Consider the following 248858-nt stretch of genomic DNA (forward strand, 5'->3'; position numbering starts at 1 on the left):
TGACATATGCAACAGATAAAAGTATATGGAGAAAAGTAAAAGCAATGATTGCAAATATAAATAATCACTACCATTCAAACAAACTGGATATAATCTTATGGTCATACTTGGGACCTTAGCAATGAAAATGATAATAATTCGTTACTGAGGTATAGATATCCTTAGAACATGAGAAAGTACCCCACATCCTTACTTCACAATCATCTCCAAAAACAGTGGAGTTCTAGTTCTGTTATATAGCCTTAGTAGATGTGAAACTGCCACATTGACAGAGGGTGCCTAGGTGGCTCAGTTGGTTAAGCGACTGCCTTCGGCTCAGGTCATGATCCTGGAGTTCTGGAATCGAGTCCCGCATCAGGCTCCCCGCTTAGCAGAGAGTCTGCTTCTGCCTCTGACCCTTCCCCCTCTTGTGTTCTCTCTCTCCTTCTCTCTCTCTCAGATAAATAAATAAAATCTTAAAAAAACAAAAACAAAAACAAAAAAAGAGACTCACTTTAGCCTTAAAGACACACATAGACTAGGAGTGAAGGTATGGAAAAAAAGCCATTTCAAGCAAATGACAACCAAAAAAAAAGTAGGGGTATTTATACTTATATCAGAAACAACCCACTTTATACTACAAATGGTAAAAAGAGACAAAGAAGGTCATTACATAATAATAAGAGTTTAATATATCAAGAAGATAAAACAATTATAAATATTTATATGCCCAACATCAGAGCACCTAAATATATAAAACAAAAACTAACAGAGCTAAAAGGAGAAGTAAACAGTAATACAATAATAGTTGAGGACTTTAATATCCCACTCTCTACAATGGATAGATCATCCAGACAGAGAATCAATAAGGAAACCGTGTATTTGAATAACACTATTGACCAAAGGGACCTAACAAACACATATACAAAACATTCTATTCAACAACAGCAGAATCCATATTCTTCCCAAGCACACATGAAACATTTTTCTAGGAATGACCATATCTTAGGCCACAAAATAAATCTTAGCAAATTCAAGAAGACAAATCATACCAACCATCTTCTCTGACCACAATGACATAAAAACAGAAACAATAAGAAGAAAATTGGAAAATTAACAAACACATGGAAATTAAACAATACTCTCCTGAACAACCAATGGATGAAAGAAGAAATTAAAGAGAAAATAAAACAGTTTCTTGAGACTAACAAAAATGGAAACACAACATAACAGAACTGCTGGGATGCAGCGAGAACAGTTAACAATATACACCCACATTAAGAAGCAAGAAAGATCCCAAATAAACCTAACTCTATGCCTTAAGGAACTAGAAAAAGAACAAACTGAGCCCAAAGTTGGCAGAAGAGGGGAAATAATAAAGATGAGAGCAGAAATAAATAAAATTAGGAACAGGAAAACAACAGAAAAGATTAACAAAAGTAAGAGTTGATTCTTTGTAAAGATAAAACTGATAAACCCTTAACTAGATTAACCAAGGAAAAAAGAGAAAGGACCCAAATCAACAAAATTATAAATGAAAAATAACATTATAATTGATACCACAGAAATTCAAAGAATCATAAGAGGCTACTAAGCTCCAACAGATTGGACAACCTAGAAGAAATGGAAATATTCTTAGAAACACAACTTACCAAGACTGAATCAGAAAGAAAAAGAAAATCTGAATAGGCCAATTACTAGTCAGGAGATTAAATCAGTGATAAAAAAAATCTCCCAACAAAGAAAAGCCCAGGACCAGATAACTTCAATGGTGAATTTTACCAAACATCTAAAGAAAAATTAACACCAATACTTCTCAAATTCTTCCAAAAAATTGAAGAGGAGGGAACACTGCCAAACTCATTTTATGAAGCTGAAATTATCCTGATACCAAAACCAGGAAAAACACTACTAGAAAAGAAAACTACAAGCCAATACCCCTGATAAATATAGATGCAAAAATTCTCAATAAAATACTACTAAACCAAATTCAGCACCACATTAAATGAATCATTCACCATGATCTTGTGGGATTTATCCTTGGGATGCAAGGATGGTTCAACACACACATATCAATCAATGAGCTACATCATATTAATAGAACAAAAGAAAAGAATCATATGATCACCTTAATAGATGCAGAAAAAGCATTTGACAAAATTCAACATCCATTCATGATAAAAACTCTTAACAAAGTAGGCATAGAAGGAACATATCTCAATGTAATAAGGTTCATATATGATAAGCCCACAGTTAACATCATACTCAACAGTGAGAGGATGAAATCTTTTCCTCTAAGAGTGGGAACAAGAGTGGGTGTCCACTTGCACCACTCCTATTCAGCATAGTACTGGAAGTCCTAGCTAAAGCAATGAGGCAAGAAAAAAGAAAAGGTATCAGAATAGGAAAGGAAGAAGTAAAATTGTCTCTATTTGCAGATGACATGATATATATAGAAAATCCTAAAGATCCAACAAAAAACTGTTTTATCTAATCAACGATTTCAGTAAAGTTGCTGGATACCAAACTAACATAAAAAAGTCAGTAACATTTCTATACACTAACAATAAAATTTCTGAGAAAGAAATAAAGGTATAGATCCCATTGACAATAGCATCAAAAACAGTAAAATACTTAGGAATAAATTTAACTAAGGAGGAAATGATCTCTATACTGAAAATTACAACACTGATGAAAGAAACTGAAGAAGACGCAAAGAAATGGAAAGGTATTCTGTGTTCGTTCATGGATTGGAAGAACTAATATTGTTAAATGTCAATACAACCAAAAGCCATCTATAGATTCAATGCAATCCCTATCAAGATTCCAGTAGCATTTTTTACAGAAGTATACAAACAAACAAGTAAGAAAACACTCCTAAAATTTATATGGAACCACCAAAGGTCCTGAATAACCAAAAAAATAATGAGAAAGAAGAACAAATCAGGAGGTATCATTTCCTGATTTCAAGCTATAACTAAAGGTATAGTCATTCAAACTGAATGGTACTGGCCTGAAAACAGACAAATAGACCAACGGAACAGAATCAAGAGTGCAGAAATAAATCTGAGCACATATGGCAAACTAATATTTGACAGGGGAGCCAAGAAGACTCAACGGAGAAAAGATAATCTCTTCAATAAATGATGCTGGGATAACTGGATATTCACATGTAAAAGAATGAAACTGGATGGATCCATATCTTATACCACTTACAAAAATTAACTTGGAGTGGATTAAAGATTTAAATGTAAAACCCGAAACCATAAAACTCCTAGAAGAAAACATAGAAACAAAGCTCCTTAACATGGATCATGGTAATATTTGGATATGACATCTAAAGCATAAGCAGCAAAATAGAAAACAAAGAAGTGGGACTAAATCAAACTAAAAAGCTTTTGCGTAGCAAAAATCCCATCAACAAAGTGAAAAGATAATCTACAAATTGGGACACATATTTGCAAACCATATATCCGATAAGGGGTTGATATCCAAAGTATAGACAGAGTTCATACAACTCAATAAGAAGAAAACAAACAACCCAATTAAAAATTGGGTAAAAGACTTGAATAAATATTTCTCCAAAGAAGATATATGAAAGGCCAACTGGTACCTGAAAAGAAGCTCAGCATCACTAGTCATTAGGGAAATGCAAATTTTTTTTTTTTAATTAGAGAGCGAGCAAGAGAGAAACAGCATGAGAGGGGAGAGAGTCAGAGGGAGAAGCAGGCTCCCCACTGAGCTGGGAGCCAAGATGTGGGACTCGATCCCAGGACTCCAGGATCATGACCCGAGCCGAAGGCAGTCGCTTAACCAACTGAGGCACTCAGGCGCCCTAGGGAAATGCAAATTTAAAGCACAGTGAGACATCACTTCATTCCTGTTAGAATGGCTATTATCAAACAGATGAGAGATAACAAATACTGGCAAGGATATGGAGAAAAGGGAAGCCTTGTGCACTGTTGGTGGGATTGTAAATTGGTACAGATACTGTGGAAAAGACTATGGAGGATCCTCAAAAAATTAAAAATAGAGCTACCATATGATCCAACAATTCCACTTCTGGGAATACATCCTAAGGTAATAAAAACACTAACTTGAAAAGATATCTGCACTCCTATGTTCATAGTAGCATTATTTACAATAGACAAGATATGGAAACAGGTAACCTAAGTATCCATCAGTGGATGAATGAATAAAAAAATTGTGACATATATATTTATATAATGGAATATTATTTAACCACAAAAAGAGGGGATCCTACCATTTCTGACAACATGGAGAGAACTTGAAAGCATTATGCTAAGTGAAATAAGCAGGACAGAGAAAGATAAATGCCATACGATCTCACTTACATGTGGAATATAAAACAAACCAAAAAATCCCACCAAATTCATAGAAAAAGAGGTCAGATTTGTGGTTATCAGAGGTAGGACATAGTAGGAGGGGAACTGGACCAATGTGGCCAAAAAGTACAAACTTCTAGTTACAAGATAAATAAATACTAGGGATATGATGTACAACAGGGTGACTGTAGCTAATACTGCTGTATGGTGTATAGGAAAGTTAAGAGAGTAAATCCTGAGTTCTCATTACAAAAAGAAAATATTTTTTTCTTTTATTCTTCTTTTTATTGTCACTATATGAGAAGATGGATGTTAGCTGAACTTTTATGGTAATCACTTTATAATATATGCAAATGAAACCATCATGCTGTATGCCTTAACCTTATACAGTAACATGTCATTTATTTCTCAATAAAACTAGGAGAAACAAAAATTAAAAATTATTTAAAATGCAAATTTTTGAGCACCATGTACCAAGGAGGTGTATATTTAAATCCATTCCAGTGTAGAAAGAAAATTGAAATCTATATTTTTATCTCGTTTCCTTAAGATTTTTATTTAGGGACACCTGGGTGGCTCAGTCGGTTAAGCGTCTGCCTTCGGCTCATGTCATGATCCCAGGGCCCTGGGTTGGAGTCCAGCATTAGGTTCCTTGCTCAGTGGGGAGCCTGCTTTTCCCTCTGCCTGCCCCCTACCCCTGCCGCTCCCCTGCTTGTGTGAGCTCTCTCTCTCTCTGACAAATAAATAAATAATCTTAAAAAAAAAAAGATTTCTGTTTTAGTGTATATTTTATGATGTGAATTATACAGTAAAATCCTGACAAAATACCCTAAATGAAATAAAAAAAAGTCCAATGCATTATGATGGAACTTGTAGAGAGGGACAGCCAGGAGTTTGGGCATCTGAAAAACAAGTCCATTTTCCTCTTATTTGGGTTGTGGTGCCACCTGGTGGTCATCCCCCCCCTTAATCATCAATGGGGACAATTCTATACACATGCAGGCTAAAACCTCCAAGGCATTGGCTGGTGCCCCCTTATCAACTTTGAATTAGACACTGGGCTTAGGAAATACCAAGGTCTCAAGGACACTAGGACCCACCTACCTAAGCCTCTCTGCTTCCTGCTTCACTCTCTACCCCCCACATTCCACTCCTCCTAATGACAAAAAGGCAGTGAAAGGAATACAGACACCAATCAATGGTTGTATTTTGTCCAAATTTACATTATCATGCATTTTATGTATACCACAACATAGTGCTAAATATATGTGGTTAATAAATATGCACACATTAGGATGCGTATATTTTAAAAACTCCAGTGATACTGTTGTACGATAAAAAAAAAAGTTGGGAGGGTTCAGTGTTCAGTGTAGAGAATAGATTGGAAGGAAAAGCCTAAAGGAAGAGTGGTAAACTAGAACGCTGTGGGAACGATTGTGATGGTCTGAAACTAGCATGGTGGTAATGGGATTTGGAGGGAAGTAGATTGGCTTGATTATTTCGAGGCAGAATTGAATCTTTAAGAGATATAAACTGAAGTATTTATAGATAAATTTATTTGATGTTGGAGATTTTCTTTAAAATAATCCAATTAGGGGGCGCCTGTCCAGTTAGTGGCTCAGTTGGTTAGCCACTGCCTTTGGCTCAGGTCATCATCCCAGGGTCCTGGGATTGGGTCCCACATCAGGCTCCCCCTGCTCTGCAGGGAGCCTGATTCTCCCTTTTCCTCTGCCTGCCACTCCTCTCTGCTTGTGCTCTCTCTCTCTGTCCAATAAATAAATAAAATCTTAAAAAAAAAATCCAATTAGGAAGAGGGGAAATGGGAAGGGTAGTTATAGATGAAACAAAGACTGGCCATATGCAACAATTATTGAAGTTTGGTGGTAGGCACGAGGTGTTTTCTTATTCTAGTCCCTTTGTTTTTGTATATATTTGAAACTTCCCATAATAAAAAGTTAAACAAAAATAAAGTACCTGGGAAAAATTCAAGATAAAAAACTCAGTAAAAAGTTAGACATGTGAAACATAAAGCTCAGAGAGAGATCTGGGCAGAACCAAAGAATTTGGGAATAATAAGCAGGTGGAAAGTTTACTGAAGTCTGAAGAGTGAATTAAGTCACTTAGGACTAAAAAGAAATAACAGCAGTTAAGAGAATGGCAAAGGAAGTGCTGCTACAAAGAGAGTAACATAGGCCAAAGGAAGAAAATATCCTTAGAGGCATTAATCTACACTGTTAAATACTGCTGAGTGGTCACAAAAGGAAAGGGCTGATCAACATCTTTTGAATTTAGCCGTTCATACGGTAGTCATTGATGACTTTGGTGAGAAGCACTTGAGAGGGCAGGTAGGGCAGAGAGAATAGCTTATGTAGGTTTAGGACTTGAGTGGGAGGTGAGGAAATAGAATCAGCCTATATGAAAAACTCAAAAAGTTTGGTGGGGGAGAGAAATATATGGGTACCTCGAGGGAGGATGTCTGCTTGGAATGACAATTGCTCATTTATTGATTTACTGCTAAAGAAGTTTGATTTCTTGAAATAATCTGCTACCCTCCTTTTGTTCTGTCCTGCACCCTGCTGCCAGATTTGAGTGTAGCTTTAACTGTCACTTTATATAAAATCTTCCAGTGCCTCTTCAGTGCTTACTGAGGTTTGTACAAGTGTCTCAATCAGATTACTCTACATGTTCCCTAACATCAGCTGAACTGGACCACCAGTCTCTCCCTCCATATGGTTTTGTTCATACTGCTGCCTCTAATTAGAAAATATTTCTCTTCTCCAATCTTTGTTTCCTCATATTCTGCTCTTCCTTCACATCCCATCTCAGATGTGGTGCCACATTCTCCTTGAGCCCCTTCCTGCTCCACTTCCTCTCCACAGAGTATACTTGATCTCTTCCTCTTCTATTTTTCCAGGGCAAGTTGTTTATGTCTCTCATAGCATTCATCAGATTCTGCTTTGCTTTTCATTTTCTGAATTCTTATGATGCCCTTCTACATCCACAGTTTGCATACTACTCGAGACACTTTATCGTCCTCATTTTTGTGTCATAGAAGTACTTAACAAAATATCTTGCATAAAAATAACTTTTTGAATTAAATTGGATTCCCAAAGCCCTATTGTTTCCAATGTTTCTAATGTATACTCCCTTTCAGAATTCTAATGCTATTCGGTTATTGCCTTCCATGTAACACTGTAATTTTTATTATCTTTCTTCATATCATCTAAAAATAATACTTAACATTTGTTACTTTTTAGTTGATAAATTTTTCATATGTGTAATCTAATACAAGCTTTAAAAAAGTATATTTAGGGTCACCTGGGTGGTGTAGTCGATTGGGCGTGGGACTCTTGGATTTGGCTCAGGTCATGATCTTAGGGTCATGGGATTAAGTCCACGTTGAGTGCAGAGTCTGCTTGGGATTCTCTCTCTCCCTCTCCTTCTGACACCACCCCCTGTACTCTCTCACTCTCTCAAATAAATAAATCTTTAAAAAAAATCTATTTATTCTTTAAAACATTTTGGGATATCATATCCACACAGATACAAATAGTCGTATAACATTCACCCAAATATAACAAATGTTACATTTGTCATGATTAATTCAGATCCTATTAAAATAAAACCCTCACAGGTATGTTGAAACTTCCATCATTTCATTCCCTTCTCTCTTTCTCCAGGGGGATACAACTCTTCATAGAGTTGATATATATCCTTCCCAACCATGTTTTTATATTTTTATTATATATGTATGTATATGTAACTTGCACAAAGTCTTATTTTGTGGTTTTAAAATATGTGATATAATATTATGCATCCCTTTGCAATTTTCTCTTTTTACTCATCATTTTCAAGATTCATCTTTGTTGGCATGTATTCTTTACTTCACTTATTTTAACTAAGAAATGGGTTCACTATGTGACTCTATTACCCATTATTTAATTTTTATCATAATCTCATGAGGTAGATTATTATTTATCCCATTTGATAGCTGAAAAAACTGAAGTGCAGAGAGGTTAAACAATTTTACTGAGGTCATATAATTTCTAGCAGATGGAATGAGAACTTGTGCAGGACCTCTAATGCCTAATCCCATGTTCTTTTCACTATAGCATTCAACTATTTAACAAATATTTAGTGAACACTATGAGGCATTGTTTCAGGTCCTGGGTATCTAGGCAGTGAATAAGTCAGGTAAGATACTACTTCCAGGAGTTTATATTCTAATTGGAGGACACAGTCAATAATAGTATGTAATATACAATTCTGTTCCAAGTGCTATGAAGAAAAATAAAGCAGATGGAGAGGGAAAGAGAGAGTTTAAGTGTGCTATTCTACATGAAGTGCTCTGGTGACATTTCAACAAACATCTGAAAAGGAGTTGGATGAAACAGAGGACTGCTCAAGATTATGGCAGAAGGTAAAGCAAACGTAAAATCCCTAAGGCAGGAGCATATTTGGCTGTCACTCCATCACTGATTTATTTTTATTTTAAAGATTTTTATTTACTCATTTGAGAGAGAGAAAGAGCACAAGCAGGAGGCAGGAGTGGAGCGGCTGAGGGAGAAGCAGACGCCCCCCAGAGCAGGGAGCCCTATGCGGGGCTGGATCCCAGGACCCCAGATCATGACCTGAGCCAAAGGCAGACTAAGCCACCCAGGAACCCCTTGGTATTTTTTAGATATTGCATCAATAATTATCCTCATGTACCCTGGAACAAATGTAAGCACACTGCATGGCTTTGCCTGATTAAATACATAATTTTGACATGTTAACAGTCTCTTGTGATGGTCATTTTTTTTTTAAGATTTTTATTTTATTTACTTGTCAGAGAGAGCGAGAGAGCACAAGCAGAGGGAGACGCAGGCTCCCCGTTGAGCAAGGAGCCCGACGTGGGACTCGATCCCAGGATACAGGGATCATGATCTGAGCCAAAGGCAGATGCTTAACCAACGGAGCCACCCAGGCATCCCGATGGCCATTTTTCAAATAAACAAATTGGGTTGGGCTAGAAAATGTCTACAGCCCAAATCCATTGATTTACTTTAAAAAAATTAAATCGTGGGTAGTAAATGCCCATAATGGTGACATAAACATAACAGTACTGACCCTGAATATGATGAGACACATATAAAAAGTTCAAACCTCTAATATTAAAGGTTGGGAATATCCTCGAGAAAGCCTGACTTCAAGCGGAAAAAAAAAACTTGCTGAAACAGGAAAGACGGGGAGGAGTCCCTAACTCTCAGAAAGGATGCACGGAAAGTGGTAGGAACCTGAGGGCGTTCCGCCATGGGGAGACCTGAGACCTAGTCATGCCCTCTACTCGCCGAATTATCTCAGTTCTCACTTTTGTGATGCGAGGGAGGCAGGGCTAGTGCCCGTCAAGCCTGTTTCTTCTCCAGAACCGGGGATCTTTGCTACACCAAGCTGTAGCAAAGGGTGCGGGTAAAAACCAAAACTCGTGCTAATCACTGCCGCCCCGCGTTCCGCCCTAAACCCGAGCCGCAGTGAGAAACTTGACCTGCGCGTGCTCCGTCTGCTTGCTCCACCCCTTTTCGGCCTCCCGGTTTCCCCCGGGTCCTACACGGAAAAAGAGTGGGGCCTAACGGGGCAGGACCAGCAGCGGCTTCCGGGAGGAGTTTTGGGCCTGGCGGGTTACCGTCGGGCGCCGCGCCTTCCCGGCAGAGCTAGCTGGAGAGACGTTGGGAGGCTGCGTCGGCGCCGTTGATGAGTGCGGCGCATCCTCAGCATGGGCGACCACGGCCTGGAGCTGGCGTCTATGATCCCCGCTCTGCGGGAGTTGGGCAGGTAGGGCCAGGCCTGGCCGCTCCCGCTCCCAGTCCCGCGTCTTCCTCCGCCCGGCCAGGCTGGCGTCTCACGTGCTCTCCCTCCCCAGCCGCGCGCGTGCCGGCTCGGAAACCCTCAACCCGGGCCCTTGTGGATGTTTCGAGACTCATTTCAGCACTTCTTCAGAGAGGTGGTTAAAAATATGCGAGGCGTCGCCGCAGACCTTTGGGAAGCCGGTTCAGGGAACGAGAGGCGTTCGCCGACCCCATACCTCAGCGGCGCCCGGGAGCTCGTCCCTAACCCGGGGCTTGTCCCCTGCAGCTGGAGGGAACGGCCCCTTCTGATCACTTTCTACACTCATTTGCTTCCTGGAAACCTTTCCTGAGATGAGGGGCTTGACCCATGAACTTTCCCCAGTTTCTATTTGTGATCGCTCCGGAAGGAATTGGGTTTTTAGCTTTACCTTTGGACCCGAACTGCCTCTTTTAGAAGAAAAATCACTGGTTCTCATTTTGTGCAAGGAAGGCCAATCCCAGAAAAGGTAGTTGGTTTCTTCCTTCAGAATGAAACCATAGGCCGTTCTGAAGATAGGACCCATTTCCTGTTGGCCATCCAGTCCTCAATCCGTTATTTTAGTCAAAAACTCCAGGGACCTGCCACAACGTCCACAAGATATAAATGTGCACAGAATGATGCCAAAATGTGAAAATAATATTGTTTCATTTGCAAAAGCTTGTTTTCTGTAAACCGAACAGTAAAATCAGGTAAACCAGTATCCCACCTGAAGGGAGGGGAGGGATGTGGATGGTTGCCAACCCCCTTCAGCACACTCGCAACTTTCTCTCAGCCAGGCCTAAGGAAGGCAGGGTTTTTGTTTTGCTTGCTTTTTTTTTTTTTTTTAAGTTGTAACCCACTGCGAACAAGAAAAAACCACAACTACAGTTGAACCATCAGTCGGAATAATTGCTTCCCAATTTTTTAAGCTGTTTGAAAACTTAGCACACAAAGTCAGAACTGACTTTATATGTGTGTGTGTGTATGTATATGTATGTGTATAGATATATATAATATCCATGGGATATTTAATTCCTTTCTTTTTGCAGTGCAGTTGTGTTCATCTCCACTTTTTGGCCATACAAGGGTATTTAGTCTTACTCAATCACATAAATAAGAGGATAAATGAAGGAACCACACTTGTCTTAACTGAATCATTCTGTTTTTGTGTTTTTTCACTTTTCATGAATGTTGCAAGCATACTTTGTGTTAACATTTTATTTTATTTTTTTTTAAGATTTTATTTATTTGACAGAGAGATAGCACAAGTAGGCAGAGAGGCAGGGAGAGGGAGAAGCAGGTTCCCCGCCGGGCAGGGGGCCAGATGCGGGACTCCATCCCAGGACCCTGGGACCATGACCCGAGCGAAAGGCAGCCGCTGAACCGACTGAGCCACCCAGGTGCCCCTGTGTTAACATTTTATAAAGTAACGTGAATACACATGCTCATTTTAGAAAACTGATGTACAGGTTTCATCTTTCAGGCTCAATGTGAAGCTAATATTTTTTTTTCCCATCTTGTTTTTAATGTAGAATTAACTAATTAATACTTTTCTTCCCTCTTTTTTCTTCCTTTATGAGACTTGTTAGTAAAAATAATAGTATCTTGGATTTATTTATAGTCTCTTACATCACCAGAGCTTATGTTACCTTTCATTTCATTTAATTGTGACTATTCTAAGGGAAAGAATCGAAAAAAATGACCCATAGAGAATTCTATAATAATAGTTTTTAACTGTCATGAGTTTCTCATTGCAACTGCTTCATTCAGGCCTACTCAGTCTCACAGTATCTCCATGATGTAGAATGGAGTACGTTTTATCACCATTCAGTAAGAAACTGAGTCACAGAAATTAAAGAACCAAAGTCAAAGAGATAGCAGTTATCAGAGCTGGGTGTCAGATTCAAGGCATCAAGTCCTTTTCGTCCCCCCCCCTTTTTTTCATTAATTGACTGGCAATTCGATTCTGAAAAGAGTGAGATGTTAACTGTTCTAATGTGTGGGCTCTTCTGTCTCAGTAATAAATTTTGCTTCTGTTTTTTGCTATTAGCACTCTTTTCTCTGCATAGTCTTTCAGGGTGATCCCATCCACTCCTGCCTTCATGTGCCACCCATTTGATGATTGCAAATATGTTTCTCCAAACCACATCCATTTCCTATTGAATATTTATGCAGCTGTATACTGGCAGTTTTAGCTGGGTTTCCCACATGCCATTAAGACTCAACATAGCTGGGCACCTGGGTAGCTCAGTTGGTTAAGTGTCTGGCTCTTGACTTCGGCTCAGATCATGATCTGAGGGTCATGAGACTGAGCCCTATGTCAGGCTCCCCACTCAGTTGGGGGGGGTCTGCTTGAGATTCTTTCTCCATCTCCCCCCCCAAAACTCCAGTGCTCTCAAAAAAAAAAAAAAGGCTCAACATAGCCAGTACAACATATTGTCCACATATCCCCTCTCCCCAATTTTTTCCCCTCCCATTCACTGAGGTAGGGATATCTCAGTAAATGATACCATGTTCAGTCATTTTTCGAAACCAGAAATGTAGGAATCATTCTTGACTCCCCATGTGCTTTGGCTACATCCTTTGTCCTCTTTTCATCTCTACTCTCTTCCTAAATAACTTCATCCAGTCCCATGTCTTTAAATATCATCTATATGCTGACAACTCCCAAATTTATATCTCTACCCAGAGATGTTATTAGGTTGCTTACTGTTGAACATCTATACCTGAAATGAAAATTAACATCCAAAGCAGAACTCTTGATTTACTGTCTTTACTGTCCTTCCCCAGGTTGTTGTAAATGTACCAACCAAAAGCCTAGGGGTTCTTCTTGATTCTTTCCCTTATCCCTTAATAATCTATCAGCAAGTCCTGACAACCCTACCTTCAATACTTCTCACCGTCTCCACTGCTATTCTTATAATTTCTTATCTAGACTATTACTGTAACCTCTCAGCTAATCTCTCCATTTCCATTTTACCCACTTAAAATGGATTTCTCATTCAGCAACCAAGATGATTTTAACAGCTATAAATTATATTGTAGATTATATAGCATTAGTCCTCTGTTTAAAACCTTCTGTTAGTTTTCCAGCACATTTAGGATAAAATCCAAACTTCTCCCAAGGCCTCTAAGGTCCTGCATAATCTCACCTCTGCCTGCTTCTGACCTCAAGGCCACATATCCTTCCCTTACTCTGCTCCAGTGACATTGGCCTTATTTTTTGTATGCATCAAGGTCATTCCTGCCTTCAGTCCTTTGCACCTTGTTTCTTCTCTCTAAACAGACTGGTTCCATTCAGATGTCATTTCGGAAAGGCCTTGTCTGACCTTCCTGTTTAATACTACTTTGTAATTACAAGATATTTTCAGATAATGATAGTTGCTATTAAAATATTAAATGGGGCAATGGGAGGGAGATGAAAACCTGGGAAGCATCAACATTAACCACTAGAGGAAATTTGAATGGTGAGAAGAAGCCAGTCATGTGAAACTGGGAGAAGTGTCTTGAGATTGAATGGGAGGTTTAAGGGTCTCTAGGTGGGAATGAGCCTACTATTTTAAAAAATAGGAAGAAGGGTGAAGCCATAGGAAGCAAGGAAGGGACTGGTGTGAGTTCAGGGTGGAGGAGTAGCCATGGGCCAGGTCCTTTAGTACCTTATAGACCAGAATAAGGAATTAGATTTAAGTGCAGTGGGAAACCATTGGAATGTTTTAAACAGGGAAATAACATAATTGAATTCAAGAACATTTACCCTTCACTCTCCTACTTAGCACCTTTCAATGTCTCATTGCCTTCAGTACAAAATCCAGACTCTTTAGTTGGTTCTTTGAGCTTTGACCTTATAGTTTTTCTTCAGCTTCATGTCCAATTACTGCCTCCCTCTTCTTTAACCATATAGAACTCCTTAAGAGTTTCTAGAGCAGCCTGTGTTCTTGTTCCTGAGCCTTTGCACATGCTGTTTCCTCTGCTTGGAATACTTCCTCCTTTCCCTTATTTTACCTGCTTAGCCCTTTAGGGACTTAGCTTTGTATCACTTCCTTCAGGGAGCCTGGACTGATAAGCTGTACTCAGGGCTCTGTCCCTCTTGTGCTCTGTCTTGGCTCTATTAATACTTAACCCTGCTGTGTTAAAATTACCTGTTTACTTTTTTAACTTTTAATCTACAAATATTTTTAGGGTTGATGCATGATACCTTCGTTAACCTGGTATTTCATCCTTGTCCCAGAGGAGGTAATCAAGTATTTGCTAATGTATCCAACCTTCAGGTGAATTAAATTTCCTCCTAAATATACCCTCTTAGGTCAGTTCCAAGATAGAGCTTGTATAAAAAGAAATGCCCACTCTCCCATGAGTGAGTATTCTAATAGTACATCTAATGAATGATAATCAATTCACCTTTTTGAAAAACTGAATAGAAATGGGGCGCCTGACTGGCTGAGTTGATAGAGTACGTGACTTGATTTTGGGATTGTGAGTTCAAGCCCCACGTTGGATAGGGAGCCTACTTAAAAAATTTTTTTGATAAAAATAACACATTGATTTTGTGTCAAAAATTTTGATAAAAATTATATAAATTGTCTTTATAGAAAATTATACTTTGTAGAAAACTCACCACCACCCATAGTCCTGATTCCTCTCCCAGTACACCTCATTTCACATTTCTAAATGATACTTACCAAATTACACTTGGTTTAGAAAGACAAACTCTCTTGACTTTGTCTAAAACAATTGATGTTACCTTGTAAGTTCAGACTTTTAAAATTTTTTGTTATATTTAAATCTGTGTCATATAATATGGTAGCCACTATGGCTTATCTAAATTGAGATGTTCTGTAAATGTGAGATACACACTGGGTTTCAAAGAGTCAGTGTCAAAAAAAAAAAAAAATGGAGGTAAAACAGTCTCCAATAATTTTAATATTGATTACATGTTCAAAAATATTTTGTATATACTGTTATGATGAAAATTGCTGTTTCTTTCTATTCTTAATGTGGCTACTTAGAAAAATTTGAATCGCACATGTGACTTGCATTATTTCTATGGGCCAATGCTGGTTTAAATAATAAGATAAATAGCACCAAGTTTTTTTCACTTTCCTGTACAAATACAACTACTTGGTCTTTGATTCTATATACCTAGGGTTTATATTACTTGTCAGTATTTGTTAATTTCAGTAACTTAGTAGTTCCAGCTTGAGAAGATAAAAATGTTCTGGAGATGGTGGTGATGGTATAGAATAATGTGAATATACTAAATGCCACGGAACTGTACACTTAAAATGGTTAAAATAAATTTTATGTTAAGTATATTTGACCATAATAAAAAATATATTCAAAGGACATTTTAACAAACAAATTTAATTTGATCATGTCTAGAGCTCGCTCCTCGAAATTCTAACCTTGGTTTCTAGAACACGCTTCTTAAGGTTTTTCTTTTTGTTTTTCTGGCTCTTTCCCTTTCTCCTTCATAGCCCCTTTAACTTTAACTTGGGGTTCTCTCTTTGACTTCCTTATTACTTCTTATATTGCACTAATTTTCAAGGCTTCCACTACCACTAGCTATAATAGTAGTAGATTATATAATTTCCATGAATGTCAGCCTCATATGCAAATTAGGGTTTAATATCCGTATTATACTGCTTTGAAAGTATGCAATAATGCAGTGTGTTTAGTCTTGTTTGATAGGTATTGTTATATAATGATAATTTAATCTATGTTTCTAGGCTAGATATTTCTTGAGGACTAGAGCTTTAAAAAAAATTTTTTTTTTCTGTAAACTCTACGCCCAACGTGGGGCTTGAATTTACCACCTGGAGATCAAGCCTCACATGCTCTACTGGCTAAGCCAGCCAGGCACCCCTCAGGGACTATAACTTTAATTCCAACAGTCTTTTTGTGCATCCCATTTAGTTGCTCCTTTGAGACCTTAAACTCAGTATTTCTAAAACTGGTTTTGTTTTTCTCCCCGGACCTGTGCTTCCTCCTATCTTAACTCTTTTGGTGAATGGCCTCACACTCCACCCTGGATAGAGGCCTAGGTTGACTTAACCAGTCTCCTCCACTAACTTGTCTTTCACTTACCCCAGCAGTAGTTTCTGGTATTTAGTATGGCGCATTATAGGTGCTCAATAAATGGTGGTTGTTTATATGAATGACTGTATAATTTCTCATCCTGTGTGGTAGAATACAGACTTTCTACTATATTCATACATTCAATTCTTTGCTGGTTTATACCAAATCATGGAGCTTAAGTTCAATTCATTCAGGATTCTAAGATACAATTGCTCTGCTTAATTATTATATATTCTCTTAATATTTACTTTTCTTGATTGGTCCCAATACTCAATACATGTAATTTTCCCTAATATTTTATTGAATTTTCATTGTGGAAAGTTTCAGACATCCAAAAGAAGGGAAAATGGTATATCAGTTGCCCATTTAACCCAATAATTATCTATTCATGGCCTTCCTGTCAACTCAGATTACTTAGAAGCAAATTCGAGACATCATTTCATCTATAAATCTATAAATATCAATATTACCTGTAAAGACTTTTTTTTTTAAGATTTTATTTATTTATTTGAGAGAGAGAGAGAAACAGCATGAGAGGGGAGAAGGTCAGAGGGAGAAGCAGGCTCCCCGCTGAGCCGGGAGCCTGATGTGGGACTCGATCCCAGGACTCCGGGATCATGACCTGAGCCGAAGGCAGTTGCTTAACCACCTGAGCCACCCAGGCGCCCTACCTGTAAAGACTTTTTAAACATACCATAATACCATTATCACACCTAAGAATGATTTCTTAATAACATCAAATATCTAGCTTGTGTTTAAATTTTCCCAGTTGTCATATACAGTTTGCTAATAGTTTATTTTTGTTTGTTTTGTTTTGCTTTTTTTAGTTTTTTCTTTAAATCAGAATCCATTGTAGGATCATAGATTGTAATTGATTGATATGGCTCTTAAGTCTTTGTTATAGGTTTCTCCTCTTTTTTTTTCCCCCTTAATTCATTTGTTGAAGAAACTGTGTTCTGTAGATTTTCTGAAAGTCTAGATCAACACAGCTCAATATGAATAAAATGCAAGCCACATGTGTAATTAAAAATTTTCTCGGGGCGCCTGGGTGGCTCAGTCGTTAAACATCTGCCTTCGGCTCAGGTCATTATCCCAGGGTCCTGGGATTGAGCCCCGCATCAGGCTCCCTGCTCAGCAGGAAACCTGCTTCTCCTTCTCCCACTCCCCCTGCTTGTGTTCCTGCTCTCACTGTCTCTCTCTGTCTCTCTTTCTGTCAAATAATAAATAAAATCTTAAAAAAAATTTTTTTTCTAGTAGCCACATGACAAAAAGTAAAAAGAAAATAGGTGAAAGTAATTTTCAATAATATATTTTATATAACTCTCTAGATATCATTTCTACATGTAATTAATATAAAATTATTAATGAGATATACATTTTCTGGTACCAAATATTTAAAATCCAATGTGTATTTTATACTTAAAGTACATTTCAATTTGGACTAACCACATTTCAAGTGCTCGATAGCTACAGAAATAATGGCTACTATATTGGGCAGGGCAGGTCTAGATTTTGCATATTGGGTGCCTCTGGTGTCATTTAGCATGTTTTTTTCCTTCTAACTCAGTAATGCGTATTTAAATTTTCCTTTCATTTTTCTTTTTTTAAAATTTTTAAAAAAATTTTTTAAAGATTTTATTTATTTATTTGACAGAGAGAGAGACAGCGAGAGCAAGAACACAAGCAGGGGGAGTGGGAGAGGGAGAAACAGGCTTTCTGCCGAGCAGGGAGCCTGATATGGGACTCAATCCCAGGACCCTGGGATCATGACCTAAGCCGAAGGCAGACGCCCAACGACTGAGCCACCCAGGCGCCCTAAATTTTTCTTTCATTTTTAAACAGAAGGATACAATGAAAAATTCAAAATTCGAGAATTTTTTACAAATGAAATTGTGAATCTTTTTAAGGCTTAAAAACTTTTTATTTGTATTTTAGTGCCAGTCCAGAGGACTATAATACAGTTGTACAGAAGCCAAGACAAATTTTATGTCAGTTCATTGACCGAATACTTACAGATGTAAATGTTGGTAAGAAACAGTTATTTCTTATATAAATTTTATGAATTAAATTGTTTTCTTTTTTATTTATACAACATTATGGTAGCATTTTTGTCCATGTAGTTTTAAATGTAAAGTTAGTATTTATGATAGTTACTATTTTCAAGCAACTTGTTTACGGTATTAACTTATTACATAATGTGAGTTAGGCATTTAAAGTAATTCTGTTTTCCTGCTTGTTATCTAGATTTTCTGCTGCTTGCTATGGTGTTCTTCTTTGATATAAGATATTAGAATAGATGAAAAATAGTTGGCCATTTCCAATGATGTGGACCCCGTTTTAGCTAGGTCTTATACTAGTGGTTGAGAAACAAATGCCGTTTAAAAACTCTAAGAGTTGGTGACTTTGTGGGAGGTAATAAGATCTTGTGAGTTGAATCATGGAACACTACATCAAAAACTGATGTAATGTATGGTAATTAACATAACAATAAAATTAAAAAAAGATCTTGTGAGTTGTTGAAGCAACTGTTTCCTGTTTGTGGCAATTTAAAAGACAAATATTACCAACTTGGCAAGATGGTGTCACATTTGTCATATCTGTTAAAATTACATGGAAGGGGTAATATAGTGTAGCATTTGGCTCATAGTATATAAACTTACTTCCAAATTTGGCACAGATATTATGACTTAAAATAGTCAGCCTTTTTTCAATCTGTGAAATTAAGAGTTGCTGAAAAATAACAAAGGACTACTGAATACTTGCAAGATGTGTTTTCATATGGTACTGTCCCTGTTTAGACCATTTGCCCTTCCCCTCTCTGACCAAATTCTCATCATCTAGGAATCAGTTCCTTTACAGCTTCTTCGCAGACACTTGCTTCCTCTATTGTGGATTGGTGCAGTTAACATACCATATAATAATTATTAGTTTGTCTGATTCTCTCACCTAATCGGGTGAGGTTTTTTTCCCCCACTCAGATTTTAGTACAATGTCAAGCATATTGTAGGCCTTTAATCTATATTTGGTGAATGGGTGTATAATAGATGAATGTACATGTTTATTAAACATTTAAAATTAGATAGGATTGTAGAATTTAGTCCCATCCATTTATCATGAATATTATACTGGACACAGTTCTGGTCACCAAAGTCTACTTTTTAACAAAAGGACTGCCATCTAATTTGTCATGACTCTTTAAAATGAATCTTTTATCATTTTAGTTGCTCTAGAACTTGTAAAGAAAACTGACTCTCAGCCAACCTCTGTGATGTTGCTTGATTTCATCCAGCATATAATGAAGTCCTCCCCACTCATGTTTGTAAATGTGAGTGGAAGCCAAGGGCAAAATGAGGCCAAAGGCAGTTGTATTGGTAAGTCCTGCTATTTGTGCATTCATTTGCAATTGGTTTTATGAAATCTACCCTCTTCTGCTCTTTTGAAATATAACATACATTTTATACATATTTTTGTCAGATTTGCTCTAAATTTAAGGGAGCAAAATGGTAATGGTTAGTTTTGTTTTATGCATCTTTATTGTTTTCTTTTGTTATGAAGTAGGTACCCAGGATGGAACAGAAGTAATCAAATTTATTTGCCATTGAACACTTGAGCAGTTTTCTTTTTTCTGTTTTTGATAATCTCTTCTAGATCAGGCATTAGCAATCTGTGGCCCACGGGCTGGCTGCCTGTTTTTATAAACAAAGTTTTATTGGAAAATCCATGCTTTTACTCATTGTATTTCCTTATTGTCTATAATTTCTGACCAGAACTCCTGACTGCCTGCCCTAGCACTGGCTTAGTTGTTCCTTCTTTATGCTCTGTTTGTACTGTGTTCTGCATTTCTTCTTTCATAGTGGTTATTAAGCTGGATTATAAATACCTGTTTGTCTATATTCTTTGCCACACTTTTTTATTTTATTTTTTTAAAGATTTTTTTATTCATTTGAGAGAGAGCACTGGGGGGGGGGGCGGAGAGTCAGAAGGGGAGGGAGAAGCAGACTCCTCGCTGAGCAAGGAACCCCATGCAGGGTTTGATCCCAGGGACCCAGGATCATGACCTGAGCCGAAGGCAGACGCTTTACTGACTGAGCCACCCAGGTGCCCCTTTGCCACACTTTTTTAAACAACAGGTCACAACCGGTTAGTAGGTTATGAATATAAAATATAATAGACTAGAAAATACCATAATACATTGCATGTAATACTTTTTCATGAAACTTTTGTTTCATATATTTAAATAAAATAAATATGCGTATGTAGACTGGGTCATGATATAAAATGTATCTCTTAAGTTTGAGAAACTATATAATATTCATGAGGACTATGACTGATTTGTTTTTGTGCACTTGGGGCAGAGTTGGCACTCAATAAATATTTGTTGAAGGAATGATAATAGTAACCATTTGTTGAACTTCAAGCACTATGCTGAGAATTTCACATATATTATCATACTTGATCCTCATGGTAACCCTTATTTCCTTCTTATAGACGAAGTTACCAAGGTTTAGAGATGAAAAATTCACACAACTCGTAAGTGGAAAGTTAGGACTTTGACTCCAAAATTGGTACTAAATTACCATATTTCCATTGTGTAGAGAATGTTTTAGACTATTTTGTTAGTGTTTTACTTTAAAAAATGAATCGGGACACTTGGGTGGCTCATTTGGCTAAGCATCTACATTCGGCTCAGGTCATGATCCCAGGGTCCTGGCATCGAGTCCCGCATCAGGCTCCTTGTTTAGCGAGGAGCCTGCTTCTCCCTCTTGCCTCTGCCTCTGCCCCTCTCCCTGTTTGTGTGCTCTTTCTCTCGGTCTCTGTCAAAATAAATAAATAAAATCTTAAAAAAAAAAATGAATCATCAAGGACTTAGCAAATTAGTTAGCATTTCTGATGTACTTATTTAATATCTTTTTTGTTTATTTCAAAGAATTCAGTAATTGGATCATAACAAGACTTCTGCGGATTGCAGCAACTCCATCCTGTCATATGTTACACAAGAAAATCAGTGAAGTTATCTGCTCATTATTATTTCTTTTTAAAAGCAAGAGCCCTGCAATTTTTGGAGTACTGACAAAGGAATTACTACATCTTTTTGAAGATGTGATTTACCTCCACAGAAAAAATGCAATGGGACACTTTGTGGAATGGCCAGTGGTAGTTAGCCGATTTTTAAGTCAACTAGATGAACATGTGGGATATTTACAACCAGCTCCTTTGCAATTGGTGAACATGCAAAATTTAGAATTTATTGAAGTCACTTTATTAACAGTTCTTATTCGTATTGTTGCAATTGTGTTTTTTAGAAGGCAAGAACTCTTTCTTTGGCGGATAGGTTGTATTCTGCTAGAGTATGGTAGTCCAAAAATTAAATCCTTAGCAATTAGCCTTTTAACTGAACTCTTTGAGCTTGGTGGATTACCAGCACAACCAGCAAGCACTTTCTTCAGCTCATTTTTGGGATTATTAAAACATCTTGTAGAAATGGATGCTGACCAGTTGAAACTCTATGAAGAACCATTATCAAAGCTGATAAAAACACTGTTCCCCTTTGAAGCAGAAGCTTATAGAAATATTGAACCTGTCTATTTAAATATGCTGCTGGAAAAACTCTGTGTCATGTTTGAAGATGGTGTGCTTATGCAGCTTAAGTCTGATTTGCTAAAAGCAGCTTTGTGCCACTTACTGCAGTATTTCCTTAAATATGTGCCAGCTGGGTATGAATCTGCTTTACAAGTCAGGAAGGTTTATGTGAGAAACATTTGTAGAGTTCTTGTGGATGTGCTTGGATTTCAGGTAGATGCAGAGGTAAGTCATTTTTAAGGTTACTTGATAAGTATTATGTATTTTGTTTATAATGTAAGGGTATGCATATATGTAAGATGTAACAATGAGAAAATAGAATATCTTTAATAACGTATATTCAGAATGGAATGAGTTTTTTCACAATCCACTTTGGCTCCTTATTATGGACTTTTACTTTGATTTGAGAAGGATTTCACTAATTTGGTAATGAACTGCCAATGGAGTAGGATATTTTAAAGTAGAATTTGTGAAGTGTAAGCATGTTTAGTGCCTTACTAATTAAAAGGGGACCAGTTATCAACTTAATTGCAAAACCTTCAAGCACTCACCTAGATTTTATCTTTGACAGGTTATATTCAATCACGTTTAGAAAACCTGTGGGTACATAGTACTAGTCATGCCAAATTATGCAGGCTGTGAGAGATGGGCAGTACAATAAAATATACAGTAACTTGAGTAAATATTTTACCTTGCTGGATTTGTAGTATGAAAGTGGTTAGTAATTCCCTTAGAGAGTTTTTCTTTGTAGCATTTTTTTTTTTTTTAAAGATTTTATTTATTTATTTGAGAGAGCGAGAATGAGAGAGAAAGAGAGAGCACATGAGAGGGGGAGGGTCAGAGGGAGAAGCAGACTCCCCGCTGAGCGGGGAGCCCGATGCGGGACTCGATCCCGGGACTCCAGGATCATGACCTGAGCCGAAGGCAGTCGCTTAACCGACTGAGCCACCCAGGCGCCCTCTTTGTAGCATTTTTTAAACTAAGATTTTATTTACTTAGAGCAAGTAGGAGCAGGGGGAGGAGCAGAGGGAACCCAGTGCTTGGTCCCAGGACTCTAGGATCATGACCTGAGCTGTAGGCAGATGTTTAACCAACTGAGCCACCCAGGCGCCCCTCTTTGTAATTTTGACAGAGGGAAAAACTGGTTAGAGAGAGAATTTGTCTTAAGACTTTTAGGACTATAGAACCATAGTTCTAGATACAGAGTCATATATATGTCTGTTTATAGATTGTGAAATTATATAGATTAACTTAGGTCTTTGTTTTACCTGATGAGACTCTGAAAATAGTTTACCCTAATAGAAAACTTATAACCTAATGAATTTTTGCAGTCTTTGAATAATGTATTTCCTAAGGCATAGTTTTTGAATTTTTTCTTTCTCAGTATTTGTTGGGCCCACTTTATGCAGCCTTAAAAATGGAAAGTATGGAAATCATTGAGAAGGTTCAATGCCAAATTCAACAGGAAAGCCTCAGCAGTGATAGTGATGGAATATCAGCCAAAAGGCGTCGACTCAGCTCATCTCTAAACTCTTCCAGAAGACCGCCAGAACAGCCTGAGGAGTATGACCTTCATTCAGTTTGTATTTAGTCATTTAATAAAACTTTATTCACTTTTAAAAATCACCTTTAGTTAAGTGCTTTGACTTAAATACACAGCAGTTGTTCTTTTTAAAGGTAGTCAGAGGAATGCTTTAAAATACTTAATACTTGTAGTCCATTCTAATGTGAAAGATAACATGACTACATATGGTTACTTAAAAGATTTAAGTTTTTATTTGCCTGTCTAATTTAACTTCTTAGTATCTAAAAAAATCTCAGATTACATATTCATCAGCAATTTAAAATATGTTAATAAACTTAAATATGTTAACAAATGTGATCAAAGAATTCCCATATTTCAGTTAGCCCTGAAAGTTGTTTTAATTGTACCAATTTTATATTAACCAAATTTATACTAAATATGAATATCTTTATATTATGGTTATAATTAATTACAGAATTAAACATGTGGATATGAACAAAAAGAGCATATTATGGAGTGCCCTGAAACAGAAAGCTGAGTCCCTTCAGATTTTCCTTGAATATGGTAGTCTAAAGAATCCTGTTATTGCAACTGTAGAAGGAATCACTGTTGTCCTACAGCTGACTGCTCTGTGTACTGTTCATTGTTGTCATCAAAACATGGACTGGTAAAATAACTTGTATTTTTTGTGTGGGTTGTCTGTAATAAATTTGGCTTTATTGCTTTAGGAGACTTCATTATTTGCTCAATTTGTGTGACCTTAAAACACAGATTTTTCAGTGAAATGGAAAAGATATTTGTTTTTTATTGAGCACCTGCTAAATGCTAGGTACTGTATTAAGTACTATACATATATTATTTAATCTTCATAACAGTTCTGTAAGTTAAATGCTGTTATACCTACTTTACAAAGTAGAGATTGAGGCTTAGAGAAATTGAGGCTTATTGGTTCCTAAATTGGTCCTATATGCACAGGGCAAGGAGAGACTGAAGAAAGAGGCAGACCACTCCAGATTGTAGGTGGCAGGTTTTATAAGGGAACTTACTTACATTCTTGTCTCAGGCAGCTGTGAAAGACAAATTGATCTCTCAACTGACTTTCCAGAATCTTAGAAGTTTATTTGGAGGACTTAATGAGGTTAAGTCATGTATTCAGTCCAGATGGTCTCAACAACACCTTACTCTCAAGGCTGTGTCCTTGGAACAGCTCCCACTGTGGGACCATTAGGCAGAGTGTACATTCCAAGGACAGGGGAAGGGGTGAGGAGCCTCTGATGGCCTGGGTCCAGCTTGAGGGTCAACTGGTGGTCATCCTCTTGATTACTTCTTTAACAAGACTGTTTTTGTCTGAAGCCTAAACTAACTTTCCTGGGCATACATGATTAGAAAGTAGCAGAGCACATTTTTATATAACTCAAAAGCCAATGTTTTAGTCAAACATTTAGTCAAAAGAACATTTCCCTTTGATAATAAGAGTAGGGATTTAGAACTCGTTAGAATTATCTTTTCAGTTTGGTATTCTTAATTTATGTTAATTATTCTATCAGAAGAAACAAGTGTGAATCTTCTCTGAAGATTTAGTCTTATTTTTACTGTCAAGTTATAGACCAAAGCTGAGTTAGTTTTTTACATGATCATTTATTCTGTTATTTTCTGACTCTTAACTAGCCAATAAAAAGTTATGAAGGAGATTTTAAAGAAACTATATTAATTCAGATTGCATTAAATTTGGAATTTGAGACAACTTGAAGAAATAGCTGATTAGGCTGCAATCTACTCTATTACTAAGAAAGGGTTTTACTGAGGCAGTTAATAATTATGCAGGGATATCTTCTGTCATTTTTAAGCCTGGTGATACCACATTTAAATATCCTAGATTAATTTTAATTACCAAATCCTAAGAGTGATTTAGACTGACATAAATAGTTTGAACTTAAAATAATAATGTCATATTAATTGATGTGCATATTTACTTTGAATTGGTTTAAATTTATGTTAGTTTTATATTCACAGTTTTTTTTTTTACTTACTTCAATATTAGGTTGGAATAACAAAATTCATTGTAATTCTGTGTCTTAAAAATGTTTTAGCTGCAGCCATAATTTCAAGGATTGTCAACAGAAATGTAAAAAGAAACCTTCAGTAGAGATAACTTGGATGTCTTTGGATTTTTACACAAAAGTGCTTAAGAGCTGTAGGAGTTTGTTAGAATCTGTTCAGAAGCCTGACCTGGAGGCAATTATTGATAAAGTGGTGAAAATATATGATGCTCTGATTTATATTCACGGTACGTATAAATAAACAGTAGAACAAAATAACTTTTAAAGATCATCAGTATAGAAATAGGCTCTTTTGAGTGAGGCTTAAATGCACAAATGTTTGGAATACCCAACAGTTTTTTCTTGATTTTAGTTCTTGTTCTTTTTCAGTTCTATTTCAATAATTCAGTAATTAATTCAGTAATTTCTAAGTTCCAAATTTGTCTGTAATATTTTGATTTATTATTTTTCAGCCAATAGAAATGATTTAGAACTATTAAATTTTTTTGAGAATTTCTGAAGAATGCTTTTGATCCTTCTAAAAAATACATGGATGCATATTTTTATAAAGTAACATTTAATTTCTTCGTGTTCACAGACCTCAGAACATCATCTCTATATTAAGAACCTTTGTTTATTAAATGCTATAATTCTACCTGATGTTTAGGACATTTATTTTTATTGAAAAAAGATATAGGTAAATATGATTAAGGAAAAAGATATAATCTATCACCTGTTGTGTGTTTCTGTAGTGAAAACTTCTTTTGAAGATCATATTCTGGAAGATTTGTGTGGAATGCTCTCACTTCCATGGATTCATTCCCATTCTGATGATGGCTCTTTAAAGTTGACCACATTTGCCACTAATCTTGTAGCATTAAGCCAGAGGATTTCAGATAGCTACTGTAAGTGGTCACAAAATTCTATGTGTGTGGTTTAACTCATCTCTATGTGGGACTTCTAACACGTTGCTGTTTTTTTTCAATAATTAAAAGAGGAAGTACATTTTTTTAAATTTTATTTTATTATGTTATGTTAATCACCATACATTACATCATTAGTTTTTGATGTAGTGTTTCATGATTCATTGTTTGCATATAAGGAAGTACATTTTTAACAATTCAAAAAGGAGTTAGATTTCTAAGAAGTAACAAATTGAACAGATTGTAGGATTTGCACATCCCCTGCTCTATTCTGCAGCATTGTTCTCCAAAGAGGCCATTCCGGCTTACATTCCTTTTAGCAGAATATGAGAGTTCCTATTGTCTCACATCCTCACTTTGTCAGACTTTAAAATGTTTGCTATCAAAAAAAAAAAAGTGTTGAGGTAACTAAAAGAAACTTTTTTGCTCTCTGATGGGTGTGCTTTTTAGTTGCATTTCTCTGGTTATCCAGTAAGATTGTACATAGGGCTTTTTCAGTGCACATGCTTTATTTTTGAAAAAGGAGCTTTTAATTAAATATTATATATATTTTAAATGTTACTTTACAACAAAGAATGAATACATATATAAAATGAATATGTGTTTGTATACATACGTATATAAATAAAATTAACACTTAGAAATCTTGTTTAATAGACTTCATTTTTTCAGCACCACAGGCACAGTCACGGTGTGTGTTTCTTCTAACTTTGTTTCCAAGAAGAATATTCCTTGAATGGAGAACAGCAGTATATAGCTGGGCCCTACAGAGCTCCCATGAAGTAATCCGGGCTAGTTGTGTTAATGGATTTTTTATCTTATTGCAGCAGCAGAATTCATGTAACAGAGTGCCCAAGATTCTTATGTATGTATCAATATTTTAATTTGAGTATATAACTTGATTGGAAAAATCATACTATATGTAAATATATGTATATTGCTCGTTATATAGAGCAAATGTTGATTTTAGTTTTAGAATTTAAATTTTCTTCCTTCTAGGCTTTGTCTTACTATTACTTTTGCCCCAAATTAAGCAAAACTATTTAGACCACAAAATAAAGTGAGGTTTAGTTAGTACCTTTTCTTTTTTCTCCCCAGAGATAAAGTCAAAGATGATTCTGACATTGTCAAGAAAGAATTTGCCTGTATTCTTGGTCAACTTGTGTGTACGCTTCATGGCATGTTTTATTTGACAAGTTCTTTAACAGAACCTTTTTCTGAACATGGACATATTGACCTCTTCTGTAAAAGCCTAAAAGTCACTTCTCAACACGAATGTTCATCTTCTCAACTAAAAGCTTCTGTTTGCAAGCCTTTCCTTTTCCTACTGAAAAAAAAAATATCTAGTCCAGTGAAACTTGGTGGGTGATTTGTTATGATCTGTCTAATACTTTAAAACCTTTTTTTTTAAAGATTTTATTTATTTATTTGAGAGAGAGAGCATGTGCACCAGTTGCGGGGAGGGGCAAAGGGAGAGGGAGAAGCAGATTCCCTGATGAGCAGGGAGCCTGACCTGGGGCTTGATCCCAGGACCCTAGGATCATGACCTGAGCCGAAGGCAGACATTTAACCAACTGAGCCACCCAGGCACCCTACTTTAAAACCTTTTTAACTTCTTTTTTTTTAAATCAGTGATAGAATAGGCCCAAAGCCTTAAAAAATTAGACATGCTTGATTCAATGGTCATGTAATGATTACTTATAAATGGGATATCTGGTATTAGACTGTATCACAGAACTAACAAGGGAAGTAATTTTTGGATTTTTAAATGCTCATTTGATATGATAGCTTACTTGGGGATACCTGGTGTTTAGTTCAGTATCATGAGGTTCAATATTCTATATCCTCTTTAGTGATACCAGGGACCTTCTTAATGTGTCCCGGGCCACTACCTTGGACCTTCAGAACTTCAAATAATTAGATACTTTGCCCAATTGAGGACAATATATAGGCTATCTTCTTAGCCACTTTTCCAGTGGTAATATATGAGTATGTTGAGAGCATGAGATTTACATAAATACTTGTAAGATCCATTTGTTTGGGTAGTAAATTGCAACTTGTTCTCAGGTTTTCAAGATAATATGTAATAGGTAGTTTCTAGGACTCCCTGAATATTGTAATGTAAGATTAACAGTAAGGCTAAGATTGCCCTTACAACTGTTCACAGTTTTTGGATTAGTGAAATGTGCTGCTTTTTTTTTTTTTTAAGAGGGTGGAGAGGGGCAGAGGGAGGGAGAATCTCAATCAGGCTCCACACCCAGCATGGAGCCCAAGGCGGGGCTCAATCTCACAACCCTGAGGTCATGATCTTATTACCCTGAGGTCGTGAGTCAAAATCAAGGGTCAGATGCTTAACTGACTGAGCCACCTAGGCACCCTGGATTAGTGAAATGTGCTTTTAAGTCTATCTTGGTAAAATATGATCTACAAAATCTAAGTGACTAGTCATTTTATACCTTAAAAAAATCTAGAATTTATTTTAGATGCAGATTATTTATAACTTTTATTAAGTATAAAGTAAATTTAAATTTGCAAGTATTCAATTTAATCTTCCACAAATCTGTGTGCTCTAATTTAAATATTGACATTATAAAGCCAGTTAGAAATCTTTGTAAATTGTTTATTGATTTTTTTTACTGTATAACTTTGATACTTGATGTGTTAAATTAGGTATTATATGCTCTCACCCTTTAGCTTTCATAGATAATCTATATCATCTTTGTAAGCACCTTGATTTTAGAGAAGATGAAACAGATGTGAAAACAGTTCTTGGAACTTTATTGAATTTAATGGAAGATCCAGACAAGGATGTTAGAGTGGCTTTTAGTGGAAATATCAAGCATATATTGGAATCCTTGGACTCTGAAGATGGATTTATAAAAGAGGTTGATAGTTTTTATTTTTAAACATTTGTATCTTCATTAACCTGGCTCTAAAAAATTCTTTAACTAGTTAATTTTATCATTCTAGCTTTTTGTCTTAAGAATGAAGGAAGCATATACACATGCTCAAATCTCAAGAAATAATGAGTTGAAGGATACCTTGATTCTTACAACAGGGGATATTGGAAGGTATATTTGGCAGCATTTGTATACTTCCTTCTTTGTTTGCTTTGTGTTAGAAATGGTGGTGTGACAGATGATACAGAAAGAAATGTGTTATCAACATGTATTTTTTTATGAATTTCCATTTATATTTGAGACATTGATGATAACTTTTTTTAATTTTAGGGCAGCAAAAGGAGATTTGGTACCTTTTGCACTTTTGCATTTATTGCATTGTTTATTATCGAAGTCAGCATCTGTCTCTGGAGCAGCATATACAGAAATCAGAGCTCTGGTTGCAGCTAAGAGTGTTAAACTGCAGAACTTTTTCAGCCAGTATAAGAAACCCATCTGTCAGGTGAGAGTCAGGACTGGCCTTGACTATAGGAAATAGCAGTACTTTGCAAGAATTTAAAAAAAAAAAGCCATATATATATATATATTTTATTTGTCTTGCTTTAAAGGATATATATATATTTTTTAAATTTTATTTATTTGGGGGAGAGAGCATGCACACACATGAGCGGGGGAGGGACACAGGGAGAAGCAGATTCCCCTCTGAGCAAGGAGACCGATGTGGTGCTCGATCCTAGGACCCTGAGAATCATGACCTGAGCTGAGGGCAGACACTTAACCCACTGAACCACCCAGGCGCCCCTAAAGGATATATTTTTAAAATGATGTATTCAGTTTATTTAATAAGAGAACCTAAATCTTACCAGTTTTATATTTTATGATCTTGGTCTGGAGATATATATTATAAATGGGAGGGGAAAATCATCTTATAGTATATTGACTTATGCTCTATTGTTGATCTATTAAGAAATGCTTTTTTAGCCTTTTAGTGGCGATAAACTTTTTTAATATTGTGGAAAGGCACTTTGTTTTTAAAAAGGTTGATACAATTCATGGTTGAAAAGTTAGGATATGTTAAAATACTGGCTTTGCCTTGTTAGTGGTGTAGATTTAAATTTCTGAACTAAACATGGCTTCTCCATTTGTAAAAGGGAGATTATGACATAATCTACCTTATTAAGGTTGTTAAACAAAAATTGAATGAGGTAATTCAGGTAATGTGTTTAGAGCACTGATAATGTTCTTTATGTTAGCTTAGAGAGTATTTGTTAAATTTCCTTCCTTGTATGAAAATTAACAAATTGTTTTGCTCTAGTTTTTAGTAGAATCCCTCCATTCCAGTCAGATGACAGCACTTCCTAGTACTCCATGCCAGAATGCTGAGATGAGGAAACAAGATGTGGCTCACCAGAGAGAAATGGCTTTAAATACCTTGTCTGAAATTGCCAATGTTTTTGACTTTCCTGATCTTAATCGTTTCCTTACTGTAAGTTGCAAGGTGTAGTTGACTTAATTGAGGTTTTCAATTTTGTGTTTATTCCATTCTAGTCTTGTTTAAAGAAAATCTGGCAAGTACAGTGAGGAGCATATAGATCCTGGATTTTCAAATTTACATGTTTTGACTTTGATATGTTATAAAATTTAAGTTCATATTAATTTGAGTTATTGCTTTATATGGTTAGTTATCCTGAAAAGTTAATACTAATTGATTAATGCTAATTCAGTTGACTGAGCCCTTATGTCTTGAGTGCTATGATTGGTTCCATTGGTAATGCACAGTCTTATATCATTTTTATTCCTAAGGAGTTAAAGTAATATAGTACAGAACTGTTGATATATATGATCTCCTGTGAATTCAGATTACAGAGTTTGTAGTATGGAGTGGTTTAGGAAGCCTTTGAAATGTCATTAGGGTTGAGATTTGAAAGATGGATGGAGTAGATTATCTTACTACCTTTTTGCAAGGGCAAAGTTATCATTATCCTTAATAAATTATAATAGTGATTCACACTGTCAGAACTGAGTATTTCTCCCTACAATATTACTGTGTTTTAAACAAACTTAAAATTGCTTGTAAATTGGCCAAATCCTGGAAGGAAATATGATTGTATACAGTAAGGATCATAAAGATACTCTTACCTTTTCATTCAGTAATTTCACTCTGGGAACCAAAAGTGCAGGTGTTTATTGCAGCATTTTCCACGTAGCAAAACTAAACAAAACCCTGAAACTAAATGTCTAATATTTAGTTATAGAACGAACCATTAATATAATAATTTTTAATATTTTGTAGACTTATGTTAAATCAGTCTTAAAATAGCTTCATTTCAATATTAAATTGAAAGGTATTAAGTAAGGTATAAGCATCTCTGAGGGCAGGGCCTGAGGCTTATTACTATTACGTCTCCAGTGCCTAGTGTAGTGACTGACATGTAGTAGGTGTTTTTTAGATACACCTTGAATGAATAAATGAAAGGCCAACCATTTTATGTTTGGAATTTTATATATATTTAATGAATAAGATCTTAAAGGAAGTAGACCAAAATCAAAACAGATTTTTTTTGCCATGTTGGGATGGTGAGTGTGTTAAAATGGTTTTATTAATATTGAAGCATCAACTTTTTAATTTTTTTCAACTTTTTAATTAAAAAAAAACTTAAAATACTGTATTTATGGTTACTCTTGCTTGTTGTCTAAATCCAAGTTAGCCCAAATAATAAATCAAACTTGGAACTTCTGCCTAAGAGCATGAGTATATTTTAATACATACTCATGAAAAGTTATCTTCTTTACTTATGTATTAGCTTATGTGTTAGCTACAGTGTGACCTCTGTGCTATCAGGGACCTTGGCCATTTTTTTGTTTCTATAACTGTAGTGCCTGAATCATAGTAGATGCTCAGTAAGTATCTGTTGAATGAATAAATGGTAAATCTGAATTTAAGTCATATATGGACTCTAGATTTGTTTGGCATTTTAAAATATTTTTGCATATAACTTATGTGAATATGTAATTACCTGGACAAATGTACTTTTTAGTAATTGTAGTGTTTCTTTTTCAGAGGACATTACAAGTTCTGCTACCTGACCTTGCTGCCAAAGCAAGCCCTGCAGCTTCTGCTCTCATTCGAACTTTAGGAAAACAATTAAATGTCAATCGTAGAGAGATTTTAATAAATAACTTCAAATATATTTTTTCTCATTTGGTCTGTTCCTGTTCCAAGGATGAGTTAGAACGTGCCCTTCATTATCTGAAGGTAATTGTATGTTTGTGTATATTTTACTCTTTTGTTTAAATTAGCATTATAGGAAAGCTGTTGTAATGTTGTAGGAAGGAGAGTGGGTAATTTATAGCTTATTCTAAAGTAATATAAGTGCAAATAGTATCATGTAAATAAGCTTTATTTTGGGCCTAGAGGAGCATATTAAATAGAATTATTCATTTGTTATTTTCTTTTTTTTTTTTTCCTCATTTGTTATTTTCTTTGATCATTTCACCATAATGGCATATGATAATCATCCATTCGTGGATCAGGTTCTCAACTCATTTCATTTTAGAATTTTTTTTTTAGCTTATTTTATTTTATTTTTTTTATAGTCTCTACACCCATTGTGGGGCTCAACTCACACCCCCAGGATCAAGAGTCACATGTTCTTCCAAGTGAGCCAACCAGACACCCCTCATTTTAGAATTTTTTTTTTTTTTAAAGATTTTATTTATTTGACAGAGAGACACAGCGAGAGAGGGAACACAAGCAGGGGGAGTGGGAGAGGGAGAAGCAGGCTTCCCACCAAGCAGGGAGCCCGATGCAGGGCTCGATCCCAGGTCCCTGGGATCATGACCTGAGCCAAAGGCAGATGCTTAACGACTGAGTCATCCAGGCACCCCTCATTTTAGAATTTTTTGATTGGAGGGGCACTTGGTGGCTCAGTCGATTAAGTATCTGCTCAGGTCATGGTCCTGGGCTCCTGGGATTGAGCCCTGCATTGGGCTCCCTGCTCAGTGGGAAGCCTGCTTCTCCTTCTCCCCACTCATGCTCACTCTCTTTCTCTCTCTCTCAAATAAATAAATAAAATCTTTTTTAAAAAATGAATTTTTTGATTGGAGTGTAAGTTGACCGATATGCAAGTAATTATATTTACAGGAAGAGGCAATCTCAACTATAGCATAATGTTAGTGTTTGTTTAGTTACTTAGTGCTCTGATTGCAATTTGGCCCAGTATTTTGCTTGTTTTTTAAAATTTAAAATTATAGCTTATACTTCTTTTTTGGTGTCATACTAGCAATGATATTTTTTTTTAATTAATCTTTTTTTAGAGGAGCGAACGCACATGGGGAGGGACAGAGGAAGAGAGTTTTGTTTTTTTTTAAGATTTTATTTATTTGAGAGGGAGAGTTTGTGCAAGCATGTGCAGTGGGGTGGAGCAGAGGGACAAGCAGACTCCCCGCTGCTGAGTGTGGAGTCCAACGTGGGGCACAGGGCTCGATTCCAAGACCCTGAGATCATGACCTGAGCCGAAATCAAGAGCTGGATACTTAAACGACTGGGACAGCCAGGCACCCCCGTAACAATATCTTTGAAAAAATACAAGACTATGCAGGAACAGGAGAAACTCTCAGATACATATATGTGACTACTGTTTTCTCTGATGTTAATTTATTTCATGTGTTTCAAATATGGTAGCAACAGATTTCTTTCCACATGAGAATTATTGAATATTGAGTATGTTTACTCATTTTGAGAAAGAAAATCTATATTGTAGAGGTAGAATGATAATAATATTTTCCTACATGTCAGAACTTTACTAAACAATTTATATGGATCATTTCACTTAGTCCTCATTAGTTATCCAATGAGATAAAGATGCTGTTATTTTTCCATTTTATAATTGAGAAAGCTAAGGCAGAGAGAGGTCAGATTAGGTAACTTGTCCAGGTCACAGCAGAAGTAGTAAGTGACAAAGCTGGAATTTAAATTCAAACAGTTTGACCAGAAAGACTGCTCTAAGCCACTATACTATATTTTCTCCTAGGGATTATGTATCTAAGAATAATGAGTTGATGATATTTTAAGAAAACTGGGACTTCCTTTTTAAAATTTTATTTGAAAATAGTCTAATCACTTTTCTTCATTACCTGTAGCCCATGGAGACCTGGGAGAAATTCAGATTAAAATCCTTTTCTAATACCTTTTAAAAATACCGTTAGTAAATCTTGTCAGATGATCTAAAACTCTTGATTTACTAATAGTATGTTAAAATCAAGATACTTACTTCCAAAAGCCTGTTATTACTACTTTTTTTAATGTATCTTTGCATTAGAATGAAACAGAAATTGAACTGGGGAGTCTGTTGAGGCAAGATTTCCAAGGATTGCATAATGAATTATTGCTACGTATTGGAGAACACTATCAACAGGTTTTCAATGGTTTGTCAATACTTGCCTCATTTGCATCTAGTGATGATCCATATCAGGGCCCCAGAGAGATCACATCACCGGAATTAATGGTAAGGAATGTTTTATGGGCTTTTTGTTTGTTTTTGCCTTTTTGTAGCTTAATTGTGAGACTGGAGAAAGAGGTATTGTATGCATCTTCCAAATGCTAGAGATTTATTTAAATTTCAAATTAGGATTTTTATTTTGAAAAGGTTGATGATTTGAATTATATGGTCACAGCAAGGTATATATTGAAAAAGATGTGTTTTGAAATGATTATAGATTTTATTTTTTCACTGGGTAAAAATGTTCAAATTACTTTTTCTTCACTACTTTTTAACTGGAGTTAAAAAACTTCCACTCCCAACTACCTGTTTGGCACAACATACTAACTACTTCTCTTTTCCTATCTTATTTAGCCTTTCAGGGGTATTCAGTACAACTGACCATCCCTTCCCTGTGGCTTCTGTCATACCACACTTTTTTGATTTTTTTTTTTTTTTTTACTGTCTACTCAGTCTTTATTGGCTCTTTTTCTCTACTTTGTCTACTTTATCCTTTATTTTTTTTTAATATTTATTTGAGAGAAAGAGTGAGTGAGAGAGAGAGGGAGAGAGGGAGAAGCAGGCTCCGCACAGAGCAAGGAGTCCAATGCGGGCCTTGATCCCAGGACGCAAGGATCATGACCCGATCCAAAGGCAGACGCTTAACTGACTGAGCCACCCAGGTGCCCCAGTATCCTTGCCCCTTCCTTGTCCATACATAAATATTTTGAATATTCTTCTTTGCAGAGTACTCACATTCCCATTTTGTAATAATATTAACAACTTAAATGGAACACTTTACTGTATTTTTTTCCCCAAGTTCCAAAAAAGGCTTTATTACATAAAGAGGAGAGGGGTTCAGTCCTTTTTGGCTGCTGCTTTCCTCATGGCTGCCAGGACATTGCTCAGCTCCTTTCTCTTGGTCTTGGCACGGATGTGTGTCCCCATCCTTTCTTTTCTTTTTTTAAATTTTTTTATTGTTATGTTAATCACCATACATTATATCATTAGTTTTTGATGTAGTGTTCCATGATTCATTGTTTGTGCATAACACCCAGTGCTCTACGCAGAATGTGCCCTCTTTAATACCCATCACCAGGCTAACCCATCCCCCCATCCCCCCCATCCTTTTCTTGATGAACTTGAGGGTGTGCTTGTACTTGGAAAACTTGAGCAGCTCCTTTGCATGCTGCCATATGGGGTGAAGCCACACACCTCTCATACCATGTCTGCACAAACTTGATGTGCTTGATGAGGTGCCTGCAGCACTTTCTTTACCTTAGTTTGTTCATGTTCTTAGTCACCTTTTGGCCCTCGTTGAGGCCCATGGCCATAGAGTCATGCAGAGCCATGGCTGCTGCTTCTCAATGGCCCCTGTAGCAAAAGGAGTACTTTACTATTTTCTTAGTGCTTAATGCATGTTATCTTATTTAATCTCTACAACATCTCTGTGCAATAAGTCTTTTCATTTTACAGACTCAGAGGAGTTAAGTAACTTACCCAGCATCACACACTGGGTAGGTCAAAATCGGCTCTTTCCACAGTTTGGCTATTGTGGACATTGCTGCTATAAACATCAGGGTGCACGTACCCCTTCGGATCCCTACATTTGTATCTTTGGGGTAAATACCCAGTAGTGCAATTGCTGGATCGTATGGTAGCTCTATTTTCAACTGTTTGAGGAACCTCCGTACTGTTTTCCAGAGTGGTTGCACCAGCTTGCATTCCCACCAACAGTGTAGGAGGGTTCCCCTTTCTCCGCATCCCCGTCAACATCTGTCGTTTCCTGACTTGTTAATTTTAGCCATTCTGACTGGTGTGAGGTGGTATCTCACTGAGGTTTTGATTTGGATTTCCCTGATGCCAAGAGATGTTGAGCACTTTTTCACGTGTCTCTTGGCCATTTGGATGTCTTCTTTGGAAAAATATCTGTTCATGTCTTTTGCCCATTTCTTGATTGGATCATTTGTTCTTTGGGTGTTGAGTTTAAGAAGTTCTTTATAGATTTTGGATACTAGCCCTTTATCTGATATGTCATTTGCAAATATCTTCTCCCATTCTAGTTTCACTAATTTTTAAAATACTAGATGTGAGAATATATACTTTTAGAGAAAATCCACCAAGTGCTTATTCTAATATCCTAACATGGGTAATATAGAAATGATGTTAGTTAAATAAATTGTTGATTTATGAAATTCAATCTGTAAAACTTACATAATATCTGTTTTATGTGGTTTTTTTTTATTAGGCTGATTATTTGCAACCTAAGTTGTTGGGCATTTTGGCCTTTTTTAACATGCAGTTACTGAGCTCCAGTGTTGGCATTGAAGATAAGAAAATGGTAGGTAGTGATATTAAGTTGCAAAATTCTAGAATTCATATAGAATTTTTAGGAGACGTGACTTCTGCTTGTAGCTACAAACATTCAAAGGTAAGAAATAAATATATATAGTTAGCAGACTCCTTATCAAGAACCCTGGCTCTTTTCATACTTTGGTGTTCTGCTTGGCCCTTTCAGGACTAGTCTTTATTGGAGTTTTCCACTATAGTAATCCCTGGGCTCATTTGCATGCAGTTTGGGATGCAAATGTAGCCTCTTCCCTGGAGTACCTTGGTAATTTTGTTTATTTTTGTCATTAATTGTGCATTTTTTCAAAATAAAATATTTATTTAAAAAAAATATTTAAACTATAAGAAATAATCAGACATGATATTCTGAATCCCCCTATCCCTTTATAAGCTTTTGGGAAATCTAAAAAGAGGAATTATATCACTTACAGTTTTTGTTTGTTTGTTCATAAAGCCAGTTTTAACCCAAACTGGCTTAGAAGACTTTATTGGCTTTGTGACTAAAAGTGTAAGAATAATATAGCTTTGGGCATAACTTTATTTTGGACATAGTGTTCACAGAATTCATCTCTTAGCTCAAATGCCCCTGGATTGGCCCTATACATAAGTGCCAGGTGCTGACCCCAAGGGCTTCAGGCTCATGTCCTCATACCATCTAGCTCAGTGGGAAAAAAAGAGACTAGCATCTCTGATGGCTCAACAAAAGTTGCATAATTGAGTTCATTGGTCCACATTGGTATGTTGTGAGTCATGGCCCATGGTGTTTTTGAAAACCAAAAATGTTAGGTTATATAAAGTCAAGTAACTTCAGTATTTGTCAGTTTATATTTAAATGTGTTTGGTACAGTGAAGTTTCATTATGACTGCTGTAACAGTTGGTCACCACTAGAAGTTTCTGTCCATAGATTAGGAGAGAATTTTAGATACTGATTAAATTTCCCTTTTTATTGCTTTCCATATCTGCAGGCAGTAAAATTACAGAAAAAAATCTGAGTAGAAGCTTTTATTTCAGTCTGTACTTGTCTTCTTTTAATAACCTTAAGGAGCCAAGACATGGTACAATATTAAACTCTACTTCCACAGCCAATACTTATTCTGTTGGTGTCCCCTAGTAAATTTAATCCTCCAGACAACTTCTGTTTCATCTCCACGGACTCTTTCTTATCGTTATCCAGAGTGAGAGAATGACCTTCAATCTAAGAAAACTATAGTTTGCATTTTAAACTGTAAAAAGCTTGTATGTTTTGGAACATAGTTAAGGTTGTCTAGAGAGTTTCTTTATCCTTTCATTAGAACCTGGAGCTGTTGATACAAGTCCGATTCTGTGTTCCACAATAAAATGTATACGTAATTTTCTGGGTATGTCATCAGTTTTGTTTTTCTAAATTTGTTTGTTCTACTAAATTCAGAGCATCTTGAAATTAGTACCATTAGGACAAAAATACATGTGCTACATAAGAGTTTGGGATGAATATGAAGAAAAACAGTATTATATTCTTAATAAATTTGAAAATTACTATTCTAGAGCACTGCCAGGACAAAAATAAAAAATTACCTTCACAAGAAAAACACAGACGAGAACTCAGCTTATATTTTTCAAATTCGTAATTCTTACATAAGACTTTAGACAAAACAAACTGACCAACAGTTAGTCATTGTGTTGCCAGAGAATAGGTACTACTCTGAGATGTGGGTGGGATCTTGTCCTTAGGGCTCATCTACTCCTGCTGACTTGTTTATAGGCTTTATTTTAAAGCCCTACTTACTTTATAGGCTTTGAACAGTTTGATGTCTTTGATGAAGTTGATGGGACCAAAACATGTCAGTTCTGTGAGGGTGAAGATGATGACCACGCTAAGAACTGGCCTGAGATTCAAGGATGATTTTCCTGAATTGTGTTGCAGGTAATTGACTGCCTAAGTTCATTAGAATTTTTGTGTTTCCCCGTAACATTAACTTGAATTCTTATCTCTTTGAGGGATTCAGGCTGTAAATAATTAAGATGGAAAGGATATTTGTATTGAAAGGGAATATGCTTACTTCTTCAGAGACATACTAGTATGAAATCTTTTAACATACTGGGAAATAAAATAGTATAATGAACCCCTCCATACCTATTTTCCAACCTCAACAGTTACCAGCATTGCTAATCTTACTTAATCTGACCACCTCCACCTATTTTATTGTTAGTTGGAATGTTTTAGAGAAAACCCCAGTATCAAATCATTGCACTTGTAAACCTCAGATTTATCTAATGGATAAGGCATTTAAAAAAATACAACCATCATGAATTATTATATTTAGCAGAATTAATAGGAATTCTTAATATCATCTAAAACTCAGTCCATATTCAGATTTCCCCAATTGTCTCAAAGATTTTTTTCCCCCAAAATGTTGGTTTGTTTGAATCAGAATAAAATAACATGTACATGTCACACATTTGGTTGTTGGCCCCTTAAATATAATCTCTTACAAACAGATTCCGTCCTTAAGACTCTTTCCCACACTTCTTTCAGTCCATTGAGATTTTGGCATGTAGGATTCCTAATTTAATATAATTTTAGTATTACTTCTAACAGACTACTGAATGCAGTTTAAGCTTCTTGAAGGTCCTTTTTTGTTTTATTTGTTTATTATGTATTTTTGTTTTTTTCAGAGGTCTTTTTTATCCTTAGATTGTACTTATTAGAGATGGAGTGTCAGAATAATATGTTTTAAAGTCATGTGAAGTAATTCTTTTCTGTGTACATGTGCCACCTACTTGATACTCATTTAGGTTCAGTTGTTTTGGTTTGTTTAAAATTTTTTTTAAAGGACTTATTTATTTATTTGAGAGAGAGAGACAGAGTATGAGCAGCAGGGAGGGCATAAGAGTGACAAGCATTCCCGCTGAACACAGAGCAGGGCTCCATCCCAGGACCTTGAGATCATGACCTGAGCCGAATTCAGACACTTAACCGACTGAGCCACCCAGATACCACTAGTTTGTTTTAAAATTTTTAGAGGTTGCTTTTTCCCTCTTTAATTTTAAATTCATATAAAACATAAACATTGTCTGAAATTCAAATTTGTGAATCTAGATTTCATTTCTAACTATAAGTATCTATTTTTCTTAATTTTTGTATAATTCTCCCCTTTCTAAAAGTATAAACAAATTGGGGCGCGTGGGTGGCTCAGTCGTTAAGTGTCTGCCTTCGGCTCAGGTCATGATCCCAGGATCTTGGGATCGAGCCCCGCATCGGGCTCCCTGATCGCGGAAAGCCTGCTTCTCCCTCTCCCACTCCCCCTGCTTGTGTTCCCTCTCTCACTGTATCTCTCTCTCTCTCTCAAATAAATAGATAAAATCTTAAAAAATAAAAATAAAAAAGTATAAACAAATACACACACACACTTATTTTTGTATTAACCTTGCCCCAAAAGGTAGCATATTATAACCTCTGTTTTTTACCTTCCTTTTTTTGACTTAATACATTAGAGAGATCACTCTGCATATAGAGTACTGATCTTTATTCTGTTTTTACAGCTGCCTTGTAACCTTATTATTGTATTGTTTTTTGCCCTTATTATTTGTATGTATGTGTTATTTGTATGTATTGTTGTAGCTAATAACTAACTGATGGGGCTTTACAAATAATAAAAACAATGTGACTTTTAACTTGTTTTTTCACATAGAGCTTGGGATTGTTTTGTTCGTTGCCTGGATCATGCTTATCTTGGTTCCCTTCTCAGTCATGTGATAGTAGCTTTGTTACCTCTCATACACATCCAGCCTGAAGAAACTGCAGCTATATTTCACTACCTCATAATTGAAAACAGGTATTTATTGTAACTGAAATTAATAGTAAAGATAGCAACTTCTTATTACTGTATATTTATGTCTCAAGGTATTGGGATTACTGCTGGCAAGGTGGGATTGTTCACATTCTTTTTAATTTAGGGTGCATCAAACAAAAATAATTGACATGCTTTAAGTCAATATAGATCGAACTGATGTTATTTCAGTTGTTACATTGATCCATTATAATTATATTTAAAACATTCTTAGATCAGCATCTCAAAATTATTTTTCATCAGTTTTGGAAAAAGTGAAGCTAAATTTACCTTTCCTTTTCTCTTTTTTTTTATTTTTATTTATTTATTTGAGAGAGAGCATGAGCAGGGTAAGGGGCAGAGGGAGAAACAGACTCCCTGCTGAGCAGGGAACCCAACGCAGGGCTCAATCCCGGGACTCCAGGATCATGACCAGAGCCAAAGGCAGACGCCCAACGAACTGAGCCACCCAGGCGCCCATTAACCTTTCCTTTCACACTTAAAAGGCAGACAGTTGAATAACATGAGAAAGGTTAGGAGGAATGTTCACCTACTTTCTACAGCTTACCTTAGTTGACACTTTCATTACTTCATTGTATTAGCTTTTTAACCAGCCTCCCTTCCTTTAGGATTTTATCACATTTCTTCATATTGTTCATATTTAAAGCATCTCTTTTATCAGTATTATTATAACATATGGAGATTTTCTGTGATTCTCCCAATTCTGACAGATGAATTTCAAATTGCTTATCTTGACATTCAAGTCTTTCCAAAATTTGGTCACATCTTATTTCTTTAAATCTTTTCTCAAGATTTTCCAAAACAGACTATGCTCTAGCTTACTTGGACGGCTATTGGAAGAACATATGTTACTCCCTTCCATTTTTGTATTTCACACTGGTTGCTTTTTAGCCTGGAATGTGTTTCTATACATTTTAAAATTGTTTCTATGTTTATACTTATTGTTATATGGTAAATATATTGCCTTTGCTGCAGAAAAGTTAGGTTTGAAGTACTACCTATTTATCTACTTACCTACCTATACATATACTCGCTATTCCCATTAATCATTTTCAGTAACTGTCTAAGCAGGGAGAAAGTACAGAAAAAAAGGTTAAAGTAATTTTTTTTTCAGTTAAAATACTTTTATTTTTGATAATTTGAATATGATAGAACAACATAATCACTGATCTAGATCACTTTTTCAAATATTTTTTGTATTATTACGTAAATAGTGTTACCTGTGCTTTTTGTTATATAGCAATTCTCTACCTTTTCATATAAAAAAATTCTTTCATTTAGTGCTAGTTAAAAGATCTTAAACTCCCTGAAGAAATCAGCTTCCTTTATTGTTACATCACCAGTGTCTAGCACATAGTGGCACATGGTAGTTGCTTAATAAATATTTATTGCATGAGTGAATGAAGACTAGAATTTAGAAATTCATTATTGGGACTCAAAGATTAGAGTATTATATTTGAAGCAAATTAAAAATTGTAGCCTCAGTAATAATTATTGATACCTTTTCTCTAAAATTTTTAATGAGAATTTGTGTTTTAAGGTTGAGTTTGGCTATCTCTTGCTGCACTGTGAACTACTCCAAAATCTAGTGTCTTAAAATGACAGCATTTTTATTTACTCATAATTTTGCAATCTGGACTGGGTTCAGTTGGTGGGTTCTTTGGTCACTGGTATGGCTGCTGTCAGCCAGGAGGTAGACTTAGCTGGGTTTCTGTCTCTTTCCATGTAGTCGTGGAGCCTCACTCTTTTCACATAGCCAGTCCCTGTTGGTGGCCTTTCATGGTGACTTAGGACTCTGATGAGCACAAAACCAGAAGCTACCAGATCTTTTTAACACTTACGCTCTAAATTGGCACAGCATTTCCTCTACCACATTCTGTGTGTTAAAGCAAGTCACACATCTCGCCCAAAATGAAGAGGGAGTGACTATACATGCATGCATATACAAAGAAGTATAGTTTTATTTGGGGCCACCAATGTAAATATTGCAACAGCTGATTTCCTTAGATTTGATTATTTGCTATTATTAACCACTAGACATGGTTAGGAAGAATCATTAATCCACTAGCACTTTTTAAAAGAATTTATTTATTTGAGAGATAAAGAGTGGAGGGAGGGGCAGAGAGATGGGGGAGAGAGAAACGCAAGCCGACTTGACACTGAGCACAGAGCCCCATTAAGCTCCATCTTACAACCCTGATGAGATCAGGACCTGAGCTGAAATCAGGAGTTGGACACAACCAACTGAGCCACCTAGCCGTCTCTAGCACTCTTTTTTTTTTTTAAGATAATTAGTTTTAAAATCTCTATACCCAATGTGGGGCTCAAACTCATCATCCGGAGATGCTCTACCAACTGAGCCCACCAGGCGTCCCTACTAGCACTTTTAAGTGTGAACTAAATTGGTCTTAGTTTCAACCTCTGCCTTATATTTTTTTAGTACTTATACTCTTTGCAAATAATTCTTTTTCTTCCAATTAACTATTAGGGATGCTGTACAAGATTTTCTTCATGAAATATATTTTTTACCTGATCATCCAGAATTTAAAAAGATAAAAGCGGTTCTACAGGAATATAGAAAGGTATTTAATTTTTTATTTATGTCTTAGAAGATCACTGGTACAAAATTGTTCCCAGATTCCAATCTTTGAACAGAGGTTCTTTAGAATCATATCTAGAGGTAATATAGTTCTTTTCTGATAGCTAATTTTGGCAATTAGATAATCCTATCACAAATTATGATTTTTTAGAAGGAAGTTTTAGCATTTAGATAAAGATGTTATTGCATTACAGAAAACAGAGAGCAAAAAATACAGTACTTGTGACTTTACTTCCCAGGTCAATGTGTCCCTACTTATAGTCCCCCAAAGAAGAAACTACCATAGCTTCATGCCCTGAAAAGCTGTGGGACAATTCTAGTTATTTTGTGTGAAATTGTCAAATCTTACTGATTCCTGAGCTTTAGAAGGGGAATAACCTGTAGTTCCATCATCTTGAAGTCCAGTGAATTCTCCGAAATTATGAAAGTATTAATGGTGATTCCATAGAATTTTAGGGCAGAAAGTGGGATACCTGATTTTGGGTCAGAATAGCAGAAGTATTTACTATAGACCCCAAGATTGGTTCTGATGTCTTTATTTTCTCTTTTACTGGGTAACTCATAGTCATAAGAAAGTAAGTAATCAAAGTAAAGAATGAATTATTCATTTGTGTAATCTAGGTTTGGTTCAAGGCTATTCAGTCCTTTGTGAGTTAAGGGAAACTTGTATTTCTTACTAGGAAGGATTTCTTTTATATCAGTAGATTCTTTATTTGATCTGAATAAAATTTTTCTCCAGGTCTAAAGATTTTAGAATGAAATCCCTTTCCCAAGAAATACTAAAAATAACATATGCTATATGAATGAAGAGATGGAAATTATTTTCTTAAGATTTTATTTATTTAGTTTTGAGAGAGAGGGGGGAGCATACTCAGGAACGAGCAGGGGGGAGGGGCAGAGGGAGAAGCAGACTCCCCGCTGAGCAGGGAGCCTGATTCAAGACTTGAACCCAGGACCCTAGGATCATGACTTGAGCCGAAGGCAGATGCTTAACCGACTGAGCCAACCAGGTGCCTGGAAATTATTTTTTTAAAGCTGCTTTTAATTGGGATATAGTTTACACTTTAATGGTAGCTCTATAGGGAATCCAGACCTTCTGAAATGGTTTCTGAAATCATTAACTGATAAGGTGTATCTCTCTGTGTTCTTTATATAGGAGACCTCGGAGAGTACAGATCTTCAGACAACTCTTCAATTATCCATGAAAGCAATTCAACATGAAAATGTAGATGTTCGTATTCATGCTCTTACGAGTTTGAAGGAAACTTTGTATAAAAATCAGGTATACTAAGATCCTAAGATATAATTAAAAGGTATAGAAAAGAAAGATGTTTAAAGAAGTTTAAAGTTTAGTTTAAAGAAAAGATGATAGGTTAGCGTATTTGCTTGAGATTCAGTAGGTTCAATGAAAGAAGTAATTTTTATTTTACTGAGATTATCAGACCTGACTTAGAATCACTAATCCATGAGATACTCTTTGAGGCTGAATACCAGAATGTGCAGAGTTTTTTGTTGTTTTGAAGGGCATGATTTGACAGTTATGTTTTAGGTTATTGCATCTTCCTCAGTACGGGTGTATGTGTACAACAGCAGCGGTTCATGTGTCTTTTCATATAATTTCCTATAGATATCTATCATATAAAATCTCAGTAATTTTGCCATTTTACAATTTGACTGAATTAACTTTTAGTTTTAATGAAACTAAATTTTTAATTTTACTTTTTCATGATGCCAGTGAACTTCCTTCTTTTCTTTGGCAACATAATGTAGATTAGCTCTAACCTTGATGACAGTGAGAACTGGTGTTTAAAATACTTGATCACTGTAAAGCTATAAAATAGAAAAAAATTATCTGAGGTATTTGTTTTTGCATGTCAAGAACTTATATGATAAGCTGTGAAAGCGTAAAAACCCTCATGAGTTAGGGGTCCTACCACAGGTGAGGAGCCTTGACTCTCCTTAAGTTTTATGCTCTCCTAACTCTGAATCTACATTATTAATCTTACAGCCTCATTCCCTGCCCTCCACTGACTTCAGTGAAACATAAATGGCTAAATCTGAGAATTTAAGGAGATTGCTTATATTCTTGGGGAAAAGCCACAGTTGCCCAACTTTGTCACAAAGGAAAAATCACATGTGGTAATACCCTGAGAAGCCTTCCTTCAATGTGAAGTCCCAGTGCTAATAGATTAGCTAGACAGAGTAAGAAGGTAAGTGTACTTGCAGGAGTCTTGAAGGTCAGGTAGAGTCTGAATAAGATCTAATGGCCACAGATTGTTATAGGATATTTTAAAGTAAGGTTTATTCTAGTTTAGAATCAATATATAACTGGATAAATTTACTTTAGGTTAGTAAGAAGAAACTAAAGACAATGGCTTGGAGGTGCCAGGGGAAATAAGAAAAGAAGGGAAGACATCCAGAGACACATGTCTTCCCAGCTGTATCCCCACAGATACTGGCCTAAAACACCTCACAAAAAGAGAGAAGGAAATGTTTTGTTTTTTTTCCAAGTATGACAAGGTAACGTCAGTGTTGAAAGCAATCAGTTAAGTTCTAGAATAGCATTGTCCAAAAGAATTTTCGGTGAAGATGGAAATGTTCTGTACGTGCACTGTCCAATCATAACTGCTAGCCACATGTGGCTCTCTTGAGCACTTAAAATGTGTGATTAAAGAACTGGATATTTAATTTTATTTAATTTTGTTTAATTTAAATTAAATAGCTTTGTGTGGATAGTGGCTATGATAATGGACATTGCAGCTCTAGAATATGGCTGAACCTATAGCAATATGAGAGCAAGAAACTGATGTAAGAAGGGTTAGAAGTCAAAGAGTCTTTGTAGTGAATGCTGGGAGAGTCTATGAAAGAACAAATGCAAAAGATACTCTTTTAAAAAGTTCAGATCTTAACCAGAGGGAGAGGAAAAGATACTTCATGAGTACGTTGAAAGGAGGTGTTTTAAATAATTAGACCTAAAGTTGTGGTATAACTGGCTAAAGAAATAATTGGGTATAATGTAGTGACAAAGTAAACTCTAAAAGACAGTTAATAAGATGATGCTACTGTAGCCTTAGACACTTGACTGTTTTGATGGACTGACCCTGCAAAAGCCCTTTCTAATGGGGAGCCCCCAGAGGGTTGTTGACGTTAAAGAAATGACAGTTTATACTCCTTACTTTTAAGGAGGAATCTGCATTTTTGAAGGGTAAAAATGACACCTAAGGTCAGTGGATAGCAGGAAGTTTTTATTTCTGTGTCAGAAAAATGAGGCTATTGATCAAACTGAGCAACCATATAATCTCTTTCTGAAAATTGATACTACTCATGTCAAGGTGAATGTCTATGGTAAAATCCCAGTAGGACATGGTGTTTGTATTGAGGCCAAAATAAACTTTGCTGCTAATGCAGAATTCCAGTAAAAAGACATATTTGCTAATGATTACAAATCCAAGAATGAGCCCATTGAAAATAAAGCTGCTAGAGACCTCCAAGTTATACTAGGATAATGTTGGAAGCCTAAATCTGAATCTCTACATACCCTCCAAAGCATAAAGAGCAACAAGGAGAGCAAGTAAATTCACATATAACTCATACCTTCAGCATAACTGTGAGACTGCGAATACTATGAACTTCAGATTACCTATAAGCAGTGGAGCTATCTGGAGCTCATGTCACAGGTTTATGTTAAGAGCAGTTAGATTCTGAGAAGACTATATGAAAAAGAAGAGAGTGGAGTGGAGGAACCAAGGATAATGAAGCAAAGATAAAATCACCAACAAAGATGGTCCCACTCAAAAAGTAGGTCCAGGATGTGGCACATCAGAGCTCTGGCTACAAGGAAGGTACTTTAAAGTGTGCAGATCCTAAGGTTGTAGTCTCTGAAAATCATTATGTCTGGGGAGAACTGAAAGAACAGGATGATGGGGACATTCTTTGGAGACTTAATTGTAAACAGAAAGAAGAAAGTAAGAGAGTTAAGGTTCCTGTAGAAATAAAAAGAAATCTACAAGATCACAGATGTGCCAGATTCCCCCCCTACTCTCCTTCCCCAAAAGCTACTTATGAAAAAAACTATATTTCACTAGGCTGACAGAAGAGAGTATTCATGAAATAGGAATCTTGTAAGCCACTATAAAACCCTTACTGTTACTGCATACGGCTATTATAGAGGGTCTACGGTATAAATAAAAAAAGATATTCTATACATAGAAGGTTTTTGTAAGACAAAAAAAAATGAAATCTTTTGGTTGATATCAGTTCCTCCCTCAATGCTAAACATTAAGCAGAAGAAAACCAGACTTAGCACTATAGCCTGAACTAAGTATTTCAAGCAAGCATTTGCAGATATGAAAAAATTAAATGAAAAATTTAAAAAGCAAGAGAAATGGACAAAAACCAAAAAGATGTGAAATAGGTGAATTCAGAAAAGAAAAACTTAAGAAATGAAGATTAAATTATAAGGACCACAGGAGAGGTTATATTTGACTATTAGTAAGGAGCACTAAGGAAAGGCAAAAAAATAACCAAGAGAATGAAAATAAAGTTTAAAAAAGGAGGGAATAGATCAAAAAAGTGGTTGAAATGGAAGGTTGTCAGATTTCACATACACTAAATTAGAGTCTCTGAAGAAGAGAAATAAAACAATAGAACAATTAATATTTGGAACTATAAGAAAACTTTCTGAAAAAAAAGGCCTAAATCTACATGTTGAAATGACCCAATTGTGTACCTGAGAAAATTGACCTCAGAATAGTCAAGTCTGATAAATATTAGACTTTAATAATAAATTTTCAGGACCTACAGGCAAAAATGTTTTTTGAAAAATCCTTAGAAGAATAAGATAAGTGGGTTAGATTCAGACTTCTCAACACAGTAGCTGAGAGGGTAGCAGCATTTTTTAAAATGTCAAGGGCATAAAGCATGAGTAAAGAATGAGTCAAGCTATCCTTAGACTAACACAGGTAAGACACACAGTTGTAAACATGCAGGTATTGAAGGAATACTGTTTGTATAAGCAAATCCTTCCTAAGAGATATGTTAGAGAACGGCTTCAGGTAATCAAGAGAAGACTGGGGAGACTTTGGCAAAAGGACTGATGTTTACTGTTCATACATAATTATAGAATTAAGACTAAAGCAACAATGAGAACAAAGATGGGAGAATTACATATGAATGTTATGTATTCTAATAAAGTAGACATAATATAATTTTTTTAAATGGGAGAAGAGAAACAGTGAGATATAAATAAAATAAGCCCAGTAATTGTTGCATAGGCAAAAACTGGGAGTCAAGATACACCATTTCAAGCTGGTAAAAGTTACATAAGGTTAAATAAGAAAAAAGGACTGGAAACATTAAAAAAGGTATTAGTATAGAGGATGCCTTTAGAACAAAAGTTATCAACTTTCTGCCATACTAAAATAATTTTTAAAGCAAATAAAACAGACCAGAGGAAAAATACAGTTATTATAATACATACAGTATTGTAAAAAATATGACAGAATTGAGGCCAAAGATATCAATCATATTAATAAATGTGAAAGACCTTAAAAGAAAAGAATTTATAATTTGACTTAAAATGCAAAAACAAACTCTATGCTATATGCAGTACATACATCTAAAAAGAGTAATTTACGAACGCTAAAAATAAAGAGATGAACAAATTTATAACCAGTAAGTGGAAATAATAAGAAAGCAGGAGTTTGCATTCTGCCACTAGATGGTAAAGAATTGAAACCAAAAAAGCATTAAATATGACAGAAAAAGGGCACTTCATAATGCTAAAAGCCATAATTCATGAAGAAGATACAAAATTCACAAAGAAGATACATTATAAATACATATGTATACATTCTCCTGAATGAGCAAGTCCATGGAGATAGAAGGTAGATTAGTGGTTTCTTGTGGCTGGGAGGATGGGGGAAATGGGGAGTGACCACTAAGAGGTACAGTTACCTTTTTGGGTGATAAAAATATTCTGGAATGGGGCGCATGGGTGGCTCATTTGGGTTGAGCAGCTGACTTTTTTTTTAAGATTTTATTTGAGAGAGAGAGAATGAGAGAGAGAGAGCACATGAGGGGGGAGGGTCAGAGGGAGAAGCAGACTCCCTGCTGAGCAGGGAGCCCGATGTGGGACTCGATCCCAGGACTCCAGGATCATGACCTGAGCCGAAGGCAGTCGCTTAACCAACTGAGCCACCCAGGCGCCCGAGCGGCTGACTCTTGATTTCAGCTCAAGTCATGATCTCAAAGTCCTGGGATTGAGCCCTCCCCCCCCCATTCACTGGGGAGTCAGCTTCAGGATTCTCTCTCCCGCTGCCCCTCCTCCCCCTCCCCCCACACGCTTGCTTGCTCTCTCTAAAATAAATAAATCTTCAAAAAAATGTTCTGGAATTAGAAGTAATGGTTGTGCTTGTACTACACCCCCTTGTAAATATACTAAATATTGATTTGTATACTTCAAAAGTGAATTTATAGTATGTGAACTAAATTTCAGCAAAGCACAGGAAGAAAATAATAAAAAATAAAAGTAGATATAAATGATACAGAGAACAAAAAAACTAATAAAAATTATAGTTCTTTGGAAAACATTAGCAAAATAGATAAATATCTAACCTAATAAAGAACAAAAAGCAGAGAACACAAATTTGTAAATAGGAAATGACAAGACAGAAATAACCATTGAAACAAAGGAAATATTTTTTAAAATGACAAACTACTTTGTACCCTTCTGTGCAAATACATTTGCAAACTTGGATATTTTCCCTGGAAAATACGGTTTGTCAAAATTGACTCCAGAAGAAACTAATTGCTATAGAAGAATTAGAGAATATTATAAAAGAATTACCTCTAGAGGAAAGCACCAGGCCCAGTGATTTCACAGGGGGATTTTTACCAAATCTTCAAAAACCAGATAGTCCAAATGCTGTTTTAAATTGTTTTGGAGCATAGAAAATGAAGGAAAACATCCAGTTTTTTTGAGGAATATTATGTAACAATGTTCACTAAACTCCATGAGTTTAGTGCTATCACAAAACAAATTAAATTTCATTATCCGCTTACAAATACTGATACGAAAAATTCTAAGTGAAATATTATCAATTCAGTTTCACATTAAGAAATAATACCATGACCAACTGGAATTTATTCCAGGATTGCAAGGATGGTTCTTATTTAGCAATTCATTAATAAAATTCACTATATTCATATATCTAAGGAGGAAAATCATACCATTATTTCCATAGATGCCGAAAAAGCCTTTGACAAACTGTAACATCCACTTGAGATAAAAACAACCAAGAAAATAAGAATTGATGGATACTACCTTAATACACATATGTATATGTGTATGTATGTATTTGTATACATGCATGCATACATACACACGCATAATGGGAAAATAAGATGCATTCCCACTAAAGCAAGCCTACTCATTATCTCCACTACAATTTAACATTCAGCGGAAAGTATCACCCAGTGACTTTAGATAAGCATAAGCAGTCAGAATCATAAGAATTGGGAAAAATGTAAAAGAATTTTTTTAAAAGATTTTTAAATTTATTTTTGAAAGTGGGGGGAGATCGAACAAGGGAGGGCAGAGGGAGAGGCAGACTCCCCGCTGAGTAGGGAGCTGGATGTGGGGCTTGATCCCAGGACCCTGAACCTGAGCCAAAGGCAGATGCTTAACCGGCTGAGCCACCCAGGTGCCCCTGTAAAAGAATTTCTATTGGTAGATGATAGGCTAATATACTTGAAAAACCGTAGAGAGTTATCAATAAAACTAACTCAGATAACAAGCTAATTCGGTAAGACAGGAGGATATAAAGTCAACATATAAAAAATAATTTTCATATGATAAGCAATAACCAGGTAGAAAATTTGTTGGAAAACCCAACTTACAATAGTAACAGAAGATGATATATTTAGGAATAAGCGTAATAGAAATGTATAAATCAATAAAGAAAAATCTTGAGACACTCCAGAAAGACACAAAAATGTAGTAGATTTAAACAAATGGAAAGCATCCTGTATTTATCTGGTAGGTTGCCTTAGTATTACAAAGATTTCAGTTCTCTCTAGATTATTTCATAAATTTAATGCTATCCCAAAGGAATGCCAAGAACTTGCTTGTTTTTTTAACTACAAAAGTTCATACTCATGTTCATATGGGAAAATAAACATATAAAAACAGCTAAGAAGGGGCGCTTGGGTGGCTCAGTTGTTAAGCATCTGCCTTGGGCTCAGATCATGATCCCAGGGTCCTGGGATTGAGCCCCGCATAGAGCTCCCTGCTCAGCGGGAAGCCTGCTTCTCCCTCTCCCACTCCCCCTGTTTGTGTTCCTGCTCTCACTGTCTCTGTCAAATAAATAAATAAAATCTTAAAAAAAAAAAAACAGCTAAGAAAAGTCTGGGGAGAAAAAAGCAAGTATGAGGGTTTAGTATCCCTACTAGATAGTAACATACCCTATAGCCTCTGTAATTACAACAGTGTGATTCTGGTGCATGAATAAACAGACCAGTGAGAAAGAATAGAAAGTTCAAGCATAGACCTTTATGTACATAGACTTTTAGGATATGATAAAAATTATATTTCAAATAATTAGAGCAAACAAATTTGACAACTGATCAGGTATTTGGAAAATGATAAAATTGGGTCCCTATGTTAAAAAGCCTTTTTAAATAGAGGCATTGAACACACACTCATTTTTGGAACTCAGTATTTTTGCTGAAAAATGAAACTTTAATTTGTCTAACCTAGAAGTCAAAACATTTTTAAATACATAGGAGGGGCGCCTGGGTGGCTCAGTTGTTAGGCGTCTGCCTTCAGCTCAGGTCATCCCTGGGATCAAGCCCCACATTGGGCTCCTTGCTCAGCGGGAAGCCTGCCTCTCCCTCTCCCACTCCCTCTGCTTGTGTTCCCTCTCTTGCTGTGTCTCTCTCTCTCAAATAAATACAATCTTTAAATAAATACATAAATACATAGGAGGTAAGTATATTTTTAAATTACCTTTCATTTAGTGTTTCATAACGAGTATTGCCTTGAACTAAATTTATCTTAAAGACTCTTAATGAGATCAAATGTCGTTAATTTTCTTTTGAAATGATTACTCTAACTTGAATCATATTTTTAACATGGAGTTTGAGATCCTCATGTGTGCTTTACTTTTGCTTCTTACTTAACAGCATCTTCATTACAGCATCCTCAGGAGATTGATGAAAAGATTACTTAAACCAATGTATTGTTTCCTCATCACCATGGAACCCTTTCCCCTTTATTTTTTTCTCCTACTCTGCTGGTTTCATATACACTTTTCAGTCTTCTTGTTTTAAGTAATAGCTATTCCTTGTTGACTTATTTAATTATCTGTCCTCTATCCTTGAAATGTTACCCTGAGTTCTTTTTCATCTTCTTGATTGCTTCCAAGTTACCTTGTAAATATATTTGTTATTGTACATACCATATGATATTTTAATTACTTATTATCTATTTTACCGTTAGGGAACTTGCTGGGACAAGTCTGTGTCTTATTTTCGTATACTAATGTAATAATTCTCAGTAACTGCTTAATGGATTAAAGATTAAAACTTTCTAAAATAATGATTATAATCTCACAGAATATATTATGAACTATATTCTGTGAATTCATCAAACAAGAACTGAAAAGACTGCAGATATCAGAATTTAATTTTATCAATGTTTATATCATATATTCCTTAATATTTTAAGTTAGTTTCTAGTTTGGAAAATATACTAGTTTGCTGAAGTTATATAAAAATTTTCTTTCTACTTTTAGGAAAAACTGATAAAATATGCAACAGATAGTGAAACAGTGGAACCTGTTATTTCACAGTTGGTGACAGTGCTTTTGAAAGGGTGTCAAGATGCAAACTCTCAAGCTCGGTTGCTCTGTGGGGAATGTTTAGGGGAATTGGGGGCAATAGATCCAGGTCGACTAGATTTCTCAACAACTGAAAGCCAAGGAAAAGATTTTACATTTGTGGTAAGTAATGGTAATTTGGAATGACAAGAAGAGTTCTCTGTCCTATTTGAATTTCTATATTTCATTTACAAAGAACTATTCAGGTTATCCTTAGTGGAACATGATCTAAACTAGAAAATTTAGGTAACTTCAGAGTTTATTCCTTAATACTATTTGCAGATATCTAGTGCCAAAAACAGTAAAGTTGGAGTCCAGACTAGTGTGCTGTGTTATTTTTAAAAAGCTTCCCAACCTAATGATGACAAATAGTTAAAACCTAATTAATTATTTAAATATTACTATTTCAACACTATTGCTAAGTGTTTTCATGGGAAACTAATTTCCCAGGGTGTCATAATAGTGAGTGTATAGAAAAGTTTCCATGGTCAAATGTGTTTGAGAACTCCTGTAAAACAAAATCAAACAGAACATCTAATGTATCATTTAATGTATGTACTATGCACATCCAAGAGGAGGGTATGTTAAAATTATTTCTTGGAGTGTCTCAAATGACCAGGCTTCTACAGCATGCAATTTAGAAAATGCTATATATACAATTTTCGTTTTAAAGGTTAAAAAAAAACAGAAATGAGGGGCACCTGGCTGGCTTAGTCAGAAGATCATGTGACTCTTGATCTCAGGGTCACATTGAGTGTAGAGATTACTTAAAAATAAAATCTTTAGCAACAACAAATCAAAACCAAAAAAAAAAAATGAAAACTGTTGGAGCTATGCAGGAGTCGAACGATTCTAATACTCCTTATAAATAGTCTAAAAAGCCTTAGGTTTGGTTTCTTGGCTACAGATTATGTTTTAGCCTTGGTACCAAACTTAGTTTAAACCTTAATGTCCTTTCCTTTTCTAAGTTAAATTCACCTAGGTAACTAAGTTAAATTAACCATGTAAGGCACAGTACAGTTTAAAAAAATTTATATACCTTAGATGTGATTTTTTTCTTTTTCTTTCTTTTTTTTTTTATTGAGACTGGAGTAGAAGATTCAAGCTTTGCCTTTGGATTACTGATGGAACTAACAAGAGCTTACCTTGCATATGCAGATAATAGCCGAGCTCAAGATTCAGCTGCTTACGCCATTCAGGTAAGAGTATGTATAGTCAGTACTGGCTTTGTGTTACTGAATTCTAGTAAGAAAGTTGTAAATCTGTATGTTGAAACTTATTTTTGCAAACTATCATTACCAAAGTTCATAATGATCATAATATAAGTTCATGATAAAATTTCAGAGTATAGAAATGTACTCTCTTAACAGATTATTATAGATACTTTGGAAAATTTTCTGTGTATTTAACAAATATATATGTCTTTTCTACCACACAAGGAGGTCATATTACTTTTGATGTTCTGTAACTTGATTTTCTTTTGTGTTCAATAGTCTATCTTGGGTAATTTTCCATTTCAGTACATAGGTCTCTAATTCATTCTTTTCAATTACTTAATATTCAATATGGATGTACCATAATTTGTTTAAGAAATTTATTTAACACATTTAGGATGTGTTCAATGTTTTGCTTTTATAAGAAATGCTTCAGAGAACATACATATATTTCTGAGCACTTGAGTGAATATAGCAATAACATAAACATCTAGAAGTTAAAATATGTCACAGAGCAGTACAGAATTTACATTTGATAAATTTTATCAAAAATGTTTCACCAGTTTATACTTCTTTGACATACCGGCCTTTTAGCAGAATTTTAAATCTTTGTCAGTGGGACAGAGTAAAAAATAGTACCATTTTACTTTAATAGCATTTAATTATGAGAGAGGTATATCATCATCCTTTAATATTTATTGCTTTTTTGGGCAAATTAGATGATCTTTGCCCATTTTTCTCTTGGTATAGATCTATTTATTACTATTTAAGGCTTATTTGTATATAATAGAAATTAACCCTTTGTCAATCATACATGTAATAAATATTTTTCCAGTTTGGCTTTCTTTGCCCTTTTTTTATGATTTTTTTTTTCAAAAAATTATTTTAAAAATTTGTTTTGTTAGATAGGTCTGGAATTCATGGTGAGTGGTCTCAGTTTCAGATATAAATATGGAGATATTCATTATAGTGATGGTATTTAAAATTATGATCCTGGATAAGATGATTAAGAGTGGGAGTACAGGTAAAAAGATTGTAGTAATTGAGCCCTGGGCACTGAGAGATCAGTGAGAAAAGCAGGGAACAAGTAAGAAAACTGAGAAGCGGCTGCCAGTAAGGTAGGAGAATGTGGTGTTCCAGAAGATAAGAAAGTGTCTTTAAGGGAGAGTGGAAGAATGAAATAGTAGCTGGGAAGGAAGGGGGAGTGAAGATAGGAGAAATAACAGTATGCTTATATGTTGCTTGGGAACAATTCAGCAGAGAGGAGAATAGATGATGTAGGAAAGAATTGATGTAATACTACTTTTAATAGGCAGAAAGATGTGGAATATAATGTGCAAGTGGAGGGGGTAGCCTTAATTAAAAACAAAAGCAATTCATCTGTAGTAAGAGGAGAGAAAGCATATGGGTACTGATACTGATAATGCCAGGCTGGGTAGGTATGTGGGTAGAAGTTATGGAAGTCTCTTTGGATTGCTTCTGTTCTTTTCAGTGAAATATGAAGCAAGGTCTACAATTGTAGGTATATTAGTCTTTTTTAAGAGTATAAATGATCCCCCCTAAAAAGAGAGAATTGCTGATCTACTTAAGAGGGTTTTTGTAGCTAGAGTAACTTTGCCAAACATCAAAAAAGCTGGCTTCAAATGAAAATGGGTTCTGAATATTTCTGTATTTGAACTTTTCATATACTTCCTTTTACTAAAAAATACTAAAGTATGTATTTTGCTAGACAGTGCTTGTATTTATAAATATTAGGAATACATCTATTGCAAATGGTTATGTTCAGTGGAATTGGAAAGAAAGAGTAATTAGGTGATAGAAGATAGAATATCCTAACATATTTGTCTTGTTTTGAATATTAATATTAGAGGCAAAGATTTTTTTCATTTATAAAATCTCAGTTTTATTTTCAGGAAAGTAAAATAAAAACATTTAATTTGGAGACTTGAATAGTAAAATGGTCTTTAACATTTGCATGTTCTTTTCATAATTTCTTTTTTAAGTAAAACTCTTATCACCAACGTGGGGCTTGAACTCACAGCCCTGAGATCAAGAGTCGTATGTTCTACCTGCTGAGCTAGCCAGGTGCCCCTTCTTTTCACAATTTTAAGCTCAGTATTTTATACCTAGAATTTGAGATATCTTGAGTTTTTAAAACTATTTTGGATTTGTAGTTGCTTTTGTTAATCAAAGAATTATACTGCTGCAAATATAGACATATCCACTTTTTCCTCCAAATAGCTCTTAATCTTAGATTCCAGTACATATGTATAGAACACAAACTGCCTTCATGTTCAAGTAGTACGTAGTCACAGCTTTATGACCTTAAATAAGTCACCTAAATGGTTTTAAGCATTGAAATAGATGTCCTAAGGAAATTCACAACCCCAAAATTTTATAATTCTTCATATTTAAAAATTATTTTTATCACTATTATGTATAGAATGTTGATGAGCATAAAGATTTAACTGCTTCACTATAGATTTACAAATGTAAAATAATGTATTTGTAGGAGTTACTTTCTATTTATGACTGTAGAGAGATGCAGACTGATGGCCCAGGTCACCAGCTGTGGAGGAGATTTCCTGAGCATGTTCGGGAAATCCTGGAACCTCATCTAAATACTAGGTCTGTAAACTAATTAAAACCATTTTTATAAAATTGTTTTTAACTTTATAAAACTAATGTCATTTTTTAAAAAGATTTATTTATTTATTTTAGAGAGCGCAAGAGATCGTGCATGTGCGGGAGTCAGGGAGGAGGGGCAGAGGGAGAGGGAGAGAGAATCTTCAAGCAGACTCCCCATTCAGTGCAGAGCCCAATGTGGGGCCCGATCCCACCACCCATGAGACCATGACTTGAGCTGAAACCAAGAGTCAGACGCTTAACCAACTGAGCCACCTAGGCGCCTCATAAAATTAATGTTACTTTTGATAACATTTTTTAGCATTAAAAGTATTTTCAGTAGTCTAATAAGTATTTTCCACTGTGATGATGCCTATAATCTTGTCAAAATGAAAAGTACAGTCTGCTCATTGGTTAAATTCTATAATTTTAAATATTTAGATGAATTTATTGAAGCTAAAATGATAGATTTTTTTAAATTCAGTCAGTAATACTTTGAAAGAATCCACTTTAAATTGATTATGAGTTTAATAAGCTTTTGATAGGCATAATTAATATAGAAATTTAAGAGTTTAAAGCTAGTTCCAAAGCCATTAGTAACCCCAACTAGAGATTAGAGATTTCAACCCTCCAACTTCTCTTCATGAAGATATTTTCTCCCTCTTCTTTTTAAAAAAAAAAAAAAAAGTATATTCTAACCTCTTTTTCAATTTTAATAATTTTGTTAGGACTGATTGAAATCTGGACGTCTGGGTGTCTCAGTCGATTAAGCATCTGCCTTCGGCTCAGGTCATGATCCCAGAGTCCTGGGGTCGAGTCCAGGGAGCCCGCTTCTCCCTCTGCCTGCCGCTCCTCCTGCTTGTGCCTTCTCTTTCTCTCGCTCTGTCTGACAAATAAATAAATAAAATCTTTAAAAGACTGATTGAAATCTATAAAATTATAAACTATTTATAAAGTATACTCGGTCACATACTTATTAGATATGTGACCATGGGTAAATTACTTTACTTCTTTGAGCCCTGATATAGGGCCTAGCATTGTAGTAAGTTCTTTATAAAAGCCCTTAAGTATGCATACTTATTTGCTAGATATCTCTTTATATTTAGAAACCTTTTAAATTTAGAACCTTTTATGTGTAGAAACAGATGGGCACAGCTGGTAAAAACAATGGGGCAATGGAATGGGTAGAGAATATTAATGAGAGTTCTTAAGTGAAGGACCATGAAGACCACGCTGGTTAAGGAAAGAAGTAGTGAAAGGAACGTATTACAGATCAGGAGAGCTTAACAGGGTCAAGGGACAGAAGAGTGATAGAGAGCCAATGTGTTAGCATAACTGGGTGAAAAAACTAGAAATTTAGGAAGGTAGGGCTATAGAGTAAGATATCTAAGTAGTTCTTTTTGGAAGTGAAGAAGTTTTTTGTATTGACAAGGGAGTCCTGATAAAGAAGTAGAGGAAAAAGTCATTGGGAAGTTTTGAGTTTGATTAGTTGGTCCAGCCAGCCATTGAAGTCACTCAGGATGGTAAGACGTAGGGAAGAAAGAAAACACAGAGATGTACTAAAGTTATCAGTGAGTTTGATAATCAGCGAGTTTAATAGATACGCATAATGAGTAGAGAATGGTATGCCTGGGTGGCTTGAACCTCAAAGGAACAAGTCTTTCTTATACAAAATGGAGTAGAAAGGATCAGAAAGGAGCACTGAGGAAGAGGAGGAGGCAGACTCAAACCCTTTAAAGTACTTGGGGCATGCAGGAATGACTTTCCACCCCACTATTAACAAGGATATAGGAAGAGTAGTGTCTTTAGCCATACTTTATTTTATTTATTTATTTATTTAAAGATTTTATTTGAGACGGAATGAGAGAGAGAGAGAGAGAGAGAGAGAGAACACATGAGAGGGGGGAGGGTCAGAGGGAGAAGCAGACTCCCTGCCGAGCAGGGAGCTCGATGTGGGACTCGATCCAGGGACTCCAGGATCATGACCTGAGCCAAAGGCAGCCGCTTAACCAACTGAGCCACCCAGGTGCCCTTTAGCCATATTTTAGTAAAGGAAGGCAGTAGTGGGATAGTGGTGAAGGAGTTGATATAGTTTTTTATATGTTTTACACTGAAGTTCTCAACAGATGAATATATTTTAATAAACAAATTTTCAAAATTACAGATATAAGAGTTCTCAGAAATCAACAGATTGGTCTGGAGTAAAGAAGCCAATTTACTTAAGTAAATTAGGTAATAACTTTGCAGAATGGTCAGCATCTTGGGCAGGTTATCTTATAACAAAGGTAAGAGAACTCTTCAGAATTAGTTAAATGAACAGAAATTTTAAAGGAAACCAGAACATCTATCTGAATATATAGCACAAGAGCAAGCACTGAAATATGTGTGCTGGTAGTGATAGAAATTTTTGTAGAAAATGTTTACTAATAGTAACAATTTCTCTATTGTTACTAGTTTCTGGGTAAGAGGGTAATTATTTTATCAAGCAAATTACTATGGTCTTTGCAAAATATCTGACATACATTATGTCTGTTCATTTTCCATTGTGAGATGATACTATTTAAAAAATGACCAACTGAGCCACATAGGCACTCCAAGTTTCTTGTATTTTTATGAACATACTGAAAATATATTACGTGAAATGTAGAATACCATTAATTACTTCCAGATCTGAAATCTTTGATTTAGTTTAGTTTGTTGTTGTTGTTGTTTAAGTGTTTATATTTGAGAAGGAAAAAATCTTGAAATTTTAATAAGAAAACAGTAATGTTGGTAAATCTAATGTTAGGTCATAACAAAATTTGACTCTAATCCCAAGTAATTTAGATTTCTATTTCTTTCATTCTTTTCCCTGTAGTAATTACTGCTTGTTAATGTGAGTCTTATACTTAATGTACTGGCCCAGAGTACACATTTTGGTTACTTTACTCATCTATGTGTTCAGGGAGTTAGTACACTGAATTTAATGTTATCTAACTAAAATATACTGTAATTTGGGAAGTTAATCTGTAACAAAACATGATGCCTCCAAAATAACTAAGGGGAAAAGGCCATTTATGTTGAGGTGATTGACATTGCCTTTATAGGTCACAGCAGTTCAGGCATTTTGAGATATTTAGAGTGACCAGAGAGGTGGTGATCTGAAATCCTTTTTGCATGAGTATGCATGCCCCTCTCCATCCAAGAATACCCACTCTGCAATGATAAATTATCTCATGCGTGGTTTTTTGACATCAATCAATAGAGTAAAATGTATAAAATTACTTACTGTCCCTAAACCATTTGGGTTTACAGGTTCGGCATGATCTTGCCAGTAAAATCTTCACCTGCTGTAGCATTATGATGAAACATGATTTCAAGGTGACCATCTATCTTCTTCCACATATTCTAGTGTATGTCTTGTTGGGTTGTAATCAAGAAGATCAGCAGGAGGTGAGAGATATCATTTTATTTGGTTTTTGTTTGTCCAAACATTTGTCCTCTAGTAATTAGTATTAGACAAGCTACATGTTAGGAAATGTAGATCAGTGTATGGCTGGCTGTGTATATACATGTCTAATTCTTAAAAATCTTTTTAACCTTTTATTTATTGAACAGTTATCCAATGCTTAGTGTATAAAATTAGAAAGTATATATTATATATGCCCCAATATACATAGAACATTTTGAAATAAAGAATACATAAGAAATTACTGATAGTGATTTTTCCTGGTGAATAGTACTGTGGATTAGGATAGGGGAAGGGGAATATTTTACTTTTTGTTTTACAATATTTTGTAAAGTTTCTTTTTTTATAACACTTCCTTTAAAAATGATTATTTTTTTTTAAAGATTTATTTACTTATTTGAGAGAGAGAGAAAACAGGATTGGGGGGAGGGGCAGAGAGAGAGGGCACCCAACACCGGTCTGAGCACAGAGCCCAATGCAGGGCTCGATCCCACATCCTTGAGATTATGACCTGAGCCAAAATCAAGAGTTGGATGCTTAACTGACTGAGCCACGTGGTGCCCCCCAAAATGATTATTTTTTTATAGTAGTGAGAAACCAACTGAGAGTTTTAGAGGGGAGGGGAGTGGGGGGATGGGTTAGCCCAGTGATGGGTATTAAGGAGGGCACTGCATGGAGCACTGGGGGTTGTACGAAAACAATAAATCGTGGATCACTGCATCGAAAACTGGTGATGTATTGTATGGTGACTAACATAACATAATTAAAAAAAAAAGTAGTGTATTACTATGTTCTTAATGGAAATATTTGAATTCTACAAATAAAAGTGTACCCTTTGACTACCATTCCTGATCCCACATCCCCAGAAGTCATCACTGATAATAATTTGATATGTATATTTTCAAGGGCGCCTGGGTGGCTCAGTTGGTTAAGCATCTGCCTTCAGCTCAGGGCATGATCCCAGAGTGCTGGGATCAGGCCCTGCATCAGGCTCCCTCCTCAGCAAGGAGCCTGCTTCTCCCTCTCCCTCTGTTGCTCCCTCTGGTTGTGCTTCCTCTCTCTCTCTCTCTCTCTCTGTCAAATAAATAAAATCTTAAAAAAAAAATTTGATGTGTAGATTTTTAAACTTTTTTGTTTTTTAATGCAGTTGTTTAGGTTTTTTTGATAGTATCCTAGTAGGTATTCTGCAACTTGCCTTTTTTTAAATTTACCAATATATATTTATTGAGCCACCTTTCTTTTATTAATGCTGTATTATATAATCCTTCCATTTTGTAGTTGTACCATAGTTTAACTGTTGCCATAATAATGATTATTTCCAATTATTTTGTTCTTACAATGCTATGGTATGCATTATGATGATTCTTACTTGTGAAAGCGTTTGTGTATGTGTGTCTAGGGTGTATTCCAAAAAATAGAACCATTGGGTTATATGGTATTGTACATTTAAAATTTTATTAGAGACTGTAGATTCATCTATTCTGACTTATAGTTGCCTTAGAATGCTTGGTGTAAGATAATAGCAAAATGATATTACATGGCACATTATTAACCATAAAATGAGTTCTTCTTAGGTTTATGCAGAAATTATGGCAGTTCTAAAGCATGATGATCAACGTACCATAAGTACCCAAGACAGTGCGTCTGATCTATGTCAACTCAGTACACAGACTGTGTTCTCCATGCTTGACCATCTCACACAATGGGCAAGGCACAAATTTCAGGCACTGAATGCAGAGAAATTTCCACAAAGCAAATCAAACAGAGATAAAGTGGATTCAGTTGGTGAGTCCTAACTTGTGTTTGTTTTCTTCTCTTAATTATTAACCAGTTAGCTACTTCCTGTATCAATTCTGTAATTTAAGCATTAGCTTTTTAAAGACCTATGTTTTCCTAAGTACCTTTTTTTTCTCCCGAGGTAGCCTTTTCACTGAGAAAAAGCAGAGAATTTATAGTCAGAAAACCTCTCTTTAAATTCTATTATCTACCTTAGGCAAGACAGATGCCTAATTTTTCTTTGTATAACATAGGATTAATATTATTTTCCTTAGAGGACTGAGGATTAAATGAGATGATGAATATATAAATTGTAAAATGTGAAATAAATGACATGTTAATATTGTTAATAACTGACCCCTCAATGTTAAACCGTTTACTCCATGTCTCCTCAGTGTATTGTGTGTATATACACATACATATACGTACACATGTATACATACATACATATATATATATGTAGTGAAGTGTTCTTTATCCTTTTTCACTTATGACATACTCTGTGATCTTTTTCACATGTAAGATTTAAATTTCAACTGTTAATTTCATTTTATGGCCTATTCTTTTTTTCTACTCTATTCATTTCATTCATTTTATTTTTTTGTTTTTCCTGTCTCTGGTAGTGTTTGGTATCCAGCGGTCTCTCCAAATATGCTTAATACATGTTACTACATTACACCCTGCTATACCAAATATGTGCAGTTTTTTTCCTGTGATATTACAACTTCCACTAAGGTGATTAAAAGTGGAATCTCATTAGAGTTAAAAATGCCCCCTAGGATAGAAGCATTTGGTGAACAGAATGATATTCATTCTGCTTCTGTATATCTCAGCTGTTTTAATGGAAATCACATGTTTTGCCCCCTAGACTTTGAGGCTAATTGAAAAGACTGACTGTTTAAACAATCTTTAAAGAGACCTTCACTTATGCAGTTCTCAATTTCTGAGTGTCTCCCTCTTGTTCATATATGTGAGGAAAGCACATAATTCCTATTGTTAAGCACAATAGTTTATTTTTCTAAAAGTTTTTGGCCTTGCAAACAAGTATCTGGGGGGATTGTTTTTCTGAGGACTATGGCTAATTATTGATATATTTTCCATTGATTTAAAAATTTGATGTTTGTTTTTATTTCTGCATGTGTAAATGGTTCTATAAAACCAAATACAACCTCTATCTCCATTTCTACTAACATTAACATTACAAGGGAAATACTAGCTTTTAAGAATAACATTTGTTATGGTTCAAAAATACAATATTTTTAACATTTCTCATAATTTAAATGATCTACAAATTTTGATGGAATCAGGGACTTAATTTTAAATATAATTGCTTTTAAATTTGCCACCTTGATTATTTAAATTTTGAAGAAACTTATTTCTATTTCCTATTCTCTACATACTGTTATGAATTGCTACTAAAATTTATAAGTTTTAAATAAGAATTCATAAACTGGACTGCCCTCATTTTGAAGTTTCCAATTTAAGTCTTTTCTTAGATTCTTGAAAAAAATTACCCTAAAGTATTTGTGATTTTACTTCAAAGGCACTTCTACTTTGAATTTTCATGAAAACAGTTGATATTGTTTTTGTGGCAACAGAGGAAAAAAATAGATTGTTAACGATTCTAGGCTTTAAAAAGAAGCTATTTCAGTAATTCTGCTTTTTCCCTACTGTTACACTCTCAGTGTTTTTATAATTATCATTAATCTATAACTCATCTTTGTATCTTTTGTATCATCTTTGTATCTTTTCAGCATTTAATACAGATTTACTCTTAGGGTTTTTTTTAAGTTTTTAATTTAGATTTCAGTTACTTAGCACACAGTGTAATATTAGTTTCAGATGTACAATATAGTGATTCAGTGCTTCCATATATCACCTGGTGCTCATCACAAGTGCACTCCTTAATCCCCATCATCTATTTCACCCATCCCTCCAGCCACCTCTCCTCTGGTCGCCATCAGTTTGTTCTCTAAAGAGTCTGTTTCTTGGTTTGTCTCTCTCGCTCTCTTTTTCTCCTTTGTTCATTTGTTTTGTTTCTTAGATTCCACATATGAGTGAAATGATATGGTATAATACAGATTTACATTTAATCCTCACAACAACATTGTAAGGAAGGCAGGACAATACTAATACTTCCCTTTTATATATGAGGAAGCAGAAGCCCAAATAAAGTTAAATATTTCCAAGTAAGTTAAGTGATAATTGTGGAGTTGGAGCAAGACTGCTCTGAGTAATCCTCTGGTAGTTACATTCTAAGTATGATTCTCTAATACATTTAGATTAATTTATTTAGTGAACTAAATTGAATTTAAATAAATTACACTTTAAATCGACACTTTTAAAATTTCATCTTTTAAGTCTTTAATCACTCAATTGTCTTTTTATTATCTAGTATCTACTGCAGATTATGAAGACTATCAGAGTGTAACTCGTTTTCTAGACCTCATACCTCAGGACACCCTGGCAGTAGCTTCCTTTCGCTCCAAAGCATACACACGAGCTGTAATGCACTTTGAATCATTTATTACAGAAAAGAAACAAAATATTCAAGAGCATCTTGGATTTTTACAGGTTTGAAATTAATACAGTAAATTTAATGATGTTTAATATTGCCAGTCTTTTATGTTTATATTGTTCATTTTATTGAGTGTTTTAGATGCTCTGCTAGCTACTAGATATTTAGGAGCACTTTAGAAGCTTACAGATTAGTGGGGAGAGATAAACATCCATTTGGTGTAAAGTGATATATATGTGCCCTGAAGAAAGGCACTTAAGTTATCCTCTGTGTGGGGTAGGGTAGGAGATGGGAGTGAGCAAGGGGTCAGTACGGGCTTCTTGGAGACGATGTCCAAGCTGGGTCTTAAAGAATGGATGGTACATAGGTAAAAGGAGGAGGAAAGATACTTCAAACAGAGGCGTCAGTGTGCAGTGGGAAATGGTGGTGTGCCATGGTCAGAGTGGTATTTCAGTTAAATGACTATGACGGTCATGGAGGGAGGGTTTGAAATAGCTATGATGCAAGGGAAGCAGGCCATTGCTGTTTTTTTTTTTTTTTTAAGATTTTATTTATTTATTTGGCACATAGAGAGATAGCGAGAGCAGGAACACAAGCAGGGGGAGTGGGAGAGGGAGAAGCAGGCTTCCTGACGAGCAGGGAGCCCGATGTGGGACTCGATCCCAGGACCCTGGGATCATGACCTGAGCCGAAGGCAGACGCTTAACGACTGAGCCACCCAGGCGCCCAGACCATTGCTATTCTTATGAGAAATGTGGGCCTGAATTTGGGGTGGGTGGGAAGGGGGATGTGCTGGTTGTAACAGGAATCAGGCATGACAGTGCTCGTGAAATAATGGCTTAGGTGATAATATTTTGATTGTGTGGGGAAGGAAAAAAAAAGGGAAGGTGGGGCTAATACAGGGTGATTAAATAAATTGGTAGACTTTTTTTTCAAGTCAAAAGCAAAAAGTAGTGAGAAACTGAAAAATTAGTAGGTTATAGTCTTTTTTTTAAAAGTTTTTATTATTCATTTAAGTAATCTCTACACCCTACATGGGGCTCGAACACACAATCCTAAGATCAAGAGTCTAATGCTCCTTCTACCAGGCACCCTGGTAGCTTATAGTCTTTGGATGAATTTAGCCTTCATCCAAATGTAGCCTTCTCCTGTCTGTTTTTCTCCTTGTCTAGCTTTGAGTCTGTTGTTCATTATTAAAATCATTCCCTTACAGAGATGTTCACCCTTGTCTTTCTCCCTCTATGTGATAACTCACTTTGTAAAATACCGTCCTTGGATAAACGCACCCATCTGCCTTGCCAGTGTCTTGCATTTAAGCAGTTGAACATTTGCTGGAGAAACATCACAGTGGATTTTTAGCTGCTCTCACTTAAAGTTTATAATCTGAGACCTCAGCAGTACTCTTTAATACTGCCATCTGTGTTTCTCTAGTAAGCCTACCTTCCTGCTCTTCAGGATGACTATTTTTTCTCATTTCTCAGCTTCTACCTTACTTACTCTCAAGTAGTAATCTTGTTTTATCATCATTGAGAAAATGGAACTTAGACATCCACCAAATTTGAAAATACACTGACTTGTGCACCATATCCTTTTTTCTTCTCTTATGTTATCCCTAGGGAAGGATCCCTTCCTGTCCAAATTCAATCCTCCTGTTTGTGTTCTTGATTTCAATCCTTCAAATATTCCTGCTTTCTCTAGTATCAATAATTTATCTTCCTCAGCTGGAGTATATAGATACGCTCTGGTATCTTCCATCTTAATTTTTAATAATTCTCTTGGTCTTACATTCTCCATCAGATACTGCCCATCTCTCTGTCTCCCTTTATAGCCAGTTTTAAAAGAACTCTTATCTTCTCTATATTCACTTTACTTCCCATTCATTTTTTGACCATTCCCCAACAAGACTTCTTTCTCTATTCCACTGATACTACTCTTGCTAAGAAAATCAGTTGCCTCCATGTTACCAAATCCAATGAATGTTTCCCACTTCTCATTTTCTTAATCTCACAGAATCATTTGACCACTCCTTTTTCATTAAGACATTTGCTTTTATTCATGGCTTCTGGGATATCACATTGTCCAGATTCCTGTAAACTACTCTGGTTTCTTTTCTCAGTTTCATTTGTTAGTTCTTTCTCTATTAATATAGAAGTACTCCAGTCTCCTTCCCTGCCCCTGTGTTCTCCTCTCTCTTCCTGTTCATTTACTAAATCATGTCCTTTCCCCCTGCCTTTAAAGAACATTTTTGTGCCAATTGCTGCCAAATTTTTATCTACAACCTGAATATCTCCTTCAAACTCAGATTTGAGGCATCGCAATATCAACATATTAAAATACTTATTTAAAAATTTTGTAACACTTTTGGGCGCCTGGGTGGCTCAGATGGTTAAGCATCTGCCTTCGGCTCAGGTCATGATCCTGGAGTCCTGGGATCGAGTTCCGCGTCAGGCTCCCTGCTCCTTGGGAGCCTGCTTCTCCCTCTGCCTCTCTCTCTCTCTGTCTCTCATGAATAAATAAATAAAATCTTTAAAAAAAAATAAATAAAAAAAAATAAAAATTTTGTAACACTTTTAAACTGTATTCACCAGAATTTATCATAAGTTGGATTTAAAGAGAGTTCAGGACCTTGCTGTTCTTTGTAACTCTCAGTATCAATAACAATTGCTAATGTAGATTTGTATTTAAGTGGAACAAAGGTGTTAAAATAATAAGATGCCTGGAAATAAGTTTATAAGTTTACTGTGAAGTCTGCCTTGAAGCAAATACTTACTGTTGCTTTGAGAAAAATTCTCGTATGCTCTTTTCACATAAACTGGTGGTTTTATAGTTTTATTTCTAGTTGTGTTTTTTTCTATTATTTTATTATTTTGTTATGGTTGAACGAAGAAATTGTACGCTGCTATGCATGAACCAGATGGAGTAGCTGGAGTAAGCGCAATTCGAAAGGCCGAACCATCTCTGAAAGAACAGATCCTTGAGCATGAAAGCATTGGCCTACTGAGGGATGCCACTGCTTGTTATGACAGGGCTATTCAGCTAGAACCAGACCAGGTAAGATAATAAATGAAAGGCAACATAATGAAAAGGCCCTGAACTCGGAACTCTGGAGATCTTAGTTTCAATACTATCTCTACTAGTGTCACAGTGTATCTAGAAAATAGTTAATCATCTCTGAGCTTGAGTTTCCTGATTGATAAAATTGGAAATGTGAGATGATCTCAAAAATCCTTCAATGCCATTTCTGTGACCTTAGAAATCCCCCAAATGAATGAGGCTTGTTGAGGATAATATTTATATTAAGCTGTGTGTCCAGTTACTCAAATGTATACAATTTTAGTTTGCAATAAAAAGTATAACATATATGTCAATTTTTAAATAATAATTGTGATTTTCTACAGCCTAGGAAACATTCACATTTCACATACCCTCTACCATCATCTGTGAATTTCCAAAATGATCCCTTACAATCACTAAGCTACAATTATAATGGGGGCAGGTTAACATATCTCATGTTTACAAGGACAGGAAGGGAGTTTAGAATTACTGATTTATAATTTTGGCTTAGATTCTCTCTAATCTTGGGATATTGCTTTTTGTTGTATTTGACATGTTTATTTTCTCAGAAGCTCAGTGTAAAACGTCTTTATTTTTCACAATCTTGTTTTCAATTTTAAAGAATACTACATAATCCTATATAACTTTTTAGTTACTAAAGCCCTAAATCTATATTAATGTTATTGTGAACTTTGAGTTTTAATTTTTGTGTGAGAAATAGTATTGCCAATAATCTTTAAACAAAACATTAAAGAATACTCCTTACTTTTATATTTGATTTGAACTAAAAATTAGACCAAATCTGGAAAAAATAATAAATTCAGTCTGAGAATTTTTTAGGTTGTCTGTGTATTTTTTTAATATTCACACAAACAAGTCAGTTGCTGAACTAAGAAGGATAGGCTCAGTGAGGCAAATAGTACTTTTTAATGAGTATCAGTTAAACTGTCTTTGTTTCCCAGCATATATTTGAAATGATAATTGCTATTTAAATATTTTTAAATTTCTAGATCATTCATTATCATGGTGTAGTGAAATCCATGTTAGGTCTTGGTCAGCTGTCTACTGTAATCACTCAGGTGAATGGAGTACATGCTAACAGGTAATATTTTTTTAAAGAATGATTTTCTTTTTTATTATATCTGAATGGGAAAAGTTTAGTGAATTAGGTTGACGTAACACTTACTGAAGAAACGAAATCTTTTTTATGTTTTCATGGTGTTGGAGATACACAACAAAAAATATTTTTTTCTACTTTTCCACAAGTTGATTTAGCACTTAATAGCTCATCTTCTGTCCCATGAGTCATCCTTGAATTATATTTGCTTTAAGACAAACTTTCCAGAGCTCACCTGCTATGGGTAAGGCTCATAGGAACATATCCAAAAAGTATTTAAGCTCTGTCTGCATTATCAACACCAGTTGTTTTCTGTGTTGGGGAGGGGAAAACCTTGTGACTGCTTTCTAGAACACCACTCAGACTGTGTGGGTTAATTTTTCCCTAAAGGATTGATAAAAATGAAAGCTGCCTTCCTTTCTTTAAGAAGATGTGTTTGTTATAGCAAACCAAATGATGCAAAAAAATAGTACTTACATTGTGACAAGGATTAAAGCTGCACAGTTCTTCTGGTCTGGGGAGTAACTGTGGAGGTTGGTTCTGCCCTTGAAGCTGCCTTGCTCTGAGAGCTAAAAGACTTACTTCTTGATAAATTTACCAGATGCCAACTGACTATTGTGGGCAGTGAGATCTGATCAAAAGGGATGGGATCTTGGTTAACCAAAGAGCACACTGGCCACCATTTTTCAGTTAGGACTCTCAAAACGGTTCTTCTAAGTATAGTTTCTATAAATCCCAAACTAATTTGTAAAGACCACAATTCTGTAATGTTTGAGAGCAGAGAAGCTCACTGTTAATCAGATGATTTCACATAATGGAATTTATGAAATGAGGGAGGAAGATTTGCCGAGGCAGAGAAAGATGTTTTAGATGTTTCTCTAGGTTAGTTGAGGGATCTTATAAATAACGTAATTTGGGAAGGTTTTCATTACTCAAGCCTAGGTGTCAAGTTTCCTAATTATACACGCTGAATAGTTAGACTCCTCTTATCTTCTTTTTGGATCTGGGATACATAGAGCCTCTGGATTTTTTTTTAAGGTTTTATTTATTTATTTGACAGACACAGCGAGAGAGGAAACACAAGCAGGGGGAGTGGGAGAGGGAGAAGCAGGCTCCCCACGGAGCAGGGAGCCCGACGCGGGGCTTGATCCCAGGACCCTGGGATCACGACCTGAGCTGAAGGCAGACACTTAATGAGTGAGCCACCCAGGTGCCCCAAGCCTCTTCTTGATCTTTGAGCTGTGAAAACTCAAGTGTCAATATTCAGTCAAGATTGTTCTGTCCTATTGGATCAGATGGTCATTGAGGACGTGTGTGTTCTTTGGAGAGAATATTTGCATTTAAACAAATACTTCTCCAAAATTACTGACTGTATTACTATTTTTAATGTACCTATTTTTGTGGATAAGGTCTCACAGCCTGATCTTCATTGCCTTTTAGTACTTCTTGGTATAATGCTTAGTATGGGACATCCTCTCTAGATAGCAAATTATGCTAATTCTACTCAGATTTTTATCTTAAAATTTTGATATTTTGGCATCTGGTGATGAGCTTGTAAAGTTATTCACAACTGGACTTCAGAAACTACATTTCTAGTGTATTTCTTTTAGCCTTGTTTTAAACTGATTTGGTAGAATTCGTATTTAGAAATTAGAGGGTATCCAGTATTTATGCTGCTATTTAGGGTTTTTTTTTAAGTAAAAAATTCACTCATTTATTACATTTTTTAAATGTGTTTTTACTACAGAAAGAGCAAGGAGGACTTTTAAGGACATTGATCCCAGCCTCTCTGATTCTTTTACCTCGTTTATGATATGAGGATATGTCAGCCTTTCAGTGTTATTAGATAATTAAATTGAAAATGTGCCTAGCCCAGCATGTAGCATATAGCAGATACTCAAATGGTGTGATTAATAAAAAGGAAATAATGGGGAAAGCCTAGCTTCTTCTATGTAGTCATGATACAAAATATCACTACCTCATCTTAATGTCACATAAGAAGAATGCTTAAAAAAAATAATTACCAATATCATACTGGTTTTACAAATCCAAATTTTAAAGTAACTGAAAATAGTTTAATATATATTGTAGGTAGCTAATTTTATATCCTTTGTTATGCTATTGACACATCATTTGTAACTGTTTTTTTAAGATTTTATTTATTTATTTTAGAGAGAGAGTGCATGCACGGGGGCAGGGGGGCGGCGGCAAACAGACTCCTCATTGAGCAGGTCGCCCATTGAGCCCTTGGCTCAATCCCAGGACTCCAAGATCATGACCTGCGCTGAAACCAAGAGTCAGGCGCCCAACCAACTGAGCCACCTAGGTGCCCCCATTTGTAACTTTCTTAAGGCCTTATTACTGAGTGTCCTATGCACCCCCAACTGCTCCAGACCTACCCACCAGCTCCTATATTTTTGCCTTAAATTTAATTCAAAAGTCCCAAGTTCTTAGAATTGCTTACCTCTCAATGTGTATATGTTCAGTTGGCTCTTTTTCCTTCCTGCCCTTTGTTTAAGTTAAGCACACAGCTAATCTTACAACTGTACTTTGTAATTATTCAGGCATTGATTCTGTTCTAATATATGGCACAATTTAATTTGTTATGGAATGGCATTTTTAAATGGCCCTTTTAGAAGTAATTATTGAAAAAAATGTTTTGGGGGAATAGAAAGATTAAAAATTGGACGGTTATTTTGGATGGAGATAATTATTTTGTATCTAAGTACAAAATACAATATAATACAACAAATAGAGCAATAAATAAATACAATAAATAGAGTTCTAAAACAATAAAAAAATCTCTAAATGCCACTTTAAATAAATAAAGTTTAGTTGATATTGGCTTCTCTTAATAGGTCTGAATGGACAGATGAATTAAACACATACAGAGTGGAAGCAGCTTGGAAATTGTCACAGTGGGATTTGGTAGAAAACTATTTGGCAGCAGGTAAAATTACTTCTTATAATATAAGCAGTTTTAATATGCTATAAATATTCAGACTTAAGTAGCTAGGTAACATCTATAATTAATCTTTCAGCTTGTTTTATAATTGCCTTGTTTAATTGTTCAAAGTAGAATGAAACCATCTGTTCCAGTATTTCTGCTGACCATTTTACCAAATGAAATAAAGCTTGTTTTGGGGCCGTATGGCATTCCTTGACTCTACGTTTATTTTTCAGATGGGAAATCTACAACATGGAGTGTCAGACTGGGGCAGCTATTATTATCAGCCAAAAAAAGAGATACCACAGCTTTTTATGACACACTGAAACTAGTGAGAGCAGAACAAATTGTACCTCTTTCAGCTGCAAGCTTTGAAAGAGGCTCTTATCAACGAGGATATGAATATATTGTGAGGTATATGGGGGGTGTCCATCTTTATATTCCTGGTGTATAACTGTCTTCTGACAGACTTGGAATGTTTTGGTTAGTAAATAAGTGATAGTATATTTGGTATCATGTGTATCACTAATTAGCTAATTAGTCCAGTTTTATTGTCAAGATACATACAATGGCTCTTTTATTCCTTTATCTCACAATCACCTTATTTTTTTTTTTTTTTGGTTTTATTTTGTTTTGTTTTTTAAGTAATCTCTATGCCCAGCACGGAGCTTGAACTCACAACCCTGAGATCAAGAGTCACATGCTCTGCCAACTGAGCCAGCCAGGTGCCCTCACCCTTTAGTTTTTAAAAAATGTTCTAATATATATATATCCCTTTCATTGGAAAGGCAATTATGAGACTTCTAAAGAATAAGAAAAATATCTTACATTCATCTTTTTGTAATGTCATATTGTACTTGCTCTATAACTAATCTAAGTAGTATAGACATCTGTGCCTGGCACTTTGGTGCTCAGTGCTTTTTAGTTTCCTCTCCTTCTCATTTAGAAATGGCATTTGACATTTTCCTCCCCAAAAATATAGGCATTACACTAGTAGAAAGGAAAATTAACTTTTAGAGGTAAGGAAGAAAATGACAAAAAACATTTCAGGTCTGTTAGTTCACCTAAGGAAGATAATAGATGTTATAATTTAAAAAATAAGTAAGAACATTTTTTTTAATTTAGAAGAATTTACTATAATTTGTATCGCCTCTTTGGTAATAACCTAATGAAACCATAGGTTGGACCACTGAGATTAATTCTCTTCTGTAGCTACTCACCTGCATCCTTGAACACTGAGTCATAGACACTGGGTATTATAAATGGAAAAAAAGCTAGTGTGAATGTGTCATGAGTGTTTCCATCATTCTTAGAAAAAATAAAATTGCATCATTTCACAATTTTTTGCTGGCATCTACTATGTCAGGCCCTCTTACAGAAGCACCAGCAATATATGCAGATATTTCTGTTCATTTATAATGGATCCGTATTTTCTTTTGTTGTTATATAGGTAATAAAATTCATACACTTAAATTTAGTTTTATATACCCCTCTCCAATTTAATTAATAGGGGTTTGGGGACCATAGCAAAGCACTAAACATTTAAATCAACATAAGTTGTGTTTTATATCCAATTTAAAAAGATAAAAATGTTACTGCTTAAACCAAGAATATATATTTATTGGTTAAAGTTCTTCCAAAGAAAACTTCACATTTCAGATTCTTGATGGCTAATGTGAGTATGTGCTTTGTATATGAGATTAATAGGCTGAACATGATAACATTTTAACATAGGCTTTATCTGTCTTCAGATTGCACATGTTGTGTGAGTTGGAGCATAGCATCAAATCACTTTTTCACCAGTCGCCAGGTGACACTTCTCAAGAAGATTCTCTAAACTGGGTAGCTCGACTAGAAATGACCCAGAATTCCTACAGAGCCAAGGAACCCATCCTGGCTCTCCGGAGAGCTTTATTAAGCCTCAACAAAAGGTTTTTCATACTTCTTTTTTTTCATGTCAGTAATCATGAATTTACTATTATATTTGCTTATTACTTGGGAATATTTATCTTTCTTAATTTTCTCTCTGAATCTATATTTTTCTATTATCAATTGTCAAAGCAATACTATATAAGTTGAAATGAACCTAGAGCTTGAGAATTACTTTTATATGCAATAGATCTTTTTTTATTGTTAATATATCTGGGAGAGGTACAGATATAAGTCAGTATTAGAGTTTTCATAGACTTGTAATTGATAAAAATTGAGCATGCTAAGAAAATGAAAATGAGTTTTTTAACAAATTAATCTTCTTTGATTTCTTTGAAATAGTATATTGAGAAGGTTCCATGTTAGGAAGAGATATTTTTAGTTAAATTGTTGAGTATACTTAAAAATGCTCTTTGCCCCTGTTTTTGTCACATTCATTTAGACCAGATTACAATGAAATGGTTGGAGAATGCTGGCTGCAGAGTGCCAGAGTAGCTAGAAAAGCTGGTCACCACCAGACAGCCTACAATGCTCTCCTTAATGCTGGAGAATCACGACTTGCTGAATTGTATGTGGAAAGGGCAAAGTGGCTATGGTCCAAGGTAATGGCCAAGAGAACGTCATCATGTATATATATGTATATATTCTGTTGTAGATGATCCCCAGTCCACATTCAGAATCGTTTTCTGTCATCTTTATCATTCTACCATAATTTAGAAGAAACCATTCCTTCTTTCCTGAAGTCCCTAAACGTCTTTACATTTCAAGATGAAAATGCAGTTTTTTCGGTTTTCATCTGTTTTCCTTTTTTTTTCTTGAGGGAAGCAGCCAATCTTTACTTTGTTTTTACCTCCTATATATATACAGGGTGCCATGTAATAGGCACTCAAAAGATATTTGTTAAATGAAAATAACACTGTTCCCTAGTTATCCTTGATAGCTAATTAGTCCAGTTTTATTGTCAAGATTAATTTCTAATCTAACCTATCAGGAAGGGCTTAGCATAAGAACAAAAGTCCCCAGCAATCCCCAGACTGAAGCAATAGTAATGAGAAAGAGGCTTTTTGAGTATCTGAACTACTTGCAAAGATGATGCCCCAGATTTAAATGGTTATTACTTACATATCTTCTTATGCTTGCCACCAGTCTAGAATTAGTTGTAAGCATTGCATGTTCTGAAATTGACATTTAGCAACTATAGCTGGTACCATCTGTGATTGTGGAGGCGAAAGTAATGATTCACCTTATGCTTGTCAGTACCTGGTCATTTTCTGAGCTAGCATTAGTCTATGTATTGTAATACCATAAATTCAGTATGTTCAAAATGCAGTATCATTTACTGTTCAATAACTGCTTCTCTATTCTCAGTTTTTCTAAATAGGACTCTATTGTATCCTTTCATCTGAGACAGAAATCTGGGCATCATTTTGAACTCCTTCCTTTCCTTCATTTTCCACATCCAAGTGGAGACTAAATTTTCCTTAGAAATATCTTTTGATTTTTTTTTCCCTTAAAAAACTCTACCTCCAACCTGAGTCTCGAACTCATCACTCTGAGAGCAAGTGTTGCAAGCTTGGGGCACCTGGGTGTCTCAGTCGGTTAATCTTTTGACTCTTGATTTCAGCTCAGGTCATGATCTCAGGGTCCTGAGATACAGCCTCCCACACACTCGCTCTCTCTTAAAAAAAAAAAAAAGTTGTGTGCTTTACCAACTGAACCACGTAGGTGCCCCATCTTTTGATACTTTGATACAAACTTCCAGTTATAAAATAAGTCATGGTGTAATGTACAGCATGGTAACTGTAGTTAATAATACCTTACTGCATATTTGAAAGTTATAGAAAGACATCTTTTGAATCCTCTCTCTTATTTATCTCTGCTGCTTTCATTTATGCCCTTAGCATTTATAGCCTCTAATAATATTAATAGCCTTTTTTTTTTCTGAGTCTATTTCTCTGTGCACATGACTGCAGTTTGTGATCTTTCTAAAATGCACATTGAATCATGTAACTCCTCTTATTAAAATCTTTTGAAGTATTCTTCATGCCTTTATGATTAAGTCTGACCTCTAGAAAGTATACAAGACTTTTTCTGATTGAGTTTCAGTCTACCTCTTCAACTTCATTTATCACTATCTCATAAACCCTTTAGGCTTTAGCTAAAACCAGACTACTCACCTTCTCCAAGTAGAGTTATTATTCCTTTTTTTTTTCCCCCTAAACCCTGAGATCAAGACCTGAGCTGAGATCAAGAGTCAGGTGCTTAATCGATTGAGCTACCCAGGCGCCCCAAATTATTATCCTTTTACCAAGAATGTCCTTCACTGAATATTGCTACTCATTCTTTAAAACCTAATTCAGATTTTCCTTATCTGGTAACTTTTCCTGAGTGCTGCTCTCCTCCATTTTCCTGTATTGTCATATAGTTGTAGGAGATTCCCTTCCTTCTCTGTCCTTAATAATACCCATATATATTCCTGTTAATAGTTTTTAGCATTGTGTTGCTGTTTTACAGAGTCTACTTCCTCACTTGAACTATGAACTTTTTTAAGCCAGAAATTTTGATTTATTCATGTTTGTTTATCCCCATCCATCTACATATATCTTCAGTTCCTTGTACTTTGACTATAAAAATGAGTGAATGAATGAATGAATATGAGTTCTACATGAAATGAAGCTTTGCTTCCTTTTTAGGATTTTACTTTTGTAGGAGGGAAATGAGAGGTGAACATGAAATTACAAAGATTTATACATAAAACATACTTAATGGACTTCAAGTACTAATGATTTTGTTTTTCAGAAAACAGAAATATCTTAAAAGGCTGTTGTTGCCATTTTCCTTTTAGGGTGATGTTCATCAGGCACTAATTGTTCTTCAGAAGGGTGTTGAATTATGTTTTCCTGAAAATAAAACCCCAACTGAGAGTAAGAACATGTTAATCCATGGTCGAGCTATGCTACTAGTGGGCCGCTTTATGGAAGAAACAGCTAACTTTGAAAGCAATGCAGTTATGAAAAAATATAAGGTAAATATATGTATAATGCAGTTTCATTAAGAACTCAATCTTTTGTTTGTTTAGAAAATGTCTAAAATGATTTTATTTTATTTATTTTTTAAAGATTATTTATTTGACAGAGAGAGCACACAAGCAGAGGGAGCAGCAGGCAGAGGGAGAGGGAGAAGCAGGCTCTTGGCTGAGCAGGGAGCCTGATGTGGGTCTTGATCCCAGGACTCTGGGATCATGACCTGAGCCAAAGGCAGATACTATCCAACTGAGCCATCCAGGCACCCAAGAAAATGTATAAAATGATTTTAAAGTCCATATGGAAGAACACATGTTTAAAAATAGCCAGGAAACTTTTTTACTTTTTAGTGTGTGGAAAGCATAAGAAGAATTATCACAAAGCAAATACACTCAAGAAACCACCACCCAGGTTAAGAAGTAGAATATTATTAGCATTCTGTGACCCACTCTTTTGCCTTCCTCAAAGTTAACCACATTGTATCCTGAAATTTTTTGAAGAAACACAATGTATACCTTCCTTACTAAGTATTAAGCTTTACATGGATGGTGTTATAAGGGAGTTACTTCCTAATAACCCATGAGTCAAAGAAGAAATTGCAGTGGAAATTTAAAAGTCATCTGTAATTATAAAATAATTATAATAAACTGAATGATAATAAAATATGACATAACAAAACCTGTAGTATGGGGGAGCACCTGGCTGGCTTAGAAGAGCTATATGATTCTTGATCTTGGGGTCATGAGTTCAAACCCCACATTGGGTGTAGAGGTTACTAAAAAAAAAATAAACAAAACTTAAAAAAAAAAACAAACCTGTAGGATTCGGATAAAGAGTAAAGCCATTCTTAAAGAGAATTTAAAATTTTATTTGTGTATGTTAGAAGAAAATAAAGCCCCAAAATTAATGAGCTAAGTATTCACCTCAAGGAGTTAGGAAAGGAACTGAAAAAGAAAAAGTAAAAACAAAGAATGTAGAATTTGGAAATAATAAAGTAAGAGCAGATGATTTTTAGAATTTGTGTGGCAAAGTGAGAAAAAGGAGTTCAACAGAGACAGTTCCAGATCTGTGCAGGAATCCACCTGCGTCTTTGGCCGAATCCCAAGCTGCACGTGTATAGCTCAACACTTTGTGAGGCCTGGCAGGAAACAGTTATCGGGGAAAGAACAATCACTTGAGGGATGGGGATATTAGGAAGTGCTGTAAGAAGAACAATTTCCAGAGCTTACATAGGATTGAGAATCATTCAGAATTCTACTAGCTAGGCAAGAGGCCTCATTGCATACATAATACATAGAGACTCTCAAAGGGTCACACCTTAGAAGTGGGTTTAATTAGCCCTAGACTAAAGGCTACTCTACATCCATCCTACAAAAGCATCAAAACACTAAAAGGATTAAGCAGATTTGCAAGCATCATTACTGCCTACCAAATCAAAGTCTACCACTCTTTAAAGGAATATAACAAAATCTAAAACTCAGCAACATAAAAGTGACCTATGTCTGGCCTCCAGTAAAAAATTACTCTAAATATATAGAGGCAGGAATATATGAGCTATACACAAAAGAAAAATCAGTCAATAGCAATAGGCCCAGATATGGTAAAGATGATGAAATGAGCAGATAAGGACTTTAAAACAACTATCATAAATATGCTTCAGATGAGGACTTTAAAATCACTACTATAGGGGTGCCTGGGTGGCTTAGTTGGTTAAATGTTTGCCTTCACCTCAGGTCATGATCCCAGGGTCCTGGGATCAGGCCCTGCATCAGGCTCCCTGCTCAGCAGGGAGTCTGCTTCTCCCTTTCCCTCTGCCTGCTGCTCCCCCTGCTTGTGCTCTCTCCCTCTCTGTCAAATAAATAAATAAAATCTTTAAAAAAATAAAATAAAATCACTACCATAAATATGCTTAAGCCTAGAGAAAAACATGACAATGGTAAGGAGATAAATGGAAGATATTTAAAAAAAAAAGAAAGGGCGCCTGGGTGGCTCAGTTGGTTAAGCGACTGCCTTCAGCTCAGGTCATGATCCTGGAGTCCTGGGATCGAGTCCCGCATCGGGCTCCCTGCTCAGCAGGGAGTCTGCTTCTCCCTCTGACCCTCTCCCCTCTCATGCTCTCTCTCTATCTCATTCTCTCTCTCAAATAAATAAATAAAAGAAAAAAAAGAAAGAAAGACCTAAATGGGACCAAGAGCTATAAAGTAGGTGAAACACTCATGTTTAGATCCTGGCAGTGTTGAGTTCTGAGTAGGATACATAGTGGGAGCCTAGCCCCTGTTGCCTTGTTTACAAGAAGGTTCCACGGAGGGGCGCCTGGGTGACTCAGTTACGTGTCCAACTTATGATTTTTGGCTCAGGTCATGATCTCTTGGGTTGTGAGATGGAGCCCTGAGTCAGGCTCCATGTTCAGTGGGGAGTCTCCTTAAGATTCTCTCTCTCCCTCTCCCCCCACTCACGTGCATGCTCTCTCTTTCTCAAATAAATAAATCTTAAAAAAAAAAAGGTACCATGCCACCAAAGTAACTAACCTTCCTTCTTCTCATCAAAAAATATACTGGGGCACCTGGGAGGTTCAGTTGGTTGCATGTCTGACTCCTGATTGTGACTCAGGTAGTAATCTCAGGGTTGTGAGGTGGAGCCCTGCATTGAGCTCCACAGTCAGCAGGGAATCTGCTTGGGATTCTTTCCCTCTCCCTCTGCCCCTCCCCCTGCACATGTGCTCACTCACGCTTTCTCTCAAAAAAAAAAAAAAAATAAACCTTTTTACAAAAATACAGTACTTTGGGGCGCCTGTGTGGTATAGACAGTTAAGTGACCAACTCTTGGTTTTGGCTCAGGTAGTGATCTCAAGGTTGTGAGATGGGGCCCTGTGTCTGGCTCCACACTCAGCCTGTGGAGTCTGCTTAAGACTTTCTCCCCCTTGGGCATCCGGGTGGCTCAGTTGGTTAGGTGTCTGCCTTTGGCTCGGATCATGATCCCAGGGTCCTGGGATCTAGCCCCACATCGGGCTCTGCTCAGCAGAGAGCCTGCTTCTCCCTCTCCCTCTGCCTGATGCTCTGCCTACTTGTTCTCTCTTTCTCTCTGTCAAATAAATAAATAAAATCTTTAAAAAAAAAAGTTTCTCTCCCTCTCCCTTTGCCCCTCCTGTGTGCTGTCTCTCAAAATAAATAAATCTTCAAAAAAATAATATATATATATACTGTACTAAAGGGCAGTAGCAATGAGGCACATCCTAAAGTCATACTTTATAAGTTTCACTCTCCCAGTTGGAGATATCTGAATTTCTTCTAACTTGTGAGGCACATAAAAACTCACTAATTCTTCACAACAAAATTTATTTATTTATTTATTTATAAAGTTTTATTTATTTATTTGACAGAGACAGCGAGAGAGGGAACACAAGCAGGGGGAGTGGGAGAGGGAGAAGCAGGCTTCCTGCAGAGCAGGGAGCCCAATGCAGCACTCGATCACAGGACCCTGGGATCATGACTTGAGCCAAAGGCAGACACTTAACGACTGAGCCACCCAGGCATCCCCACAGCAAAATTTATAGCAGATACTCCAGGTCTTACATCTCTTGCGCTGAAGCCTGGGTTGGTGGAGGAGGGAGAGAAGCCTTTATGATACCAAAGTTAGAATCTGATTACTCTAGCTACATTCCTAAAGCTCTGTCATGATGGCCTAAGTAGCCATGAGGAATAGTCTTTTTTTTTTTTTGGAGAGCGTGCACGCCTGGTTGGGGATGGGGAAGGGGCAGAGAGAGAGAGAATCCTGAGCAGGCTCCATGTCCAGTGCAGAGCCTAACACGGGGCTCGATCCCAAGACCCTAAAATCATCACCTGAGCCAAAATCAAGAGTTAGATGCTTAACCCACTGAGCCACCTAGGCGCCCCTAGGGATAGTCTTTTTAATAAATGGTGTATCATTTGATTATCTTTTAGGAAAAAAAAGTCAAACTTGATCCTTTCTTCACACCATTAACAAAGGTAAACTTCAGGTAGATTGTGGATCTAAATGTGAAAGGCAAAATGATAAAGTTTCCAAAGCATTATATAGGAGAGTATCTTCAAACCTAGAAGTAGGTCAGGACTTCTTAAACAGACCAAAATGACCAACTATGAAAGAAATGATTGATAAATTTGACCACATTAATAATACGAATTTCTGTTCATGAAAAGATACCATTATGAATGTAGAGGCAAGCCATAGATTAGAAGATACTTGCAACACATAAATGATAAGAGGCTCATATCCAAAATACAGTAAGAATTCTTGAAAGTCAATAAGAAACCTGAGACAAGAATTGTATGGAAGACTTACGGAAGTAAATATATAAATGACCAAAAACAAATAAAATGTATTGAATTATAGTAGACAGGCATAGATGCAAATTAAAAACATTACAAGGCAACGCTGTATACCTATTAAAAAGCGAAAATTTAAAGATTAACAACTCCAAATGTTAGACTAGAGCATTTAGACTCTTATGCAATGTTGCTGGAAGTGTAAATTGGTATAATCATTTTGGAGAACAATTTGGCATTATCTCCTCAAGGTGATAATACTGTGACCCAGCCGTTCTACTTGTCTCTATAGGATATGTTCAAAAATGTGTATAACAACATCATTTGTAGATTTTACTCTGGAAGTAACTCAAATGTCAGTTGGTTACAGAATGGATAACCAAGAGGTTGGGGGAGGGGAAGAATGGTTAAACAAGTTGTAGGGTATTCCTATAATGGAATACTATGTAGCGAAGAAAACCAACAAACCAAAGTTATATGCAACAGCTTCCATTGATTTCACAAACATAATGTTTAATGAAAAAAGCTGGATAGAAAATAATACATGTAGTATGTTTCCATTTATATAAAATTCAAAAATGGGCAAAACGAAATTACTGTATTAGAAATTCAAATAGTGGTTGTCTTTTTGGGCTGCTATAAGAACCATATACTATAATAAACATGTAACATAAACTGGGTGACTTAAACAACAGACATTTATCTCTCACAGTCCTGGAGGCTGGGAAGTAAGATCAAGGTGCTATACATTTGGTGTTTGATGAGGGCCTGCTTCCTGGTTCATAGACTGTCATCTTATTATAAGCAGAAGGGGTGAGGGGACTCTTAGGGGTCTCTGTTATAAGGGCACTAATCTTATCCATGAGGGTTCCATCATCATGACCTAATCACGCCCCAAAGGCCCTACCTCCAAATATTATCACTTTGGGGATTAGGCTTCAACATGAATTTGGGAGTGGGTGGACACAGACATTCACTCTATAGCAGTGGTTATTTTCAGGGAAAAGAAAGGAGGTAGTGATTGGGAGGGTGAATAGGGGAGCTTGTGTTCCTGGAGTTCTTGTATGTGATCACTTTGTGATAATTGATCAAGCTATACTTATAAGATTTGTATATTTTTCTGTATGTAAATTTTATTTTCCAAAATAAATTTTAAAAACTTAAACCAGAAAAGAAGAAAGGAGGAGACAGGTAAGAGGAAAGAAGGAGGGTAAAATGATGGTTAAAACCAGACTGAAAAATATCTTTTTAAAAGAAACTTTAGTATATTTCCTTATTCCCTTTGCTTCTATGACTAGGTGGGGAAGGGATACTGGCAGCCTTGTCCCTGTGGCTGGTTGGGCACATGAATCCAGCATCTGTTCCATACATCTGGTCATGTCATTCTCTCTATCCACAGGCAGGTTGCCATCTAAAATTTGCAGGATTAGGTTCAGGGGAAACTCAAGATCTCATTTATGTTCCTAGTTCAAACTATGTTCTCATACTTGCTTGAATTAAGTGTGGAACTTCATTAAAAAATTTTTTTTACAGTCAGCCATTCTATGTGTTTTCTATCACATTTCATTGTTTTAAAATAAACACAAATACTTAAAAGGCGGGGAAAGGGAAAGGAAATGACGGGACAGAGTAGGAGTGGCCAGAAAGGTAGGAGAAAACTTGGAAGATTGTGGCCTCACTGAAGCTGAGGGAAGAAAGTGTTTCCAAGAGGAAATGGTGTGGACAACAGAAACAGATGCTAACAAATGAGATCAGAATTGGGAAGATCTTTTAGATTTAAGGAGCTGCTTTTGGGGAATGCCAAAGACTGAAACCATGAAGAAATAGTTTGAGGAGTGAATGAGAGGTGAATTCTTAGAAGCCTGATTTTTTTTTAAAGATTTTATTTATTTATTCGACAGAGAAATAGCGAGAGCAGGAACACAAGCAGGAGTGGGAGAGAGAGAAGCAGGCTTCCTGCGGAGCAGGGAGCCCGATGTGGGGCTCGATACCAGGACCCTGGGATCATAACCTGACCCGAAGGCAGACGCTTAACGACTGAGCCACCCAGGCGCCCCAGAAGCCTGATTTTAAGGGTCTTGAGAGGGAGCGCAATAACCCATGAAAGATCTTGGAGAAAAATAAGATGTAATTTTTTTAACCATATGTTTATGCTCTTAAAGTCAGTTCTTTCCTCTGAGCTTTGATATTTTCTTTTCACTGAGATTTTTTTTAATAATAAAAATATATAAACACTTTCAAAAAAACTTTAATCCATCTGGAAATTATTTTGATGACATATAAAGTAGCAATGTAAATAGAGTTTTCTTTCCCTAAATAGCTAATTATCCCAACACTATTTCATGTTGTCCAGTGGACAACTCACCAGAACCAACCAGCCATCCTGAGAAAACCTTTCTAAGAGAATTCTTTATCCAAATGAAAGAGTCACTCTGCCTTTGGCTTTGCTCTGCCTACGTGTGGGTCTTACACTTTTTGATCCCTAATCATCTATTCATACGTTATTTCCCAGTATAGTATGGGGGTTTCTTAGGTGAGTGTTGTCTTTTACAGGATGTGACCTTGTTCCTGCCAGAGTGGGAGGATGGGCATTTTTACCTTGCCAAGTACTATGACAAATTGATGCCCATGGTCACAGACAACAAAATGGAAAAGCAGGGTGATCTCATTCGGTATATAGTTCTTCATTTTGGCAGGTAAGTGTGAGAACTGATGTGTGCTGATTAAATATGTCCGAGTGACTCTTGATCTTGAACTGTTATCACAGGTTTTAGTGTATTCAGGATGTTTTCTGCTTTACCACTGATTCAATCTTTAACTTTAGATGAGATATAAATTTTTTCTTTGTAGCATTCTTTATTCCTTTTAAAAAATAACTTTATTAATGGAAAAAGTAAGGTGCATTTATATTTTTAAATTCTGTAGTATCAATATTACACAATGAAAGTTAAGTGTCCTTCCCATTCCACACCCTCATCTCCTGAATCCCCCACCCTAGAATTCCAGGAGATCCTAAATGTAATATATTTATTGGTTATAATTACCAATGGGATGTCTCCTTCCTGCTCATTCTGCTAAGAAATATGTAAATCATGTAAATGATTTTGACATTAGTCTTGTAGAAAGAGCTTATCTCTTAGACTAGATAACAGGTAAAATATAACTTGATTTTATATTTTAGTGTATTATAATCACATAGTGTATTGTCTCATGCCTGTTTATATTTTCACGTATTATTTCCTAAGAAGTAATAATGACATTCCATTCATTCTTTTTAAGATTTTATTTATTTATTTGAGAGAGAGAGTAAGCAGGTGAGCACGAGGTGGGGGGAGGGGCAGGAGGAGAAGCAGACTCCCTGCTGATCAGGGAGCCCAATGTGGGGATTGATCCCAGGACCCTGAGATCATGACCAGAGCCAAAGGCAGCTTAACCGACTGAGCCACCCAGGTGCCCCATGTCAAGGATACTTTTAGATAATTATTTGATCCTGCAAACATTTTCTGTTTATATCTGTCAAGTGGTAGTTTAAGTCTTTACATTTTAATCCATCTAATGTGAAAAAAGCACTATGTTAATAACATCTTTTCTATATAATTGCAGATCTCTACAATATGGAAACCAATTCATATATCAGTCAATGCCGCGAATGTTATCACTATGGCTTGATTTTGGTGCTAAGGCATACGAGTGGGAAAAAGGTATAATTTTTTTATGTAAAAATTTTAAGGGTTAAGAAAAATTTTAACTTTGGTATAAAGTCACATTTGGCTTGACAGTCTAACTTACAAAAAGCTAGGAATGAATTTGATAAATTAGATTGAATATAAGTGTGAGCAAGAATGTTATAACAAAGAGGAGAAACACTAAATGCATAGACATGTTGCAGTTCAAGGCTGCAAATGAGAATCTTTTTTTTTTATAATTTTTTTTTAAAGATTTTATTGATTTATTTGACAGAGAGACACAGCGAGAGAGGGAACACAAGCAGGGGAAGTGGGAGAGGGAGAAGCAGGCAGAGCAGGGAGCCCGATGTGGGACTCAATCCCAGGACCCTGTGATCATGACCTGAGCCAAAGGCAGACAACTTAACGACTGAGCCATCCAGGTGCCCTGCAAATGAGAATCTGCTCATTCCTTCCTGAACCTAACATATTGAGAGAAACTAGTTTAAGCCAAATAATTTACCCTAAAAATTATAGTGAAGTGTGGTTTGTTCTGTGTTTCTAGTGAAAATTAATAGCCCTTGAGTTTTTTAATGGCTCTAAATATGTTTTCCTATTTAGACAAAGACAACTATGTTCACAATTTGGCAAGTGATCTAGCTTTGGGTGTGGGAATAATGTAAAGCTGTTTTTAAAACAGTTTTTCTTCTGTGAAATGAACTGATATACTGTTTTTTCTTCTCTGTTTTTTTAACTTTGATTTTTTTCCAGCTGGCCGTTCCGATCGTGTACAAATGAGAAGTGATTTAGCTAAAATAAACAAGGTTATCACAGAGCACACAAATCACTTAGCACCATATCAGTTTTTGACTGCTTTTTCACAGTTGATCTCCCGAATTTGTCATTCTCATGATGAAGTTTTTGTTGTCTTGATGGAAATTATAGCCAAAGTGTTTCTTGCGTATCCTCAACAAGCAATGTGGATGATGACAGCTGTGTCAAAGGTAATATAGTAATCACGACAGTGTCTTTTTCCATTTTATATGGCAGTGATTATTTAATGCTAATATGAAGATGCAAGTTCCAGTGTTTCTTTCTTAGATTAATAGCAAAACATAAATTTTAAATATTTGAAAAAAAGAAATTAAAGCATTTGTATCATTTTAAAATTCAGAAATATTTACCACATCAAATGAAAGGACTAGTATGTTAAGATCAAAGAATTCAGCATGTTTTTTCTCTATGAAGTCAAATAAACTATTCGTGCATGGTATAAAATAGTAGGCTATTTTTTCAAAGTGTTTTATCCAAAGTATCTAAGCTCTTAATAATAGAAAAACTTTATTGCATTATTAATGGGCATTTATAAGGTGGTAAATATATCTAATTATAAATATTTAGAGAATTTGGAAAATACACAGATATAAAAAAGAAAACTAAAATTCACTAATTCTACTATTGATGGTCTTCTCTCTTTTTGTGTATTTTCTATGCATATTTTAATGCCAAATTTGGATTATAGAGATACATAATTTGATATTTTTCACCTAACATTGTTACCATAGCATGCTCCTATGCATTAAATATTCTTTGAAGACACAATTTTAATAATTATGTAAAATTCTATAGTAGTCTATAATTATTTTCAATAATTTATTTAACTGTTGTGTTTCCATTTTTTTGCTCTTGTAGTAAATGCATCTAGACACATCTGTATTTATTCTCATTTCTGATTATTCTACCAGGATAGATTCTAAGAAGGGAATTCAGGAGGTCATAGGATAACAGCATTTTTATGGTTGTTGAGAGCATTGCCAAATTGATTTCCAGGAAATTTGAAACAACATAAATTCTCATCATGAACACTTTTTAAGTTGATTTGTGTCTATCAAAATTCTGGGTTTTTTAAAAAGATCTTGTATAAAACTACATTTAATTCTTTTATGACAGTCTTCTTATCCCATGCGTGTGAACAGATGCAAGGAAATCCTAAATAAAGCTATTCACATGAAAAAATCCTTAGAAAAATTTATTGGAGATGCAACTCGCCTAACAGACAAGCTTTTGGAATTGTGCAATAAACCGGTATGATCATAAATCTTCCTACTTATAGACCAGTGTTGGATCATTTATATAAAACTTCTCTGATTTTAGCTGGTTTTCTTTCATTTGACTTAATTCAGTTAAAATTCAAACATTAATAATAATGATATTATATTATTATTATATTAATAATGATACATTATTAATAATGATATTATATTATCATTCAAATATATATCATTATATTATCAAAATTCAAAAATTAATAATAATGATATTATATTATTATTATATTAATAATGATACATTATTAATAATGAATAATGAATAACATAATTCATTAAATTATATACTTTAAACATATGCAGTTTACCTTAATAAAGAGGTTTTTAAAATTTCTAACATGTCCCTCTCTCAAATTTATACTTTAAAATTTCTAAAGCTTTTCTTAGTGTAGATTCTGAGAGTAAATTATCCATATTAATTAGAAATAATTTAAGTAGAGGAATATGAAATAAGCCATAAAACTATAAGTGTAAAATACTCAAAGTTGTTTCTATTATTATTTTGTGTCATAGCTTTAAATTTTCAAAACTTATATATATTAACCTACATATATGAGAGGAAAGAAGATTGGAGTTCCGGTTTTCATTTCATTTCATTTCATTCTCAGTACACACTTACTTCATTCCTGTTGACAGGCACTAATGCTAAGTGAAACAAAGATAAAGAAGGCGTGTTCTCCTGCATTGAGGTGCTGATAGTGTTCTAGGGAACTAAGCAGATGGTTATCATCTAGTTTAATAACTACTTTTTTCAGTATACTTGTGTCTAGAGTATGAACATGCTTACAGGAGTAACACACTCTTTTGCTCAAGGAAATAGAAGGGAAAAAATCCCTAAATATATATATAGAAAAGGTAAAAGTAAGGAATGAGGATAGTTATGAGAAAGGGGAGAGAGACTCTTTACAGGTAAATAGCTAGATTTCACTTTACAAATATTCAGTCTATTAGCTGTTAATAAGTGAGAAAACACAGACTATCCTATTTTTCACCTTCCCTTTATCAGTAAACACCGTGAAAGAGAATCTGTTTTTGTTACCCATTTTACTCCTATTTGACCTCTGATGCAGTTAGCATTATCAAAGACAACATTATGATAATAGCCAACATTTACTAAACACTGGCACTTTTCTGAGTGCTTTACGTGTATAGGTTTTCAGTTCTTTATTGGAAATTTTTGTGACCAGCTAGGCTGCAATTAGGAATTCTGAATTTTTCAGATTTTTTAAGGTAATGTAGTGTATGTACTCAATATTGAGTATCCCTACAGAGAGTATTCTGATAGAGTATCCCATAGTCGGTTACGTAACTGTTTCTGCAATGACACATACTCATCTTTAAGTTCAGTTAAATGAGATTTGGTACAAAAAAAGATTTTGATTTACACAGCTCTTTGGATTTGGTAATGTCTGATAATAGATTGTAGGCCTTTATTGTCTCCTTTAGTCATTAAACAGTCCTGTGGTAGAAGTACGATTACCAATAAGGCAGGCAAAAGAGTACAGAGAGGGGAAAATGAGATATATAATAAATTCTTAGAAAACTGCTGACTGCTTAACCATTGTAACTAAAATACTGTAGAAGTAAAATTTTTGTTTTGGTTGAAAATAAGTGTTCTATAATTCAAGGTAAACCCAGAGAAATTAAAATGTACTATTTTCTTTCCCCAGGTGGATGGAAGTAGTTCCACATTAAGCATGAGCACTCATTTTAAAATGCTTAAAAAGCTGGTGGAAGAACCAACATTTAGTGAAATCCTCATTCCTTTACAATCAGTCATGATACCTACTCTTCCATCAATTCCGGGTGCCCATGCTAACCATGAGCCATTTCCTGGGCATTGGGCCTATATCTCAAGCTTTGATGATATGGTAAACTTCAGTGTTAATGTAACTGTAACTACAATTTTAAAATTTTATTAAGCTAAAATTTTCAAATTAGGTTTTTTTAAAAGTGTTTTTCTCAGAGACTAAGTGCATTTTATTTGCAAAGAAAAAGATGATTAGAAATACAGAAAATTAAAACTCTCTTTTATTGGGATAAAATTAAATGTTAAAAATGCCATGTTCCCAGTATCAGTGACCTATAAAAATATCCAAATGGAGAAGATTGATACTTTTCTAATGTGTATTATAATGAATGAGAGCCTTGCATCTTAAATAGTATAATAGGGAGATGGTTCCTATACAATTGTTAGCTTTTCATGTCCTCCAATGAATACGTTTTCTCTCTAGTACATATTGCCAACATTACATGTCTGTTTCTAATCAGTTACTACCTTTGTATTGTCAACTTTTCAACCATATACATTTATCTTCCTTCCCCTGTGTATTATAAGATATACACACACTGTTCATGCTTATTCTCCTTTTAATCTTCTACAACCCCTAGGACAGTGTCTTAAAAAAAAAAATAAACCATGTTCAACTGAGTATTTTGATTTTTTAGATGCATGTATTGTTTTAGTATGAGTATAATTTTTATTTTTCACAGTTTGATTTTTCCATACTTTGTTTCATCCTAAAAATGGAGAAGAACAAAATACAGTTTTTGCTTATACTTTAGGAGGAAGCAAAATTCAGCTAAGAAGAGCTTGATTTTTTTTAAGTATAATATGTGACTATAAATATGTGACTATTTTAAATAAGTGGTACTAGAGCATTTTTTTTTAAGATGTTTATTTATTCGTTTGACAGAGAGAGAGAGAGACAGCAAGAGAGGGAACACAAGCAGGGGGAGTGGGAGAGGGAGAAGCAGGCTTCCCCCTGAGCAGCGAGCCCGATGCAGGGCTCAATCCCAGGACCCTGGGATCATGACCTGGGCCGAAGGCAGATGCTTAACGACTGGCCCAACGACTGAGCCACCCAGGCACCCCATACTAGAGCATTTCTAAGTAAATAATTTTTTTTCTTTAAATTTTTTTGTTATGTTAATCACCATACATTACATCATTAGTTTTTTCTAAGTAAATAATTTTGAAAACTGTTTGTTCTAGTAATTCTATGTATTAAAACATTTGTTTAATTGCTTCAGAGCCAGATACTAAACCACATAAGTCATTCTTACTCACTTACAGTCATGCTTTGTTTTTAAATTAATAGTATTTAGCTTATTAACCCACCTCATTAGGTGGACTTGATTTTAGAAGAGTTTCTTTTTTCAAAAATCAAGTTACATTAAATTGATAAGCATTTCTTACCCCTAAAGACATTTAAAAACAGTGTCTACAGCTCTAAAGACAGGTTCTAAAAACTGTTTCAAAAACCTTTTAGGGGAGCCTCGGTAGCTCAGTTGAGTGACTTCCTTTGGCTCAGGTCATGATCATATGGTCCTGGGATCCAGACCTGAATCAGGCTCCCTGTTCAGTGGAGAGTCTGCTTCTCCCTCTGCCCCTCCCTGCTGCTTGTGTGTGCACGCTCTCTCTCTCTCATCCTCTCTCAAATAAAATCTTTTTTTTTTTATTAAAGATTTTATTTATTTATTTGACAGAGAGAGACACAGCGAGAGAGGGAACACAAGCAGGGGGAGCGGGAGAGGGAGAAGCAGGCTTCCTGCCGAGCAGGGAGCCCGATGCGGGGCTCGATCCCAGGACTCTGGGATCATGACCTGAGCCGAAGGCAGACCCTTAACGTCTGAGCCACCCAGGCACCCCCTCAAATAAATAAAATCTTAAAAAAAAAAAATCTTTTAAATATTGTGGCTGTCCTAAAGAGGCTGCGTAAATTTGAATGTGTAAGTACTTATATTGAAGTAATCCTTTTACTTTATAGCCATTCCTAATGGGTGACAATGGGTCTCTATTCATGGATATTCTTTTCATACATCATCAGTGATTATGATAAAAGAAATTAGTAAAATAATAAACTTACTACACAATATAAGTTATATTCTTTTTGTTACGTAATACAGTATTTATATATAAAAATTTAAACAAAGAATCTTGACCTTAACTTATATATAATTCATTATCTTTTAGGTGGAAATTCTTGCTTCTCTTCAGAAACCAAAGAAGATCTCTTTGAAAGGATCAGATGGAAAGTTCTACATCATGATGTGTAAGCCAAAAGATGACCTGAGAAAGGATTGTAGACTAATGGAATTCAATTCCTTGATTAATAAGGTTTGGAGATAGTTTGCTTTAATTTTTTAGAATTACCGTAATTACTATCATGTGATACGAGCTTTTCATAATGCAAATAGATCGTTCTTAAAAAGAATGAAATGTACTGCCTTTTTTGTTTTCACTTAATTTTTTTTATTGGAATAAAACTTGCCATTTTAACCAACCACTTTTAGCAGTTCAATTCAGTGACATTAAGTACATACACATTTTTGTCCAACTATGACCACCATCCCTCTCCAGAACATTTTTCATCTTCCCAAACTGAAACTCTGTCATCAATAAACAATAACTCCTCATTCCCTTCCTCCCTAGCCTCTGGTAACCACCATTCTACTTTCTATCTCCTGAATTTGACTACTCTAGATACCTTGTAGAAGTGGAGTCATATATTTTTTGCCCCTTTTTCTGGCTTACTTAGCATTGTCTTCAGGGTTCATCCATGTTATATCATGTGTCAGAATTTTTTTCCTGAATAAGGCTGAATAATATACCATTGTATGTGTATACTGCATTTTGTTTATTCATTGATCTGTCTGTGGACACTTGGATTGCTTCCACCTTTTGCTATTGTGAATAATATTGTTAATGAACATAGGTGGATAAATAGCTCTTTGAATCCCTTCTTTCAGTCTTTTGAGTATTTACCCAGAAATGGAATTGCTGGTTTCATGTAACTTTTTACTTTAAAAAATAAGATTCCTTTTATTATATTGAGAAAAATGTGTAACACATGTTAGGGAAAATATTTTCTATGTAATGTTTAAATTATCTGTAATAGACTCTGTCAGATGTATTTATGTTTTAGTGCTACACAAAAGATGTTAGGTTCTGTTTTGGGGGGGCTTTTGTTTGTTTTTAAAGATTTATTTATTTATTTTAGAGAGAGAGTGTGTGTGCAGGCGGTGGACAGAGGGAGAGGGAGAGAGAGAATCTCAAGCAGACTGCTGCGGGGCTTGATCTCACAACCCTGAGATCATGACCTGAGCTGAAAGCAAGAGTTGGATGCTTAACCAGCTGAGCACACAGCTGCCCCTAGGTTCTGTTTTTATCAACACACTGCTTAAAGGTGATCATTAGTATTTTTTTCAGTACATTTGGTAAGTGCTTGATTTCTGTCTCAGAGATTGAGATATGAAAAATCTTATTAAGGGTTTATTATAAATGGATGACCTTAGGTATTTTGAATTATTCTGTGGCCAGGTGTTTGTAAATGCATAGCATCTCTTTTTTCCATTGGTAAAAATTAAACCATACAACAGAAAGATGAAATTTAATTATTCTTTTTATAAACTTTTTGTCCCTCCTCTATCCTCTCCCCACATTTCACTGGTACCTCTTTAATTAGCAGGAAAAGTTACGGACTTTTAACATAGAAAAGATAGAGCAACAGATAAGTTCATTTTTAAAAAAGAATAACTATGGTTTGTACTTAGTATAATAAAAAATAATTTAAAAATTAGTATCACATTAGAAACCCATTTCAAAGGCTCTATAAAGTGAAGGATTTTTTTTTTATTTAAAATGTTTAGAAAATTGGTAACCTAACTGACTGTTAAACCATCAGTATGTTCATCTGAAGCTCCCTTGAGTGTTTTTCTGGTTAGGAGTATCAGCTGGCCTGGCTTCAGTTTATAAATTTATCCTAATCAGCTTTGTTACTGATTATTTCATTACTGTTCCCCCACATTGCTGTGGTAAAATACAATAGCCTGATTGTGAAAAATTACAGTCTGTGTTGGTCTAGGAGACCATAAACTGATCTTTACATGTTGTTCTAATGCTGTACTGTTTGGCTGACATTTATGTAGCCTGTTTATTCCTAAAGTTTAAAATATGTCTTTGGTTAGTGATTGTGCTTTTGAATTGGACAGGTTGCAGTCATAGTTGTGTGCTTAGTTTATTTCATATAGTTTCAGAATTATACAAAATACTGTTTATCCTTACCTAGAATAATTCAGAATTAATCCGATGAGATGTAAAAAGCTTTCTTCTGCTAGGAGACAGTTTTTCAAACGAAGCCATAATATTAAATTGCAAGAATAAAATGACATTTTGAGGATTTTATAAAACTCATACTTTTTTGTTTAGATGATCAAAATTAGGGGCTCCTGGGTGGCTTAGTCGGTTAAGCGTCTGCGTTTGGCTCAGGTCCCGATCCCAGGACCCTGGGATCGAGCCTGGCATCGGGCTCCCTGCTCAGTGGGAGGCCTGCTTCTCCCTCTCCCACTCCCCCTGCTTGTGTTCCCTCTCTCGCTGTCTCTCTCTCTGTCAAATAAATAAATAAAAAATCTTTAAAAAAAATTAAACAGCAATCTTTGTGCCTTAAGGACTTAATACTTCAGTAACATCTATAAAGCAATAAAAAACTAAAGAACATTTTGTCGGGCACCTGGGTGGCTCAGATGGTTGGGCGTCTGCCTTCGGCTCAGGTCATGATCCCGGGGTCCTGGGATCAAGCCCCGCATCGGGCTCCCTGCTAGGCGGGGAGCCTGCTTCTCCCTCTGCCTCTGCCTCTCTCTCTCTCTCTCTCTGACTCATGCATAAATAAATAAAACATTTAAATAAATAACATTTTGTCATTGTTAAATATACAGGTACAATATTTTGAACACAATATTACATTAACAGTGAATAATTAAAACGAGGGACTTGCCCAAGGCTTTTTTAATGATTTGGAAAAAGACTATAGATACTATCCCAGTAGCTTCCTTTCCTACCATTCTGAAGAATTATTCATCTATACCACATAGTAAACTTTCACAGAGTTTCTTTTGCTATGAAATGAATAATCTTTAGATATATTTGACATATATTTGGAAATTTTGAATTTTTAAGTTTATGTGTGTTTTTTTTTAATAGTGCTTAAGAAAAGATGCAGAATCTCGTAGAAGAGAACTTCATATCCGAACATATGCAGTTATTCCCCTGAATGATGAATGTGGGATTATTGAATGGGTTAACAACACTGCCGGCTTGAGACCTATTCTGACCAAACTATATAAGGAAAAGGGTACTAAAATTAATTCTTAAAATATAAATATATAATATGACTATAAAATCTGCCAATATGTATAATTAATATTAACATATGTTATTATACCTTTTTTTTATAAGCCATAGTAGAATTTCTAGGTCAAATGAGATTCTATATACACAAGTACTTATGTGTTTTTCTTCCTAATGTTCTAATCCCTTCTTTAACCTAATTATATCTTTATCCCAAAAGAATTTGATGTAGCTTATAAGAATGTATATGAAAATTTGTTTTTCACAAAGGTATTGGTTAGCAATTTTGAAACTACTTTATGTGTATACTTACCTTTAGCAAATAAAGATCTATATGTGGATAATGAGAGCTACCTTTTTCACTGTGTGAGGAAGAAAAGGAAAGGGAAGCCTAAAATAGAGCCGGAAGTATTAGATTGGAATTAGAGTCTCCACCTGGCCAGACCTGGGATAATTTGGGCAACAAAATAATGATATAGTATTAGATTATAACTCATGGAATAAAATAAATAGACATGAATCCACACTGTTATAAATAAATAATAAATAAGTAGGGACGTAGGAACAGTTCTTCGTTACAATAGAATTGCAGTGAATAAATGTAGAGAAAATGATGGAAATAGAAAATCACCAGTTAGCAAGTACCCCAGTAATAATTGTTGCAGGCAATGAATATCAATGGATCCTGAAATGAATGAGCAAAAGTATGATGAGAAGCAGGTTATTTGTAGGGTCTCAAAGTATCTCTTCACAACATACTTACTGATTATAAAGGGAAAAATATAGTAACTTTACAGTGGGGAAACAAAAATATAACTGGTTAGAACTCTTAAAAAATGTCAAGGTAATGAAAGACAAAGACAGAAATTTCCCAGATTTGAGGACATTAAGGAGACATGACAGCTGAATGTAATATGGGATCCTGGATTGGATCCTGGCCCAGAAAAAAAGACAGTAGTGGGACAGTTGGTGAAATTTGAATAAGGTCTGAAGGTTAGTTAATAATATTGTAACTATCAATTTCCTGATTTAGGTAATTGTGCTATTATTATAAAAGACATGAACATTAAGAATAGTTGGGTGAAGAGTATATGGGAATTCTTTGTGTCATTTATGCAATTTTTTGTAAGTCTAAAACTGTTTCAAAATAAAAAAATTTTTAAATGCATATGATGTGGTACATTAAAAGTAAATAGACCAAGTTATCAGAATAAGGTAGAAAATAAGTGTATTTGTTTCCCTAGGGCTGCTGTAACAAAGTACTGCAAACAACAGAAATGTATTCTCTCACAATTGGGGAGGCTATGAGTCCAAAATCTTGGTGTCAGTAGGGCCAGATCTCTTGATAGCTCTAGAGGAGAATCTCTTCCATGCCTTTCTGTCAGTTTCTGTCTCCAGCAATCTTTGACATGCCTTAGTTTTATAGATGGATCACATCATTCTTTCTCCTCTCTGTCATCACACAGTGTTCTCCCTAAGTCTATATGTCTCTGTTTTCTCTTCCTATATAATATTTTATATATTAGTCATATTATAATAAGGGCCCACCCTAATGACTTCCTCTTAACCTGATTACATGGGCAACAGCCCTCTCTTTCAAGGTCACATTCACAGGTACCAGGGGTTAGGACTTAAACACATTTTTTTGAGGGTACAGTTTAACCCATAACAGTAAGTGATAGTGATAAATTACTATATTATTCTGCTAAGTATGTTATATACTTTATTGTTTATTGTTAATAAGTCTGATTATCCCTATTTTATGTACAGTGCTAGAGGTTAAGTAACTTATCCAAGTTCACAAAGCTGATAAGTTGCAGAGCTGAAACTCAAAGATTGGACTCTTATTCCAAGGAACTTGCTATTGACTATTTTATTGGAAAGATAAAATATTGTGTGTGTTTTAGTTACTGCTTTTGGATTTTTAAAAATATTTAAAAAAATTTTTTTAACATCATGAACATATGGGAACTATATAACATTAGAGCCTAAAAACCTCAAATCTCAAACTTGTTCATAAAACTTTTGGCTGTGCTTCGGGTGTAAAAAAGCACGAGACCAAGGTGGGCCTAAAAGGCACTTAATAGACTGGAGTAGTATCACCCATCTAAAACACACTCACCATTGTATCAGAAGGAAAAGTTCTTCTGTTTCTCCAGATGATTTGCATTGTACAAGATTAGCTCAAGAACCAGGTACACAATGAAGCTTATAGGCTAGCATTCACACAGAGTAAATTACTTCAAAACACCACTGTAGGTTTTTTAATAATGATTCTGTGTGGACCTATACTACATGCTGAGGAACAGAGAAATCACTATAATTTTAGTGAGGGCTGCAGCGTTTTTATAATTCCAAGGGTACTCTTTAAATTGGATTTATTCTGAGTGATATTTTCTGGAATTAGTTGATTCCAACAACATTAGTTTTAGTTGACATTAATTTTCATCAACAGGAGGCTTCACTTTGGATAAGTATGGGGAAACAATGTGTTATTTTATTATAATAAGATAAGTTTACCTATGCATAATTGCAATTTTTCTATTTGTTCTTGCTTTTATAAAACAATTTGAATAAAAATAGATGTTTTTAAAAAAAATTACCCATTTTCTTATTTGGCTTGTGTGGTTAATGGAAACCACTCCACCTTGCAGGAGTTTATATGACAGGAAAAGAACTTCGCCAGTGTATGTTACCAAAAGCCGCAGCTTTGTCTGAAAAACTCAAAGTATTCCGAGAATTTCTCCTACCCAGGCATCCTCCTGTTTTTCACGAGTGGTTTCTGAGGACATTCCCTGATCCTACATCATGGTAAGTTACCAAGAAGATAATACATTGTTATGGTTAATGTTTTAAAAAATATTTTAGATTTATGTTGCCTCATGTGGCATAAGGATATTTGATGAGCATTGTGTTTTCTTTAGGTACAGTAGCAGATCAGCATACTGTCGTTCCACAGCGGTTATGTCAATGGTTGGTTATATTCTGGGGCTTGGAGACCGTCATGGTGAAAACATTCTCTTTGATTCTTTGACTGGTGAATGTGTACATGTGGATTTCAACTGTCTCTTCAATAAGGTAAATGATGTGACTTACTCTAGTAATTGTATGTTTACTCCCAGTTTCCTTTCCTCAACAGCTGTTTTTCCTAGACATACCCATTGGTTGTAGTTATAGTCACAGTTGAGTCACACTGAGAGTTTGTTGACTGGTTTTGATTGGTGAATCCCTCAGTCCTCAGCAAAGCAACTTAGGATGAAGAGAACTCACAATAGTGATACAGTAAAATCAGCACTGAACTTGAAATCCAAAGGTTCAAGTTCTGACTAAGTTCTTAGTTATGGGAACATGAACAGATCAGTTCATTTTACTGAGACTCAGTTTTAGACAAAACAGACCTGGCAGTGTATCAGAATAATCTAAGAATTTAAACAAAATACACAGATATCTAGCAGACATCCTAGGAGATTCTGTAGGTTCAGAGTGGGGCCTGGGATAAATTCAGGTGGTTGGACTCTCCCTAAAGCCCCGTCTAATTTTCCAATGTTATGATCCTAGAAGGCAGACAAGTAGGCTAACTCCCTATTTTCTTCATCCCCATTCTCTGTGGATTACCTTCTGCTGTCACAGGAAACCAAGAAAGGTCACAGATATACATGAGATCAAATCAGATAAACCACTAGTATATATTAAATCATACAAGAAAGGAATTTAGGGAAACTCAGTGAGTTTGGGGATAAAAAGGCCTTATGGAAGGCAGGTTGAGAATGGCAGAAAATAAATGAACTGGACTTCATTATATGTTAACATATTCTGTCTGAGGGATATGAGCATCTAACATTTGACTGTTTCTTTCCTTTCCTGCTTTAAAGTGAAAGTCTTAAAAAAGAAAAATATAAGAATATTTGTTTTTATTTTATATTATTCAAGAAGAGCAGTAAGGAAGTTAATATGAGACTAAATTTTGAATGCATAAAAATTTCTCTATAGTAATATTCACTATTGTAATTCAATGACTGGTGAGCATCCATCCTCTAGATCAGAGGTAGAGTTAAATGGCTCCTTCATGATAGAGGCCTTTAATGTAGTTAAAAATATAAATATTTTGAGGGTATCTTTGCACTTTTAGAGTCTAGACATGAAGATCTAATTTTTTTGCATAAAGATTTAAAATTTTAACATTGTTACTTTTTAATAAAATGCATTGTTTTAAGGGAGAAACCTTTGAAGTTCCAGAAATTGTTCCATTTCGACTGACTCATAATATGGTTAATGGAATGGGTCCTATGGGAACAGAAGGTCTTTTTCGAAGGGCTTGTGAAGTTACAATGAGGCTGATGCGAGATCAGAGAGAGCCTTTAATGAGGTAATTACCTATGTTTTGTAAACAATTTAACAGTAATCTTGAATGTAATTATTGGTTCCTAAATATGTTTTTTAATACTAGAAGCCACTTTGCATTGAAGTAGATCTTTTTAAATAATAGCTTTATTTTAAGGAATAACTTACAGTTCATTGCAACATTATTTACAATAGCTAAGACATGGAAGCAACCTGAGTGTCCATTGATGGATGAATATACACACACTGTGATAATATTCAGCCATAAAAAAGGAAATTTTGCCATTTGCAACAACATAGATAGACCTTGAGGGCATTTATTCATAAGTGAAATAAGTCCTACAGAGAAAGACAAATACCGTGTGAGATCACTTGTATGTAGAGTCTTAAAAAAATAGAACTACCTTATGATCAGTTCTGGCAATCGCATTACTGGGTATTTACCAAAAGAATAAAAGAACACTAATCCAAAGGGATACATGTACCCTGATGTTTATAGCAGCATTATTTACAATAGCCAAGATATGGAAGCAGCCCAGGTGTCCATCAACAGATGAATGGATAAAGACGATGTGGAATATACACACAATGGAATATTATTTATCCATAAAAATGAAATTTTGCCATTTGCAATGACGTGGATGGAGCTAGAAGAGTATAATGCTAAGTGAAATAAGTCAGAGAAAGAAAAATACCATATGACTTCATTCATATGTAGAATTTAAGAAACAAACAAGGAAAGGGAAAAAATAAGAGAGAGAGACAAAACAAGAAACAAACTCTTATTATAGAGAGCAATCTGATGGTTACCAAAGGTGAGGGTTGGGGGGGATGGGTTAAGTAGGTGATAGGGATTAGGGAGTACACTTGTCATGATGTGCACAGGGTGATGTATGGAACTGTTGAATCACTATATTGTACACCTGAAACTAATATAACACTGTGTATTAAGTAACTGGAATTAAAATAAAAAAGAAAAAGAAAAAACAAAACCTGAGCCAATAGATACAGAAAACGGTGGTGGCCAGAGGTTGGGGGTAGGGATGGGCAAAATGGATGAAGGTACAAACTTTCAGTTATGAAATAAATAAGTCATGGGAATATTAACTATGGTGAACATAGTTAATAATACTGTATTGTGTATTTGAAAGTTGCTAAGAGAATACATATTAAAAGTTCTCATCGCAAGAAAAAAATTTGAAATTTTTATGGTGATGGATATTAACTAGATTGTGGTGATCCTTCTGCAATATATATACAAATATCCAATCATGTACTCCTAAAACTAATATATATCCATTATATCTCAGTTTTTTAAAAGATGTAATTTACATACTGTAAAATTCACTCTTTCAGAGTGTGCATTTCAGTTGTTTTTAGTGTATTCCCAAGATTGTGCAGCCATCACTGCTATATAATTCTAAAACATTTCATCACTCCCAAAATAAATTAGCAGTCACTCTCCATCCCTACTCCCCTGCCATCTTCTAGCAACCACTAATGTACTTTCTGTCTCAATGGATCAGCTTATTCTGGGCATTTCATATATAAATAAAATCGTACAACATATGGCATTTTATGTCTGTCTTCTTTCCCTTAATGTGATATTTTCAGGGTTTATCCATGTTATAGCATATATCAGTAATTCATTCTTTTTTATTGCCTAATATTCCATTGTATACCACATTTTGGGTTTGTTTGTTTTTTTTAAGATTTTATTTATTTATTTGAGACAGAGATACAGAGAGAGAGCAGAGGGGAGGCAGAGGGAGAGGGATAAGCAGGCTCCCCACTGAGCCAGGAGCCCAACATGGGGCTCCATCCCAGGACCCTGGGATCATGACTTGAGCCAGAGGCAGACACTTAACCATCTGAGCCACCCAGGCACTCCTGTATACTACATTTTCTTTGTCCATTCATCAGTTAATGGACATTTGGATTGTTTACATCTTTTGGCTACTGTGAAAAGTCTGGCTGTGAACATTTATGTACACAAATGTGGGTATATGTTTTCAGTTTTCTTGGGTATACCTGGGTGTAGAGTAGCTGGGTCACATGTGAACTCTAAGCTTAACATTTTGAGGAACTTTCAAACTGTTTTCCAAAGCAGTTGTGACACTTTACACTTCCACTGGCAATGTATGAAGGTTCCAATTTCTCCACATTCTTACCAACACTTGTTATTTATCTTTTTTACTTTACCCATCCTAGTGGGTGGTATCTCCTTATGGTTTTGACTTGCATTTCCTCAATGACCAGTGATGTTGAACATCTTTTCATGTGCTTATTGGTCAGTTGTGTATCTTCTTTGGATAAATATCTATTCAAATACTTTTCCCATTTTTAAATTGGATTTTTTTTATTGTTGAGTTGTAAGAATTCTTTACATATTTTGGATATTAGATCCTTAAGACATACATAATCTGCAAATATTTTTCTCTATATGTGGGTTGTCTTTACTTTCTTGATGATGTCCTTTTTAGCATATAAGTTTTTACTTTTGATGAAGTTCAGTTTATCTATTTTTGTTGTTATTTGTGCTTTTGGTGTCATTTAAGAAACTATTGCATAATCCAAATCATGAACAGTTACACCTCTGTTTTCTTCTAAGCATTTTATAGTTTTACCTCATATTTACTAGGTCTTTGATCATTTTCAGTTATTTTGTGTTTCTAGTGTGAGGTAGAGGGTCCATATTTATTCCTTTGAATGTGCATATCCAGTTTTCCTAGCACTATTTTTTGAAAATATTATTCTCCACTTAATTGTCTTGGCATATATTCAAGAGTTTATTTCTGGACTCTCAATTTTATTCCATTGATCTTTATATCTAACCATATTCCTACTACAAATTGTCTTGATTACTGTAGCTTTGTAGTAAATTTTGAAATTAGGAAGTGTGTGTGCTCCAGCTTTTTTTTTCTCTTTCAAGATTGTTTGGCTATTATGGGTTCTTTGCATCTCCATAGGAATTTTAAGATCATCTTATTAACTTATGCAAAAAGTCGAGCCTGGATTTTGATAGGAATGGCATTGAGTTTTCAATCAGTTTGGGGAATATTGTCATTTTAAAAATATTAAGTCTTATGAACTATGAACATGGGATGTCTTCTCATTTATTTAATTTTTTAATTTCTTTCAATAATGTTTTATGATTTTTAGTTTTCAAGTCTTGTGGGTTTATTTATTTATTTTTTAAATCACACTTGTTTTTTTTAAGATTTTATTTGTCAAGAGAGACTGAGAGCACAGGCAGGGGGAGTGGCAGGCAAAGGGAGAAGCAGGCTCCTCACTGAGCAAGGATCCCAGTGTGGGACTTGATCCCAAGACCCTGGGATCATGACCTGAGCCGAAGGCAGGCACTTAACTGACTGAGCCACCCAGCCGTTCCCAGGTTTTGTATTTTTCAAAAATGTGCTTTTTAAAATGCTATTCCAAATGGAATTTTTTATTTCATTTTTGCACTATTCATTGTTAGTTTAGAAATACAACTGATATTTGTATATTTATCTCATATTTTGCAAACACTGCTGAACTCATTAGTTCTAATACTTATTTTTGTAGATACCTTAAGATTTTTCTCTCTCCAACATCTGCAGCTAGTTTTGTTTTTTCCTTTCCGATCTCATGCTTTTTTTTTTTCTTGCCAATTGCCCCTAGCTAAATAAATGTCAGATAGACAAGGTGAGAAATCTACATCTTTGTCTCATTCCTGATTTTAGGGGTATAGAAGTCAGTCTTTCACCATTAAATATGATGTTAGCTACAGGATGTAGTTTTTTAAAAGGACTTTTAAAGCTCATTTATCCACCTTCTTTCTTTAAAGCTCTCTACCAGGCATTTTGGTAGAACGTACTGGTTAATTAGACATAGGAAAAGGCAAATTCTCTGCAAGAGGAAGTACAGCCTCTTGTGAAACACTAAGAGCCCCTATCCAATCTGGGGAAGTCAGGAAATAATTTCTGAAGGAAGTAGCTGAAACCTTAATGATAAATGGAATTGACCACACAAAGGGGAAGAGAATGTTCTGATGATAGAAATATCAAGGCAAGTGAAGGCCTGGACTGCCTAAAAAATGTAATTCTGTTTTCTAGAGGGTACACTTCAAGTAGATGGTGCTGTGATGATGGCACAGATGAGCAGGGCTAGATTATGAAAAGTCCACATGGGGCTGGTTTACCCGTTTAAATCTTGCTGTGAAAACAATCAGAAGTCATTGGGGGTTGGGGTAAGAAGCAAATTTAAAAAGAAGAAATGAAATTCATCAGATTTTGCACTGTAGAAAAATTACAGTTGCAGTCTGGGGTAGAGGCCAGAAAACTAGTTAGAGGACTGTTTGAGTAACTCAGGAAGAAATGATGGTGCATTGGATGAGGTAGTGACAGTAGAGATGAAGGCAAGTAGACTCTAAAGGGATTTAGGAGGTAGAATTGAGTGTTAAGAGGAAGGAGAGGCAAGGATGATTCCTAGACTTTTGTTTAGGACAAATGAGTGAATAATGTTCTTTACTGATTTGGGGAACACAGGCAAAATAGTTTGGGAAAGGGGTAATGAGTTTTGTTTTGGAAATACTGAATTTGAGGTGCCTGAGTAGGTTTTTCCATAGGTAGTTGTATTTGAAGTGCACAGTATGCATTTAGAAATGGCACACAGAACTCATCTTACTCTACTCTCCAAGGACACCTCAGATCCCCCTCTGTCTTCCCTCTTTTCTTTTCAACCCCTCAGTCTAAAACAGTAAGTTCACATGTCTTACTGATGCAGTACTAATGTGTGTTAAAAGAATATTACCATTAGCTTCTCATCCTTCACTTATTTTTCACCTAAATGTTGACTATAGTGGCACTTCTTTTTACAGAGATAACATTGTCTCATCATATTTGTTTGCATTGTAGTGTCTTAAAAACTTTTCTACATGATCCTCTTGTGGAATGGAGTAAACCAGTGAAAGGGCATTCCAAAGCACCACTGAATGAAACTGGGGAGGTTGTCAATGAAAAGGTTAGTAGAAAGTGTAGCGTGATATGAGCTGACATAATATGTCTCTGTCAATGAGAATTGATTCTAAATACTGTCGGTGACTGGCCATTGAACTCCTAAATCTAGTTACTTTTTTAATTTTTTTAGAGAGGGAGGGAGGGGAAGGGGCAGAGGGAGAGGGAGACAGAGAATCTTGAGCAAGCTCCACGCCCACTGAGCCTGATGTGTGGCTCAAATCTCACAACCCTGAGATCATGACCTGAGCCAATGTCAATAGTCGGATGCTTAACCAATGGAGCCACCCAGGTGCCCCTGAAATGTAGTTCTTTAGTATGAAAGTGCCAATAAGTTTTCTTTATTGTCTTTACTAATGTTAACATTATCATTTGTGTAATAAAGTTCAAGACACACTTAATTATAGACAGTTTGCAGTTATGAGATATAGTGGGAAAAACTTGGAACATAGATTGCCTGCAGGTCTCAACTTTAATATATAGCAATTCACTCCTTACTAACATTAGTTGAAGTTTCAAAGTTTGCAGATAATCATTTTTATTAAGTGAGAATAGATTGAGGATTGTTACTCTTATACAACATTCTCACTTTTGCATTTTTATAAGCTTTCTTATTGAGAGAAATGTGTACCTTTCATTACAAGTAGCTTAGAGCTCCATTTGCACATAGTAACATAATCTAAATATTAGGCATTTAGAGTACTGTTGCTATTATTAGAACATTCAAATGTTTAAGTCCTAACATTTTGGGGTAAATTTTTTAAATTATTATTTTTCTAGAATTGTAATGTGGAAGAGAGTCCCTAGTATTTCACATATTCCAGAAAAATGTCCATGCAGTTGATGCTAAATCAACATTGCCAAGCCTCAAAATCAGTATCTCAAGTTATTTCATTTGTTTCATTTCTTCTCTTTTGCCTGCTTTTGCTCCTAAAAAGGGGGTAATGATTCATAAAATGACATAAACATTTGTCAAACACCAGAAAAGTAGTAATTTCAAATTATCAACATCCAGGTATTATTAGGTTCTTAGCACTTACGATTTTCAATTTCTTCTTATTAGGCCAAGACCCATGTTCTTGACATCGAGCAGCGACTGCAAGGTGTAATAAAGACCCGAAATAGAGTGACAGGGCTGCCACTATCTATTGAAGGACATGTGCATTACCTTATACAAGAAGCTACTGATGAAAACTTACTGTGCCAAATGTACCTTGGTTGGACCCCATATATGTGAAATGAAATTACTTCAAAGAATATGCTAATAATCTAAAATTAATGCATTTGGTATTAACTGTGATTGTATATTCAGTTCCAAAGTACAGCATAAGTTTATGTTCTCGGAGCAACTGGTATTAACTCCCTTATGTTAATAATATTTAAGATAATATATGTTGTTGTTAAGAAATAAACTTTTTTTTTTAAGATTATTTATTTGAGAGAGAGCACAAGTGGGGAGGGGGGCAGAGGAAGAGGGAGAAGCAGACTCCCCACAGAGCAGGGAGCTTAACTTGGGGCTCCATCCTAGGATCGTGACCTGAGCCAAAGGCAGATGCTTCACTGACTGAGCCACCCAGGTGCCCCTAACCTGCTTTCTTAATATATATTGTTCATTATAACTGAAGAAATGGAACATCTTATGTTTTTATGCTCTAAAAGATGTATTTGCAAGAAACAAGCCAGCCTAATTTCATTTTATAACTTTTATTGATTTTCTTTTAAGTACTAGCTAGCAAAAGGATTCATTTGAACAAAAAATTACACTGAATAAATGCTGTAGGCAAAGCATTATGCTAGATTCCTGAACAGAGCTACCTGCCCTGCCCTCTAGGAACTGTCTAGTCTAATAAAACAGATATAAAGCACACATCAAGTTCACTTAAAACTCTTTTTTGTATGGTTGAAAATGTAACAGGAAAAAAACATAAACCAAGGAGCATGAATATGAAAACTCAATGTAATTTTAAAGATCCTGTCATACTGAGTTTGCCAGAATACAGAATCTAGTGGTCTTAGAAGACACTTAAAATTTCATAAATTTTAAAATTAAAGATATTTTAATGTTCATTTTTTGGAAGTTTTCTTGCTGATGATTTAAAATAATTCACAATATTTACAAAATTATGAGGTTATTACATTCAAATAAATGGAAAAATTATAACAGAATTTTACTTAAAATCTCTTGATAGAATTATGCTTTCCCGCACGGTTTAGAGTGTGATGGGGGAAAACATGAAAACCAAGAGACATGAATGTGAAACGTACGCCATTTCCTCGGGAAGCCTAATGTTGGTTTAAGGAGGAAGCTGGGTGGGGGTGGAGGGGAATTAGAACATTTTTTCCAACAAATAATCTGGCAAAAAAAGTTTTTAAAAGAAGTTTGATATAGGGTTATATTCCTCAGGAAAAAACCTCCCCCTCCCCAAACAAAACAAACTAAACCAAATAAGTCACCAGATCTTTCCAAATCTGTGTTGAAAAATACTGAGATTAGTAATTCCAGGACACAGAAGCAGGACAAATACCAGTGTTCCAAAACTCTTCCAGCAGGCTCGTGAGGTTTTCACACCACTCCCACGTCTACTTACAAAGCACAGCTCTGTCAACAAACACTTCCAGAACTAAATGTAACGCACCAACACGCCACTCCGCCCTTAAACATTACCACCGGGGAGCTAGAGCCGGGATTAGAGCCCCGCCCCGGGGATGCGGCCTCTAATCGGCCGCTCTAGGCCCGGCGAGTGCTCTCTATGGTCGGGCGGGCGGTGTGTTGTCATCCGCGGAGCGACGGCCGGAGGCAGCGGCTTAGGCCCCGGCGGGGCGTTTGGTTTCGCTTTGGCCCTGACTGCAATTAGCGTTGACGGTCGAAATGGGAGTCCCCAAGTTTTACCGATGGATCTCGGAGCGGTATCCCTGCCTCAGTGAAGTGGTGAAAGAGCATCAGGTGGGTGAGCGAGGGGGCAGCTGCTTAGCAGGCCGAGAACCCGGGGCCCTGCGGCCCTCCCTCCATCCTGGAACAGGGCTCCCCAGCCTCCTCTTTCTGCTCGTTGTCTGCAAGATGAACGGTGGAGGGAGGGGAGGAGGTTTGAGGATATCCTGATGATCTGAATGGGGGCGAAGATGTAGGTTTCGTTTCTGTGGGCAGAGCCGCGGGAATCGGGGCGGTTCTGACAGCTCTGCCGCGGGGCAGGGCCTTCCGCGATTCTGAAATTAAGTCCTGGGGAGGATCGTTTTAGTGAGTTCTTTCCTTTCCTGCCCAGGGAGCTTATAGAGGCAGCAAAGCCGGAGCGGGTGTTCTGAGTCCCCCCATCCCCCTCTGAACGCAGCAGACCCACGTACGAACAATAAGTGCCTCCGCAGTTGAGTCACCTTGTTTACTTTCCCTTATCAGGACCTGCATCCCACTCCACCCCCAACGCCTAGACTTTTTGACATAGCTGATGATTCATATTTATGATACCTTATGTTACTCTTTTTCGATTATCTCAAAGGTCGTAAAAGAAACAAAAATACACTTGGACGGGCAGGGGCAGTTATTTGGAGACTTAAGTGTGCGAGTGTGCGTGTGTGACAGAGAGGAAGAGAAAGAAATGGATTGCTAGAACACTAATACTAGTAATCATAGTATCTGGTTTGTAATCCGGTATGTAATAATATCCCAGTGCAAGGTTTTTGTGCGGAGTCCAAAAATGTTTATATATTGGAATTGTGGAAAGAAATAGTAAGCAGTTATCAGGTAAACTAGACTTTGGGTGATACATTAGTGTTTTGTCACATTTAATGATTTTGGTAGATCTCTTGTCCATTTTATATTTTACAGGAAAATCAGTTTTGATATTTGTATAGCTAATGAGTCAGTTTTGATGGGTAACATTTTATTATTAGGGGAAATAATCCAACCAGCACCATCATGCTGTTTATTAAATTATGGTTTAATCTTTTAAAAAGTAGTATAGCATGAAGATAGGGTTAAACTTCCAGAAGGGATACTTTGTTGTTGGATCCCAGTCAGATTTGGTAAATGAAGAAGAGCTTACAAAAAATTCCAAAACAATAGTTTATTTTTCATTTATTTGAAACATGGGTTGAGTCAGATTTAGGAAATAGTTCTTTCCAGAGAATAAGGTAAAAAAAGATTACTAGTACATTTCAGAAATGGAGACAACCGACTTTGGCTTTTCCTGGGTCATTCATTCAACAAAAGTCTGAGTGCCTGCCATGTATCCGTCACTATAATGTGATTGTTCTTCGAATTGACTTGATAACATATAATTTGTTTATTAATATTTTTATTCTGTACTCTTTGGTGCAGAATTTGGTTTGGTGAAACTGTCTTGGCTTCTCACCATCCTGAGAATTTTTTTTGCTGAAGAGCAAAAACAATCTCTTTAAGGCAGTCTTATGATAGGTTTAAAAGGATAGGTTTAAAACTTGACTTATCAAAATGGTGTCTTTCAAAAACGTTTGATTCTTGTAGTTAACAACGACCATAACAACAAAGAGAGCAAATGTTATAAAGGGGTACCAGCTACTCTTAAGCAGTATTTAAAAGATGATAAGCCTAAGTAAGTCACAAGGATTCAAAAGCTAGTACGAGGAGGAAGAGATTGGGAGGAGGAGTAAGTTGTGGGAAGATGGTGGTGGTAAAGACAACAGCATCATTTTTGGTCTCTTTGAATCCTCACATAAAAACAACTAGGCACGCCTGGGTGGCTCAGTCGGTTAAGTGTCTGCCTTTGGCTCAAGTCATGATCCCAGCGTCCTGGGATCAAGTCCCACATTGGGCTCCTTGCTCAGTGAGGAGCCTGCTTCTCCCTCTGCCTGCCACTCCCCCTGCTTGTGCTCTTTCTCTGACAAATAAATAAATAAACTCTTAAAAAAAAAAAAAAACTAGGGCGCCTGGGTGGCTCAGTTGGTTAAGCGACTGCCTTTGGCTCAGGTCATGATCCTGGAGTCCCAGGATCGGGTCCCGCATCGGGCTCCCTGCTCAGCGGGGAGTCTGCTTCTCCCTCTGACCCTCTTCCCTCTCATGCTCTCTATCTCTCATTCTCTCTCTCAAATAAATAAAATCTTAAAAAAAAAAAAAACTAGATAGCAAAGTTTGAAATCCGTAGAACATTTATGACAAAACCATGTAATATTGTATCCCTACGAACCCCCAAAAACAAGTAGGTAGGGACAAACTACCAATAGCCTCTAGACCCAGTTGGTGTTGGCATCCCTGCAAGAGGAAAAAGGAAGCAATGGGGCAATATCTGATGGACCTGAGAACAGGAGAACTAAAGAATATTTGCTAAAAGACTATGTAGGCCAATTATATAGCAGTATTTGTAACTAAGGGGTTTTAAAGGGCAGGAGTAGTTGGCCTCCTATGAACTCTCATAACTGATTTGCTAAGGCATCATTCTGAGGCAGATATAGTAAAGGATAAAACAAATGTGCTCCCTATACAAGAGCACACACTTTAAAATGGAAATGTTAGCTTGTGTTTCTTTCTGTGCAATTTGTATAAAATGCATAGAAGATTGGCTTGAAAAGTGCAGGCACCAGGGGCGCCTGGGTGGCTCAGTTGTTTAAACAGCTGCCTTCGGCTCAGGTCATGATCCCGGGGTCCTGGGATCGGGCCCCACATTGGGCTCCTTGCTCCATGGGGAGCCTGCTTCTCCCTCTCCCTCTGCCTGCCTGCTGCGCCCCGTGCTTGTGCTCTCTCTCTGTCAAATAAATATAAAAAATCTTAAAGGAATAACAATGTGAATGCACTTAACACTACTGAACTGTACACTTAAAAGTGGTTAAGATGGCAAATTTTTTATGTATATTTTACCACGATTTAAAAAAATGCAGGCACAAGAGTATGAATTATGAACGGGAACAATATCGCTCCCAAGGGGGCCAAAATTGTTGAGAGGGTGGAGGTTTACATTTTAAAGTGCCACAGTACGTAAACAGATATACAGTATAACTATGGTATTAAAATTACATTGGAGGGTGATGATTAGGGAAAAAACAAGTCTAAAGAGCTACCTGGAAGAGGGACGAGAGTGAAAGAAAGATTAAGAAATACTGCTCTAGAGCAATTCTGCTTGGTTCAAATTTAGCCCCAACACTTACTTTAGTAGCTATGGGTGAGTAACTCAGTCCTTTTGTGATTCAGTTTTGTCAGCTACAAAATGGAGATAATAATATTAGGATTGCTATGATTAAATAAGTGAATGCACATACAGTTGACTCTTGAAAATGTGAGGATTAGGAACACCGACCCCCCCCCCAAGCCCCCACGCAGTCAAAAATCTAAGTATAACTTTGACTCGCCCAAAACTTAACTACTAATAGCCTAGTGTTGACTGGAAACCTCACTGATAACATAAACAGTTAATTAACACATATTTTATATCTTATATATATCTTGTATTCTTACAATAAAGTAAACTAGAGAAAAGAACATGTTAAGAAAATCATAGGAAAATAGGAAATATGTTTATAGTACTGTACTGTATTTATTGAAAAAAAATCCACACATAAGAGGACCCATGCAGTTCAAACCTGTGTTGTTCACGGGTCGACTATAAAGCATTTAAATCTGTCTAGTACCTGGCAAGTGCTTAACGGATCTTACCTGTAATTATTGCTCACCAGCAAGGAGGGGAAGAGGAAGAGAGAGAATCCTAAGCAGGTTCCTTGCCCAGGGTGGAGCAGGGCTCGATCTCACAACCTTGAGATAATGACCTGAGCTGAAATTAAGACTTGGATGCTTAACTGACTGAGCCACCCAGGTGCCCCATATTTTAGCTATTATAGTAGCACTGTACCAGATTGTGATCACAAAGAGAACTACATATGCTCTAAGAGTTTTTAATCTTAGTTGTATGACCTTCTTTTTTTGTAAAGGTTCAGTTTTCATCAGATATATATGTTCCCTCATTACAACTTCATCTCTACTTTTGTGGTACATAATAGATCTTCAGTAAATATTTATTGAGCGAATGAATATTAATCATACTATATAACATAAAGAATACATAGTATGTTTTAAAACATGCATATTAAAGGGGTGCCTGGGTGGCTCAGTCAGTTAAGCATCCGACTCTTGATTTTGACTCAGGTCATGATCTCAAGGTTGTGAGATTGAGCTTTATGCTGGGCGTGAAACCTGTTCAGGATTTTCTCTCTCCCTCCGCCCCTCCCCCCCCAAAATAGGCATATTAAAAAATGAACTGAAGCCACAAAATCTTGGAATTGTTTAAGATAAATAGGATTAAAGAACTGGGACAAAAGAATTGCCAATAGCTCTCTTAAACTGTCAAATATACATTGTCTTAATGAAAATGCATTTTGCGGCAGCACTAAGTAGGATACAGAGTATACTAGCAAAAAGAAACTCAACTAATTTGAGAAAATTAGATACTAAAGTTAATACTTAACCACAATTTAAAGCAGTATAAATGCATATTCAAATAAGTGTTATAGCTTACATGTGCTATCACATTTAATAAAGGGAGGGCTTCGCTATTATTAAATATTTTTATTTGCTACTTTGTGCCAAGAGTTCTAAACATGACCAAATACTTAAGTGTAATGTGTGTCCTTTTGTGCTAAACTGTGAGTTCCTCAAATCAGAGACCTTGATTTGAGGAACTCACAGTTTAGTAGGAAAGGACAAATGTCACACTTAAGCATTCAACAAAAATGTACAGAGCATGTAATATATGTGCCTGGCATTCTTGTATGCATTGGGAACACAAAAACAAATAAGATATGACATAGAGAAAGGAACATCATTTCCCCTTGGGTAAGTACAAGAAAACTTCCAAAGATACCTGAGCTGGATCTTGAAAGCTGAGTCAAAATCTGCAAGATCAGTGGAAGAAAGAGCATAAAGGAAAGAAAAGTATTTCAGGAAGTAGTAGCAGCGTCTGTTAAGTCACAGAGGTTTGGAAAAGCCCAGTGCATTTACGGCTCTCTAAATAATGTACTGTATGTAGTTAGCTTGTAGACTATATGTGCAAACAGGAAAGAATATGGAATTGGTGGGAGAGATAACAGCCAAATCATACAGAATCTTTTATGGTATTAAAAGTTTATAGTATCGTATGGGTTTAGGTATGGAAGCAACATGATCAGATTATATATTAGAAAAATGGCTAACTACACTGTGGTGGGAGAGAAAAAAAGCAAGTAGTCTAGTTGGAAAACTCAGGGCTTGAACTAAGGCAGGAAATCTGGGGATGGAGAAAATGGTGAGATTGCCTAACACAATGGGAATGGTTAGGAGGGTAGGATTCTAGAGACATTTTGGAAGTTAAATTTTAAAAAACAAAACAAAACCTAAGTGACTAATTAGATACGGGGGTTGAGGAGAGGTGAAAGTGTAAAATAACGTCAAAACATCTGTTTTACAGAATTAATAATTCAGTATTGTCTTTGGGTTTTTTTCCCCATTTTTATTTAAATTTCAGTTAGTTAACAAACAGTGTAATAATAGTTTCAGGTGTAGAATTCAGTGATTTGTTACTTACATACAACACCTGATGTTCATCATAACACGTACCCTCCTAATCCCCTTCCCCTCTTTAACCCATGCTCCACCCACCTCCCCTCCAGCAGTCTTCAATTCTCTATAGTTAAGAGTCTGTTTCTCAGTTTGCCTCTCTCTCTCTCTTTTTTTTTTCCATTATTACGTGTTTGTGAAGGAGTAAGATTCTATTGCATGTTCTCATTTTCTTCACTGAATTAGTCAGTGGTTACTCAGTCATTCTGTATTTTTCTTACTAATCTGAAACCTAAGAGAATTTTTTAAATTTCTTTTCTAAAAAGATAATTATAGGTTTTTTTTCAGATTATGAAGGTATGTGCTCATTATGTAAAAATTAATATAATACAAAGAGATGTAAAAGCTGTTATATCTTCCAAAGGAAAATAAACAACTGAAATTCCATCATCAAAGGTTAACTACCAGTACCATCTTGTTTCTGTGTACTCTTAACCTTTAAATACAGATACACATGTAGATAAGTATTTTCTATAAATGGGATAATAATATGCCTGCTATTTTATAGCCTACTTTTGTCATTTGACCATCTATATTACACACATTATCTAATGTCAAATATGAATGCATATCATAATTTGTAATTACTGTGTAGTATTCCATTGTGTGGATGTACCATCAGTTTTCTGTTATTAGGCATTTTGATTTTATTTTTTATTTCTAAATAGTACTCCCATTAATATTCTTGTGCTTCCATCTTTGTGCACATTTCTGATTATTTCTCAGAATAAATTTCCCATAGTAGAAATCCTGGGGGTGCCTGGGTGGCTCAGTCAGTTAAGCGTCTGCCTTTGGCTCTGGTCACCATCTCAGGTCCTGGGATTGAGCCCCACGTTGGGCTTCCTGCTCAGTGGGCAGTCTTCCTCTCCCTTTCCCTTTGCCTGCTCTTCCCCCTGTTGGTTCTCTCTCTCTCTCTCTCTCAAATAAATAAAATCTTAAAAAAAAAGAAAAGAAAGAAAGAAATCCTGGGTCAGAGATATATATGCTTCAGATTTTGATATATACTTTCATATTATTACACCAGTTTATATTCCCATCCAGAATACTGGGTATAAATGCCATCTCTCTCTTTTCTATATCTGGGATTTTCCTCTTCTGTAAAATGGAGAATCTAAATATTTTTCTTTTAAAGTTACCATAATTTAGTGAGACAATGAATATGTTTGGCCCAATGTTTGGCACTTAATGAGTGCTTAATAAATGCCAGCTATTACTTTTAATAACATATGAAATATCTGTTTCCCCAAAACCTTGCCAATAACTGGGTAATATCATTTTTTCTAATCTTTGCTAACATGATGGGAAAAAATGATACATTTTAATTTGAAATTTGGGGATGTTGAACATCTTTTCATATATTTATCAGATTTTGTGTCTCTTGACTTGCTTTGCATTTTTCATGCTTTTAAAATTTGCTCTTTTATTAGAGGATTTTTTTGTTTATTGGGAATGTTGATTTTGTCCTAATTTGCAAGCATTTCCCTGCATTTTGTCATTTTCGGTTTAAACTTGTTTTTGACCTTTTCTTTTAACCCTATAGATGTAAAAAATATAGATTGCCAACTCCATCGTTTGTTTGGTTTATGATTTTTGGCTTTCCCCACCCTAAAATTACCAAAATATTTGTATATAATTTTTTTACTTATATTTCTCACATTAAAAATGTTTACTCTTTTTGGAATTTATTGTTTTATAAGATGAGATACAGTTGTGTTTTATTTCCAGATAGCTAGGTGCCCCATCCCTTTCACTGGTTTGAAATGCCTCTTATATACTAAATTTCTGTATACACTTAAACTGCTTTTTTAAGATTTTAATAATTTATTTGACAGAGAGAGAGTCGGGGGGAGAGGGTGCGCACAAACAGGGGCAGAGGGAGAAGGAGAAATAGGCTTCCCGCTGCGCAGAGAGCCCAACGATGCGGGGCTCGATCCCAGGACCCTGGGATCATGACTTGAACCCAAGGCAGACACTTAACCGACGGCACCACACAGGCGCCCGACACTTGAACTATTTCTAAACTATTCTGTTCAATCAGACCTTTATAATTTTTAATATCATATAAAGCAGATTTCCTTCATTTACTTTTTTAATATTCTTTCTTGCATGTTTATTCTCCTAGAGAAACTTTGGAATCATTTTGTAAAGTTCTCACCTGGAGATTTTGATTGAGGTTTTCAGATTTTTTGAAGCAAATAGTAAATCTTGAATATACTTTTAAAACCTCATGATCACAATTACGTCATTTGAGCCTATTACTCAGTAAAGACATTTACATTTTTTTAATGTGGTGCCTGGTACAATCCTGTATAAATGGGGTTTTGTCAGTATGTTTTTATGCTGTTCATTGATTCAAAGGCCAAAACTTTTTCACTCCCCAAACTCAGAGGCATGCTATTTTCTCAAGAGAAAAATGTATAGTTTCTGTACATATGGTAAAACTTGAAGTGTTTCAGAGATGGCTCTCGTAAGGTTCGTACAAGAAAAGTTCATTATGTTTTTATGTCTGAAAATTCAAAATACTTTAGTATGTAAGACACACTACTCAAATTCTTTAATCACAATTAGATATTATAACTATTAAGTTGTACCCACTTCATTTCCTTGTTAGTGTATATTTGTTTCAGTAGTGTTCCCCCTACTTGCTCACAAACATTTAAATAAAGGAAAGATCAATGAGAGCCAGAGCCATGAAAGTCTTTTTATAAAAGTAGACACCTGTTAGCCAAAGTTTAAGAAATTTTTAATCCACATGTCAAAAACAAGAAATCTGTTTTCAAAATTTCCTAAATTTCTTGGCATAATCTAAGCTTTCTAAATTAAGATGAACAAATCAGTGACTCTTAGTGAAACCAAATATACACGAAGGCTTTAAATCACTTGTAAAATCTTTTAATGACCATGTACAAAGAGCCTTTTAAATAGGCATTATGTTACCCATTTATAGGGGAAATTGAGGCATTAAGAAGTTGATGTCGGGGTGCCTGGGTGGCTCAGTCGTTAAGCATCTGCCTTCGGCTCAGGTCATGATCCCAGGGTCCTGGGATCGAGCCCCACATCAGGCTACCTGCTCCACGGGAAGCTTCCTTCTCCCCCCACTCCCCCTGCTTGTGTTCCCTCTCTCACTGTGTCTCTCTCTGTCAAATAAATAAATAAAATCTTTAAAAAAAAAAGTTGATGTCAAGGGGTGCCTGGGTGGCTCAGTCGCTAAGCATCTGCCTTCAGCTCAGGTCGTGATCCCAGGGTCCTGGGATCAAGTCCCACATCGGGCTCACTGCTCCACGGGAAGCCTGTTCTCCCTCTCCCACTCCCCCTGCTTATGTTCCCTCTCTGGCTGTGTCTCTCTCTGTCAAATAAAATCTTTTTTATTTTTTTAAGATTTTATTTATTTATTTATTTTGACATTTCCCATTTGGTATTTTAATAAGTAGATAATTTCCTGACAGTAAATTTGATCAAGCCATTGGTGCATTATATAGCCATATATGTCTCCATCTTACCAATTTCTCCTGTTCATTTTTTCTTTACTTTCTTTATTCAGCTGTGATTATTTTCTCAGTTTTTATATAATAAGAATGTCCCCATATCCTGCTTTTTATCAGCTGTTCTCCCAGCTGCTTAAATATCCATGGTAGATTATAGTAACAATTTTGATCATTTTTTCTTTATTTCTTAGATTCCTGAATTTGATAACTTGTACCTGGATATGAATGGAATCATACATCAATGTTCCCATCCTAATGATGATGATGTTCACTTCAGAATTTCAGATGATAAAATCTTTACTGATATTTTTCACTACTTGGAGGTGTTGTTTCGCATTATTAAACCTAGGAAAGTGTTCTTTATGGCTGTTGATGGTGTGGCTCCTCGAGCAAAAATGAACCAGCAGCGGGGGAGGCGTTTTAGGTAAAACATTTGTGGTTTATTTTAAAATACTACTTAGACTAATAAAATGTATTATTTTAAAGATAACTGACTTAGTACACTGAATCTTCTGTTCATGTTTTTCTGCTTAAATTCCCCCAGAAACGGAAATAACTGATTATGTCACATTTTATCAATCAAGTAAACAATAATTCAAGTGAGGTGTCCTTCTCAAAGCATATGTTGAGCTGTGTAGTTACTGTTGTTCTCTGTCATAAATTTTTCAAACTTCTCCTTGGTAATTTAGAAAGAGCGGTACAGTTGACCCTTGAACAATGCAGTGGTAAGTGGTGCCAGTCCCCACACAGTCAAAAATTCACATATAACTCAACTCCCCAAAATCTTAATAGTCTACTGTTGACTGGAAGCCTTAGCAATAACATAAACAATAAACACGTACTTTTTATGTTGTATGTATTATATACCATATTATGGTAAGCTTAGAGAAAAAATGTTATTAGAAAATAGATTTACAGTACTATACTGTATTTATTAAAAAAAATCCATGTACAAGTGGACCCATTCAGTTCAAACTTGTGTTGTTCAAGGGTCAGCTGTAGTAGAGAAAGCTCCTCTCATAGTCTGTCCTGACCTAGAGAATTACGGGGTGCAATGAGAGATTGTTCTAATGGAAACTGATAGCTTAATTCAACAAACATTTGTTGAATGCCCAGACCCTGGGCTAGATAGATGCTCACTCTGACTGATTATGGGTCCAAATTGGACAGAAAAGCAAGTGAGACTAGAAGGTGATTGATGGAGTATGAGAAGACAGCTGAGTTAGGACACTTGAGATACTATCATCCACAGTGTGTGAGTTCGATAGGAAAAGTAACAGGATGAGAAGAGGCACGTAGAGTTTTAAAGTCAAAATCCTGAGCATGTGAAATAGTTTTTAAAAAAATGAGGTCATGCTGTGACCTTATTTATGAGTAGGATAAGTAAAGTTAAGAGGGTTGTTAGAATTGATGGGAAGACTCTGAGTCCAGTGTGTTTGATGTGTTGTTAGTATAATGAATCCTTTCATCACAACGGCAGGTAAAGGAGTGGAAAGGGCACCTGTGAATCAAACAGTGGAAATCATCAAGGAAGGTGGGAGGGTACCTTAGAGAAGGCTAGCAATGAGAATGTGAAAAGGATGGTAAAAAGTAGTGATTTAAATACCAAAAGAGAAAAGATAAGATATTCCAACAACTGTGACATCTTTAAAGACAAGGACCATCTCTTCTAAAATTTAGATCCTCAAGTACCACCCAAACTTAATTAATTTGAATCTCAGAAATTGGGCCCTGGAAACTGTTTTTTACCAGATTCCCCTGATATATGTTAAACTACTTTGGGGGGACTGCTGGGCTAGAAAATCTAGTGTTAAGAAAGGATTATATAAGCCCACTATATCAGTCACTGTTCAGTTGCAGAAATAGAAGCCTGCCTATTTTAAGCAGAAGGGGATATATTACAAAGAATTAGGTGCTTATAAAAATCATTGTAAGAGGGGCGCCTGGGTAGTTCAGTCATTAAGTGTCTGCCTTCAGCTCAGGTCACAATTCCAGGATCCTGGGATCGAGCCCCACATCGGGCTCCCTGCTCCACGGGAAGCCAGCTTCTCCCTCTCCCACTCCCCCTGCTTGTGTTTCCTCTCTCGCTGTGTCTGTCAAATAAATAAATAAAATCTTTTAAAAAAGAATCATTGTAAGAGCCAGAAGGATGGGAATTTAGGTGAGCCTTCAAGAATGACTTCAGAACAGCACCACAGAACTGACCCACCAGTGGCACGATTAATACAACATTCAAGAAGGTGAGGATTTCAGAGGCCCACACCAGAACAGGTTGTTCCAGGAATTTATTCCTTTAGTTATGATCCAGGAATTAAGAAGATACTACCTGAACTATTGGTTCCAAAAATACATCGCTTTAGTTATAATTCAGCAATCAAGAAGCCACCACTGTATCTGTTAGCTCCAGAGCCCCAGTGTACCTGGTAGATCTGCCCTACACTTTGCTTCTTAGCACCTACAAAACTACTGAATATTGAGAGCTCTTCTACTATTGATGAAACACACACACACCCCACAAACCCTCTGCCTTAACAGTCATACAGATTTCACCACACTTCCACTTTCCAAACCTTTTGTGGAGGCATCTAACTGACAGAATCTAAGTTATATCCACTCACCTAGCTGCAAGGAAGCCCGAGATCTTAATTTTTTAGGTTTCTAACCTCTCCAGTATCAGAAGACAACCTAAGAGAATGAAATGGATATTGAGTGCTCCATGTTTCCCTGAAATCCCCTACTCAGCTTTTTCTCATTCTCCACAGATACTATTTTCTCCATTCATAATCTTTAATTATAACCTCCTCCTATATCTCTTACTTTAAATCTGCTGCCATCTGGCTTTCATCCCTACCACTAAAACCTCCTTACAAGATTACAAATAGACTCCTTATGACTAAATCTATAATTCTCTCTATATGTTAACTTCATTTACCTCTAGTATTTAACAATGTGATGATTTTTTCTTTCTTGAACTTCCTTTCCTTGATCTTTATGTAACCACACTCTCTGACTGTACCTTCTTGATCTCCTTGTTATCTTCTCTTCCTTTGCCTTTTTCTTATATATTGATTTTTCTTAAGGTTCTATTCTTGGTCCTGAGTGATCTTATTCAGTGCTTTTAATTACCGTGTCTATACTGATGACTCACAAATTTATCTTCCTGGTGGATATCTCTCTCCAGAACCCCTATATAGCCAAATGTCTCCTAAATATCTCCTTTTGGATACCACAGATACATTTCCAGGTTTAACATGTTCAGAACTGAAGTCCACTTCAAAGCTGCCTGCCTTCTGTTTCCTATTTCGGTGAATGATAACAATAGCAAATAACTGCTCAACCCAAGAGTCCAAGAGTAATTTGGACTATTTCTTCCTCATTCTCCACACCCAATCTTTATCCAGTCTCTTAAATTTTGTCATACATATTTACTTTCCATCTTTACTGCTACTGGTCAGCCTAGGCTACCATAATCTTCCACCTAGATTAATAGTCTTTCCTTGTCCCTGCCCCAAACATTCTCTGTGTTGCAGCTACATTAAACATTGGCTGTTAAGTTCTCTGTCTCCCCACTAGAGTGTAAGGTCTGTGAAAATGGGAATCATTGCTATTATAGTCCCAAAACTTGTCACATGGTAACATTGAATTTGTTCAATCAAAGGAAGGAAGGAGAGAAGAGAAGAAAGAATGGCTTCTATTGGAGAAATTACAAATAAGTTGATATCTTCAGATTTTGTTATATTGAGGAGGTTGGTAAGAGGTTATGTACGAAAAAGAGTTTGGTAAAAGGTTACATACGAAAAAGTTTATCATAGAAATAAAATTCCACAGGGCACAGTAGATAGAGCTAGTAGCAAGGCTGTAGAAAATGCACATAAAGCAGAACTTCCTAACTTACATGCCAGTGGCATACAGCGTGCCAGAAATGGATTCCAGGAGAAGCAGAACAGGAATTGGGATGCCTATATTCAGACCTAGGTCCGTCTGACTCTAAAACTCATGTTCTTTCTAGTAAATCCTATTGCCTGAAACGAGATGATTTTGGCAAATGATGTCATTAATGTTATTAGCCTTATATTTTAAATTTTTTATAAGGAAACCCAAAGGTATCTGTTGAAATTGTACAGTTATTTTTATATAATATTCTTAGATCATTTTAGATCATTTTAATAATGTACTTGTTTGATGTTACTATTAAATATAGAATATAGTATATTTAATGAATGTTTAATGTTCAACTTTTGAGCTTGTTTGTAGAATCGATTTGCTATATACTTATGATAAGAAAAGAATTGCTTTATAACTATTTGTAACATTCTGTGTCGGTTTTATACTGTTATAATGTCTACTTCTATAGTCCTTTCTCTGAAAAACTCAATTTTTTAAATAAGTAAAAATGAACAATTCTGAGGCTCATCTTTATCAATTATAATCATTTCAAAACTTGTATTATGTTTTGAACGTAAAATTGATTAATTAGTATTTTAGTTACAGAAGCATCTAAGTAACAGTTTACTTTATGTAAAGATCTGTACTTTTTCCCAGAAACCTTAAGATATTTTTTTACTTAACATTTAAGGTCAGCAAAGGAGGCAGAAGACAAAATAAAAAAGGCATTAGAAAAAGGAGAAACTCTTCCTACAGAGGCCAGATTTGATTCCAACTGTATTACACCAGGTAAATTCACTGAAAGAAAAATTCTGAGAGATTGATTTTTTTCTTAATAACTTTATTTATTTGAGAGAGAGGGAGCATGAGCAGGGGGTGGGGGGGTGGTGCAGAAGGAGAGGGAGAAGCAGGCTCCCTGCTCAGGATGGAGCCCGACATGGGTCTCAGTCCCAGGACCTCAGGGATCATGACCTGAGCATAAGGCAGACAGCTAACCTACTGAGCCACCCAGGCACCCCAAATTATGAGAGATTTAAATGTAAATGTAAATTTTTTTTTCAAATGCATTTTTTTTTTCTAGCCTTTACTTATTTTGTCCTTAAAATTCCAAATGCTGTTTTCCCAGTTGTGTCCCCTCAGGAGATGTTTTGGTCACCTTGATTATAAGTGCTCCTAGGAAAACCCACTCCAGGGATTTACAGATGTCGATAAGAGCAGTTGTGTGCAGAACTCTCCCAGATGCACAGAACTTCAAACCTGGAAGGATCTTACAAGATCCATCCTACTCCCACCGTTTATTTGTATGAAAACTGACCCAGTGAGGTTGTGGCTCACCCACGTTCATACAGCTAGCTGTTGTAATCAGGATAAGAAACCCATTCTCCTAGTTTAGAACACTTACTATTGTACTTCTTAAAGGCAGTTAAAAATTCTATGACTTTAATGACTTTATCAGTATTATAAGTTTAATTTAACTTTGTATGCAACAACATACTCTGTACTTATTAGAGCTTTGTCTAACAATTACAATCCTTTACTTTGAAAAAAAAATTTTAAATCTTATTTATTCATGAATTCTTTACTGTGGTAATTTGTGTTTCATTTAAGTGCCTTTATCATACATTGCTTGATTTAATAATCAGTTTTATCCTAATTGTGGTTTAAGACTGCATTGCCATTGACTCTTGACCATCTGGACTTTTCCTGAAACATAATCACTGTAGACTCAGTTTCTAGGATAATAATAATAATTTTCCAGATAAATAGTAATAATAATAGTTGTTGTTATTAGCAATCTAATTAAAGCTGCATGCCTTAAAAAAAAGGTTCAGAATCCAACAGAGGAAATAGAAGATTTAGTTTCTTTTTTTTTTTTAAAGATTTTATTTATTTATTTGACACAGAGAGAGCGAGAGAGGGAACACAAGCAGGGAGAGCTGGAGAGGGAGAAGCAGGCTTCCTACGGAGCAGGGAGCGCAATGTGGGGCTCCATCCCAGGACCCTAGAATCATGACCTGAGCCAAAGGCAGACGCTTAACAACTGAGCCACCCAGGTGCCCCAAAGGTTGAGTTTCATTCGAGAGTTGAAACTGCTCTGGTGTGAAAATATGTGAAGCATAGTTTGAGGCAGTAGTAACATTTCTTGACTTACCTATGTAACATTAGCTTGATTTTAGGGTGAGCAGTGAAATGAGAAACAGTTGTAATACTTGCTAGAGAAAGGTACAAAATTATTTGCTTTTCAAGATAAGCATGAGGGGTTTGACTTCTTTAGAGATCTTACACCTAACTATTTCCTGGACGCACAGATCCAATTTCGTGTTGTCCCTGGGAACATAAAAAGAGTGCTTTTTATGTCTCTCTCAGATTACAAACTTTTGAAACTTTTTATTTATAGGGACTGAATTCATGGCCCGGTTACATGAACATCTGAAGTATTTTGTAAATATGAAAATTTCTACAGATAAGTCGTGGCAAGGAGTTACCATCTACTTCTCAGGCCATGAGGTTATTATCTTTTTTTATTCAAAGAGATTTTTTAAAATTTAATATTCTAAAGCATAGCATTATTACCACATTTTTTTAAAACATATATTTAGACTCCCGGAGAAGGAGAGCATAAAATCATGGAATTTATCAGATCGGAGAAAGCAAAGCCAGATCATGATCCAAACACCAGACATTGTCTTTATGGTTTAGATGCTGACTTGGTAGGTATAATGTTTATTATTATTATAACCTTATGCCATTATAGTTAAATATCTAAGAGACTTATATAAGAAGCTTTCTGGCTGTGGAAACAAATATTGGAGACATAATAAGGGTTGCTACTTCTGCCATTAGCGAGGTTCTTAAACAATTGGAAAATGAACTCTTTTGATACAGTTTATGATCAACAGGTCTCTGTAGTCTTCATACTTGACTGATCCTAGTGCTATGAATACTCTGCTGAGATCAGGGTGTAGAGGGCGTTTTTTACCCTCATGCTTGATATATCACTTTTAATAATACCTGATCTGATAACTCCATGACCCAAATAACTTTACTATGCTTTTTTTTGTTTTAACTTTTTATTATGGAAATTTTCAAACGTAAAGTAGAGAAGACAATATAATAAACCTTCCTATGTCCTTTATCCACCTGAAATAATTTTCAACTTTAAATAATCCACCTTAATTATTCAATAATTTTCATTTTCTTATTCCTAACCATCTGTCTCCATTCTCCTACTCCTCTGACTCTTGAATTATATCCCAGACATTGTATCAGTTAATCTATAAATATTTATAATGTGTCTTTAAAGGAGAAGCGTTGTTTTAAAAGATAACCATAATGCCATTATCCTACATAAAATAAAAATTATCACTGTATAATATACAAATAACCATTTAGTATTCTCATTTCTCTGATTGCTTCATAAATGTTTCATCTTGTTTTGTTTGAATCAGGATTGAAATAAACAGTGATTGTTATAAAGGTCATGTGAGTCTAAGGTAAACATTTTTTCTTAGAAAAACACACTTCACCCCATTCATAACCAATAAGTGGATCAGGTTTTGATATTTGTATATTTAATGTGCTAATAAATTGTTTTTATTAAATAAGCATGTGTTTTTCTATATAGAAATGTTTTTTATTTAGTTGTTTCTATGAACCTGATACTATAAAAAATTAGAGAATAGAGACATTTTTTAATCTTTTTTCAACAGATTATGCTTGGATTAACAAGTCACGAGGCACATTTCTCTCTTTTAAGAGAAGAGGTTCGGTTTGGTGGCAAAAAGACACAAAGGTAAATCATATTGCATATATGTTAGAAGAAAGAACAGCAGTTAAATTAAGAATAGTAATCATCTAACAGAAAAATGATCTGTAAAGATTTTCTCCCATTCCACAGTTGCCTTTTTAACTCTGCTGAAATTTGATGCACAAAATTTGTTTTTTAATTATGACAATGTCCAGTCTATTTTTTTCTTTTATTGCTGTACTTAGAGTATATCCAAGAAATTGCCAAATCTAATGTCATAAAGCTTTTCCCAATTTTAGGAGTTTTGTAGTTTTAGTCCATACACTTAGGTCTTTGATCCATGTTATTAATAACCGTATATGGTGTAAGGAAAGGGTCAACTTCATTCTTTTGCATGTGAATATCCAGTTTTCCCAAAACCGCTTGTTGAAAAGAGTAGCTTTTCCCCATTGAATGGTCTTGGCACCTTGGTCAAAAATTGTTTGACCATGTATGCAAGAGTTTATTTTTAGGCTCTGTATTCTATTCAGTTGATCTTTATGTTTGTCTTTATGCCAGTACCACAGTATTTTGGTTACTGAAGCTTTGTAGTAAGTTTTGAAATCAGACAGGGTGAGACCAGCAACTTTGTTCTCCTTTTTCAGGTTTATTTTGGCTATTTGGGGTCTCATGAGATTAATAATTTTTAGGATGGATTTTTTTGTTTTTGTGGAAAACATTGGGATTTTGATTGGGATGGCATTGAATATGTAGATTCTTTTGGGTACTATTTACAGCTTGATAATAAGTCTTCCAACCCGTTAATACAGAATGTTTTTCCATTCATTATGTCTTTAATTTTTTTCAGCTGCCTTTTGTAGTTTTAGTGTATAAGTCTTTTGTCAACCCTTTTTTTTCTTACTTGTTTTTCCGTTTATTTAAAAAATAATTAATGTAGTCACCATGTTATACATTAATTACATCTCCAGGACTTATGTATCTTATAACTGAAAGTTTCCACCTTTAGGCCACCTTCCCCCATTTTGCCCAACGCTCACTCCCCCACCTCTGGGAACTATCTGTCTATTCTCTGCATCTGTAAGTTCAGTTTTGTGTCTCTGGTTTTTTTTTTTTTTTTCTTTTGCCTCCTTGGTCAAGTTTATTCCTAAGTGTTTTATTCTTTTGGATGGTATTCTAAATGGAATTGTTTCTTAATTTCTTTTTTGGGTTATTTGTTGCTAGTATGTAGAAACACAGCTGATATTTATGTGTTGATCTTGCTTCCTGCAGTTATACTGAATTCATTTTTTGGCTCTAGTAGCTTTTTGTGGATTTTGTGGGATTGTCTGTATATGGAATCATGGCATCTTTAAATAGAGATAGTTTTCTTCTTTTTTCAATTTGTATACCTCTTATTTCTTTGCTTACCTAATTGCCCTGGCTAGGACTTCAAGTACAATGCTGCTGAATAGCTATAGTGAAAATGGGCATCTTTGTCTTGTTCCTGATCTTAGGTGGAAAACCTTCAGTCTTCTCCCATCAATTATATTAAATGTAGATTTCTCATGAATTCCCTTTTTTTATATTAAGGAGGTTCCCTTCTATCCCTACTTGGCTGAGTACTTTTATCATGGAAGGGTATTGAATTTGATAAATGTTTTCTTTGCTAGTTGATTGTATGGTGTTTTTTCCTTTGTTTATTAATGTAATCTATGATGTTGATTTATTTTCTTGTGTTGAGCCGTCCTTGTATTCCCCGGGGTAAATCCACTTGCTCATGGTATCTAATCCCTTTAAAATACTACTGTCAGTTTACATTCTTACTTCTGGTTAAACTTATTAGAGTATTGGCCAATAGGTAGGAATATAGACCCCTAAACCAAGCCAGGGAAAGATAAGAGGAAAGAAGTGATGGTGCCTCACCATTGAAGCCTTAGACTGTACTGCAATAGGCAGAAAAGTATATATACTCACTTATCTGTATGCTTTCTGCTGGTGACCAAACTTAAATGGGCCAGATCCCACTGGTTTCTTATATCTGTTCTCTTATTTAGGCTTTCTTAATTCTGAGAATCTTTCCACAGAAAGCATAATGCAGACCAATTATTTTGAACTTTATGTTATATCTATTATACTTTTATCTTTACACTACCCTGCAGCTTTCATATAAATTACATGCCTGGATTACAAGAATTAATTATCATCTAATGATAAGTTTTATTTTAAGCGTTGCTGCATTTTTAAACTTGAACCTTAAAGATATAATTAATTCTGTGTTGATTATTTGACTAATTACAGGGTATGTGCACCAGAAGAAACCACATTTCACCTCCTACACTTGTCTTTAATGAGAGAGTATATTGACTATGAGTTTTCAGTATTGAAAGTAAGTATTAATATAGCTGTGGACCAAAGATGTGTTAGCAGGGATTTCCATACGATTTGATTTTTTTCTCCATTTTGCTGTAGGACAAGATCACTTTTAAATATGATATTGAAAGGATAATAGATGATTGGATTTTGATGGGATTTCTTGTTGGCAATGATTTTATCCCTCATCTACCTCATTTACATATTAATCATGATGCACTGCCTCTTCTTTATGGAACGTATATTACCATCCTGCCAGAACTTGGTGGTAAGAAAAGTTTAATATTCATTGGAGACTACTTTAATTTAGCACTCAGCTAACCCTAAAAATTTCACTCAGTTTATTAGATTATTGCGTGCACAACTACAGTAGGGAAAAAACTGGGGGTTTCTTTTGGTCTAAGGCACCAAGCTCTGGGGTTGTAATTTTCAGTGATTCGCAAGCAAAGAAAATGACAAGAGTTAAGCAGCCTCATTTATTGATATCTGACTAGTCTCTGCCTTTGATTGTTTAAGAAAGCCAGCAGAAGTTGTTGATTTCACTTAGGTCCTTTCATATTAAAGCACAGAAGTTCATTTTTCTGAATGGATAGGTATCAGAATATTTAATAGGGAACGGTTTTTCAATTGAGAAATTGATAAACAGTGGTGAATGCTGAATAAAACAGACAGCAGAATAGCAGGGCATTAGTTCTTCTCAAGTTAACATATTAAATGAATAATCTGGATAGATTTTAGAACATATTTAATTAACTATTACCAGATGTTGGAAATGTGGTAGGATTATTATGTGAACCTGGAATTTCTTTTATTTTGCTTTAGTTGTTACATATTTTATATTATCATAACACCAAGTTCATAGACACTAGAGTCAGTTATATAGCCCAACTCTGAGTGTTTTTTCTTGGTTAGTAGAGCACCAACATTCAATATTTTGTAAAAAAGAATTTTGTAGAATTGTTTAGAAAAAATAGTGTCCGCTTTTAGTACAAATTTAGATTTTGTTCCTTTTAGGTTATATTAATGAAAGTGGGCATCTCAACTTACCTAGATTTGAGAAATACCTTGTGAAACTATCAGATGTAAGTAACTAGATATTTTTATTTTCTTGTCCCAGCGTAGCTATAAATGGTCAGAAGCCAATTACATAATGTCAGAAGAAAGTTTTGGTACTTCTACTCCAATTGATCATCTGTGTAATTTCACCTAAATTTATTTTTATTTGCTTTTTATTTTTAATTTTCAGACTAGTAGATGAGGTCCCCATGTGCATAAAAAAGTAACATTCTTTGATTTCCTATGCCCCAGAAGTGGCTCAGTCGTTAAGTGTCTGCCTTCGGCTCAGGTCATGGTCCCAGGGTCCTGGGATCGAGCCCCACATTGGGCTCCCTGCTCAGCGGGAAGCCTGCTTCTTCCTCTCCCACTCCCCCTGCTTGTGTTCCCTCTCTCGCTGTCTCTCTCTCTGTCAAATAAGTAAATAAAATCTTTTAAAAAAAAAAGAAAACCCTAGCAGATATATCACAATATACCATTAAAAAAAAAAAAACTGTTAAAAGTTTGGTTTGTATTCTCCCAGACATACTTAATTATTTTTAAATGAATTTAAATATATTTATACAGTTTGATCGGGAACACTTCAGTGAAGTTTTTGTGGACCTAAAGTGGTTTGAAAGCAAAGTTGGTAACAAGTACCTCAATGAAGCAGCAGGTGTTGCAGCAGAAGAAGCCAAGACCTACAAGGAAAAGAAAAAATCAAAGGTGTCCATTTTTTTAGGTGTCCTTTCATTTTTTTAGCTGTAAAGGTAAAACTGATATTCCTTGTTCCTCGTTTTCCTTCTTATGATTTTTAGGGTTGCCTCATTTCATTTTCATTTCTTATTTTCTCCTATTGAACATTTAAAAATTTTTTTTGGTTTCTTCTCTGTTAGATCTTATCATTTAAATCTGATCTTTAAAAATCAACTTCTTATTTTTACCTTTGAAGAAGAACATTGTGTTTTCTTTGTTCATCCTATTAATAAGTGTAGAAAAACTTCTAAATATAAGAGCCCAGAAAATTAGTTATCTTTTGTAAAATGTGGGTATTTATAGCATTTAATATTGAGACATCAACTAGATCAGTGATTTTTCCCTAGAAGTAATTTATATATAAAATCATATATAAAAAACAGCAGTAGGCTAGTTTAAGAGTAAATAATAGCACAATAGCTAATAAATGCTAGGCGCTCAATAAATAAATAATAGAATCAGTTAGAATATGCTAATACCCTATAAAACATCACTAATAAGCTCTAAAGAATGTCTTATATGTGTTAGCTTGGAAAAGAAACCTCTTCTGAAATTTTCCTCAGCCTATTTGTAGTTACTGGGTTCTGATAAAATTAAGGAATTTCCTGCACTCTTCTTGCTATACTGGTTCTATTTAGGTTCAAGTCTAGTAATTGTTGCTCCAGGAAGGGTATTTATCCTGATTTTCTCTAGTGTAGTGCTTCTAATTGATTAGATTTTTCTCAGTGAAACTTAGGAGCAGTCAGTTTGCTTTCTACTCTGTTTTTTCTCTTAAGGAAATAGTCTCAGCAATTTTTTGGGAATCTGTACTTGACTCACAAAACTTACACATTAGTAATCCCTGGTTCCACGCATTTCAGCCCAGTCCTTAAGCTTCACAAGTCTTCAGGCATGTGTAGTTACTGTTAAAGACACTCGCAAAGTGAGAGGAACTAGAGGAAGAGCCCACGCAAAGGAAGTCAGCAGAGGCTGTAGTTTGGATGAACAAAGGGAAATGGGAATAAGGGAGTAAGAAGAACTAATGAGAATCACTGGCAGTAGATAGGCAATCAGAAAATAGAGGAGAGAAAAGTTGAGATCACAAGGGGGGAAAAGCAGATGGGCAAGATAGGAAGAATGTGTTGAGATGTGAGAACTCTAGAAAAGCAAATGAGTTGCATGAGAGAAAAATTTAGAAGTGGGGAATAGAAAACAGAGTTATAAGAATGATGGAATCCAAAGATACAGAAAACATGTAGTATTTGTAATCATTGGATTCAATTATAAACAAATAGATTATGTTAACACAATAGGTGAGAATTACCTATTACATATTTTTGAGAGGCCTGAATAATAAAGATTTAGAAAACAAGTGATATGAAACCAAAACATTTACATAGTATTTGAGGATTATTTTTTGAATGAACTTTCACTTAAGGATCATTCAGTGCTTTTTACTGTTTTTTAAATCTCCCTATTCAATTATCTTACTTTGAAATACATCTTGCCATTAATTTTATATTGATTTATAATTTTTGTAGGGCCAGGAAAATGCCATTTGTTGGGCTGCTTTAGACAAAAATGGAGAAGTGGTAACTTCTAAGGGTGAGTACAAACTCTGTATTCACTATGTTATTTTTTTGACAAGATAATTATTGTATCATTCCTTAGTAAGTACTAATTAATAATATTGGATGGAACAGATTTCTGTGTTAGTTTGTAAGCAGCTGCTTTAATATATATTTATCAAAACTGTAGGTGGAAAAACAATATAATTTTCAGCCACTATCTTTTGGCTTTTTTTCCAGATAATTTAGAAGATGAGACTGAAGATGATGACCTATTTGAAACTGAGTTTAGACAATATAAAAGAACATACTACATGACGAAGATGGGAGTTGATGTAGTGTCTGAGTACGTTTTTACCAATGCTTTTACTTTAAAATAGAAAAAATTAGATTTTGCAGTTCTTCAAAAAACAGCATAATTTTGATAGTTAAGGTAGTGGGCAAGGAGAATTTCTTGGTTACATAAATTATTGTAGTGTCAGTCTTTCAACGGCTGTGGTTTTGGAGAAGGTGATAACGGACATGTATTATATTCCTGTGGTAAAAAGTTAGCAAGTAGAAAATGATTAGTTTTTTTTTTCCTTCCGTTTTCTGAATTCACATCAAACTCATCTCAAAGGCTACCTGGCTTAAAAAAGAAAAAAAAAAAAAGGCTACCTGGCTTAGCCCCAAGTTAATACCTAGCCCAAAAGTTCCTTAAGAACTTGACCTCTAGAATGGTAGCTTTCACAGTTTTAAACTGCAGCCCACAGTATGAACTACATATGTTTGTATTTTATTTAGTTGACAGAATCTTATAAAGTGCTTACCGAGTACCAAGTGCTAGTCTAAGCAATTTTAAAATATTGACTGACTCAATTCTCACAACAGTTCTTTAAGATAAATAAATTACTATTTTATAATAGAAGAAATTAAGGAATGGAGAGGCTTTTTTTTTTTTTTTTAGATTTTATTTTTAAGTAATCTCTACACCCAACGTGGGGCCCGAACTTACAACCCCAAGGTCAAGAGTCATATGCTTTACCAACTGAGCCAACCAGGATTTGAGAGGCTTAAGTGACTTACCAAGGTGACACAGTCAGTGAGTGGCAGAGCCAGAATTTGAACATAGGCAATCTGGCTCCAGAGTTAATACTCTCTTTCTCTCTCTGTCTCTCTTCTCTCTTTTTTAAGTAATCTCTACACCCAACGTGGATGTAGAACTCACAACCTCAAGATCAAGAATCACATGCTCTACTGACTGAGTCAGCTTAGGTGCCCCCAGTTAATACTCTTTTTTTTTTAAAGATTTCATCTATTTGTGAGGGAAAGAGAGAGTGAGCACGTACAAGCAGGGGGAGCAGCAGGCAGGAGGGAGAGGCAGGTTCCCCACTGAGCAAGAAGCCCAGTGTGGGACCTGATCCCAGGACTCTGGGATCATGACCTGAGCCGAAGGCAGACGCTTAACCGACTGAGCCTCCCAGGCGTGCCCCCAGTTAATACTCTTAACCACTGGATGAGACTGCTTCTCTATAAGTGAGATAAGAGTTTCATGAAATGCTATGTACCCTTTTACATACTTAGATATTATACTTACATATTTTCTATACTATTCTTATCTTTCTTTTTTAATATAATAAAACACTAAATATTAGATCTTTTCTAGAGCCTGCCCAGAGATAGACCCAAGCTTTTGGACATTGCTTTATATACTCTCAGACTGTCTTCTAGTCTAGTCTAGACATAGTATTTCTGGTCTATATTCATACTGACCTCCAGGAACTAGAGGTACAGGAATTCTAGTACTATTCACCAGCTCATTTGAAGCTTTGTCAAGTACCACTAGCATGTAAGACTTCTGAGACTTGAGAAATCTCACTGTGTCTCTGTCAAATGAATAAATAAAATCTTTAAAAAAATAAGTAAAATAGTTATGCTTTTAATCTTTTATTCCTTAATCCTTATATTTCCTTGACTGCAGTTACATAGTGCTGTAATACCTGCTTTTGGCAGTACATTCTTAATTTGATAGCTAACAAATCTTGTGTTTTATTTCCCTTCCCTTTTATATATTAAAATATAGACTTGTGAAAATATGATACCATTTGTTTGCCTAACAAATAAGCAAATCTTTTAAAATTGTTATGTTCAATGTTAGTCCAGAAGTGATGGTAGTATTCTTTCCTAATTACTAGTGGAAATATAAATTGGTAAAATTATTTTGGAAAGTGTGTATCCAAAAGTCTTTAAAATGTTTATCCCTTTGACTCAGTAATTCTAATTATTAATCTGTCTTAAAAATATAAACTGAAACACAGAAGATTCTTATACACAAGGATGTTTATTGCAGAGTTTTTTTTATAATAGCACAAAATTAGAAATGATCTACATGTCCTCATAATCATGTCCACTTCCCCTGTATCATAGTCACCATCTTGCCATAACACTGTCCTCAGAATCTGTAGAACTGCTAAACTGGTACTTATAAAAAGTTTGTAACAATTTGGAAAGATACTTATAGTATATTATTAAGCACAGATTTCAAAAGCAGGACATCAAATCATGTATACAGTATACTCTAAGTAATATTAAACATAAAAAACCAACCAACCTGGGCATAGAAAAAAGACCGAAAAGAAACATACCAGTATGTAATAGTGATTGCTATAAGGTGATAAAAATGCTTTTCTTTATTGTCTAGATTTTCAATAATGAGAAAATATTTTTTAATGAAAAATTAATGTTTCATTTTCAAAAGTATACCTCCCAGAAATACTGAGATCTGGAATTTCTAAATGCCATCTCTACCTGAATTTTGGTAACAGCCACTAGCAGGTTTATGGCTACTTTTTGGCTTTAGCCCAAGTCTCGTGTGTGGGTGTGTGTATATGTATTTTACCTTAAATGATGGTCTTTGAGAAAGAAAGGATTAGAGGGAATATTGTTCAGTGAATATAGCATTTTTCAAAGTGTGTTCTAGCTGCTCTAACCAGATTCTGTGATCTTCCTCATTTCCTCCGGCATCCTCCCAAATAAAGTTTCCTATCCCTGTCTCCTATCACACCCTGACTATTTAGGACAGTGGTAGTGCCACTTGATCAAAAGCTTCATTGGCCAAATCCTCAAACTCTAAACCACAGGCATGGTACATTGACTGGATAAATATGCACAGTAGGTTTAAGTATTCTGATGGATGGTTTAGGGAAACTGTATGGCTAACCTTTAATCTGACAGGATGGAATTTGTTTTAAATAATATTTTGGAATTTTTCTGATTACAATTTTTAGCTTATTCATTGATTATATAAAACATATGTGAGGCAGAGTGTATCAGCAGATCATGCTCTAAAGACAAATGGCCTGTCTTCAAAAATTAACATTGTAATGAAAATATTCTTTTGTATTTTCAGCGACTTTCTGGCTGATCAAGCTGCATGTTATGTTCAGGCAATACAGTGGATTTTGCACTATTACTATCACGGAGTTCAGTCTTGGAGCTGGTGAGGAATACAAACAAAAATAAAGTTTTGATTTTTTTTTTTTAAATAATGGTTTGTTCTCCTATAATCTCATTTGGGGTTCTTTTTTCTCTTTATTTCTATTTATGGTGGCATTTTTAAAAAGATACATATAGCCAAGTTTAAATGAAATATAGGTAATCTTTTCTTATATGAAAATACTTTTTAAAGACCTTTGTGTAACAGAGATACTTCCAGCCCTAGCAGATGGCCAATAATGAAAGCTCTTTAAATCTAAGGATTTAAAATTCTCTATTATGTTGAATCAACTGTGACAGAGTATTGATAATTATTGGGTTTGAGTGATGGTTATATAGGGTTGTTCGTTATATTCTTTGCTACATTATCGTGTGTTTGAAAAAATTTTTCTCTCAAGAGTGATTATTAAAGAGGGCGCCTGGGTGGCTCAGTTGGTTAAGCGACTGCCTACGGCTCAGGTCATGATCCTGGAGTCCCAGGATTGAGTCCCACATCGGGCTCTCTGCTCAGTGGGGAGTCTGCTTCTCCCTCTGACCCTACCCCCTTTTGTGCTCTCTCTCTTACCCTCTCTCTCAAATAAATAAAATAAAATCTTTAAAAAAAAAAGTGATTATTAAAGAATGGGTTATTTGAATGTTAGACTGGGAAGGGTGAAGGAGAAAGGAATTATTTGCTTTTCCTTGAAATAGTAATAATTTTCCATTTCTCTCATGTTTCCTATTCCAGCAAGTTCCATCTACTTTTCTAAACTATCCACCAGAATAGAAAAATAACAAACCAAAAAATGATACAAGAAAAAGGAAAGACTTTTAAGTGATGAGATTGTTTTTTGTTTGTTTGTTTGTTTTAAGATTTTATTTATTTATTTGAGAGAGAGAGAATGAGAGATAGCACGAGAGGGAAGAGGGTCAGAGGGAGAAGCAAGACTCCCTGCTGAGCAGGGAGCCCGATGTGGGACTCGATCCCGGGACTCCAGGATCATGACCTGAGCTGAAGGCAGTCACTTAACCAACTGAGCCACCCAGGTGCCCTGTTTGTTTTGTTTTGATAACACCTTTGCTAGGCTTTGTTTTAAAGCACCATACAGGAAAACAAACTAACTGATTTCACTTAATTACAGTCTTTTAAAATTTTTGCAATAACTACCTAATTCTCAGGGCCTCTCTGAAGAGCCTTCTAATGACAAAAATCCTTGATTTGCCATTTCTTAATAGGGTGAGTGTAAACTAATCTTATTATGTATCATGCATTAAGGCCAGGCACTTGAAAAGCATGTTCTCATATAATCCTCACCACTATAAAGTAACTATTGTTGTCTGACTTTTACAGATGAGGCTCAGTTATCTCTATTACTTTAGAAAGCAATCTTTCTTTATTTCTTTTCTTCTTTCTTTTTTTTTTGGAGAGGGAGAGAGAAAATGGAACGGAGGGGCAGAGGGAGGGGGAGAAAGAATCTTAAGCAGGCTTCATGTCCAGCACAGAGCCCAACGCAGGGCTCAGTCTCCAAACCCTGAGATCATAACCTGAGTCAAAATCAAGAGTTGGATGCTTAACCAACTGAGCTACACAGGCACCCCAGAAAGTAATCTTTCTAAAAGCATACACCCAAGAATCAAGTCTAAGCCTATCTGATTCGAAAGTCTATACATTTTCCATTCTAAATGCTATCTGCCTCCTAAACTTTCTCATCTTTTTGAAATATGTCATAATTGTGGGAAAAAAATATTTCTTTTTTAGCATCCTTAGTCAAACATTAAAAACAGTGAAATTTTTTAAAAATTGTATGTTTAAAGCTTTGTAAAAAATATTTATACCTGTAGTTATAGACGGGAAGGCATTAAAAACAAAAATAGTGTGTATGATTGATAAATGGTTTAATCCTATATATACCAATTCAAAGATGTAAAAGTTCTTAGAGCTGACTAGTAACAGCCACATGAGCTCAGACTCACTGTTCTCTCTGTGCTCTTGAGAGAGGCTCTAGCTCATGTGTGCTAACTGAAAGTCTTCTGACCATGTCAGTACGTATTCTAAGAGTCTACTGATTGGAAGATTCACACTCAATATCTTGGAAGCTAAAAGGACCATAATATTTTATTTATGTAAACATACATATATATACACACACATATATTTTATATAAACACACATATATGTGTGTGTGTTTATATCTGTATCCTTCAATTACATGATACATCCCAATTTTGGAAATGTGAAATTATACCTTAAAAATTAAGGAAATACAGGGGCACCTGGGTGGTCCAGTTGGTTAAGCATCTGCCTTTGGCTCGGGTCATGATCCCAGGGTCCTGGGATCGAGATGCGCATTGGGCTCCTTGCTGGGCGGGGAGCCTGCTTCTCCCTCTCCTTCTGTCTGCCGTCCCCCTGCTTGTACTCTCTCTCTCTGTCAAATAAATAAATAAAAGCTTTAAAAAACAAATTAAGGAAATACAACATTTGTTGCCATCACATGACCTAAATATGCTAGTGCTGTTGATTTCTTAAATCAAGTGATAGTACTATGGGTGCTCATTTTTTTTCTTTAGAGTTATTGCTGTGTTGCTAAATAAGGAAAAGTATATATTTAATATTGACCTGTTTCATAAAGTTGCCAATTGTTTAAAACTCAGTTTTGTTTTATAGGTATTATCCCTACCATTATGCACCTTTCCTATCTGATATCCGTAACATCAGTACACTCAAAATCCATTTTGAACTAGGAAAACCTTTTAAGCCATTTGAACAGCTTCTTGCTGTACTTCCAGCAGCTAGCAAAAATTTACTTCCTACATGCTACCAGGTGAGTTTTAAAATTAAATGTTTTTATGTCCTTTTTGATACTTAGGAGCTCCTCATACAAGCCTAGAAGACTTTGATTGTTCTGTGCCCGTGCCATACTGGTTATTAAATACTTTTGTATTACCCTGAGAAATATGCTGTTTTATTTATTTAAAAAATGTTATACTATAATCTTTTGTAGTTCTTTCCTAGAAGACATACTTGTGCTTTCTTCGTCTATCTGTTATAAAATGTCCAATTAAAAACATGTCTTTTTATTGGACCTTTCATCTTTGCTATTAGTGATGAAGAGATTCTTGGATTTTAGAATTTTTTCCTTTTTAAATTATCTCAGATAATTTAAACTTAGATCTTATATTACTTAACAAAATCAATTGATTAGGACACAAAAGTACAAAAGTAAACAAGGTTAAAAATGGAGGACTATTGGAAGCCTGTGAAATGAAGTCTGAGAACAGAATTTAAGTGGGCCTTAAAGAGTGATAAGACAATAGATAGAAATGGTAAAGTTGAAATTCAGAGTAAAGATGGTTTTGCTACATAACTAGGTCACTGGAATGGGAAAGTGGTGAGTAGCAGTGAAATTAGAAGTCTCATAGCTGAAAATCAAAAATATAGCAAGTATATTGCAACATTTCTAAGATGTAAAACTTTAGTTTTGCTTTTGCGTAGGAATTTTAAACTGTAACATGAGTAAATATTGTAAATATATTAACAAAAAGTTTATTGATATTATTTTTATATTTCTATTACTCTTTTATATTTCCATAGCACTTGATGACCAGTGAAGACTCACCAATTATAGAATATTATCCACCTGATTTTAAAACTGACCTAAATGGGAAACAACAGGAATGGGAAGCTGTGGTACTAATACCTTTTATTGATGAGGTCAGTACATGAAATAGTTATATATACACATATATTCTTTCTTTCTTCCAAGTTTTTGTTTAAATTCCAGTTAGTTAACGTATAGTGTAATATTATTTACAGGTGTAGAATTTGGTGATTCATCACTTATGATAACCTGGTGCTCACCACAACACTTGCCCTCCTTATTCCTCATCACCTGTTTAACCCGACACCCTGCCCACCTCCTCTCCAGTAACCCATCAGTTTGTTCTTTATGATTAAGAGTCTTTTTCTTGGTTTGCCTTTTCCCCCGCTACATTCGTTTGTTTCTTAAAGTCCTCATATGAGTGAAACCATATGGTATTTGTCTCTCTCTGACTTACTTCACTTAGCATAATCCTCTCTAGCTCCATCCGCCTCATTGCAATGGCAAGAGTTCATTCTTTTTTATGCCTGAGTAATATTCCATTGTATATATATACACCACATCTTCTTTATCCATTCATCAGTCAGTGGACATTGGGCTCTTTCCATAGTTTGGCTATTGGTGGAAATGCTGCTGTAAACACCGGGGTGCATTTATCCCTTTGAATTAGTATTTTTATATCCTTTAGGTAAGTGCCTAAAGGTATTTACTACTGGATTTTAGGGTATTTCTATTTTTAACTTTGAGGAATCTCCATACTGTTTTCCAGAGTGGCTGCAGCAGTTGGCATTCCCACCAACAGTGTAAGAGTGTTCCCCTTTCTTCACATCCTTGCCAACACCTGTTATTTCCTCTGTTGTTAATTTTAGCCATTCTGACTGGTGTGAGGTGATATTTCATTGTAGTTTTGATATTTATTTCACTGATGATGAGTGATGTTGAACATCTTTTCATTTATACACATATATTCTTAGAGATTATTTCACATAAGTTAATGAGCAATGGGTTTTAATCACCATTTATGTTTTATTAATGAGATTTAACTACTCTCTTCTTCATTATGCTCATCAAAACTTCTAGGTATGCTAAGAAAGCCAGAGTGGCTTTACTCACATTAGAAAAATAGACTTCAGGACAAGGAGTATTACCAGAGATCAAGAAGAATATTTCATATTGATTAAAAAATCAAGTAAGGGGGCGTCTGGGTGGCTGAGTCGTTAAGCATCTGCCTTTGGCTCGGGTAGTGATCCCGGGGTCCTGGGATGGAGTCCCACATCATGCTCCTTGCTCAGCGAGGAGTCTGGTTCTCCCTCTCCCTCTGCCCCTGCTTGTTTCCGCTCTCTTGCTGTGTCTCTCTCTGTCGAATAAATAAAATATTTAAAAAAAAAATTGAGTCAGTTTGGGGCACCTGGCTGACTCAGTCATTAGAGCATGTGACTCTTGATCTTGGGGTTATGAGTTAAAGCTCCATGTTAGACACAGAGATTACTAAAAAAAAAAAAAAAAGTCAAGTCGGTTCATCAAGAAAATATATCCTGAATGTATATGTACCTTACAGCAGAGCTTCAAATACATAAAGCAAAAGCTATCAGAATTGAAAGGAGAAATAATTAAAAGGGAAATTCGAAAATATTGTGATCTAAATGATAATAAATACACAACATAATCTGTGTGATGAAGCTAAAGTGCCTAAAGGGATGCTTAAGTTTCTAGATGCTTACACTGAACAAGAAAAAGTCTTACAATAAATTATCTAAGCTTCCTACCACAAGAAGCTAAAAATGCAAGAGAAATTAAACCCAAACTAAGCAGAATGAAGGAAATAGTAAAGATAGGAACAGAAATCCATAAAAAATGAACAAACAATAGAGAAAAATCAATGGAACCAAAAGCTCTGAAAGTAAATTATACCTCAAAAAAAGTGTCCTCTCAGGGTGGGGGGGAGGGGGACAAAAACTGACATGATTATGGAGTGGAGGAAACAAGTGTTTATTCACATCTCATTAATTTTTATTTTATTTTATTTTTTTTTTTAAAGATTTTATTTTATTATTTATTTGAGAGAGAGAGAATGAGAGATAGAGAGCACGAGAGGGAAGAGGGTCAGAGGGAGAAGCAGACTCCCCGCAGAGCAGGGAGCCTGATGTGGGACTCGATCCCGGGACTCCAGGATCATGACCTGAGCTGAAGGCAGTTGCTTAACCAACTGAGCCACCCAGGCGCCCATATCTCATTAATTTTTAAACAAGAACACTTGTTATATGCAAAAAGATACTTGCTAGCCACCAGACAGGATTAAGTTGTGACATAGTCATTATAGCCTGCATGTCTACAAACTTAGTTCCATGTAGATAGTTATTGTTGTTCATCCAGTTATCACATTAGTTCATTGTGATTGAATTTTAAGGTTGGACACCTCAATGAAATTTTAACTGTTTTCAACAAAATTGCATTATGATATTACCACTGAAACAAAACTTGTAGCTGGCAGAATTACCATATTCTTTTATATTTTTTGGAACCAAAAGCTCAGAATTTACACAAGAAATTATCTGAAAGTGGGTACGTAAGATGTAAAAAGAAAAATTCCTGTTACAAGATAGTCAGTGAAAGTATATGCTGGTGGAAATTACTAAATAGGAATAGATGATAAAATTTTCAGAACTGAGAAATTGTCATGAAAAATTATTACACAAACTCTGGTGCTAGAAACAATTTACCTGCAGACAAGCTGTTTGCCATGTGTACTCTCACCCTTGCCTTCACCCTCACCCTTGCTCTCTAGTGGAGTTGGTTGTCTGAGATGATTTCATTGATATGATTGGTGGTTGGTGTTAGTTGTGAGCTGAGCCCTCTATGTGATCCCTCACCCTCCAGGAGGCTAACTCAGGTTTATTCTCACAGTGATCTTGGGTTCCAGGAAGGTGAGAACAGAAGCTACAGGGCCTCTTGAGCTTTGGAGTTTGCATAGTATCACTTTGACTACATTCTTTTGAATAAAGCAAGTTATGAGACCAACTTGGATTTAAGAAAGAGGGAAATAGACTGCTTTCTTAACATTTAAAGGAGCTTGCATACGAAGATAGGAGGAATTATTATGGCTGTCTTTGCAAACCATCTACTACAGTCTGCCCCCTTTGGCTAAAATTTGCATCCCATTCAAATACAAAACACACTGACCTCTCCCAAAAATTTCATCTCATTATACATCAGGCTCAAAGCCTAGAATTTCATCTTTAAATCGAGTCTAGATGTGGATTAAGCTCCTCAAATGCAGCTCCCCAGGGACAGCTCTCCTGACTCAGAGACCTGTGAATTAAAAAAAAAAAAAAAAATTATCTACACTCCCCAACATACCCAAATTTGTATTGGAGAGACAATGACAGGAGCCCGATGTGGGGCTTGATCCCAGGACCCTGGGATCATGACCTGAGCCGAAGGCAGATGCTTAATGACTGAGCCACCCAGGCGCACCTATTATTTTTAAGATTTATTTATTGGAGGGGAGGGGCAGAGGGAGAGAGAGAGAATTTCAAGCAAACTCCCCATTGAGTGCAGAACCCAAAACAGGGCTCACGCCCACAACCCTGAAATCACGACCTAAGCCAAAATCATGCCGTGAGCTGAAATCAAGTGTTGGATGCTTAACTGACTGAGCCACCCAGGGGCCCCAGTATATATATATACACATATATTTTTGACAATTTTTTATATTTTGTATATGAACAAGGATTAGACTTAAATTTTGAATGTGACATTAGAGAAGGAAATAGGATGTAAGTAAATACCATTGTCAGTTAACAGTAATTATGGAAATTCAATTTATTTCCTGAAAATTTGTTATTAATTTTATTGTATTAATATTTACAGCATCAATAGTATCTTAGAATCAAGACATTATGGTATAGTATTATCTGTTTTATTCTATAATCTTTTCTAGATTTTGCTACTTCTTTCCTCTTTATACCACTTTTTCTGTAAATGTTTTAAAAAATGGCATAGATAATTATTGGACTAAAAGTCTAGGAGGCCACTCTGGAAAATAGTTCAGCAGTTTCTTATAAAGTTAAACATAGATTTACTATTCAACCCAGCAGTCACACTCCTGGATATTTATCCTAGAGAAATGAAAATTATGTGCACACAAGAAAACCTATACATGAATGTTCCGAGCAATATATTTGTAATAACCCCAAACTGGAAAAAATTCAAATTCCCTTTAATGAGTGAGTAGATAAACAAATTGAGATATATCCATATAGTGGAATATTACTTCAGCAATATAAGGAACTATTGATATAAACAACTTGGATGAAAATAATTCAGTTAAGTGAAAAAAGTCAGTGAGTAAAAAAAGTCAGTCTCAGAGGGTTATATAATATTGTTTTATTTATATAATCTTGAAATGACAAAATTACTGTGATAAAACATGGAGTGGTTGCTAGGGCTTAAAGTTGAGGATAGGGTGTGATTTTAAAGGGATAACAAGGAATTTCTTTATGATGATATAACAGTTCTGTATTCCAATTTTAGTGGTGGTTAATATGAATCTATACATTTGATAAAAATTTCATAGCAGTGTATACACAAAAAATCACATACAAAAACCAGTGAAATCTGAGTAAGTCTGTAGTTAATAGTGTTGTACTCATGTCAGTGTCCTGGTTTTGATAATGTACTGATGCTATGTGTAGGATGTTATCATTGGGGAAAGCTGGGTGAAAGGTACATGAGAACGCTCTGTACTAATTTTGCAACGTGTGAATCTTCATGTTTTTTGTCACTGTACATAATGCTATAATATACTACCTGCGTATTCGTGTATTCTTTTTGTTTGTTTATGCAGTCTTAGGTTTGGGAGATTTTGTTTTTTTAACATAGGTTCCCAAAAGCAGGATTGCTTGGCTAATGGGAATGTATATTTTTACATTTAGGGAATATTCTTCTTCAAAAAGACTAGTCTAATTCACCCAATATTTAGTGCCTACTTATCTGCCTCTCCAAACCTAGATATTACTGCTTCACTTAATTTTGGCCAATCTGTTGATGATGGGTGCCATTTTGTTATTCACATTTTTTTCTCTGATCCCTAACTTGAGTATATTTTTATATGTGTATTTGCCCCTTGTATTTTCCCTTCTGTAAATTACCTGTTTATATCCTTCCCCTCATTTTCCTTTCTTGATTTCTGTCAGTTCTTTGTATGATAGGACTGTTCTTTCCCAGCATGGCATTTGTCTCTTGTTTTGTTGATGAATCTTCTGTCACATACATTTTCTATTATTTAAAAATGTCTTTTCCTGGGGCGCCTGGGTGGCTCAGTCGATTAATCATCTGCCTTTGGCTCAGGTCATGCAAGCCCTGCGTCAGGCTCCTTTCTCATCGGGGAGTCTGCTTCTCTCTCTGCCCCTCCCTCTGCTCATGCTCTCTCTTGCTCTTTCTCTCTCTCAAATAAATAAAAATCTTCTAAAAACTAAAATTAAAAATATTAAAAATGTCTTTTCCCTTAAGACTGTTAGGTTTTTTCCACTCTTATTAAATAAGAGTTTATCACTCCAAATTACTGATACTCTCTCCTAGATTTTCTTTCTAATACTTCCATTGTCTTATTACTCTGATACATGTTTTTGTATATGGTATGAAGTTGGGAAGTGTATGTGCTGCTTTTTCCAGGTGAATAAGTGGTTATGACAACACCATTATTTAAATATTTGAAATACTATGTTTGACATAGATTTAAATTTGTTTTGACCTCTTTATTCTGTTCCTCTGGTCTGTGGGTTTCTTGTGTCAATATTAAAGTGTTTTTATTACAGTAGCTTTATTAAAAGTGGTAGGATCTAGTAAGACAGATTCCCAGTTTTTGCAGTTCACACATTCTTCCATATGAACACCAACATAATTTTGTCCTTTAAAAAAATTTTTTTAACAGTTTTGATTCTGACTGGAATTAAATGTAATTAAATTAAATTAAAATATATTTAATTAAATTAATTAAATGTATGAGATAATTTGGAGAGGTAAATATTTTCTATACCGTGGCAGAATTTGTAAAGTAAGAGATTAATGCTTTATGAGTTATGATAAACTATAATAATTATGGTAATTTCACATTTAAAATTTGATTCTCTGCTGGTTTTTTTTTTAAGATTTTTTATTTGAGAGAGAGTGAGCAAGAGAGAGAGCACAAGCTGGGGGGAGAGGCACAGGGAGAAGCAGACTCTCCACTGAGCAGGTAGCCCAATGCAGGGCTCGACCCCAGGACCCTAAGATCATGACTTGAGCCGAAAGCAGACACTTGATCAACTGAGCTACCCAGGCGCCCCGATTCTCTGCTGTTCTTCTTCACACTTAGTGCCTATTGTTGGAATAATAGGTTCAGAATAATTTGTTGTGGCAAGCAATATTCTAGGGCCCTTTGAAACAGTTTTTCATGTAATAAAATGGAAAAGAATTCCATTAGTTAAGATTTTTGTTTTTCAAGAACACAAATAATGATTCTGTGTACTGAGGGAAAAGATCTATTCTGTATGTTGAGATTACAGAAATTTTATACTTTTAACCCTTCTCTTCAATCTTTAAATTCAGAAGCGATTGTTGGAAGCCATGGAAACATGTAACCACTCCCTCAAAAAGGAAGAAAGGAAAAGAAACCAACATAGTGAGTGCCTAATGTGCTGGTATGATAGAGACACAGAGTTCACTTACCCGTCACCATGGCCAGAAAAGTTCCCTGCCATAGAACGTTGTTGTACAAGGTAATGTTACTTGGTAATTTTTCAACAACAGCAAGGAGCTCCCCTTGGGGGGAAGAAGGGGAGGGGGAAGCTTTGAATATCTACTTGGAGAACTAACAAATAATTTTTGATAGTTACAGTCTGTTGATGATGAGTTACATCCAACTTGCCAAAGACCCTAGCATCTCCCTCTCACAATTGTAGTTCTCTGCTTTGGTCAGATTCTTCTTCTCTCTCTCTCTTTTCTGTTAAAGTTGGGTTTTTTGTTTTTTGTTTTTTTTTTAATTTTTCCTCCCTAGTGTATATCTGTACCCTCCCCACCTCAAGAGGATGTATGAATTTTTGTTTCCATTGTCAGTGTCTGCTCCTAGCATTATTTGATGTGCTGTGACTTTGCCTCTTACATTCCCAACCACCCAACCAGAAAGAAGAAAAAAAGAAACAAAAGAGGTCCTATAATTTCTTGCCTCAAACCCATTTCTACTTTCTCTTCCTCATTAAAATGTCATTTTTTTTTCTTTTCTCTCATTTTCGCTGCAAATTACCCAGATGGCACCTAAAGTGAACATCTCCCAGTTATGCTTTTCCTTTTTGTTAAAGCAAAGAGAAAGATGAATAGACATTATAAAATGTTGATTTTCCATCTGGGTTATAGAACATGGGAGATATGGAGATTTATAACATGCCTTATATGTTCTTTTACTTCTAAATTAAATATATATATATATATATATATATATATATAGTTTTATTTTAAGTTAATGGGGAAAACTTCCATTCAGTAACCTACAGGCGTAGTTGCATCTAGCCAATTATATTAACAGAGAATCTGGGTTGCCCTGCTGTATATTTTCTTTTTTTTTTCTTTTTTTTTTAAAGATTTTATTTATTTATTCATGAGAGACAGAGAGAGAGAGGGAGAGAGAGAGAGAGAAGCAGAGGGAGAAGCAGGCTCCCGAGGAGCAGGGAGCCCGATGCGGGACTCGATCCCAGGACCCTGGGATCATGACCTGAGCTGAAGGCAGACGCTTAACCATCTGAGCCACCCAGGCGCCCTGTATATTTTCTTTGTCTTGAAAGACAGATTGTCATTCCCTTGCTTAAAAGCATGGATGACTCTTGCAAAATATTCAAGGGAATACTGAAAAACTGTGATTGCTTGCAGTGTGTGAATTTTGAATTAAATTCCTTGATTTATTTTCTAGGTATAAAATAATATCATTAGATGCTTGGCGTGTAGACATAAGCAAGAACAAAATAACCAGGGTTGACCAGAAGGCACTGTATTTCTGTGGATTTCCTACCCTGAAACACATCAAACACAAAGTCAGTGGCTGTTTAGTTCAGAATTTTTTCACCTTATTGAATGTAACGTGATTATGGAGAAAGAATTAAAATTAAATTCTCTGAATTCTTTTAAAGTTTTTTTTGAAGAAAAGTGGGGTTCAAGTATTCCAGCAAAGCAGTCGTGGAGAAAACATGATGTTAGAAATCTTAGTGAATGCAGAATCAGATGAACTTGTAAGTATTTTCTTTGTTATATATTTATTAAGTGTTATACATAAAACTATACATAAAACTGTTCTTATTATACATAAAACTGTTCTAGTTGCAATTTACCAAAGAGATATAACATGTAGTAATTCCAAAAGTTCATTGTAAATAAGGAAAAAGGAAAGAAACATTTACACAAATTTTAAAGGAAATGTATAATTGTGATGTAATGAGCAAAAAGTACTCCATGAATTTTGGAAAGGAGATAAGCTACGTGAGCTGAAGATTAAGTACAGCCTTGTAAATGAGACTAGGCTTGAGCTGGGTGCTAAGAAAAAGATTATCACAGAGAGGAGAAAACTAGGGAAAGGGTATTCTAGTTGAAAGGAATAACCTGAGCTGGAAATAAATGTGTGATACATTATCTTATTCTTTTTAACCTTTTTGTATGTCTGAAATTTTTCTTAATACTCTTTCTTTTTTTAGAATAAATATGATGTATTTGAGGAGAAGGAATAGATAAACCTGACTGAAGCAGAGGACTTGTGTTGGGAAGTAGTAGAAGATAAGGTTGAAAAAACAGATTGAGGCCAGATTATGGAGGACCTTGAATACCAGGCTAAGGAGTTTGGACTTTTTTTTTCATAACTGTTATCTTGAAATCGTACTTTCATAAGGATTAATTTGGTGGCAATATAATAGAGTAAATTGCACAAAAGAGAAATGGAAGAAAATGGAAAAGCCTGCAAGTTCAGAGGTTGTGGTTATAAAAGTGTTAGGTGGTAAGGACAAAAACTGGAAGTAGTGATAGATCTGGATGAATAAGACTAATAAAATCAACAAGTTTCATCATTTGTTCAAACATAGAGGATGAAAAGAGGAAGAAAATACTAAATATGACTGAGATTTCAAGCCTGGTTAACTAGAAAATAATTGCCGTTTATTGGAATAAGGAAGTTAAAGTGGGAAAGTCTCTGGCTTGAGGGGATTAATGATAAATAATGATGGAATTTTAAGGCAATGCTGGGATGCTTAACTGGTGCTGCCCTGCCAGCCTTTCTCAACAAAGAGTTCCACAAGAGATTTAAACCCTAATGCCCTAAGTCATCCATTTGAATGTAGTAGATTAATTTATATTCTGTACATTTAGAGTGGGACTAGTTGTGTACCATCCTTTGGAGAATTGAGAAAATAGTCAAATTATTTTTTGTGTTCTGTGGTTCGGATGAAAAACCTCAGTGGAGAAAGGCTGCTTATACACAATTAATACCTGGAGCTAGAGCTTGGAGGGAAGTAGGGATATATGAGTCATTAGCAAGGAGTGATGGCTGAGGCCTTGTGGCTTATTTTCCTGAAGAAAATTGACTCTGAGAGTTCAGATCTCAGCAGGAGGAAATACCCATAGTTATAAAGGGTGGAGAAGGAACCAGTGAAAAAGACAATAGTGTTCAGAGAGGTGAGAGAGAATGATTTCCAAGTTAAGTAATATCACAGAAGCATGAAGTAGATACTACATACAGTGCAAGAAGAATAAAAACTAAAACAAGGTCTGTGAATTTATCCTTCAGGCATCATTATTGGCCTTTGAGGATTTCATTCCTAACTCTTAAGAACCAGTTGGTGGGTCTAGGTAGATGGAAAGTAGAAGTAGCAGGAATTAGGCCCTTGGTTAGGAAGATTATCATTGAAAAGAAGTCTAAAACATAACTGAAGGTTAAACAGACAGTTTAACAAGCTAAATCCATACAAAAGGAGAGAGGTAGAGCTAATGGAGGAAGGAGGTCTTAAAGACACTAGAGGGAAGGAATCTTAAGGATAACAAAACCCCATGTGAGGTATTAAGGGATCTCATTTTAGGCTTAATCTGAGGATTAATTTGAGAAATGACTTTTCCTTCAAAAACTATAGGGAAGAGTGGGAGAAAGAAAGAAGAAAGAGATGTATGGAAGGGAAAAAGATAATTACGGGATCCTAGTTCTAATGTTGAAACTTGTTTTATTTATCAGAATAGTCATTCTTTTGTTTTATATGTTCACATCAAGAAATGTCTAAATATAACTGAAAGTTACTACAAAAAGTCTAAAAATAGTCATCTGTAATTGTTAGAGAAATATTTGCTAATATGATTAAGCATAATAAAAGAACGAGAATTTGTATTTAAATTTCAGTTGCTACCACAAAGTTGTTGTTTAACCAATAATAATGATGTTTCCTTTTAAAACTAGAATTTTTACCTAAGATATTATTTCATACAGAATATTTATACAGCATTTTATAGTTTATAAAAGCTTTTGTGTATATTATTTTATCACCAAATAAACATTGTGAGGTAGATGTTATTTCTTATTCTCATATAAGAAAACTGTGCCTCAGTGGGATTTAAATGATTTGCCTACGATTCAATAGCTGGAAAGACATAGAACCCAAATTTGGACCCATGATTCCTAATTTTAAGTCTAAGGGTTCTTACTTCTTTATACCAACTACAAACTGAAATGAAGTCAGATTTCTTAGATTCTGTTACCTGATTATGTGATATGAAAAATGAATAATAGCCCTTTTCTAGACATTTCTGCTATTCTTGTCACCTTTCTCAGTCTCCATGAGAAAAATAATCATGAGAATGATAGGACTGTGGAATTTTACAACTGGGTAGAATTTGTAAAGCATCTATTCCAACTCATTAATTTTACAAATTAAGAAACTTAAATGGAGTTAGCAAGAGAACTAAGAACCTAGGTTTCTTGCTAAACATTATTTCTAGTAATGTTGGCTATTATTATGGACAGTAATACATTACGGGTCAGTGCTCTTCAGTTTAATTTCACTGAAACCTATTTTCTCACCAAGTAATTTCATTCAGAATTAAAGTCATTGGGCCACCCTTTACTAATAAGTGCCATTGCTGTTGAGAAAAGGAGGGGGCAAGCTTCCTGGTGCCATAATGTTTATACTGGAGAATAGTACTTTAAGTTGGTCATAGTTCCTCTCTAATAAGAAGGGATTGGCAGAGGGTAAGGTAAACTTGGTCGGCTTTAACAGATTCATACTAAAATAAAGTGTTAAAGAAAGACAGATGGGTAAAAACAACAAAAATATTTCTTAAAATAAAGGAAAGGACAGGGGAATTCTACCAAACATTTAAAGAAGAATTAATACCTATTATTCTGAAACTGTTCCAAAAAATAGAAATGGAAGGAAAACTTCCAAACTCATTTTATGAGGCCAGCGTTACCTTGATCCCCAAACCAGACAAAGACCCCATCAAAAAGGAGAACTACAAACCAATATCCCTGATGAATATGGATGCCAAAATTCTCACCAAAATACTAGCCAACAGGATCCAACAGTATATTAAAAGGATTATTCACCACGACCAAGTGGGATTTATTCCCGGTCTGCAAGTTTGGTTCAACATCCACAAATCAATCAGTGTGATACAAAACATTAATAAAAGAAAGAACAAGAACCATAGGATCCTCTCAAAAGATGCAGAAAAAGCATTTGACAAAGTACAGCATCCTTTCTTGATTAAAACTCTTCAGAGTGTAGGGATAGAGGGTACATACCTCAATATCATAAAAGCCATCTATGAAAAACCCACAGCGAATATCATACTCAATGGGAAAAAACTGAAAGCTTTTCCCCTAAGGTCAGGAACACGGCAGGGATGTCCACTATCACCACTGCTATTCAACATAGTACTAGAAGCCCTAGCCTGAGCAATCAGACAACAAAAAGAAAGAAAAGGCATCCGAATAGGCAAAGAAGAAGTCAAACTCTCACTTTTTGCAGATATGATACTTTATGTGGAAAACCCAAAAGACTCCACCCCAAAACTGCTAGAACTCATACAGGAATTCAGTAAAGTGGCAGGATATAAAATCAATGCACAGAAATCAGTGGCATTTCTATACACCAACAGCAAGACAGAAGAAAGAGAAATTAAGCAGTTGATCCCATTTACAATTGCACCCAAAACCATAAGATACCTAGGAATAAATCTATCCGAAGAGGCAAAGGATCTGTACTCAGAAAACTACGGAATACTCATGAAGGAAATTGAAGACACAAAGAAATGGAAAAACGTTCCATGCTCATGGATTGGAAGAACAAATATTGTGAAAATGTCTATGCTACCTAGAGCAATCTACACACTTAATGAATCCCTATCAAAATACCATCAACTTTTTTCAAAGAAATGGAACAAATAATCCTAAAATTTGTATGGGATCAGAAAAGACCCCAAATAGAGGAATGTTGAAAAAGAAAACCAAAGCTGGTGGCATCACAATTCCGGACTTCCAGCTCTATTACAAAGCTGTCATCATCAAGACAGTGTGGTACTGGCACAAAAACAGACACATAGATCAATGGAACAGAATAGAGAGCCCAGAAATGGACCCTCAACTCTATGCTCAACTCATCTTTGACAAAGCAGGAAGGAATGTCCGATGGAAAAAAGACAGTCTTTTCAACAAATGGTGTTGGGAAAATTGGACAGCCACATGCAGAAGAATGAAACTGGACCATTTCCTTACACCACACATAAAAATAGTCTCAAAATGGTTGAAAGACCTAAATGTGAGACAGGAGTCCATCAAAATCCTAAAGGAGAACACAGGCAGCAACCTCTTCGACCTCAGCCGCAGCAACTTCTTCCTAGAAACATTGCCAAAGGCAAGGGAAGCAAGGGCAAAAATGAACTATTGGGACTTCATCAAGATAAAAAGCTTTTGCACAGCAAAGGAAACAGTCAACAAAACCAAAAGACAACTGACAGAATGGGAGAAGATATTTGCAAATGACATATCAGATAAAGGGCTAATATCCAAAATCTATAAAAAAACTTATCAAACTCAACAATCAACAATCCATTCAAGAAATGGGCAGAAGACATGAATAGATATTTCTGCCAAGAACATCCAAATGGCCAACAGACACATGAAAAAGTGCTCAACATCACTCGGCATCAGGGAAATACAAATCAAAACCTCAATGAGATACCACCTCACACCAGTCAGAATGGCTAAAATTAACAAGTCAGGGAACGACAGATGGTGGCAAGGATGCGGAGAAAGGGGAACCCTCCTACGCTGTGGGTGGGAAGGCAAGTTGGTGCAGCCACTCTGGAAAACAGTACAGAGGTTCCTCAAAAAGTTGAAAATAGAGCCACGCTAGGACCCAGCGATTGCACTACTGGGTATTTACCCCAAAGATACAAATGTAGTGATCCGAAGGGGCATGTGCACCCCAATGTTTATAGCAGCAATGTCCACAATAGCCAAACTATGGAAGGAGCCTAGATGTCCATCAACAGATGAATGGATAAAAAAGATGAGGTATATATATATATATACAATGGAATATTATGCAGCAATCAAAAAAATGAAATCTTGCCATTTGCAATGATGTAGATAGAACTAGAGGGTAGTATGCTAAGCGAAATAAGTCAACCGGAGAGAGACAAGTATCATATGATCTCACTGATATGAGGAATTCTTAATCTCAGGAAACAAACTGAGGGTTGCTGGAGTGGTGGGGGATGGGAGGGATGGGGTGGCTGGGTGATGGACACTGGGGAGGGTATGTGCTATGGTGAGCACTCTGAATTGTATAAAACTGATGAATCACAGACCTGTACCCTGAAACAAATAATACATTATATGTTAATAAAAAAATAAGGGAAAGGAAAAAAAAATAAAACTCTATAAACAGAAATCTTGGGAAACGTGCTAGAAAGAAATAGAGTAGTTAGCAATAAAGGTACAACTTAGAGAAGGCAAATTAAGAAAACTAACTGAATTCAAGTGGGTGGAATAATTAGTTGGAGAGTAAAGTTGAGAAGAGCAGGAACTGTAGGGAATAAATGGCTTGAGTGAGCAAATGGTATTTTATATGTTTTAATTATTAAGTTGAGGTTTTTATTGATTTTAAAGACTTTTATAAACACAGCCAGCTTTTAATTCTTTAATTTTGCCTTTGTAAACTTTTCTCTTGGACCTGAAACATGAGTGAACTTTTCTGCTTTTACTTTAAGAGCGTAGAAAATATAGCTTCATCAGTGCTTGGAAAGTCTGTCTTTGTTAATTGGCCTCATCTTGAAGAAGCTAGAGTTGTTGGTATATCAGATGGAGAAACTAAGTAAGTAAGAGTTGATGTATATTTTTTAAATTCATATTTGTTTTGCTTACTTGATGGCTTTTAATGATACTTTTTAAAACTGATATAATTACTGTAAAAATATTTACATTCTATAGTGAAAACGAAAGTTTTCTGATCACACCACTTGATGTTCAACCATAGTACATCGCTGAAATATTTTAGATGCGTTTCTTTTCCCTTTTGCTTTCTTTTCCTTTTAATAACGTGAAAGTTCTATATCCTAATTTTTTGCTAGCAGTTATTATCATTTAGCAAATATATTTCTCTAACAAGAATGAATAGCATATATAACCTGACCTTTACCATGCCCCTCCCAGATTTCATTTATTTTTTTAAATTTTTTATTGTTAATCACCATACATTACATCATTAGTTTTTGATGTAGTGTTCCATAATTCATTGTTTGCGTATAACACCCAGTGCTCCATGCAGAACATGCCCTCTTTAATACCCATCACCAGGCTAACCCATCCCCCTACCCCCCTCCCCTCTAGAACCCTCAGTTTGTTTTTCAGAGTCCATCGTCTCTCATGGTTCGTCCCCCTCTGATTCCCCCTTCATTCTTCCCCTCCTGCTATCTTCTTTTTTTTTTTCTTAACATATATTGCATTATTTGTTTCAGAGGTACAGATCTGTGATTCAACAGTCTTGCACAATTCACAGTGCTCACCATAGCACATACCCTCCCCAAAGTCTATCACCCAGCCACCCCATCCCTCCCATCCCCCACCACTCCAGCAACCCTCAGTTTGTTTCCTGAGATTAAGAATTCCTCATATCAGTGAGGTCATGTGATACATGTCTTTCTCTGACTGACTTATTTTGCTCAGCATAACACCCTCTAGTTCCATCCACGTCATTGCAAATGGCAAGATCTCATCCCCCAGGTTTTATTTAAATAATACATCAGTTTTTAAAAATACATAGCTTCTATTTAAGAAATAATTTCTTATTTTACTCAAGTTCACGATCATTTTGTCAATGATTATTTAGACAATTCTTTGTCATCTTTTATCTTTATTTCATGTAAATTTAGTCTGATTGTTGTTATTTTATTTTTCATGTGTCTAGAACCTTTAAAAGTAATTTTTTCAGAGAAAATGTTGCATTTTCTGAGCCATTACATATTCAAGAGATTGTTTTTATTTTCCTCACACATAGGTTTAGAATTTTAGAGGCCCAGTCCTTTTTCCTTAGTTCTCTGCAAGCGTACTCCAGTTGTGTTCTATCATATAATTTTGTTGATGGGAGATCAGTGCCATTATGAATTTTTTTCTTCTGTGGGTATCTGCTTTTGTTGAGGTATCAAGAAATCTTGAGAATTCTTTTCTTTTTTAATCCTCAGAATTCAATTCCCCTCCCTTTTTATTGAAGTCCAGTTTATCAGTTTTTTTCTTTTACAGATCATGCTTTTGGTATAAGAACTCTGCCTAGCCATAGGTCCCATAGCTTTTCTCCTATAATTTTACCTCATCCTTTTACATTTAAATCCATGATCCATTGTGAATTAATTTTTGTATTAGATATGAGGTTTAGGTCAAGGTTCATATATTTGCCTATAAATGAATGTTCAGTTGCTCCAGCACCATTTGTTGAAAAGACAGCCCTTCCTCCATTAGATTGCCTTTACACCTTTGTCAAAAATCAGTTGCGCATATTTGTGTGGGTCTGTTTCTGGGTTTTCCATTTTATCCCATTTATCTGTATGTCTGTTTTTATGCCAGTACCACGCTGTCTTGTTACTGTAGCTATATATAAGTCTCAATCTTAGGTATAAATCTAACAAATTACATATAGGATCTGTATGCTGAAAAAAGCAAAACACTGAGGAAAGAAAGATTGAAATAAATGGTGAGATAAATGGAGATCCGTTTGGATCAAAAGACTCAACATAGTAAAGATACCAAGTCTATAAGTTTAAAGCAACGCTTATCAAATCTCTCCCAGATTTTTATAGATGCAGAACAATGTATTCTAAAATTTATATGGAAAGGCAAAGAACAAAAATAACAATTTTGAAAAATAAGGCAGAAGGAATCACTCCATCTAAGTGTTTAAATTATTTTGGAGCAACTATAAATGATACTGTGTTTTAAATTTTAGTTTCCCCAGCTAGTATTAGAAATACAATTGATTTCTGTATGTTGATTTTATATCCTGGGACCTGGCTGACTAAGCTTACATCCCTGCCTCTTTCTTTGAAGAGTCCGGACCAGTTATTTTGTAGAATTTTGGATTTACCTGGTTGTCTCCTCTTAGGATCATTTAACTTGGTCCTCCATCCCATATATTTCTTGTCAACTGGAAGTTAGGTATAATGGCTTGATCAGAATCAAGTTAAACTTTTTAGCAAAAATACTTTATTGAATTTGAGCATATTTTTTTAATTCTTTAAAAATTTATATTTTATTATGTAGTTTTTTTAAAGAGAAAATAAAATTTTTGTATTTGAATGAAAATTTTTACAAGTCCTTTTTCTAAAATTTATGTTATAGTTAAAAAAAAAAAAGACACCTGGTTTTGTGCTGTTATACCACGTAGAAACCTTTCCACTTTGAAGACTTATACTGCTAGAACACTATATTAAACCATAAATTTGGGGGTAATATAATTTTAATTTTATTTTAATTTTTAAGATTTTACTTGGAAGAACCTCCAGGAACACAGAAGCTTTATTTGGGAAGAACTGCCCCACCATCTAAAGTGGTCCATCTTGGAGACAAGGAACAATCTAACTGGACAAAAGAAGTACAAGGAATTTCAGAATAGTGAGTGTCATAAATGTATTTAATGTCATAGAACTAGAATGTGATCTAATGTACTTGTTCTCAAGCTTATTTCCTGCTTAACATAGTAATCACTATGAATACTAACTACATCTTTATTTTATGTTCCAAAGAAAACAATGAGTTCTAGTTTAAAATAATACCTGATTAGGAGCAGTTATAGCCTTGCCCAGTTTGTCACTAAAATACTTCATCATGTACAAAAAAAGGCACAATCATATAATACTAGGAATAACAGTTAATAATAGTTAATAGGTTGCCATTGAATTTCTTGGCCGCATGTAAGTATTGAAAATAGGAAGGAAAATTTTCCTTTGTTCCTCACCTGCTCACTCTCCTACCTTCCCTACACCTAAGTCCCTTATGCCCCTGAATTCAGAAATGCTAGGTCTATACCAGCCAAATAACTAAGACACTAGCCCTACTCCATGATCCCACCATGACTTATCTTTTCTTCATCCAAGTACTAGAATTCTCTAAACCAAAACAGAATAATAGAGACTGGCAATAGCACATGGAATGGTGTTAGAAATGTATATCCATTACCCTTCCTGTTAAAACTATAACATCCATTGGTAAATGGGGACTTTAAGGAGATGCCTCTTATACAATTTTGGAGCCAATACCAGGCTATAATATCCTTATTCAAAGATGAGTAAACAGGGAAAATGTAAAAAGACAATAAAAAACCATCCAGCGTAGGATGGATGGTGTAGTCAGTTAAGCATCCAACTCTTAGTTTCGGCTCAGGTTGTGATCTCAGGGTTGTGAGATCGAGCCCATGTTGGGCTCTGCACTCAGCATGGAGTCTGCTTGAGATTCTCTCTCCCTCTCCCTCTGCCCCTCCCCTTGCTCACACTTGCACACTTTCTTTCTCTCTCAAATAAACAAATAAATCTTTAAAAAAAAACAGTCCAGCATAAAACAAGATAAACGTAGCTCTCGGGAGGTAGAGCTATTTTTGCCTTCTGACGGTACAAATTAGATATCCCTGTCATAGTTCATACTACACTGAATTTTATTTTATAGTTCATAAATAAAAATCACAATAATAAATTTATTTGTGTGATTACTTTAATGACCATTTCCTTAGTGTGCTCCGTAAGGGTAGGGACCACATCTGTTTTTGTTATTACTCTGTTCTCATTCCTTGGCTAATGCTAAGTCACTCAATAAATATATATTTATTTGTTTAAGTGAATAGAGATTGTTTTGTTAAGTGAATAGAGATTGTTTTGTTCGACTCCTTTGATTGAAAAGAAACTCATTCAAAATACTAGAAGAGTTTAGACATTTGTTCATGTGTTCAACAATTATTACTTGCTAGGTTTAGTAGTTGGCACTGTAGATACCATGGTGAATAAAATCACACAGTCCACACTCACACATAGCAAGAAGGGAAAAATGAAGGGGGGGAATCGGAGGGGGAGACGAACCATGAGAGACGATGGACTCTGAGAAACAAACTGAGGGTTCTAGAGGGGAGGGGGGTGGGAGGATGGGTTAGCCTGGTGATGGGTATTAAGGAGGGCACGTACTGCGTGGAGCACTGAGTGTTATATGCAAACAATGAATCATGAAAACACTACATCAGAAACTAATGATGTATTGTGATTGACATAACAAAATAAAAAAAATTTTAAAATCACACAGTCCCTACACTTATGAAATTTATGGCTGGTAGATGAGAAATGGGCATTAATGTCTTGTATGAATTTTTTTTTAAGATTTATTTATTTGAAAGAGAGAGAGTGCATGTGTGAGTGGGGGAAGGGGCAGAGGGAGAGAATATCCAAGCCAACTCCCACTGAGCATGGAGCCCAATGCAGGGCTCAGTCTCAGGAGCCATGAGATCAGGACCTGAGCCGAATCTAAGAGTCATTTAACTGAGCCACCCAGGTGCCCCATCTTGTGTGAATTTTTGACCAAACTGTAATTATGATAATTGCTTTCAAGGAGTAGTTCTCTGAGACCATATAAAAGAGTTAGACTTAGCTAAGGAGGCATTTGCCTTAGAGAAAACTTAGCAGAGGAAAATGTTGATTAAACTGGTATCTGAATGTAGGGTAGGAGTTAGGCAAAGAGTGAAACGGGAGCATGTTTCAGGATGAGAAAAAGGTACATACAGAGTCTTGTGGCAAGTGGAAAAGTAGCATGTGTAACATTAATGATAATGACCAATGTGGCTGGAGTGTTGGAACCAAAAAGGAACCCTGATGAGGAAGATGAGGCAACAAAGGAAAAAGAACGAGGCAATCTGAGAGGTAGAACAGCCAGGGAAGAGTTACCTCATGCAAGTCAAAGAAAAAGAGTGAAGAATAAGGGAATAAGTCATGTCAAATGTTATGAAGATGCTGCTAAGCAAGAGCAATTTTGATTGAGCAGTGGGGCTGTAAGCCAGACTAGTATGGGTGGAGGAATGATTGAGAGTGACAGAAATGGAAACATAATAGGAATAAACGACTTGAAACTTCAGTTGTGAAGTAAACCAAAAACTCTTGACCCCTTGTTCTACTTATTCTTTCCCGTATGGATGGTCTTGATCTTCTATGATGGCCACAAAGAGCAGAGATAACAATCAAAGCAGCACACTGCTGCTGAAGTTGATGGCAGTGTATGCTGGTTCACACAAAAGAATGATTTTTAGTGCCTGCCAGTTCAGGATCTCTTGTTAACCAAGTAGGGTAGACAAGGCTATGTGGATTCATAAGCAGGTTTATTTATTCTGGTTACCACTTTCTTAGACTGCTTTTTTTTTTTTTACCACCATATTCCTCCCTCAAATCACCTCACATTTTGTCCCCTCCTCCTACACCTCCCCAGCTCTTCTATAATCTGTCTTCTAAGGTGAAATTCACAAGGCCTCTCGTACTCTTCCCCTGAGGGTTTGGTTTACTTTACTTGTGATTTTGCACATTATATCAGCATGAGGATCTCGTGGCTCTAATGATTAGGAGTAATGCTTATGCAGACCATCCTTAACTCTAAGACTTCTACAGCAAGAATGTAGAACCTACTTATTTCACTTATCTCTCCATATATCTTACTAACCAAGACATGTTCTCCTAAGTTCAGTACATCCTTTTTTTTGTGAACGTAGCATATGACATATTTCCATGAGTACCAAATTATGTGATTTTATTTTTAGAAATCCTCTAAGTACATTAGACAATGTTGATACTTTTTTGTATTCCTATGTAACAGATTTCCTTTCTAATGAAAACTACCATTAAGACATAGCTGAAGAAGGACTTTGTGTTTGGTTTATTCAGAGAGATAGGATCATGTGTAAAAACAAATGAGAAGAGAGGTGCAATATTCAAAAGAAAGAAAACAATATATTTGAAGGATGGAACAAGATAGATTCTTAAAAAATATAAAAGGTAGCTCCTCTATTTTAAACAGGATGGTATACAAATATAGGTTGGTATGTGTGTTTGGCATGGGGCAGATGAGAAGCTCTCATTGGATGCCTTTTGTTTTCTTTGTAAAGTGAATGTTGAATTTAGCTATTGAGAATGGAGTCAGGGAAAGGGAGGTTGGTCTCAAATTTGAGTAAAGTAGAGGAGGTTTGAAAATAGTACTTGGGGGAGCACCTGGCTGGCTCATTCAGAAGAACGTGTGACTCTTGATCGTGGGGTCATGATTCGAGCCCCATATTGGGTGTAGAGATTACTTACATAAATAAATAAACTTTAAAAAGAAATAGTCCTTGGGGAAAATGGAAGAGTATCAGTTGATCAGAAAAACATGGTTGAATTATAGGCAATATTGAGGGCCCTTTTTGAAGTTGATCAGTTACAGGCCTAGAAAAAGCAGAGAGATTTAACTAGCACTGGATTTTGCTAGATGGATATAATGAAAAGACAAAGAGGCAAAGAAGTTTAGGATATTGGTGGGAATGTTACTAAATAGTGGACAATGGAATCTAAGTGGGATAGTAAGAGAAGTAAAGAAAGTAGAAGGTTAAGTTAATAGTTTCAGAGAAAGTAAAAGGGTCAGTGGATTGGAGATCCCAAATTAAGTTAATCATAAAGTGGTTGAACAAGCAAGTTGGATGGAGAAATTTTTAGACAATAAGATGTTGGGATTAATGATTTGGGAGGTGAACCCATTATGGGTGATGTCATGACCCAAGTCATAGCCATAGCATTAGATGGCTGAAGTGGGATGGAAAAGAAGGTTATTGGCAATAAGGAGATTGTGAAACTAAATTCCTGAGGTCTTAGGTAAGTTATTTATGTAAACACTGAAGGCATTCTGGAAGATGGTGGGCATAAGGGTAGAATAGAAAAGAGTAGAGTAGTTTACTATGAAGGATTTGAATGTCACAGTGGGTTGTAAGAACACCAACACCCTCTCCTAGCCCATATACAGTATGAAAACAAACAGCTACTCCTTGAGAGGGCTACATAGAGAACTGATGATACCTTCAGTTAAAGAGGTTGCTATTAAGGATATAATGGAGTGAAAAGGATTAGGAATTGGAGAAAGACAGAAGACAAGAAGAAAGACACAAGTACTTTATGGGATGCTATGGAGAAGATGATGCACTTGGAAGATAATTTGGAGTTCCAAAACCTTGTACCTCAAACAAGCAAGAGATGAATCAACCAAAAAAATGTGGTTACCAAAGGATTGGTGATAAACACCAATTATTAATAAATTATTAAAATACAGAATTATTTTTTAAGTACTAACTCTCATTTTACATAAGAGAAAGTTAAAGGATAGTTTTGTTTATAATTTAGAAAAGAGATATAGTAAGTATCTTTAAAAATTTAATGCCCCACATCAGTTACCTTAACCCTTGGAACCTGCACTAGAGAGACAAGCCCCAAAACATCTGGCTTTGAAAACCAATAGAGCTTGTGTGCAGGAGAAACAGAGCTGTGGGAAATGGAGATTCTTCTCTTAAAGAGCTCCCACGTGGACTCAATTATCCCAAGACCCTCGTAGGGTAAAAGCTGAAGTTTGTAAAGTGCCAAGACCATATGGGAAGGACATTGATTTGCTAACCTTAGGTAATTGTTGGAGGGACAGGGGCCTGTTGGAATTCTTTCCAGGGATGAGGCATTGACAGGTGCCTTTTTGCATTCTTCCTCTACCTTGCTAGTGCCAAAGTTGGCAGGTGCCATTTTTGTAGTCTCCCTATATGGTAAAATAACACTAATATAATGTATGTCCAATTATACTTCAATTAAAAAAGAAAGAATACAGACTAGGGGCACCTGGCTAGTCAGTAGAGCACATGACTCTAATCTCAAGGTTGTGAGTTTGAGCCCCAAATTGGAGGTAGAGTTTACTTAAAAATAAATAAACACAGGTGGGGCGCCTGGGTGGCTCAGTCGTTAAGCGTCTGCCTTCAGCTCAGGTCATGATCCCAGGGTCCTGAGATCAAGCCTGGCATCAAGCTCCCTGGCTTTGCGGGGAGCCTGCTTCTCCCTCTCCCACTGCCCCTGCTTGTGTTCTCTCTCTTGCTGTGTCTCTCTCTGTCAAATAAATAAATAAAATCTTTTAAATAAATAAACAAACACAGGTGTTTAAAAAAAAGAGAGAATACTGACTACAACACTGACCCCAAAGCAATAAAAGTGTAAGGTAAAAGCAAAAGTAAATAGAGAGGGGTGCCTGGGTCACTCAGTCGGCTAAGCCTCCAACTCTTGGTTTTGGCTTGGGTCATGATCTCAGGGTCCTGGGATCTAGCCCCGGGTCAGGCTCTACACTCAGCCGGGAGGTTGCTTGAGATTTTTCTCCATCTCCCTCTGCCCCTGCCCCCCCCCATACACGCGTGCACTCGCATGTACTCTCTCTCTCTCAAATAAATAAATCTTATAACTCTAGAGATTAGTTTTTCCTATTTTGAACTTTGTATGAATTGATTCATACATAATGTATTCTTTTGGAACCTGACCTCTTTTCCTCAGTACTGTGATTTTAATATTCATCTGTGTTGTTACTTATAGTTTAGTTTGTTCATTTTCACTGATTACATTGTATGAATATAGCACAATTTATCCATACTTTTTTGGATGGGCAGTTGTTTCTTGTTTGGGGCTTATAGTGAATACATATGTATGCACTACTGTTAGGTACATAATTACAAGTGGAATTATTGCTTCATAGGATAATGCTTAAGCTCAGCTTTAGTAGATACCACCGAAAAGATTTACAAAGTGATTGTATCAATTTACATTCTTCCAGCAATTTATAAGAATTTCTTTTATCTCTTTCCTCATCAGTGCTTATTATTGTCCCTTACATTTTAGCCATTGTAATATAGTGATATTTCTTTTGGTTTAATTTGCATTTCCCTGATGAACATCCTTTCATATTTGTCAGGCATTTGAATATGCTCTTTTGTGCAATGCCTGTTCAAATATTTTGCCCTTTTTCTGAGTTGATTACCTATCTCATATTTGTTTTTTTTTAAGATTTTTTAATTTATTCATTTGAGAGAGAGAGCGAGTGAGCACGAGAGCATGAGCACAGGCACAAGCAGGGGGGGAGAGGCAGAGGGAGAGGGAGAAGCAGACTCCCTGCTGAGCAGGGAGCCCGATGTGGGGCTCGATCCCAGGACCCAGAGATCATGACCTGAGCTGAAGGCAGAGGCTTAACCCACTGAGCCACCCAGGTGTCCCACTGTCTTTTATTTGTAATTTTCATTATTGATTTGTGATGTTATTCTCAATTTCAGAGAAAAGCCTTAAATAATTCATTATTAAATATGATTGCCATAGAAGGTTTTTTTTCAATCAATATTCTTTATCAGATAAAGAAAATTTCCTTCTATTCCTAGTTGGTTGAGAGTTTTTATCATTAATCAGTACTGATTTTGTCAATTTTTTTCTGCATCTGTCAAAATGATCATGTTGATTTTTCCTTTTTTCTTTTAATCTGGTGAATCATGTTGATTGAATTTCAAATATAAATCTGTCCCTGAATTCCTGGAGTAAATCCTATTAGGCTATGATATATTATCCTTTTTATATGTAATTGGATTCAATTTGTTACATTTTGTTTAGGATTTTTGCTTTTATTTTCATGAGAAAGATTAGCAGATAATTTTCCTCTCTCGAGATATCCTTGTCATATTGGTAGCAAGATTACTGGCTAAATAACTTTTGAGTGAAAGTAGTAGGTTTTCCCATTGAATTTTTAGAAAATGGTAGTCGAGGGCACCTGGGTGGCTCAGTCAGTTAAGTGTCTGCCTTCAGCTCAGGTCATGATCCCAGGGTCCTGGGATTAAGTCCCGCATCAGGCTCCTTCCCCAGCAAAGAGACTGTTTCTCCCTCTGCCTGCCACTCCCCCCTCTTGTGCTCTCTCTCTCTCTCTGACAAATAAATAAATAAATCTTAAAAAAAAAAAAAAGAAAATGGTAGCAGAATGCTACATTTCAAAAATTGTTGGAAAACTTATGTTTCTTTTTTAAGATGGTGTGGCTTATTTCAGACCAAGGCTACCATTGAGAACAACAACATAAAAGTATCAGCTGCTATGAAAAAAACATGTATATATATAATGTCATTCATCTATATACTATATTTATAGTGTATATTTTATAATACATATATTTATATAAAAACACAAAATACAAAAATTTAAATTATGATATAATGAGCTCAGTAGATGGTCTGAATAGTAATATAGGCATACTGAAAATTCAGTCAGTGAGTTAAAAGTTGAAGCTGAGGGATTCCTTTAGCACATAGTACAAAAGCACGAAGAGATGAAAAGAGTATAGTTAATTTCTAATATTTCTCTAAAAAATGGAAAGGAGATAGAATAATATCCCTTGGATGAAGAATGATTTTATCTTTAGATCAGAGGTCGGCAGGTTTTTTCTGTAGAGGCCAGATAGTAAGTATCTTAGGCTTTGTAAGTTTGTCACAACTTGTTTGTGTTTGTCACAACCACTCAACTATGCTGTTGTAACACAAAAGCCATCATAGACAGTAAATAAATTGATGACTATGTTTCAGTAAAATTTTATTTACAAGAACTGGAGTCAGTCTAGATTTGTCTCATGATCGTAGTTTGCTGACCCCTACTTGAGATTGCAAAGGCCCACTGAATGCCCCTGTTAACCTCTTTTTGTCTTTCTGGATTCACCTATTATGTATGTTTTACAGAAATGGAATCCTATATAATATGTGGCCTTTTGTGTCTAATTTCTTACACTTAGCATATTTTTTAGGTTCATACACATTGTAACAGGTATCAGTACTTCTTTCTTTTTATGGCCAAATATTTTATTGTATGGATATACCACCTTTTGTTTATCCAGTCATCTCTTGGAAGACATTTGGGTTCTTTCCACCTTTTTGCTATTGTGAGTAATGCTGCTCTGCACATTCATTTATAAATACTTGTTTGAGTACCTTTCCAGTTCTTTGTGTACATACCTAGAAGTGGAATTGCTAGACTTTTTGAAGAACTCTAAACTGCTTTTCACAGTGAGTGCACCATTTTGCATTCCCACCAGCAATGTACAAGTGTTTCAGTTTCTCCACATCTTTTCCAACACTTGCTATTTTCACTTTTTTTTTGTTATCCCCATGCTAGTGATTATGAAACACAGGAATTTCTTGGGGTGCCTGGGTGGCTCAGTTGTTAAGCATCTGCCTTCAGCTCAGGTCATGGTCCCAGGGTCCTGGGATTGAGCCCTGCATCGGGCTCCCTGCTCAGCAGGAAGCCTGCTTCTCCCTCTCCCACTCCCCCTGCTTGTGTTCCCTCTAGCACTGTGTCTCTCTCTGTCAAATAAATAAATAAAATCTTAAAAAAAAAAAAGAATTTCTTATAGCACTTAAACGAGTTCTCATTTAATCACACAGGCATTGGGAGAGGTATCCATACAGTAAAAAACTAATGCAAAAAAATTTTAAGTTAGGTACTCAGAACTGCTAGCATATTTATTTAAATTTTATTTAAATATTTGATTATGAGTTGGTAGTTTATCATCCTAGAATATATACATACTCATACATATCTACATTTATTTTTTATTCTTTCTTTTAGCTACCTAAGAAGGAAAGGAATAATAATAAATGAAACATCTGCAGTTGTATATGCTCAGTTACTCACAGGTCGTAAATACCAAATAAATCAAAATGGTGAAGTTCGTCTAGAGAAACAATGGTCAAAACAAGTTCTTCCTTTTGTTTATCAAACTATTGTAAAGGTAAGTGTCCATCAAATCTCAATTGTATCTTAATGTACATTACTCCCACTGTATAAAGAAAAGACTATATCATATTTAATATTTATAAATAGAAGACTAATGCAGCAATGCATAATGGAGGTTATGATTTAATATAATCTGAAAAAACTAGTCTTTTTTTAATTTACGTATAATTGACATTGGTTTCGAAGTGTACAAAATGATTCAATATTTGTATACACTGCCAAATGATCACCAATATAAGTCTAGTTACCATCTGTCACCAAAGTTACAAAATTTTTTTCTTATGATGAGAACTTTCAAGATTTACTGTTTTACAATTTTAAATATGCAGTGCATTATTATTGACTAAAGTCACCACACTGTACATTATTACATCCCTATGATTTATTTATTTTATAACTCTAAGTTTGTACCCCTTAAGCCTCTTCACCCATTTCACCCATCTCCCCAAACCCCTTCCCTCTGGCAGCCACCAGTCTTTTCTCTGTATCTGTTACTTGTGTTGTGTTTTGTTTTATTTGTTTTGTTTTTTAAATTCCATATTAACTGAAGTCATATATTTGTCTTTCTCTGTCTTACTTCCCTTAACATAATACCCTCATGTCCATCCATGTTGTTGCAAATGGCAAGATTTTCATTATTTTTTATGGCTGAGTAGTATCCCAGTGTGTGTGTGTGTGTGTGTGTGTGTGTGTGTGTGTGTGTGTGTGTGTGTGTGTGTGTGTAGAGAGAGAGAGAGAGACCACATATATATACATGGGGATGGGGTGTGCCTGCCAGCTTCAGCAGGACACACCTGCCAATGCTAGCAAAATAAAGGAAGAACACAAAAAATGGCACCTGCCAGCACTTCTGTGCCCAGAGAAAGTCCCAACAGTCCCCTGTCCCTCTGGCAAACACTTTAAGATTAGCAAATGAATGTTTTCTAGGCACTTTCAAACTGCTGCTTTTACCCTGGATCTCAGGGCCAGTGAGTCTGCACACAAGCCCTTTATAAAAGTAGAATCTCCATTCCCTACAGCCTTTTGGGTCTCCTGGACATAAGCCCCATTGGTTTCAAAGCCAGATACTTTGGCGGCCTGTCTCTCCAGTGGAGTTTCCAAGGGTTGGAGTGCCTGATGTGGAACACAAACCCCTTGCTCCTCAAGAAGGAGATCTCTCCTGATTGTGGGTCTCCACATCAGGGGTGGGGTTTTTGGCAAGAGCGTGCCTCTGCCTCTCCTAACCATATCGATGTGTACCTTTTAGTCTTTTGTTGTGGAGTTGCTGTTCACCTAGTTTTCAGGTCTTTTTAAGAGGGAACTAATTGTTCCATACGTAGCTGAAGATTCGGTGTGTATCCATGGGAGGAGAGGAGTTGAGGATCTTCCTGTGCCGCCATCTTGAACCACCACAAAAACTGTAGTCTTTAAAAGGATTATTATATGCTCAGACACTCACTCTGTATGATTAGGGAACTTGTCTTTATTTATTTATTTATTTTTTAAACTTAATCTCTAATGAAAAAGCCCAGCATTAGCCTAACAGCCTGCAGTTTTAGAGTTTTATTCTCCAAAAAATGTTTGCCTTAAATAAATTAGTAAATAAATAAAAAAAAGCATTTGCTTTTGTGTTTGTAATTTTGGGTGTGATAAGGAGACAAAATTTTTTTAAAGTGTGTATTGATCCTGTAATTTTGGGAAACAGTATAGTGTAGTGATTAAGAGCACAGACTGCCTGAGTTGACTTTTTAGCTGTATGACCTTGGGCGAGATTTCATCCCCTTTCTCTGCCTGAGTTTCCCCATGTGTAAAGTGAGGCTAATAATGATCTGTGCTATAGAGGGTTATCTTGAGGATGAAATGAACTGATAAATGTATGCAGTACCTAGAAGAATGGCATATAAAGTCAATACATTTTAGCTACTAGTATTGTTACATAGAAAATCTTTACACTTCACATTTGCAGACAGCATAGTAATAACCCCAGAGGAAGAACAACTTGATGTGCAATCCATAGAAATTTTTACTGTGATAATTTACTTTTATATTTCATTCTATATAGGACATCCGAGCTTTTGACTCCCGTTTCTCCAATATCAAAACATTGGATGACTTGTTTCCTCCTAGAAGTATGGTCTTTATGCTGGGAACCCCCTATTATGGCTGCGCTGGAGAAGTTAGTTCCTGTTATTGTTACTAATTAAATTTCTTTCTAGTTTTAAGTTAATATAGTTATTTAACTTCTCTTCACTTAGGTATAAGATAAAATGTAATACTGAAGGGGAAAAGATTCATTTGTCTAACTTATGAACACAGTATTTGACTATATATCTTTCGTCTTGAGCAGGTTGGGGTCAGGAGGCAGGGGAGAAAGAATTCAAATCCTAATCTCTTATTTAGCAGGTTTATTCATTATGGTAGTATGGATGAAGCAATTATGAAATTATTTTAGTTGTATTATTGGGTTGATGAACTTGTAAATGTGTTGATATTTGAGGAACTCCAGTTCTCACATGGAAAAAGATACATGTAAATATGAAATGGAAGAATGCAAGAAGGAATCTGTGGAGACAGATTAGAATTGAAGGTATTAATGTGAACTCATGATTTTTAAAATACGTGTGTATACATGTATATAGGCACACGTGTATGAATATATATGTATATTTGTATGTGTATGAATGCATATATGCCTGTACATACACATATGTTTTAGCTCTGTTTGCTCAAAAGGATAAGAAGCCAAGATACTTCGATAACAGTGAACACATAAAATCTGCAGGTTTGACTTCTAATAACATACTCCACTGAAAGCTTCTCAGAGAAATGACCCATTACAGGGTTGGGGCAGGGTAGGTACAGGATTAGCCTGGAACCACTTGTTATGCCAGAAAGTAAGGAAGTGCTCAAAAGAGTGATGGGACCGTATCACATAAACACAGAAACCTATTTAAAGGGGCTCCTACCAAAGTGGCCAAATCTGGGACAGTTTGAGTACCAAAATAATGAAGTACAGTAATGGATTATAAACCATTGGGGGGGATAGGAATTAATGATTCCATAGTGATAATGAATAAGTAAAAGGGAAAGGAAGGACTCTTGCTTATATATCCTGTCAAAGGTAAATGGAGAGAGTGCTAGAGTTGGAAAACTGTCATTTTATAAGCATTACGATAAAGATTGAGTCAAGCAACAATCATCATTGGAAACTAAATCTAGGGGGAATTTTTTATCTGAGTAGGATATTTTCATGGCCTTAGAAAGTGTCTTCCTACAGACCATTAATTAGTTGTAAGAGGAAGAAAAACCTAATTGGACATTGAAGAAAGTGAGCAATATCATGTACCTCCATATGTGATACCTAAGAAGGACACATCACCCATGCACTATTCTGGCTGGGAATATATGAGTTTAACTTAATCATAAGGAAGCATCAGACAAATCCAAAATGAGGAACTTTTGTTTTTAAAGGCAGGATGAAGAGGGAAGAATGACCTTATTCTTCAAAAATGTCAATGTTATAAAAGACAAACGCTTTGGATATAGTCTAGATTTAAGGAGGCTAGAGCTATGACAACTAAATGAAATGTCTGATCCTAGCCTAGTTTCTGTAGTAGAGGGAGAAAAGGATTTTCTTTATTATAATATAGGAACAATTTTAGGTCAACTGTGACAAAATTGGAATATGGACAGTTGATTGAAGTCTTTTATCAATGTAAATGAATATACTTAGTAACTGTACTGTGGTTATGTAATAAAATATCCTTCTTAGGAAATATACACCAAAATATTAAAGGGTAAGGAACATGATATATGTAATATACCCTCAAAAAGTTCAAAAAAATAATCATGTATGTGTAAATACACAGAGTATAAATGTTGAAGCAGATGGAGTAAAATGTTAACATCTAGGTGAATGTTTTACAAGTGATCTTTGACCTGTTTTTGTGTTTGTAGCTTTTTGGTAATTTAAAATTATTTGCTAACAGCTATTGAAGCAATGTACAATGACTCAAATTTGCAATATAATCACATTCATTTATAATTTCTGAGAGAATCTCCAGTATCCAACTTTACCGTCTTACTGTATTTCAGAAATAAACACTGTTCAAATAAATAGAAAAGTAAATACAATGTGAAAGAGACTAAAACAAACTGTGATTTTCTTTTTCCCTCCAAGGTTCAAGATTCAGGGGATGTGATTACAGAAGGTAGGATTCGTGTGGTTTTCAGCATTCCATGTGAACCCAATCTTGATGCTTTAATACAGAACCAGCATGTGAGTACCATAGTCCATATTGCTTAATTTAGAATTGATAAACTTTAAAAGTGGTAGAAGCATATTTTTACCATCTTCTCTGAATATATTATAAATATTTTTATGTAATACTGATTAAATTATCTCACAGTTGCATCTAGTATTTAAAAATGAGTGTGGGGAATCTGTGCTCAAATTTCATGCAAATGTTCAGGGGAGGGGCGCCTGGGTGGCTCAGGTCATGATCCCAAGTTCCTGGGATCGAGCCCCGAGCCCCAAGCCCCGCATCTGGCTCCCTGCTCAGCGGGAAACCTGCTTCTCCCTCTCCCTCTGCCACTACCCCTGCTTATGCACTCTCTCTCTCTCTCTCTGTCTCAAATAAATAAAAATAAAAATCTTTAAAAAAAATGTTCAGGGGAAAAAAATCACTGAAATCCCATTATTAATCTATAACAGTTTTTATGGGTTATCATGTTTAAGCTTAAGAAGGGGCACATTTTTTAGCCCACCCTCTGGGAATAGACTTAGATTTTTTTTTTAAATAAACTTTTCATAATCAAAGCCTACATTTTTAGTTACAAGTAATGGCCTTTCTGCAATGGAAGCTAAAGATGAACAATCACTAGAAAAAATTGGGAAACTGCCTTTAAATTCACAGCATCCTTTTTTAGGACCTTTTTCTCCAAAGATGTTCACTGGCCTCCTTCATTTTTCCCTATTACAATAGGAGGAGGATTCTGATATCTGTTGTATATTCTTATTGTGACTAGATAATTAATTTGACTGAAGTTAATTCACAATCAGCCAGCTATTGATACTTACACTTTTATTCTCTCTAATTGTAAATTCTTAAAGCTTTATATCCTGTAGGATGAACTCAAGGCATTGAACATCAGCATATACTTGAGGAAACTTTATGGAAGGCAGACAAGTCCCTAAATTCTTACCATCAGGTGTCTTTGGAGAAAGAATTCAGAAAGCACAGTCAGGAAACCAGAAGAGTGTCCCATTTGATTAAGATGCTGGAGCTCTCTGTTCTGGGAGTTAGTGGAGGTAGAACAACTTACTTATGTTCCTCCCTAGCTTTTTCTAGATCTGAATGAACATGCCCACCTCCAACGTACAGTGTTGCTAGGCATGCCTTCTCCACTATGCTCTCTTTCTCTTTACATACTTTCTTTAACTTTTACTCAAGCCTTCTTTCTCTACCCCAATGTTCTCTGCTTTTTATTTTACATTTTCTAGAATATTTGTGATGGTCTTCATCAATTTTAGTTATACCATAACCAAATACTTCTCAAAAGGAATACCATTGGTGTTTTGGATAGGACAACAATGTGTAAAATAGGACTGTCCTATATATGACAGCATAGTTGGCATCTTTGTCCCCTGGACACTAAGAGGTAGCCCACGCCAATAACTGAATGATGTGCCCCTATACATTTCCAGATGCTTATTAGAAAAATAAGTGATACTACCTGTGATAGAGAACTACTACCTTATTTCTTCCTATCTATTCTGGAAAGCATATTTGATTTGTCTGTATTATTTCTAAACCTAATAATGCTCTTGATGGAAAAACTATATTGCATTCTTTACCAAGAAAGATATTAACATATTTTGATAATGAATTTATATATTTCATGCAGCTAAAAAAATTTATTCATTTGGGGGTTATTGTGGACATATAAAATATGCATATGATTCATATAAATATGTACTATATTTATACATATTCATATGAATATAGTATATGAAATCCATATAAAATGTGTGTCATTATTATGCATTATGTTAGGATTATATGGTAGCTTACCCTTTTTGGTACTGGATTTATAATTTGCTTCCTGGTTAAAAATTATATGATCTGATATATATTTTTTTAATCTTCATAGTTTCTTCCCTTAAGTACACAAATTAAGGTTATATTTCTTTGTACTAATTATAAGCCTATACATACTTCTTATTTTCATATGATAGTAAATATAAGGGGAGATGAATATTACTTATATTCATATATGAAGAACATTTTTAATTTTGCTCAGTAGCAACTGTTTTGATGACATACTCATGTTTTAATTCAATGTAATAATCATCAAGGCCTCATTATGTCCCAGTACTTTACTAGTCCTTACTTGGAATATGAAAATTAATGTTTAAAAATAGTTCTTGCCTGCAGAGTTTGCCATTTAGACTTACAGTAGACTTTATTTCTTGAGACAGTTTCACAAATTGTATATTTCCTCCCCCTTTCATCCATCCTTGGGAATTCTGTCCTTTAAGGAGAGAGAGGAGCAGAAAAATTCTGCCTACAGATCCTTTCAAAAAAAAAAAAGGGAAATGGATCACTTACTTTTGAGAATCCTTATATTGCCACATTCCAATGGTTAGTGATGTCTTGATTATCTCCAGATTTTAAAGGTAAAGAAATAACATTTGATGCTTTGTGTTTCCATAATTGACCTTTTTGTTTTTATATTTAAAGAAATATTCTATAAAGTACAACCCAGGATATGTGTTGGCCAGTCGTCTTGGAGTGAGTGGATACCTTGTTTCAAGGTTTACAGGAAGTATTTTTATTGGAAGAGGATCTAGGAGAAAGTAAGTTTATGTTAGAGAAATTTATTTAAAGTGGCAGAAAAAATTAAATGATAAAGATAAACTGGTTAATATTTTAGTATTTATTTTCTTTTATTAATTGCTCTGAATTTTCTTTAAAAATTATGCATAAATTCCTCTGATGGTGATCTTTCATCTAAATGGGACATGTTTTAGGTGTTTGGAAAGACAGTTCTTATTTTTAGCAGCTAACAAATTGAACCTTGAAAAAAGGTATCAGAAGGTGTGTGTGAATCTCAATAATATATTTCCCTGCATTTTCTTATTTCATTCTCTTCTCTAGATACATAATCTATTTATATGATTTGTTAACTTGGGTTTCAAAGCCTTACTGCTACTTTGAAATAACCATGAAACCTATAGAACAATCAAAACTAAATTTTTCTAAGAATTTTTTGAAAGCAAAACTTTTTGTATTTTTTGAACAAAATTTTAAAACTGTGTGTGTGTGTGTGTGTGTGTGTGTGTGTGTGATTTAAATTCAGCCCTCATGGAGACCATAAAGCAAATGTGGGTTTGAATCTCAAATTCAACAAAAAAAATGAGGAGGTACCTGGATATACCAAGAAAGTTGGAAGTGAGTGGATGTATTCATCTGCAGCAGAACAACTTCTTGCAGAGTACTTAGAGAGGTAAGTGCCTAACAAGATCCTCCTAAGCATCCCAAAAATGTGGGAATGTAATAACTATTTTGCTTTTGCTGATACCAATTTTAGACAAAAAAAGTTTCCTTTGGTAAAATGTGACATATTACATATAAACTTAATTTTATATCATGGAGCATCATAGCTATTAGCTAAAAGAAAATAGAAAAATACTGTATATTATTTATTTTTATTTTATTATGTTAATCACCATACATTACATCATTAGGTTTTGATGTAGTGTTCCATGATTCATTGTTTGCATATAACACCCAGTGCTCCATTCAGTATGTGCCCTCTTTAATACCCATCACCAGGCTAACCCATCACCCCACCCCCCTCCCCTCTAGAACCCTCAGTTTGTTTCTTAGAGTCCATAGTCTCTCATGGTTCATCTCCCCCTCCGATTCCCCCCATTCATTTTTCCCTTCCTGCTATCTTCTTCTTTTTTTTTTAACATATAGTGTATTATTTGTTTCAGAAATGAAAAAAAGATGATGAGAATTGGCCTCCTTTTATTTTTTTTAATTTTTAATTTTTTTTTTTTTTTTTTTTTTTTTTTTTTTTAAGTAATCTCTATACCCAGTGTGGGGCTTGAACCTACAACCCTGAGATCAAGAGTTGCACTCTCCACCAACCAGGCCAGCCAGGTGCCCCTTGGCCTCCCTTTAATGAAAATTTTCCTTAACTTGCTATCATAAATTATTGACTACTTTGCATGTCTATGTTAGTAGTAAGAGGATTGGTATGGATGAACAAAACAACTCTTCACACAGTGGATTTTCTGAGTCTTAAAACTCCAACCAGATAATAGGTTACTATCCTAAAATTATGCATAATTTTTTTTATTTGAAAATAAGGTTTTTATTGAGGTTATAAAATAACCTATAATGAGGTTATTTTATATAAGGAATTTTATGCTGAAATGGTCTAAGAAATCAATAAATCTCAGCTCCTCATTATAAAAATGAGAAAACTGTGTGTTGAGATTAACTGAGTTAGTGACAAAGATTTATAGGGAAAATGTTTACTTCTCATTCACAATTGAATATTCATTCCTTTGTTCTACTGGTTTCTAACCTTGTATTTGAGGATCCTCTTAGGTTTACTAGGGCTGCCATAATGAAGTAGCAGAAACTGGCTTAAAACAACAGAAATTTATTGTCTCACAATTCTGGAGACCAGAAGTCCAAAACCAAGGTGTTTGGTAGGGCTATGCTTCCTTTGAAGATGGTAGGAAAGGAACCATTCCATGCCTCTTTGCTAGCTTCTTGTAGCCTCACACATTTGTTCTTAACTCCAGTCCTCCACCTTCCCGTGTTCTCCCTGTACATCTTCACATCATCTTTTCTCTGTTAATGCCTGTCTTTGTCCAAATTTCCTCTTTTCATAAAGATACTTCATAAACATAAAAAAAATCATGTTAGATTAGGGCCCACCCTAAAGGCCTCATTTTTATTTTATAACCTCAATAAAAACCTTATTTTCAAATAAAGTCATATTCTGAAAGTAGTAGGAGTGGGACTTCTATTTCTTTTGTTCACTTCCATATTTCTTTCAAATGTTGTATTTATCCTACTTTTTCATTATTTTTCAACTTGACATATACATTGATTTCATACCATGAAAGATGAAGCTTTAGCTCTCTTCTGCTACCTCCCCTATTTCCTCACCTTCCTGCACATACACACACACACACACGTGTGTGTGTGTGTGTGTGTGTGTATTTCCCCTTTCATTATAGTTGTATTAAATCTGTATTTAAGGTTTACTTGATTGAGATAATGTAAATGGTCACAAGTGGACCCTGTAGAATATTATGGTTGCATTTCCTTTCTGTACACATTTTTGTCTTCCCCATCTTGTTTAATTATTTGCTTCTTGTCTATATTCATATAACTAATTCAGCCCTAAACTCTTTGTCATAGCTGAAAGACTTAATATAGTCAAAACAGATCAGGAGATCTCTCAGTTCCATTTTTTTTCTCATAGACTTCCTCCTTTAAACCTTCTGTCTTCCTGCTTCAGTGTAAACTAATTGTTTTCTAGGGCTATCACACAGCTCTCATTCTAGAGTTTCTCTCTACTGTCTAGGAATTCCCTTCACCATTCTGCTTTGTAGGATTCTTTTATTTCCTGGCTTTCATACCTTTCTCTGTTTTATGTCTCCAGTTTGATGGGGCACTTAATCTGGTAGCTTCCTGAGAGAGCTTGTGTGTCTGGAAATGTCTTTATTCTTCCCTGACCAGAATTGGTTGATAGCTGGCCTGGGTGTAGAATCCTAAATTGGAGATTATTTTCCCTCAGAATTTGAAAAGTACTGCTCTATTCTCTTTTTGTTTCCTTTGCTGGTGAGAAGTCCTGTGCCATTGTGATTCTGAATCTTTGTGTGTGATCTGTTTTCATTTTCTGAAATCTTTTCAGAATCTTCCCTTTATCAGTGCTGTTTTAATAATATGATGACATGTGCCTTAGTATGGGTCTTCTTTCTTTCCTTTGGCTATTCAGTCCTTTCACACTTAAAACTGATGTCCTTCCATTCTGAGAAAACTTCTTGCATTATTTCTTTGATAATTTCCTCCTCTCCTTTTTTTTTCTGTTCTTTCTGAGACTTCTGTTAGATGATAGACCTGGATTAATCCTCTTAATTTTCTTATCTCTTCTCACCAATTTTCTATATTGTTACACTTCTGTTCTACTCTGTGGGAGATTTCTTCAACTTACATCATTTTTATTTTTATTTGATTTAATCATTTTTAATTTCTAAAAGTGTGTCCTTTTTCTCTGACATTCCTTTTTTATAGTATCTCTTTCTCTGAAGATGGTAGTTCTCATTTTTCTTCTCTATATTTTCTGTTTTCTCCAAATTGCTCTTTTTTTTTGTTTGATTTGATTGTACTTTTCACATTAAGGATTTTTTTTTTTTACTTGTCTGGGGTTTCTTTGGTGTCTAATCATATTTAAGGATGAGGCACTAAAAATCTGATTGGAAATTTAGTGTGCTTTGGTGGGGCTTGTCAGGTGGGACTTTGCTATTTTTGCAAAGGACCTCCAACTATCACTACCTGTATGTGTATATTTTCTCTCAGGTTGGCTAGTTTTCCTAGAGAGGTAGTCTCCAGCCTTTTCCTTGGAGGACAGATGTGAGGAACAAAACTGACTTCCAGTGTTTTGGATATTAACCAGGGTAAAGGGAACTTACTATGTAATGGATACTATGAAATGCCCTCCAAACCTCCCTTTAAAGGACTTATTTCTATGGCAGCTTAAATGCTGTTGTCTGACAGCCCTCAGCTGTGAGCTCTCTTCAGGAGTTGCCTTGCAGAAGAGAACTGCCTCCCCTAAAGTTATATCCCCTTCCCACAACAGCCACAGATCCAACACCTGATCTGCAAGGAGGTGAGAAAGACCCAGCGGACCTGATTGCCCCAGTTCAGGATAAATCTGAAGACCCATCCTAGTTTGAGATCTCTGTAGGACTGACCAAGGAGTTCATTAACAGTGGATCACAGCCCAACTTCTCCCTCTGCCCAATTCTGCTTCCTTCCTTTTTTCCTTCCCTTCTACATGTGTTGATTCCACAAGAGCTCTCTGATAAACTTTCTTCTTGCTTACTTTCATCTTAAGAGTGTGCTTCCTAAAGAAGTTACACTTCCTAGCCTGCTTCCTAGCAACATGTTATGTAGTAGTTACACTTTCGTTAATTCCCTGTCATCTCTTCATGCCCTACCCACCCATCTCCCTGTGCCTTGTATACCTAAAGCTAGAGCAGCCCCTGTTCAACCTCTCCAAAAGATAAACTGCAAACAGGTCTTATGCTGGGGTGAAGGTGAGTAAGCACATGATCATCCAACTGCTTATTATACAAAATTTTCAACTAAAAGCCTAGTAAACTTCACCCTGCCCATACTACGGTGTTACAATGTACCTGGAGCCCATAATTCCTGCGCTTTTGCAGACTTGCACAGTTTAAATTATCTTGCTTGTTGTTGACTTCCCATCCTGGTTGCTTAGGGTGCAGCTTTTTCCTGTCTTTCAAACCAGTTAATGCTTACCCATCCAGTTTCCAGTTTCTAAAATTTTGTTAACAACTCATATATGCTATCAGACTTACCACTTCTCTTTTCATGTCTTTCTGGGTCTGTGCCCTATTTTATACTTTACTCTATTTTTAGTAGGTCGGGAAGTGAGCAAAAAATTAAGCACATATGTTCAATCTGCTATGTGTATTTAAAAGTCCTGCACTATTCAGGAAGCAATGGAGTTTTGAGGAATATCAAAAGAAACTTCTAATGTATTTTAATTTTCTTTATTGTGGGGTACTCCAGCTTTGTTGTGAAAATTAGAAAATGAACATGTAGATATTAGTTTTGTCCATTTATCACCCATCATTATGATCTGAGGGCGATTAGAGTCAGTAATTGAATAAGTAATTAAAGTTTATTACAGTTTATGAATTGAATCATTTCTCCCTCAGCTACTGAAAGTTTTTTGAGGGCCTGTGAATACTTTCAAATCATTTAGTCTCTATTCCTTATTAATACTCTGTGTGTTACAGTCAGTCCTCAATATGTTTTATATGTCCCCTTGGGATCCAGAATTATTTGATAGGGAAGTTTATGTGAAGTTAGCCATATATATTTTCTAAGCAGTATTTTTGTTTGTTTGGCTAGAGCTCCAGAACTATTTAGTTATATAGCCAAAAATAGCCAAGAGGATGTATTCTATGAAGATGACATTTGGCCTGGAGAAAATGAGAACGGGTAAGCAAAATTTGTGGCATTTATTGGCTCATAGTTCAGCTTAGTGTTCCAGTGAAAGGTACAGTAGCTAGCTTATCAAGAATTTATATTACTTTTGTGAGGAGGGTTTCATATATATATATATATATATATATATATATATATATTTTAAGATCTTCAGATAACTTATTTTCACTTATATCAGTAAAGTACTTTTATTAAACTAATTTTGTGGGTTTTTTTAAGTTACTGAGAAGTAATATGTCCATGTTCACATTAGATTTATAACTAGCCCCAATTAAGTTTAGTGATTAATTATTAATTACGTATTTTATGTCTTTTATAATTCACAGCCTTCAGGAAATTTATATTAGGCCTTTTGTATAAAACCTCAAAGTTTTAATCATTGTGAAAAAATTGTTTTTAATGTAGTGCCGAGAAAGTTCAAGAAATTATTACTTGGCTAAAGGGACATCCTGTCAGTACTTTGTCTCGTTCTTCTTGTGATTTACAAATTCTGGATGCAGCTATTGTTGAGAAAATTGAGGAAGAAGTCGAAAAGTGCAAGGTACTAATTTTCGATAACCCAAGATGTTTGGTGAGATTTGAAGTTAAATGGACTATATATCATCCTACAAATAATTTAATTTTGTTTCAACCAAATAAAACATGAACTCAGTGATTTTAATTTATGTCAGGTAATCCTTTAGTTTAAAAAAATGTTCCAGCCATTTCCAGTGGCCATTAATAAGTTTATCTGAATAAAAAGAAATGCACTTTAATATATAAAAGCTATAACATTTAAATTTTATGTCCTAATGGTGTTTCTAATTTTAGGAATTAATATTCTGTAATTCTGGCCAAAATACAAAGTTTGTGATTAAGAAATAATCTTAATCCCATCTTGTTCCTATTCTAAGTTCTTTAAAGACATAGTTCTTTTTATAGAACATAAACATTGTGTTTAGTTCACTTTTACAGAATCACTTCTAAAGTGTACTTTCCCATCCACAAACACATTCAATATTTTTTAAATCCTATTTAATCTTTCCTATTTTTTTATGTCTTGATTTTAAAAAGCAATAATCTTCTGTGTAGACTTAACTATTTTACTTATTTTGATCCTCTATTTTGATATAATGGAAAATGGATTGATTATATTCCCTTTATAACTTTTGATTTTATTTTCCACACATTTGCCTGTTTATTAAAATGATGTTGCTTTGCTAACACAGGAGTCTAATAGCAAACTAAGTTAAGAAGTGGGCTCTGAAGCCATTTACCCCCATTTCTCTTTCAATACTTTTAACCTTAGGCCAGATACTTAAGATACTTACTTTCCATTGCCTCTATTTCCTCACTGGTAAAATGAGAATAAAACAGTACTACTTCATAGGGTCATCAAAAGGATTAACTAAGTTAAAGCATGTAAACTTCTTCTAATAATGCCTGTTTTTAATGCCTAACATGGCTATTATTATTTGAATTCTCTTATCACATATTCAAGAGCTATGAAGACAGTCTGGAAAATTACTACTGGATGACTCTTTTTCTCTTTAGGAAAAAATATACGGCTTAGAGCCAAGAGTTTGATTTTTTGAAAGGTCATTGATACTCAGATAAGGATAGAAACCTGCATTTCATTTTTTTTTTAACTGGCATTTCTTTTTGTCTTTCAACCTAGAGTAAAATCCATTTGTACAGCATTGTTTTTGAAATGAGTTTTCCACTTAATAAAAGTTTATTACTCTAAGCCCCCAAATTTTATTTTGATGTTTGATAGTCTCCACTTCTAACAAGCTCCCAGATGATCACATTTTGAATAGCCAGACCTAGAACTTTTCATTTTGTAGCTGTGGGTTGGAGCCTATTGTGAAAATTCCTCAGTTTATTAATTTGCTTAATGAATCAGGTTTGATTGCCATGTCCTCTAATCGGTGCTATAATGTAGTAATTCCTAGAGATATATTAAAGCATATGGGTTGTTGTTTTTTTTTCATATACAGAACTCCAGGCATAAATTTGGGGTCTGCCTTTTAAAATTACTTAAAATACTTTTTCTTCTTCTTGCTGTTGTCAGGGGGCACCAGTTGTACCCTATTGGTCCTAGTCTGCTGTGGGCTGAAAGCATAGACATCCTGTCAGTACTGCCTTCACTATTCATTCTATTTAAAATTGCAATCTCTCTCTCCACAGTGCTGATCCCCCTTCCCTGCTTTATTTTCCTCTCTGCTTTTTACCTTCAAACATTTGTTGCTTGTATGTGTCCCTAAGTAAAGGAACAGGATACTGTTTAATCCTTAGCACCTAAATTAATACATGGCACATAAATGTAACTCAGTAAAGATTTGTTGAAAGAATAAATGAAATGCCTTTATAGTAAAAGATAATACGGTCTGTTTAAAGGCTTGAGCATTTTCCAATATAAATACACGAACTCTGTAGTGTACGGCCTCTATAGCTTGGAGTTGTTTTATTCTCTTCTGTACTTATTTCCATAAGGTATGTTCTAAAGATAGGTGGCTGCAAAATAAGTAAACTGTTGCCGTTTGTCTTAGTTGGTAAGAATTCACTTAAAAATATTTAATGTGAATGGTAGTTATGGATTACAATGGATATAAACTATTCTCATGGTTTGATTAGGTAGAACAAGTAATGTTATTTCTATTTTACAGTAGAAGGAGGCTGATGCTTAAGGTGAGTGAGTTCACAAAATTGACAAGGAGTAAAGATGGGACAGAACTCTTCTTCCAGCATTTGTTAGATGATCAAAAAATTCAGACATCAAAGCCAATTTCGTAAGAGCTTCCAAAAGCAAGGGCTTTGTTAAATCAGTGCCACCTTAATTTTTATAAGTAGCCGTAAAACCCACAGTATTGTCATAGATCAGTACTTTATACTTTTTTTTCTTTTAATATAGTTTTTCATTGACCATCATGTACAATTCTTTTAAGAGTAAAAAGGCATTTGAATAGGATAACATTTACATAAAGTTCTAAACAATTTAATCTTTTGTTAGCAGTAAGGTTACTTTGGGGAAGGTAGTAACTGGGAAGGAATACAGGAGTTCTTATGTTGTACTTAGTAATGTTCTCTTTCTTGAACTCAGCATGGTTATACATAGATAAGCTCATACTACAAAAATTCATCAGGCTGTATACATACAATTTTGCATTTTTCTATGCCTTATACTTCAACAAAAACTTTAACTTTAAAAAAATTTTAAGGGGCACCTGGGTGGCTCAGTTGCTTAAGCATCTGCCTTCAGCTCAGGTCATGATCTTGGGGTCTTGGGATCAAGCCCTGGGTCAGGCTGCCCACTCAGCAGGGAGTCTTCTTCCTTTCCCTCTGCCTCTTCCACTGCTTGTGCACTCTCTCTCTCTCAAATAAATAAATAAAATCTTTAAAATTTTTTTAAGGAAAATAGGTTTTATGTATTTATTTACTTATTTTTAGGTTTTTATTTGTTTATTTTCTTGACACAGAGAGAGAGAGAGAGAGCACAAGCAGGGGGAGCCATAGGCAGAGGGAGAGGGAGAAGCAGACTCCCTGCTATTGCAGCCTTCTCAATCCCAGAACCCTGGGATCATGACCTGAGCCAAAGGCAGACATTTAACGACTGAGCCTCCCAGGTGCCCCCCAAAAATTTTTTTAAGTAAGAATTTATTATTCCTCTCTGCTGCATCTGAAGAACTTCAGATATTCTTTAAATTGCTCATTTCATTTGGCTTTTAAAAATGAATGGTAATGGGGGCGCCTGGGTGGCTCAGATGGTTAAGCAACTGCCTTCGGCTCAGGTCATGATCTCGGAGTCCTGGGATCGAGTCCCACATCGGGCTCCCTGCCCAGCAGGGAGTCTGCTTCTCCCTCTGACCCTCTTCCCTCTCATGCTCTCTCTCTTTCATTCTCTCTCTCTCTCAAATAAATAAATAAAATCTTAAAAAAAAATGAATGGTAATGAATGATGTCTAACTGAATAATAATTTTATATTTTAATGTAAATCCAGATAACAATAATTTTATAATTATGTTTTTAAATATTTAAAAATTTTTCTTTCTTCAGCAAAGAAAGAATAATAAGAAGGTACGAGTGACAGTGAAGCCCCATTTGCTGTACAGAGTAAGTTTCTTATCCAAGTTGTTTTTATTTTGAAAGTATAGAAGGAACAAAATGTTTTTGTTATAGTAATAGAAAAATTATTTCAAATTAGAGTTAATAATAATTAAAGCTTTCTTCTCTTTAGCCTTTAGAACAGCAACATGGAGTCATTCCTGATCGAGATGCAGAATTTCGTCTCTTTGACCGTGTGGTAAATGTGAGAGAGAACTTTTCAGTTCCAGTTGGCCTTCGGGGCACCATCATAGGAATTAAAGGGGGTAATATCTCAATACTTGGCATGTCTTCAACTGCATCTAAAATTGTAAAGTAAAACACAAATTTCTGTGCCTTATATCTAAGCAGAAGGCAACAATGTACATATAGTTAACACTGTTGTACTGTACACTTAAAAATAATTAAGATGGTAAATTTTATGTCATGTATTTTTTATTTTAAAAAAAGAGAGAGAATGGAGGGAAAAGGGAAGAAGCAACTAAGGATCTAAACGTGCTCAAAGGGATGCCTGGTGTGAGGAACTTTGCAGTGTAGATACCAAAAAAAGTCAGCCTAGCATGAAGCAGCAAATCCGGTGCCAAGGGATCAAGGTATTGGCAGCACTGTCCTTTCCTCTCTCAAGCACTCAACCTTGGTCTGATTGTCTGGACTAGGAATGGTAAGGGCCAGATGGGTAATAATGAAACAACCCTCCTGCTCAACCCCCAATTCAGCTGTTCAAATACTGGGCTTATTAGATTGTATTCTAGTTAAGTTGTCTAGATACAAGGCCTTAGGACTCTGATAACATCGAAGTTTCCTTTCTTCTGACAGTTCCTATCAGTAATAGTCACTGCTTGGGATTTGTCTTGAGAAGGATTTTAAAGCTGTATCTATGCTGAGTAGGAAAGAGCTCTGTCATTGATTAACCATCTCTGCCATGGATAAAAAGGGGAATATTTCATTACTGCCCTTAGCTGAGACCTCATCTCCATAGTCAATTTCTCTAAAGGGAATAAACAGTCCTCTTACCTTTTATAATCTTAATAATCTTTTGAGGAATACCCTTCCCTCAGGGAATAAGAACCTAAAAGGTGAGCTTTAAGCCTTCAGAGGAGAAACTCCTGCCTCTCATTGAGCCTTACTTTCTTCAGTTCAGATTTCAGGTAAAAGTAGGTTGAAAGATACAGGTGGATGTTGGGGAATGGATGAGCTCTGCAGGCCTGGTTTCAGCTGGGCAATGAAGGACTGGGGATGGGGGACAGACATCCCTCCACTCCTACCCCCGGCTAGGATATTATCAAATATTGTATTAGGGTTCTCTAGAGAAACAGAACCAATAAAGTAGAAAAGGGGTGGGGGAAAGGTGGAGAGAAATCGAGGACAGGGGGAGGGGGAGTGGTGAAGGGAGGAAGGGAGGGAGAGGAGGGGAGAGGGAAGGGGGTAGGGTTGGTCAATTCTGAAGTAATGTGATAGACTCTATTATTAATTTGGGCTTAGAATTCAAATAAAGCTAATTATTTCACTTTACCTTGGCATTTCGGGTAAATTTAATCTTGCCAGATATATCTCATCAGGCTCTCTGCCAAATTTGTTCTTCTCTGTTCCTATGTAAGTTTATTGCACTTTCTCATGTCTCATATCTCAGTTATGGCATCCATAATCTACCAAGTCATCTCAGCCAGAACCTTGGAGTCATCTTTGGCATCTCTGTCCTTTTTATCTACACAGGTCACAAATTCCTGCCAGTTCTATCTAATGATATTTCTGTTCTCTCCATTCTATTCCCTTTATTAAATAAACTGCCATGCTTTCAAATCGTCATTGTCTTTTATCTGTCTTACTGCAATACTTTCTGAACTGTGAACTCCAAAGTGACCTCTTTTATTAACTTTTATTATGAATAATTTCCAACATAGACAAAAGCACAGAGAAAAATATAATTAATCCCCTCACAGCATCTAATTTAAAATATTATTTTACTTTAATACCAGTAAGGTAATCTGCAAGTTTATCTACTTTACATTTACTGTATTCCCCTATACCATTCTCTGATAGTTGTAATGCCTCTTACAAGCCAAAAACTTAAATGCTGATTTTTCATCATATGATTTTTAAATCTCTCTTATTTAACAGCTAATAGAGAAGCTGATGTACTATTTGAAGTATTATTTGATGAAGAATTTCCTGGAGGCTTAACGATAAGGTTTGTATTTCCTGATGATAATTACACTTTGTAAATATGTCCACGTGGCAGTGACTTTACATTACTTCTTTATTTGTCCACAATTTGAATTCCTGTTATATGCAAGACATCATACATGCTAATAGGGATGTAACAATGAGTAAGATAGACATGCTTTCTAGTCTCACAAAGCTTTCATTTTAGTGGGAGAGATAATTGTGTAACTGATTATAGTATTATTTAATTAAAATGTGAGAAGTGCTGGGAAGGAGGGGTTCCAGTTTCTGTAAGAGTATGACTTCTAGAAAGGCTTCTTTGACAAGTGATATTTAAGATGGGACTTGAAGACTGAGTAATAGTTAACTGGAGGAAGAGGGAAGAAGAATGACAGGTGGTCAAGAAGAGGCAACAAAGGATTTATTCATTAAAAAAAAAAGAATGCAAGTGTGTCTGAACTTCAGCAACTATGTAAGATTAGAGTAAGAGAGAAAAGCAAGGAACACACTGTGCAGCAGCTTGTAAGCCAACTTTGAGGACATGTAATGATTTTGGTATCTTGGTCTTTATCCTTAAAGCAATGTGAAGTCATCAAAATCAGAGATGCATGATCGCAGATTTTATATTTTAGTGGAATTGTGGGTGTATAGCCACACTGGGGTGTTTTGAGGAAGCAGGAAATTGAGCTGACCCTTGAGAAGTTTGACCATGAAGGAGAGAAAAGGTAACTGGAGGTTAGCAGGTTTAAAGCCAGAGGTTTGGATTTTTTGTTTTTAACTTTCATATGAGATATATACTTATTTTGGGGCAGCACTGATAAAAAAGTTAAAGTTACAGGAAAAAAGGAGTATGATAGAACAAAAGTTGCATGGAATGGGTTCTGTCACTTAACCTTTGTGCTACTTTGGGTAGGTCGTTAAAAGCATTCTGACCCTCAGTTTCCTTGTTTGTAATGAAGATACATACTTCACTAGGTTATTGTGAGGATCAAATAAAGTCCAGTTTCAGAAATATATCATCTTATAAGTGGAGATCTTTCTATGATTTCAGGTTCCTCTACTAAATTTAAAAGTAATGTTTACTAATTCAGATTATGGACTGACTGTCCACCCAAAAATAATATGGTTCTTCTGCTCCTAGCACATTTAGTATTATTTCCCTCTGAAATTACTGTTTATTTTTAGGTGCTCTCCTGGTAGAGGTTATCGACTGCCAACAAGTGCCTTGGTGAATCTTACTCATGGGAGTCGCTCTGAAACCGGAAATCAGAAGTTGACAGCCATTGTGAAACCACAACCAGCTGTGAATCACTATAGCTCAAATTCATCAATTTCATCTGGGCATTTGGGAGGCCTGAACCATTCCCCTCAATCACTTTTTGTTCCTACTCAAGTAAGGCTCTTAGTCTTTCATTTCTTTCCGCCCTCTTATAAATCTCAAGCAGACTTTGTAAGTAAAACCTAATTTGACTTAGTTTTTTAAAAAAATTTTGGTTCAAGTCAATTTCAGATTTGTTTTAAGTTAATAAGCTAGTAAGGAATGCTACTGGGGCATCTGGGTGGCTCAGTTGGTTAAGCATCTGCCTTTGGTTCAGGTCATGATCCCAGGGTCCTGGGATGGAGCCCCACGTCAGGATCCCTGCTCAGTGGGGAGTCTGCTTTTCCCCCTCTCCCTCTCCCCCCTGCTCCTGCTCTCTCTCAAATAAATAGAATTTTTAAAAAAATGCTACTGATAACATCCTACATCTGTTATAAAATTATAAAGAAGAAATAATTTTTAAATATGAGCTTGAGAATGTGTTTTCATATATTTACTTTTCAAGCTACATTTGTATAACTCAAATGTTGTATTCTATCTGCTATGAAATGACATGAATTTGAAAGGTTAACAGAGAGGATTATATTTATCAAAAGCCATTTTCAGGTTCCTACCCATGCAACTCATGGGTGATTTCCTCTATTTTATCTTTCTGGGACAAAAAATGAATTGTTTTGTGCGAGACATTTAACCTTGTTTAACTCCATGTCCCCAAATCTTAACCACATTTTAATCCAAGTAATAATGTGTTCATTATAGACTAATTAGAAAGCCCAGATAAGGAGGTAATAGCAAAGGAAGCAGAAGCAAAAATCAAATTTCATAGGTAATCACTATTAATCTGCCCAAAATCAACTCCTCATAAGTAATAGCTGGTTTTTTAATCTGTTGGATTACTTTTGTGTAAGATGAAGATTTTAAAAATAAAATTGTTAAATGTTAGCTTGAATGAGATATCAGTACATTGGGAGACTAAAAAAAAAAATCTGTTGTTAGGGATACTGATTTAGTATAATCTTCCATAACATTTGTCTTGCTTTAAGACCATTTTCAGTCCAATAGAATATTTCTATGATGACTGTACTGAGCTCCAGAAAAAAAGAACTGAGATTTCAGATAATAGAAGTTAATATTCTATCTACTGCTAAATAACTTTAATGAATTTTTTTATTTTTAATATAAATCTTTATTTTTTTCATGTTTCAGTTCCTTAAGAAATTTTTTGTGCTTTGCCAGGTACCTACTAAAGATGATGATGAATTTTGCAACATTTGGCAGTCCTTACAGGGATCTGGAAAGGTTCAACACTTTCAGCCAACTCTACAAGAGAAGGTTAGTATACCTTGTTTGATAGACATTTAAATTTAAAAAAACAAAATTTACATTTTTCTTGTGAATATGCAATGATTATTTTTTTCCTAAAATCTCATAAAATAGAATAACAGGTTTTTTTTTAAAGATTTTATTTATTTATTCATGAGAGAGAGAGAGAGGCAGAGGGAGAAGCAGGCTTCCAAGGAGCAGGGAGCCTGATGCGGAACTCGATCCCAGGACCCTGGGATCATGACCTGAGCCAAAGGCAGACGCTTAACCATCTGAGCCACCCAGGCGCCCTAGAATAACAGTTTTAATCATGAATTTTCATAAGTCTCTTCAGCCGTATACAAAAGTTTTTGGACTCATGAGAGGGAATATAGATAATTTTTCTTTTAAATCAGTTTGGATTTTATTTTAGCTGTTTGCAAAATCATAATAACTATATTTTAAATTCAACAAAAGCCTTAATGCACTTATTATTAACTAATTAATTTCCACTTGAATGTGGAGCTTTATGTCGGCACCTAGTTGTCTTAAATATGAATGAGCAAATTCACATTCCTTAATAGAGATTAAGAAGGGAAAAGAAATTCTGCTAAAAAAGTAGACTCAGACCAAAAAAAGGAAAAAGGTAAAGAATAAATTCCTAAACACTTTTTGCTAGTAACTGACCTGTCTTCTCAGTTTTGGTTAAGAAAGAATATTCTCTCAAGTTTATAAACCAATAGCCTGCACCCTGAAAGCCAAATTTATTCTAATGTCCTCCAGTGATGGTGGCATTTTCAGAGTAGAGAGAAGAAAATAGCAAAGGAAATGATGGTAAAATAAACATAAAAAGCGAGAGTGACAAAATACAGTTCTCTTCTGCTAATATGCTAAGTTTTGCTTAGACCATCCATAAATCCTTTCTATCTAAATGCAGTCTATATCCAGAGTTTCAAACCCTCTTTTCCTCTCTAATTTATTTGATACCACTAACCATTCATTTTTTAGGAATGCTTCGTTATCATTCATTCATTTCATTAATTCATTCAGCATGTATTTATTGAGGGCCTATCATGTTCATTGTTCTGTGTGATGAGAACATAGCTATAAACAAAAAAAGAATTCTGACCCTCAAACAAATTATATTCTGGGGAGGAGAGGACAAGTAAATTACATGGTATATTAGATGGTAATACAAAAGTTTGAGAAAAATTTTGGAGGAGGATAGAGAATGTTGGCGGGGGTCGGGGGGGGAGGCAACGTTTTGCAGTTTTAAATAGAATGATCAGGTAACATTTGAGTAAAGATTTGAATGAAATGAGGAGTAGAGTATGTAGATATCTGAGGTGAGGGTATTCCAGAGAATTTCAAAGACCCTGTTGGGAAGACAATTCCAGGTGTACTCAAGGAAGAGAAAAAAGAGCCATAATGATGGCTTTTAATCAATTAGGCTGAGTTGTAGGAACTGTAATTAGATACCATGCAGGACCTTCTGGGTCATTATAAGGACATTGTTTTTTACTCAGTGAAATGAGGAATCAGTGAAGGGTTTTGAGCAACAGAATGACATGATCTGATTTATATTTTAATAGGATCATTCTATCTGCTATCTTAAGAATAGAATGTAGAGGAGCCAGGATAGAAACAGATTAGTTAGGAGACTACTGGAATCATCAAGATAGAGTTGATACTGACTTGGACCAGAGTAGTAGGAGCCTGGAGAAGTGATCAAATTCTAGGCATATTTGGAAGGAATTGCTGTCTAATGATGAATTGGATATAGGGTTAAGAGAGAAAAAAATGGATTAAAGAGTGTGACTCTTAAGGTCTTAGTAACTAAAAGGATAGAGTGGCTGTTACCTAAGATGGAGAAGATTGCAAGTCAAGTAGGTTTGTGGAAGAAGATCTGGAGTTCAATTTCGGTCATAGTAAGTTTGAGATGTATATTAAACATCTAAGTGGAGATACAGAGTGAGAAATTTGAGTAGAGGGTTGCCTGGATGGCTCAGTTGGTTAAGTGTCTGCCTTCGGCTCAGGTCATGATCCCGAAGTCCAGGGAATGAGCCCCACGTCAGGCTCCCTGCTCAATGGGGAGTCTTCTTCTCCCTCTCCCTCTGCTTCTCCCCTTGGTCATGCTCTCTTGCTCACTCTCTCAAATAAAGAAAATCTTTTTTAAAAAAAAGATATTTGAGTAGAGATATGGAGTTGGACATTGATTCTGATGGTTATGGAGGATGTCCAAGCTGGAGAGAGACATTTGGGCATTTATGTGTGTATCTATATCTATTTATCTACATCCAGAGAAGTCTAATAACTTAGAGAATTCCATCCTTAAAGAGTCAGAGAGATTAGGTGAACCTGACAAACAAGATTGAGAAGGAATGGCCATTGTACAGGAAGACCAGTGAAGTGTGGTGTTTGTTCTAGATGCCAAGTGAAGAATGGATGTCAAGGAAGAGTAATCCTGTGTCAAATGCTGGTGATGGATCAGTTAAAATGAAAACTGAGAATTGACCATAGAGTTTTGTATCTGAGGTCATTGGAAATCTTGACAAGAGCAGTTTCAGTAGAGTGGTAAGAGTGAAATACCAAGAAGAGTGTGTTTAAGAGAGAAGGGGAGAAGAAAAATTGGAGGTAGCAAATATAGGCAATTATTTCAAGGATTTATGCTCTAAAAGGAAACATTACCCTGACTCCCCTCTTGCCTTTTGCTTTTTATTCAACTTCTTTCTTAACCTCTGTTTTTCCAGCCATTCAACTGGGCACTATTTCACTGAACAATAGTTTTTTTCTCCCCCTTTTTATCATTTGGTGACATTGGCTCTTACCTTGCTGCTAATTTAACCACTCAGTCTATGTGATCCATACTTCTCAATCAGGATCAATCTAAGCCAGTATCTCCAACTTCCTAGAAGACAGGTATAGACAGACACCCCACTATCATCTCAGCTGTAAGATGTCTTAGAATTCACCTCACCTGAAGCTTCTTACCCTTATTTCTAACACTACCATTTCCCCAGGCACATAATCTGAAAAGCATGGAGTAAAACCTTCTTCCTTTTTCCCTTCTATTTTTTTTTTTTTTTTTTTTTTTTTGCAATGAGGTTCAAAATCTTTTTATTTCTTGCCAGTTCCCACAACTGGGTCTTAGATGGTCATCCTAAACCTAGATTAACCTCCTATCTGTGCTTCCTGCTTCTTGCCTCTTTCCTTTTTAGTCCTTCTTACATAGTACTGTTTGATATGTCTTTCCTAATGATCTTTCTTGGTGATCCTTTCACCTGTGTTGGCCCAGTGGCATAATTGGGCAAAATATCTAATTAATAAGAGCTTCTGGATTTGAACTTAGTTTGTTCCCTGAGGCACTGTGGTGTGATAAATCTTGTACTGGACTCAGAATCAGGAAATCAGATTTGGTGACTCAAATTGAGCAACTCTAATTTCCTTGGGCCTCTGTGGCCTCATATGCAAAATTAAGGCACTAGACTTGGATGACCTCTTTTCCAGCCCTAAAGAATGTTATTCTTGGGGCGCCTGGGTGACTCAGTCGTTAAGCGTCTGCCTTCGGCTCAGGTCATGATCCCAGGGTTCTGGGATCGAGCCCCGCATAGGGCTCCCTGCTCCGCGGGAAGCCTGCTTCTCCCTCTCCCACTCCCTCTGCTTGTGTTCCCTCTCTTGCTGTGTCTCTCTCTGTCAAATAAATAAATAAAATCTTAAAAAAAAAAAAGAATAACATTCTTTTACAGATTTAGCTGTTTATTAGAGAGAAGGAGCACGAGAGTGGGGTGAGGGGCAGAGGGAAAAGCAGACTCCCCCTGAGCAGGAAGCCCGATGTGAGGCTTGATCCCGGCACTCTGGGATCATGACCTGAGCCAAAGGCAGGCGCTTAACCAACTGAGCCACCCAGGTGCCCCAAAGAATGTTATTCAAATATTATAGAATGTATAGGGCTCTCTGTTCAGTAATAGTGGAATTCAACCTCAACTGAAACTAGTATCTAACTCTACCTAATTCTTATGCAAAGTATATCCAACTCTTTGGTAAAATGGTCTGTTCTAGTAAGATTGGTCTCTTTATTTTCCCTTTCCCACAAGTAGATAATTCCCATTTCAGGTTATGTGTTTTTACTGTTCCACTTTCCTCTCTCACTACCAAAATTCCCCTAGATCTCCAGCAAGGTCTGCTAGTCATTTTACTGCCTATTGCCTTGAGATGGAACTCAACACTTAACAATGTATTTCCTCAGAATCTTGTACATGTTGCTCCTGGTATTGGGTGCTATTTCATTATTTATATTAGCTAAACACTGTCATGTTGTATTTCCTCCTATACATACCAAGAATTATGAGCCACCACATATATCACTTAAATCCGTGAAGCATTAATTGATATTCATCTGGAATGACTGTTTTTCATAATTAACTGATATTCATCTGATAAGCACATTGTAGACAACTCAACATGACTTTTTAAAAAGTATTCAAGCTTCTGGAGAAGGTAAAACTATGGAGACAGTAAAAAGATCAGTGGTTGCGCGGGGGTTATGGGGAAGATCAATAGGCAGAGCACAGAAGCTTTTTAGGGCACTGAAAATAATCTGTATGATACTCTAATGGTGGATACATGTCATTATACATTTGTCTGAACACATAGAATGTACAACACCAAGAGTGAACCCAATGTAAACTATGGCCTTGGAGTAATAATGATGTGTCAGGATTGGTTCATTGGTTATAGTAAATGTACCACTCTGGTGGAGGATGTTGATAATGGAGAAGGCTATACATGTGTGGAGACGGAAAGAATATGAAATATCTCTGTACCTTTCTCTCAGTTTTGTTGTAAACCTAAAACTGCTCTTTAAAAAGTCTTTTTTTTTTTAAATTTAAGTCTTTATTGACAATATGACAATGTGAGTAATAAATAGCTTTATGTAGATATCAAATAGAACAACCCAAAAACTATACCCAAAACTAGAATATTTTCTAATTAAACTTCTGGCATACTTTTTCTCTGATATGGTTCTGTGAACATGGGTTTTAGAGTTAGAGCTCAAGTGTCAGCTCTCCTATTATTTAGTTCTACAACCAAATACTCTATCTCTTTGAGGAAAAGTAGTTATAAGACTTTGTTTTTAAATCATTTATAAGAATTTTAACTTTCAGGTTGCAGTTCTACCTCAAGAAGTAAGTCAAGTAACTCAACATCATAAATCTGGCTTTACTGACAACAGTATTAAATGTCAGCAAAGAAAACATGAGCCTCACAGAAAATGTAAGTTTAAAGTTAAAAATATACTTATGATGCTGCTTCCTTTTTTATTAATTATAACAGTTTTATTGAGTTATAATTCATATACCATAAAATTCATGTTTTGAAGTATTTAATCAGTGATTTTTTTGGTGTTTTCACAAAGTTGTACAACCTATGCCACTATCTAAATGTAGAACATTTTCATTACCCCAGAAAGAAACATACCTATTAGTCATTCCTCCAGCCCTAGCAACCATTAATTTACTTTCTGCCTCTATGGATTGACCTGTCTGGACATTTCATATCATCATAAAATTTGTGACGTTTTGTGACTGGCTTCTTTTACTTGGCATAATGAACACAAGGTTCATCCATGTTGTAGTATGTATCAGTGCTTCATTCCTTTTTTTTTTTTTGCAATCCTTTTTTTCTAAATTTTTTATCATTATGTTAATCACCATACATTACATCATTAGTTTTTGATGTAGTGTTCCATGATTCATTGTTTGCTTATAACACCCAGTGCTCCATTCAATATGTGCTCTCTTTAATACCCATCACCGGGCTAACCCATCCCCCCACCCCCCTCCCCTCTAGAACCCTCAGTTTGTTTCTCAGAGTCCATCGTCTCTCATGGTTCGTCTCCCCCTCCGATTCTGCCCCTTCATTCTTCCCCTCCTGCTATCTTTTTTTTTTTAACATATATTGTATTATTTGTTTCAGAGGTACAGATCTGTGATTCAACAGTCTTGCACAATTCACAGCGCTCACCATAGCGCATACCCTCCCAAATATCTATCACCCAGCCACCCCATCCCTCCCACCCCCCTCCACTCCAGCAACCCTCAGTTTGTTTCCTGAGATTAAGAATTCCTCATATCAGTGAGATCATATGATCTATGTCTTTCTCTGATTGACTTATTTCGCTCAGTATAACACCCTCCAGTTCCATCCACATTGTTGCAAATGGCAAGATCTCATTCCTTTTGATGGCTGCATAATATTCCATTGTATATATGTACCACATCTTCTTTATCCATTCATCTGTTGATAGACATCTTGGCTCTTTCCACAGTTTGGCTATTGTGGATATTGCTGCTATAAACATTGGGGTGCACATACCCCTTCAGATCCCTACATTTGTATCTTTGGGGTAAATACCCAGTAGTGCAATTGCTGGGTTGTATGGTAGCTCTATTTTCAACTTTTTGAGGAACCTCTGTACTCTTTTCCAGAATGGCTGCACCAGCTTGCATTCCCACCAACAGTGTAGGACGGTTCCCCTTTCTCCGCATCCCCGCCAACATCTGTCATTTCCTGAGTTGTTAATTTTAGCCATTCTGACTGGTGTGAGGTGGTATCTCATTGAGGTTTTGATTTGGATTTCCCTGATGCCGAGCGATGTTGAGCACTTTTTCACGTGTCTGTTGGCCATTGGGATGTCTTCTTTGGAAAAATGTCTGTTCATGTCTTCTGCCCATTTCTTGATTGGATTATTTGTTCTTTGGGTGTTGAGTTTAAGAAGTTCTTTATAGGTTTTGGATAGTAGCCCTTTATCTGATATGTCATTTGCAAATATCTTCTCCCATTTTGTCAGTTGTCTTTTGGTTTTGTTGACTGTTTCTTTTGCTGTGCAAAAGCTTTTTATCTTGATAAAGTACCAATAGTTCATTTTTGCCCTTGCTTCCCTTGCCTTTGGCAATGTTTCTAGGAAGAAGTTGCTGCAGCTGAGGTCGAAGAGGTTGCTGCCTGTGATCTCCTTTAGGATGTTGATGGACTCCTGTCTCACATTTAGGTCTTTTAACCATTTTGAGTCTGTTTTTGTGTGTGGTGTAAGGAAATGGTCCAGTTTCATTCTTCTGCATGTGACTGTCCAATTTTCCCAACACCATTTCTTGAAGAGACTTGTCTTTTTTCCATTGGACATTCTTTCCTGCTTTGTCAAAGATGAGTTGACCATAGAGTTGAGGGTCCATTTCTGGGCTCTCTATTCTGTTCCATTGATCGATATGTCTGTTTTTGTGCCAGTACTGTACTGTCTTGATAATGAGAGCTTTGTAATAGAGCTGGAAGTCTGAAATTGTGATGCCGCCAGCTTTGCTTTTCTTTTTCAACATTCCTCTGGCTATTCGGGGTCTTTTCTGGTTCCATACAAATTTGTTTCGTATGAAACCAAACAAATGGTTTATTTGTTCCATTTCTTTGAAAAAAGTGGATGGTATTTTGATGGGGATTGCATTGAATGTGTAGATTGCTCTAGGTAGCATTGACATCTTCACAATATTTGTTCTTCCAATCCATGAGCATGGAATGTTTTTCCATTTCTTTGTGTCTTCCTCAATTTCTTTCATGAGTATTTTATAGTTTTCTGAGTACAGATCCTTTGCCTCTTTGGTTAGATTTATTCCTAGGTATCTTATGGTTTTGGATGCAATTGTAAATGGCATCGACTGCTTGATTTGTCTCTCTTCTGTCTTGTTGTTGGTATATAGAAATGCCACTGATTTCTGTGCATTGATTTTATATCCTGGCACTTTACTGAATTCCTGTATGAGTTCTAGCAGTTTTGGGGTGGAGACTTTTGGGTTTTCCACATAAAGTATTATATCATCTGCAAAGAGTGAGAGTTTCACTTTTTTGCTGATTTGGATGCCTTTTATTTCTTTTTGTTGTCTGATTGCTGTGGCTAGGACTTTTTTTTTTTCATTTTTTTGTTTTTTTTTTTAAGATTTTATTTATTTGAGAGAGAGAATGAGAGAGAATGAGAGAGAGCACGAGAGGGAAGAGGGTCAGAGGGAGAAGCAGACTCCCCGCTGAGCAGGGAGCTCGATGCGGGACTCGATCCCGGGACTCCAGGATCATGACCTGAGCCGAAGGCAGTCGCTTAACCAACTGAGCCACCCAGGCGCCCCTGTGGCTAGAACTTCTAATACTATGTTGAATAGCAGTGGTGATAGTGGACATCCCTGCTGCGTTCCTGACCTTAGGGGAAAGCTCTCAGTTTTTCCCCATTGAGAATGATATTCACTGTGGGTTTTTATGATATTGAGGTACGTACCCTCTATCCCTATACTCTGAAGAATTTTTATCAAGAAAAGATGCTGTACTTTGTCAAATGCTTTTTCTGCTTCTATTGAGAGGATCTTATGATTCTTGTTCTTTCTTTTGTTAATGTATCACGTTGATTGATTTGTTTGCAGTCCTTTTTATGGCTGAATAATAGTCCATTCTATGAATACTACATTTTGTTTATCCATTCATCCATTGATGGACATTTGGGTTGTTTCCACTTTGGGGCTATAATAAATAATGCTGCTGTGAATATCCATGTAGAAGTTTTTGATTGAACATATGTTTGCAGTTCTCTTGGGTATACATCCAAATAAGTAGAATTAGTCATATGATAACTCTGTGTTTAACTTTTTATGGAACTACCAAACTGTTTTCCAACTGCTGTTTCCCACCAGCAATATATGAGAGTGCAATTTCTCCACATCTTCCATAATACTTGTTATTGCCCATCTTTTTTATTACAGCAGCCCTGGTGGGTGTAAAGTGAAGTCTCTTTGTGGTTTTCATTTGTGATTCATTAATGACTAATAACATTGGGCATCTTTTCATGTGCCAATCGGCAGTTTGTATATCTTCTTTGGAGAAATGTCTATTCAAGTCCTTTGCTCATTTTTGAGTTATTTTTCTTTTCATCCTTGAGTTGTGTGAGTCCTTTACATCTTCTGTGTATAACGTGCATATTCAGATATTTGATTTGCAAATATGTGCTGTCATTCTGTGGGTTGTCTTTTTAACTTTATAGTGTCCTTGAAACAAAAGTCTTTAATTTTGATCAATTCTAATTTATCTTTTCTACTTTTTCTTTGATTACTTGTGCTTTAGGTGTCATATCTAGGAAACCATTACATAATCTAAGGTCACAAAGATTTATACCTATCTTTTCTTCTAAGAGATTTGTAGTTTTAGCTCTTATATTTAGGTCTTTTTTCCATTTCTGAGTGTTTGTATATGGTATGAGGTAGGGGGTCCATATTCGTTCTTTTGCATGTGGATATCCAGTTGTCTCAGCACTATTTGCTGACAGACTGTTCTTTTCCCATTGAATTCTCTTGGCACCCCATTGAATTTTCTTGGCACTCTTTTTATAAATCAGTTGACTGTAGATGTATGGGTTTATTTCTGATCCCTCAGTTCTGTTCTACAGATCTATATGCCATCTTAATCAAAGAACACACTATCTTAATTATCATAGCTTTGTTGTAAGTTTTGAAATTGGGAACTTTGAGTTCCTCCAGCTTTGTTTTTCTTTTCCAACATTGTTTTGTCTGTTCTGATCTCTTGCATTTCTGTATGAATTATAGGATCACCTTGCCTATTTCTGTGAAAATGGCAGCTGGAATTTTTAGAGAGATTATATTGAATCTACAGATCATTTTGGAGAGCATTGTCCTCTTAACAATATTAAGTCTTCCTATCCATGAACGTAAAATGTCTTTCCATTTATTTGTCTTCTTTAATTTCCTTCAATGATGTCTTGTAGGTTTCATTGTACAAGTCTTACATCTTTTAAAAAAATTTATTCCTAGTATTTTATTATTTTTAATGCTATTTATTGTCAGGAACTTTTTTTTTTTTTCAAGATTTTTTTAGAGGAAACGGTGAGGGGCAGAGGGGGAGGGAGAGGGAGAGAATCTCCAGCAGACTCTGCACTGAACATGGAGCCCAATGCAGAGCTCAGTCCCACAACCCTGAGTTCATGACCTGAGCCAAAACCAAGAGTCAGACACTTAACCGACTGAGCCACCCAGACACCCCTATTGTCACTGGAACTGTTTTCTTAATTGGTGGTTGGGGGTGGATTGTTCAGTGCTGTTTATAGAGATAAAGCTGACTTTTGTATATTGATCTTATATCCTGCTACCTTGCTGAACTTGTTTACTAGCCCTAATTTTTTGTGGTTTTGGCAAATAGCGATAGTGTTACTTCTTTTTATATAATTTCTTGTATTTCTTTTTCTTACCTAATTGCTGTAGCTAAAACCACCAACATAATGTTGAATGGAAATAGTGAGAGTGAACACCCTTGTTTTGATCTTAGGGGTAAACTTTCAATCTGTGAGCATTAAGTGTAATGTTAGCTATGGGTTTTGGTAAATGCCCTTTATTGGATGAGGAAGTTCCTTTCTATTCTTTGGTTGTTGATTTTGCCCCCCTTGGAGGGATATTAGATTTTGTCAGTTGCTGTTTCAGTGCTTAATTAATATGGTAGATTCCATTGATTGTTTTTTATGTTGAACCAACCTTGCATTCTTGGAATAAATCCTACCAGGTCTTGGTGTTTAATCTTTTTTATATGCTACAGGATTTGATTTGCTAGTATTTTGTTGAGGATTTTATTTTAGCATTTATATTCATAGAGGATATTTGTCATTTTCTTTTCTTGTGATATCTTTGATTAACACTGACCTTACAGAATGTGGGGAATAACACTTTGGAAGAGCTCAGCTTCATTCTGATCTCTCTGGTGGCTGCCAGGTTATTGGTTTCCACCAAAAAATGCTGGCTGCTATTTTTCACGGCTACTTGTAGAGTAGGGATTGAGACTACGGCAAGTTAAGCCATAAAGCCCACTGTTGTGAGAGTCAGTCTTTTTTCTTGAGTAAATACCCCCCAGATTGCTACAGGCCTTGGATTAATTTCCATAACTCTAAAAATTTGGATTCGGGTAATTTATGCCCATTTTCTTGTTGCTTTTATGGAGGACAGAATTTTTATTTTATTTTTTTTTATTAACATAATGTATTATTTGTTTTGGGGGTACAGGTCTGTGATTCATCAGTCTTACACAATTCACAACACTCACCATAGCACATACCCTCCCCAGTGTCCATCACCCAGCCACCCCATCCCTCCCACCCCCCTCCACTCCAGCAATGCTCAGTTTGTTTCCTGAGATTAAGAGTCTCTTATGGTTTGTCTCCTGCTCCGGTTTCATCTTGTTTCATTTTCCCCTCCCTTCCCCTGTGATCCTCTGTCTTGTTTCTCAAATTCCTCATATCAGTGAGATCATATGATACTTATCTTTCTCTGATTGACTTATTTCATGTAGCATAATACCCTCTCGTTCCATCCACGTCATTGCAAATGGCAAGATTTCATTTTTTTGATGGCTGCATAATATTCCAGCGTATATATACACCACATCTTCTTTATCCATTCATCTGTTGATGGACATCTATGCTCTTTCCATAGTTTGGCTATTGTGGACATTGCTGCTATAACCATTGGGGTGCACATGCCCCTTCAGATCACTGCATTTCTGTCTTTGGGGTAAATACCCAGTAGTGCAATTCCTGGGTCATAGAGTAGCTCTATTTTCAGTTTTTTGAGCAACCTCCATACTGTTTTCCAGAGTAGCTGCACCAGCTTGCATTCCCACCAACAGTGTAGGACGGTTCCCCTTCCTCGCCAACATCTGTCATTTCCCGACTTGTTAATTTTAGCCATTCTGACTGGTGTGAGGTGGCATCTCATTGAGGTTTTGATTTGTATTTCCCTGATGCCAAGTGATGTTGAGCACTGTTTCATGTGTCTGTTGGCCATTTGGATGTCTTCTTGGCAGAAATGTCTGTTCATGTCTTCTGCCCATTTCTTGATTGGATTATTTGTTCTTTGATTGTTGAGTTTGATAAGTTCTTTATAGATTTTGGATACTAGGCCTTTATAGAGGACAGAATTTTTAAAAGTCCTTACTCTGACATTTTTGCTGATGTCCCCTCACTACTTTTTGAAATAAATTTTATTCAGCATAATCCAGTTATTTTTTTGTATGTAAACACTTGCCTATTAAGTTACTCTAACCTATATTACAATTTTTTATTAAAAATATGCATATTTTGTTGTTAATATTCTCTTACATAATTTATATATTTTTACTTATTTCAGTCCTTCAGTAGTGTTTACTGTTTTAGGCACAATAGGGAATGCAGATACAGAGATGAGAATCTTCATCTTGCAGTTAGTTTTTCTCTTGATCAGAATAATCCCAAATTGCTGCAAATTGCTCTTTGTGTTCAAAATATGACTCATTTGTTATTCATTTATTTATTCAGCTTCTATCTATTGAGCTGAATATACAAGGTACTGTTTTAGGTGCTAGGGATATATGACTGAACCAGACAGACAAGTTTTCCAGCCTAGTGGACTTTACATTCTAAGGTGGAGACTGATAAGAGGCAAAAAAAAACCAACCAAAAAACCTATCCAATAAATTCCATAATGTGTAGTAATGATAAGTGCTATGATGAAAAATAAAGCAGATTAAAAGTATAGGTAGGGGGGTGTTTTATAGAATGGTCAAGGAATGCCTCTCTGAGGACATAACATTTGAGCAGAGACCCAAATGAAGGGGAGTGGAATGGAATAAAGTATGTAAAACATTTGCTGAAGAGCTTTCCAGCAGAGGAAATAATCACGTGCAGAGTCCTGAGTCTATTATTATATTTTATACCTGCATATATTTTATGTGTGTATGTGTGTGTAATTACATACATATAGTATAAGAATGGTCTTTTTTTTAAGATTTTTTTATTTGAGAGAGAGAAAGAGCATGAATAGGGGGAAGGGGCAGAGGGAGAGAAGCAGACTCCCCACTGAGCGTGGAACCTGATGACGCAGGACTCGATCCCACTATCCCATGACCACAAGATCATGACCGAAGCCGAAACCAAGAGTTGAATGCTCAACCAACTGAGCCACCCAGGCACCCCAAGAATGGTCTTCTTAAATATTTTTCTAAAAAGCTATTTTCCAAAAAAAAAAATTGTGGTTTTATAACTTTGGTTCAGTTTGATAACTGCTAAACTATTATTTGCATGAGTATCTATATGTTATTTTTGTTTCTTTTACATTTTAACTATAGTGTCCCTATAAATCTGATAAATATAGCTTAAGGATTTTATATTTAATTGAAATGTGTTGTGATTTTTCTTCAAATTATTATTTACATGAATGTGTGTAAACTACATTATTTGGAATTCCAATTAGTTTTATTGTGTGTGTGTCTCAACAAAGGCTTAATGTCAGTACAAGTTAACTTGCTTTTTCATATCCTCCTTTTTGCAAGATTACTTCCTTCCATTTCCTCCTTACCTCCCTTACCTCCCTTTCCTCTCCTCCCCTCCCGTTTTTATTTCCCTCTTCTGTTCCCTGTCTTCCTATCTTTGTTCATTTCTTCCCTTCTCTCTTCATCCCATCCGTTCCCTCCTTCCCATCCCTTCTCCCTGCTTCTTTTCTTACCCTCTCTTTCCTCCTTTGTTCCTTCCTCCCTCCTTTCTTCTTTTTTTCCTTTCTTCCTTCCTCTTCTTCTTCTTTTTTTTTTTTTAGATTTTATTTATTTATTTGACAGAAAGAGAGAGCACAAGCAGGGGGAGCAGGAAAGGGAGAAGCAGGCTCCCCGCTGAGCAGGGAACCCAATGCAGGGCTCGATCCCAGGATGTTTAACCAACTGAGCCACCCAGGCACCCCTCTTCCTTCCTCTTCTAATTTATCCTTTTCATTTTTCCTACCATTTTCCCAATTTCCCTTTAACAGGAATAATAAAATAGCTTCCTAGTTTTTCTCTTACTCTCCTATCTATTCATTAAGCCACTGCCATATTTTAATCTCCCTAAAACACAATTCTGATCAGATCACTACTTGCTCAAAACCTTTCTGTGATTGATTGCCCTTTGCCTACCAGATTAGCTCCATTATATTCCTTGACCTCCAGTGGAACTAGTCTATTTAAGAGTTCCATAAATACATTCCATGTTTTTTGCTTCCATTTCTTTTCTCCTATTATTTCCTTTGCCTGGAATGCTTAGCCTCCTACTCTGCCCTTTGCAGACTTACATACTTGGAGACTCAATTACATGTCACCTTTCCTTTTCCCTTATTGTTGTTATCTGTGAGTATCTCTTCTCCTGTTCCTCTACAAGTTTTTCAAAATAAGGGCCTTTGTCTTCTTAGAATTCTTTGAATGTTCAAAACAGCAACACAGTGCCTTGCTGTGGCAAATATTTGGTAAATTTAACTGGTTTGTAGCAATATTTTTCACTTACCAAAATTCCTATTTTCTTGTTTTTAGTTAAAGAAGAGTGTAAGAGTCCTAAAACTGAGAGTCGGTTACAAAAACTGTCAAATAAGCAGGTAAGCTCTCTTAAATCATATTTCTAGTAGCCAACTTTTTGTTACAATTGGTAGCTCTGTGGCATCTGAATTTTGCAGCCCAAATCCATAAGGTGGGGGCTCCTGGGTGGCTCAGTCATTAAGCGTCTGCCTTCGGCTCAGGTCATGATCCCCGCATAGGGCTCCCTGGTCAGCAGGAAGCCTGCTTCTCCCTCTCCCACTCCCCCTGCTTGTGTTCCCTCTCTTGCTGTGTCTCTGTCAAATAAATAAAATCTTTAAAAAAAAAAAAAACAAATCCATAAGGTGTGTGACAAGGAGGTTGCTGAAGTATAGCAACTGCCTGACTTGGATGGGAGGTTACACAATTAGAGTCAGGATTTGGCATTATACACACACACACACACACACACACACACACACACACACACACACATACACACATATATTTAATAGTTGGGTGGCCTTGAGCAATTCACTATACCTCTCACAGCCTCAACTGTCTTCATCTTTAAAATGGAGTAAAAATAGATCACTTGTCGCCCTCCATATATGTGGTCTATATATACATACCGTACCTGCATACATACGAACATACTTACATACATGAATGTATGTATATATGTATAAAATATGTGAAAATATGTGTATGTATTCAGTGAATCATTTAGAATCAACATAGCAAAGTTAACGGTTAATTCTGTGGAGTAGCTTGGTAGGAGGAAGCTGAGATCATTTGTTTTACTTTGTATAGTCTCTGCTGATTGATAAGGAGAATATACCCATTTTACAATCAAAGAATAACAAATTTTTACTCCAAAAACATTCACATACACTTACAGTATATGTATTTTCTATATCCATATTATTGTCATACAAAGTTTTTAAAAATTAGATCTCTTATAAGCTAGTAATGTATCAAATTCATAAAAGACATCTTAGCAGAATATTCAGCACATAACAGGGTCTCAGTAAATGGAACCCATTAATATTTAGATACCAGGAAATGGTTGACTTTTAAGGCCTCTTTTTCTGAAACTCTTAGCTGTAATTTCCTTTCTTCTAGAGAAGGGATTTATAAACTTTTTTATGGATTCTTTCTCAGAATAATTTTTTTTTTAAGATTTTATTTATTTATTTGACAGAGAAAGACACAGCGAGAGAGGGAACCCAAGCAGGGGGAATGGGAGAGGGAGAAGCAGGCTTCCTACTGAGCCAAGAGCCCAATGCCGGGCTCGATCCCAGGACCCTGGGATCATGACCTGAGCCGAAGGCAGACGCTTAACAACTGAGCCACCCAGGCGCCCCAGAATAATGTTTTTAATGCTAAAATAAAATACATAAGATTTGAAAGAAAATTAATTATATTGAAATACAATTAGAATCACCTCTATTGCCTACATTCGTAATTGAAGGAAAACTTCTAAATTCATATAGAAGTTAATGAAGATAAAGATCTCAGTTTTTTCCTCATCCAAGTTTATAGGTCCCCTTCTTGTGATGTAAAAGAAAATGGCACATAAAATATTGGCAGCAATTTATTTACAACACTATTAAGTAACAGCTATTTTATTTGCACAGAAAGCTCATTCTTACTCTTTTATAGATGCTTGGAGGGCCTGCCAAATGTAATATTAAGCTATTGAAGAGAAATGAAAGTGCAGAAGTCTCAGAAAACCAGAAGGTTGTGACCAGTTACTCAAATGCTATTGATAAGGTAAAAGACCATTTATTCAATTTCTCTTCTCGAACTCTACTGGGAAGATGATTAAGTGAACATTAAATGATCATTTTTGTACCTAAAATTCTTAACTTTTTCCATGTCCTTATATTTTCATCTTCATGCACAAAATATTTATTCTTTTAGCCTAACCCTGGAATTGAGAACTTTTTAGCATCCTTGAATATCTCCAAAGAAAATGAAGTACAGTCATCTCATCATGAAGAGCCTCCAAGTGAAGAACTTTTGTCACCACAATCTTTTGCTATGGTTCGTATTTTGTGGGAGCTTTTATACTATAGTAATTTCACTGTTGTGGCCTATGCGTACATACCCCATGCAACTGTTAAACAGTTTTGTCTCCCGTGTACTGGTGTGTTACATCATTATTGTCATTTTGTGAGGAAAACCAGGCTGCCCTGGGCAATTTAGCTGTCTGGTTTTTTGTTTGTTTTCCTCTTTAAACCATATAGCTCCCTTGCTTTTCAAACATTGCTACCAGGCAATTTGGTTAGGTTAAGCAAAAGGATTAAGTATTGTTTCTATGGCAGGAAATGTGGGTATTTTTTTTCAACTCTAGACTGTTGATTTCACTTAACTCCTATCTGAATGTAGTTACCATCTTAATTTTTAACAATGGAACTCATTAAAAGAAGGGTTTATAAGCTCTGTAAGTCTAATGTTAACTTTTCTCTACCTACCCCCACCATCTCCATACCATTTTCAAAACAGAAGGGAACTCGGATGCTTAAAGAAATACTAAAAATTGATGGCTCTGATGCTGTGGACCATAAAAATGAAATGAAGCAGTTTGGTAATGAAGTCACTGTTTCCTCTAATAGAAGAGATGAATATGGACCTTCCTCCCAGGCTAAACAAAATAAGAAATTAAGTACGTAAACTAAGTACTATTACTAATAACCAATATCATTTCAAAACTGCGATTCATTTGGGTTTTTTTTGGTCATGTGCTTTTTGAAGATAAAACTACTTACATTTTTTTTTTTTAAAGATTTTATTTATGTATTTGACAGAGAGCGACACAGTGAGAGAGGGAACACAAGCAGGGGGAATGGGAGAGGGAGAAGCAGCTTCCTGCCGAGCAGGGATCCCGATGTGGGGCTCGATCCCAGGACCCTGGGATCATGACCTGAGCCGAAGGCGCCCCCAAAACTACATACATTTTTAAAAGAGCATAATTAAGAGTAACAAATAAGAGTATAATTTTTATGCTTGTGTCATTAAATAGTAATATAACTGTAACCAATAGATCTGTAGTCCCTGTCTTGTGATTAAATTGTGCTGTTGCAGATACTCATTCTGTAGTACCCAAACCTAGAAAAGTTTTCACATTCTAGTTTTTTTTCTCAGTAATTTAAAAACAATTATGTAACTTTAAATACATTATTTAACTTTATAAAGATTTTAAGATTTTTTTTTCTATTTACAAAATGAGAATAACATTGCAAATGACTTATGATAATTATGATACATATAAAGCAGTTAGCACTGTGTCTGGCATATTATAGGTACCAATAATTGATATCAATACTATGTTACAATAGCTTGACCAACATAAAAATAGAAAAAGCTATAAAATCAATTAAAAATAATTAATAGAGTGGTACCTGGGTGGCTCAGTCGGTTTAAACGTACAACTCTTGATTTTGGCTCAGGTCATGATCCTCAGGGTTGTGGGATCAAGCCCTGCATCAGGCTCTGTGCTGCGCAAGGAGCCTGCTTGGGATTCTCTCTCTCCTTTACCCTCTGCCCCAACCCCCTTTCTCTCTCCCTCTCTTAAAAAAAAAAAAAATTAAGGTAGACATTGGAAAGTAGGTACTTATCTTAAAACTGTGAAACCTGTAGCATACCATCTGGCACATAGCCAGATTTTAATACACGTCCATCATTGCTTCTACTCTCTGTGTCCCCTGTACTTTAGTATTTTGCCTGTGTAAATTATCTGCAGAAGCCTCCTAGGAAGAATGACTAATATAAAAGTAAGTGGGGACAGAAGTTTCTAGAGGTAAAGAATATTTTGAAATAAACCGATATGAGTTCATTAAGGATCAAAATCAGAGCTTAGCTTCGTTTATTTTCTATTTTAGTGAATATTAGAATAAATAATTTAAAATTCCAATAACTATTAGGAAACTATCATGGTGACATACATGCTCTTAAAATAGAACAAAATAAAAATTTTAAAACAAAACTGGAAAAAGATGGTTCCACTGTAATAAACAAGTAACTTTATTTCAGAATAGTGAAGAATATCATATCTCTTAGAGTCAAGAGCTCAGAATCCAGCCCAAATTACAGAGCTAATAAGTTCTGTGACTTTGGACAAGCCACTTACCTTTTTTTAATCTTTAATAATAAGAGACTTAGTTTCATTCTTCACTGGGATATATGCTCTTGTTCTGTTTTTGTTGATCATAAAGAAAGTGAACTTTTAGAATGTTTTTATCATCATGTATGATTAATCAGTTATAATCATCTAAAAATCTCTATTGAATTCTTGGTAATTTTAGGAAATACTAAATAATTCCTGTATTTGCTTCATGAGAGATTCCTCTATTTTTTTTTTTTAAGATTTTATTTATTTGAGAGAGGATGAGAAACAGCATGAGAGGGGAGAGGGTCAGAGGGAGAAGCAGGTGTGGGACTCAGTCCCGGGACTCCAGGATCATGACCTGAGCTGAAGGCAGTTGCTTAACCAACTGAACTACCCAGGCGCCCCAAGAGATTCCTCTTTTAACCTTTTAACAATTTTCTGCTTGCTGTCTATAAAACCCTATAATAATCACACAGTTCAGTATGTAATTTAATATATATATATATATCCTTTTCTGTTTTTTGGTAGCATCTTATATGAATAAGCCCCACAGTACTAGCGAATACCATAATGTTCAGTCTATGGACCATGTGTGTTGGCCTGCTCCCAGCCATATCCCTCCTGTGTCCACACCAGTAACTGAACTTTCTCGAATTTGTTCCCTTGTTGGAATGCTACAACCAGATTTCTCCTTTCTTAGAACACCACAGGTATAGTATATTACTGTTACATTTATATAACTTCTTTAACACTGAACTTAAATAAATTGACTGAAAATCTTTGGCAAAAATAATATAATGGAGCTGGGGTTTTTTGTTTTTTTTTTTTACTTTATGAGCAGCATAGATTTTTACTTCCCACTATCGCTCACTCATATTTATGCCAGAGCCCACAGAGATGCTGACAGAGGAACCTGGGCACCATGTACCCTGGACAGATTGATAGAGCTAGGGATCTTGGTCTACAGCAGTAGTTTTCAAACTTTTGGCCTCATAAACTCCCACTTTTTTTTTGAAGACCCCCCCAAATTTTTGTTTACTTGTGTTATGTCCTTATTAACTCTATTGGAAATTGAAACTGAAAAAAATTAAAAATATTTATTAAAAATAACTTCAAAAATTTAGGAGTAGCACTGCTCTACAGTTTTGCAAATCTTTTCCATCCCTAGCTTAACGGAAGAACTAGATTCTCATATCTGCTTCTTATTATCAATCTCTTATGATATGTTTTGGTTGAAATACCTGAAGAAAATCTGGCCCCAAACAGATTGATAGAGAAAGGGAGAGAATTTTAATAACCTTTTCAGATAATGGATATTTTTTGATACTACATTTAAAAGTGGTATTTTCTTAGAAGTTAGTTGCAATGTAGAATCTAAAGCTATATCAGTGAGTTTTCTGTCCTCTGTATACTTGTGAGAAACTAAGAGTGGAAAGGACAAATAGCACCTTAATATTATTATGAAAATAGTTTCGACCTCAAGGACCTCCTGAAAGGGTTTCAGGCTCCCCAGACTGCACCTTGAGAACCACTTACTACAGGAAAGGTTGTTTTATCCTCTTTATATCCAAGTTCTTGATACATTCTCACCTAAAACAGAAAGCAATCTTAAACTAATATTATTACATAAAAATGACTACCTTTTTAAAAAAGAATTTAAAAAAAATTTTTTTGAAGAAAAAAATGTATAATAGAGAGTTATAACTTAAATGTGAACGTAAAATTGGTCATTACCACTAAGTCTTTTAGATTTTGGCAGTTAATTCATATTAATGAAATATCTGCTATTCGGAGGACAGTGTAAAGCACGAGTCAGCAAATTTTTTTTTCAAGGGCCAAATAGTAAATATTTTAGGCTTTGTGGTCTCTGTCACAGCTCCTTAGCTGGGCTGTTATAGTATGAAAACAGACACAGGCAATACATGAAAGAATGGACTTGGCTGTATTGCAAAAAAACAAACAAAAACTCTTACTTACAAACACGAGCAAAAGGCCCAGTTTCCAATCCTTGGTATAAAGAAAAATTTTATTGGCTTTCGTTTGCATTAGGATTCTTGACCCTTCAGCTAGTTTAAAGAGCATTTTATTTTGTAAACATTGCAAGATAAGGAAACAATTCTAAAGTTTTTGCAGGGCAACCCAAAACTAAATTGATTGCTCTTTTGAATTTTTGAATTTTTTACAGAATGTCACATGCTTGTTTAGACTAAGCTTGGAGGGGAGGAGGTCAATGTCCTAGAAAGATAACTTCATAGACATTCATATTCTCTTTTTTAGACAATGACAGTTTGCCAGGTAAAATTATCTAATGGCTTACTGGTACACGGGCCACAGTGCCATTCTGAAAATGAAGCCAAGGAAAAAGCCGCACTTTTTGCTTTACAACAATTGGTAAGAATTGATCATGACTTCTCTACTAAACTTCCAATTAATCTCTATAGATGTTTTGGTTGCATTGTCTTCTAACTTTTAAATACTTCCATAGGGCTCCTTAGGAGTGAATTTCCCTTTGCCTCCACCAATATTTCCAAATTATCCTCCTGCTGTACCACCCGGAACCGTTCCCCCTGTTTTTCCTCAACCTACTGGTAAGGTATTTGGCTCTTCTGATTATTTGTTATTGGGGCGCCTGTGTGGCTCGGTCGGTTAAGTGTCTGCCTTTGGCTCAGGTCATAATCCTGGAGTTCTGGGATCGAGTCCTCATCGGGCTTCTTGCTCAGTGGGGAGTCTGCTTCTCCCTCTCCCTCTGCCTCCCGCCTCATGCTCTCTCTCTCACTTGCTTTATCTCAAATAAATAAATACAATCTTTAAAAAATAAAATAAATATTTGTTAACGAGTTAACTGTTTTTAGAAAGTTATTTTAAGAAGCATCATTTTGAGAAAACCAAAAAACTTCTTTAAATGTCTAAGGAATGTAAGAAGGAATTGGGAGAAGTAAGTCTGAAACCAGAGCCTGCAGATTCATCTAGAAATATCATTCCCCTTCTACAGCTTCCAGTGTGGCTAAAGTAGGCTGTTCTTTGTTCTGGGCAGCCCCTTATTCCCCAGTAGCTGCCAACAGATGAATTTGGGTTTAAGTCAGACATCAAAACACAGGTGGGGAAAGGGGAGAGAGAACAGAGGTGGAAGGGAAGGAATAAACAGGTAAGCCTTTGAAGCTGTGGGTATGAAACTGCCCTTGATGATGAAGGAAATGAAGAATGAAGGAGTTTTTAAGCTTACTGTGTATCTCTTAATATTCTCTCATAACTGTCGTCCTCCTTCAAATGTAGAGCCTGAGTTCTCAAGCAGGTAGCTCCCTGCTTCCTGTAGCCATTTGGGGTCTTCCTAATGTTCTGAGGGAATGAAAAGGTCACTGTGGAATCAGGATGGTTTTTTGTCCAGGCTCTTTTATTAACTAACTTTGAGAAAATCATATAAGTTCTTTGGAACTCCATTTTCTTATTTATGCTAGACTGTATCCAGGATTTCTTTGAGACTACCATTTTGTAATTTTATGATTCTAAATCTTTAGCTCATTAAACATGACTTTTATCACCTCTTTTTCCTAATAGCATTTGGCTTCTTTATATCCTAATCATTATCATTTTAAAACCAATCATTTGTTTATTTCAAGTTTAGAAAATTTCTGAGCCTACTGTGTGCCAGGTATTATTCTAGGAGCTCTGTATATCTAATCTTCACTACAAGCATTAGAAAATTTAATAATGCTAATTAAACAAGTTATCTCTTCTCTTTGCTCAAACTATATGAAACTGAACAGTAAGTGATTTTAAAAGCGTAAACCTACAAGGACAGAGAGGTGAAAGAGGAGATACCAGCAGGTTAGAAATTTGAAAAGAGTTTGTGATAAAAGCAATTGAAGGAGTAGAAACTAATTTCATAGAGCAGTGGTAAGTCATAAACTAAAGTATCTTAATGAGTTGATGAGCAGCTCATCCCTCACAAATCCCAAGAGATTCAGAACTTGGAAGTGTCAGAAGCTATCAGAGCTTCCAGTGAGGCATGGGCTGAAAAGAGGAGGATTGTTTCAAAGTCTATATTTGGAGGAATGCGACTCCTCCTCAGATCCCTCCCCCACACAGCCAGGCAGTTGCCTCTTCAGGCAGAGCACTGGAGGTATGTTCTCCAGAGGGCTCCCTAAATATGGGGACACCAGGCACAGAGTAGAGATAGAAGGCTGAAAACTGATATTAAGGTAAAGCTCCTTTTCCCCAGCCTGTTCTCAGTTTGTAGCCAGCCATAGCTCAGATAGGAAGTGGGAAGATGGTTCTTTTCAGAAACTTACTGGACTCTGAAGAAAAGACCTGGTGACTTTTGGAAGATATTCCAACGAAAAGGCTGCTTACTACCAAGTAAGAAGTGGATCTCTCTAGGACTGTTCTAGAGAGAAGCCCTCAAGTCATGTAGCCCCTTAACACAAACACTGCTTCTAATCACAGTTTTAGTGCCTTGCTCTTTAATATGAATAGATACTAGACTGTGAGAGATCCTGAACATTTTGGGGAAATCTCTAAAATTAAACGAGAAAGCCCAAAGTAAAGAGAAATGAAAGGGACCTAGAAATAGGGGTAATGTAGGAAATAAGACTTCAAAGATAGCTCATAGTTAATATACTTAGATAAAACAGTATTGCAACCAAAACATAAGAAAGAACGTAAGGGGGAGAAAAAGACTAATTGGAGAATAAGAACTAAATTGTTAAGTTGAAATTTTAAATTCCAATAGATAAAGCTTTAGCAAAGCCGAAGAAATCTCAGGAGACCAGAGAAAAACTGGAAAATCAGAAAGAAGGGAGATTTAGAGGAAGAGTACAAGATCCAGTACCCATCTAATTGGAGTTCCAGAACAATAAATCAGAGACAAACGGAAAGGAAGAAAGTATCAAAGAAATAAGATAAAAACATTTCCTGGACTAAAGGACATGCAACTCTAAATTGAAAGGGCCACCAAATGCTTAGCACGGTGAATGAAAAGAGGTAGAGATTGCCTTGAAATTGAGAATACCAGTGATACAGAGGATGTCTGAAGAGAACTGGGAAGTATTTGAGCATTGAATACATCAAAATTCTGAGGCAAAATTAAGTTTTATCATAGATTTCTTTGTATAGCCGAACTATGAATCTAGTGCAAGGTAGAATAAAGACATTTTTAGACAGGCAGATCGACTTCTTATGCACCCTTTCTTAAGAAGCTAGAGGACTGGGGCGCCTGGATGGCTCAGTCGTTGAGCGTCTGCCTTCGGCTCAGGTCATGATCCCAGGGTCCTGGGATCGAGCCCCACATCGGGCTCCCTGCTCCGCGGGAAGCCTCCTTCTCCCTCTCCCACTGCCCCTGCTTGTGTTCCCTCTCTCGCTGTGTCTCTCTCTGTCAAATAAATAAATAAAATCTTTAAAAAAAAAGAAGAAGAAGCTAGAGGATTATAAACAAAGTAGTTGTAAGAGAGGGAGAGAAAGAAAAGGAGAAAGAAAAAAGAAAAGAAAAAACCGTGAGATACAGCACAAGAGATCTCGTATACTTACGCAATGAATGGAAGTCCCAGCATGTCAGCTGCTCAGCAGGTCTAGAAAGTAGTCCCAGTTGGAAGAGAAGAGGTGGGGTCTTGGAAGGTAAGATAGTTATCTGATAAATGGGTGGCATTTGGAAAAACATCAAGGCTAAGTACATAGAAGACTAAGAAGTTTTAAAAAGATAATTATTTTTAAAAGAGTAAAAAAAAGTTTTACAACAAAAGAACATAATCAGAGTACCCTGTTTGGCTCTGCAATGACAGTATTTACACAACCACATACTGTAAACCCCTCTTATATATTTAAACAAATATTGTGATATGTTTATATTGGAAGGACAGAGCTAGTAGTAAGGGGTTGTATAAAATAATTTTGATTTTGATCTATCTTAATAGGAAGTCAGTAGACCTAAAAATGCCTAACATTGAAAAATCAGTAGTAGTAGAAGCAAATTATTGAACAGTGGTGGAAATAAATAGCTAAAACAGTTAAACCTGGGATATTGTACTATGTTGAAAATCTTTTTACTACAATGTGTATGTACTACTTTGACTTTTTAAGAAAATGTAATTTGTCTAAGGACATAAGTTCCTGAGTAGCAAAACTGGCATTCAAACCCAAGTCTTTGTGATTCCAAAGTCCATGCTTTTGTTACTGTACTGCACTGGCGTTTCTTTGCCTGTATAAACAAAGCTTTAGTCATAAAATTTTTTTTAAGATTTTTTATTGATTTATTTGACGGAGAGACAGCGAGAGAGGGAACACAAGATGGGAGTGGGAGAGGGAGAAGCAGACTCCCTTCTGAGCAGGGAGCCTGATGTGGGGCTCGATCCCAGGACCCTGGGACCATGACCTGAGCCGAAGGCAGCCGCTTAACTGACTGAGCCACCCAGGCGCCCTAGTCATAAAATTTTTATGACTAAATAAATCTGATGTTTTCATATAGCTCAAGGGAGTAAGTTCACTGTGACTTCCAAAATCTAATTTGACAGGCTTTTCACTTTCAAAAATGAACCCAGTAACTATATATACATTTTTAGTATAACTAGTATAATTATATGCTTAACTGACTGAACCACTCAGGTGCCCCTATTTATTTATTTTAGGGAGCCTGGGTGGCTCAGTTGGTTAAGCTACTGCCTTCGGCTCAGGTCATGATCCTGGAGTACTAAGATCGAGTCCTGCATTGGGCTCCCTGCTCGGTGGGGAGTCTCCTTCTCCCTCTGACCCTCCCCCACCTCTCATGCTCTCTCTCTCTCTCAAATAAATAAATAAAAGTCTTTTTAAAAAAAGATTTTATTTATTTGAGAGAGAGGGAGAGAGAGAGAGCACCGGCGCCAGCAGGGGGAGGGGCAGAGGGAGAAGGAGAGGGAATCTCAAGCAGACTCCACACTGAGTGCAGAGCCCGACATGGGGCTCGATCTCACAACCATGAGATCATGACTGAGCTGAAAGCAAGAGTCAGAAACTCAACTGACCCAGCCACTCAGGGGCCCCAGGACTCTGTATTGTTAACAAGCTCCACAGGTGGATTTTTATGCAGTCACTACCAGTGCAGCATTTGGGAACTACTACATTAAATGACAAGTTTGGGACATCTGGGTAGCTCAGTCGATTAAACGTCTGACTCTTGATTTCAGCCCAGGTCATGATCTCAGGGTCGTGGGATAGATCCCCACATCAGGCTCCACTTTGGGCATGGAGCCTGCTTAAAATTCTCTTTCTCGGGGTTCCTGGGTGGCTCAGTCGTTAAGCGTCTGCCTTCAGCTCAGGTCATGATCCCAGGGTCCTGGGATCGAGCGCTGCATTGGGCTCCCTGCTCCGCGGGAAGCCTGCTTCTCCCTCTCCCACTCGCCCTGCTTGTGTTCCCTCTTTCTCTGTCTCTCTGTCTGTCAAATAAATAAATAAAATCTTAAAAAAAAAAAAAGATTCTCTTTCCGTCTCCCTCTGCCCCTCCCTCCCCTCTAAAAACAAACAAAATCGGATTTTCTTGGGTTCCTCAAAAAATTAAGAATAGAGGTACCATATAATCCAGCAATTCCACTTCTGGGTATTTACCTAAAGAAAACAAAAACACAGGCGCCTGGGTGGCTCAGATGGTTAAGCATCTGCCTTCGGCTCAGGTCATGATCCCAGGGTCCTGGGATCGAGTCCCACATCGGGCTCCCTGCTCCTTGGGAGCCTGCTTCTCCCTCTGCCTCTCTCTCTCTCTCTCTCTCTCTCTCTCTCGGGAGCCTGCTTCTCCCTCTGCCTCTCTCTCTCTCTCTCTCTCTCTCTGCCTCTCTCTCTCTCTCTCTCTCTCTCTCTGCCTCTCATGAATAAATAAAAAAAAATCTTAAAAAAAAAGAAAACAAAAACACTAATTCAGAAAGATGTATGCACGCTTATGGAAGAAACCTGAGTGTCCATCAAAGTAAGAAAAACAAATGCCGTATGATTTCATTTATTTGTGGAATCTAAAACCAGAAACAGACTCATAAATACAGATTAAACGTGGTGGTTAGAGGAGAAGGGAATGGGGGGATGGGCAAACAGGTGAAGGGAGTAAGAGGTATAAACTTCCAGTTATAAAATAAAGAAGTCACAAAGATGAAAAGTACAGCAGAGGGAATATATTCAATAATATTATAATAACTTTGTATGGTGACAGGTAGTAACCACACTTACAGTGAGCACTTTGTAATGTATCTGTCAAATCACTGTTGTACACCTGATACTCATATTATATTGTATGTCAGCTATACTTCAAAAAATACAGATTCCTGGGCCCTTCTGAGTGGTTTACTAGGCCTGCGGCCTTGCCCAGGAGTCTGTATTAGACAAACTCCCCGGGTGATTCCAATACACAAATCAGTTTTGGAAACCACAATTCAGTGTACTTTTAAGAAACAAAATGTAATTTTTTTAAATCCTTTAATTACAAGTACTAGAATAGGAAAAAGATTCTACATGCCATATGAAAGTGATCAGAGTTCAAGACTTGAGCTTTTTTGGTTTTTTTGTAGGCTGGGATCACTATGGAAGCAACTTAGCATTGGGGGCAGGTGAGATCTTTAAGATTTCTGTCTTTGTGCCCTGGCTTTTCTCCCCAAAGGGACATAATCCTTTTATTATTTTTTTAAATAGTATCAAATATTCCTAAAGCTCATATAAGTATATGGTACTATTGGCCTTTGTAGGCCAGACAACATAAATGACAAGTTGTCTTATGTAGATAGTTCACAGTCCTAACGGGGGCTCCCGAGGTGGAATGTTGTAAGCAAAATTAATCAATCAGTCAAGTGTAGGCCCATTGCCAAGATGGGGAAAAAAAAAACCACAAAAGGGTAGCTGAAGGAGATCTTAAATTTCGGGACTTTGATGATACCCATTTTACTAAAAAAGAAATTATCCATGATTTTTAACAGCTAATATAATGCCTTCATCATCTCATCTCTTTGGCTCCATGCCATGGGGACCACCAGTGCCAGTTCCTGGGAAGCCATTTCATCATACTTCATATTCTGGGACCATGCCCATGGCTGGGGGAATGCCAGGTGGTGTGCACAATCAGTTCATACCTCTACAGGTGAGACCTGAAAAGACAATTACTATATTTTTAAGAGAGTTAATTTGTTAATGCTTAAGAACTATTGAGAAAAATTTGTTTAATTATTACTGATTGAATGCCAACCAGAAGCCCAGTACTAGTCTGGGTGCTAAGAATATATATTAATGACTGGTGGTCAGGGCGCCTGTCTGGCTCAGTCAGATCATGCAACTCTTGATCTCAGGGTCATGAGTTTAAGACCCACATTGAGTGTAGAGATTAAAAAATATATTTATATATATATATATATATATATTTTTTTACATAATCTCTACACTCTACACATAATCTCTCTCTATTTTTTTTAAAAAGAATATATATTATGACCAGCAGTGACCAGTAATAATTACAGCAAGTATTTTCTAGCACAAAGTGATTTTAAAATCAGGAATATAAATTTTCTTTATTTTTAAGTTAGGGAGAATTTTAAAATTTCTTTTAATTTCTGAAGTCTGGTTTGGAGACTATTAAGTGGAAGTCACAAGTCAGCATAATTGACAGATACTAGCAACATGGTTTATGACATTAGTTTTTTCTGTGTACATTGTTAATTAACGACACTTTTATTCCTTAAAGGTTACTAAAAAAAGGGTTGCAAATAAAAAGAACTTTGAGAGTAAGGAGGTCCAGAATTCTCAAGCTACCCCGCTTCAGACTAGCCAGCCAGGGTCTTCCATTGTCACCAAAGTGATTCCACAGGAGAGTTCATCAGCTTCCTTAAAGTCCTCTCAGATTACTCAACCTGCATCTTCTTTTCAAGCTGAAGCTGCCTCCCAAGGCCATAGTATGTCTCATCACAAGTCCACACCAAGCTCATCTTCAAGAAGAAAATCAAGAAAACTGGCCGTCAATTTTGGCGTTTCTAAACCTTCTGAATAAATTTGGTACTTGGAATTAAATTAATTTCTTTCCTTTCCACCCACCTTTTTAGAAATCCGTATCTGTGTCTCATAAAAAATTAGAGTGTACTATTTTAAAATAGTATGTTTTGATTAAAAATTTTCTTTTCAATTACAATTTTTAATTTGTTGTCAGGCACTTTTCATGCTATATCAAATTGTGCATCTTAAATGTACAGTTTTACATCAGTTATACCTCAGTAAAGCTGTAAAAAAGAAAAACTAAATTAAACCTTGTGTTAAAATAGTATCAGTGGACTAAGCATTAAAATGTACCACTCTAACTCGGCCTCTCATCAATAGAAGTATCCTGAACTATGAATTAGACATCATAGTGCAATAATAATAAAAAAAAATTTTACACTATTGCGGGATAATTAAATGGAGCATGAAAATTGGGCCTCAAGTGTAATCTACTGAATGTGGATTTTATTTCTCTTTTTAATGATGTGACAGGTTTGTCAGGAGAATGGCTCTTAAAGTATTTTAACTTACATTTTGTTTTCTCTGAGGGTCCTTTAGACCTGCTGTGAAATGATCACACTTGTGGTGGTGCTGCCAGTTTTGCTTTATTCTAAATTTTGTACCAAAGCAACTTTAGAATACTGATCAGAATATTTCAATTAACTGCTTAGAACTATAAATAGCAACCTAGATTTGAGCAAGTAATTACAATTTTTTAGATTATTCAAGAACCAGCATTAGAAATTTCTAATAAAATTAAGTTTCAAAATCTACAGGGTACAAGGACTACAAATTAATCTTCTAATAGAATAAAGTAAAATATATTAGTCATGTTGTTAGTTGAAATAAACTGTGTTATTCTTTTGTATAGCTTTTTACCTGCTTAAACATACATGAGAGCTTCTTTGTTGGTCCATGTGTAGTGAGTGCTTCTTGAGACTGATGAAATTCTAATTTTTTAAAAAATTCTGAGGTGTGCTAAATACAGGCACAATCAGTTTGTAATGTACTTTATTTACATGACAAACGCCTGTCTCATTCTGTTTCCATATTTTTAGCTTTATGCTGAACTGTTCAGTGACTCTGGCATTTTGTCTTTGCATGTCATGTATGGGTGTGTATTGTTCAAGCTGTGGCTGTTGAAATTATTTTAGAATTTATGAAAATTTCTCAGTGGTACCAGGGCCTGAGTTTTTACATGTATACACATACACACACACACACACACACACACCCTTTAGTTTTTGTGATATGCTTATATTTTTAAGGAAGTAAGTTATCATACTTTTTTAAAAAGTAGGAACCATAATGTTTATATGGAGCTGCTTATTATTATAGCCAGTTTCATTTAACTCATTAAAAACCCTGCCATGAGTCTTAGTCTATTTGTTTTTCTTTTTTTAAATGCTTGTATTGAACTAAATGGATTCCTTTCTCTAACTGCTGATTTCAGAGTTTCTCTAAATGTTAAGAGGATATTTGTATATTAGTAGTGCCTTTAGTGTAAGAGATAAATGTTCATTATCTGTCATTTATTATAGTCATGTGAGCGTCTGTGATTTTATTTTCTGTTAATTTTCCAGATTCAGATGTTCATTGGTTCCCAGCATGTCCTTGTTGGGAATGTTTATCTGTAGTGGGATCTTGAATAATGAGGCTCAAATAATTCTCAGTGTTTGTCCTTAGTGTCTCACAAACTCTGTATTTGTTTTAAAAGGAAATCTCTATTATGAGAATACAATACAAAAAAGTTAAATTGTGATAATAATGTTCTGTTAACCTCTTACTACTTTAAAGTGTGTTAATATTTTTCACTTTATGTACCTGTGCAAACTCCAGCATTCAAGAATTGCCTCGCTCATCACTGCTATGTGGCCCTTCTAAAAACAGTGCACAACCCACATCTTTTTTAGAGTACAAAGGAAGGAGCATGTGCCATTCTTCTGAAAACTCCACGATAACTTTCAAGCATATTGCCACTGAACCCATAAGGATATTACCCCAGTGTTTGAGCAAAGTGAGTTTATAATTCTACACGGATAGGCAGCAAAAGTGTTTTCTTTTTGTTCCTTCCTCCCTTTTTAAAAAACACATAGTATTCTAAAGGTCAAGATTGAAGAGAGATTAAAATAGGAAAGAGCTCGATAATGACTAGATTAGTGGTCAAGCCTTCATCTCTGTTCCTTTTCCTTTGTAGACCTGTTCCAATATGGGCATGAGATCAATAGGAGATCAGCAGGACTTGTGCCTCCCTGTGCAGGACATAAGAAACAGAGACTGTTTTTATCTCATGATAATCTCTAGGACACTGGATTCGTTGATAGTATGGGAAACTTAGTTTTTCCCTCTTGGATGGGGCAAACTTGGACCAGTTCCAAGTTTAGAAATAGGCCCATTCGACTGTTGAATCTGCTGTAAACTTTCTGTGAAAGCTGTGGTCTCTATAGGGCATAGGAGAGCAGAGTGCCCAAATTGCTTCATGCTTCCACGTAATGGAAGAAGTTAAATCTAAATATTCTTACTCAGTAATTTCCCTCTTTGTTTTTTGAGTGCATTAAGTGAATTTTGAAATTGATTCTTCTAGTCTCATTGTTCCTTGTTACAATTGCCTGCATTACCTGATCATCACCTAGTTTTATAATTTGACAAAATGTATTAATTGATTTAAACATCATGTAGACTAAAGTCTTAAAACATCGGAGAGTCATTTGCATGAAACATTAATTTTGCCTCTCTCTGTGTACCTTGGTTTCAATTTAAGATGTTCTTGCTTTTCAGAGGGATAAGGAGTTCTTTTAAAACTGAAAAGATAAGGTTTGTTTTTGTTTTTGTTTTTCTATTGGTGGGAGAGATGAACTCTTTTTGATGCAGGTTTTTTGTTGTTTTTCCTTTCCTATGATCAGGTATTTGCTTTGGTTTTAGACTGTTATTTCCAAACTAATCTACAGTCTTCATTTAAGGGGAGAAGCAGTGAAGGAGGAGTTGGAAGAAGGAAACCAATTAAATAAGATATATCCAATCACTGCATTTTCAGACTATATCTTTCTAGCTCAAGGAAATAGATAAGTTGCAGGGGCTTTTTTATTTACTCACTTTTTAATCATCTGTTCTGTTTGTATTAATGAATCATACATTTTTGTAGTGGTTGTCTAATTTTTACCTTAAGGTAGAGAAAACTGTTCAGATCTCCATTGAAGTTAGGCCTAACGTGCTTTGTCTCATTGTTCAGAGCATCTTTTTTAAAGCAACAGTGTATAATTTCCCAGCTTTTCAAGCTTGCTATCTTTCTTAGGATCACCTTGCCTCCAAAGTGTGTTTTTCCTATAGAGGAGAATTAATTTATTGGAGAGATATAACTGTGACAAGCATTCTCTACTTTTAAAAAAATTAATCACTTAAGTTCCTTTATCATTTTTCTAGAGATAGTGATAGTACTCAAACTGGCAGTGTTCTTTATATTTTGTAAGCTTTGTCAGTGGAACAGTGTTTTTCACAGGAGCTTCCTTTCCTAGTCAGGATAAAGCTTAAAATTCCAGAAATGAATATTTCAAACTGACCTGGTTCGTATTTCCATCAAACCTCTCCATATTCTGCCAGGGAGCAGTAAGAAACAGTGTTGAAACAGACAGGCAATGGTCCTGAGTCAGCAGGCATGCAGAAATGTCCCTGTTACCATACTGAGTTAACAGCTCGGGTATCGCTCTTTTTTTGGGGGGGGCGGGGAAATGTGTAAAATAGTTTTAGTAATTAAGAATATCAGCAATCTATAACTGCTTTTGTGTTTGTATGTATGTCAGTGAACCAACAATTATGCCTTGCTCAATCAATGCATTCAGCCATCTCAAGTGCAATTTGTGATGGAGACTCTGGTTTCCAGTAGATAGTTTTACATAGTTGAACCTGTAAAAATTAATTTTTTTCCAGCAGTACATCCATTGCTATTGATTTCAGCAATTGGTATACTATTAAATTGCCTAGGCCAAATAATTAAGTTTATACAGAATTTTTAGTAATTTGAAGCCAAATTCTCATACTGTTTCTTATGAAATAAAAAGACTGAGAATTTGGTCCACAGTTTGCTTTAAGTTATTTTATTCCTTTCCCTTTGCAGCTAAGGGACGTTATCCTTTGTTTTGGGGTTTGGGTTTTTTTTGTTGTTTTGTTGCCTCAGGTCTCCTACATTTTCTTTTGCTTGCACCCAGTTGCTTCTTTGAGGGTTTTCCTCTATTTTGATATATGAATAATAAATAGTGTGCTGTATCATCGAAGTGTTCAACACTCTGTTCATTTAAACAATATAATTCATACATATATACCTTAATTCATTTCTTTTCTCACATAGCTATTTTATAAGTAACTGGACTTTTTCATTAGATCTTATACAGAGCAGTATTTTATTAAAAATTCAAAAGGGAAGACTTTTATGTGCTCATTTTATAGTTTTTGTTTTTTAAATATCTTTACATTGTCTGCAATTAAAGTGTTTTAAACTTGCATTGGAATGGACTCCGAATGTATTTTTGTGTTAAGTTGTACATTTGTAGATCTCTAGCATGAAGTTAGCCTCAAAATGTTGTGCAGAAGGATTTTAAAATAAGAGTCACTGAAAGAGTTTAAACATTATACATGTTAAATGCTATATGGATTTTAATTAAACACTTGAGAATGATTTCAAAAGCTGTTTGTTCTTGTATATTTGCATTAATATCAAAAGTAGAAACATTATTCACTTAAACCCTCTATCTTTTTATATCTGTATTTTGAATTTATGTCATTTAGAGTAAACAGATTGGTTGGTGGAAAAAGTCTGAAGATTGTAGATTCAGATGGCCACTGTTCAGAACCTTACTCTACTTATTACTCGTAAATAAGTTGTTATCATATTAGCATTGCCAAGTTATGTAAAGCCAAAGCCTCAGTTTCTTCATCTTCTAAAGGATGAAAACACTCTGTGTTGTTAATATGTATAAAGTACTAGGTACATACTAGGTGTATTACAAATGTTAGTAAATAAGGATTTGTCCTGTGTATATGAAAATCTATTAACTAACTGGGTCCCAAACACAGAGTCCTCTGGATGGTGCCAAATACCTCTATGCTTTTCCCACTGAGTCACTCTCCAGTATCTAGTTTGTAGAGTCCTTGTGCTTCACTTGGGCATCTGGGATACTCTGCTCTTTCTGTTCTTTTTCCCTGTCACAATCCTCACTATCTTTTCTACCATGCAGGGGAAGGTTCTTACAGAGCCTCATAGAAAGAGGCTTTAATTTCTACTCATACGACTGGGGAATCTACAAGACTAACATCTGGCCAATATTAGCGATGTCTCACAATATAACTCTGATACATAATTTTACCAAAATCTCCCAATGGTATGGGTGGGAAGGAGTTGGAAAGAAGGGTTAAGGAGGGAAGAAAATTTCTTCCTACTATATCTGCTCCCATTTCTGCCCGATAAACCTCAGACTGCCTCTGTCGTACTTCACTCAAGATCCCAAGGAGCAATCACATCCTGATAGAGTATCTGGTCCCCTGATCCAGCAGGAGGCCTGTGGTCTAGGCTTACCAGTAGGGACTTAGCTATTTTTCCACTTCAATCCCACAGACTGTCAGATCCTCACACTGAGATCCATAGTAACCACCCCTCTTCGCCCCAACTCTACAGCATCCTTGGGGCTTCCTGCCAGTCTTGGTACCAATCTTTTGATGTGAGCCTCAAAACTAAACGAACCAGGGCATCTGGATGGCTCAGTCAGTTATGCATCTGCCTTCAGCTTAGGTCATGATCCCAGAGTCCCAGGATCTAGCCCCCTATCAGGCTCCCCACTCAGCAGGGAGTCTGCTCCTCCCTCTGCCCCTCCCCCTGCTCATGTTCTCTCTCCTCACTCTCAAAATAAATAAATAAAATCTTAAAAAGATTTAAAACTGAAACAAACCAAAACCCACTCAAGCTAGCTTAAGGAAATTTGTTGCAAGGAATTGGGGCAATCTTACAGAATCCAATCCAGCTCTTAAAAAGATTTTTTAAAAAAAGGCGCCTGGGTGGCTCAGTTGGTTAAGCCTTCGGCTCAGGTCACGATCCTGGCGTCCCTGAATCGAGTCCCGCATCAGGCTCCCTGCTCGATGGGGAGTCTGCTTCTCCCTCTGACCCTCCCCCTCTCATGCTTTCTCTCTCTCTCTCTCATTCTCTCTCTCTCAAATGGATAAATAAAATCTTAAAAAATTAAAAAAAAGAATCCAATTCAGGAAGTACAATCAGGCCTCTCAGGAACTGAACCTTAGGGGGTTACCGTCCAGTTCACTCTGCCTCCTTTCCATGGGGCTGGGCTCTAAGGCCTGTGGTGTCTGTAACTCTGTAAATCAGGTCTCTCGTGTAGTAGGGGTGTGAGGGGAGCGGAGGGATGGGCAGGTCATTTTGAGAAACTGCCCCTACTGGGGCTGTGAGTTGATAAGGAAATGCCAGGCTCTCTAAGACAGGCTCTTAAGCCACAACCACATCCTGGGCCAGCAGTCCTTACGGATTTTTACATAAAAGAAGGCCTGCAAAACAGTTTTACCTTAATAGTAGCCAAAGCTCATGGAAGGACTTGCTTGCAAACAGCTCTCATTAAGAGGGTCATCCCTGTTAAGCTTCAACTCGGAAAATGGTTGCCTTTAGAATTTTCCAATGCTTTATGGAGTCACTGATTCTTACATTTGTAGGAGTCTTAGCCATGTTTCACTGAGTTCCTTGAGGATCAATAAATAAGTCTACTAATCACAAAATGCTTACTAAGTGCCTAATACAATGTTACAAATGGTTTACACAGTATCTCCTTTAATCCTCATAACCCTATCATGTAAATAGGTTTTACCTCTGCAATAGTCTGACTCCAAATCCTACGCTCTGAAGCACTTCATTATACTAGAAGGTTCAGGTTTCATAATCTAGTTTTTACATCAACACTGTGTAGTTAGTTTTATTATGAATAGATTCTCATTCATTTTATTTGCTATTTATTGGTATCTTTTAAGGGTTTAGCACAAGCATAGCATTAACAAATGTAAGACCTAGTCTTGACTATATTGACATAAAGTCAATAGAAGAGAGACAAGTAAACCACCAGGCACAATACCAGTATAACCAGTACACAAGAAAGGAACCTCACAGGCTAGGAAGGTTATCACGGTTTCTTGTCTGAGAAAAAGGACTTAAGTGAGGGGAGGAGACCAATCAGGGCTGAGTTATGTGTGGTGTTGATTAAGAAAGGTCAGAGGTAAAATGGAGGCGGAGGTAGACACTAGATCATAAAGAACATTGCAGACCATGTTAAAGTGTTTGATTTTCATCCTAAAGCCTGTCTTAGTCAAAGCTGTTTTATTTGGATGTAACAAAATCCCACTTAAACTAGCTCACGAAAAAATAAAATGAGGGTGGGAGTAGAAGATTTATCGTATGGATGCCGGAAAACTGCCTAGAATCCAAGAGCGAGAACACAGCTGGGCTTCAAAGGGGCCTGGTCCACGAACAAGACAGCTGTCAGGAACATAGATATCTACCTTCCTAGTCTCACCTCTGCCTACCTAACATGCATGGCTTCCATATTCCAGCTATACACTGCTTCAGTTCCAGCAACCAGCCTAGTGTGTCTCCATCTCAACTCCAGATGGGCTGAGTTCGTGTCAGATGTTCACCTCTGCCTAGGCAAGTAAGGTCAACTAATACAAACATGCTGCTGTGGCCCATTCCTGTGGAGTAGTGTTCTTTAGAGCAAGGGTCGGGATGCGGAGACATCTCCAGAACGCTCTTCTATTAGGAGCTATTAATATGATTTTAAGAAGGGGTTATTTGCTTTCAAAATGAAAATGGGTGGCATCACATAGACTAGAGAGAGGAAATCATAGAAAGCTGTTTCAGTAATCCATGTAGGAATGAAGCAGCTGCACCAATTCTTAGAAGCTCTTCTGTTGTTTAACACATTGGATATCAAAGTGAAAGAAGAAATGTGGACTCAGGATCAACCTCTGACCCATTAATATTTTACCAGAGATTCTCTCTGGTATATTGCAATTCATGGCGTATTTGGTGACAACGCCTTCCTGAGGAGAATTACTTTCTCCCATATTCTCCCATATATGACCTGCTGAGTCTCTTTTTTGTCTAAGAAATATGAATTCTTTCCAAGAAGTCTTTCTCAGCCTTATGACACTTCCTAGAATATCAAACAAATATCGATTGACTTGTACAACCATATTCATGGATTATCAGGAGCATCAACTCCTATTTCTTACCAAGAATGTATCACCGAGTCAGAGGTACTCTCTACCACAAGGTCATGGATTGCTTATTGTGTTAGAACCACCACGTTCTACAAAAGACTACCAGGCACAAATTGATGGAGAAATCCCTTATGCCCAAGGCTGGGCATTACTCCACTGTTGTCGGTTTCTGGGCTTTACAGTTTGTATTCCTCACAGGTACAAGTCACTTACTAAGACATTAATTGTGTCTCCATGAATATAGCCCTGAAGTTCTGTACTCAAGGCTCAGTACTAATAACAGTTACTACTTATGGGGTGTCCACTAGGTACCAGTCATTTTATATAACACTTTCATCCTCAAAACAATAATTCTATAAAAATAGTATTAAATCACTTAACAAATAAGGCAATTAAGACACAAAGAGGTGGGGCGCCTGGGTGGCTCAGTCGTTAAGCGTCTGCCTTCGGCTCAGGTCATGATCCCGATTCCCGCTCGGCAGGAAGCCTGCTTCTCCCTCTCCCACTCCCCCTGCTTGTGTTCCCTCTCTCGCTGTGTCTCTCTCTGTCAAATAAATAAATTAAAAAAAAAAATCTAAAAAAAAAAAAGACACAAAGAGATTAGCTTGTCCAAAGATAGAGTACGTAACTGAGCTAGAATTCAAAAGAAATCTGTTGGATCCTCCAAACCCATGTTCCAGCTTACTTTCACTTTTTAAATTAAATTTTAATTATACAAGTAATACATGGCTACATTTCCCACAAAATTTTTTAAGCATGACATGTAAAAGTAAAATCTTCTTGGCCACCTTCTAGAGGTAATTCCCGAGAGAGTGGGGTGTGTATCCTTCCAGTCTCTTTTGATACTACACACACTCTCTGCACATGTAACTACTTACAATTGTTTTTCATTTTTATTTTACATAAATGGCATCCTGTTTTATGCATTATTCTTAAATTTGACTTTTTCCCTCACAGATCTCTGAGACTTGACCTGCTCTGCCACTCACTGCTATTCCCCTTCGTAGGCTACCTGCTTCTCTAAAAACCTGGCAGAATAAGAGCTAGTGCTGAACACCTCAGCACCAGACACCTTTATGGGATTTTTTTCTTTTTTCCAACATCTCATTACAAAAATTTCCTTAAAAAATGGCAAAGTTTAAAATATCATACATCCATATGTACCCACCACCTAGATTCTACCATTAACACTTTACTTGCTTTATTACATATCCATCCATCTGTCCATCCATAGGAATTTTAATGGTAGAAGAGCTCCCTGAAGCACCTTGCTAAGTCATCTGCTCTGCTTAGGCCGTCAAATGACCAATATTATGCCTAACTGGATGAGTAGGGAGCAGTAGTAAAACTACCTCCAGAATCCAGTTTGTCAGATGTCAGCAGAGGTCTCCAGGCTGGAAAGGATATGTTTTAATGGGAAAGTGACCTATCAGGCAGGATATCCAAGACTACTTGACTGAAGAAATCACTTAGAACTGTCTAGAATTGCACCTAGGGTTGAAAAGACCAAAGAAGCTGCAATTCATGTTGGACTGCCAAAGCAAACTGTCATGAGTCCCTCCTTTTTTAGAGGGAGGCACCGAAAGAGTGCCCTCAAGAATCCAGATTGACTTCGAGGAAGCCATCATGGTAGAGAGCTTCCCCAAGTGGATCAGTGTCTTTCCCTATCCACCTCAAACCTGTGGAATAACAGCCTGAGCCAGCTGTTTGCAGCACCGGGATGGCAGTAACCCCTGAACAAAACATTAAGTCTATCTTTATTCCTTTGACCTGGAGGAATTTGTGATCAAGATCCTCATTGCAACTGAACCTCTAGTTGAGCAGGCTGAAAAGTTAGTACAGATCTCTGGGTACAGTGTCTCCATGTTTTATATCCCTCTATGTCTGACATTTTTTTCATGAAATGTGGCCAAAAATGAATGAATAAAACAATGTTTCAAAAAGAGAGCATTCTTGAGCACCTGGGTGGCTCAGTCGGTTAAGCATCCAACTCTTGATTTCGGCTCGGGTCGTGATCTCAGGGTTGAGTTCGAGTCCTGCGTCGGGCTCTGTGCTGAGTATGGAGCCTGCTTGGGATTCTCTCTCTCCCTGCCTGCCCCCCCTGCCCCCCCACTCCCTCGCTTAAAAAGAGCATTCTCTCAAAACTGGTTTCGACAACTTGCAGCAAAACTTAAGCATATAGCATTCTAGTTGCGGTTTTGTCTGTAGGGATTCTCCAGTTATGTTCATTCTAGGAATATGTTCCCACTTCAGTGATTCATGTTATTGGGCGTGTAACATGTAAGAGCAGACAGGCCAGTGTGGCATCCCCATGCACATCCGAGGCAGAAGTGTTCTTTCTGCAAAGAAAGAAAGAGGTGATACAGTACCAGGAGAGGAGAGCTTTCTGGCAGAAGGCAAGAAATTACTAGAGGACATGCCAGTGGGGAGCCGGGGTAGATTTGGTGGGGCTGGCAGTGCAGAAGGGAGAATCTGCGACACTACTTGAAGGATATACTTCGAAATAATAAGTTCCACATGTATTAGTTGAGGGCCTACTATGTGCCAGGAAAGTCAGGTTTTCAGGTAAAAACTCTGAAGAGAAAGAGAAAGGAGGGCTCAACCAGCATACAGACTGTGTTCCCTTCATATAGAAGTGACTGTGTATTTATAACACAATGCTCCTACCTCATTCAGGACCCTAACGAGCAATTTTCTTTCTCTCTTCTTTAATCAGAACATTAAAAAGTGGGCTCCTGGGTGGCTCAGCCGGTTAAGCGTCTGCCTTCGGCTCAAGTCATGATTCCGGGGTCCTGGGATCGAGCCCCGCATCGGGCTCCCTGCTCAGCGGGAAGCCTGCTTCTCCCTCTCCCACTCCCCCTGCTTGTGTTCCCTCTCTCGCTGTGTCTCTCTCTGTCAAATAAATAAATAAAATCTTAAAAAAAAAAGAACAATAAAAAGTAGGTTGGCATGATTTCTAAGCAAAGGACTTTTGACAGGGAATTTTGCTCTTTTCCTTCACGGCAAAACAATAGGTTTTCTCTTCTGGGGAATGAACACACAGGCCCTTAGGAACAGGAGATGTCAGTCACAGCTCATTGTCTTTGTCTGTTCCTCTCTGGAAAGGAAAAAGCATTAAGAGCGATATCAGAGAGTCCTTATGAGGGGGCTTGGCTGAGAAGAGGATGCAAAGCCCGAATTAGCAGCATCAGACAAATGCTGGTGTCCACAGCAAGGACCCCAGGAGCTTAAACCCCAGGATCTGTACACATTGCAGCATCAGCTATGAGACAAACTATTAATGCAGTTTTTGTGACCTTTGCCTTTTTTTTTTTAAGGCTGAAGTTCATTGCTAAATAATAAATCTTTTCTGAAATCAACATGCACAAATCACTTTCCCCACTTCAATAGCCTAATCAAACACCAGCAGAGTCTTCACCAGTATCTCTGGGGTTATCAGGTGATGCTTTCCCAATTACATTTCCTTAGGGCCACTAAGTGAAAAAGGTAATCTTTTTTTGTTGTTATTATAACATCACCATGTGGTGTTTCTACACTTATTACTAGCAAAGAATATAGATCACGATTACATGGGTCATCTTCGATTCCTCCCACACCACACACAGTTAGTTCTCAAGTCCTGGTGCATTGTTGTCTCCTGTATCTGCCCTCTCCCTTCCATCCTCATGATTATTGCCTTAAGACAAGTCTACTTCCTCTCATTTTTGGCCTATTGCGATGGTCCCCCGTTTTCCCTGCTTCTAGCCTTGGACCACTGCATTCCCCCCCCACCAAAAAGTAAATACTGTTCACAGATCAAGTGCCCTTCAGCATTCTGTCATTTACCTCACCAAGCATTGTGAGATAGACATTTTATTTTATTTTATTTTGATAAGAACACAACATAAGATCTACCCTCTTTATAAGTTAAGTATACAACACAGTATTGTTACTCTGGGTACAATATTGTGCAGCAGAATTTTAGGACTTATGTAACTGAAACGTTACATTCATTGGTTAAAAACTCCCTATTACCTCCTCCTTCCAACTCCTGGCAACCATTTCAGACTGATGTTTTCTCTGAGATTTCCTCAGATTAACGTTTTCCTCAAGTACCCAGCAATAAATACAAATCTACAAGGGTCCATCATCGTGCCATTTTAGGATACAAAGGCCACGAAGCTTTTGAAAGTTTCCAAGAAAAAAGGTTGCACACAAAGGAGTAGGAACAATAATGACTTAAGGCTTCTGTAAGGCAGTACCAGAAGCTGGAGAATAACAGAGTAATGCCTTCAAAATACTGAAAGGAAATAATTTCTAACATAGAATTCTATACCCAGCCAAGTAGTGATAAAATGTTAGGATAGAATAAAGACATTTTCTAACATAAAAGTCTCAAATAATTTACCTTCTATCTCCTCTCAAGAAACTACTAAAGGATATGCACTAACAATGTGAGAATGTAAGCCAATATTGAAGATTTAAACCAAATGGAAAGAGTTTTCAGTTCACATGAGAAGATAATTTCCATGATAGAAAGGGAGATCCCAATATGAAAGCTGTCATCAGGCCTAGAGGCTGACCGGCATAACTGGAAAAAGCTAGGGAGCTCCAGAAAAGAGTGTCTTTAAGAAAATGAATTTTGAGAAAATTTCTGATGTTTCTGAACACTTTCAGAGGAGAATTAGAAAACTATAAGAGGTATTTGGGTTGAATTAATAAGTTCAAGAAGAAAAATCAGATCACATATTAATGCAGAGAAAATAGAACAGTTTTACAGAAAAAGAAAATAATCATAATATATGTCCAGCAAAAAAGAGATGGCATAGTTCAAGAGAGTTTAATAAAGAGAATAATAATTTTTACCCTTTTAGGTGTAAGTGAACTTAAAAAACTAAAAGGACTAATAACAACCTAGGAACTATTACTACCCCAGGCCTGAAGAGGCAAGAAGAACATGCCTTTGCTTGGTCCCAAAGAGGCCATCATACAGAGACAAGGACTGTGGCCTTTTGTAGAACAAAGCCACTAACCCACGGCAACCTCGTGGTAGGGAGGGAGCTGGGGAATAAATACTAGGACCTCATTTTACCCTCCTTCCAATATCCTGCCATGGCCTTCTATCAGTCAAACCCAACTGAGTAACCAGAGTGCAAGGGAGCCCTTTGATGGAGTCCATGCACATCAGCCTCCCAAGACACAGGGCAGAATGAAGGTTGGAGAGTGAATCTGGAGAAGTATACCGAAGATCTACAGCATAGTATTGATACATTGGGTCAACTGTGGATTTTTTAAATGTTTATAATACTGGAAACATGAGATAGAAATCCAAACAAAATCATGTTATAACTGTATTAGGAAGATGGAAAAGATGCACCTACGTGGTGGTGGTGGGTGGAAATGAGTGTGTACTCTTTCACGGTGAAAGTCAAAAGGTCGTGGTCAAAACTGAAAAAAAAAAAGATATGTCACTTATAGAAAGAAATACAAAAAAAAGATTTAATGTGACTGCCTAAAATAAAATGAAATAAAACAACAAAGCAACTGAAGAAGATCTCTCTTTCTTTTCAGTACTAACACCCTCTTGTCTCATGGCCCATGGGTGGAAAATGGTGCATTTGTCTAGTGAAACCTCTACCTCGAGAACAATGCAGAGATTCAAAATCTATAAATCAGGTGTTCTCACAGTCTCAAAATATCACGCCATGGGTGACTTCTTAAGTACAAAGGGGAGAGTGTACCCTCGCAGTGTGGAGATTCAGTGGTTATGATCTTAGGCAGGTGGTCAAGCTTGGCGATACAAGTCTCCCCACTTTTTGAAAGTTCACATTGGGCCGCTTTGCTTTCACGAAAGACCTAATTAGTACCTGCCTTTGCTAACTAAAAGAAATCCAAAGAGGTTGTTCCCATCTATGAAGAAAGGCTAGAAGCAAAACCGGCACTCAGCGTTTGTTGCAGCGCCCCCAGCCACTAGACCGGCCACGGGCAGGGAGCCCCAACAGGGGCCCCGCCCAGCTCCTTCACTGGGACCTACACTCAGCACCTCAGCCTCCAGCCACCACAGCTTTGAACTGTGTCTGGGAGCATCTGTGCTTTGTTTTGTGCATTCGTCAAGAGGATGTGGCCTAAAGTATCAGAAAAGCCTAAGAGAGGTTATTTTTAGGGTCTGGGAATGCACAAACCTTTTTCCATGTAGTTAATGGTAATTACTTCTTCACTTTACACCATTTTGGCTTACGAAAGGTTTCATAGAAATGGACTTCTTTTGGACAGCAGGGGAAACTGTAGTTGCCAAGAGTACTAGGGGATTGATATTCTCTGCTTCTTGCTGTGATGCAAGGGGAAGGACATATCTCCAATGTGGTAGTCGTGCCAAAAATACCTCTCCTGACTTTAATAAACAGAAACAGTCAAATATAGGATTATGGGACAAATCCAGTCCAGACAACTAGCCTGATCTCTTCCAAGGGAGGTAGGGGGCAGGAGATACTGGGAGAGATTCAAGAAACCTAACACTCAAAAACGAGGTGTGAACCTTGACCGGATCCAGGTCAGGAAGAAAGCATTGATGAGACAGTCTGTGGAACAAAGGGCATCTTTGAGTATGTGTGATATTGATTTAGTGTCAATTTTGTCAGGTGTAGCAATGATGTAGTTATGTCAGAGATGTTCTTAATCTTGGAAGACACACATTGAAGTATTTAGGAATGAAGTGTCATATACCAGCCTCCCACTTTCAGCTGGTCTGGCATTAAGGAAGTATAGAGAAAGATGGAGGCAGTGTGGTTAGAAGTCAACAGTAGCCCTTCAGGTGAGGACTATTCAGGTATGAATATTTAAATACTGCTATCAGCTGTTGTGCAGGTTCAAAAAACTTTTTAAGTGCTTCTGAGGAGGGACAAATGGGGGGATGCGTGAGCTGCTGTTTTTTCAGAATAAGCCTTGTTGAGTATTTGACTCTATAAACTACATACATGTTTAACTTTGATCAGAACAAAAACCAATAAATAAAATATCAAGGCTAATGGGAGAAATGTTACAATATTGAGAAATGTTGTATAATAATCAAATCAGTACTAATTAGAGATTAGTACTTTAAAAACTTGGCAGTTGAGTCTTAGAGCTGGAATTTACCTTGAAGAACCTCTCAGGGGCACCTGGGTGGCTCAGTCGGTTAAACGTCTGCCTTCTGCTCAGGTCATGATCCCAGGGTCCTGGGTCGGGCTCCCTGCTCGGTGGAGAGCCTGTTTCTCCCTCTCCCTCTGCCTGCCACTCTGCCTACTTGTGCTCTCTCTCTGTCAAATAAATGAATAAAATCTTTAAAAAATAAAAGAAGAAGAAGAACCTCCCAGCCTGCTTCCTCCATTGTAGTGAGTAATAAAATGAGGCTCAGGGGAGTTAAGTGACTTGCCCAACGTCAAGCACCTAGGTAGCAGTAGAGCCAGGTCCAGAGGCCAGATGCCCTCACTTCTATTCCAAAAATCTTTCCTTTACATGCCACAAATGGTTTATGTGCTATTGCACAACACTATTGCATGGTGAGTAAGCAGCTGTTCAGCACCCTGTGCTCTTTTCTCAAAAAAGATAAGGACAACAATGTGTGAAAGGATAGGAGGAAGGAAAAACACAAGCCAAGAAGGCCACAGTTGGATATTAGCTGGGAAGGGAAATTGAGACTGACATTGCAGAGAGGTTACGCTCGGGCAATAGAGAATTCATTCTCACAAATTAGAGGGTTTCATCGGCTCACACTGTAATTGGCTATTAGAGCTTAGTAATTGATACTAAGAAGCTTGTAAGCTTTTGGCTCCCAACATTTGGCCCAGCTGTCAAAAGTCAGCGCAGTCAAGATGGACAAAGAAGCTTTGTTGCTGCTCCCAGTGATCATGGAGATTTTTAGACAAAGAAAAATAGTTTCTCAGAATTTGAGGTACCTCACCTATTTTAAAAAATATCTGTCCAGTTTCCTTGCCAAGTTTTAAGACCCCAAACAATAAGAAGGGTGGGTTTGATGATGTATACTTCACTATTTGTTTTTTATTTATTTTCCAGTATATCTTATTGTAAAAATTTCCCACACATGAAAGGTGAAAAAAAATTACTTCAGTTAACATCCATACACACGCCACCAAAATTCTACCACTGATATTTTCCTATTCTTTATCAAATATCTAGCCACCTACCCACGTCTCTTTCCATTTAACAATCCTTATTTTGGTATGCTTTTCAAAGTAAGTTGCAGACATTTTTATACTTTCCCTGAAACATTTCAGCATTCAGCATGCATGTCATTAATTATACACACACACACACACACACACACACACACACACACATATACACACATATATATATATTTAGAGAGAGAAGGGGAAGGGAGAGGGGGAAAAGAGAGAATTTTAAGCTTCTAGGCAGACTCCCTGCTGAGTGCGGAATCCCATGCGGGGCTTGATCCCAGAACCCTGAGATCATGACCTGATCCAAAATCGAGGCAGATGCATAACTGACTGAGCCACCCAGGTGCCCCATTAAGTCAATATTTTAATGGTCCTTTTTTGTTTCTTTGGAGGTAAAATTTACATAAAATGAAATATACAGATCTTAAGTATTCAATTCCATAAGTTCCAGCAAATATATGCATGTGTACAAACTAAATCATTACAAGACACAGAACATAAACATTACACACAGAAAATTTCCTCACACCCTCTCCCGATAAATTTCTACCCACAACCAGAGACAACCATTGTTCTGAAACTTGTTCACCAAAAAGTAGTTTTGCCATTTTCTAGCACTTCATATTCATGGGAAGATGCAGTTATGCATTCTTTATGCAAGGTTTCTTTTACTCAATATAATGTTTTAGAATTCATTCATGTTGTGTGTGTATCAACAGTATGTTTCTCTTTATTTCTGAACAGTGGTCCATTCTGTGAAGGACATAGTGTGTGATTTATTCTCCAACTGATGAACAGCTGAGCTGTTTCCAGTTTGGGGCTCTTCTGAATAATGCTGCTCTGGATGTTCTTATACAAGTCTTTCTGTGCACATTTGTTTTCATTTATCCTGGGTAAATACCTAGGAATGGAATGTGTGGGTCATAGGATAGGCACGTGTTTAGTTTCATAAGCAACTGTCAGATTTTTTCAAAGTGGCCGTACCATCCTATACTCCACCACAAACACAGGAGAATTTGAGTCACTCCATATGTCCACTATTTGTCCTGGTAGTCTCTAGTTGAAGCCATTCTGTTAGTGTGTCGGGTATTATTTATGTTTTGATAAGTGCATTTAATACACTCAAAGTCAGTCTATTTTTATAAAAAATAGGTTACCCACACTTAGAGGAGGTGACAAGACCTTGTTGTCTTGCACTCACAGGAAATTAGGATACTTTACAACATGTACATGCAGTCTCTCTCCTTTTTAAGACCCTGTCTTATTTTATTTTTTGCCTTGTAGTTTTGTTGTTGGTGGTGGTGGTGGTGGTGTTTTACTGTGGTAAAGTACACATAACAAAATTTACCTTCTGAGCAGTTTTAAGGTGTGTAATACAGTGGTACTAAGTACATTCATGATGTTGTGTGACCATCACAACTAGCCAGTTGCAGAACTTTCTCATCACCCCAAATGGAAACCTCCACTTGTCACTTCTCATTCTCCTTCCTCCTAAGCCCGTGACAACCACAAGTCTGATTTTTGTTTCTATGGATTTTTCTTATTCTGGGTATTTCATATAAGTAGAATAACAATATGCGGTTGTTTTATGATTATATGATATTAGGTATAATTATAGATTCCTTTGGATGACAGAACACAGGGACACTCTGGATAGATCAAAGGCAGGATATTTTGTTATTTATAGCTCCAAAAGAGAGAAGGCTGCCTCACAGGGCCACACAGGGAGTTGTGCCTGGGGACAAGGTAACTAACAACAAGTTGGAACTCTAGGAGGCAATTTATGTATGACAAGCAGGGTGGGATTAGCAAGGTTTTGTGGGCTTCCTAAGAATCGAGTATTTTTTGTATCAATTTTTATTTACATTGTAGTTAGTTAACATATAGTGTAATATTGGTTTCAAGAGTAGAACTTAGTGATTCATCACTTACAAACAACACCCAGTGCTCATCAAAACAAGTGCCCTCCTTAATACCCATCATCCATTTAGCCCTCCCCCCACCCACCTCCTTCCATCAACCCTCAGTTTGTTCTCTGTAGTTATGGGTCTCTTATGGTTTGTTTCCTTCTTTTTTTCATCTGCTATGTTCATCTGTTTTGTTTCTTAAATTCCACATCATGAGTGAAGTGAAATCATATGGTATTTGTCTTTCTCTGACTGACTTGTCTTGCTTAGCATAATATACTCTAGCTCATCCACATCATTGCAAATGGCAAGATTTCATTCTTTTTGATGGCTGAGTAATATTCCATTGTACACACACACACACACACACACACACACACACACACACACACACATATATCACATCTTCTTTACCCATTCGTCAGTCAATGCAGCAACCTCTTTGTCATCAACTGTAGCAACATCTTGCTAGACACATCTCTGGAGGCAAAGGAAACAAAAGCAAAAATGAACTTTTGGGACTTTATCAAGATAAAAACATTCTGCACGGTGAAGGAAACAATCACTAAAACTAAAAGGCAACCGACAGAATGGGAGATGATATTTGCAAATGACATATCTGATAAAGGGCTAGTATCCAAAATCTATACAGAACTTCTTAAACTCCACACCCAAAGAACAAATGATCCAATCAAGAAATGGGCAGAAGACTTGAACAGACATTTCTGCAAAGAAGACATCCAAATGGCCAACAAGACACATGAAAAAGTGCTCAACATTGCTCGGCATCAGGGAAATCCAAATCAAAACCTCAATGAGATACCACCCCACACCAACCAGAATGGCTAAAATTAACAAGTCAGGAAACGACAGATGTTGGCGGGGATGCGGAGAAAGGGGAACCCTCCTACACTGTTGGTGGGAATGCAAGCTGGTGCAACCACTCTGGAAAACGGTATGGAGGTTCCTCAAAAAGTTGAAAATAGAACGATATGGTCCAGCAATTGCACTACTGGGCATTTACCCAAAGGATACAAACATACTGGTTCAAAGGGGCACATGCACCCCAATGTTTATAGCAGCTTTACTAACAATAGCCAAACTGTGGAAAGAGAATTGAGTATTTTGAATAATTCCGTGGGTCCAAGCAAGAAGAGGCCACCCCGGGTGTTAGGTATCTGGGCACAACTAGCAGTTGGAAATGTGTGTGTCAAACTCAGGAGTGACAGAGCCCAAAAGGGAAGCAGTTAGGGCAGAATCTTCTTAGCAAACTACCCACAAAGAGGCAGGGGAAATGAAAATTTTAACCATGACTTCAAAACTGGCTCAAGACAGTACTTGTGAAATGTTATGTTACAGCCACTTTTTGGATCAGACTTCTTTCACTTAGCATAGTGTTCAAGTTTCATCCATGCTGCGACACGTATCAGTACTTCTTCATTCGTTGTGATGGCTGAGTATTATTCTGCTGTATGGATATACCACATTTTGTTTATTCATTTATCTGTTTAATGGACATTTGGATTGTTTCCATCTTTTGGCCATTACTAAGAGGGCTGCCATAAATATTCATGACCAAGTTTTTATTTGCACACTTGTTTTCAGTTCTTTAGATTATGTACTTAGGAGGGGAATTGCTGGCTGATATTTAACTTACTGAAGAATTGCCAAACTGTTTTGTACAGTGGCTGCCCCTCTTTACATGTCTACTAGCAATGGATGAAGTTTGCAATTTCTCCATATCTTCACCAACACTTGTTATTTTCCATTTTTAAAAAACTGTGACCATCCATGCAGTTTTCATTTGCATTTCCCTAATGACTTAATGATGCTGAGCACCTTTCCATCTGCTTTATGTATCTTCTTCTAAGAGATGTCTATTGAAGTCCTTTGCCTATTCTCAAATGGATGTGTGTCTTTTTTCATGAAGTCTATTTTAATTCCAGAAAGCAACCTTCTTTTTCCAAATAATTTCCTCTTATTTTCAATATTTATGATTTTAATTTTTTTAAGATTTATTTACTTTAGAGAAAGAGAGAGAGAGAAAGAGAGCAGGAGCGAGGGGAGGGACAGAGGGAGAGAATCTCCACACAACTCCCCACTGAGCCTGGAGCCCCACCTGGGGCTCATCTCACAACCCTGAGGACATGACCTGAGGCAAAACCAAGAGTCAGTCGCTTAACCTACTGAGATAACCAGGCGCTCCTTGTGATTTTAATTTAATAGGATATTAAGGTCCGTTTATTCCCACAGTTGACATTTTAAAAGATGTATTTATTTTTAGAGAGAGGAGAGAGAGGATCCCAAGTAGACTCCCCACTGAGTGCAGAGCTCTATGAAGGGCCTGATCCCCTGCCCCCACCCTCTGCCGGTATCATGACCTGAGTCGAAATCAGGAGTCAGACACCTAACGACTAAGCCACCCAGGTGCCCCTCACAGGTGATATTTTTAAACACACGGTTAAACAAAATATATGCATTGTTTACATAAAAGGATCAACTTTTCAGATGACTCTATTCTAGTTTTCAGAGAAGAACTGGATATCCTGATTAGGAGGCATTAAACTGAAATTCAAGTCGTAAAATCCTATTATCAGAAAAGGTGGCAAAAACACTGTTCTTGTAACCAGAGATGTTAAATACAATGGGAAAATGATAAGTTTAATTAACCCTCCAATATAATATTTTAATTGTGGACAAAAGTTCGTCAAGTAAGAAAACTAAATTTTAATACCACTAAAAATTAGAAAGAGGCTTTGGCCATTATAGTTCTAGGCAGGTTTTTTTTTTGTTTTTTTGTTTTTTGCCTAAATTAGGCAAATTGTATCATAACCAGGAAAATCATAGCCAACATGACCAATTGGGGATTTTACCTTTCATATATATACCAAATTGTAAACACTCACTATTCAAGGAACAAACAAAAACTAACTCTTTAATAAGTACTATTTGAATTCAACCCAGTTAGGAACCACAGTTTCTCTAAATGGAAAAACAAGCCAAAGCAGCTGACTAAGCTTTTCCAAGTGCTAAATAAGTAGACAGAAAACATAGGAACAAGAATAAAATTTATTAGTCTAAGAAAGTGAGTGTGACTAGGCTTTACACCAAAATCTCTTTTAAAAAAGGAAAATTTATCTGGAGAGCTGCTTTAGAGATAAGAAGCAGGGCCAGAATAAACATACTCCTCTCATTCTGAAGATTTTGATCTCAGGAATCAGAATGAACCCTTGTTTCATTTAGCATTTTGGTAATCAGTCTGGGAGAGGAAGTTCACAGTGACATATTTAGATTGTCTGAGGAACCAAAGTGTTGTTATAAAAATGTCAGTCCCAGTAACAGCTCATGGTAGGAAGTCAACCCTGGGAGCTTGCTGTCTAGGTCTGAAAATGGGAATGGTTTCCAGAGATTGTTGCTTCCTTCTTCGGTCTATTCAACAAACATTTATTTCAATGCTGCTATATAGTTGGCGGTCATAATGCAAAGATGAAATAAACGGAGTCCCTGCCCTCAGGAGGGTCTCTATCCAGGGAAAGGAGTGGGTGCATAAGATTAACTGGACATAGGCATCAATAGAAGTATCTGTAGGGCCGCGAGGTATACAGCAAAGAGGGTGTTCAAGTCTATCAGGAAGGGCTTCATAATGAAGGTACAAGTGTGTTGAGGAACTCCTCATTTTAAAAACTTTCAAACCTACAGGATGGGGTGCCTGGATGACTCAGTCGGTTAATTGTCTGCCTTTGGCTCAGGTTGTGATCCCACGGTCCTGGGATTGAGCCCCGCATCGGGCTCCCTGCTCAGCGGGGAGTCTGCTTCTCCCTCTCCCTCTGCCTGCCGCTACCCCTGCTTGTGCTCTCTCTCTCTCTCTGTCAAATAAATAATAAAATCTTAAAAAAAAAAAACCTACAAGAAAGTTGCAAGGTTTGTATAATGAACATCCACACACCCATCATCCAGGTTTACCTGTTGTTGACATTTTTGCCACATTTATTCTTTCTCCCTATCTGATCCTTTACCTCAAAATTCTTAAACATGTATTTCCTGGGAACAAGGACATTCTCCTACAAAAACACGAATTACCACAATAAGGAATTTTAACCTACATACAATTCTACTGCTAATATACAGGTCATATTCAAATTTCCTGAATATTATAACTGCTTTTTTTGTCCAATCTAAGATCCAATTAGGATGATGCATTGAATTTAGTTATCATGTCTCTTTAATTTACCTGAACCTCAATTAAATCCTCAGCTTTTTCCTTTTGCTATCTCTCATAACATTAATATTTTTAAGGTCCAGGCCAGTTGTTAGGCAGAATATCTTTTAGTCTGGATTTGTCCTATTGTTTTCTATCATTTTCTGTTTTTGTTATATTAGATTCAGGTTAGACACTTGAGCCAGGAGTCCAACATTGGTGATATTGAGTAGACATTGGCCAATAAGGACAGGTTTGGTTGGGATTTATACTCAGAACAGCTTAAGCAAGAGACTAGACACTTACTGACATTGGTAAGGAGGAAGCACTGAGTTGATGCAGAAGCTGTGTCCGCTCCCACCCCCATCAAATCAATAGAAATTCTGGCTAATACTTAACAACAGCAACCAAAAATTATTTTATAACAGTCACGCCTGAAACCAAGAAAAGCAATTCTCAGCATACTTACGGTTAGAATGGTGAGTTGCTATGAGTCAAAAAAGTCACTGGGACCTTTGTGCTGGGAGATGATCGTCCATGGCATTTCTACATGTCTTGTGACAAGTTTTATCCTACACTGTAGATTTCAAGGATGTTTATACAGCTGAAAGCCCTGGCTACTAGAGATAGTCTCTCCCTCCGGATCAGAGGGCAGATTTATTTCCTAACGAAGATATTAAAGACAACGTTGTCATCAGGGACAAATTTGGGCACGTCTGCCAGCAACCCCTTTAAAACACTGCATGTGTTCCTAAGCTCAGGGCTTCTCAGCTGTGACACAGGCTCACTGAGTGCCCATCATCTGCCTGGGCCTCAGGGGCAAGAAGAACCAATGTACACATGAAGCTCATGTGCTGCTGTGCGGGAATCCATGTGGATCTTTCTCCACAGGGCCTAAATATATGGACGTGTGGCAAGCTGACCTTGAGCTCTAGTAGTCACTGCTGCTTAGGGACTTGACTGCCTGACACTATGCCACCCGCCAGCAAAAGGGGCTAAATTCACAATACTCTTATTTGGTGAGGACTCTAACTGGAGAAATTAGCAGAGAAACTTGTCTGAAGCTGATGAAATCTTTTAGGCCCTGGCAGAGGCAAACTTGAAACTGCTTTATAGGAGTGCTTCCCTAACCCACAATATAAAGAGTTTCCATTAAAAAGAACCTCACCAAATATCAATTCACAATTTAAGAGATAACAAATCACAGAAGAAAAGGCACCAGTGAAAGTGTGAGGGAGCATACATAGCAAGTGGTAGCATTTGAGCTCTAAGATATAGAGATAAGAGAGCAATCTGAAAGAGACTTTAAACAAGTATGTTTAAAATACAGCCATTCTGAAAGAGGAGAGATCACAACCAACACCAAAGAAATACAAACAATTATAAGAACATATTATGAGCAACTATATGCCCGAAAATTAGATAATCTGGAAGAAATGGATGCATTCCTAGAGATGTATAAACTACCAAAACGGAACCAGGAAGAAATAGAAAACCTGAACAGACCCATAACCACTAAGGAAATTGAAGCAGTCATCAAAAATCTCCCAACAAACAAGAGCCCAGGGCCAGAGGGTTTCCCAGGGGAATTCTACCAAACATTTAAAGAAGAATTAATACCTATTCTTCTGAAACTGTTCCAAAAAATGTAAATGGAAGGAAAACTTCCAAACTCATTTTATGAGGCCAGCATAACCTTGATCCCAAAACCAGACAAAGACCCCATCAAAAAAGAGAACTACAGACCAATATCCCTGATGAATATGGATGCAAAAATTCTCACCAAAATACTAGCCAATAGGATCCAACAGTACATTAAAAGGATTATTCACCACGACCAAGTGGGATTTATTCCCGGGCTGCAAGGTTGGTTCAACATCCGCAAATCAATCAGTGTGATACACCACATTAATAAAAGAAAGAATAAGAACCATATGATCCTCTCAATAGATGCAGAAAAAGCATTTGACAAAGTACAGCATCCTTTCTTGATTAAAACTCTTCAGAGTGTAGGCATAGAGGGTACATACCTCAATATCATAAAAGCCATCTACAAAAAACCCACAGCGAATATCATTCTCAATGGGGAAAAACTGAAAGCTTTCCCCCTAAGGTCAGGAACACAGCAGGGACATCCACTATCACCACTGCTATTCAACATAATACTAGAAGTCCTAGCCTCAGCTATCAGAAGGCATCCGAATCGGCAAGGAAGAAGTGAAACTCTCACTCTTTGCAGATGATATGATACTTTATGTGGAAAACCCAAGAGACTCCACCCCAAAACTGCTAGAACTCATACAGGAATTCAGTAAAGTGGCAGGATATAAAATCAATACATCTATAAAATCAGTTGCATTTCTATACACCAGCAACAAGACAGAAGAAAGAGAAATTAAGGAGTTGATCCCATTTACAATTGCACCCAAGACCATAAGATACCTAGGAATAAATCTAACCAAAGAGGCAAAGGATCTATACTCAGAAAACTATAAAATATTCATGAAAGAAATTGAGGAAGACACAAAGAAATGGAAAAATGTTCCAGGCTCATGGATTGGAAGAACAAATATTGTGATGATGTCAATGCTACCTAGAGCAAGCTACACATTCAATGCAATCCCCATCAAAATACCATCCACTTTTTTCAAAGAAATGGAACAAATAATCCTAAAATTTGTATGGAACCAGAAAAGACCCCGAATAGCCAGAGGAATGTTGAAAAAGAAAAGCAAAGTTGGTGGCATCACAATTCCAGGCTTCCAGCTCTATTACAAAGCTGTCATCATCAAGACAGTGTGGTACTGGCACAAAAACAGACACATCGATCAATGGAACAGAATAGAGAGCCCAGAAATGGACCCTCAACTCTATGGTCAACTCATCTTCGACAAAGCAGGAAAGAATGTCCAATGGAAAAAAGACAGTCTTTTCAACAAATGGTGTTGGGAAAATTGGACAGCCACATGCAGAAGAATGAAACTGGACCATTTCCATACACCACACACAAAAATAAACTCAAAATGGATGACAGACCTAAATGTGAGACAGGAGTCCATCAAAATCCTAGAGGAGAACACAAGCAGCAACCTCTTCGACCTCAGCCACAGCAACTTCTTCCTAGAAACATTGCCAAAGGCAAGGGAAGCAAGGGCAAAAATGAACTATTGGGACTTCAGCAACATAAAAAGCTTTTGCACAGCCAAGGAAACAGTCAACAAAACCAAAAGACAACTGACAGAATGGGAGAAGATATTTGCAAATGACATATCAGATCAAGGGCCAGTATCCAAAATCTATAAAGAACACCCAAAGAACAAATAATTCAATCCAGAAATGGGCAGAAGACATAAACAGACATTTTTCCAAAGAAGACATCCAAATGCCCAACAGACACATGAAAAAGTGCTCAACATCACTTGGCATCAGGGAAATCCACATCAAAATCTCAATGAGATACCACCTCACACCAGTCAGAATGGCTAAAATTAGCAAGTCAGGAAACGACAGATGTTGGCGGGGATGCGGAGAAAGGGGAATCCTCCTACACTGTTGGTGTGAATGCAAGCTGGTGCAACCACTCTGGAAAACAGTATGGAGGTTCCTCAAAAAGTTGAAAATAGAGCTACCGTACGACCCAGCAATTGCACTACTGGCTATTTACCACAAAGATACAAATGTAGGGATCCGAAGGGGCATGTGCATCCCAATGTTTATAGCAGCAATGTCCACAATAGCTAAACTGTGGAAAGAGCCAAGATGTCCATCGACAGATGAATGGATAAAGAAGATGTGGTATATATTTACAAAGGAATATTATGCAGCCATCAAAAAAATGAAATCTTGCCATTTGCGATGACGTGGATGGAATTAGAGGGTATTTGCTAAGTGAAATAAGTCGATCAGAGAAAGACATGTGTCATATGACCTCACTGATATGAGGAATTCTTAATCTCAGGAAACAAACTGAGGGTTGCTGGAGTGGTGGGGGGTGGGAGGCATGGGGTGGCTGGGTGATAGACATTGGGGAGGGTATGTGCTATGGTGAGCGCTGTGAATAGTGTAAGACTGTTGAATCACAGACCTGTACCTCTGAAACAAATAATACTTTATATGTTAAAAAAAAAAAAGATAGTAGGAAGGGGAAAATGAAGGGGGGGAAATCGGAGGGGGAGAGGAACCATGAGAGACTACGGACTCTGAGAAACAAACTGAGGGTTCTAGAGGGGAGGGGGGTGGGGGGATGGGTTAGGCTGGTGATGGGTATTAAGGAGGGCACATACTGCATGGAGCACTGGGTGTTAGAAGCAATGAATCATGGGACACCACATGAAAAACTAATGATGTAATGTATGGTGATTAATAAAACAATAAAATTTAAAAAGTTAGTGGGAAATATAGATTAATCTATATCACCAAAATAAGTTTGTTGTTAATAAATGATGTAAAAATTGTTCAGTTGCAGAAATGATAAAGATATTTTCAAAATGACCAGTAGAGGTCAGCACTTAGCTGCTATATGTGGTGTAACAATTCTCTTCTTTCAAGGGCTCTTTTTTTTTTTTTTGGCCAGATTGCATTTGGGTGTTAAATATTACTGCAGTGTATTGCAGATCCATTATAGGTGAAAAGCATTTTAGTAGCTGTCATATTAATGTGATATAACTTAATAAAAAGTGTTTCTTTTTGCTAAAAAAATAAAAATAAAAAAATAAAGAGGGCACGTTCTGTACGGAGCATTGGGTGTTTATATGCAAACAATGAATCATGGAACACTACATCAAAAACTAATGATGTAATGTATGGTCATTAACATAACATAATAAAATAAAATTTAAAACAACAACAACAACAAAAATACAGCCATTCCTCAGAGATATTATAAGTTTGGTTCCAGACCACGGGAATAAAATGAATATCACAATAAAGCAAATCAAATAAATGTTTTGCTTTCCCAGTGCACATACAAATTATGCTTACACTATCCTGGAGTCTGTTAGGTGTGCAGTAATATTTATGTCTCAAACAATGTACAGACCTTAATTTTAAAAAACACTTTATTGTTAAAAGGTGCTAATCATTATTTGAGCTTCCAGTGAGTCATAATCTTTTTTTTATTAACATATAATGTATTATTTGTTTCAGGGGTACAGGTCTGTGATTCAACAGTCTTACACAATTCACAGCGCTCACCATAGCACATACCCTCCCCAGTGTCCGTCACCCAACCACCCCATCCCTCCCACCCCCCGAGTCATAACCTTTTTGCGGGTGGAGGATCTTGCCTCAATGTAGATGACCGCTCACTGATCAGGATGAGGGCTGCTGAAGGTTGGGGAGGCTGTGGCAATTCTTAAAGTAAGACAACAATGAAGTTTGCCCCAAGAGTCAGTCACAGACTGACTCTTCCTTTCACAATTTCTCTGTAGCATTGTGATGCCATTTGATAACATTTTACCCACAGTAGAATTTCTTTCAAAATTGAGAATCAATCCTCTCAAACCCTGTCACTGTTTTATCAACTAAATTTGGACCCAGAAGCAGTGATACTCCAGTAGCAATTAGCTTATCTAGCACACAGAATCTGGTGGGGTTTTTGTTTTGTTTTGTTTTGTTTTGTTTTTTTAGAGAGGTAGAGGTGGGAGGAAGAAGCAGAGGGAGAGGGAGAGACAGAATCTTAAGCAGGCTCCACACCCAGAGCGGAGCTCGACATGGGGCTCATTTTCATACCCCTGAGATCATGACCCGAGCCCAAAATCAAGAGTCGGATGTGTAACTGACTGAGCCACACGGGCACCCCAGATTTTGGGGTTTACATGTTATTCTCCATTTAAAGGAACCAGAGCATCTTGGGGGAAATGGCTGATTTCAGAACTGGGGTAGAGGAGCATCTTGCTATGCCAAGAAATTAAGAAAGTGCACACATAATAATAAGGCCCCATGGAAAGGACAGAAGGCTTATCTTGAAAAGGCTCCCAATGGCCAAATATGGGACAATTCAACCCTCAAAATAATTAGAATGAGAATCTGGTTATAATAAGAATCCATAAGTCTACTTTTTAAAAAAAAAGATTTATTTATTTATTTTGAGAGACTGAGAATGAGAGAGAGAGAGAGAGAGCACATGAGAAGGGGGAGGGTCAGAGGGAAAAGCAGACTCCCCGCCAAGCAGGGAGCCTGATGCGGGACTCGATCCCGGGACTCCAGGATCATGACCTGAGCCAAAGGCAGTCGCTTAACCGACTGAGCCACCCAGGTGCCCCATAAGTCTACTTTTATATAAACAAATGGGAGAAGGGGAAATTTTCCTTACCATAGAAAGGCAAATAATAGATGTAGAAAGAATGGTGGAATGAAAAAAACAAACATTTGGCAACCACCTTAATAATTAAGGCAAAAGTCATCAATGGATGCTGAAATTATTGGGCAAATTTTGAAAAGTGGTAAGATATTTACATAATCTCAAAGCATCTCACCACAGGACATCCCTTAATTACAAAAAAAGTAATAGTAACTGCACAACGACATCACATGGAACAAACAATACCACCTATTTCTCAACAGAACGCATTGAGAAACAGGCAGATAGGGCTGATCCTGTACTTTCAGGAAGCTGAGAACAAACACCTCCTTAAATTCTGCACACCAAGAATCTACCCCCCTCCCCCGGCTTACTCTAGTCCCAGCCCTGCTGAGAATAGCACAGTATTACTTTGGTGCTACTCTGACCCAAAGTACATAACCTGAATCTAATCATGAGGAAACATCAGATGAACTCAAAATGAAGTACAAAGGACATTCTATAAAAGAACTTGCCTAAACTCTTCAAATGTGCCAATGTCACTAAAGACGAAGAGAGATTAGCAATGGTCCCAAACAAAAGGAGGCTAAAAAAACATGACAGTGGATTGCAACACATGATCTGGGATTTTCTTTTTCTGGAAGGGACACTACTGTGACTACTGGTGAAATCTGAATAAAATCGCTAGATTAGCTAACAATACTGTGTATGATGATTATGTAAGAGAATAATTTTTTCAGAAAATTCTGACTCAGGTATTTAGAAGGAAATGGGCATCGTGACTGCAACTTACTTTCAAATGGTTCAGAAAAAAATACAGGTAAATAGATAAATAGAAAAAGATAAACTAAATGTGGTAAAATATTAATGTTTGGCAAATCTGGGTAGGATCCCATGTACCTGGAGTTCTTTGTGCTACCTTGCAACTTTTCTGTAAGTCTGAAATTGTGTCAAAATAATATTTTTCAAATCAAATATCTAATAAGAGTTCCCTAAGAAGAGAATAGAGAGAATGGGAGCAGGAAACGTGTACACAGCAGACCATTTTCTAGAATTGGAAGATCTAGGTCCTCAGTCTGAAAGGTCACAGCAGGATGTCCCCAACAGAATAAATCAAAAACTAAAATCAACAACACAAGGAACAACAGGTGTTGGCAAGGATGTGGAGAAAAAGGAACCCTCCTGCACTGTTGGTGGGAATGCAAACTGGTGCAGCCACTGTGGAAAACAGTATGGAGGTTCCTCAAGAAGTTAAAAATACGGGGCTCCTGGGTGGCTCAGTCTGTTAAGCATCTGCCTTTGGCTCAGGTCATGATCTCAGGGTCCTGGGATTGAGTCCTGCATCAGGCTCCCTGCTCAGCAGGGAGACTGTTTCTCTCTCTGCCTGCCACTCCCCCTGCTTGTGTGTGCTCACTCTCTCTCTCTCTCTCCCCCCCGACAAATAAATAAATAAATAAATAAATAAATAAATAAATAAATAATCTTTAGAAACTTAAAAAAAAGTTAAAAATATACCTACCCTACCATCCAGCAATTGAATTAATGGGTATTTACCCAAAGAATACAAAAACACTAAATCAAAGGGATACATGCACCTCTATATTTATAGCAGCATTATTTATAATAGCCAAGATATGGAAGCAGCCCAAGGATCCATCAGTTAATGAATGGGTAAAGAAGATGTCGCATATGCACAATGGAATAGTATTCAGCCATAAGAAAGAATGAGATCTTGCCATTTGCAGCAAAATAGGTGGAGGTAGAGAGTGTTATGCTAAGTTAAACAAATCATTTAGAGAAAGACAAATACCATGAGATTTCACTTGCATGTGGAATTTAAGAAACAAAACAAATGAGCAAAGGAGAAAAAAAAAGACACTGAATAAATGAAAAAGGCCACCCCTAGGAAGATCAGAACATGGAATCTGAATAGAAAACCTTGAAGCCACCAGAGAGAAAAGACAGAGTACCCACAGAAGACTGAGAATCAGACTAGCAGCAGACTTCTCATTCAAAATGACAATGCTAGGGGCACCTGGGTGGCTCAGTTGGTTAAGCGACTGCCTTCGGCTCAGGTCATGATCCTGGAGTCCCGGGATCGAGTCCCACATCGGGCTCCCTGCTTGGCAGGGAGTCTGCTTCTCCCTCTGACCCTCTTCCCTCTCGTGCTCTCTATCTCTCATTCTCTCTCTCTCAAATAAATAAAATCTTAAAAAAAACAAAAAACAAAAAAATGACAATGCTAGAAGCCAATGCAACAATAAAGTGCAGAAAGAAAATAACTGTCCAACTAGTATTCTTTACCAAACTGAACTATCTTTTGAGAGTGAGAATATACTATTTTCAGATGTTCAAAAACTTAGGAAGTTTACTACTTAAAGATCCTCACTGAAAGAACTCCTTCCTGATAGAATCTAAGAAAAAGAAATTGACCTAGAAAGATGGAAATTGAATGAGGTATGAAAAGCAATGCTGAGAAGTAGATTGATAAGCATGTTATTAAACCTATAGACAGAGAGACCTCAAAGAACAAGACAGGGACAGAGACAGAGAGATGTGCAGACTCCCACCTCAACTCATTCTGCCTTTTTGTTTCAGGTCTTGCATTGTAAACAGATGTTCTTACTATTTAGTGCCACCCTTTTCACATTTGTGTTTTTGTTGGTGATTTTGTCTTTAAAATGGCTTGTAAGTGTGTACTGAAATGCTCCTACAGAGAGAATACATGTGTTAGATAAGCTTCATTTAGGCATAAATTACAGTGCTTTAGTTGTAAATTCAATGTTAATAAATCAACTATATATATATAGGAAGTAGGGTGTCTTTAAAGAGAAACACACATAAAACAAGGTTATGCATTGATTCATGGACGGAAACGTGACCAGAGGCTTCAGGAACCCAACTCTGTATTGTCTCTAGGGGAAATAGTTCAGTGTTTGCTAACTCAGTGTTGGTGATATCCTTGCAAGACATAACAAATAATGAGACTTGACTCTACTTTTATCAGCTAATTTAAAATCTAATGTTTATTGTTAATGGTTCCTTATTTCTACTTTCTTTCCAGTGTTCTGAATTAGATTTTATTCTAAGTTTCATCTACTTTACAGTACTAATGCGTAACATTCCAGAGCTCCAATTTGTGAAATATAGCCTGTAGTAACTAACTGCATTCCTTTCCTTTCCTTTCCTTTCCTTTCCTTTCCTTTCCTTTCCTTTCCTTTCCTTTCCTTTCCTTTCCTTCCTTCCTTCCCTCCTTCCTTCCTACCTACCTGCCTTCCTTTCTCTTTCTTCCTTCCTTCCTTCCTTCCTTCCTTCCTTCCTCCCTCCCTCCCTCCCTCCCTCCCTCCCTCTCTTTCTTTCTTTCTTTCTTTCTTTCTTTCTTTCTTCGAGTATGGTTCACACACGATGTTACATTAGTTTCTAGGAGTACAGCATAGTGATTCAACAACTCCATTCGTTTTGCTAAGCTCAATGCTAAGCTCACTGCAAGTGTAGCTACCATCTGTTACCATGCTGCGCTGTTACAGTACCATTGACTGTATTCCCTCTGCTGTACCTTTTATTCCCGTGACTTACTCATTCCATAGCTGGAAGCCTGTGCCTCCCACCCTCCTTCACCCATTTTACCCATCTTCTACCTCCCTCCCCTCCAGCAAACGCCAGTTTGTTCTCTGTATTTGTACTTCTGATTCTGCTTTTTGTTTGCTTATTTGTTTTGTTTTTCATTCCACATGAAGTGAAATCATATGATATTTGTCTTTCTCTGTCTGACTTATTTCACTTAGCATAATGCCTTCTAGGTGGTAGTAACTATATTCCAAAGCAGGGTTTTTCCTTCCTTGATGGGAACAAATGTAAACATGCCCACCAAGTGTCCTCATTGTTAACAATCATATCAAGTAGTTCCAATTTACTCAAGTCATATAAATGAGCCAAGAATTGTAAGTTATTATGCTTAGCTTTACATAAGTACGTCATTTGGTGAAAACCCCTAGGTCAACACAGCTTGCCCATGTGTCATAGGATTGGGTTCATTTAAAGTCACTCGGAGCAAAGGAAACAGTCAATAAAACCAAAAGACAACTGACAGAATGGGAAAAAATATTTCCAAATGACATATCAGATAAAGGGCTAGTATCCAAAATCTATAAAGAACTTATCAAACTCAACACCCAAAGAACAAATAATCCAATCAAGAAATGGGCAGAAGACATAAACAGACATTTTTGCAAAGAAGACATCCAAATGGCCAACAGACACATGAAAAAGCACTCAACATCGCTCAGCATCAGGGAAATCCAAATCAAAACCTCAATGAGATACCACATCACACCAGTCAGAATGGCTAAAATTAACAAGTCAGGAAACGACGGATGTTGGCGGGGTTGTGGAGAAAGGGGAACCCTCCTACACTGTTGGCGGGAATGCAAGCTGGTGCAACCACTCTGGAAAACAGTATGGAGGTTCCTCAAAAAGTTCAAAATAGAGCTACCATACGATCCAGCAATTGCACTACTGGGTATTTACCCCAAAGATACAAATGTAGGGATCCGAAGGGGTACATGCACCCCAATGTTTATAGCAGCAATGTCCACAATAGCCAAACTGTGGAAAGAGCCAAGATGTCCATCGACAGACATGGATAAAGAACATGTGGTATATATATATATATATATATACAATGGACCATTAAGCAGGCATCAAAAGGAATGAAATCTTGCTATTTGCAATGACGTGGTTGGAACTGGAGAGTGTTATGCTGAGCGAAATAAGTCAATCAGAGAAAGACATGTATCATATGATCTCACTGATATGAGGAATTCTTAATCTCAGGAAACAAACTGAGTGTTGCTGGAGTGGTGGGGGGTGGGAGGGAGGGGGTGGCTGGGTGATAGACATTGGGGAGGGTATGTGCTATGGTGAGCTCTGTGAACTGGGCAAGACTGTTGAATCACAGATCTGTACCTCTGAAACAAATAATACATTATATGTTAAAAAAAAAAGATAGCAGGAGGGGAAGAATGAAGGGGGGCGGAATTGGAGGGGGAGATGAACCATGAGAGACGATGGACTCTGAAAAACAAACTGAGGGTTCTAGAGGGGAGGGGGTCAGGGGGATGGGTTAGCCTAGTGATGGGTATTAAAGAGGGCACGTTCTGCATGGAGCACTGGGTGTTATACACAAACAATGAATCATGGAACACTGCATCAAAAACTAATGATGTAATGTATGGTGATTAACACAACATAATAATGAAAAAAAGGAAAAAAAATAAAGTCAGTCGGGACCTGTAATTTTTTCTTGAGATAGGCTGTATCTAAAATGACTAAAATCAATCTGCTAAATTCAAGAATTCTGAGTTATGTTTGCAGATGATATCACCTTATGCTCATGGTAAAGGATTCAGAGTACTGTGTGCAAAAAGGGACTTTCAGGAATGATGGAAATATTTTCTATCTCGATGGTGGTGATGGTTACATAGATGTATGCATCAAAATTCATAGAACTGTACAACTCAATAAATCTGGCTTAAAAAAAAAGCGAGAATCCTATGGTATTAGGGAAGAAAATGACAAAAGTGGCTAAGTAAGATGTGAAAAGAAGTTTCCTTCCTTATTTTGGCCTCTTAGCCAAAAAGCAAAGATAGAAATCTTTATTATTGAAAACTTAGTAGGGCGCCTGGGTGGCTCAGTTGGTTAAGCAACTGACTTTGGCTCAGGTCATGATCCTGGAGTCCCGGGATCGAGTCCCACATTGGGCTCCCTGCCGAGCAGGGAGCCTGCTTCTCCCTCTGACCCTCTTCCCTCTCGTGCTCTCTGTCTCTCATTCTCTCTCTCTCAAATAAATAAATAAAGTATTTTTTTAAAAAAAGAAAACTTAGGGCGCCTGGGTGGCTCAGTTGGTTAAGCGACTGCCTTCGGCTCAGGTCATGATCCTGGAGTCCCGGGATCGAGTCCCGCATCGGGCTCCCTGCTCAGTGGGGAGTCTGCTTCTCCCTCTGACCCTCCCCCCTCTCATGTGCTCTCTCTCTCTCTCTCTCTCGCTCTCTCAAATAAATAAATAAAATCTTTAAAAAAATAAAAAGAAAAAAGAAAACTTAGTAGTAATGGCTTATTTTCCACATTTTCTTCTGTAAACCATTCTTTACTTTGGATTTTTCATTGCCTTATATAAAAATTCTAAATTTTTCCTCAAAAACCAAAGTTTTATTTATATCTATGAATGTAAAGATGCTTTTAGTCATTCTCTAATATGGTTTTATTCTTAACTCACAGAAATCATTCACATGAGATTTGATAATGTCCCTAGCTGAACAAAAGACTTCTGACCAAGAGTGAAACAGGATGATTGAGGGGCGCCTGGGTGGCTCAGTTGTTAAGCGTCTGCCTTCAGCTCAGGTCATGATCTCAGGTTCCTGGGATCAAGCCCTGCATTGGGCTCCCTGCTCAGAGGGGAACCTGCTTCTCCCTCTCCCTTCACCCCTTCCCCCCCCAACTTGTGCTCTCTGCTTTCTCTCATGCTCTCTCTCAAATAAATAAATAAAATCTTAAAAAAAAAAAAGAAACGGAATGATTGAGATCAGAAGGGGAGGTAGAATACTCCTATTAAGCAATGCCCTCGCTTTAGAACTTTCTAGCCTCTGGGTGGTCATAAACATAAAAGGCATGTTCACAAACCCGTGCATTATATGGCTCCTCCCCTTCCCACAACATACACAGATTGGTGAATGAATGAAAAGATTTCCTGTCACTTAATACACTTCAGGTGGGGAGAATCTAAAAGGTGGAGGAAGGGGCCTGCTCATGTTGCTGACACGGGATGCCTCTTAAGGACAAGGAGATGGGCAGATATCGGGGCAGGCATGGCAGGTGTGACTATTGTCTCCTTTAGATTAGATGATAACCCTTTCAAAGACTCCCAGCAACTCAGTTATGAAAAGAGGCCACTGTTTCTGTAGGGTCCCCTCAAGGTTTAGTCAGACCGTGGACCTATTCAGTTCCCTCACTGAAGGTTCGAAGAAGGCTTCCACCCAACGTGGCAACAATGCTGTGGGGTTCGTACAGACATGTCAGGTGGAGGATAAGTTCTCATTGCTGACCTCTGGAAATAGTTGATGTTTCAGGTGCACTGAAGAATTGCTATATGGGGGGAGAATCCTGCTTTCATGACAGACTAACTGTGCAACCACACAGTGACCCTCAGTGGGTCCTGGAGAGAATTAAGTGAGAGAACACATAGGACCGTACATATAAGTACAATTGCAGTGATTGGCAGAACAGTTACTCACGTGACTTCTTTCTTTCTGACAAATAGAAAATTCATATTTTCCTTTATGCTTTGTTTGTGAGGAAGCAGGTAACTAAAGTTTTGGTTGTTTGGGTTCTGAAGCAACTTCCTCTAGTCTGGGTTGTTTTAGTATAGCTATTCTTCCTTTCAATTTCCAATTCTCCTCTTGATTTTGGTGGGGCCCAAAGTCCTCTTTTATTTTTAGATCTTAGAGTGAGTCCAGGCGTTGAGAAAAAGGGAATTTCTGAGGACTATACAAGGGTCAGGAAGATTATGGTTTTGTGGGAGCTGAAGCTTGTATAATTTGGAGGGCCTGCTTAAAGAAAAAAATACAAAAACAATTGACTTTTGCAAATGTTGTACAGCATGGGACTCTGAAAAGTTTGCTAGGGCTCTTCTCAGGATCTGGGCAGGGACCCATGCAAGTGAGGGACAGGAAGTCTAAGTTTCTTTAACTTCATGGTACATTTACCTCTGTCCCACAGTGGTATTTAGGCTAGGGCTCTGGACACAGTCAGGAGTGAATACAGATCAGGAAACTGAGGCAGGAGTCCAATACAAATTAGGCTGGGTTCATAAAATAGGGTTAAAAAAAAAAAGGAGGTGGCTTGATATTCATGTGGGTATCCAGGGCTCAGTTCCAAATAGCCGACTTAGGGCAGCCAGCACGACTCCACACCTTCTTTACACATTAGAAGGTCTGCATTGGTGGCCATATGACAACATGCCCAGATTCATGCAGGGACTAGGAAGGGCTCACCACCGTGTGTCTTGTGGCCAAGTCACACAGATGAGTCTGACAGGGACTTGCATATACTAATTTGTTTGTTCATTCAGTCATTGAGCAGTTACTTTG

General features: G+C 36.4%; 2 protein-coding genes and 1 pseudogene across 9 annotated transcripts; 2 read left to right on the forward strand and 1 right to left on the reverse strand.

Annotated features, from left to right (window-relative positions):
• The first annotated feature begins 9994 nt into the window (after window positions 1-9994).
• Window positions 9995-105607, forward strand: ATR (ATR checkpoint kinase). 6 transcript variants are annotated; one of them, XM_028099167.2, is made up of 47 exons: window positions 9995-10136; window positions 18180-18271; window positions 19466-19615; window positions 21172-22049; window positions 23209-23387; window positions 23825-24016; window positions 25440-25636; window positions 26141-26293; window positions 26984-27176; window positions 27410-27672; window positions 29006-29196; window positions 29282-29382; window positions 29542-29713; window positions 30527-30697; window positions 32273-32467; window positions 34533-34718; window positions 36940-37032; window positions 38814-38944; window positions 40713-40856; window positions 43360-43453; window positions 44627-44752; window positions 53265-53471; window positions 54434-54547; window positions 57075-57190; window positions 59352-59472; window positions 60482-60619; window positions 62210-62420; window positions 64807-64985; window positions 67816-67980; window positions 68994-69085; window positions 71959-72050; window positions 72284-72461; window positions 73799-73978; window positions 74419-74578; window positions 76822-77001; window positions 83857-83999; window positions 84907-85004; window positions 85740-85972; window positions 86919-87053; window positions 88747-88947; window positions 91053-91196; window positions 94059-94209; window positions 96860-97016; window positions 97130-97283; window positions 98420-98571; window positions 103442-103547; window positions 104604-105607. In XM_028099167.2, exons 1-47 carry the CDS (start codon window positions 10078-10080, stop codon window positions 104775-104777), a joined length of 7941 nt encoding a protein of 2646 aa, XP_027954968.2. In that variant the 5' UTR covers window positions 9995-10077; the 3' UTR covers window positions 104778-105607. The 6 variants fall into 6 exon arrangements, 4 of the variants coding, with proteins under 4 accessions (XP_027954968.2, XP_087882040.1, XP_087882044.1 ...); XM_088025914.1 differs by lacking the exons at window positions 57075-57190; window positions 59352-59472; XR_015768822.1 differs by lacking the exons at window positions 96860-97016; window positions 97130-97283; window positions 98420-98571; window positions 103442-103547; window positions 104604-105607 and adding an exon at window positions 92080-92265 and having other exon boundaries at window positions 94059-94141.
• Window positions 35550-36043, reverse strand: LOC114205635 (large ribosomal subunit protein eL36-like; annotated as a pseudogene).
• A 691-nt stretch (window positions 105608-106298) lies between the features above and the next one.
• On the forward strand, window positions 106299-216570 carry XRN1 (5'-3' exoribonuclease 1). 3 transcript variants are annotated; one of them, XM_028099120.2, is made up of 43 exons: window positions 106299-106484; window positions 115765-115997; window positions 120150-120247; window positions 121857-121966; window positions 122059-122169; window positions 123169-123251; window positions 125484-125571; window positions 125655-125823; window positions 126570-126637; window positions 127176-127313; window positions 128864-128927; window positions 129131-129236; window positions 132279-132368; window positions 135009-135165; window positions 135936-136055; window positions 142531-142700; window positions 143885-144005; window positions 144102-144200; window positions 150214-150317; window positions 152975-153106; window positions 162143-162305; window positions 164352-164465; window positions 166470-166568; window positions 169033-169148; window positions 169652-169798; window positions 174484-174573; window positions 174985-175120; window positions 178616-178672; window positions 178797-178929; window positions 180782-180851; window positions 182012-182219; window positions 183381-183476; window positions 188612-188720; window positions 197838-197899; window positions 199482-199592; window positions 199743-199865; window positions 200328-200487; window positions 202459-202640; window positions 204208-204321; window positions 204416-204518; window positions 210447-210485; window positions 210849-211009; window positions 211607-216570. In XM_028099120.2, the coding sequence occupies exons 1-43, from the start codon at window positions 106410-106412 to the stop codon at window positions 211907-211909; spliced, it is 5232 nt and encodes a 1743-aa protein (XP_027954921.1). In that variant the 5' UTR covers window positions 106299-106409; the 3' UTR covers window positions 211910-216570. The 3 variants fall into 3 exon arrangements, with proteins under 3 accessions (XP_027954921.1, XP_027954922.1, XP_027954923.1); XM_028099121.2 differs by lacking the exon at window positions 210447-210485; XM_028099122.2 differs by lacking the exons at window positions 202459-202640; window positions 204208-204321; window positions 204416-204518; window positions 210447-210485.
• The last annotated feature ends 32288 nt before the right edge of the window (window positions 216571-248858 follow it).

Source organism: Eumetopias jubatus, unplaced genomic scaffold (genome assembly GCF_037043125.1).
Source record: "Eumetopias jubatus isolate StellerSeaLion01/CBP00866 unplaced genomic scaffold, mEumJub1_p1.0 scaffold_1, whole genome shotgun sequence".
In the NCBI taxonomy this organism is placed as follows: Eukaryota; Metazoa; Chordata; class Mammalia; order Carnivora; family Otariidae; genus Eumetopias; species Eumetopias jubatus.

Bases quoted from the DNA above. Each gene is read 5' to 3' on its own strand.
- ATR (XM_028099167.2), top strand. From the start codon at position 10,078: ATGGGCGACCACGGCCTGGAGCTGGCGTCTATGATCCCCGCTCTGCGG. The intron at 18,272-19,465 runs GTAAGAAACAGT...TTATCATTTTAG, and splicing joins ACTTACAGATGTAAATGTTG to TTGCTCTAGAACTTGTAAAG. The intron at 62,421-64,806 runs GTGAGTCCTAAC...TTTATTATCTAG, and splicing joins AGATAAAGTGGATTCAGTTG to TATCTACTGCAGATTATGAA.
- XRN1 (XM_028099120.2), top strand. From the start codon at position 106,410: ATGGGAGTCCCCAAGTTTTACCGATGGATCTCGGAGCGGTATCCCTGC. The intron at 123,252-125,483 runs GTAAATCATATT...GACTAATTACAG, and splicing joins GGTGGCAAAAAGACACAAAG to GGTATGTGCACCAGAAGAAA. The intron at 182,220-183,380 runs GTAAGGCTCTTA...GTGCTTTGCCAG, and splicing joins CACTTTTTGTTCCTACTCAA to GTACCTACTAAAGATGATGA.